The sequence below is a fragment of the Fringilla coelebs genome, assembly GCF_963513975.1.
Source record: "Fringilla coelebs genome assembly, chromosome: 16".
Classification (NCBI taxonomy): Eukaryota; Metazoa; Chordata; class Aves; order Passeriformes; family Fringillidae; genus Fringilla; species Fringilla coelebs.
The window spans coordinates 9,264,755-9,553,112 of NC_140042.1; the positions used below are offsets into that span (position 1 = coordinate 9,264,755).

Below are 288,358 nucleotides of genomic sequence, written 5' to 3' on the forward strand. Positions count from 1 at the left end.
AAATATAACAAGAATTTTGTATATGGTTGGTGCCTAAAGAAAAAATTTCACTTAATTAAATGGATACGCACTTGAGTAAAGAGAATTCTGTAGGTTCAGGTTGAAACATTCATCCTCTCAGTTATTTCACAGGCAAAGAACATTCCTTATGGGATAAATCTGTAGAAAAGTAGGCAATTATTACTTACCTTAAAGCAGTATCAAAAAGAGAAGCCTTGAAATTCTTGAAGTCTTGAAAGTAGAAGATGATGGTGTGAAACCAGGAAATCTTTGATGTTTCTCAACTTGTTAAGCATACCTGAAATAAATAAGACACTTATTGACTGACTTAATTGTGAAAACTTTTATAAAATCACATAATGACCCAAAATGTGCCTCAGTACTGTGTGTAATACTAATTTCTCTCAACTAGTTTTATTTCCATTATTGTAACTAATGGTCATGCAGGTGTTCTTAGAAATATATGCTATGAAGCTACTAAAGCACACGGCTACAGGTCTAGTAAAAATGGTTTGTGCCCCAGTCTAGAACAACTCCAATTCCCTATTAGAATTCTAAGACATGGTACAGCTAAAATCACTGCTAATACAACTAACTGGCATAAAAAGCATGACAACTGAAGTAACTTATAATTACTTAAGGATAGCATGATTTATGGGTTCTGGGTTCCGTGGGTCTGATCCAAAATCTCTTGGTGCTATAGAAAGTGTTTTTTTTTTCAAGAAGGTTTGATCACCCTCCTGTTTTTTCCCAAGCACATGTCACTTAGGGTTGAGTTCTGATCTCATGGACCTGTATCCCACAGATGTCAGGTTCTAACCTAAATCCTTCGGGCTTTTTTTTTTTTTTTTGTATGGGAATTCTTAAGGAAAACCCTAGGAACTCAGTAAACCAAGAAAGTTGTACCATATTTAGTCAGGATTAGTAACCTATAAAATAAATCGGTTTGGGATGTTATTATTTCTGCACATGTATAGCACTAATCATGCAAAATATTTAAGCAGATTTTTAGCTGTCAAATCAACAGGGAAACTTGCATAATCTTAAGTGCTTGACAGACTGGACCTTAAACGTCTCTAGGTGCAATAATAAATATGGAAACGATTCATTTTTTGCAGTATTTTCAGCACAAACTGCATCACAAAGTGTTAAATAATAAATAATAGCAGAGAGAAGTATACACAAGGGAGGAATGATATGATTTCAGAGACTTGAAAGGGGATGTTGATGAGGTGGAGGTTTTAAGAATTAAATATTAAAACCCAGAAAGGCTGGTTTTTGGCTGGGACTGATTGTTTTTCTCTGCTGAGAAAAAAAGGGGCTTTCTAACCTACCTCCTGGACAAAGATGCCAGGCTTCCTGTCAAACTGTTCAGTGGAATCATCACTGTACTTTGAGTCTATTTTTAAGAGAAGGCAAAGGATTGCAATTAGCTAACTACAGGCCTCTCAGATTCCAAACGTCTGCTTTGTCCTCTGCCTCACCTTTCCATTTATTTACTGCATAACAACTCCACACGGACTTGGCCCAAGTTCCTGAAGAGCGCCAGGGATGCAGAGGGAGAGGGAGGGCAGCCTGGCATGGCAGAGCCCGAGCGCACCAGCCTTCCCCAGAGGCAGGGGCAGCCCTCGAGGCCACGGCAAGGCACTCACAGATGCGCGCCGAGGAAAAGGGAAGCGGCTTTCAGCACCAGCCCACACTGTTAAATCACGCCATAGTGGGCTTATTTCCTACATTTGGTGGCAGCATAGTATTCAGGATAATATTATTGCTACTTGCACAGGTTACCGCTGAACCAAACGACAGAGATGAGAGAGTTAAGTAACAGCAATGGAGAGCGAATCACTAAAAAGTCTTTCCCAGAGTCAGTTCTCTGTTTGGGGGAAGTTATTTCAATTCTGTATCTCACAAACAACCCGCTGCCTTACTGTGCCCTCTGGAGTCAACTGACTGACACTATAAGGAGATTTTTAAATAAATGATGTGCAGGAGCAGCTCATGTTTAGCAGACAAAGCCCCGCTCGGCCGCAAGCACTGCGAGCACCGCTGTACCTGTGCTCGGCACGCCGGGGCCAGGGCAGCGCCCGCTCCCGCCCGGCCTTAGCGGAGGTGCGGCCCCATGGGCGCCGCTCCGCCCGCGGCACCTGCCTTTGCCTCGCAGGTGAGTGCGTCTCCGGAGAGCGCTCGGAAAGGAGTTCCCGGGAGAAGGAGCGCTCTACTTATCGGCAGAGGAGCCCTCCAACCGCGGAGCTGCCCCAAGCTCGCCCAGCGCAGCCCAGCCCGGGCCGACCGCCACCAAGCCCGCTCGGCGCGGGCGGGCTGAGGGAGGCAGGGGACGAGGAGGCGCTCCCGCGCTTTTGGAGCCGCACCTGTGGGGAGCGCCCGCCGGGACGGGAAGTCTCTTATGTAAGGGATGGCGGGGAGCGGGTGAGGGGGGCGAGGCGGGGGTCGGCTCTGCGGCGGGGCTGATGCGAGGACGGAGAGCCCCACAGAGGGGCTGGAAGGGAGGAAGAGAGAGAAGGAGAGGGAGAGAGAGAGAGGGAGGGAGAAAGGGAGAAGTCGCCAGCCCCTCAGCGGGGCTGCCGGGAGGGACAGGCGGGCCGGCAGCCCCGTCTCTGACACGCAGCTTCCCGCGGCCGCCTCAGAGGACGGGCTGGGCTCTCCCCGCTGGCACCGCGCTCCCCCGCCCGCCACAGCGCATCTCCCTTCCCCGGCGGCTGGATGCCGCGGCGGGGCCGTCCAGCCTCCCGCGCCCTGCCCTGGCAGCCCGGCCGCGGGCGGGGCTCGGCGGGCGCCGCCGGTGTCTGAGGGAGTTGTGCGAGAGACCGCGCCGGGCTCCGAGGGGGAGCGGAAGGTGGGTGCCCTCGGCGCCCCGCGCTGGCACCAGGCTGCGCGGGGAGGCTCCTCGCTCGCCCTCTCTCCTCCTCCCGCCCCTGCAGCGCCCTCGCCTCAGCCCTCCCGCTTGGCGGCCCCTCCACGCCCCTCTGCCAGCCCGGCGCGGTGCCCCGCACGCCGCCGCCACCTCCACCCCTCGGTCCTCCTCTTCCTCCTCCTCCTCCTTCTCCTCCTCCTCCTCCCGCGCTCCCTCTCACGCGCACTCCGCTCCACAAGTGCCGCGCGCTCGCTGCTCCGGAGCGGAGCGGGGCTGGGCTGCGGACCCTGCGCGGGGGCTGCGGACCCTGCCCGGCCCGTTCGGGGCTGTCCGTGGTGCTGGAGGCGAGCGCGGGCTGAGCGGACGCCCGGCTCCTGACGGAGCCCCTTTATGTTCAGCTCCTGGCGCAGCGCAGCATCCAGCAGCTCGAGCGGCGGCGGCAGCAGCATCGCTGAGCCGGGGCTGGGAGGCAGAATGGAAGGCTTTATTCGGCTGCTCTTCGGCTACTTGGTGGCGGACCTTCTCACGCTGGTGTGTCGGGCTCAGGAGAAAGCTGGCCAGCAGCTGGGGAGCTTTGTGGTACTCTCGGGAGGAAATCACTCCAGCCTCGGGGAGCAGATAGACCCCTCCGAACCACCTCCCACCCCAGACTTCTGCAGGGGCTACTTTGACGTGATGGGGCAGTGGGACCCCCCCTTTAACTGCAGCTCGGGGGAGTTTATCTTCTGCTGTGGCACTTGTGGCTTCAGGTTTTGCTGCAAGTTCAAGAAGACAAGGCTGGATCAAAGCACCTGCACAAACTATGAGACGCCGTTGTGGATGAACACTGGGAAGCCTCCTTCCCGCATAGACGACCCTCTGCATGACCCTACTCGGGATAAAACCAACCTTATTGTCTACATCATCTGTGGGGTTGTAGCAGTCATGGTGCTGGTGGGGATCTTCACCAAACTAGGGCTGGAGAAGGCACACAGACCCCAGCGGGAGCACATGTCCAGGTAAGGCTGAGTGCCAGGCAGCAGGGTCCCCTTCCCCCCTACCTTCTGCCCAGCCCCTAGAGAGGAGAGAGGAGCCCATGTGTCCCTGCCAAACAAACAACTCCTGCCAGGCAGGCTGCATTCCCCTGCAAGGCGACCGAGAGAGACCAACTTTGCTGAGCTCCTGTGGTGCCCCCAGCCCGGGTTACCACAGAACATGCATATTGAGGAAGATGAGGGATAATTGTGGAGTCTGCACAGACAGTAGTCCATTTTTATCTGCAGTGCCCGACCCTCTCCCTAACAAGATCCAGCAAGTGTTCCCAGATATACTGTGCATAAATAAAAAAACAAATTCTGAAACCAGCAACACTGAATTATAGAAAGCCTGATGTGTTCCCTCTTCCAACAGTTTCAAAGATTGGAAAATGTTTTTACTTCTCAACAGAAGGATGTAAACAAATGCCATCTCACCCTCCCTCTCCAGCTGCAAAATGGTTTTGGCAGGACCTTCCCTACTCCTCCAGCCCTTGCAAGTGTGTGAGCTATTTGTAAAATTTCTAAGCTGTGAAAATGAGTCAGGGTGGAAGGGAAGAGGAAGACACAAAAAGGAAAAGCTATTGTAGAATTTCTTAACATTTTTTCAGTTACTGTTGAGAGGAAAAAAATGGAATATGAAAGTCTTGCCTCATCCATGTATGTGTGTGTTCTAACTGTCTCCACGGTGTAATGGCTGAGTTATATCAAAGAGAACCTCCCCCACCTAGAGTTAGGAATGCTGTGTACCATCTACTCCACATTCTGGCTGCCTAGTGGTGGATAGGCAGGTGGGCAACTCGGGACAGAGCCCAGTGTCTTTAACAACATATTCCAAAACCAGATTGTCACAGCAGTTCAAAATCAAGGCATAACACATTTGTCAAGTTTGCAGCCTGTCTGATTCTTTATGCTAATCCCAGGCACATGAAAGTAAAGCAGATGGGGGAAAGGCATTAAAAAAGGCAAACAGATCCATTAAAGAGTCTAAATAGATCCCAGCATATTGGGCAACTTCAGTGATGAAATACAATGAAAGGATACCTTTACTGGACGTGCAGTGTGGCAGAAAACTTCCTCTTGCCCTGACTGCTGATGGTGTAGCCCACAATCTTTGAGGCTTAGATGAAGAGTCATCCTTTGAAAGATGGTCCAAGAGATCAACTCAACACCTGGAGCCTCATTTTTACTGGTTTCTGCATGACTTTTTGATTAACTGCTTATTTTTAAATGAACAGAGAAAGTCACAGAAATACTCCTGAAATGCATCACCAGTCCATGAGCTATTATTTGCTATTTATAAACTGGCTGATATGGATATGCTTTACTACGGAGGGAAAAAACACATTGCAGAAATTTTAGTCAACAGTGTGTATCAGTGGTACTTCTGCAAAGATGGTTTTTGTTGAGGAAGGTATGATAATCCTTTAGACATTTTCTATATAAATTGAGAAAAACTATACATGGGTCTCATTTTTTTTTTTAAATTTTAATCCACAGGGCTTGTTTGCAAAAAGCTCTCCCTTGCTTCAGTCTCTCTCTATAGGGTCTTTGTGCAGGCAAAAAAAGTGGGCTCATAACATTCACAAAGCCCAGAACAGAGTGAAGTTACAGCCATCCCTGCAAATTATGGCTTTAATAGGTCCTGCTTCTGTGAGTAGAAATATTTGCTATGTAAAGTACAGGTGTGAAGTATTCTGAAAGGATATTCTGTCTCAGTTTATGGAAGTAGAATTATGGGGGATTGGAAAATCATTCTCATATCCTTGAGTCATGTATGCATAAAGATTAGGTTTCTGAAGTGGGTCTTAGCAAAGGTCGTCTGTTACCTTGATTACTTAACAGCGTCTGTGATCTTGTGCATGAAACTGTTCAAGGCAGGATTATATAGAAACTTGGAAAGTCATGATCACATGGCAAAACAGTCACCCACTCAGTACACATAATAGCTAGTCATATTCTGAAAAAGAAGATCTATAGCTTTTTTTTTTAATAAGTTCTCTCTTATTCCAGTTGTGGGATAGGTTTAACATTAATTTGCAAAGGAATTAGATTTGTAAATCCCTTTGGCAATCTATAAATATATTCATTGAGTGAAGAATTGAACTAACCTCTTAGTCCTCAAGTGAGTGTTTAACTAAAATATTCCATTCTAGCTCATTTTACACTACTAATATTCTGAAAAAAGGCTGCAATGCTTAAAAATAATTTATCTGTTCAAACAGTTAATAGTACCAACAATTGATATGATATGTAGGCTGTGTTCATAGTCACCTTCTTTTATAATATTCATCACTACAATATCAGAAAAACAAAACAAAAAAGAACACCTCCTATTTTTTTTTTCTGTACTGAACCTTATTAATAAGCAGAAGTTTAATGCATCGAGAGTGTTAGGTAGGCCAAAGAAAAAGTACTAAGTGTTACTCCATTTTGGCTGGCGGCAAGAAACACACAGAGAATGATTTGTCATCTATTTCCTTAGCTAAGATTGTGTCCTTTCCCTTGCCTAGCCAATGGCTACATGAAAAATTTGAATCTCCTTCATTTCTATGAACAAATTCACCTAGGAAAGGGATAGTACTGCTTATCAAAAAAGACAATGCAGAATGGAAACTGATTTTTTTTTATGGGGGCTGATTTTTAAAGAAAAATGAACACCTGAGTGTAACTCATGTAAATGATACATTTCCATTCTTGATTTACTAAAAATATTTCAAAATATGAACAGAGACCTGACACATGGGAATAAGAACATTGACTTCTTAATAGGAAGCAAAACTGTGCCACACTTTTTAATTTCTTGTATTACTTCATCTTGCAGTCAGTAGATCTGCTATTGAAGTAAGACACTGGTGTGTTTAAGAGTGGTACAATGTTAATAAAGAAAGCGTTCTTTATTAACTGAGCATAGTTTCCATACAGCTGCCTTTCGTCAAATTTTGTTTACTACTATGCCAAAACAAACCAAGAACACTCCATTAACTTCACTGAATTTTCCTGATATGTTTGACAATGAAAAAAACATTGTGGAAATGTATTTAATCAGTGAAAAACAAATCCATAGGAAAAAGTCTCTTTTGGGTGAGTCCCTTTAGGAAAAAAAGTCAAGACTTGTCGTTTTTTAGAGAGAAAGGACTTGTTACTTTTGTTTTGGGGAAACAGGCCAGGTATGGCGCTGTTGACATTTTCTTTCTGTTGCCACAGAAGTGTAAATCTGGAAGATGAACATGGAGAGGAAAGTACAGATTTAACTCTGCATGGTGTATTTCATTTTAGAGCTCACGTGTTTTTTTCTCCTTATTTTAAAATTTGTTCCTTGACGTTAAAAGGAGATGAGTATTCCCTTCAGCTACAGTGTCCAAGACTAAGTAGTATGCTGAGTAGCTCTTCCTTTCCCCTCCTGTTTTTGAGGAGAATAAGGAAATCAGATGGTGTAGGAGGGAGCTATGGCAGAGGGAGGGAACGTGGCAGTGCTGTGCATGAGAGGACACAGATTTGATCTGCCTGCTGAAGCAGACCAGGAGCTTTGTTAGGCATATGAGGGCAGCACGTTCTTGCTGCCTGAGACTACACCAATGGGCCTGCCTGGCTCCATCAGTTCAAGTGGAGAATTCTCTCTCAAAAATAATTAGAAAATGAAGAAGTTTTACCTCTGTTGCATGGAGGAGATTATTCTGTAAATACAACTGCACCTTTGTCTTCTTCCTTAATCCTTGTGGAGAATGTGCAAACAAACCAAGAACTGAAAGGAAAATGTTTACAATTATGCTCTTATGCTGTAACTCCAGTTTTTTAAAACAGTGCTTCTTACAGTGTGTTACAATCTCACAAATATTGAGAACCATCTAAGCTCTTCTTTCTTCCTTCACAAGGAAGAATCTGCCCAGTGCTGAGCTCAGGACTGAAGTCTTTTATTGATCATTTAAAAGACATGTAGTTGGGGCCAAAAATGGCCTGACTTGCCAAAATTCTGAATCCAATGTGTGAAATTATTTCCCTTATGGGTTTTGACCCAGTTTTGGAGGCAAAATATGACAAGTGACCTTTCATGAAATAACCTGTGTTTCAGCTTCTTTCAGCTTGTACCCATAAGGGAAATGCCTGGCTCCACATGTTTTATAACACCCCAAAATAGTATTATGTATCCAAAAAAAAAAAAATCTTATGGCAAGAGAAATGCTGAAGTTTTGTGATACTTGGATAGTTCTGGGCCATGAACTCCTACATAGGTAACACTCCTCCACTTCTGTAATACTACAATCAATATCCCTGAACAGATCTTAATGATACTGCTTCCTGATTAGAAGGTTATCTTGCACTTTGCATTTCCTTAAAAAATCATCCAGCAGGTAAATAGGTGTAGGTAAAGACCCTCTGTGTAAAGCTTAACTTTTCAATGGGACTGACTATAACAATTTCTTCAGATAATGAATAAAATCTATATGACTATAGGTGAGACAAATGCATGAAGATATTTTAGAAGTCTCCTGACCTACGTGGAATTTTTCAAAGCAAATGTCTGTTCAAGGATTTTGTCATGTACTGGGGAACAAGCCTCCCTTTATCCATTTCATTATATGGGCAAATCCCTAAAAGAACAAAATGCAGGTACAGCATTTCCTTTGTGCTTCAGTGATACTGAAGCTGCTACACATTTTTAACTCTCTCTGACATCAGTGGAGAATAAGGACATGCTCTCAGTTATAGGAGCTGTTCTGCCCTGAGAAGATTGTACAACTTTGGCTAACACAGTATAGGTGCTGTGTTATTAAAACCAGAACTTGATGGTGAATAGTTAATCTTTTCTTAAAACAGAAGGAGGAATTGGACAAGTAATTCCATGAAAACCATTTGAAAAAAGCTACCCTGAACCTGTAGAAAACTTAGCATTTTCATAGACAGGCAGTAGTTCATCTGCCATCATACAGGGTGTTATTTAAAGTCTACAGCAAACAATGTTTACCATCAGACTAAGAGCCATGAGGAAAGGATTGCTGAAAACACACTCTCACAAAGTGGGGAAATACTTAGATCTCACAGTTTTAACTCCCACACTGGAGTTAGGAACTTTCATTTACGTTTTTTTCCTTCCCAGAAATGTGTTTAGCCTCTGGAATTAGAATTAATATTGATGTCAATAATTTCCTCTGTATAGAGATACACTTGCATAAATTGACTAGATATTAATGGTTTTGGTCCCCACTTATTTTAAATTGTTTTTGCAATATAATGCTTTCCTTTTTCATCATTTCTACATGTCTTTATGAGATCTCTTCTGTTGAATTTTTATTATTCTGCTATGTAGGCCAGCTCTGCTATTTCTGCAGTCTAAGCACTGCTTCAAATGGGAGCATTACTCTGATACCATTAATCATGTGGTTACTGTCTTCTGACCTTTTCCAGGATCAACAGAGTATTCTCTAACATGTTGATCACAACTGTATCTAATATCTTAATAACATAATGTTAGTCATAAACACAAGAAAACATCAGTATTGTTCAGCTGTGTACCCAAGCAATGTTCCAACAATCTGAAAGCAAGATCCAGCTCAGGATTTCTCTCTGTAACTTAGAGGAAGCTACTTACTTTATAATAATAATTAAAAGTATAAGGTTGCTTGACTGAGAAATCATAATGGCACAGAAGTACAGTGGATGAGCTAGATGGCACTTGCCATGGCTTTCACCAAGGAATGTGCTTATTTTTCATTTATTTATATATTAGTTTATAAGCCAGTGCTTATTTTTCATTTATTTATATATTAGTTTATAAGCCAGTATTTCTTGATGCAGTATCTGGGACACTGTATATAATTTTGTAGAAAATTAAACTAAACTGGGCATAGTGCCCAGAAAATGTGTCCACACCCCTAAAAAATTGCTCAAGAGGTCTAAAGATTAAAAACAATAAAACAAAAAGGAGGTAAATAATGGTCCATTATGCATTGACCTGAATAGAAAAGATTTGCACCAAAGACACTGGTAACACATACTACACATACAAAGCTTTCCTTTGCCTAAGGCAACAGTTTCTGCAGGTGGGCCAATTATTTCCCAGTGCACAGTAGTTCAGCAGGTAGCTCTGGCACATAGGTAAGGACTAGTCCTGCTCCTATGGAACTCTAGCAAAATAGCACAGACTCACAGGCAGAGTTAGATGTTGCCATGCTGGGAGTTTCAGAGCTTCAAACTTGGTCAGTGACTCTGGCTCCACAGGGCTGATCCAGGTGTGTGTGTTTATCCATGTGCCTAAGGATGCCCTTACAGGACACTTGGCAGTGGAACTGGTCCTTATACAGTCACCAGAGCAGGACTGGTCTGTCAGACTGCCTGGAGCCCTGCAGGGCAAGCCCACAGCCAGCACCAGCCTGGGCCTGTCCTAACTCAGGAACCTTTTGCTTACTCCCTCTTTGCTAGCACAAAGCTTTCATCCTGTTTCCAAACTGCCTTCAAAGGAACAGGGAGTGTTCCTGTGCAAACTTTGTTCTATGTTAAAGACTAGGACACTCACAGAAGTTAGAAAAAGACCTTTTTGATCTCCCCATCTGGAGGAGAAATCCTTAAATCCCTGCTTACTGGATTTTTACATGGAAGTTATATGACTTTTCAACTTGAGTGACATTTTTGAATGAAAACTGCGAAGACCACTGTGTTGTGTGTGCTAATTACAAATGCACGTGTGAGAATTTCCTTTGAAATTGGTAATCTAAGTGTAAAAATAAGCAGTTTGTGAAAGGTGTAGCCATGGGCTAGGTGCTGAGCTGCTCAGCTTAACCAAGATGGCAATAAATGTTACTGAGCACATGCAGTGGCAGAATTCTACAAGCTCAAGGAGCTTAAATTATGTTCCTCCAAAGCCAAGATACCTAAAGGACTTAATGTGTTTCTGTGTTTTACTTCTAGCAACTCTAGGTTGTCAGTAAGACAGCCTAAAAAGAGCCTTAGGTGTGAAGTCTCACAATGCATTTACTTGCTGCATTTACTGTGAAGGGAGCTGGTTTCTCCTGCAGACATTATGATCGACTGCATCGCAAACTGAAATAGATCTTGGAACATATTGTTAATGTCTTACAGATTTTGCAGATTCATTCTGGTTTTGTTTGGATTTCAGGGCTCTTGCTGATGTTATGCGACCTCAAGGTCCTTGTACAACAGATCATATGGAGAGAGATCTAAACATTGTAGTGCATGTGCAGCATTATGAAAACATGGAGACGAGACCTGCTCCAAATAACCTACGTAAGTTGCATTTTAACTTTCTCAATAGCTGGAATGCTGGCCCAAAAAATAACATTGTGAAACTAATATTGCTGAATGTCAAATGAGGATCAACAGTACATGGGTTCTTGCAAATTAGAAATATCCATTTTCTCAGAATCAGAAAAATTTAGCTTCCTAGTGCAGATTAGTGCAAAAGTGAGATAAATAAATTTTGAATAGGAAAATTAGTTACTGTATTTAGTTTTAATTAGTTTTCTTGGTTTTGTATCTTTGTCTTCTTCTACCTTTGTTTTTGCTCAGCTCATCAGCCTTTGCCTTATTCTGAGTTTTGTTATACGAAAATACCAATAGTTGTGGTTACAGCCAAATTTAACAATACATTTCATAGGGCTGTAGCAGCCAGTAGCAAAGTGGTCTCATTAGGCTTTTAGATCATATCCACTAGTATAGTAATTAAATACTTCCCTGGATAGCAGCAAGTTGTATGTGGTTTTCATTTTCTCAAGGGAAAGATGAGAAGATTATTACTTTAATTTTTACATAATGTTTTTATTCTGTATCTGCTATTACATGTTTATGTTACTGAAGGCAAGAAAAAAGTGCACCTTGGAGCTGCAGGTGAGATATGGTGACATTTCAAGTGGTTCTGAAGTCACAGTCAATTTATTTCCCAGTCTGTATTAGAGTACAATACAGATCTTTGTCATGCACACATACATATTCCTCTTGTGATTAACAATGTCACTGAAATTTTAATTTGAATACTTATTTATGTAACTTATATTCAGCCATATCTTAAATATATATGTATATGTGTACATACTTAAATTATGGATATATTTACTAAATCAAGTTCAATATATTTATAAAATAAAAAGATATCATTCAGGAAAGTTTAGATTGGTAGGTAGTGGGTGGCTTTATTCTCTGCTGTAGATCAGTGTTGATGTGCATTTTACAGCAAATATACTTTTACTGCATTGGTATTTACATTTTGAAACATTTAAAGTATGTGCGCTCATCTTTTCCTTAACCATAGAAGAAAGTTTGTGTATATTTGGAGTTTTATTTGGACTGCATTGAGCAGCTTTTGGTGCTTTTTTTTGGGGAAGGGTGTAAAGGCAATGGAAGAAAGCAGCTCCACGTGCTGCCTGCTTTGTGGGAGAGGCTGATGGCCATTCCTTATCTGCATCCCTGCAGAGTAATAGGAGAGATTTAAAGCTGTGCCCTCAAATAAAGGTTGCGCATACAGGGAGATGTGATACCTCATCATGTGACACCTCATCTGTCTGCCCTGCTCTCCAGCAAAGAGCTTCCACCTGGGGCTGTGCAGATGTGCAGTGCAGAGAGGGAAGCACACACCCACACACCCTACCTGTGTAAAACCACCACTTCTGGAGGGGAACCTAAGCTGCTCCTGGTCAGAGGTGCTCTAACACCCTGCAGCTAGACTTCTGAAGGGTTAATGAGGATGGGTATGTGCCCTGCATCTCTTTGCTCTGTGTATCACTTGCTGATGTCTGATCCTTCACGTGACTGTGTTTGCAGGAATGGTACCAAATAGTAATGAAGTTTGGGTCCATTATTTTGTCTCAAATGTGAAGTGTTTATTCAGAACCCCAGTTAATGAAGGAGTCAGAAAGTAAAGAGGTTCTTGCTGCATTGATTTTATCTAGATTTTTGTAATGATCACACTGAGATATTTTGCTTAAAACTCTCAGTATATACTACAACATACAACATAACAGAGCAAGCTTTTAAACTCATTGTTTCTCAGATTTGAATTCAGATTTAAGCCCTGCTTCTAGGAACTCTTGCATATAAACGCAGCTCAGAGACACACAGGTACTGCATCAAGGAAGGAAAAAACCCACACATTTAGTGGGGTGTTGGTTTATGCTGATCCCAGACATCCATACCATCTCTATCTCTGTCTCACACAGAATACGGCCCTCTGGCACAGAGGGAAGAATTCAGCAGCTCTTGCACCACTGCAATTTACAACACAGAAGCACTGCTGCTACTTTGGATCTGTCCTAATCCTTTGGGTCATGTATAGGGGCAGTCCCAACAATGCTTCTTACACAGCTCAGGCATTCCTGCTACAGAAGGAAACCTCAGAAGCCAGCAGCTCTGATGGTAATTGTTTCAGTCTTTAATCAACGTTATGCATAAAGTCAATAATTTTAGACTGTTAAGTGTAAAGCTTCAAGTGGTGAAATTACTCAAGGCATCCTATAACCAATATTGCATACATTTCCTTCATAGCAAGTGGATTGTTCTTCTGCATTTGTTGCCATTCTGTTCTGGTAAACTCAGGTAAAACATGATTAAATGACCTACTAGAATTAGCCAGAACATCACAACTGATTGAAATCTGTTGAAAATGTGCATTTATGGTACAGGAAAAAATCTTTCAATAAAGAGAAGATTATTATGACAAATTTTCCAAGGTTAGTATCTTAGCAAAACAGAATGTTATAGTGAAGTTCTGAAACACTGCAAGAGTGGATATTACAGACAGAAACTTTGGCAGTGAAACATTACCTACTACCAATGCTGGAAATGTGACAGGCTTTTTTGGGGTACTTTTAAATAAGCAAATAAACCAGAGTGAATCACAGCTTTCATAGTTTTTACTTACACACAGAAAATGAAATTGTGTAAAATTATTGCATCATAAACTTTAATTTGCATTTTTAAAGTTTTCTAAGTTACCACTTTTTATCTACTTGCCATCTCATAATGAGACTTAAATACTTGAGGCTGATATACTTTTCACATTGATCCATAAATATGCATTGGGCAGGAGGAATTTCTTAGTCATTGCATATCCCTTCCATACCGTGTCTTTCAGACAAGCTGTTGAAGGCCAAACATTATTAAAAATGTTCTAATTTGAATGTTCATTTGCTCTTTCTGTCCTCTTAAAAACATTTTGCTGATGTTGCCAATACGTTCTGAAAGTGTTTTGTGAAGGGAAGCTCTTTTGTCAAAATGACAAACTTCACATGATCTCTGACACTGAAAATGAGTGTGTTTCTGTTTCTGGACTCTTTGTTATCAGAGGACAAGGATTTTCTCTGATGCCTGCAGCTATTTGTCAGAACTTACAGGCCAGTGGAAGGCCAAAAGCTCTTTTCAGACTCTTGCAGTTTACTCAGTTTCTTGTCCCTTCTTTTCGGTATTTAGATAAGAACAGACATTTTAGAGGTTCCTGAGAAACACGGGTTTTTCTTTGCTCAGGTGAATCCAGACAACCTAGATTATTTTTAGTAAAAGCTATTTTGTCTTTAGCAGTTGTTGTCCAAATTTTCTTTCAGTACTGTGCTTTCCTTAAGATGGCTTTTCTGTCATCTCCTTCATTCACACACATTAGAATGTGGGGTGCTTTGTAAACAAGCAGCACATACCTATCAAAAAGTGTAGCATTCAATTCTTCTAACATGAGATGTTAAATAAAATAAAGTTAAAAAGTTATGTTAAAAACATCAAACCAAAACCAAACCTTTCTGTAGAATTTGACTTGTTTTGTTCATCTCTGACTTTAAGGAATCTTAAAGCAGCAGCACTCAAGGTATTCTTTTATCTTCTTGTTTTTTGGGGTATTTTTTTCTTTTTCTACGTATTGTGTTAGAAGTTAGGGGTTTATTTAACTTGTTGGGATTATAACACTGATGGAGTGGGAGTTAGGAGGCTTCATAGCTACATCCTCATTTCTGAAACGTGATTACTGCTATTATTTCTGATTCATGATCTGTGATAGCATAGTGAAAAAATACTTCAGTTAGTGCAATTCACAGCCACTTTCCCTAATGATCAGTAAAAGCTCTGTTACTATTTCCCAAGAACCAGCCTTGCACTAGTAAATTTAAACAATTTATGCGGGCTCCCACGATAAAGGTGATTTTAAAAGAAAGTCAATTATCGATTAAGGAGCTTTTTAAGATGAAAAATGCTCTTATTTAGTTTGACACGTATGAATTATTTCTTTATTTTGAATTTTAAAAAGTAGATTTTAAACACATGATTCAAAGAAGGAAATGTTGCACTGTTTCAAATGGCCAGCTTCAATACTAGCTAAAAATTTGCAGCACATGTGATTAAAATGACCTTTTAAAAATATATTCAGTGTTGTGTTTGCTGCTGCATTTGATTGTCAGTTGTCCTGGATACTGACTAACAACAAATGCTAATGTTGAAAACAAAGCTATGCTATCTCTATAACTGGTGCCTTATGATAAGTTAACTTTTATTTTTTCTTTATTTCTGTGTTGAGGCAGTAGGCATTTAAATAGGAGAGTATTTTTTTAAGTCCTTGTACATTACAATAAAAATTCTGTATTGCATATCCCTGTTCTTCTCCCCATTTCTGCACATAGAAGCTCAGCCTGTGTTTTCCTGTGGCAGGAACTGTCACTAGTTTGACACTGTGAAAACAGAATTCACAAGAATATTTTTCAGTCTTTCATCACTAGTGAATAAGCTTTTTTTTGTTGTCTTTGGCAAATTAATTATTTTTATGTTTAACATAATAACATGTCTAAATGAGATGATTCATTGTCTTGCGTTGCCTAAATGTAATTCCTACTGTTGGTTGTTGGAAATAAGCAGGGAGGCTTACTAAGAAACTTCAGTACAGAGAAGTCCTGTTGTTCCATATGTAAAGCTCATGGAGCATATCAAACATGAGAACTAACTTGCTTACACAGTAACTGTTGGACAATTAACTGCATGATATTGAAGAAGTGATTGTTGAGGATGTGAAGCAGTATTATAACGTTGTGCTTCTGGTCATGAGGGGCCTTGAAGCTCCACCAAACCTCATGTGGACACAGGGCTGCAAAATGCAAAGGACTGAGCAAACAACATTGCTGGGCTTCTTTGGTGTCTGGGTTGTTTAATTACAGTGAAATGATTATTTAGAGCTTTGTGCATGGGTGCATGTCCCAGGGGAATTGCACTATTTTCTTCATAAACTTTAATTAGCTGGTAATCTGCTCACTTAGAAGGATAAGAGACTCAGAAGTTGAGCTGTGTAGACAGGCCATGTTCTAGGAGTAGAAAGATGAACAACACTAATAAGTTTTCAGCTAAGAAAAAGATAGTTTGAGCAGATTGACAGATGGAGTGAAGTATTGCTGATGGAGGGCTCCAAGACAGTGAAGAATGAGGGAGAATAAACTGGCCACCTTAACTGGAGGATTTCCTTAGTGCACAAGTCTATAGTGCTGTGACAGAGGGGACTGTAGTCAGCAATGCTGGGAACTTGCTTACATTTTAAGCTTTATTCTTCGCTGCCAGTGTGCAAAAACTCATTTTACTGGGGTTTCTGTGGTCTTTACAGGAAACACCTTAACACTAAAAGAATCTGATAATTTAGATCAAATTCCTGAGCTAAGCACAAGTTTAGCTTTCAGTTAACCCTGAGAGAGAGCTGCTTATTGCATTCTGACTGTATTATACAGCTAAGAGGACAAAGTCCACTTTTAAATGATATATTTTACACACTAATCATCCAAGTAAAATCCCACACTACTATCGCCAGCCATGTCAAAAGAAATATTGTATATTTAAATAAAAGTTCTGTTTGAGGTTAGAAGCTGCAAACTGCTTTGTCACAGCTATCTTGAGACTTTTTTAAACCTTTAAATAAATTTCTACATATTGACTTAAACTGAAATCTTGCTACAAGTAAAACTTCAAAGCATTAGCTAATTAGTGATAGAATATTTAAAATATAACTACAGCTATAGCAATGCATTCCAGATATCCAGAGCTTCCATGCCGGAAACCAAATTTTCCATATGTATGGGAAATGTAGAGTCTGAAAATGCATTCCTCTTGCAACTCAGTCACTGGAAGACAGTAATGTTTAATCAGTTCTGAATGTGTGTTTAGCCTCACAATCATTAATATAAAATGTTTCTAATTTACATTCAAATTTTAATTCAGATGCATGATGCTGATTTATGAGAAGATGCTCTGAAACTTATTGAAACACCAATGAATATTTTCAAGGAAGTTAATTACAACCTGAGAATGAGAGATTCTGGGGTTGTTTAGAAAAAAAAAGGAAAACAAATGAAATATTTCATTTGTCATTGACTTTTGGTAGATTTAATCAATTAATTAAAAAAAAAAAAACCAAGATGATTTTGAAAATGTAACTAGACATCAGGCAAAACATCTATTTATTTGTAACTACACTAGTCTTCACCAAGTGTACTATGTCAGAACTCTGGCATTGCTCCTACCAAACAGTTAATTCCATGCCTTTGCAATCATCCTGTTTGCTTAATCTGGCAAATGAAAAAATGAAAAGCAAAAGCAATAGTAAACATAACATTTTGCATCAACAGGACTGAGGAATTGGGTTTGTAACCAAATCAAACTGAACTTAACGTCATTCCATATGTTCAGTGGGCCTCTTCTTTGGTCTCAAATATTTTTTGTTAGATTTTATTGGAAATGCTACGAGGCTGTTATGGATCCTGCAATTTTAGGTTTGAGTTGTATTGGGTAGGTCTTCATAAGCTCTGCTGCATATAAGGATTTCCACTAGAACTGCACAGGGAAGTTTTTGCTCTATCTTTCTTCATTTATTGTACAATAAGAACAATGAGATTGGATTACTGCCTTGCATCCTATCATTTACTTCTATTCAGCTTTTAATTCAGAGAAATCATTTGACATATCTTAATAAACATTTTCATCAATGTAAAATGTATTTGGGAGAAATACAGTCACTCACTGACATTATCCTTTAGTGCAAGAATTAACATTATGGTAATAAAAAAATACTAAGAATATATATTTGCATTTTATACTGCAGTTAAAAGGCAGAATGATTATTTAATAAAATAAAAGTATTGGTATGACAGGAGAAAGCATTGCTGTACTAGACTATTATATGGCAGCTTTGAGTCACACACCAGCAGACTTCAATAGCACATCTGAAGGATCAGACTCATTCTGCTGTCATTGGGGTGCAGAGTTGTACTTTGTCCCTGATGGTGCAGGGGTGCAGGGACATATTTACCATCTACAAAATGAAAAGTTCAATATCTTTGGAAAACAGTGACGTGTTTCCCTTGGGATTTCACTTTCGCTTTGCAATCTAAATTTTACTTAACAAACTTGATTAATGAGGTGCTATTCCTATTATATACTACTGAATTTAATAGCTAAAATTGTTTTTTGTCATCAGACAGGCACACCAAATAACAATATTTTCCTTGTTGAATAACTTCCAGTGCCAAATATTCCCACTACTAACCACAACTGTCAGCAATATCCATCATCAGAGCTTCATGCCCATTGTTATCTTTCAAGTCACTGGGATTCTTGATGTCAAACACTAGGGCAGAAAACACTGCCAAACTAGTAGGAATCATGTTTTGAAAAAAACCCAAACCATCAACACAACCTTTTTATGATTGCATTCTGCCAGATTTGTGTTCATCCAAATGAAGAAGGATAGACTGAGATACCTTATTTTTTAATATGATAAGAATAACCTCACTAAAAGGCAAACCAAACTACCTTTTGCTTTCATTGTTGGTTTGCCCTCAGACAAACTATACTTGTCTTTTTCATGCCAAGACAACATGTTTTTTAACTGTTGACTTAGAGCTTAATCATCTCTCTAAATCTTTGAACTCCCACCCTCATATTTTGTCTCAAAAGTCATAGATTGGTTACAAAAATGACAGAAATGTAAAATCCCAAATAGATCACTTCTGTCTCCAGATGCAGGTGCAAGTATTAAACGAATATATTCACAGCTATAAAGATAACTTTTTATCATTTTGGCTATACAAAACTTTGAAACTGTATTTTAGATGTTAAAATGCTCTCATCAGAAATTTAACATTCTGTAAAATCAATTCCTTCCTAATTTTTCAATCAGTCATCCCAACTTTCCCAAGCAGAATCAGTGCAGTGGTTACACAATAAAGAAGAGGTTGGCTGCATACATTAAAAGACTTATGAAGCCAAATCCCAACATTATGAGGCAATTGTAGGATGCTACTCAGGGAGAGACTTGACCAACTTCAATCTACAGTCTCAATCATAAATGATTTTTGTACTTTGTTCTATGTTCTCTGTTTTACATTATAAATTTCCTTTAAATGTACATATTGGCTCTGATTCCAGTTTTATTATCATAAGATAAAGTCAAGAAGGGAACTTGAGTGTGTTGAATATTTATGAAGTAACTTTTTTTTGTTGATTTTTATAATAGAAAAAATAGTTGGGAAAAAAAATCTCTGGAACCATGCTACAAAACTGCATTGATAATGATTCCCAGATGATTACTATGTGGATTTGAATTTAATCTTGAATTTTTAGTTATCACATCTAAATTGCTTTTAAGATTCCTTCAGTAACATAATTTTGGTTTCAGCTCATCCATTTAAGCAACATGTCTGTTCACCCAAGCTTAAGGCTATAACTATACTTCTGAATCTGTAATGTATTTACAACATAATCCAAAATAATCTAATTGCCATTTACCATTCACTCCTTGTCAATTAGAGGAAATGCACATTTGATCAATAGCTATCTATACACAGCCAAGAGCATGTACAAAAGTGAATGTACACAACAAAGTTTGGACATTATTTGAGTTAGCACTTGTTAAGCTGGAAGCGTCCACAAGAAACTCTCAGAAGCAGAGCAGTTTTTACCCTGAAAAGTTTGTTTTCATTGTGTTAGTTCACTCTTTACACTCCAGAGCACCAGCCAAGAGAAAAAAATCCCCAGCCTTTGCCGTGTAGACCCTTGCTTTTCAAGAGCTAATCTGATCACTTTTGAACTGCTTTATTATTTTCTCTCACCCCATTCTCTACACATACAGAACCTTGTGCTTCCTATTGCTGTCCCTGCTGCTGGCTGGGAGCAGCTGCTCCTCTGTGCCTGCAAACCCCGTTGGTGCTGGGTGGGATTTCAGGGAGCCTGCAGTCAGCAGTTCTGGCCAGCACAGCAGAGAATGCCACAACACAGGCAGTGCAGCAAATGCCTGCCAGCATTTCATTTGTCAGCAGGGCACTGAACACCAGCCATTCCAGCCCTGGAGTACAGAGTGGCTGGGGGTGTGACTGATGTGGGGGTAGGAACAGTCTCTGAGCCTTGCAAAAAAACCAGGATTTTGGCAGTGCTTAGACTAATGGCCAGTTTATGCCAATTAGATGAAATTCTAATTGGTCAAAAGTCCAGGTAAAGCTCTCATCCTCTTTAATAGCTCAAGGATTTTACCCAGGGGCACTACAATTCACTGAGGACCTCATATATACTTTACTGAGGGGAATTGTGGTTTTGTTGTTAATGTGGAGTAAGGAGAGAGATAAAGGGATATGCAGGAATTTTATCTTACAGCTTTGCAAAAAAACCCAACAAAACAAAAAACAAAAACAAGCTAAAAAAGCCCTAAAAACACAGCTTAAACAGCTCAGTGTTGGAAAAGGAAAAACATTCACTGGCAAGAGCAAAAGAAGCTAGTTAGGAAAAGTGCAGTGAAAAGTATGAAATAATTTACCAAATTGGACCCACCTGAGAAGCGTTTTGAGAAGCCAGGAGGCTAGCAGGAGTTTGCAGCTAGATCTGCTTTCCCTGTTTGTTCTGATTTGAGGGAAATTTGGGCATCTGCAAATGAGGAAAGAGTCCTGTGCACACAGGGCCAAGGGAACTTGTGCTCCCCTGTCATGCTCGTGCCCTTTGGCAGCACAGCTGCTGTAGTTGAGCAACTGCTGTCACCCCCAGTGGGCAGAACTGGCCCCTTGGAGAGTTTGTGCTGATACTGAATCCCCAACCACTGAACCCTGGCACAAAATAGAATCACAGGTGGCAGCTTTCCCTTATGTAAATGGTAGGAAATTTTTTCTGGAATGTTGTGTGCACTGAGCACTGTGGATTTGTTTCACAGAGGCCCCTCCAAGTATTGAGGGCTCCAAGTGAACACCTTTGCAATGGAATATTGGCCAAGACCAGCCTGACTGGTTCTGCTGCTCTGGCATGGGGGATTTGGGCATGTTAAACAATGTGCTCATACCTTCAAAAGAAAATTAATGGATGAATATTGTGTTAAAAAGAATGAGATGGTATTTTATAAAAAGCTTCCAAAAAAGAAATGTGTTTTTTTCCCTACCTCATCAAATGACTAACTCTATTTTAAAGAATATAATTTGCATTTATAACAGTGGTTTAAATTATTTCTCATTTTTTCAAAGCTCTAAGGTTGGAAAATTGCATTCCTCCTAGAGTAATCCAGATTATTTTTAAAGCTTCAAGTTAATTTCTGAACAGCCATTGATTTTATGAGGAAACACTCCTTATCATTGCAAAACAAACCTGGCTACCACTTTGGTTAGAACAGTTTCAAGTTTCCAGTCATAGCTCTGTACTGAAATTGCCATTAAAGGCTCTACTTAGTTAAATGAACTCCTTTAAGGATTTTTAAAGTAACATTATTTGCATTAATGATTAATAATGTCTTTCCCACAATTTCAACAGTTATTTTTCTTGGATTCTTGTTTTTCCTCCTTGCTAAAGGGTCTCCACTTAAGAAAAGAGGTCTGTGAAAAGGAATCATTTCTTTCAGACACAATTAAGCCCAGAAAAGATCTTCAAGAATCCACAGAAAATGAGAAAGGATAAGATATTAGCAGAGGATTTATTCCTAAATGTTTAACTAGAATAAAGGTTCCTTTAAGACCTATAATGGCAAAATTCACTTATAAAGCCATCTCTTTACTATGTTTCTGGCATTAATCTTGTGTCGACAGGTTTTTGCATCAAAGTCAGTAAGCTCAAATTTTACCTTATCCATGCAAAGGTATTAGTGTGGTGATAGAGAGACCAGGCACTAAGTCTGGAAAAAAATGCTTGTGGCAAAACCAGTAACAAATACCAGAAACTTCTGAATTGTTAAGAATATTAAAAGCAAAATTGTTTATACTTCTTTGAAAATGTCCAAATTTTAGCAGATATAGAGGATAAGCATATAAACTACAATTTATACTATTAAGCTGTCTCTTTCTACAGTTTGTTCATTATATTAATAATTTTATGCACTAATCTAATAATGAGCTAATTTTTTTTCTGACTGTGATCCTATGCCTCTCATAATGAGATCTAAATAACTTTATGCAAATATATTAGGTTTCTTTCCTCTCAGAGTAACAAAATTACAGTAAAGAACAGCAGTGCTACAGGGTCCCTTTCAAACACATACAAATGTATGTATGTATGATGACCTTGTATTGTCATAGTTTAGCATTTTAGAGTCATTAACATTTCCTGGTGAAAATCTGCTTTGAAATATTTATTTGCAAGCTACACTTTATTTCCTAGGCGACACCTTTTCCATCATTTCTACAAACATAGGGAGATAGATGAAGATGTTTCTGGAACCAGAGACACAGAACTAGAGCAATGCTGCAAAGTGTGAATCACCTATCTGCCCTATGCATAAGGAGAGATTTTCAGATTTTATAAGTGTCAAAATCACCCAAACATTTTTAGAAAGGAAGACAAGTGGTCCATGAAAATCTGGTCTCTGTAACTTAGTGCTTTACTCTGCTGAAACTGTCCACTGGAATAAAACTAGTTTCCCTTTCTTCTTTACCACCTCTTGTGTCTGTTCATCAGGAGGAGAGAGGATTGTGCCTCTCCCCTCTGCATCTCAACGACCCACATGCAGTACCTCAGGTTCCTCCTGTATTCCTTGATTTTGTTTGGCCAGGGAATAATATCTGATTTTTTCAGAGTTGCCCATCCTGGGCTACATATCTTGACTGATCAGCAAGCAGAACAAGCCAAGAAAAGAACTATAAAGATTGTGGTTCAGCCTTTTGTCTCCATTCAGCCATTTGTTTTCCTAACAGCTGTAGAAACATCTCATCCTTGAGATCTCAATAACACCAAAAAGGGCAAAGGAGTAAAAAGCTACTGGAGGGAGTAACAGACAGCTAGACAAAATAAAAATTGCATTACCCTTGTTCTCTTTTAAGAACAATAAACCTCGAGTTATTTAGTGAGCACAATAAAATGCTACAGGGCATTGTTAGCACAAAGTTTGGATCCATAAATCACATAAGTATTGAGATGCTGCTCTGAGAGTCTGTAATCATCAAACAGTGAGATCTAGTCATCAAAGTCTGGGAATGCCAGGAAAACAAGAAAAGAAGGATAGGATAATCTATGGCACATCCTTTTCTGTGTGGATCAAAGAACTAACTTCTCAGGAACATGTCTGCCTGCTTTGTAGTGTCTAAATTAATTGTCCAGGAAAGTCTGGAAGAAGTCAGGATATGTCAGAAGGTCAGATCATGGAGGAAAATACAAACTCAAACTTGGCAGATGGTTTATTAGCTGCTAATTATTCTTATTTCTACTTTATATGATATTAAGTGTGTGCTAGAAGCTTCCAAGTGGAAAATTCTCGCAATAGTTAATGGAGTTCAAAAGCTGCATTAATCCTCCTTTATGGCTTGTGACACTCTTGGGAAGGAAGGTACAGAACAGCTTCAAGGATGCAAAGGTGTAAAACAACCCGAGGCCAACTAGCAAATTACAAAGGGCAAAGTCCTAAGTGCATACTTCCCCATGGGAAATCTCTGTATGTAGAAATGGATTAACTTCCCCCATATACCTGTAGCTTATTTAGAGATCAGTGCACCCTGCAAGTTGGTGACCATGAGCTGGTAAAGAAAACTCTTCTCATATAGATCCTTACAATCTTGTCAGCTTGGAAGGAATTAACAGAAGAGGAATAATTTAATCTAAATTATCACCCCAGCAAATTATAACTAGAACATATGCATGTCATAGTCCAATATCACATGCATGACTGAATCCTGGCAGTCAGGATGTCAGGATCAATACTCCATCATCTGAAGAATCCTTTTGAACTATTCTCAGAGTAACTTGTGGCCATGGATTTCCCTAGACTTGACCTGTGTGAGATAACTGTGAGCAGCACGCAGACTGCTTGCTCTGTCCTGTGGATTTGCTATCAGTGAAAGCTCCTAACTGTCATTCTCACCAGCTATCCCCTGATTAAGACATGGAGAGCTTTTTTACATTGTGCACAGGACTAAAACACGAGCATCATTCTTATGTTGAAACAGTTCCTGACACCCCCTCCATATAAGAAATGACGAGGCCTCACAGCTGGAGCTGTGGCCATTTAAGCAAACCTGAGCTATTTTCCAGTCTGCCTGCCTGCAAGCTGAATACCTCTGAGCATCAGATTATCTTTGTGCTTCATATTGTGGAACAGTGTTGCAGAAGCTGGAGCAGAGCTGGCTGTGGTCCAGCATTATCATATTTATGTTCAGATACCTACAACTGGCGTGCATAGATTGCTGCTGCCACTGCTGCCTGAAGTGGTGTGCATTGCTATCACCAGGAGTCAGAGCAAACGAGGGTTGGCAAACTGCAGGATTCAATATCAGCCAGCCTGGCAGATCCAATTCAGGAATGAGGATCAGCATAGCCTTAACATAAAGAAATTCCAGATGAAAAGGTAAATTGCTCAGAGTGGATGTATTGAACATACGAGATGAGAGAAGCTGTCAAAGGAAGATGACAATGAACAGCCACGTTTCACAAAGAAGATGTCAGAAGGCACATGGAGAAAGTCTGTTCTATTTAAAATGTTCCAGAGATTGTTTTTTAAAAAAGAATTCAAAATTTCAGAGCTAGGTAGTGTGGTGCACCTGGAGCAGCCTGCATAGCCCACTGAACTTTCACAACAGAGCTGTATCTGCAGAACGCTCATTATCCACATTGGTAAAATTACCTGGACTGGATTTTGACCCTGTATCAACGTAAGTCATTCAGTAGAAGTTAGGATAATAACTATATTATATTTTTCTTTTTAAGCCACAGTTCAATAATATCAGAAAGTGAGTAAGCAAAAATGAGCCTGAAAACCAGTGTCATCACACATACAATGTAATAACAACTTAATGACTGAGCCAGCAGGCCAGGCAAAGTCTCATTCTCCACACCCCACAGAGTATCTTGTGGATGATACCATTGTTTCAGTACTCTCTCTCCCAGTCTCTTTCTTGCCCATAAAAGCTTTTTTTTTTGCCTTCATGTTTGTGATTCTGCCTTTCTGTGTCTGACAGTTGTAATGAAGATATGCCACTGTTTTGGTGACAAGGCAAGTATTCTAGAGAAATCCTGGCAGAAGAAGATGAAATGAAATAGTTAATACCTGACACTAGGTTCTAGAAGTGATCACCTATATAAAAATTTATGTAATGCTCTGTAATTTACAGAAAAAAATCATACTTGTTTAGAGGTCACCATTAATTTAAAAATCAATGAAAACACGTATAAATGCATGGAAGAAAACAACTTCCCATTAAAATGTCATTTGCAGCATAAGGATCCATAAAGGTGATATGGGAAAAGACAGCATATGTTTGTCTCAGCTTCAACACCAACTCTAGCTGAAAAGGTGTTATGAATTTTTGAAAGCTTGAAGTTGTGCTACTTGACTTAGAATAACAAATATGGGGTTTTTAAACAAATAATTGTGTTTTCTTACATACTTTAATGTTCTTATCACTTCAGGATACCTGCAAGTCTATATGTGTTCTACAATGGAATATGACATGCCGCTTCAAATTTCTGAATTTAGGCCACTTACACACAAAGTGTGTTTAAGCTGCCACAGTTTACATACATTGATCTATATCCCCACATGTGCTGTGCAATGTGTAACATGCATAGCACGTTGTATTCTCAGTGCAGCATTGATATTGGAGGATTTTTCCTCAGCTATGGAAGCAATCCTTGTCTTGTTATCAACTTGCCTTAAAGTGTTAGTGGGGAAAAAACCTTTTTATGAATACATGAACAAAAAATGCCTTCTGAGAGATAAATTTTCTGTCATATTCTGCAGCTACAATCACAAGAGGCCCTAGATGAACTCATTGCACATTTTGAAGCAAACAAATGTATTTTAGCACAGCAGCAGGATTTTTCACCCATTGTTTACAATGCTTTATAATTGTGGGAACTATTAACTCTACAGGCACAAAAAAATCAAGAAGTTTGTCTATTCTGATTCTAGGATTTAGTGCAACACAAAGTGAAGGTTAAAATAGCATTCTCATCGTGATACAAAACTGGGGACAGTCAGGTATTGTCTTTCCTTGCCTTTGACAGTCTTTAAATTCCATTCACTGTATCTTAAAAGAATTTGCTTGACATGCAGCAGTGTAATGTGTGTCAACATAATACTATAATAATTTCAGAGCTATAATACAATAAACGCTATCATTGTTTAGAAAGTCAAGATATTTCCATCTTATAATCCAAGGATGCTTGTAACAATCTGTTGTATCACTCACATTTAGCATCATCACCTACTCTGGAGACACTGAGATGTAATTTAAAACAGAAACAACAGAGTTTTGGGGGTAAGGAAATGCTGATCAAAACCTTAAGGATTTCTAGAGGTCACAAACATCCTGGCAGTCTGCCACAGTCATGGCTGCTGACTAGAGAACACTTTCTAGTTTCCTTGCAACTCCAGGTTAACAGTTATTAAAATAAACACTTTGAAAAAATTAGGAATTGGTACTAATCAGGAGCTCATTTTTAGGGTGAGAATGGGGGAACCTTAAGTTTTCCAATATCCATAAAGCTTCAAATAAGAGTATTATAATATTTTAAACATTTAATATAATTTGCAAGGCTAATTTATTATTTTTTTATGCAATTCACTGAAGAAATCAACTTTTGTACCGTTGTTGGTTCAAAAATCAGGAATAAAATCTGACTGTATGAAAAAACTCCTACTACTGAAATGGATCTAGGCATTGCCTTACTGCTGTGGGGGAAAAAAAGGCCTTAAGAGACTGGATGATGAAATAGAATGTGGTGCTTGTGGATCCCCAGTTTAAATACAGTCACACTGAGTATAAGAGTGGCCAGTTTGTAAGTCTGCAGCCTAAACTAAGTGTCACTAGATTTCCAATCCTTTGAGCAGTAAATAATCTGGAAACAAGTTTCTCAGTTTCTTAATAGTGTCGGTAACCTGTTCTCTTAAGCAGACAGACTTGCTAAAACAGGGGTAAGAGTGTTTATTAGAAAATGTTTAATTTATTAATACACTTGGTCTTACTGAAGAAAATAGAGGTTTTTTACACAGAAGGATGTTAGCTTTACTGACAGATTGCATTTCAGGTGGAGTTGTTACTTGGGGAAATTGGTCTGTGGCAGGCTGACAGAGTCCCTGAGCTCTTGGGGAAGGTGGAGTCCTGGTGCTTTCTCTTCTCCCTCTTGTTACAATGGGCTTTAGGCTAAAGCAATCTCAGTGCTAAATTCCCTTGACAGGGGAGAAAGAAAGGAAAAAGTGAATGGGTAGAGCTGTGATCCACAGCAGTGTGTTCACACTGGCCAGCCTCCATCTCTGACCATCTCTTAGTGGCATGGACTGGGTGGGTTCATAGATTTAAATGAGTAATTCGTTCCATTAGATCTGGGATCTGTCCAGGTACCCTCTGTAATATCCAAGTCCTATCATTTTACCCAGCAGCTCTTATAATCAACATGTGGGCTGTGAAGCCAAACTGCTGCTATGTTTCTGTACTAGGAGTCAGGTTTTAGTGACAATTTTTTTTTCATAAATCTTTAATTTTTTCTTTCTTCCTTTGGTATCATATAATAATACAAACTCAAAGTGTAAAATATACTTATAATCCTGAGAGTTCTGTTAAACCCTACGTGATAATAGGAAAAAGAAGAATACTAATGGAAAGAGCATATACTGCAGATTTTGCTTTCATGTGAATGCAATTAGAGCTTTTCCCTTAAGCTAATAGGATAAGTAACTATATGAGGAAATCCACAGACACTGCAAATGTGCAGGAGGGAGAGTAGTGTTTGCTTGGTGTTCAATGGTCCGTGTGTAATAAGCTGGCAGTTCCATCTAGTTCCTACTGGACAAATGTGTACATCAGAAATTCCTGTTTCTCTCTTCCTCCAGCTGCACATGGAAGTTTCAGCAGTGAAGCCAAGAGCTGAATTAAGAAAGACATGGCTACATTTTAAAAGCTTTTTTATTTTTCCCTATTTCTTTCTTTTCATTCTGTAAATGTATGCACAAAACAAATACATTCCTATTGCATATATGGCTGTGAGATTCAGGATATCAGTTGATTTCCTGAATATCTGTGCATGACTGATCAACTCACATGTTTATGTCAAATTATTCTAGGAGATCTATTCTGATACTCCCAAACTTTGAGGTTTTCCTAAAAGCATTTGCTAACTTGATACCAGATTAATACTCTGACTCTTGAGAATAAAATAATGTTCTAGAGTTTTCAGTAGTTACTCTGATTCCTGGAAGATAGAGAATAAATAGTACACAGGTTGGATCACAGAAGTAATTAAGTTTTTAAAAAATGTGGAAATTATTCCTTAATGCTGCTAATTCCCCAGAAATTATAGCATATATATATATATATAGCATAACACAAACGGTGAGTCTGTGGTAGTTTGGTATGGCACAATTATTGGCAGCCTTAATTTGAGATGCTTAGTATTTGGATTTTGCCAACACAAATGCACTTCAAAAACTATGTTGACATACCTAGTGCAGCAAACCACTTACATGAGGCTTTCACAACTCTATACACAACCAGCAGGAGACTGGCAATTTATTTTGGTCTGTAATATTGTTCCTGGCCAGGATGTGGATCAATTTTTGGCAGTGCATGATATCCAAACTATGGAAAAGATTGTCAGGCCCATTCCTGCATGGCTTGGGGTGAGAAGGGCCAGAAATTCGGGTGGAATTAGCCAGAAGTTCCCTAAAATAGCTAGAGCTGTGCCACCTTTTTTAGGAACTGTAGTGAGCACCAGGGATTGCAGCCCTTTTAAAGGGAAGAACAACAGAGCATCAAGGACACTGTCCTTGGAAAAGCAGCCCCAGGAAGTGCTTTAACTCTAGGAGCCAGGGTGGCATAACTTTGAGGCTGCTATAAAGCACATTGTGAAAATACAAAAGTCTCTTTTCCTTTAGTTATGGAAAGTTGTTAATGACAAGGAACTGTAAATATTGTGTACGCAGGATGGGGATATGCAACTCAACAAAAAAAAATATAAATCTATCAGCAGTCTTTAATGCCTTTAAAAAAATCTTAATATATTGGTAAAACCAAAAGTTTAAAAAAAAAATTCTTTTCCTGTAAAAATGTTTCATGCACTATATATGTTCTTTCTCCTGAGACAATAGCTGCTGACTCTCCAATGCCTTTTGCTGCAGCAAAGGATTCACAATTGCCTATTCAGTTTGTAAACACCTTCGTGCTTGTTATGTCATTTTTTGTCCTCCAATATTCTTTTAGTGCCTACATGAGACCCCTGTGTGCCTCTGGTATTACTGATCTGATCTAGCCCAGAATTTATACTTTTTGCCCTCAGGAGTAGCAGGTTTGAAAAAACATTTGGCATAGTTGAAATGGGGGACATTAATGTCATTGACCCTTTTGTTAATGGGTCATTGACCCTGTAAATGGTCCCTACTCTATGGAACGTGTTTTAATTTGCAGGCAATATCTTGCTAACCTGACTCCCACTTTCCTATGGAATTTCACAAACCTGGACCCCATTCTATGTGGTCTTGCTAATTTAGATGCAGAGTGACTTGTCATTTGCATCCCATAACAACTACAATTAAACTATGCCACATGGCTTCATCATACTTCACCCAAAATGCCTTTGCCATCAACATTTCTCAGAGTGGCAATTCTCCTGAGCTTTCCAGAATTTATAGGTCACAGGTAAATCAGCATGTTCTCTGCAAATGTTAATGAGTTTACAAACTGCTGAGTATTATAATGATAAATTTGGTCATATTTCTCTACTGACTTTGTATGGTCTTGGTGCTGCAATATTTTTAGCTTATATCTGCTCTGAAAGGGCCCAATCCAAAACTCATTGAAATCAAGGAAAATAGGTGTATTAAGATTAGCAGCTTTTGATCAAGCCTGAGACAGTCAGTACCATAAAAACATTATCTGTGCACATCCCTTATATGCCACTGACATCTCCTTGCACCACTGCGAGTTACTGAATCTCATTTTCTTCGCAGCTTTCTGCCTGATCAGGGAATCTATTAAGTCCAGGCAGTCAAGGCAGCTGTCTTGAGTCAGATAATTTTCAGCTTCCTACATAAAGGGAACTAATATAATATCTACTTTATGCCCACATCACTGTCGTAACTCAGGTGGTACTGTGGAGGGCTTCCAGGGCAGAACGCGAGCAGTGATTTCTAAAGCCCTGGCCCTGGTCAATCCTCTGCTTCTGTAATAGACTCCCTGTCCTGCATTTACAGGTATTTTCACCAACCTTCCTGGGCACAAAGTGATTGCTGTAGCTTTCAAATGCATCCTTTCACACCTGAAAGGGTATGGTGCATTCTGGGAACAAGGTTGCATTTCTGTTCAATGTCCCTTCTGATACAGGTACAGACAGAGAACTGTAGTCTGATGTCTTCCTTGGGCATTTTAATACCTTTACAGATAGAAAGTGACCTGTTTATTTCAGGAGGGTGCAGTGTTCTTGTGGTGGTATATGATGGCATTAATATATATCATTTGAAGCTCTAGTAACCAGACCTAGCACTACTTTTAGGGAGAGACAAAACTGTTTACAGTGTTTTGATGAACCATCTTCTACAACAAGGCCACTTAAAAAAATGACTGATGACTCAAAACCTAACATTTTTGAGAAGAGAATCTTCATGAAATACAAACCAAACACTGAAAATACCTAGTGGTAATGGATCATCTAGCACCCCTTCCAAAACTGTTTCCTTTTAATAAAATGGAATTTTGTGAGCGCTTCGGTGTCACACTGCTGGATGTCTCCTGAGGAAAAGGCCAATATCTAACAATACCAAATATTATCACACAGACTAAGTCTTATGCCAGTAGCAGAAACTTCTCTGCAGGTTACCAAAGAACAAGGTAGTTGATGTTTGGTTTGGGCACTAGATGGACTTCTTCAGAGGGCTACAGAGCATTTAAATAGCAGATTCTGTCTTTATGATGAAACTGGTTTTGAAGTACTTTAGTTTACAAGCCCCAGGTTTTTCTGAAGTGCAATTCAATGAGTATTTTACAGTTTCATAAGAGCCTGCTCTCTTTGTAAAAGAAAGGCAAGACTGTTTCTGTTTTCTCTTTTCCAGTTTTACTAACACTCTTGGCATAAAGGGTAACTAACACAAGCAGTAGTCCTTTCTATGCAAAAATAATAATAGACTCTCTTCAAAGGACAATGCTAATCATTCCCTCTTCCATTCCACTTAGTTAAAGTGAAAAAAATGCAAAACTAAACAACTCCTCAATAACAGAAGAAAATAAAATTACATTTTCTGATCTCTTGTATTTTCTTTCCTCCAAAGCCTGTGCTGTGGTCAGTGTAATATATTGTGTGAAAACACAATGTACACACTCCACATACTTTTGAAATGTCTGGTGAAATGGCTTTTTGATTTTTCAGGGCATAGGATGAATGTGCAGTGAATTCACAGTAAAAGCTCTATATAGGATCTCTTGATAGGTGTAACTTATTTTTTATTTACAATTTCTATGGCTTCTAGTTTTTATTTTCTTTTCTCCCCTGCTGTCTGAATTCAGTATGAAATAAATTTGCAATCCCACAATGTTTCTTCAACCTTTAAAAAACTGGACTGCAGCCAGTGCCAGCTTTGGGCAACTGTCCAAAATTACACACCAGCCACATCGTGCAAAGTAGATTTTGTTACCTGTGTATCATTTAGCCACAAATTTCTTTTTATTCTCTCCATTCCCTCGGGGAATGACCTCCTTGTCTGGGTTGCTACCCACCTAGTAAATGTGCTAATTATTGTTACTTAATTTCCTGATATGAATTGTGTTTAATTCTATGCCTGTTGAAGGCCTGGACAGCAGTTTCATCACATAATGTTTGGAAATGTAAAGCATAAGGTCTGGTCTAGGTAGCATATGGCTCATGGTCCTTTAGCTCTTTGTTTTGATAGTGAACTTTAGGAGAATGGAATTCATTATTTTCTATTTCAGTGTAGTAGAAATTTTTGTCATAGTTTTGGAGAGATACTAGAGCTTCCACAGTTCTGACATCTTTAAACACAACTTCATCAGGGAACCAAACAAATCAGCAACATACACAGCAACAGTAATGCTGCTGTTTCAGTAAGAATAGGAAGTGTGTGGTTTGGGTTTATATCAACCTTGATTCTGTAAACATAAACAAATTCAACAAATGCAGTCTATTATTCCAACACATACTTAAAATGCACTGTATTGTATAATGTATTGTTTGAGTTAAAAAGAGCAAATAATTGCATTTAATGATCACTGTGCTTAAAAATATTTTGCAGACGATATTTTTTTTAATTCCAACTTCATGTAGCAGGGTAATTACAGAATGGGAACATCAAATAATCAGTTTATGGTCAGAAACCTGGCAAAAATATTAAAATTATGTCTGCCTGACTCATTTTTCTTAACAGCTCAGTGACCCCCATGCCTCAGGTGCATGCCAGGAAACCTGTGGTTTGGGCAAATTGTATCCTAGTCTTCATGGCTGTAGTATCACCAGACTGCACTTTCAACAGTGGCACCACTCAGAGTGTGCCCATTTCAAGCACTGTCCATTTGCCTTTTCCTGCCTCCCTTTTTAAGAGTGTCACCCTCCTCCTTCCCCCACCACAATCTCATCACTGCTTCACAGCTCTCTTCAGACTGTAATGACTTTAAAATAACTGCAATCCTGCTGTGGATGAATTAGAGCCAGATCTGTTCCACGCACAGAGTCACAGCGTGGCTTCCCGAAGTGGGGCTGGAGGACCACTGGGGCATGGCTACAGCCTGGGGCCATGAGCCAACTTTGTTGGCATCCCTCCCAGGCAGCTCCCATTTCTTCTGTAGACACAAGCTTTGTTTTCCACAATTTAGTGTCCTTCTGAGTTTGAAATATGAGAGAAATAAGCTTGCTAATATATTTGAAGCAGGAAGTGGGCACCTGTAAAGTAATGGCTATTTTCTAAAGGACTCTTAATTCCTTTAAGGACCTCTGATTTCCTTTCTCACTGATTTCTCAATAGCTCAGAATTAAACCAAAACAAATCCATTCACATATTTCAATATACCAACAGAATAAAGAAATTGTACATTAATCCAATGTTCTTCAAGTATGTATACAGACATAATAGACTAAGCAAGTAATTCTTCCCAGAAGAGATAATCAAAGGTCCCAATTTAAACAGCTCATTTTACAATAATCTTTTCTGTTTTGTCAGCCTAATACACCTATTAAAAATTTAATCTCTTCATTGTTTTAGTAATGTGAACCAGTATTTTACAAGTACTTGATTGATGGACATAGCCAAATGAAACAACGTGTTTGCTTACCCTCACAGGGATTTTCAATAACTGTTTTCATTCTATGCCTTGGATAAAATAGTTTCTTTCCTCAACAAAACAAGGGACAAACAAGAGAAATGTGATGCCTGTGTTTTTTCCTCCCTTAATTTTCTGATATTGGCTTAGAAACCTTTCAATATAAATAACTCCCAGTATATGCATAAATTGTTTACCATGCAGTGGTTTTGTTGAGTCTCCTAGGAGCTCTGCAAGGCAGGTTTGGGAAAAACAGTGCTATAAACCCCACAAATAACCCTGTTTTTGTAACTGAAAAACACGAACAATCATCCAAACAGTGGTCAATAGAAATAAGGTTTCAATCCAAAAGGCATAAAAGACTGAGTGGGAAACAAAGTGATGCTTCTTTCACGGCCAATGACCTTTTATTTATGGCCAGCAGAGCACCAGCAATGGCAATGCAGGCCTGAGGAAGGACTGCAAGGGCTGTGCACTCCCAAGTGGCACCACTTTGTCCATCAGCAGCTTTCACAGAACCCACTGAAAAGAAGTAAATAGTGCCCTTGCTGTGGAGCCCATGCAGAAGGAGAACTGTTTGCCTTGCTTCTCTTTATATTGAAAGATGAAAACTTGGTCTTTTTGATCATTTTTTTCTTTCAGCCTTGCAGGCAATCATGGAAGGAACTGAGCATCTCAATGACCACACTGTGGAAAGCAGATATTGAGTCTTTCCTGTATAATGATTTGCACAATGATGCTTTCTAAGCAAAAAACAATAGGTTCTTTTCCCCCCCCCTTTTTTTTTAAATTTTTTTTTCCTCTCAGACAAGCCTTTCTAATGACGTTTTTAGGAGTGTTGGTAACTTTTGAACTTACTCTATACCAGCATTCACATCATAGCCATTATTACCAAGGAGCATACTTGTGACATAGGATTTCTTCCCATGATATTTTTCTAATAACAAATTTTGTAAATATTTTGACTTATTATTTTTTATTAATTAATTGAGAAGATTAATAGCAGAGCATTAAATACAATCATCTGATGAATGGAGAGAGTCCAATAAACCATTCATGACTTAAGCCAGGGTTCAGACCAATTTATAGACCTAGAGAGCTGAAAGTCCCCTTTGTTCTGCACTGTCAGGCTACAAGATGCATTACCTTGACAAAACCAAAATTGCAGACATCCAGCATTTGCTGTCAAAAAAGCTGCCTGCAATTAAGGTCTTTTGGCACCAACAGTGACAATAAGAGTAGAAACAGAAATATATTCAATGAACATGAAATGTAGTCAGGTATATTTCCTCACATCTTATATATTAGGATGTATAAAATTAGAATTAAGCTTCTAATTCAAAAGAATTAGATCAGCTTCTCCCAAGAAAAGTTCTTGAATATTATACTAGTCTTTAATATTATATGTGGCTATTTGATACCATTTTTATCAGCTGCACAAAATATATTAAGTCACTAAATACTGCATTTTAATATGTGTACACACACATAGATTTATGCATGAATTTATATGAAAATAATTCTACTTAGACTTCAATAGATGGACTTTACTCAATTGCAGAAAAGTTACCAATCCATGGTCAAAACATGCATTTTAGAAAAGATTTTTCTCAGTGTGAAGAAGCGCACGTTTAGAGTAGATATATATATATATTTAAAAGTAAGACACTTCTATTATTACTGCTAATAGATTCTCTGTTATCTTTTTGTGGTGATGTAACATTACATGCCTGTCATATGAATACAAAATTCTATCTTTTGCAGTGTTCTTAAAGTCATTGTAACTAAACCAAGCCAGTTTTAAGACATGTTTTCAATTCTCCCCTTTTCACAGGCTCTCCTTGTTACAGAAAATGCCCATAATACCAGTAAAATCCAATTCAGGCCCATTAGGTAGCTGAGCAGACCAAAACCACTGATTGTTATTTAACAACTTTGCAGAGCTGATGCGTAAAATTAATAAATGATTTAATAGCTTATAGGGAAAAGTTAGAATGGTTGACTTCAGTTCCTAAAATTTTTATTACTGACTTTATGCTTTCTAGTAATGCTGAGCTTGTAATCCTATTAGTCAGCTCTCTTTTTCAAGGTACACTAATTTAAATGCTTTCATTACTTTTCCTTGAATACGTGCATTCTGTGGGCACAGTTTCAGGTCCGTTCCTGTTGCTTTGTGTCCCTGTGCTCCTGCAACTGGAGATGGCATTTCTGGGAAAGCAGGTGTGTGACTCAGTAATCCCTGGCTGCCAGAACCACCTCCTAGGACTTTTGGCTGCCAGTTGGCTTTATATTTAAATTTGCTATTCTGTGAGGAAAAGACCCAAACCTTGCCAGGCTGGGCTGAAGATGCCCCTGGATGAGCAGATCACACAGAAGGGAAGTGGATGTGGGCTGTATTAGAAAGGCTGCTTGGTTTCCATTAGAATATTCCCAGGCAAGTTGCAAAAACTACTGCAAGTGGGGATCAAATATCACCAGAGATGAAAGGAGAGTAGTGAACAATTTGCCACAGGTCCCTTGTTTCAAGAGGACCTTTACTTCTACGTGGTGGTACTGAGTAACACCTGGAGGGTCATAGCACCAACCCTTGCAGTGAAGTCAGTTATTTAAAGATTTCATTACTTATTATTTTAAAGGGGAATCTTTAAATTGATATAGCTCATTCCTTAAAATGAGAAGCCCATATTTAAGAGCTGTGGCTTTTAGAGCCTTGTCATATTTCTTTCACATACTTCTCATACAGTTAATGTTATGCTGCCTTTTTATTGCATAGAAGGTGCACAAAAGCACTGATCAGTATTTGAGTGAGAAATCAGAGGAATTATTAAAAATGTTTGTGCCACTGCCATGGAGATAAAGTCAGTTAAATGGTCCTTTTTCAGAGTGGGAAGAGTCACAGAAAACTGACAGATAGAAACAAATTAAAATAACATTGTAGCAGCCATACTATATATAGATCTGTGCATAATAATGACCTAAACTAAAACTTTTAAAATGCTGCATTTTTAAAGTCTTCATGCATGCAAAATGCACTTTACAACAAGCAATACAGAGTCATAGAAAAGTTATTGTGGAAGGGACCTTCAGAGGATATCTGGTTCCACCCTTTGCTTGAAACAAATCTCAATAGATCAAGTTGCAAAGAGTCATGTCCAGCTGTCTTGAGCAGCTCATGGGACAGAGATTCTCTAACCTTGATAGGAACCCTGTTGCAGTTTCACTTTTAAAGTTTAACACTTTCCTGCAGAGCACATCTACAGCTTGCACTGCTGCATGAGATCCCTTCAGAGATAGAAGATATCCTACTTGCTCTTGCTGAATTTAATGAGGTTTAATGAGATTCTGCTCAACCCATTTCTCCAGCCTGTCCAGGCCTCTGAAGGGAACCCCCTTCTCCAGTGTGTTCCCTGCTGCTCCCAATTTGGGGCCATGCACATCCTTGCTGAGAGGGCCCTCCCCCGTTCTCCTGCTCACTGCTGGAGACATTAAGTGACATTGATCCCACTGCTAGTCCTGAGGGACCCCAGCATTGGTCACAGTGCTCTGCTTGTAGCACTGCAGCCAGTTTTTCACCCACCCCTATCTCATCCTTAGCCCATGAATTTGGTTTTAAGGACACCATGACAGACTGGGTCAAACAACTTGCTGGAAAATAAATTATACAACACCCACTGTCCTCCCCTTTACATGGCTGGCAACCTCATCTTAGAAGGAGCCAATGCCCTTAAAAGCTGGAACTTTACCAAGATGAAGCAAATCATAATTTTATTGCAGTAAGTTGAGTTGTTAGTGTTTCACTTGCATTCAATAAAAAGGAAAAAAATTAAATCTGACATAGAATAAATTCCTAGTAAGTTGAATGTACTTTAGTGCTACATGTCAGTGGCTTCAAGTATATACAAAAGCTACAGAGAGGTTTGCAATGAGAAACATCTCCCTGGCTGAAGACAGAAGCAGCATTTTATGAAATGCAAATGATAACCATGAGTCAATTAATTTCCCAGACTGTTATAATGGAGGTATTTTGCTACTAGTGTGCAAAAATTGAGTACTTTATTAAAAGGCAGATAAATAACATATCATTTATTTTCTGAGGATATGTAAATAGGAAACTCAGTAAAAAACCTCAACCTAAATCACTGTTACTCTTTGGGACTCATTCTGTGAAGTGCTGAGCAAACACTTACTGAATGAAATGTGCCTCAGTGAATAAAATTCTAATTAGAGTAATTGAGCTTTGATAACTGCTATGTCATTAAACATAAATTGGCCTTAAACTAATTGTATTTGCATTGTATTATGATTTCTATTAATTAATGCATTAATGTTTATATTCTGCAAACTCTTTTGAAGTAAATCATTAAAGTCTGTACCACTTAATCTGAAATGAAATGCACTTTGAATACAAACCTGCCATGACATTAGTAGAAATGGTTTTTTAAGGGAATATGGTGCAGATCCTCACTGTCTGTGGTTTAGAACAGCTGAGGACAGGTGGCTCTGGGCTTTTTGGACTCCCCCTCTCCCAGAGCTCTGCAGCACAAGGCAAGGCTGGGGGTTTTGTGCCAGCTGCAGCAGTCCTGCAGTGCCCCCTAAACTGCCTCCTCTCACTGCAGCAGGACCACCTGGCAGCCCAAAGCAGTCCCAAGCAAAGAGGTGAGACTGCAGTGGTGCTGAGCACACCCTGAGCAGCTCTTGATGTTCCTTTTGGGGCACTGGGGGTGCTGTGCAGTCAGTGCTGTCTCAGAACTCTCGTGATGCACAAGTCAGGAACTCCTCAGTGATACCAGGTCCCACTGCCCTTAGCTAGGAAAAAAACCCCTAACCAACAAACAAACAGCACAGTAACCCCCAAATGAGCCTAATGCAGTTTTAACCTGACAGGGAACCTGAGGCTGTGCACAGTGGAGTGCTCAGAATATCTGTCAGCAACTGTTGTGAGAATTCCACTTCACACAGAAAACCTTATTGTGTAGAATTGTTCTGGCCTTATTTAATTTCAGTTCTATCAACAGATAGAACCAACAAATCATTTCCTAAAGCCTACTTTCAGGAGCTGGCATTTCAAAATTCAAGTAGACTACAATAAAATAACTGATTGATTAATTATATGTCAGCTGACCATTAATTTTATTTAATAAACCAAAATATCCAGTCTTCTGATTCATATACACTGAATATGCAGTGACTTCCTATAATTCTAGAACAGAAGGCAAGGATATGAAGATTCCTTTTTTCCTAAGTAATTCTTAGCAGCTGGAATATCTGAAAGTCCATTTGCCAGACGACAGCATGTCTGAGAGCTTGCAATGCCTCACATACTGCAGGACAGGTCTCACTGCTTCTGTACTGAACACTTGCTGGTGTTCAAGTATTTCTATTAAGCCTTTCAGGATAATTCTAATTTAATTCATTAACTGATACCACACTAGTACTGATATTTGGACTTCTAGAAATCAGGAGTCTCTCTTTTTGCCTAGATACCTACTGCATATGTTCACAATGTGAGTAGTTCTCTGTAAACTCAGACCAAAAATAATCCTCTGTGGAAGTGAGATTTATCTCCAGGGTTTGGATCAAAGCTAAATGTGAACTTCTCTGGAACTCTGGCTTTGCAGGGAGGTTTTGATTTATATTCACCTGATAGTCTCAACCATGTGTGAGGAGATAAGGTTGGTTATTACTGTCACAAATGATAAAACCAAAAGAAGGGAATCTCTTGAAAAATCAGAGCTGTACATTTTTAACTTTTAGATGGGAAAAATTCCAAACAATTAACATCTATTATTTATTTGCTATACTCATTTTACTTGCATAGTTTGATTTGCTGTCTCAATATTTTTGACTTTGGAGGTTTTTTACACTTTTATAGTGAAGTTTCACTTATTCAAGCCACTGCATGAAGGGGTGAAGAATGAGGGGCACCCATACCCCAGCTCCCTCTGACTGATGCATTCCACTTTAGGGATGCAGGGAGCTGTCTTGGAAACCTCAGGGGAAGAGTAGAGTTGGACATTCTGCTTAGTAGGTCTGATGCCTTTAAGATCTGTTGAAGTCATAGTGCAATTTACTGCTCTGTGCTTGCACCTGTGTTCTTTCAGTGTGAGTTGGACATACTGTAGACCTGACTTCCTACTTGACTTCCACAGATGTGAAAATCTAGGATGATAGAATAAATCTCTTTTTGTTAGGCAATATTTGCCTGTGTCTCTAGGAACCTCACTGGGTGAATTGCCAGATGGATATTTGTGTATAGATGGAGTTAAAATGGTGGAACCATCAAGTCTCCCAGCATTTTAAAAGTTACATGTCCAGTGGTATAAGAATACCTTTCATTCCTACTGAAAACTCAGGTTGCCTTCATAACAAGAATTCCTCTTCTAGAACATCCCCTACATCCCACTAGATAGCTTTAGATAATTGCATATTATTGGCTATTTTAAATGGAAAGCAACATAACCAAACATCATTATGCAGTTTAAGTGTAATGACTTACTTTTACTTTTTGTACTTTTGACATCTTGCAATTTTTTAAAGTGCTATTTGTCTAAGACAGTGCCAAGATGCTCTTTTTCAAATGAATCTCTCTCCTGTGCCAGAAACGCAAAGTGTTTATTTAGTTCATTACAGTATGGATGTCTATCTAAGTGACCCTTCATGTGTTCTTCAAATATGCAAATAGCATAATCCTTATACTTAAGGAAATGGCTACATATCCTATTTCAAAACAGAAATGTATTCTTACTGCAGCCTCACGAAAGAATCAAGTCTCCTTAGAGCACTCAAAATAAGACCTCTGTTGTTTTTACACAATTGAAGTTGCAATTAAAGCAGTGCAGGAAAAACTGTGACAAACAGAGCTTACACACCATAGATGTAAGAATTCTTCACTTTTCCATCAGGAACAAGGCTAAACACTATGTATACTTCACATCTGATAACAGAGACAAAATCAGTTATTGCCATTTGCAAAGTGGCCACAGTAGGGCAAAGGATTCTTAAAATTTACAAGGGGACCAACTGAATGAAGGAATTCTGGGTGAAAAATGTGCTGTAAATAGAACTCTAGAGATGAGAGAATCAGGAGGAAAAGTGCTGCCTTGGTGTCATGCCAGCCATCTCATTCCACAGTCATTTCTACAACCCTTATGCAAAAACTCAGGAATTCTGCTTTCTTGAGTATATAAGTATCTATTAGCTAGATGATCACATTTCTTCATAACAAATAAAACCTTCTATTTTGAATGATAGTTTAAACAACAAAATAGGAAATGTAAATGGTCTAAACAATATTATACAAAGATTAAAGGTGACAGAAATATATTCAAGTTCAGCAGATTTTCTTGTGGTGAAAAAAAACTCTGTAGAATACTTTAAGTGCTGAATAAAATGTTTTGTGACAGAAATTTCCTACAAAGGAAAAATTGGAGGAGGCATGTTTCCAGTGTAGGGTGCATATATTTGACATACTGTAAAATTCACAAGTATTTAATTGTGTTAGTAAAATATATTCAGTGAGCTCCCTGTGGCTTTCAGCCAGTGTCTTGTCTGATTAGGCTATTTTGAGGTAAATGTTTCAAAGTCACAGGCAGCCTTTGCTAACTGGTTACAATCAGGCATCCCTGGTGATTCTCAGTGACCTCCCTGGCTGGAGCAGTGCATGGCTTTGGGATATGGAGCCCTTTGGGCTCTGCACACGCTGCAGGCAACCCAGAGGAGTTTGCTCATTGCAAAGGACATGAGGATCCCACAGCTTGGGGCAGTCTCACCTCCTGCCTCACCTTTGAAATTTGACATTAATTAGGGAGAGGAAGCTATAGCTTGTCAAACAAAGCTAATTTGAAGGTAATTTGGTTCACAAGCTGGATCATCTGGTAAAAGCTAAATTTCATCCAACCTTTGGGCACTGCACTTCCTTTGTGCATGTCTGGGAGGAAACAAGAACATAACAGCTTATAAAGAAAGTCATGTTCTGCCCATAGATTTCCTGTCTTTTATTAAATGTGTCTTGAGTGGTGGATTCAGATAGATTGCTTTATAAATGTAATTATTTTTTCCTATCAGTATTAGGAAAGGAAAGTAAGCAGGATTTATGAGACACTTTAGAAGAGGATTTGAAGCAGACCGATTAGCATATCAGTCTTAATTATAATGTAAACTAGATAATATGAAATATAAATCTGTTGTTTTCAGACCTAAGAATCAATACACAGACTGGAAGTTAATTTTTTTCCCTTCACTTATGTCAAGAAATGAAGACAGCTTGATGTAGTTTAGGATAGTTCTGGAATTTATCAATTAAATTAAAACTACCAAAATACTATTCCTCAAAATTGAAAGCAAGAAACTTCAGAACTAAGCACTTGACTGCTTTTTTAAATTGAATTTTTAAACATAATCTATTTCCCCCTTGCTTTTTCCAATGGTAAATAAAAAGCATAAATAATTTAATTGAAAAATTAAATTAAGGAGAATCAATTTGTGACAGATTTATGAATGCATATAATGGCTCTTAACAAAATATTGAGCAGCCATACTTAATTAAAACTCAGATTTCCTACATGATCAAAACGGACTATTCCAGAAATACTATTTGGGTTCTTTTACTTCTCTCATCCTGGATTCCCTTTTCTTATTGACACCATGAAACCATATCCAGAAACCTCAGCCCTGCAGAAGTTTCTGATTCAAATGGGAAAGTTGGTGCCCAAGGAAGATATTCTCCCCACTTTAGCTCTTAGACTTGTAGCCCATTTTTCCCTCTAAGCTCAGGAATGAAACTCTTTTCACTGGAGTTTCTCCTGGGCACTGAATGCAAGTTTCAGTCCTTTGTCTCAAGGACTGTAAGACTTGAAGCTATGCCCCAGATATGCTGTGGTGCTCTCCAGGCATGCCAGTGGAGCAGGGAGCACCACCCTGTCTGTGCTACAGAGTGATTGTTCTCAATGTGCAGCAGAATTTTGCACCTCAATTTTCAGGTTTCTAAAAGATAGTGTGTAGACCAAGAACTGATATACAGGATTTCCCTGTGGTTTGCAGTGGCAGAGAACGTGAGGCAGAATAATGCAGGTGAGCTGCCAAATAGGAAAAACTTTTCAGCAAAGACAAAACCCCTAAGCCTACAACTCCACCAGTAAATGGAATGAACTGAGAATAATTTTCTGCCTTAAGGTCAGTGGGATGGCCAAACCCACACCGCTCAATATTCTCACATCCCAGCCAGAGTGGCACCATCCAAGCTGCTGGTGGGGCAGTGGGTGGCCTGGGCTGTCTCCCAAGCCATGCTCAGACACCAGGGTTGGTGCTGCTGCCCACAGAGCTCTGTGCCAGCTGTGACCAGAAGAGTCACACTTAAGCAGAAAGGAAGTCCAAGCAGATTTTCACAACAAGTAAATAAAAATGCTGTGTGGATATTTTTTTTTTTACCGTGGTAAATGGTGTCTCAGGGCACAGACACACAGGGGTCCAAATGAACCAGAGCCAGGGCCAGCACAGGCCCTGCTTGGGACCAGCTGGTGCAGGCAGATTATTCTACCTACACTAGAAGGTTGTGTGGCTCCCACCACCCTCTGGGGCTGGCTCAGGACAGTCAGTCCACAGCACTGAGGGTGCCTCCTCCATCCTGCTCCATTATTCCCTCCCCCCATCCCAGTGCTGCAGCACAGCCTCTCTCAAGGTCAGGCATCCAGCCTCTGAAGCACTAAGGTTTTGTGACTAGGATTTGGCATTTAAATAGCTTTAATTTTATTTTCAAGGCAACATTTTTTGCTTTTACTCTTTAAGTATCAGTTACTTGAAAATGTCAGAGACAATATCCAAGGAAAAATATAATGTTTTTTCCTCTTCCTGTCTCTCTGTATACATGGTCAGAGAACCATTTTTCTCTGTATTCTTTTCTTACACAGGTTGGGGCTATAGGTTCATTTGTTCAGCCAATTTTGCAGAACTGTCCTTGGCTTTCAGGGACAAATGATTCTTTCCAATCAGCAAAAAGGAGACAAAAGAGATAATCCAATACGGCATTAGATTTGCAAGCAGTTCAAGGTCTTACGTGGCTTAAAAATCTCTTTTGGTATTTTCAGAGAGATGTAGAGGTTTCTCAAAGAATTATATAGAACATTCTAAATTTGAAATAACAAGTTGTAAGTGTGGAGACAGCAGAGCACAGTCAGTATATGACTTTCTTTCAGATTCTGATGACCTTGTCACTGTAATTACGAACAAACAGTCCATTATTGTTATGTATTTAAAAAGACAAAAATTGCCTCTACATTTCTTGAGTGCCAGAGTTCGATATTCTTTTATAAAGGACTTGGAAACACCTGTACTTGGATGCAGTTCCAAGTTCTGAGTTCAAGTTGTCAAAAGAAAATATGTCAGTAAATTTTCAAGCTACCAGCCTTGGGTGAAGATAGATCTCAAGAGAAAAAAAAAAATCCCTAAAACAAACAAAGATGTAGATGCCATTACTGCTGTACAATCTATTTTCTTTTTCTTTTTTTTCACAGTAAAGAATTTCCCTCAATTAAGAGTGAAATATACCACTGAGTTAACATGAAAAGCAGAAGGAATTGCTTAGGAAAACAAAGGGAGTAGGCCTGAAAGTGCCATCCTTTCTTTGCACTGGCTTTTGGTGCTCAGCACTTCACAAGGTTTGACCAGGACTAAATTAATCCCTTGCATGCAAATGCCTGCATTATGTCACTCCAGTTAACAGATGTCATCCTTTAGCATGAAGGAGAGCCTGAAAAGAATTGCATCATGTAGAGTGAGAGTGCAAAAAGTAGCTTAAACCCCAATCAGATCTTGAAATTAAATATTTTCTTCCTCTCCTGCCTGTTAGTATCTGCAAAATTTTCTTTGAACTTCTGAACAGAGATCAATTTAAAGGCAACATAAACAGAGATGGAAGGCAGTGCCTGATCTTAACCTACTGGAGTAGCTGTAACTCACTAGGACAAAACTCCTCCTAATCTGGAATTCGGTGTGAAAAAGCAAAATTGTCATTGAGATGGCATTGGCTGCTGGCTTGTTCTGGTGGCCAGTGTAGGGTCTGTGCATCAGGGATCTCTAAAGGCAGGTTCAGCCGGAGCTGGACCCCTTCCCTCCTGGCATCACAAACTGTCCAGACACAAATCAAGCCCTCCCTGCCAAGATGCTGTGTAGTCCACTACAAGATGCTGTGCGACACACTACAACAGTCCACGAGCCTTTGCTACTACAGAAAGGTCCCTCTACCACACACATACTTTAACACTTTAAAAATTAGTTGTTGAGCCTTCTAAATATTTTTTAAGGCAAAAATACTGAAATAAAACAAATTAAAATAAAGCACAAGGTGGGAGGTTTTACCTTCCCTTGGATGACTCCCTTTATGAACAAATCTTGCTCTTTTTCATACATTTATTGGCATAGTATAAACCAAAAATAAACAGACTTAAAAACATCTTAGCCTTCATACCAAGCATCTATAATTCTACCTATAAAGCTGGATACCACTGCTTTCATGGAAAAGAAGAAAACCAGCTAAGTGGGTTTATGAAGCTTCAGTTATTTTTCAGAATTATAGACAGAGAGAGGTGAAGTGATGAGATGTGTGGAAAAGTCTTCCACCTTTTTCAGGACTGCATGTTTGAAACACAGAAATATACACACATGAAAATTCTGATTACATATTTGAATGTTTTTTCCAAAATCACTGAAATATTAGAATAAAATAATTCTTTAGTACACATTGTGTGAGGTAGATGCACATTTGCACATTATGAGGTCTTCATCATTACTTTCATTCCAATGGCCTGACTCCAACACTTCATGTTAGCTGTGTGTTTAAAGTTCCTTGTTAAAGGTAGACCTAAACTGGAATTCTTTTTCTAAGAAAAACTCATCCAACCTTCCATTTATGAATTAAAATAGATCTTTCCTTACCCCTTTCTCTTCTGAGTGACAGAAAATTCCTGTTTCTCCTTGTGAAGTGACTGGTCTCAAAGAAGTTTCCAAGGAAATAAAATGGTGAGCTGTAAAAAGAAGATGCCATTTGAGATAAAATTCACAGTCAAGAGAACAATACAGTTTTCAGGTATTCTGTACTACCCTTTTCAGGTGAAAACAAATCTTCTAATACCAAAAATAAAAGATTTAGCTACTGATCCTAAAAAGAAATATGAAAATAAGGGTCCTTTCAAAAATCCATATTGCATTCTATGAAGTTACTTTGCAAGCACTTGAAAATGTGACTAATGTTTAAAAGTTCTCACCCTTTTAATGAAAAATTACTTGTTTTAAGTTTTCTAAATATTAGACATAATAAGGATTTACCTTTATTTAAGAAGAGGGTTTAAAATACAAAGGACTACTTTTAGCTTAGGCTTCAAAAGCAAGCCCTTCAACTTGGAGATGCATCTTTCCCTCAGGCTCTGGATCTGGCTTGACTGACAGTTTGGTAGCAGAAGTGTTTTTACTGAGGGTCTTTATTGCCACCTTACCTAGCTGCCTTTCTAAACAAAGAGTTACAACTCTCTGCAAGGAGCAGTAAACCCTCAAAAGAGTGCATGAAAATTGTCTTTCTGAGCAGATTTGTGTTGGTGTGTATTCCTTTCATCTGGAGATACCTGGATCCAGCAGGATTTTTCTGCTGTATGAAATCCAGTTTTGATCTCAAGAACCCCAGAGGTTTATCAGAGCTTATAATTCTAAACTATATCTTTTATTAGGCAAATCTAGAGTGAAAAATCCAACCGTTTGCACCTTCAATGTTTTGTTCAACCATCCAAGATCATGCCTAAGCTTTTAGCAGGCTCTCTGTTTCATCTACTGATCCTGGAAGTTGCTGCTTCCTTCAGTGAAATTACTTGTTTTCATCAAAATCCAAGTTTGGCAGTTAATTTATATCACAAAATCCCATTTAGTTCTCCATAAAAGGAATAAGTAACATAAGCACTGCAGAAGATCCCATTCCGGTTCCTGGCTCTTTTATCATCTGGCTGTGACTGCAAGCAGCTCAGGGAGGCCACCTGCCTCAAAGGATTCCAAAACTTTTGCCTCCCCTGGGCATCAAGATACAGTTTGTGTTAATGGCTCCATATGTTACTAGAGATTAGTGTTGCTCAGCTGTGTTGCATTGATGATCATTCTCAGATCAGGCAAGCAGTAATTAATTGATTCCATCTGTATCTACATTGGGGCAGAATGTGATTTATAAAATTCCTACAAAGCAGCAGAGAGCATAGGATTAACAAATCAGCCCTGATGGGCCACAGGGATGGGGAGAGACTGACACAAATTTCCAAAAGAACATTCATATGTACAAGTTAGGCTACTGCAGAGAACTTAGTGTAGCTTGAAGTTTGAATCAGAACACATGTAACCTCACCATGCTATTCTGGTGTAAGAATCACTTCATGACAAAATGTGTCCAAATACAGAGTCACTGAAAATAGTATCTGAAACTCTTCTTGAGTAATTTTCAGTTAGAAGGTCACATCCCCTCAGAGAAGTGAAGCACTTTCTATCCAGGTTTACCATTTAATATTGAACCAGAGATTCTCTCCCTGTGACCTATTTTAGGAAACACAGAGTACAAGTATTACACTGCATATACTGAAGTTGTCTTTCATTACTATTTTTGAAGCACTTATTATTCTGATAGGTTATTACAATTACATATTCATGAAAGAACAATGTAACTTTTTCTGACTGCTACAGAAGTTCCAGTATTTACTGTAAGGAAGGAAGTTCTAGAGATCAGAATTCAGACAGTTCAAAACATGGTCCCATAACTTGTCATTACTGATGATCAGATTTATGCTCCATATCACATAATGTCCTTATTTTGAATCATGCAGGTGATTTAAGGACTTTATGCAATTTACAGAGTTTTGATGCATTTCATCCTTTCTCTCCATAGGACAAATGCAGAACTATTCTCATTACTGATGACAGTTTTTCCTCAAAGAAAAAATTGCTGGTTTAGTATTTGAGTACAGTCAGTGGTTTTAGACTAAAGGGCAAATTTTGCCTTGTGAAGGTTGAAATTTGTTTCATAATTTTTTAAATGCATTTTTCCTAAATAGTCTGTACATTCTGAGAAATCTAACAAATTCTGGATGTGAATTCGCTTGATCAGAAATCTGCTAAGAAGAGCCAGGTGACAGTTTTATGTCTGAACACAAGTTACCTTTGTGAAGGCTCTGTGTTTTACACAGGCAAACAGAGCTCATTCTATTATTTACCATTATTTTGCAGTCCTGGTACAGGATAGGTGACTGTAGTATTTCAATGTAGGCCTATATATAATTAAAATAAACTTGCAAGTAATCCACTCTGACTGTGCTGTAGTAACAGCTGTCAGACTGAGCAGCACTTTGTAAATCACCTTCTGTTTAACGTGCAAGTGTTGGAGTTATTTATAACCCTGCCATATAAACGTCACAAAGGATGTTTGGTGATTCACAGATGATAACAAAGAACATACTGTGGGACAGACAGAGAAGAGAAAGCAGCTTTTTTTTAGACAGAACCATTTGGAGTTCCTCACACTATTCCAGATCAGTCCTTAGGGACTGTGAGGCATTGCCACTGGATTGGATTTCTACTCACTTTGCCTGAAACACAGCTCTGCTGACACCAGCAAGAATTTTGCCTTTGTTTTTCCAAGGGCCAAGCTTTCACTGATGGCTTAATGTGCCAATTAATACATATTAATATGCAGAACAATAGAATGAAAATTTAAGTCTGGTGGGTTTGCATCAAATACAATAATTTCCCAGGTTAATCTACCTCTGAACCATCAGGCACTGCTCATAGGAATGACAAAGTGACACATATGTTATTTCACTAAATACATTGTAGATGACAGCAAAAAATTGGCCCAGGGGTTCCACCAGCCTGAGGGGAAAAAGGCTGGTTCTGGCAAACTCACCTGAAACTGTGCAAAGCAAATATCTCTAATTTGACAACTGAGATCTCTTTAATGCCATGATTTTTACAAAGTTAGCAAAGATTAAAAAAAAAAAAAAGTTTGTCAGAATATCCTAGGAAAGAAAATCCCACTCTGTTCAAAGCTTGATAAAGCCTACTTTTCCTCCTTTCAGCTTTTTGACCAGAAAAAGTATTTGCTCTGTGACATACATTGACACCACTGCCTAGAGAACCAACCTTTAAATATATAGGATAACTCAGGACAGGTGTTTCCTCAGACTTTCAAAATTTTATGTCACTGGCTCCATGATTTTTTGTTGCTCATTGTCAGTAAAAGGAATTTACAAATATATTTAATTTTTAATCTAAAGGCCTTTGGTTATGGTCTTGTTCCTGGTGACCTTAAACCTCTCTCCTGACTGTGGCCTGTGCTTTGTGACTGATGATCACCACATGCAGCTAAAACATAATAATTTTAAAAGAACTGATAAATTTAAAATTACTTTAGCCACTTTGAATTGATTGCTGGAGATTTAAGCTCTGATGAACAAGGAAAAGGTTTCTTCCTGGTTCCAGAGGACTCCCTCCCCTTCAGCTGTTTATGATATTTGATCAATTGCCTCACTCAGGAATGACTGAACCTGTCAAAACTGGTAGAAATTAGACTTGCCCAGAAGTTTGTTCTACAATTTAGGCAATGAGCTGGATCACCTATGTCCATGGACTAAATTTTTTACTGGAGCTTTTAGGGAGGAAATCTTACAGACTGGTTTTCCCATACTATGATAGTAAATATATCTGTGTGTGACCCCCAGCTCAGAGCAAATAACTCAGCATCCTCAACCCCTAACCTGATAAGCTTTCTACCTGATAAAGCCCTAATAAAAGGGAATAGATAGAGCCCTATCAGCATGTGCTGCCACAAAAGCTTTTCTAATGACAACTAAACCTGGTCAGCTCATGTGGAACAATGAATAATTATTACAGAGATGAGAAATTTCTGCTTATTGGTCAATTTCATACAATTGATCATAGAAACATTTTATTCTCCAGGTTCCTTGTCATGCTTTAGTCTTGTATAGCCTACAAAATTCAAAATTTAAAGCAGGCCTACAGAGAGGGGTAAAGTAGTACAGCAAAAGCAACAGAAAGAAGATTTTGTTTAAAGAAGTATCAGTTTAAAATGTTTGTAACCAGTAGCACATGAATATTTGAACTACTTTAAACTCATCAAGGCTATAAAATTTTGTCACAAGCATTGGAAACAATTGAAATTCCTAGTCATTGAATGAACCTAATTAATTCTCTGTGTCTGAAGTGCTATTTTGACTGTAGTTACTTGAGACCGTACTGTGGATGATTCCAATGGCAAAAAATACTTAAGCCAAAAATTGCAGGTGAAAAACAAACTTGGTATGAGACCTACAATTCATTGAGAGATATTAACATTTTCTTTATTATTGTTATGTAACAGAAAAATCTACTACTGCACCCAGACCTTTTTTTAAATTTCCTTTGACCTTCAGGATTTTTTTTCCATTTACCCTTCTGGTTTACTCTAGTTATGTAGCAGCTCTCAGAGAAGTCATATTACAATAAATTAGTCTTTTCAGAGTACCCCTAAAATGCTGTACCAATACCTGGGAGCTGATACAAATCTATTCAGCTCATGTGGCATAAGTTTAATTGCTTGTTGGAATAATAGCTTGTTGTTGGCTTTGACCAGCATAACTACTGCCTAAAAACTGCATGCTCAAAAACTTCTCCTAAAACAAGTAAAAGGCCCATAGGCTTTATAAAGGCAGAAACAGTCAATCAGATCCTCATAAAGTAGCCCATCTAAATGTTATATTTAAATTCTTCACACTCTTTCTTTGAAATGAAGAGACAGTGTCCACATATCCTTCACAGTTCATTAATCTTACCAGGATCCAGTGGCATATTAATCAAAGCTCCTGAAAGGAATGCTGGCTGCAGCTGACTGTAGTGTACACAAGTTGTCTCACTGCATTTCTTTGGGGAGGCACATTTATCCAGCACAGTACCCTTAAGGATTTAATTGCTAACTTAGGCATCCCCCACACATGCCAAAATAAAAACACAAAGGGTCTTTTGTCAAGAATTCTTTTGTTTACTGAAGGTAACTTTGTTCTTGAAGAAGAAAATGAAAACAAACCAAAATTAAAATTCTCTGTTACATTTCTTTACATTTCACCCAGGAGTTAATTTACACCTTCAGTGGGCTGGTGAAAAAGAGATGAGCTGGAGACACCTGCTGATCAGGTGTCTCACAATTAAAGAAGACAAAAATGACTACTAGAAAATAAAACTATTTGTACAGCTTGATAATTGAAGAGTGTCTATTAAAATATGCAACTTTGGAGTGTACCCTGGAGTTGACAGACTAACTATGATATAGAGGTTCAGGAAGAATGATGATAACAGATGCTTTGGCTTTGCTTTCAGCACTTTGACTGATGGCTGGAAGTCAATACCACAGCTGCCATAGGAGGTAATGCCACTGACTGGGTGTTCACTGCTTTTTCCATCTTCAGGAAACAGACTTTTGAAGTTGCATGTTATCAATCATACTTTAATCACTGTTTTGTGTTTAATCAAACAACAGATATTGACATTGGAGGTTCTGAATTTTTAATGGAGTTTTAATTCCTGAGAGTTCTCTGCACTCATCATAACAACAGTACTTTCAACTAGACTTTAAAGAAACCATATTCATACTTTTAATTCTTGCAACAGCATGCTCCAGACTGCACCTACTTTACTGTATTTCTTTGGTTTCAGAAGTGGCCCTTTCTTATTGCCTCTCCCCATCTGGAAAGTTTCACTTGGCTGCTGTGTGCATCTTTCCCAAGACACCAAGCCAACAGTCTTGAGCAAATCCTGATACCAGGCATTCCTCAAAATGGTTTTCTACACATTAAGAGCACAGTTAATATGCTTATATTAATAAGACTTTTCCAGTGTCCTATAAATCCCAAACAACCAGTACAAAAAGTGCTATAGTTTTCTAGACTTTTCAGAATTAAATTCAGGTGTAAAATTCAGAATCCACTTAGATAGAAAGACAGTGTTTTGGCACAGGTGTGACAGTACTAAACTACTAAAGTAAAACCAAATACAAAAGAAGAAAATTCCCCACCAGAGGCGAATTTTGATGAGAGCTGCTTCTCTGACTTTGACCTTCCCTAAACTGCTACAGATTGAGGGAGCCCTGCACAAAGTGCCCTCCTCATGCTCTCCTGATTCACCTGGGGCTGTGGCTTTGAACAAGGCTCAGCCAAAACCTCTTGAATAGGAGGACTATTGAGTGTGTAGGCAGCAATTAAACCAAAACAGAATTAGGCTTCCTCTCATTTTATTGAGATTTGAGAGATACTGGAAGTGAGTAGAGTCACAAAACTGAGATACAATAGGATAAAAAGCAATATAAAAGCTATATGAAAACAAACCTTTGGTGTAGAAATAAGGCAATATCCAAGGTGTTTGGGCTCTTTTATCTGATCTCTAGTTCTTATCAAAGAACATTTTTCATTGACCAAGAGCTTCATACCCATGTTCTGAGTAATGGGGATATTTGGAAACTGAGAATTTGGTCTGAAAATATACATATTAAAAAAAATAGAGCATATACAGGTGTAATTCTTTTATAATTTCTCAATTTTAAAGAGTCTCTAGATTGATATCTGCAGGCATATGTTATATTTTAAATATTTTCTGTGGTTTTGCCTTTAAGAACAAAAACAAAAAGGGAAATTTAAAAAAAAATTTAGTTCCTGTGTTGTTGGGATTAAAGTTTAACAGGTTCAAATGATGTACATGCTGATGAAGGCTGGTTTATGGTGAGAATAACTGAACAGGTTTCCTTGTTTAATATAACTGAAAAACAACTCCCTCCTCTGCAGCTCTTACTGAAAAACTTCTTAAACCCAGCTCCTCTGGAAGGAGAGTTAGTAGAGCAGGAGCCTGCAGCTGTTCTGAAAGGCAGCTCCTGGGCTTCATTACACTGGATTTGTTTGCAAAAAGACAAGTAACAGCATCCCTTACATTTTCCCCTTTTCTGTTGCTTTGCACCTTTAGCATAACAAGGGGTGTATATATCTCACCTCTGGTAAATTTTGTAAGTACCAGGGAGTGCTATTCAGTAAATGCAATAAAGGAGGTGTTGTCATCTTATTGCAGGGGTTCCATGCCTTTGTCTCCTTATCGCAAAAGTTTCAGACTTTCTTGGTGTTTTCTCAAAGGCAGCTCCTCAGACTCATTCCTCATTCTTCCTCACAAAGCAGCCAACTGACTCCAGTCCCCTTCTCAACCAGCCACCCCACTCTTTTATAGCACTCTTCTTCTCACTGCTTACAGCTGTGGCCTGTTAAAGTCAGGCCTGTCCCTAATCTTTGATAATTGGCCCAGCTGCAACTCCTTAGGGGTGAGATTACTTTCTACACTATCTTTATTTTCTTCTATTTTATCCCCCTACAAGCAGGAGTGCAAAGAATGTGGACAAGATCAACTCATGTTTTAGTCACATGAATGAATCACTGTTTTCTTGGTAGGGAATTGTTAATCAGAATTGTATTACAGAATTGTTTGGTGCTAACACACATTGGTAAAGAAACAGACTTGTTTTACCTGCAGGACAGAAGGGATGGCTCAACCTACCCTTTCCTTGCCTAGCTTGTGTCTTTGAGGAGCTCTAACAGCCCTGGCACAGCTCTGCTGCTTCTCACCCTCATGCTCAGGATTCTCCCTCCTCCTGCACCCTGCCTGATGAGGCAGGCAGGAGAGGTGTCTGGCACCAAGGGAGGGCATGCTGTGCCCTTTCTCAGTGTCCCTGTAGGAGTTGTGTCCCCTGAGCCACAGCTGAACCCTGGCATTCCAGCCTCAGCCCCGCTCATGTGCCCTGGGCAGGGCTGTGCCTGTGGGAGCCCTGCAGTGACCAGGGGGGTTTGGGTCCAGCCCCTCCCAGCTAAAGAAAGGCTGGAAAGCCTGGGGAGCAACACCATTGCTTTGAAATATTTATCCATTAAATGTGCATAGAGGGACTCTGTCAGCCAAACACTGTGTGGTATAGGGAAAGAAGACACTGTTTTCCAACCCATGAATCATCTAATGAGTGTTGGCATTTAACTACTGGGAAATAACCAATCCCCCAGTCAACAAAAAAGGTAGATAAATAGCAAATATTATTTAAAAATCACATCAGATTTAGGCACGTTGAATGAAGAAATCTGTGTCCATGTGCTACTGTAAGTATTTTGTTTACCTGTGTTGTTACATTTCTTTAGCATATGTTTTTCTGTTTATATGGAAATGCACTTGTAAACCAGAACACAGATTTTATCCAACTGCTGCATAGAGATTCCCATTAATTCATGCTAATTTTTTTAAAAAAAATCTGTATTCCAACAGGATGAATTTTTGATATGGCTCATAGTGGATTCTCTCATATAATTTTTTTTTATTCGTTACCTCTAGAGTTTTCTGCCTTTCAAGCCTGTGGTTTATTTGTAGTTACTAATTTTATCTGCTATAAAACTTACCCTTAGGTCCTCTGCACAACAAATGTCTTGGGGTAATAATAAAAACTAACCTGATTCCCTTATCTGAAATGTAAAATATTCATGTTGCTCTACTGTTGCCCACAAAAAAAAAAGGAAAGAAAAATGAAGGTCAGCCTAATGGAAACAAATACTCAAAGGAGATAAATGCTATGTTATGCCAAGGATTTAGTCACAGACAAATTCCAATTGCTAACTTTTAAAAGTAAAAGTGACTGAGAAAGTATTCCTAGTACGTAAGCAGTGAAGTTTTACTGTTTTTCTTCCCAGTTCTAAGAAAATAGCTTTGCTGGTTTTAAGTTCGTCCCTTTGCTTTCAAGTATCAGACAAATCAAATGCAGGCACTTGGAACCCCACACTCACTCTGAAGCAAACATTGTTATATAGGCCTGGAGATAATAAATGCCTCTTCAGGAATTAGGACACCAGAAACTACTTGCCAGAGGTAAAGTGATCTGCCACAGACAAAGGGGATTTAAACACGAGTTTGAATTACTCACAGACAATGTCTTGGACTCTTGTTTCTGACTCTCCTTGTGTTCAAACACAAATGAAAGTTGGTCTCGGCTCAACCTCATACTGCCAGATTTATTTTTTTTAATATCCTTACTGGCTTTGTTTCCTCCATTTATCCAAGAAAAATGTTTAGAAAAATTAAATTAAAAATAGCTTAACTTCTAGATTGAAATTATAAAAATATTCTTTCCTCCTCAAAGAATCCTCTAGAGCCTTACCTCAGCATATTTTGGCCAAGGTATCCTTTTAGTTGGTACAAAGAACACCAACAGAGGAAGGATCTGCTCTTCCTCCCAATACCAACAGAGGAAGGATCTGCTCTTCCTCCCAAGCAGGCTGACACGTTTTACAAACTACAAGCTAGTCGAAAGTGCACACAACTCAAACATTCTAGATCTTAGTACTTGTTGTCTTAAATATCATGAGTTCTAACATCATTATAGTGCAAGGATTTAATATCCCCAGACCCTCATACCTCCTCCATGTTCCTCACAAGCAGCTCCTCCATGCACTGCCTGTTCCTGCTCCTTGCAGCATCACCTGAGTCCTCTTACCCCAGACCCCACCACTGCACTTTTATACCACTTGTTCTTATTGGCCACAGGTGTGGCTTGTTAACATCAGGCCTGCTCCTAATCTTTAGTAATTGGTCCAGCTGCAACTCGTTGGGGATAAGATTACCTCTATACCACCTTCATTTACCCATACTGTATCCCCTACAATTCCCCCTTTTTTCTTTTAACCACAGAGTTGCAGCATTTCCAGAAGTGCATTTTCAAATAAATTAACACCATGACATATCTGTACATTTCATTTAGAACTAAGAGTTATGCAAGTGTTAAACAGCATGTCACAGCACAAATATATAGATATATTTCTAAATGCTAGTTTAGGTCCATAGCTGTTCCCAGTTTACAAAGCACCCATCTCCAAGGTCTTTTACACTCATATTCACACAAACACCAATAGCTGTAGTTAATATATTTTACCAATAGTTTAGTATTCAAATCCTGTTACCCCAAATCCACAGAGAAATACGGCTTAGTCCCGAATCACATCAGGGTCACCATTTGTTGTCTTAGATAGCATGAGATCAAACATCATTATAGTGCAAGGATTTCATATCCCCAGACCCTCATACCTCCTCCATGTTCCTCACAAGCAGCTCCTCCATGCACTGACTGCTCCTGGTCCTTGCAGCAGCCATCTGACTCCTCTTTCTCCAGATCCCCCCACTCCACTCTTTTATACCACTTGTTCTTATTGGCCACAGGTGTGGCTTGTTAACATCAGGCCTGCTCCTAATCTTTAGTAATTGGTCCAGCTGCAACTCATTGGGGATAAGATTACCTCTATACCACCTTCATTTACCCATATTGTATCCCATATTGAATCTTTTCTGCTGTTTTATTTGAGGTCAGAAATGTTTTAGAAAATTATTAAGAAGTTGGATATCTATTCAGGAAGCTTTTCATCAGAGCTTGCTTTTAGGCAGTTCTTCCATGGAACAGCTAAAGCTGGCAGTTGCCCATGGCAGCAAACTGGGACAAGGAAAGAGTTGTGTCCCTCCTGTTCACTTTCCTACCCCAGAGCTCTGACAGCCAGGTGGGCTCTGCTCTTAACCATGTGGTAAAGCCTTGACAAACTGATGTGTTGGTCAGAGCAGCCACCACACAGAAAGCCTCTCCCTTCTCAGGGGAGAGGAGTAAGACCATTAGAAGGAGGCAACGAGTGGGGGTTTTAAAGAGAATTTCCTGCTGGCCAGACTGGAGCTTCCCTGGATTCAGACCACTCTGCAGGGCTCTGGGTCTTGTTGGGATCACCGGGCACTGGAAAACTCCCTCTGTCATGAAAGACCACATGAGCTCTTTCTGGCAGTGGGTTCCAAATGTGTGGAGGGAGACATGGGCTCCATGGGCATCTCTGTCCCAGAGCAGGACTTTGGGATCTGATTGAGAGCAGCAGCCGGAGGAGGAGCCATTTACAGCAGCCCAGTGCAGTTCCCAGGAGAGGGAACTGCAGCAGTGGTGGGGATGGGAACCTGCTGTGGACATGTGGTCACAGCTGGTGCTATTAACTCAGCCTCCCAGCACAGCCTTTCTGGCTCCCTCTCTGCTACCAGACGCCACAGAGTAGGAGCAGACGTATTTCCTCCTGATGTCATTTCCAAGTCTAATTTCACAGAGCTGCGAAGGGAGATTGTATCAGAGGCAGGCTCCTCCTGTTACCTCCCACCCCAATGTGTGGGTTGGCACGTCATCCTTCAGTTTCTTGGGAAGGAAAGAGGAGCATGCTGGAGATGTGCAATACTGGCTTTTGTATTTTAATTTTCTTTTCCATGTTATGCTTCTGGAATGTCTCCTGGGATCACCGAGTGATTAGCCACAAACTCTGCTTGATGATCCCTTTAAAAGCAGTTTGCTGTGCTCCTCTAGAAAACCAGACTATCCTTCAGGCAAGAGCAGCATATACAAAACATGATGTATTTGCAAAAAATGTGCCTTTCAGTCTTTGAAGCTGCCTGTAATTACATATCCAGGGAATTGTTTGATGTTTACATTTTCAAGTATATGACTGCTTGTATTTAGTGTAATATTTTTCATCTTTTCCCTTTTTTGTTTCAGTTTTTATGGTCATAAATTAAATTACATTATGCTCCAAAAAGAATGAGGATTGAAAGCAAGTCACAGCAGCCCTGGAACAAGAGGCCAGTAACCAGGAAGGCACTTTTAGGTGGTGGCCATGTCCCCTGAGCCTTGCAGAGGAGATGCCAGCTGGCTCGCTCTAGCAGCTCCCATTCAGAAGAGAGCCTGGCTGTTTCCCATGATGTCTGATGCCCAAAGGGATCCACTGACTAGTCTGACATCCCTTCTTGGGGAGAAAAAGTGGCCAGCTGCCACGGTCTCTCCCCCCTGCAGCCAGACCAAATGTCTCCTGCTCAGTAAAGCTGGCTTTGGGCCCTTGGGTTAAATTCTTCTTGGATTTAGGAGCATGGATTCTGAAAACCTTAGTTGGTTCCAAAGGAGATATTACGGATTTACACCAGTTTCCTTGTGATCAGAAGCCAAAGTGAAGTCTAGAGTACATAAAATAAATCCAGGCTTTTGGTCTAAATTTATAAGGTTGCTTTAGAAAGCCTTCAAACAAGATTTATCCTCTGGTCCAAAATACATTTCAGTTGACTTCATCCTTGTCAGCCATTGAACGACATCCTAAAAATCTTATTTTGCCCCTAACACAACATTTATTATTTACATAATATATGTGTATATGTGTGAACAGCACCACGGAAATAATTTCTACTATAAATTTACTGTCTTCTTAAAAAAATTACTGTGACTTTCTGGCTACTCTTGAACTCATTTATTGCTCTCACAAACACTTTATAAAAAATTTAATAGAGCAATTTATACTCTTTAGGTTGGGAGTTAATTTTCTTCACACAAATAGACTGTTAATGCAACTTTATGGTTGCAGACATGAGCCCCAAATAATGGACTCTAGGAACAATGCACTGACATCTGTGGCATTTGTGTGTTTCTGCAGGCAGACTTATGTTGTTAAATTTTGAGCAATATTTTTTGTACATATTGGTTGCTGATATCTTGGACATTTGAATTAGAGAAGCTTAACGATGTTTATTATAATTACTGCCTTTAGATACTTAAAATATTCTTTAACTATTTTCATGTATTGTCTGGAACAATTCCTGCTTTTTAAATCAGATGCCTTAATGGGTGGTGAGCACATGTGCTGTCTTGTGCTATGGTGGCCATCAGCTGTTTGGAAAGCTTTGGCTTTCCTGACCCCAGCCCTCCAACCTTGGACAGAATCTCTTTGGGTCACTGTCTCTGCTTCCATTTCTTGCCTGCCTCTCCTTTGAGGTTGTGTTTATCAGGAGCTCCTTGACCATTGGCGTATGCCTCCTGCTGCCTTTGCTTGATTTTCTGCTCACAGAAGGAGACCATCCTTGAATTTGGAGGTGGTGATCTTTGAAAATGAGGCAGAGGGGTTACTGGAAAACAGGCCCTAAATGTTAAATGCTGCCTTAGAAAAATCACATTTTATAGCTCTGCATCTGTCAAAGGTTTCTTGTCCTTCTCTCATTAAGTGGGGCACTTTAACCAAATTTTTCATTGCCATTCATTTATTTTTTAGGTGTCTGTCCTGACCTGAAGTTCAGTTTGACAGAAATGCTGAGCACTATTTATTGCAATCGAGATGAATAATTTCGATTTGTAATTTGAACATTAAAAGATATTTTGTTTCAAGCACCATATTCAGAGTATCTCAGCAGCACCTCCATGTTGAAGGATACTTTTGACCTTCATCTCTGTGTGCCTCAATTAAATGCCATCCCTTATCTCACAAGACTTGGTGAAGTTAAATTAATTAGTCATTGTGAAGCCCTCAGAGACAGCAGTGATAAATGAGACAGAAAAGTCTATGCAGGAACTATTGCTCTTCTGAGACAGTTTGAACAGTGAGAAACAAACAAGACTGGTGCCACACACAGCATAGAAAGTGTGTCAGAAGGTGCTGAGATTTCTGTGAGAACTTAAGAAGGCCAGAGTCCTATGGAAAAGTGCTGAGAGATTATGGAAAGTGTATGCGTAAGGAATACAACTACAGCTATGTAGATGATCTTAAATTTTGGCATTTCCTAATTTTTAAATGATGATTTTGCAAACTTTGAAGCATTTCTACACATAGTTATGGCAGTGTATTCAATACCTCAACAGACAGGTGGTGACATCAGAGGAGTTTGTTGTATGTCACTGCCCTTCAGTTTTTCTTTAATTTGTGACTCATATTTTCATTAGTATGCTCTCATAATTAACACTCAGAAGGTTTCTCCCTAATGAAACTACAAGAGTGTCTCTGCTAGAATAAGAAATTGTCTCATTAGGAGTAGCATTTTTCTTAGAGACAATACTGAACTCACTATATAGTTAATTATCTGTGTTTTTCTCTGAAACGAAATATATATCTTAAATGATCTGTAATCACACATTTCACTCAGTGCATATCTTGATTGCTGACAAAAAACACGATGGAAAGCATCTATATTGCAAGGAAAAATTCCTATTTTCATTAACATAATCAAACAGGCTTTTTATAAAATTATGGTTGTGAAACCACTGCACCACTGTCATATATTTTGTTATTTTCCTTTATTTTCACAAGTTTAGAGCTTGGCTATAAGCCTAAACTAGAAAATTAAAATGTGAGCACACTCTCCTGTTATCTTTCCAAAAATCGGATTTTCTAGTGCCAGCTTTTGAAGTTCCAACCACAAAAAGTTATCTTCTTTCTAAAAGATGGATCATGCCCTTCTGATCCAGTACTTGCCATTCAGACAGCAAAGAATTTTTGCTTCTATTCACTTCAAAGAGATTTGAAATTAATGAACTTCACAACTGAGAATACAAGATACATGAAATTTTGCTGTGGTTAAAACCCAGCTGAAACCATGGAGTCAGCATGTTTTTACAGAAAGCTGAGGCTGAAACAAATGGGATGAGACAGTTCCCACATGCTGCTGGACCTTTGGCACTTCTCATGTCCATCGAAACGTGTCTGACACTACTGTGAGCTTGTTCCACAACCAACCTGCTCTGCTAACTAGAAAACTGTCTCTAATCTATCTGTTGCCACAACTGGTTTACTGCTGTCCCCTCTTCCTCTGTCCTCTTTTCTTTGTGGTATGTTTTCCAAGAGGAACTGGTCCAACTCTCAGCTTTCTTTTGTGGAGCTTAAACTGTTAACCTCTCACAGTCAGGCTGTGTGCCTGTTCTTTTGGGAATGCCCTCTCTGCACATCCTCCCCCCGTTCTGAATTCAAGATTTTGACATGGATTTCCACAACAATAGTGTGGTGAAATTCTTTCCAATACTTATAGCAACACGGATATTTCCCCTTTTCCAGCTGTAAAACACTTCATCTGTACTTGGAAACACTCTACTACCTAGTAAAAGGTACGTTTTCAACAACAGTGGCATGTGAAGGTTTACAGGTATCCTAAATTTGACACATCTTTTTGCTCCTCTGCTACTCCAGCAGAGAAGAGGATACTGGGATACCTTAAAGCAAAGCTTTCAGGAATACAAACTATAGGAAGTGAAACTCTCCACCAGACCTAAATTCTTCTCACCAGAGTCAAACAATTCATTCTTTACTGCAAAAAGAGCAGGAAAGAAGAAGACATAATCAGATAACCTATAGGAATATTCTGTAATATTTAAAATCCCTCTGAAAATTTATACTTAGTGCTTAGTAATGGTAAGGGCAAAATTTTAGAAATGAGCCTACAGAAAGCCAGGCTAATCACTGCCAAGTGCATGGGATGGGAACAGGATTTATGTTCCATTGCTTCTGTTCAATTTTGGGACGTCAGGAACACACAAAGCACAGCTCCCCAGGCAGCCTGGCCGTGGCCCAGCACCCAGTGCCCACCAGCACTGCCCCCTGCCCTGCTGGCAGCAGCCTGGCTGGGGGCTCTGTGAGTTCCTGGTGCCTGAGGAGGCTGCACCACTGGCTGCACCCTTTCCCTGCCACCTGGCAGTCGCCACCAGGGGAGGTTTGTGCTTTTCTGTCATTTACACACTGAAATCTATTGTTCGGAATGATGACAACTGTCAATTTCCACATAATTAAAGAGGGCTCGATGTAGCAGAAAAAATGAATGTTTGCACTTGTGTTCGCTCGTCTCTGCCCCCTCCTGAGAAGTGAATATTTAATTTCACCAGATTCTTTATGAGAGGAAAAAGTGGCACTCAGAGGCAGCTGGATTCTGAACCTTCAAGTTTAGCATGACAGTACAAAAAATAATTTTTCATTAAAGACAATAAGTATCTGTTTGATGTGTTGGGCACTTCATAGTCTGAAATATTGTTAAAAATCTTACCAACCACGGCAGGTTTCAAGAGGAATCTGTATATATGGTGTGCTTCAGTTGATGACAGAAATAAATCTTTTACATACAATGTCAAAGGCAGAACTCTGCAGCCTACACAGACACAATGAAAAGCAGGATGATCCTGGATGACATTTTCAAGTCTGTACCACTATTCAGGATTACACAATCATTCATTTGACTTACGAATTACTGAGAGGTGCAGAGATGAGAAGACCAAGGAAAGGGATGAGGTCTTCACAAGCTGTCTGGTTTATTAAAAGTACCAAAATATTGTCTGAAAAGGCCATACAATTAAGAGAACCAGAGAACAGTGAATTTAGTGAAAAACTGATTGGTTTTTACAAGCCCCATATATCCCTTTTAATAGCTGTGAGAAACAATTTTCCTTTGTGGGGGCTTTTAAGAATATTTAATAAATGGTTACCATTACTTTTATTCATGACAAAAACTACATATCTTGTGGGCAGCAAGGGCACACTCCTGTCTTTGGGAAAGAAATCTAAATGTTCACACATTTCTTTCATGAGAAAAACCCAACCCTCCTTTGCAAAAACATTTTGTTGCTGTCAGCAGGTTTTAGTGAATTTTGTTGAAGTCAGTGATGATTCTGCAGAAGTACTTTTTAGTTTGGTCAGTGCCATCTGTCAGGGAGTGATGGGCAGCTGTGGATGCTGGAGAACATGGACTGGGCACTGCTGTGGTGTGGGGGTGGCCCCATGGCAGGCCAGGAGGACACGCTGCTGGCCTTGCTCCCAGGGGTGCAGGAGCAGGATGTATTTGTGTGGGATGATCAGAGGAAAGGTTTGGTTTGTTGTCTCAATCCAGTGTTAAAGTGCAGAGCTCTCCCAGATGGTGCCAGTCCTGCAGTTTGTACCTTAATATCCCTTTTTCAGTTCCCAGTCTTTTTACCAGCCACTTCCTCTGCCCTTCTCTCCTCCACAACACTCATCCAAGCACTTCTTTCCCCACTGCTCCCAGTTTTGCTACATCCATCCCAAATTTGTCAGTTCTGATACCCTCACCTGTGTCTTTTGTGGTCTTAGTGATGCAGTTGCCTTGGTGCCTTGCAAGATGTTACTCCCCCAAAGGTCTGCAGAACACCTCCCTGATTCTCTGTGAAGTTGGGCCTTCTGTTCCATTTCTCACAAAACTCCCCCTTCACCACCTGTGAAACCCAGCCCTCCTGCATGGTGCTACCTGTAACTTTAGTCATTTTCTCACTTTCTTATCAATCATGTTCAGCACTTTCTCATGTAATGTCCAGTAATTTTCCACATCTTGTTCCCCTGCCTAACCTCAGGCCAGGGCTTAGTGACCCAGTTATTTGATCTAATGTTGATACCCCAAAATAGGTTTTCCATATTCCTTTTTCCAGTCTTTCACTCAATCCAGATTGATCCTCTCCATTTTTAAATCCCATTACATTATTTACCTACAAGCTTCTTCCTTTCTTACCTTTCCTCCTGCTCAGCTGATCCACTAGTTCCATTGCTTAGGGATGTTACAGGATGAGTATTTCTTCCTCTTTACCTCCTATCTGTCTGTTATAATCTAAAGACACTTGCTGGCCTGAAAGAAGTGGAGTTAACCACAAAGACTCCAGCAAAGAGAGGAGTCCTGCTGTCATGGGGAAGCAAATGCAAGTGCTGATCTCAAGAGCAGTGACATAGCCCCAGCCCTGCCTAGTGCCCCTGCTCTCTGTTCTTGAGGACAAAAGTCCAGACTCTGAGGCAGGGGAAGAGATTACATAAATTTAAGATTAAAATTCAGGTGTCCTTCACCTGAAAGCACTTTGAACCCCCCTTTTTTCCCCATAAATTTCTAAAATTCATGTCTCTTCAGAGGATTTTGAGTTAGGAATCCAAAATGTACATACCCAAAATAACTTGGGTTTAAAGATTTTGTTAATAGTAGTGAAGTGTTACAGACTATGGTTATGTACTCCCAGCACAGTGCAGGACTGGGACACCACAGCACTCCTCAGTCCAGCTTTTTGTCACTTTGGATTCACTGTCAAAGCTGGATCTAACCAGAGCTGCAAGCCTGTGCTGTGCTGAGCTGAACACAGCACTCCAGCAGCAAGGAGAGGATCTGCAGAGTAGGAGGAGGCAACACAATGTGCTTGGAAGTAGATGTCATCCTGATGGGACTGCTTGGGTAATTAAAGTGAGCAGGGAAGCTGAAGTGATAATATAGGCATCAGGATGACTCCAGTGAATCTGAGATTGTTATATTGTGTTGGGATCCATCTTGCAATTTTCTCCTTTTCAGTGCTCCCTCTCCAATTTATACAGTGTAAGAAAGATTTGAGAAATTAATTATTCAGTTTTCATTAATTTCTTTGGCTAAAAGTGCACAGCTTGAAAGAAAAAAATTGTAACTTTTGGATGGTCTGTAATGTTGTGGGTTTTGATGATTCATAACTTTGAGTTGGTTCCATACAACTTAAATCTCAACATTTTATGTACAACCACATATTTCATTCCTCCACCCTGCACAAATATGATTTTCTTGTTTTTTCAGCAACCAGTGCAATTTTTTCCCATTAGGTGTGGATTTACCACTGCAGCACATACTTATGTATTGTCAAAGTGGAGTAGCCATGGGATGGTTCTGCCTCTTATTCCGAGGAGGCTGCATCCTATTCTGTCATTAATTATCCAGAGCTACGAGAACATCCCCTTTTTAACTGCAGTGTTAAATTTTGTTATGTTCTGAGCAAAACCACATTAAAACCCCCACTCAAAATGCAAAGTAACGATGCTCTCTCTTAAATGTGCTTGGAATTTCACTACCATGAACTTTATAACTGCTAGGATATCTTATTACTCTCCTTTATTTACACTGGGCTGGGAGATAAAAATGGAATTCAAAAAGAAGAATAAAATAATTTTTATCATCTTATCTTCAGATTCACAAGCCCAAATCTGCCTCTCATTTCTCTCAGCCTGCACAAGAGAACATGGCTGGTAGAGGAAGGGAAATCTCCTTAAGAGGAGGGCTTCAACATGAACAAATCCAGAGGCACATAAGGCTTTCAAACTTCACAACACAGTGATCTGAGACACCTTTCATGGGGGTAACCATGGCATGGTAATGGGGATGGTTGTAGCTTTGCCTGCAGCAATTCTGTTTCTTGTCTGAAGTCAGCTGAAAGCTAGATCAGGAAACTCCAAAAAGTGGTTCATTGGTGGGCGGGAAAGCTGACATTAGCACTGAGTGAGGGGCCTTGGATGAAACAATCTGCCACCAGAGGTTAGAGCGGCCAGGAAGCTTTGATGTAGCTGGAGCAGGGATCCTTTGTTTTCTGTTTGTAAAAAGCTCCCCTGTGGAGTTTTTGTTTGGATTGTTAAAATCTGTTTAACTCAAAGAGCTGACAATAAGCACTTGGGAGCAAAACTGTCTCTTTGAAAGTCTTTTTGCTGTTCAACCACATTGGCCAGCCCTGCCAATTTATAGCTCTGTTGGCTCACATGGCTCTGAAGGCTGCTTAAGCAAACAGTTAAGCTTCGGTGAACACTCTGAGCACCCCAGTGGCAAAATGTGCACTTTTTCTATAGCCTAGAAGACACCCAGAACAAAAACATGTTTTATAGTCACTGTTTTCCAAGCCATGGCATAAGGCAGCTTGAGGTTCCTGGGTTTAGTAGTCAAGGGCAACATGTACTTAGCAAGGACTTAATTTCAGGTGTGCAGGGCCCTGAACTAAGAGCAAAGCAATTATAGCAAGTATTAAAGATTGGTGTCATTTTACACTAGGTGTTCTGTGAGGAAGGCCATGTCTGCTCAATGCCTAATACAGTCTGTTTTGATCTCTGATCAAGGTTGTTACACCCCCACAGCAACTGATTTGATCAGTGTTACTCATTATTTCCAAAATAAACTCTGATGTCCCTGCCTCATGCTCACAGCCAATGAAGGCTGCCTCTTTCTTTTGCCAGGGCCTATATGATGGGCACAGATCACTGGGTCACCACTGGCTGCATCCTGTGCCTTTAAACCTGAAGCAGGAGAAAGGTTTAGATGCAGCACAGCAGCCAGAGAATATGTGATAAAGGGGTCAGTGCAATCCAGGTGCCCTGTGTGGTGGGATACCTGCATGCCATGTCAGCTCTCACACAGGGCACCTCCAGCAGAGGACTCAACCCACAAGCACACACGTTTGTGCCATCCCCTTCCTGCCTAAGGCAGCCTTAGAGAATAAGACTTGGAAGTCTGTACAAAGCAGAAAAATATTTGCTCCAAGGTGTATGCCACAGTGTGTATTATCCAAACTTACTGGATTGAAATAGTCCCCACTTGTTCTAGGTTCAATATAACAATACTAAAGATACAGAATTAAGAGATGGTCTCAAAAATTTACTGCTTGTTCTATTCTGAAAAGTCTTCTGGGGAACTGGTGAAACTTTACCTCTGTAAAACCAAAACAAGATAAGGTCTATGAGAGCACCTGATTTTACATAGGAAAACGTCTTTGGAAGAAAAGAAGCCAAACTTTGACAATTTTTCCAACCATTTCTAAACAACACGAATTTAACAAATTCTATCTCTACTAGATTTTAGGCTGCCTTTTTCTCTCAGCCTGAGACATGTAGTATAGTACCATTGCAGCCTCTTCTCCACACTCTTCCCTGCTCCAATTTACTCAGGGTGCCACAGCTAGAAAGAATGTAAAGAATGAGTAGTATCTCCTGCTTGCCTTGGTACTTGGGCCACTTTTCCTCTATCATCACTAACAGAAAGAACTGATTGAGAGTGAACTTTCTGTGCAAAGGGCCCCTTGCCTGTGCTCAAGTTCCTGAACAGATTTGTAAGCAGCACTGATTGCATTTACTTACCTCATGGTTAAAGAATCTATACCCACTGCAGAAGACACTGGATGGAAAGTCACTACATAGCAGTTGTTTGAAAAAGAAATAAAGAAGGAATTTTGCTTAATAATTTTATACTGCTTTTATCTACCAAGAATGGCAGCACTTTTTGGAACATTTGGAGAAGGCAGGAGGTGTTTTGTGGGAAGTAGTAATGAAAAATTCATGAAGGATTAAAAATAGTTGGATTTTTTTGGGTTTAATTCAGAATCTCTTTATATTTCCCTTAGTTTCCTTCCCTATTTTTATTGAATATAAACAAAGAACTTGTTCTAAAAAAGTTAGATGAATGGGAATGAACTAGAGTGAGATAAGATATAAATCCATTAATTCCTGAAGTAGGTGGTTAAACTCTAGACCCTATATCTGCACCCGAGTGTTGAAGTGGTATGGTTTGTTCAGATGTTCAGACCATCCACAGATTTATCCACAGTTACAAGGAATTTGTAGGTGACAAATTCCCTGACAATCTGTCTATTTTCACTTTTCACCTGAGGAATGATGGCCTGAGACAGTGCAGTTGCATTTAGCTTTATCCGAGCCTTTCACCAAGCCTACACGCCTCTTTCACACTGCTCGAATAAAGTGTTCCTATAACACAGGGCTGTGGAGGCTATAGGGAAAGGGATGGAGAAATTCAAGAACAGAGACAATTAATGTTATTCTGAATCATGTTATCTGGAAGATCTCTTCAACTGTAGCCCATTAGATGAGCACTTAAAGTGCCATTCTCTAGTGCAGGTACCCCGACACACTCTTAGAATTATTCCTCCCAATTTACTCAGACAATTCCAAGCCTTCAGAAGAACTGCAGAAATGAGGTGGCAAGGGAATGGAGAACACATTGCCATTCCTAAGAGGTGTGTAAAGCCCCTGAAAGAAGAGTGTCAATCCCTGCTGAGCCAGGTTTACATAATGCCAGAGCACAGGGTGACAGGAAAGTGTTGGAGGAGTAATTTCCAAACTGGAAATTCCTAGTTTTTCTAGGACTATACCTGGCTTTCTGCATCACGCCCACCGAGGTTAGGTTTTAGAGGTAAGCAAATATGCCATGTCTTTTTCTAGTTTTCTTTTACTAAAATCAAGTTATATTTGGTCATGCTGACCCAAGCAAAAACTAGGTATTTGATAATTTCCTATGAATTTGAGGTTAAAAGCCTACCTTCAATTACTAGTTCCCTGGTAACATGTTCAAGGATTTTTACAGAAAGCTGCAAACCCCTCCCCCCAACTTAGGTTAGTCTTTTCAACCTCTGAATTTCAGAAAGGTTTCAGGGTTAATATTATTTTTGCTTGTTTTCTTTTTCTCACTATAAATACGATGAGCAGAAAGATGTTGCCATGGTGAGATTTTATAACGTACTTAAAAGCACTTGTTAGAGTTATGTACCACAGAGCCACCTTCACTTATGTGTGAATTGTAAAGACACATGAAAAACCACCCCAAAGAAGTAGAGTCTACTGTCTCAGATATCTATTTGCAATACTTACTTAAAGCACAGATGTCACAAACATTTTAGCAGCCACTATATTATTTGGAAACCTATTCCTTTACAGTGAGATATGGGGAAAATGGTTGAACCAAATGAATACACCTTACACTTAAATTGTCATCATTATCTGTAGTCCAGCTTTGTAGTAAGCTGAATTAGAAATTACAAATTAAAATTGACACAGAGTTTTTGCAATCTAAGTTGCCCATTCCTAACCATGTGCTGGAGGAATATTTGCACAGAGCCATGTGAGATGCTTCGAGCATAATTTTGCCGCTGCAAAAGGCAGAGCTCTGATGAGTTACTGAGGTATAGCATCACAGATCCTTCTCCCAGGACAGCAGGAGCCTGGGGGCCTGGGCTGCACTTCAGCTGAGTCTGTGCTGCTCTGAAAATAGCAGGCTCTGGAGCAGACACGGCACACCAGGCTCTGCCTCCTGCCCATTTGACTTTCTTACTGACATCTGGAAGCAAACCTGTGGGCACTGTGCCCAGGCACTGCTGGTGGCTTCCTTGTTCTCTTGGCATGCTCAAGCATTTCCCTCAAGTCTGAACTTGAAGGCTCACTGTCTGCTTAGCTTTCAAGTCTGGGGAGATTCTGGGACTCATCTTAAACAGATAACATGGGCTTGTGCTCTGGAATTTCTCCAAGGACTTTAGAGCACTTAAACCTCTGGTATTCCTGCAGCATGTCCATAGTGCTGCTTTGCCTGGGATAGAGCTGAATGGCTCCCATCAGAGAAGACAAACTTTAATTAACATCTTTTAAACAGGCATTAAAAGCAAACACAGGAATGCTTTCTCACTAACCCCAGAAAGAAACGTAACCCATCCTGAGCTAAAATGGAATGTCACACCAGTCTGAGTGCAATTGGGGAAGGGGAAACAAAACTCAAAACAGTCTTTTCAGAGCTGGATACAGTTATAGCCTGAAGAAGGCCATGCAATTGCTTGCTTGTTATGTCCCTACTAATGTGTGCCAAGCAGTGCTGTTGGAAAGAATTAATTCCCTGAATTTCCAAAGAAGTGCCTCTTCTAAGGTTATGGACTCAGTTGTGCATCCACTTGAGTGGGGCAGCAGCAGGAGGCAGCAGTTCTTGCATAGGGTACCTTCATCTGGGATTTTGCATAGGCCAAAGCAGGAGTCACATTGACTCCCTTCCTTTCACCAGCACTAACTCATGGCATTGTCACCAAGAGTCAGCCAGCTCAAAATATCCAAGTACTGAAGGAAAAACCCTGCAGAACCCACAGCCATTCACTGTCAGAATGAGGGATTTCAAAAGCTCCAGCAGAATTCTGGACATTTGTACAGTATTTATGGATGATGCATGGTGGCCTTCTGTAGCAAACTAAAATCATATATACATACCTGTAATACATTGTTATCTACTTTATGATCTATCACATTGTATATATATTTCTGTAATTCACTCAGTTTTCAAAAGGTTTCATTGATTTTTGAAACCAGCATTTCAAATGTAAACACTGCTTTGGAAAAGGGAGAAAGAGGCTAAACAGACTTCAGAGTGCCAACCTAAAAATGTACCACTTTGCTGATAAAATTTCTAAGGTTGCCTGGTCTATAATAGTTGAATTTGAGAAAAATAAATCAAATCACTGGTTGCATTCACTTTCAATACTTATGAATCATTTAGTTCAAAAGCAGGTACTCATTTAATGACTATATGTGATATACCTCCTGTGAAGATAAAACCTAAACACCAATTATTGCTAATAAGAGTTGTTGCACAGTAAGGTTAAATATCCACCAAAGGCTTACAAGCGTGTGTAACCATTCCTGGGTGCCTGTGCTCAGATCTGGTTTCAGTCTGAGAGTGACAGGGATTGTGCTGTTACTGCAGTCCAGTGACACAGGACAAAAGTGTGCCCAAAAGTTCATAGCTGAAAAGAACAAAAATACCATTTTAGAGGTAGGGATTGTTTCACTGGCAATGCTGACTCTGTGCAGATACAATGAAGTCATCACACATCCCAACCATCCATCCAAAGACAGCTCCAGCCCCAGGGAATGTGGCTCTGCTGCCACAGTTCAGTGGCATTCCCCCACAAGAGGAGTGCTGCTTTGCTTGGGTAGAACTTTGGATTTGACTTGCTATTTAGTATTTGGAATCTGGGTAATTACAAAATATTATGTAATCACCCACCACGGCCTTTGACCTTCCTTCTGCTGGAATCAGGGAGATGTGTGGAATAGTCCTAAGAGATGAGGGCATAGGATGAGGTTTTAAGAGATCAGTTCAGATTCTACTACCAGACAAATATGAAACATTGCATTTAATAACAGACTAGTGACAAAAATGAGAGTGCCAATTATACTTAGAAAATGAGAATTACAAATAGTTTTAACTCTCAGAATATATGCATATACAATTAACATACATTAACACACCAAATATATTTCAAAATATTGCCAGGACATGCCCAGCTTGAGACAAACTTTTATCTTCTGTCTTTTTACTGATGATAATGGAGTGGGAATTTTTGCATAGTGGGACTGTGTATAGCAATTATTTATTAAAAAACCTGGACATATCCAAATAAACTCTTTTGAACATTTAGTATAAAAATGGAGTATAAAAATTTTGAGGAATAAAGGATTTTCCTGTCAAACCAAAGTCATGAGTAGTATCTGATAACAGGCAGAGAGACCATGATAGGCAGAATATCAATAGCACTTCCCTCAATTGTTTTGCTTCACCCAAATCTACTCCAATTCTGATTAAAAAATAAAAAAAAGTTAAGAAAATCTGGCTTATAGCTGTGCATTGTTAAGTAATATTTTTTTTCAGATGCAAACATCCTGTTATGTGACAATCTGCATCTCCTTCTGATTATGTACAATCTATATTTGGTCTGAATAAGTTTCTACAATGTTATAGTAAAAAACAATAGAAAATTGGATCATGTGTTTTGAAAGAAGGAGGAAAATAATTTAAACATTCTATCTGAACACCTCAATGCCAGCTAACAAGAAAAAAACAGAGATGAATTAAATTTGCAAAAAGAGGAAAGATGGAGACAACAATGGTTGTGTAGAAGTAAACTATGCTTAGAAGGGTAGAAAGTTTTCAAAAGTTCAGAACTTTGTGTTTCTTAATGAAATATGTATAAGCTGTAACAGCCCCTTCCCAGCTACATGCAGCTGTATTTGAAGTGTTAAACCAAGGACACTTCTGTTCTCTACAGGAGAATAGAAACTGAACAGATCTTCAGAAGTGTGAGTTGACGTATTTTATTTATGGCCATGATTCTCAGAAATGGCTGCATTGACTTTTTATTTCCCCAAAAGTTTAAAACAAGTCACTTTTGGAAGGGAACCTTCCATCCCCCAGCAGAGCTGAGCAGTGCCAGCAGGCTGAGGGAGGGCTGGTCCCACGGCTGCGACAGCCCAGCTGCACTGGGGGGGTCCTGCAGCTCTCAGTCAGCTGCAGATCTGCGTGGAGGAGCAGTGTAAAACTGACTCTCCCTTACAAACCACCTGCAAATTATGCCTTTGTGTTCAGAGGTATGGTGGAATTCAATTACAGGTTAGGATTTAAATAGTCTATAATTTTAGTCTTCCCTTTCCAACTTCCTACCTAATCCCTTCAACAACATACTTGGCAATGTATCTTTGTGAAACTGGCCATGTGTCCAGCTCCTTGGGAAGAGAAATCTTGGCACAACTGACAACAGATGAAAGGACATCTCCCTCTGTTTTGCTCAACAGACCCTATTTTTCATCCATGCCCTCAGTCCTTCTGGAGGAGACATGAATGTGATACTCCTTAGTTCATACAAGGTCTCAGAATCACAGAATCATAGAATTGTTAGGGTTGGAAGTGTCCTCTGGAGATCAACCAGTCCAGCCCCGTGCCAAGGCATGGTTCCCTGGAACAGGGGACATAGGAACCTGTCCCGGTGGGTTTCGAATATCTCCAGAGTGGGAGACTCCACAAGCTCCCTGGGCATCTCTGCCACCCTCAGTGGGAGAAAGTTCTTCCTTACAAGATCCTTACTAATCTGCTGTTTATGAAAGCCTTCCCTTCTGCTGTGGGTGACAGACTCTTTGATTTCCCTTTTTCCACTGTTGTGGAAGAGCAGCTCCTATACAAGGACATGAAGACAAGGAATAGCCTTGTGGAAATTATAATAATAATAATAATAATAATAATAGCAAAATGGAATATAAATATGTCCCTCATTGCAAAATGCTAGTCATATTTTAAGGTTACTATACTGTTGTTTTAAATCAATAACCTCTTTCAAGCAGACCGGTGAAATAGGCACATAGAGACATGCATTCAAACAGATGCAGAAGCAGACAGAAACGAGAAACACAATATATATAAAGAAAGAAAACCACTATCTTATGCATTCACTTCTTTCAGTTGCTCAGGCTAAACTGAAAGCATGAGCCCAGGCACGTTATACACCAGTATTTATGGGTGCACTATCTAGTCTCACTGTGACGTACATGCACAGTGTTGTACTCGTAATTTCGACACATATGCATTAGATATGTGTCCTATTTTTATCCTGTTGTACAAGCAAAGGAGAAGATAAACACGGAGCCGTTTCCCTGACAAACCAAGCAGCGGAGACAGGACCATTATCTCTGCGCCATCCGTCTTGAACGCTGTTTGGCACAAACGGCAGTGGCTTTCAATATTGCCTTTTTTGCTTCCCCCCTCCCTGTGTTTTAGCAATTTTAAAGTATTTTCACAAGTGGAAGAGCGGCACTGTTTCCCCAGCCCCCTCGTTTCCATGGATGCGCTCTGTGCGGTTGCCGTGGGGACGCGGCGCTGGGGGGTTTGATCCCGCTCGGGAGGCGGAGCGGGGGGGGGTCTGGCACTTCTCATGGGTGAGAAGTTTAATTGAAAATTAAGTGGGTGCTTCTTTTGAAGTGAGTTACGTGCTGGTGGATTTATTTTGCAGGAGCAGAAGTGTCCCGACCGCAGGGAGCGGGAGGTACGGGGAGATGAATTGCACAGAAGTGTTGTGATGATTCACACTCGGTGCAGGTTTCTGTGTTGAAAGCCTTGCCCGTTTCTGTAGTAGTGCTTGAAAGGATTACAATGGGATGCTGTTTCCAGAATTGGGCAAGTGAGCAGAAGCATGTTGAAAAGCATATCAAAAAGCAATACTCGAGCGTAGGTTGCACTGCAGCAGCCCTGGGAAACAAAAAGGCTGTGGCTCATGCTCTGCCACTCCCGCAGAACTCATCAGGATTAATCTGCAAGGCACCAACGCTCCCCCTGAGATCACCTCCAGAAGTACACCAGGCAGGTTAGCTGTGCTTTTGCACATTTTTATATAATGCACTAAATATTTGGTATCTTCAAGAAATATCACCTTACCAAACAGCTGCATAGAGGGTCACGTGATCCTTTTTTGCCCTGAGGTTTCTTTGTGAGCAGTTCCATTGCTTCCACTAAGTTTTAGTGGATAGTAAAGTGTAGCTGGATGGCAAACTCTTGGTGAAGACATTACCAAATCAAATGCAATGAGCCTTCAAAATGGCTTAGGACTCCTAATTGCTCTGACAATACTTCTTCTGGTATCAGGATAAGTAATAACAACAGATTGGAAATGCTTTTGAGCAAGTAAGGTAAAATAACTTCTGCAAAGGAAATGGATAATGAGGGCTGCACTTAGAGAGGGTATCTCAGCTGCCACTTCTTGTGAAAAAATTATTAGACAATTTTTCTTTCTTACTCAACTAGATTGATTCAAACAAAGATTTGCAGCTGACAACAGTAAATATTTGTGTTTCCAGTGTCTTTTACAGGTGTCCCAGAGTAAATTGGATAGATAATTTAACTCTTACTAAGACTTATAAAAAATTCCATTAAATCATTTCAAGTCATTATCAATCAGGATTTTGCCAACCTTCCAGCCAATTTCACTAAGCCCACCCTGAGTCCTGGCACAGCTGCATGCTGTTGGAGAAGCATTTTAACACCTATCTAATTTTTAATTCTTGCAAGAATCTCCCCAGTGGAATTTCTGGGATCTTCTCAATAATCTTATGATTTCCACTTCGAATTGAAACTGCTCCCTGAGATGTTTTCAAAACACACAAAAAGACTGTCCCTATTTGTGTAACTTGCAATCATTAATAAATTTTAGAGGAATCAACACTGGACAGTTTATGTACAGTTTGAGTTTAATATAACCCAGTATGAAATAAGAGTCAAATGAATTCCTCAATAGAAAGTCCAGCACTACCACTGTATCTGTTGTTCTAAAGTTGGAGCCTTGTTCTTTTTATACCTCATGTTTGGGTTTGACAAGCCAGCACAGTCCTTAGAGCAATACTGCAGGTGTCATTCGTGCAACACGACCAGCCCCAAAGCCTCACACTGCCTTTGGCACTCAACAGGGAAACAGACACACTCATGTGACTCAGTATTGTACCAGTGCCTCGTGCTGACCTCACTCACTCTGTCTGTCTGTCTGTCTCTCAGCAGTATTTCTAGGGCATCACACTATGGGATTGCTAAAAATTGTCCTTGACAGGAGCCGAACCCACACATGCTCGGTTTCTGAAGGAGTAATTCCTGGTACCAGAATGCCACTTCTAATTCTGGAAGAATAAATCCTGCTAGATAAAATAATTGACCAGCATGGTAGCCCCAGACTTGAAGTGGGCTTAAGCCAAAACTCCGTTCCAGTTTTCAAATTCTGGTAGTTGATCCAATTTTTTAATTTTTCCTTCCACCCCCACAACTCATTTTTCCACTTTAGGATCAGGGAAGGGACCCAAAATACCACCAAATACACATTTCTCAGGAGTAGTGGGCTGCAACCCAGATCCTTTAAATTTTACATAACACTGCACAAAACTGGGTACATCTCTGGACATTTTTTAGATCCTCACATTAGTATTTCTCAGCAATATAAGCTCAAAAGCCTATCTGAGAATAGCAACTACAGGAAAATAAAGCAAATACTATGCATGGCAATAAAAATAATTGGCACTTTATATACCATATTCCCCTAAGTTCAGATATGTTCATATTTTGATGATAATGCAAACATGAATGGAAAATGGGCAGAGGCTTGTGCTCTTACAATTATAGCGTGTTCTAAAAACAGTTCTGTGAGTGTCATTACAGAGAAGAATGACTTGGCTTCACAGACCTTGTCGTCACTCAAAAAAATGATTTTTTTCATTGCAGGGCTAACAAATTAAGAATTTTATGTGTTATAACATTTCTAGAGAAGCAGACATTCTAAGTCACTTGAAGGAAAGTTTATCTTTGTGGTTTAAAATTTTAAACCACTGCACAGATTCCCATCCCCAGCTTGGCTGAAGGTATGGGCTCTTTCCCTAGAAAACAGAGAGGGATGGAATCCTTTAAACTCTGACTGGGAACTGGAGCCTTGTGTGCAACATACATGCTGGATGTCTAAAGTGATTGCTTTGAAACCAACCCAGATTTTAACCTGTGATGCATGTGTTGGTATTTTGTAACCCTTTGCATTAATTCCTGCCAGTATGTTACAATGGCAGCAATAAAACCACTTAAGAAACCACATCTACTATTTGCTAACAGAATTTGTGAGAGTGAGCAGGGAAATTTTTAGTTAATAATGCATACAAGTATAGCCTAGGGAAAGAAAATTCAGATTTTGAAGTCAGGGCTAAAAAACGTGCAAATATGAATACTAGAGGAGAAAAAGCTTTTCTATATACACCACAATGTATTACCTGATAATGGTCTGAATTTTGGGAGAAATTGGCTTCCTAGGTAATCAAGAATGGAATCTTTTTATGAAACCCCCAAATACTCTATTGTCACAGCACTGATAAAGTGCCCATGTGCTACTTCCTGTACAGAGAGGCTGAAACAGGTCCTGCCTTCTTTACAGAGCTCCCGAAGAGCTGCTGTAGCTGTATCCATCCATAGCCTCAGTTTGTCCCTTCCCAGGTCGCTCTTTTCTAGACTTGGCACAAGACCAGAGCTCAGGGAAGCAACCTGGGTTACTTGTGCTGGTGCCAGTGGGTTTTGCTGTGGGTCTCAGGAGGAGAAAGAGAATTACAACAGACAGAGTTCACCTCCTTTTTTCACCTTCCTAATTTCCTTATTGACAGAAATTACCTAGTTTTCTTTCAGTTACATACTATAAACCTCCTAGAAATTAACAAAATATCTTCCATTTCTCTTGGGAAAAAGAAAAATTAGTAAAAATAAGCAAAATAAATAAGCACTGCCAGTCAACAATGAATGAGGTAAGACTTCAGGCAGCACTCTGAAGCCCTGTGGGCCAGGGGGAATGTTACCAGCTGGCAGATCAGAGGAAGCCCAAAGGGACAGCAGAACATACTCATGGCACTAAATTTAAATGTCAGTCACACTGGCATTCAAATACATCAAAAACACTTGTACAAAGGTTTGACTGCTTAATATCTTCTTCTTGTGGAAATAAAGTCAATTTCACCATTATATAAACTAAGAATGACTCCAAACCCATTGGTCACAGGAATGGAATTAAAATCCCTTGTGTTGATACAGTAGTGAGAAATCCTGTGCTACATTTTACGTTTCTGTGAACAGTAATGCAAAACAAATAGAAATAAAATATATTTAGCAATTCTGATATGTGTACACACCATATTATGCATGGCTTGGAAGTCTGGATGCTAGAGGAAGAGCAGCTAAGCTGTGTTACTGTGTTAGTCAGGTCTATCCCACCAGGTCTCCAGGCAAAGATCAGAGGCAGCAGCTCATGCAAATGTTGCATTTCCAAAGAGGCTGCTTAGATAGTAAAATGAAAATCAACTTGAAACAATGACATTATAATATATATATTATTCACAGGTCCCATTCTCTCAGCTGCAGTTAAAAGGCAGTCTGTGAAATAATGAGCAATAAAGTAGCCAGTATTTTTTTCTGCTCAAAGCCAATTGTTCCATGTGGCTCTGAGTCCCTTTCAGCACTTCTGCTCCATATACTTAAAATGTCTTTTTTAAAAAACTCTTCACCTTCCCCTGTTCTTTGCCAATGGAGATTGAATGAAATAATTGCTGAATAAAATCATTGCTGATAGAACAGTCTCAGCTATTACTTAATTAGTAGAAATTTGCTGATGTTATTCTCTACTTGCTTATCCATTACATAAATGTGAAGGACTTCTTACTTTCTCCTTCTAAAAATTTATTTTCAATTTGCTTAAATTCTGTATAAATGTGGCAGATATTTTAATTACTGACAATCTTGAAATTGAAACAGCAGGAAATGAGTTGAAGAAAGCTAAAGAAGGATGAAATAGTTGGAGAAAGGTAGAAAGATAACTTTATGCAAATATTGCTCAAAGAAAAAAGGAGATCACACAAAATTACTAAGCAAGGTGCTTCCATATTTGAATGATGAACAGAGAAGAATTAGCAACAATCCCCTTAATTTTTATGCCCATTACATCACTGTCTAAGCAACAGGGTTTTTCTCAGAGGACTCACAGGCTCCAGTCAATATTTATTCCAGCTGATATTTGACTGATCTACTTAACAGTGAATGACATGGTAGATCAAAGGAAAGGATAAAAACCCCAGTTCCAAGAAAACCAGACTAAATCAACCTCCCACTGATCAAAGAACAGTTCTGGCAATGGAAAGTGTTTTGCACCAGGCTGTCAGGAGGGGATGCAGTCAAGTCCTGCCTGAGCCCAGCAGAGGTGTGGGTTCAAACTGCCCAGGCTGGCAGCTGGAGCACAGACACAGGGCTGCCCTGGGCTGGGACACAGTGGGCACAGTGGGTTTGTGAACCCAGGGGCATCCTGCAGGCACAGCCTGGCTGCAGTGAACAGGCTGCTCTTGCATGGCACTCAAAAGCCTCCTGGGCTGAAAGAGGGGCTGAGTGTTGGGGTCTCTCATTTGCCTGTTGGTGAGGAATGACTCTCTTGGGATGCAACCCCTGCAGGGAATTCTGCCACAGCAGCTGAGCAATAGATAGAATGGAAATTTTTCAGTGTTCAAATGAGAAGACCTGAAGTGAACACTTTTCTTCTGGTGAAATAATGATCTGTTTTCTAGTTCATGCAGAAGGTTTTGAGATAATAGTAAGAAACTCATAGAAGTGATGGATTAAGTAACATAGAGCAACATCCAACTGAGCAGTTCCCAGAACTTCCCAATGCCATGAGTACAATACCTCCCTTGTGAAGAATCCTATTGGGTTTTACAAACAAAAAACCCACTTAGGCATGGAAAAGGAAGAAAAACGCATGTTTTTGCTAGAGAAACACTCTTTTTTTCCAATGAAAGCATCAAAAATCTTGAATTAGCCACACATCTGGAGCTGACACACCAGGTTAAAAGAGACTGCTAAAAGGAGCTGGCTGGAGTTCCAATGAACAATAACCAGACAAGGGGCTGACAAAAAGACAGAAGGTGACTTCCTGAGCTGCATCTCTTGAGATGCACTCACAGCAGCAGTGGCTGAACCTGAGCAGCAGCCATGAGAGCCTGTCCAGCCCCAGCAGCCTTGGGAGGCTGCAGAGAGCAGCAGCTGGCAGGGTTGGTAGAGCCTGGGCAGCAGCAACCTCCAGCTTTTGGGTCACTGCTCTGCCCTGAGACCCTCGGGGAGCACCAAGCAAATCAGGGAATGGGAACTTGGGAAGACTGGGATCTGAATCTTTGAGGCAATTAGTGTACTGTAGACAGGTTATTGTGAAGGGAAAATTTGTGTGGTGGAAGGGAAGGACGAGAAATGTAATGTAAAAAGTGTCAGTGGTCTGATTCCTCAGACTAAGCCTTGGTGGAACGGCACTCGATGATTTGCCTGTGGCAGGTGGGGGTCAGGCCTCCAGCGAGCTCTGTGTGTGGTATTCCCACACAGGCTGACTTTATACAATTCCCTTTCTCTCAGTGGAAATGTCACAGGTCTTCTCTCAAATGTACACTTTACAAAAATGAGCACGGATCCCATAGTTCATAATTGATTACAATTCCATTAGGAAACAGCAATATCTGCAAGTCTTACATAATCTAAAGATGAATCAATTTTAAGTATATTAGTGCTTTTAACAATTCCAAATTCTGAGCTAAATGCTTTACAAATTATGAAATCCTCATTTAATTACTTTAATAAATCTTGTTTACAGATTACTTTGAAAATCAGTGAAAACTAATTCACTTTGACTGTTCTGTGTGCAGTGCTGACACAAATAGGATAATTTTTCTTTTTACTATGGTCTGGAAAGCGGAGAAAAAAGCTTTAATTGAATATAATCACAATATGCTAGCAGCACATGTTATTTTCCCACTATTATATCTTGATATTTTTAAGTTTGAGGAAGTAATGCTTTTTATGGGAAAGGACTTTTTTATTACGGGAAACAAACGTTGAATATAAACCTGGTAACATATTTTATTTTAGCTTAAAAGATTTCAGTTTTGAACACTCTTATCTGTCTTAACAGTGTCAATGTCCAAGACATTTACTGCATGAGTTCATCTGCTGAAGTCATTTGTTGATGGTTAGTGATCAAAATACAGAAGGATTTGGCCCAGTGTGTTTACAAAGCCCTGGCAGCCCCCTGGGCCATACAAAGCAGTTAAACATTTTGATCCTGGCTCTCCAGAGCCAGTCTAGCAAAAAGCCAAGGGTGCCACTGAAGCATGGAGGAAACACTGTACGTGATGGGGAGTTGTTAATGACAGAAATCAGGAAGTTCCCTACTTCACCATTTCTGTCTTGTCCATATTCCTAATTGTCAACAGGCTTCTGAGAAAATCATCAATTTCTATACTTTAAGTAAACAAACATGCAAGATAGGAGGCTTCTTCTTCATGGGGATATGTCTTCATAGGTGAGGTTTTCTTCCCTTTCAAGGTCTCATGTAGAGCTCACCTCACTCTATACAAGGATCCTCATTGACATTGCTGGAATAAATGCAACTGTGTAATCCTAACAGGAACACAGCACCATGTTAAATATTGATTATAAAGCACAAGGACTGTTTTCCACTTTGGTTCATTAGTGATTTTCCTTCTGGAACCCAGTTAAGCTGAAACAAGCTGCACATGCCATAGCACAGAGGCAATAAAAGGAGAGTTGGACCACACACACATCCAGAGGGTGCAAGGATCAAACCAAGAAAAACCAAACTCCATTAGCATTCCTTTCTATTTCCTCCCTGATGCATGAAGTAACAAGTTGCCCAGGAACCCAAAGGATAGCAAGCCCCTCTCAAACGGGTAGAAAACAGCCTTAATCAAAACCAGCCTGCATTACCTCTCCAGTAAATACAGGTATAAATCTCGTGGGGTGTGAGGTATGCCTAAAGACAGGGATATTAGTCATCTGTTTATACTGACACCCATCCAGAAAATACCTTCCAAACCTCTCTCTCTTTTGAAGGGTATAATTTCTGTTGTCATATCCTTCAGAAAGGAGGATCTCCACTGTAATAGCCTTTGTCATTTCATAGTCACGTAGACACTCTTAGAGTGCATAGATTCAGAAGGCTGAACCTCTCAATTATTGTCTTCTGATTTGAACTATTCAATTATTTCAACTATTGACTTATGATTTCTTACTGACCTAGTTCCACCTGAAGCTGATTTGTTGCCAGCACTGTCTTTATCAGAAGTGCTCCTTTAGAGAGCTTAATAAGAATAGTTACGAAGACAGTTGTTTTCTTTCAATGTATTTGGAGATTATTTCAGCACCCAGAAGATTGTTTCTATAAATGAAAACAGTATTCAGTTAATAGCTGACACATTTTTGTGTGTAGTAGGGCACAACACACACACACAATAGGTTTCCTAATTGCTGCACAGTACCATTATCACCATATTGCATGCACAGTATTACAATTCAAAAGCATTTTAAGCAGTAGCATTTCTTCAGGCTTGGCACAGCTCTTTTCTTTTGATTCCTGAAATCTGAACCCTGATGTGAGGAAGTGAGGGCTGTGGACATTTCCATTGTTCAGCAGCAGGAACAGGATTTGCATTCAAATGAACCAAAAAAAGGAAGAGAGGAGGTCTGTAATTAAGACAGTGCATACAGAGTTTCGTTGACAAAAACTCTAATAGCTGATGATATTTTAAAGGAATACGTAGCCAAAGACAGGGTTCAAGCACACTAGAGCCTTTCCAGTGAAGCATTTGACAGGATGCCCATTTTAAGTGACCCAGCTGGAACCAGCAGGCCTAACCAGGCTGACTCATGTGGTGTAGATGAGGATGAGAGCTGGATTCACTTAACATGGTACAAAAAGTACCTGCACTGACCTGACAGCAGCCTCAGTGAGAGCTGTCCCTGGTCCTGGTGAAAAACTTGCCTCTGCAAATTAAGCAATATTGTGGTATTTAAAACATCTGGCAATGATAGATATCTGTACAGAGGAAGGGAAGTTGGAGCTTTGGGAAATAAAGGAAATAAAGTTCTGAAACTTGATGTAAAAGGTCATTATTTTAAAAAAATGTTAAGTCTGAGAAAAGAACTCCATGAGGACTTTAAAGCAGGAGGACTCACTATCACAAGCCTGAGTGATCAAAATTGTCCACAAAACTGTATTTCTTGGGTATGTTATATAAAACCCCCATAATTTATGGGAACAAACAGTTTGTTCCAGCAGAATTCCTGCCAGTCATACAAGCTAGGGAGAGGAGGCCATTCTTTTGAAACTGAAATTTGTCCTGAGAAACTGTAAGACTGCTTTGCATTTGGGAGGATGAAGAGTCACTACTGGTCTCTGCAATCAGCCATATATCAGTATATTGGCTGGTGCTGTGAAGAATATTGTACCAAGCTAAGATTCACATTCAAGGAACTGAGAAGAATTTGAAAGAGTTTCGAGAGTGTTGGTATTTAATTGTTTCTATTTTATAACTCTTTAGTCCTTTTTTTTCCTAGGAAGACACTGCTTTCTGCAATAGGCAGTGAGGTGTCTGTTTACATGTGAGGTTGTGGTGCAAGTCTGTGAGAATGATTTTTTTTTTTGTTTCAGCCAGAGGCTATTAAACTGTCATGAAAGAAAATTGGAGCATTATCTTTTAAAGAGCATTTTTTCAACCATTACTCCAGTATTTTCCTTCTCCTTGCCATCACCAGACACAGGATTCTCACATTTAATCAGTGATTTCCTGTAGAATGGACCTAAGTAACTAAAATGCCCTGATTAATTTCAGTGATGGGCTACAAGACTTCTGCAATAATATTTTCCTTCTATTCATGGATTATGTTGGCTTGTTTGACCTTCTCATGGAGACAGAGTTGAAATGCTTTAGATATTAAGAGCTATTATCTCTAATTTCATAATCTGCAATACACAGAATACTGGCTGAATTTCTTAGTGATTGCTCAGTTTGTGCACTGGGTCTCTGAGCTTATTTTGCACTTGTATGGTGGAGGAGAATTTGGTATTTTATCCCTCAGATAAAATCCTCTAGACCTGCATGAATTTCATATATTGTTAGTTGGAAGCCCCTGGGATGGAACCCAGTTCCCATCAGGTTTTGTGAAGCCTAACAAAAAGTCGGAGTGTTTTCCAAGACTTTGGGAAGTGCAGGGATGTTGATCATTGTGGTTTGCACAGCGAAGCTCTGTCATCTGCTCGAGGGCAAGTCTGACCCCACTGACTGAAGCCCACAGACCACAGTCCTGCCTTTATCTTGCTCTACCTAATAAAAAAAAAGCACTACTTTCAAGAGAAATGTATGAAGGAAATGATTAAACACATTCTTTGACGACCTCAGAAGTTCTCAGTGCTCGAGCAATCTCACTTGGAATAACATTTACAGAAACACTTCTATATTTCAGCTGGATCAGATTATCCTATTCCCAGTCTGCAATTTCCCAAAACAATAGCACATTTGTGCTTTTTCTTACTTTGAGACTCCACATGAAAATATTGCAGTGTTATAAATTACATGTTTACAGTTTGAGAAAAGCATTATTTGCACCCCATGTTTAAGCCAAAGAATTACTCCATCCAAGTAAATCTCAATTAATCAGTGTTTCCTGAAAAACGGTATTGGGGAGCTCTGTGGGAATTGTTTCTATAGTCTCCTAATTTCAGTTACAAGCCAGTTTTCTATCTTTCTGTGTTATAAATTCAGACTATGATATGTCTGTTAGGTTTTTAAAACTTGATTCAGACTTTGAAAGAATAAAAGTTGCTTTAAACATAACATAATGTTTCTACTGAAAATGCATTAGCCAAAATAGCACTCAGTTCCTTCTTACAGAGACATGTTATTCTGCTAGGACTGAAACAAATAACATGTAGAAACAAATCTGTTTAAAAAATTCACAGCTTTGCTTGGTTATTCAGCTATCTTTGCTCTAAATTCCTGGAGTTTTTTTTCAAATATAGAAACTGATGTGCAGAAAATTTGGATTCAGGGGAACTTGTGTAAGTTGAGACATCAGGGTTCCTGCTTTCTCCAGAGTACACTGGAATGGTCTCAGGTCTGGTCAGAACCACCAGGGAAGCAATGACCATGACAAAGCTTTCCTCTGAGTGATGTGTTTGTGGTGTGCCAGAGAGGAAAAGGCTCTCCAGCCTGGGTGCCAGCTTGGGCATCAGCTCAGCCCCCCACAGCCAGACTGGTGTTTGTCTCCCCATCTACAGCACATACTTGGGTTACATTTGAACATGCTGAATATATCAATATATATATATAATATTTTAAATATATTAAACAAGCCTATAAAGAAACAAGTGCTTTCAAGCAAATTTTATTTGCAAATTAGTGCTGGGAAATCTGGATATAGGAACATTAAGTGAATAGTCTGTTCCCACTAAGTGTACAGCAAAGACAGCAAAGAAAGAGGTCTGATGTTTTGATCACAAAACCACAAAACCATCCATCTGTTCTCATAGAATACCATCACTTACTCATCTGAATTTGGCTATTATTTTTAAGAAAGAGTAAGTCCTGAACTTTAAATGCTTTTGGCTGAACTTAAACCTAACCCCCCATTGAAGAGCAGTGGAAAACACTGAGTCAGTTTGTTCCTTAAAATCCTTTCCTAATACATGCTTATATCTGAATTATCCTACTTTTCATTTCATTCAGCAGCTCTCACAGATTCTACCTGTTGGTGGATTTATGATAATCCCATACATTATTAACAAGTCCAGAATTTTTCAGCAAACAAGACAGCAAGTCCTGCGCTGTTTGGAATAACGCAGTGCGGTGTGTTGGAGCAGCCATGTCTTGGGAGCTGTGGCCCTTTCCATGTGACATTGTTTATTCCATTGATATTGGTCAAGTGGTACACAGACATTACCTGCATTTAGTTAAGATGATCACTGTGTATTTCAATAGCACAGTGACACTCAATCCACAAACATAAGGAACGCATATGGAATTAGCAGGAGTCCTGTACATTTTGCACCCTGTTATTCACTCATCACAAGCAAGTGCACAGAAAGTGCATCCTACAGATTCCCCAAAAATTGAGCAGACCTTCATCTTTATCTCTGTCATCATTCTTTCTTGCTTGGTGTCCTGGTGGTTTATATCAGAAAGTTTCTTTGTGCATTTTTGCCCCATTGTGGAATATTTCCACAATGGCTGTGAGATACTCCTTAGCAAATAACTGCAGTTATACTTTTAAAGGGCAAGGAAATAATTTTTCTCACTAAAAACATGGAGCTGAAGGTAATTTATCAGCTCATGTAAATCAGTCAAGCTTCACTGAACTCAGAGAAATTGCATCAAATTGGCCAAGCTGAGACCCAGACCCTTAATTGTTCTCTCAGTAATAGACTTTGACCCTCTACCTTAAAACATGGCCACCAGACAGTTTTTAAACCCCAGCTTTTCATAAGCAACTGGGATTTCACTCAGAGGAACTCAGATATTAAATGAAAATTAAAATGTGTATTGGGGATTCTCACTGTACACTTTAAGCATTTAATGCCACATTTAGACTATTCATTCTTACTTAATTGAAAATATTTTTTTTTACCTGTGTAGTTTCATCGAGGCTTCTTTAATCTTATTAATTCTAATTGAAAGCAACAGTAACAGCCTTGGTGTGCATAGATTTAAAATACCTGTTTACAAAGAAACAAATGCTTTAGTCTGAAATTTAAAATAAATTATCATGGTCCTGATTGCTTTTCAGAAATATATATCTCCTTGTATTTTTAGAGGAAATACCCAATGCAGAAAATGTAGATAACTGGCAGTGGACAGAAGACTAAGTAGCTCCTAAGTAGGATTATATCTTAGAGTTCTTCAAGATCTAAAAGCTGTAATGGAATCAGATCAGCTTCCAAAACACCAAGCTGGTTTGGTTTTGTCAAATTAGAGATTACAGAATGTTCCAGTGTTCCAGACATCATCTGTGTGGGATATGTGTGTGGGAAATGGTGCAGGCACCATCCCCTCTGCACTGCCAGGATCCTTGCTCCCTCCCTGAGCCAGGACCAGGTCCCTGAGCACCCACACCACCCTCATGGTAATTCACTCTCAGCTTCCTTTCTGAAGTCACCAACTGGTTTTCTCTGAGATGACACCCCAGCACTGCTGCTACAGTATTCTTCTCTATCCTCCACCAAACAGGCACTGTGGATACTGGTCCTCCCTGCTCTTTTCAGTCCTCCACAGACAAATTCTCAGGAATAGCCCTTGTGCCCTTGTGTGCCCTCACAGCAGAGAGGACACGTAACACACACCTGGAATCATACAACAAGAGCACAGTCTTAAGAGCTTTTTAGGCCCTTTGAATGCAAAAGACAAATTAAACAGTAATTGTGTCCCCAGGTCTGAAGGGAACTTGCACAGCAAGCCCTTGATCTGCCCCTGCTGAGTAAATGAGGTCTGAGGACCGATCCCTGGAGCCGGGGCTGGCAGCACCCAGCAGCTCCGATAAGCTGTGGAGAGAGGAGCAGTCAGAGAAAACAATCTGGGATGGAATGGCCTCTGAACCAGGGAGCAACCAGGGAGCAACATGATTGCCAGGAAATGGAGCAATCATGGACTAATGCCCTGACTGTTTTCAAGTGCTATCCAGGGTAGATAGTGTCAGTTTAACCCAATGCTTACTGGTGCTGAGCATGGGCATGTAATTCAGCAGCAGTGATCCCAATCCAGAAACAGTTTGTAAAGGATCAGAGATGTGACACATCTCCTAGAACCACGACTTCCACTAATTTAGGGCACATAAACCATGAGCTTCTACTGTGCCCATGAAAGCATTTACTCACTCTTCCAAGAGTGGTGTGCACTAAAAACTAATTAGTGGCATGACGCATTTTAAACCAAAGTCGTCACTGGTGTTATGGAGGAGCACAGGACAGCTGTTTCTTTTGCAAGTTATAAACATGATTTGCTTCTTTTTCAGTTTGGTAATGCAAAAAATAAAACTATAAAAAATGATTTCAAATTTGCCTGCTAAATTCAACTGACATTTCTAAGAAAGGATAATTCGTGTTTTAGAGAAAATTCAGCAGGGCAAACCAAACTTTCTGCATTTGCAATTACTATGCAAGATGGACAAGTCAGGACCTGTTAGAAATGCAGAGTGGATAAGAACTGCAGGTCATCCTGAGAGTAGCTATTGGGCTGCAGGGAGTTTACATGGACAATTCCTCAAGAACCTGTGGGAAGGCTGACTTTATTTGATCTTCTCATTACCAAAATACAAAAAATTCTAGGGTGCTAATTGAATCTGCAGATGACAAAAGGTGAGAAATAGATGCCATATGGGAGAGAGCAGTATCATGCAAGGAGCGTGATCTTCAGGACTGAAATTACAAAAATCAGACAGATTCTGCCAGTATTAAATAGAATGCCAGTACCTGCAGACTTACATAAAGTTCTGCTGAAATCTAGGGGCTGTTAGTGACATCTGATGCATTCATGCTGTGGCCCAAGGCACAAACAGGGTTCTTGGTTCCTTCTGACGCAGCTCTGGTCATCTGGTCCTGAGCAAGTGACACACGGCAACGTAAAGTGCAGCATGAGGAGAAGGACTATGAGAGAGGTCAAGGAAAATAAAAATCTCCTTTACAGAATAAGATTTAAGAGGAGCTGGTGTGGCAACCCAAACAAGAGGACAGCTGAACAAGAGACAAAGCTGCTTTTGGCACAGGTGTGTTGGAAGGAAACCTCAAGCAGAAGTGCTGTTTGGGCTAATGAACAAAACTGGTGCAAGTACAAATGGTACAGGCTGGCTTTGCATATACAGAGGTTGCAAATAATAAATTTCTAATCATTAAAGGAGTGAGTTGCCAAAGCAGTTTATCTATCAGAGTAAAGAAAGCAATTGGCCTCAAAGCAAATGTGAACCATTTATCCCATAGTTGCCCTAGAAACTAAACAAAAGAATTTGATAATCCAGAATGTCTTGTTCAATCTTATTTTCCTGCCATGGTAATGCAGTGATGAGAAAGATGGTTTCATTTCAATGCCATAGAGTATTTGTGATATATAAATGTCTAAGTTCATGTCTAAGGATTTGGTCACAGGAAAGCAAATGTGAAACACCTCCAGTTAAAAGCTGGAGCTCTCTTATAGATACACGTGGGTCAATACAAGGATATTTTACCCAAAACTGAACTGAACAGCAGCAACTTGTTGTCAGGACAAATTAAACAGTGACAAAGATCTTCTAGTTTATGTATCAGCTGTATACATGTTTCTTACTGACTCTATAATTACTAAAAACTAAAACAGCCCAGTGTGAAACAGAAGCTGTCAGGTGGTTTATGCCCAAAATTCAAATCAACCTTGAATTTTGTACAGAATGTCCTCCAAATTTAAGCTCTATGTATTTTAAGTTCATAGCCTGCTTGTTGAGGGAGAACACCAATTGGCAATAAACACTGCTTGTATTTTTTATTCTACTACTGCAATAGCTGCAGAAGGTACCTTGATTAACTATAAAAAAATCAGCCTGACATCATCAGTGTAAACAGGAAAGCAAAGAGGAATTACCTGCATTTCGAAACAGCATCTGACACCCCAAATTCTCTGTATGGGAAGAAGTCCCAAGGGATGTCTGCGGCACAAAGATCTTGAATCAGTACTGACAACACAAGCCCTGGGACTAGAAGGAGTTGTGGTCCACTGATGTTGTGAGCCAATTCTTCAAAAAAGCAGACAGAATTATACACCTTTATCCAGTGCCAGGCTAATACAGAGTCAGTGCTGGGTTAGGGTGAGCTGATATTCAGAGGGACCTCTGAAGATGTGGGATTTTGAACCTGAGCCTCAGTTGGTGGGGGAGATGTGCCTACTATGTTCAAGAAAAGGAAGTTCTGCACTTGAGATTCCCTTTCCATTCTTCATTTAAAATGTCTAGTCCCAGTTACCATCCACAGATCTATTTGTCTGACTAGGAAAAAATACTTTTTTGAAATATTGCTCTATCATTGTCCACAATAGAGGAAATAGATGTATCATCGGTGACTCGGCAGGCAAACCAGTCCCTTTTTCTACTACAAATGTTTCTTAGGAAAGTTGATACCATCAGACTTCCATTTTACCTTCTTTATGCTGAAAAAGCAGTTTTCTGTACCTGCTTTGGGAGCTTTGGGAGCTTTGGGAATGTATAGATGTTAGTGAAAAGCAGGAACAAATTTCTGCTGTCCCTACAGCAAGGAGTCCTAGGCCAGGGCAGAGTCAGACTGCAAATAAAATTTCTAGCGTAGTATTTTTTATGTGGTGTTTAAAACAGCAATATTATTTCCTCTCTTGCTTCAAACTTGATGAGGAAACAGTAAGAAAAAGAAAGAGAATTAAAAAAACCCCACCAACTCCCTAAAGTTTTAACTAGGGAAAGCCATCCTTGACAGATAAATTTAGGGACAATCTAAGTGAAGAACAGAGGTACCTAGAGCAGACATTTAGGCACATATTCATCAATTAAAGCTAAAGGAAAAAGCAGAAAATAAAAACAGAAGAAATTAGCATTTTTGAAATGGAAATTTTTTTATCACCCATATTCTGAGACAAATTAATAGACACTTGTTTTCTACCTCATTGCAATGCTGAGTTAATCAACTGTACTTAAGTCACCTTCAGCAATTCAAAGTACACAGACCTCTGGGAACAAGTGACACTTGTTCTCCCTCCTCTTGCAACTGTGCACTGTAAATAGGAAATGCAGATTCAGAGAGAAATCATGACAGTGATTACAGGTGTAGGTTCCACACTTTGCAGTATGAAGCTGTTAAGTAAATGGTGTTGGGAGCAACACTGGATTTCCTATCCAAAAGGCTCAGTGCAGATGTCCATGCATGAAGTTAAACCAGAACAGGTTCTGCACTGCCTGTTCAGAGTGTAAGGTTGAGAAAATTCACTGAACAAGCCAGCATCAAGAATAACAAGGATGAGGAAGCATTAACATTCCTAATAATCCAATTTACAACTATTTTAAAGCCATTTTCTGTTAACAGAGCAGTCCAATGGGCCTTTATAATGTAAACAAGCCCCTGTATCTCAGACACTATTTCAGCTCATGGATCTGTACAATAATAAATACTTAATTACCTCCAGGGTTGTTTTGGGGCCTAATTAATAATGTGAGTAAAGTGCTCTGAGATCCCTTGGATGAAAGATAGCACAGAAGAGCAAAGTACAGAATATGTTGTGTGAAACATAATGTTTTAGAAACCAAAATAAAGCAAAGCCAAGGATACCAAACCAGCCATGACTTCCTTGCCAGTTTTCATGTCCTGCTGCCTTCTGTGTTTCCCTGTTAACTCAGACTTCCATGGCTGAACAGCCATGTCCAGAACAGCTGGGCATTGTCACCTTAGAACACAGTGTGGCAGAGGTGCGGCCAAGCCTGCAAGCCTTGCATAGGAATTTCTCCCCTCAGCACTGCACAAGGCTCTGGGGCTGCTGCTCTGCACGTTCTCCCAAAGTGGTGCACACAGTCTGCAAGAGAAAGAGCCCAGTGCCCTGGGCTGCCCCTGCCTTGGCACTGCTGCTGCACTCAGAGGAGGAGAGATGTGTTCTCTCCCTCTGCTGGAATCTGTTGGAGGGGAAGTGGCCTCCCTAACCTCTAGCTAGGGCAGAAAGTCTCCCTTTCAAATCCAAGTATGGTTTGCTTCCCCATCCCTCAGTTTCTTTGCTGCTGTTTTCACATTTGAATTAGTAGCTATTTTTATGACCTCTTTTCTCATAAGTGTAGCAACCTTAAGATATTTTCCAAACATTCTTAAAAGGTAATTTAATTTTAAGAAACAAGCTATATCACAGTAACATAGGAAGACAGACAATTCTGGATCACTCAGGCCAGGATGGCTACCTATCTAGAAATCCACACATCAAAATATTACAGTCCATAGAAGACTGAATAGAAAATTTTAAAAAAGCAACCAAACGGAAAACCAAACAAAAACTGCAAAACCAACAAAAGAATCCCCCACTTTTTTTTTTTTTTTTTGCATTTTAATAAATGTACCTATCTTATAGTGTTATGTGTATAAAAGCAGCCCCAGTTATAAATGATCCCTATCAGCTCCTGTTACGAAGTACATCGCTGTGATTCAGCAGAGGTGAAGGGAACAGGGAGTACCAGGCAAGAGGCTGTGAGAGAGGTTTTACATCACCCTGCCAAGGTCAGCCCCGCCGGGTGCTGTTCTGGCAGGGCTGAGGCCATGTCTACATGGGGAAAGCTAAGCAGGAAAGCAAACCAGGATTAATTAAAGAGTGTAATTTTAAAGTATCTTCAATATAGCCTGGAGTTCACATGGATACTTTAATTCACAAATAAAGCTTTAGTTTAAGTGAAGTGAAATGAAATGTACCTAAAGGTAATTTGTTTCTGTTGAGAATATCATAGAAAGGGATACTTAAATGTATGAATATTACAGTAAATTAATTTGGCTTAATTGTGCTTATCTGTCCCTGTCTAGACATGGTTTTAACTTACACCCTTGTACTAAACTTGTGGAACAAAACATCTTTTTAAATATTTCTGTGTGTTTCTTTACCTTTGAATAACAGCAGGAAAAGACAGAAATACAGTCATGTTCAATGACCATTGGGGAGGCCAGATTTTTAACAGAGGACTCTAATTTTGTAGGTGAAATTCTCTGTTGCATTAAAGGAAATCAACATTTTTACTCTTCAACTAAATGGGAATTTAACTAACCAGAAAAAACCACAGCTGCCCAGACAGTAAAACCTGAGTCATGGAAAAAGGCAGCTTGTGAGCCCCCTCTGTATATCAGAATAACTGCAGTGCTTTTGCTAAACAAGGGGCTCTTTTGTGAGAATGGACAGAGCTCTCCAGCCATTAACAGGACTGCACATCATGAGATAAGGTTTTGTTAAAGGTTTCATGCTGGCTGCTGCCTAAATTGTATGGGCTTGGCCACTTAATAATTTGTGACTCTTTTTGTAAGGCAAATCTGCTCTCTTGCCAATAAGTATTTATTTGTGGTGGTATAAAATAAGGCAGGAGCATAGAAGGGTGAAGGGTGAGAAGGGTGGAGGAGCAGGACTTGCCCAGGAACCCTCCTGGAGCAAAAGCTGCTGCCAGACTGATGATGGCACATGTTTAAGACCAGCCTCAGCCAGACACACATTTGGGAACTGACACAATACAGAGCCATTCTGAAGCCATTCCTGACTTTTGAAGAAACTGTTTCACAAAGCAGAGCAGGTGCAGGATACTTTAAGAAGCAATGATGTTAGCCTTAAAAGGTGAAGCATTCTTAAGTTTTTCTGTATGGGCTGAATATGAAAGCTTTTCTCTTTCTGCTGTCTGATCCCATGCTTAGGGAGGTTCACTGGGCAGTTGATATATTCATAGTGAATGATCCTTTATAAAGAAAAACTCTTGTGTTCTCATTTACATAGATTTGAATGAGAAATAAATGTATTATGAAGTTAATGCAGAACTCTGGACAAGTGTGTGGAATATAGTTTCTTCTCTTTTATTATGACAAAAATGTTTAAGACATGCGGTGCTAGGGGACTGAATCTTAATGTAATATACTGTATGTCAGCTAGACAACCAAAAAGGAAAATGGAAGGGAAGGAATAAAGAGAATGATCCTTGTTTCCACAAGGAAGGTCATTATGTGTGATCAATGTCCATTTGGATAACTCACAGATGCCCCAGTGCTCGTATGAATTCATCTGAGTGGTTTAAAAACCAGGTGAAAATCAATACCTGAACACTCTGTTAAGTGCTTAAGTGGATGTAAGGAGTGTGCACACTGTTCTCAAGCATTTGACATGGTAAACAGGCAAAAAAATTCCTTCACTAATGTCACTAGGAAGTGGTGGACAGTAATTTCACATATGGTTTCTTTTGGCTACTGAGTGGAAATGATTAAACCTGTAAAATCCGAGATGAAGAAATGGCACAGGAATACATCACCTGCTACAGAGGTGTTAAATTATTGAGCAGGGAAGTTGTCAGAGAGGTTTTGTGTTAACTGCAAGGGAGCCATGCTATTACTATTTTGTGAAAGTTTTTGAGTAAAACTGCTCTGTGTATTTATTTACCTTGGGCTATTTCTGTCAGTTACCACAACTGCAGTGACATAAATTTTCTTTTCATCAGAAAAAAAGAGCAAACTCACAACATGGCAATTTTTGGCAAATTTAACCAACTACAAGTGAAGCTTTACTTGTCACATTTCCAGGTCTTTCCATAGCCTTATCTGTATAGTAGATGATAACAGCATCTGCCACATACAGCTGCATCACACAAACAAAAGTACATACAAGAGGAATTGTATGCTGAAAATGTTCACTGGAAAGCTCTTTCTATTCAGCTAGGCTGTGACAAAGAAGCTGTTTGCATTTTCAGCTTCACAGAGGTATAACTGTAATATCTAGAGATCTAAACTAAATTTATAGTGTGGATCATTACCTGTAACATACCTCTTAGGCATCATTGATTCTTGTTGCAGCAAGACTCTCTTTAACTCTATTTGTTACATTGTAAATGTTAAACAAATTGAAATGGAATGCTCAAATTATTTCTTTTGGTAACAGAAAAATAAATGTTGGCCAGTCAGTGCACAAGCTCTTGAGTCTAGCTCTGTATTACTCTTTTTAGGATGACTGTTTCATTCCACATAGACAAAAAGGAAGAAGTCTCATCTGTCATATAAAAAAGACACCAAAAGGAGTTGATTCCATGCAAAGTTAACTGAGGGGGCTTGAGGACTCTGTGGACATTAAGCAGATGAAAGTGAATTTGTGCAAGCATTTACTGTACAAAAATTAACTGACAAACTAATGCAAAAGATTCCCAAGGGCACAGAAGGGCTGTCCGCACTGGCTTGTATATCATGACCACTTCCATATTTCAGTATGAAGCTGCATCATATTTCTCTCCTCCAGTTTTTTTGTAGTCTATTGTAGATGGTCCCTAGAGGTGTCAAACAGAGCTCCACTCCACTGCCAGTTTCCATGTATAGAGTATGCCACTTCTGCCACATGATTAATGTTCAAATTCCTAAAAGTAAATACATTTCTCTACCTCAGATTCTATAGCAGGAGACAATATTTTAAAGGATGGCAGTCCTAGTTGTTTCCAGTTACTAAATGCATTGATCTTTATTTTTAAGGAAGGATTGAAATTTAATAATGGTGCATAGTGGGAACTGAGAGATTTATTTACTCGGTTAGAAATGATTTATGAAAGTCTTGTTATGGGAGAGAAACTGACTGCAGCTGAAGGTGAATTATTGTTCATGGTTTAACCACATAACATCTTAAGCACATGTTAAAATATAAATGACAGCTTTAAGGTTCTGATGGAAGGAAACATAGTTGAGGTTGTCAAATCAGCTGGGAACATTCTCTCCTGAAGCTCAGACAAAAACAAAACTTTCCTTTAGCACTAATTCAATGACTGTTCTTCCTATTCTCCATCTGTTATAACCTGGAAAACTTCTAAGTTTCTAACCAGGACTTTAGGAAAGATACATTTAGATTAAATATTTCAAAAGAATTCTAGATCCTTGGTTGCTGGAGCATGCCAATACTTGAGGAATGCTGAAATTCAGACCTAAGAAGATTATTTCTTGGTCTAGCTGCTATAGCTTGAAGAGTAAAGACAGTTCTGTTACCATTTCTTGTAAGTGAATACTGAAACAGGAGAAACTCATAATAGTGGAATGCACACAAACAGAGCCCAGTGTTAAAGGCAGCAGGTGTCTAAGAACATCCCAAGCACCAGCAGCTCCCAAGCTTGGCAATCTGTACCTCTGGGAAGTGAGCACTAGGGTTGCCAGTGAGGTGAGGTGCCAAAGAGGAGTCTCCCAGAGCCAGAGCAGCTCACAGTGGGACAGCTGTGGGCTGTTATGCAACAGGAGAAGAGAAGAGTGGTGCAATGCAGACACTGCTGAGCAAGGCATTAATCTGGGAACTTACAGTCCCAGGGATTCCACTTGTTTCCTGGCATTTGCTGGTACAAGTTCATGTTGCTTCCTGATTAATTAAGGTCTTAAATAATTAATTAACTTTCCATGTAATTATTATTACCTTATAATAGTATCTCATCTGTGCTTTTGAGTGAGAACAGGTATGACAGAAAGCTCAGGAATCTTCATTCCTGCCACTTCCAGCTGAAAACAGCAGTGCTCATCCTCCTGATGAGCACACAGCAATCAGGGCTGTGAGAGCAGCTCGGTGCCATCCATTATCACTCTTGGAAGGAATGTTCCCACTGCCTTTTCCTTCCTTTCAATGGGAAATGGGAGCTTACTGCAGCACAGTGTTTCCTAGCAATGTGCCAGGTAAAGCAAGGCTCCACATAGCCTATGAGCCTTTGCCTCTCTCTTTTACTTACAGAGGTTGTTTTCAGGTGCTGAAGGCCAGCAGAAAGGCAGAGGTGAGCAAAGCTGCTGTTGCCATTATTGTTCAATGACTGGGAAAGGACAGCAGAGGGAGTTTTGTCATCTTAAAGTGGACTCGTGCTATCTGTCCTTCTGCAAATATGTTTTAGGTTAGCTGCTTGTAAGGGTGAAGAAATTGTTAACTGAACATTTTTTTCAAGGAATATAAGTATTGAGAGATGTAGGTGCTAGAACACAGAGAGAAAAAAAAAGTCCTGATGAGCCTCTGTAATGTATGTGAAGTTTGTAAGGCAAGAGCACAGACTGTGTTTTGAATAATGCATTTTGTATAGAAAGGGCTCTAAATAACTCGGCAGAGAACACAGTGTGTAAGACAATTAAGCAATTTTACCAATTAAGCTATGGTCTACCTAAAGACAAGAGTCATTATTTACAGCTGAGATTGAACACTGGTAATATTTCTGAAACAATAAGTTTCAAGGGGACTGGAAGAAACCTACTTCCTTTAGTGCATGTAAAAAGTAGATCAGCCTTGGTTACGAAATAAACAATAGGCCAAAATAGTCTAACCTAGATAAATACAATGTGTTCACATCCAAGGATCCTTCTGTGCAAGTGGCCTAATTGCATTTTACGAATCCCAGGGAAATCAAATGGGAGCTGCACTCAGCCTCTTTGAATGTTGTATCATTTTTATTTAGGGTGCCTAAGAGGATATTTCTACACTCTGAAGAAAGCTTCAGGATTGGCATCTGGAGGGAGTGGGGCCAGGCCAACCAATAGCAACAGAGCTGGGACAGGACTTCAGAAAGATACTATTTCTGTCCTCTTGTGACTGCAAAGGTGTGATTTGGAAATCAAAGATATCTTCTACTTTTATTGCTAAACATAGACCCAGCAGAAAACTTAAGAGAGCTGGAGTCTCAGGTATTTGTTAACTCAAGTGATAATCAGAAGGGGTAAACATGTTCTGGCAGGTTTTAGCCAAAGTACAAGGGAATGGTAAGACAGAACTGCAAGGCAGAACTCTGGAATTCTTAGAGAGAGTGGGGCTCTGCCTCTTGTAACTTTAGATGGAAACAGTGCTGAAGACAAGTTAGGAAGAAAGCCTGAGATTTTTTATCAGTCAGTACTAAGTATCTACTGAGGTTTAAAAAACGTAATTTGATATTTAAGTGCTCTATAACTATCATATGACTGTACATAGCTGGGCACATGAATACCCCACACCACTGCTATTGACATGTCTTTAAATAGAGAAGATGGAGCATTGAACAATTCATATAAAACCTAAAATTATGAAATCAAATAATGAACTCTCACTTTTCCAAGTATATTCTTTATAATTTGCTGGACTTCTTCCATTTCCTACTTTGTTTTCTTGTCAAAGCTAACTCATTTTTGGAGATCTGTGGATTTTGATGTAAAACTCTCTGAAAGAAAAAAATTCCAACCAAGTTCATAACCAGGATTCCAGGAAGATAGATGAAATTCAGCAAATACTGCGATGTAGAAAGATGTACAGTTTCAGAAAATGTAAATTATTATATGCCCAGACTACCTTTCATGGTTTACACAGTGGTAAAAACTAGAAATAAACTAGTGAAAACAAACTAGTAGGAAATGCTTGAGAGCACCTGCCCTGGGAATCTTCCTGAGCTATAATTATTGCTTTGAGATTGAGTAACTTGAATTAGAATCCCAGATATAGGAGCCCTTATTGTCTTATTGATCTTTTGTCCTATTCAGCCAGTCCAGGAAAATCCATGTAACCAAAAGGAGAAAGATTGTTTCTGCTGCGAAATTATTGCTTATTTCTTGCCGTGACTGTGCAGGAATATAGTGAAGAAGAAAAGGCATCTCCACACTGTCCCTGTGGCCTATGGATTACAGATTGCCTCTCAAAGGATGTTGACAGAAACTTCAAGTTATAATTACTGCCAGGTTGCCAAAACACTGGAGGGCTTTACTGGCAGTAGCAAATGTCTGTTTGCATGATCCTAAATTTCAGTGGAATTAAGAAAATAATATTCTCAATATCAGAAGGGGGCTGAGTCCCTCTTTAACTCAGATCCTTGTTTTATAGAGTATTTTTGTAAATATTTACTATTTATATCTTAATAGCTACCTTACTAAAACATACCTCTCTTTTAAAGAGGAGTAGAGGAATCTTTTGTTCAGCAAATATCTTATCACAGAATCATGGAATGCTTTGGGCTGGGACCCTCCGAGGTGCAAGTGCCCTGCTGAGAGGGATCTTTCAATCTTGGTGGAGAGACACTGGTGAAATACAAAAAATATATTCCAGTGGAATTTACTTACACACTCCTTGAATGGAGGATGTAAATCCTTTTAGCCAGCTCACAATTTAAGAGACTTCAAAAGGTAGTCTTTGAAGTTCAGAAAAGACCTTTGAAGTGGCTGCATATGCAAAAAAGAAATTAGTGTATAGCACAAAGTACTGAACTTCATTAAGTGCTTTTGTCAATTAGAAAATACAGCAGATTTTGCATAGCAAAGGAAGAAAATTGGGGCATCCGGCTCACAAAGGCTTTGGCTATGTCAGAGGCTCTGGAGTTACTAATGGCTACAAACTACCAGGTAGCACGGTGGGGGATACACAGGCTGGACACACCTCTTCCCTTTGGAGGGGACTGCAGCTCTCAGATACAGAGAACAATTTCTGTTCTTAGGAGCCAGTGTGGGATGTGCTCCTGCCCAAGGGACAGAGCTGAGGCTTCACTGAGCTCTGTGTGGTTCCCTTTTCTGCATTAGCTTAGATCAGGGCAGCATCTGCAGCATCTGACACAAACAGTTTGAGCCATGAACTGTATCTGTGGTCATGCTCTGATAAATCTGGAAGCCTGAGCTGATTTCACATTTGTTAACTCCCTCTTTAGGCAGGAGATGTACTTGGAGGTGCACTGTGTTTTGCATTTCATTAAACACATCTTTTCTCTCTTTTGTAAACAAGCACCACTAGGCTAAAAAGGCCCCTTATCCTTTAGGTTCCAACACATGGATTGGTGAAGGAGTGCTGGTCACATCTGAGATGGACACTGCCCCTGCAGATCCAGAGGCAGCAGGAGTGGATGTCTCAAGGAGCAGTCACAGGGATAGCTGTTGGGATAAGTCTTTGCACAAATGTGTAATCTGCTCATCCTGCTCAGCAAAGTCTCTGTCAGCTCTCAGGGTTGAGGGACATCACGCTGCCTGACAGAGGCTTGGTGAAAGCCCAGGCCCCAGTAAACCCTCTTGCACTGAGCTTTCCATCCCCTGCAGAGGGCACCTGACAGGCCCTTGCTCTTCTCACTCCTTCACTCATAACAACTCTGGGGGAAGAGGCAGAACAACCTTCCTTCAGGAAACCTTTAAAACAGAACTCAATCTACATCAACAGTCTCTGTACCTCACTGGTAGCTATGAATGCACAAGTAGCTGGTGAATATGTTATCTTGAACTGGGAAACTTTCCCAGCCTGGTGTTTCTGTCTGCTTGACCAAAGCACTGAAGTTTTGTGTTTGGGCTCCTTTGGTCTGCTGGTTTTACAGCTTCTAATCCTTTCTCTCTTAAGACAGAGTAACTAAACAAGGCACATTTTTTGATGAAACTGCTTCTATCAAAAAAGAGAGACAAGAATGTTATTATTGTTGATGTCTACATTGTATTCCTGTAGCACCTACATAATCATGGTTGGGAGCTGTCATCCAGGACAATCCCCCAGCTGTCACGGGGAATATCACCCAGGCATAAGAAAGAGGCAGCAGATGGATTCAGGAAATAAAGGGGGAGTCAAATACCACAGTGAGACAATATTTGGTGAAAAGAAAAGGAGAGGTTAAAGCATACCAGCTGCATAATCACTCAAAATTTTCTGTCATCACATGGGAAAATGGCTTTAGGAAGGGATATGAAGGCAGGCAACAATTAGCTCTGTGCATGCTGATAAGACGCTCATGCTAAGCATGAAGATCTGTGTTTGAAAACATAACAGATGAGTTATCAGGCTGATGTCACTGGAACAGGAGAGGTTGGGAGCCGATGTATTAAGAACATCAGTGCTGACAGGTGAGACAAGGATACAGCTTAAAAATTATGTGATACATGTTGGAACATTTTAGGGTTTTCCCAGGTGGAATCACTTGATAAATAAACAAAAAAGTGTGAAACATCAGTCCTAAAAGGGGGAAAAAAACAACATAGACAGGAATAATACCTTGTTCTAGCACTGAAATAGGGAAGATGACCCTGATAAAATGAATACAGATGCTTCATATTAATTTCTTGCCCAGATAAGAATATCTTTTTGAGGGTAGCCAACATCTATTGAACACTTGTTTTGTCTGTCATAGTACTTTAGGCTACAGCTAAGAATAGAATTGGCAGCCTGAAAGGAAACAATAAAACAAATGGTGTATTTTTATGGTATTTTAGTCCAGACAAGAGCAAAAGGCACTAAATGCTCCCACAATAAAAATGATGCCAACAATTTCAAATGGCTAGCTCAGATTAGTCCCTGCAGATTTGAGTCCATGACAGGACCAGAACTTGCGAAGGTCAGATCCAGAGGTCTAAAAATCTGAAGCTGGAAACTGAGATGGCAGAGGGTCCTCTCATTGCAGGCACATCTTTGTCCTTGCTGGTTAGAGATGAAACCCAAAACTCGTGAAAGCATCAAGCTATGAGGCTGTGCAACAGCCAGCAGAGGCTTTTAGGCCATTGCCTACCAGACAAGCCTTAACACCACCCTCAGTTAAACACTGTATTATAAAGCTAAATAAAGATCAGCTAAAGAAGATATTGGAAAGTAAAAAAAGAAAAAAACTGTATACATTTTTTAAATCTTTCAACACTTTTACATCTGGAAGATATACACATGTAACTTTGAAAAGAATAGTTTCATGGATACTTTTGTAGAAAATTGGAAGCCAGCCTGCCAGATGGAAAAGGGATTTGGCTATGACTTTTATAAATTTCGACTTATAGGGCCAGAATTTCAGTGAATGTAAACAGTTTCAGCTGTCATGACTTTATACATCCTGTGCTCTTTTGCCAATGGAGCAAAAATGAGTTACACTTGCTGGAGATCTCACCTGCACTGTTCCAAACTATTTGGAGAAGTCAGAAGTGTAAATGCTCAGCAATTAAATTTGCCCAATGGCGACAAACGGGTATTTAGATCTTTCCAGGCACTTGGATCACAGAGAACATCATTTGAAGGACATGGATGATATGTTTTCAGTAATTGCCATCTAATTTCAATCTGTCTCTCACCATTTAGTTCTTTTTTATTGCTTCCTCCTCCTCCTGTCAATCCCATCCTCAGCCTCAGGGACCTTTATATTTCTCTCCTTGGCTGGCCCCCTTTAATAAGGCCATACCCTGTTATTTTATTACTCCCTAAGTGGTCCCCTGTGTTTGGGAGCATTTTCTCTGCAAATCTGATTGCATCTTCCAAAGCTGAAATATGAAAGTCTTTGGGCAGGATTTGTTCTGAAGGAGGTTAAGAGGCACAGTTGGCCTGACCATCAGCTGACTGTCTGAATAACAGCCACTCCTGATGTCACCCAGTGGCAACCAGAAAGGATTTTCTGTGCAAAAATCTCCACTTTCATCCTGTGGATTTTTATAAGCTTTTGCTTGCAGATGTCTCAATTCTTGGGATCTATCAGTTGTAGCTGTTCATAGTATTCAACATTCAGAATATGATAAGAAGTTAGAGTCAAGTCCTACTTCCATTTAAGTTATAGCAGATATGCTGCTGACTTTAATAACTGCAATATGAGACCCTGGAATATTATTTTTGGTCAACCTGTAAGCACTTTTTTGTAAATGTACACAATGCATAACAGTTTCAGTAATTGCTTTGCTTTTCATGCAGTCCAATTATTATCTCTTTTCAGTATCTCCAATTTTCAAGTCAGCTATGTCTACTTTTTGACTTTCTAAGCTTGCTGAATCATTGCAATACCTGAGTCACACTTGGCATTACTGTATTACATTGTTAGATGTGAGGAAAGAAAAATAATCCCATTTAACATAAACATTTATCATGAGCATAGATTTTTAAATCTGTCATATACAAGCAATGACTATGTGTTCTCAGTAATATTGCTTTAGATGAGAAACAGTCACAAAAAGATTTCCTGATTTATGTAAAAGGGTGTAAACTCAAACCAAAGAATTGATAGATTTGTAGGCACTAATCCCCCATTTATCTTTCCACACCTTAGACAGGTGCATTTGAGATCCCATGTGCTCTATGAAGAAGTGAGAGTGGGACTTGGTATCCTGGGGCACACCTTTTGCAGCTCTTACAGACCTATGTTTGTTAGGGTCACATTTTATCCTAGAGGTGACTGCTGAATGGAGTGAGGGAAAGGAATATGACTTCTCTACAAAACCAAAAAATTAATGAGATTATTTTATACAACTGTCATACCTAAAATCTGGCATTTCCTTTTGACAGGACAGAAAAAACTCCTTTGGAGAGGAAACATAAAAAAACCCTTACTATGCAGTGGATAGTTCCATGTGTTTCATTCCTTCCTGTTTTGGTTTCAGTCCCTTATTGCATTTTGAATTTTGTCTGCTCAGACTGATATACAAATCTGGTATAAATCAAGGCAATTCTCTAATTCACATTACTGTCTTAACAACTCTTGTAGAATTTAAAATTTCCACTGAAGAAACATGTTCATCCATTTCTAAGAAAGAGACACAGGAGAAACTGCTTGCATCCTAAGGGAAGTCCAGTATGGGAGCTCTTACCATGTTTTAGGAGAAGCCCTGGCCTATGTCAAGCATCCCAGCCCCATTTCTATTGCTCAGCCATATCTCCCCAGCCATGGGCTCTGTGGATCTGTACAGTCTGTGCCCCAGCCCTGCAGTGCCAGCCCTGCAGTGCCAGCCCTGCAGGGTCACTGCCCGCACCTGGCCCTCCTGACAGGCACCCTCAGACTTCTCCCACCCCATTTCCCCTCCCAGCCTTCAGCAGTCTGCTGCAGTTCTCAAGCATGGTCTATGACACAAGAGGGGTGAAAAGAACCTGTGTAATGAGATTCCTCAGGAACAAGAGAAAAAAAGAATGTGCTTTCCTCCCAGCTGTCAGATGGGTTAAACTCAGGCTTATGGGGACAACACAGCACTGAATGAGTTAAAAGTTTCCTTGTTGCACCTCCAGAGGCTCTGCTATTGAATTAGCAGATGTATTTATACACCCTCACCTGAAAAGCTGAATGAATTGGAGCGCTAGGACAACACAGAAAACACAACGTGTTTGTGTGATTAAATATTATCTTATAATGCATTCAACGAGCTAACTAGATAAAGGGTACTTCTTCATTTCTTCATGCTTGGTTTTTCAACCTTAATCATCTTTTAACATCTTTGCCTGTAGCCTTCTCTGAAGCAAAAAATATCCTATTGAGTGATAATTTTCAAAATGAGAATGGTATTATAAACATTTATAAGGTAAGCTGATGATACTGTGTCCTATACTTGCTGGTCACAGTCAGTGCATCTCTATTATGCCTCAACCAGCTTGATATTTATGCTCTTCCTAAATTGTTCTTGCCATTCCACCAATAGACAACCAATTATTATGAACCAGGAGAATGTTTTCAGCATCATGCTTCTAAGAAGTATTTCCAAGAAAGACATTTAGTCACAGCCTTGTGTGCAGCCCCGAGTGATAGCTGTAGCAGAAATCCTGAGCAAGCTTCTCAGACTTTGACTAATTGCTGACTGCTGACTGCTCACTTTGTGAAGCCAGAGCTGAGCTACAAACACACACAGCTCTGCAGGGATATGAATCAGAGCAGGACCAATTAGTTAAAAAAAAATAATCAGAAGCGGTTAAAAATAAAACACGTGATATTTTTTGAACTTAATTGTCCAAAATTATGCATCTTCAATCTTTGCCCTGTATTTAGTCACTTGTGGAATGAAGCATGCATCAATTTTCTTTGTGATAATAGGCACTTGTGTCTAGAGTCTTGATTTGCACGTGTTAGTTAAGGTTTGTATGTAGAAAATAGAAAATGTCATGTGAACACTTGGGGTACAGACTGTGATTTTTAGCTACCATTCCATTATAAATTACTGAAGCTGAAGATAAGATGTGATAAAGAGCCCAAAAATAAACATCAAAATATCCATGAAAAAATATTCACCTCTGGTGGAAAAGAGAGAGGATAAGGACGCAAGGAATCCATGTGACATCTCACTACATGGTCACAAAGAAAACAGAACACTTCATCAACTGAAACAAAGTTAAAGCCTGTCTAAAATGGCAGCTGTACCCTTTGCTCCTACACAGAAACCCAAATAACACTGACAAGGCCCCAGCAGACATTTGCTGTCTGCAGTTCAGGGAGAGCCTTTCAGAGCACTGAAGTGAAGTGAGGCTGCCCAGGGCAGGGCAGAGGATGGGCTGGAGCAGTGAGCACAGCGAGGACACCTTGCACTGCAGCCAGGGCTCCTGCAGAGCTGTGCTGGGCTCACTGGGCACTGCAGCAGGCACAGGGGGAGCAGCAGGCAGAGCCCAGAGCCCCCAGAGTGTCACAAGGGGGTCCAGAGCACTCACCTGGTCCTTGGCAGCCCCCAAGGTGAGCAGCACCCAGCCAATGCACCAAACACTCTGCACTATGGCAAACAAATCTGCTCTTCCCAGAACAAAAACAGAGAAAAAGAGAAAACAAACCAGAAAGCTTGAAAGCTGCAAAATATGAAAGTGTTATTTGAGACACGAACATTAATCCTTCAAGGTATTTTCCTACTTCATCCTCCTTTCCCCTACTTTTCCTCAGACTTTCAGATGCTTTATGAAAAGGATGAAAAAAATCTTAAAAGTTCTATTTTGGACTGAAAACTCCTTTCCTTCTTACTGCCCCAGGATATATTTGATTCCAATAAACTACATGAAAAATCTATTTGGGATTTTCTGATATTCTTTCTGTCCTGACCTATTATTGTATCCTCTTTCAACACTTTGTGAGGACAGCAATGTAATAAGTGGATATTTGGATGCTCCCTGCATACATGGAGCTCAGAGCAGCTGCTTACCAGCAAAAATCAGGTTGTTGCTTACAGCAAGGGATGAAGTTTTTTTGGTTGTTTTTTTTTGTTTTGTTTTGTTTTTTAAAAGTTACATAAGGAGTATTCATACAAGGATAAAAATAGTTTGACAAACATCAAGACTTCAAGATCTATAGAGCCAGATCTTGTCTGATTGAGGGACAGAAAAGAAGCAGCCAGAAATTCTCAACTTTTTAACCTGGAAGTTGGCAAATACACCCATTCCTTGTATTCTCACCCCAAGGCTTGCTCTAGACTCTTGTTGGGGAATCTTGTTAATTCTTTGGAGTTTTTTCCTCACAGTATTATTTCCAGTGCCTCTTCCCAGCTGAAGGTCAGGAGTTAGTTTTGTTATTTTCCAAAAGTGTTTGTCCTCAAACAAATACTCCTTGCCACCATCTCCAGTTATCATGAATAAAGATAAATGAAGCTGGCATGAGAGAGTAAGGAAGGACAAAAGTAATAAATAATAGAGCAGAAAATAAATATATTTAAGCGCTGCAGTATGCAATAGGTTGGAGAGGATTTATAGCATTTTCTTAAAAGAAATGCAGCTTTCCAAAAATAGCTGGATGGCTACTGTCACCTGATTTTTCTAAGCATTTCCAAATTAAGAAATACAAGTTTTCTGTCACTTATTACAAAAAAATTAAAATTTCCATTTGTTTATTGAAATTGACTTTTCTAGATCATTGTGTTCTTTGAAGATTTCAAAATTTTGAAAAAAGTGAAAAAATATATTTATTCTCCAAAGATCAACATTTGGAATGAAAGTGCTTTATGTATGTATAAAACTGTCTTGCTGCATTTAGTTCTCCCAGCTAAGGGCAGGTCTGTCTGTGGCTCCTGCACTTCATTTCTCAGTGGCAGAGTTCTGCAGAGGGTCCTTTCAAATCTCTCTATAGGAAAATTCCCTGACCATGCTGGAGCACCACAGGAATTCTATGGATAAAAGTTTTAAAGTTCACATTTTTGTATGGTTCTGTTTTCCAGTATAAGATTTTTTTTTAAGATCTATTCAAAGCCTTTGTAAGCCTAAATATTAGGTAATTGTCATTAACATCCTGATTATTGTTCTCAGCCCATTCCATTCTAGTCATATATATAAATATATATGATAAGTATTACATAAGCATGCATATACACCCATTCATACAAATCCTTTTTAGAAGTACTTCTGGGGAAATAAGAGATTTCTGTAAGTTTTAACCCCTTTCAATTTCCTTTGCACTTTCACAGGCATTTGGAATGTTCCATTTTTTAAAAACCCTCTTTGAACTCACACAAGGGGATTAGCTCTTTAAATTGAAATCACACATTAGGTGCATGTGAATTAATTAGCAATGAAGGGAGTACCTTTCAAAGGGAATTAATTCCTTTCGACAGAAATCAAACTTATTTAGAACAGGGTTGGGGTTATGGTTTTTTCACTTCTTCATATAATTTTACTCTTTTTGGCTCTTGCAAGTACTCAGCTATGACTTTCCCTAGTCAGCACACCCCAGTGGGGCAAGAAAGTTCTTTGCAGAGACACTTGGCAATTTATTGCACTGCATCAAGCCAAGCTCCTGTTTGCAGGGGTGTTACACATCTCCACATGAGTCCCACAATTTCGAAAGCATGTCTATATATGCATGCAGATTTTAGCCTATATTCTGAAGAAAACACTGTGGCTTAATGCACTTTGAAAACCCTCTTATTTCTGGAATTTGCAATAAAGATTAATGGTTTCAATTAAAAACTCAATTATTTTATTATAAGTATTCAATTCTCAGTATATTATCGCTTGGAAAGTGAAGTATTTCAGGTAAAGGGAGTCACAGAATGTGCAGGCACCAACTGCTGAGAATTTAATTATTAACAGGCTTGATCTGTAACTTGAAGGATTCAAAAACCTTTTTCCTTTCCCTCAAAACACCAAGTTTGGCTTCCACTGAGCACAGAGCTCTCAGTCTGTGTCGCACTGCATTCCTTTCTCCCTCAGCTGCCCAGAGATTCACTGACCACAGTGAAGGGGCTTTGCCTTCCTTGTACTTTCTAACCCATTCCCCACTTCTGATTTCACTGTGGAGACCTGGAGGAAAGCAGTTTATCTAGACAGTGACACAGAAGTCTATCCAGACTACTCATAATAGCTCCTACTAATTTACATTAAAATGTGCATATGTATTTTAAATTACTTTTGACTTATCTCTCATGTCCTCAAATATTATTCTTATTTTTAATATTCATTTAGATATAAAACATTAATGGATTTTTATTCACAAAGTGGTTGTACTCAGAGCATCTCTTCTCAGGTAAGGCATGAGAGTAAGAAAAAATGTTAGTTGTAATTTACTGAGCCTGAGGGGCTTACAGGTCAAAGCAAGCACTTTTAAACTCAATTAGAAGTTTTAGGACCCCTGATTGCTGCTAAGCTATAAACTCAGGAATAACAGACTTTACTTCCACTATTTCTGTGTAGCTGCTTCTTTAAACTCACTCTGGGTCCCCTGATCTTTGCTCAGCAGGACACTGGGGAGCTCACCCCAATATTTACTGAATGGTGTCTGTGCTGCTGAGCTTTCCCAGCAGTGCTGGACCGGCTGAAGCTAAATCCTCATGGCACAGCTTCCCAGCACTTTTCCAGCTGGAGCAAAACCCAGGTGTAAGGCAGGTCCATCATGACCATGCCCAGGCTATTCCACTGCATGTGGCCTCCTGATACAATAATGTACCAGGCAGGGTTGAAAATATGTGAATCCTTCCTCCAAAATCCCACAGGAGGAATGAACACTTGCACCAGTCACAAAGCTGTTTGGAAAGACAAGTAGGAAAACCTTCCAAAACCCCCTTCAGGTCAAATGAAAACTTTACATCCAAAATAGAAAAGGCATTTGTGTGGGGAGTTTGCCAGATAAAGCAAACTGTTGAGAAAGATGACATGGCATTATTAAAAAACTTCTAATCCAAGTTGGAGCATAAGTAAAACTAAACTGACCTGCTTTTCTCTTAGCCCTGTTCTTTTAAGTTTGCTTACACTAAGAGGTTCCTGGTTTGAGACAAAGCCCTGTTTTGACACTTCATCCTAGATTAATGTCACTTTTCCAGTCAGTCATATTGTTTCCATGACATGCTGTGATAAAATGTGTTGGGAAGACATGAATTTTTAAAATAAAAGCAGACATCTCCCAAAACTAGTCCCCTTCAAATTCTGAAGAATCCTGAATACCAAGAAACTTGACTTTTTCTGATAGGGATGGCTTATACTGGCTTTGCTCATATGGGATTTAGAAGATTTATGTTTGATTTGTGGCAGATGCAGGTCCCTGCTATGGTTCAGTAGAAGTTATTTAATGCCCTTGGCCTCAGTGCCCGTGTGATGGAAGGGAACCTTCACTCAGGCAAGTTTAGAAACTGCACTGAGCAGAGTGATGCACTCAGATAAACGAGGATGCAAACCCAAGAGCCTCCCACACAGTTTTGCCCTGATTTGGTAGCGCTGCTTTTGACCTAAATAGACAAATATTTCAAAATCTAATGTTATACAGGAGATAATTCTAAACTGTCTTGTTAATGGTCTTTTGTGGGAGCAAATCGAACCTGTGCCATGGCGAACCTGCCTCAGTGCCCTGGGAACACTGCAGACAGTGCTCTTTGTCAGAACAGAACCTTCTGTTGGAGAGGAAGTTTTTTTCTTTAGTGGAAGCAGCCATCAACCTCCAGGATGTGGTGAAAGATCCACGACCCCAAAATAAACCAGATTAAGGTAGAGGTGTAACAGCTATATAGTCATGAACAAGTAAAGGTTGAGTGCAAATACAACAATTTTTTAGTAGCCAGATTAATGTTCCGAAGAGCAAAGTGAGTGAAAGCTTTTCCTCAGTGGAGGGATTCCATGGACATTGCTTTGAGGACACCTTTGGTGACAGGAACACCACCACTCTCAGTGGATCCCTACTGATTAAAAATTCAAAGAAAAATTTGAAGCAGAAGAAGGAAGCGCTGAAAAGTTACAACATTTAGGGGAAAAAAAAAAGACATTCAGGAAAATTTGGTGTCCTGCTAAATTCAGGGACAGCAAATCCAGTCATGCTTATAACAAGAGAAGATGTTCGGAGAAGGAATGGATAAAGTAGGACTATATGCACAAATGGACAAAAGTAAAAGGGAAATGAAGAAATAATGGTGATGGACCCAGTGACCTTTGCTGTTCCAGTAATTACAGTTATTATGTTCCTAAGTTATGCAATTCTCTCATGGCTGTGGCTTGGATTCTATGAATAGGACCCTTAGTGTTAAAGTAAATCAGGACTTGTACTATTTTTTGTTCTAAGCTAATAATTAAACAAACTAAAATAAACCCCCAACATTCTACATTCAAATCCTGCCCCCATGCTTAAATAATAGAATTAGATGCAAGCTGCCAAAAATGGAGATACTCAGACATGAAGCTGCTACTTTGTGCTAAAATCTTCCCCTGTCTGTATATACCTCAGCAGGAGGGTAATGATTCAGCCCTGATATTTATTTAAGAACAAAGCCAAGGTTTCAAAAATTAGTTAGACCTCAAAAAAATCCAAAGAATGGCTCTAGATCAAATTAAAATAAGAATTCTTTTAAGGCATACATTTTGGAGGGTTTTTTCCTATTTATATTTTTAATCTTTAGTATATACTTTCTGTTAACACTTGCAATCTCTGTGTAAGTAAGACTCAAACATCTGTGCAACTGATCCCTCCTCTCCCTCACTCCTCTTTAGATGAGTTACTTCTGGACGAGAGCTGGAATTTTAATCTAATTACAATTTCAGAAACTGAAGCTTTGGAGTTAAGATTTTTTAAGATATTTGGCAACTCAATACAAATCCCAACATGTAGTGGGATTTTCTGCTTCTCTGAGCACTTTGATACTTTTAAAAACCTGTCCCTGCTGCCTGTTTGCTCCTATCAGGGATGCTAAAGCTACAGTGAAAAGACAAGGGCACGTCAGACCAAAGCAAAGAATTCCTGATACAAAAGTGTGAGCAGCACCAGGTGGTACCTGCATTCAGCAGAAGGCTGAAGCACTAGGACACTCATCTGCCTTCTGGATTCCAGTCAGTCCCTGTTGGAAGCAATCCATGTTGGAGCCCAGTGTGAGGCTCTGCTGCCTGCTGCCACAGCCAGGGTTGGGGACTTGTGCTGAAGGGCAGCAGGGGCAGGACAGCACCTCTGGCACCATGTGGGGAAGGACAAACTCACCATGCAGGATCAGGAGAGGCTGGAAAGGACATCAATCAGATGGAAAGAAGAAATTTGGATATTTTAGTTGAAGACAAGACAGATGGGCAGGTACCTCTCCTGCTCAGCTTGTTGCCTCTCTCTATTCCACACAATAGACAAGTAGAAACATTGTAGTACATACACTTTATCCCTGAGTGGATCACTTATTATTCTTTCTTGACATTGGTTAATGCAGCAAAGTTAGGTTCCTGGGATTAGGCTACATAACAGAAAATTAATTTTAAATGTCAATAAAATTAATTAGTGATTTTAATCTGTACCATAGCATTGTAACTCCTGCTTTATTTCAGCCTTGTAGAAAGCTGTAGGTTTCCCATTGCACCATTCCCACCTCAAACATATGGCAAGGTGCCTGAGGCCAAGACTTTACTGGGAGAAGGATTAATTGCCGAGCAGCTTTGAACAGTTACAAAATCTGGGCTCTGCTGAGTCATGTGTAACACACAAACAACCTATTTTCCTTACTGTCTTTTTACTGTTATTATATATTCTTCCTGCTGCATAAATGGTTTTGAAATCAATGGTGCAGAAGCTCTATTCATTTCAATGGGAATGAGTGAAAGATTGAAAGCAGTATGTAGAGTGATAACTGCTCATGGGAGGGTTGAAGGATCTTTGCATTGAAGGAAGATTATCCCATGACATCCATTAGTACCACCATTAGGTTTTCAGGCCAAGTTCTTATTATACAGTTTCATTGATATATATTGATATATACCTTCCCTGTAAATGTACCACAGGTTCTCACTGAGTATCTCCAAAGGCTTTTCTTTAATACAACCAGCTGTTATTTGATATTTACTTTTACAAGTTATTTGCAAGTGCAGTTCTGATTCCTACAGAAGATCCCAGACCTGATCTCCCACCAATATCTTTCTCCCTTCCAATGAGCAAATTCAGAACTTGCTAAAAGCACAGCAGATGCTTTGTCTGTAGAAATTGGATTAGTTAAGGGAATTGACAGTCTGGAGAATTTCCATGTTGACAGAGCTTTTTAGTTTCACATGAATGACAAGGGTCTGTGGAACAGGCTTGTGTATTTAGGTGAGTTGAGAGGAAGAGAGAAAATGGAACAAGCACTTCATATCTTCTGTTTCCATGCAGTTTAAAAGCATTTTGACTGTTTTCAGGACCTGTATAACCAATTCTGAGAACTCTTTTAGGTAGCAAGTTTAAAATGCAAACAATACCCTGCATAGTGTTTATTACTATTGCGCAAAGTCCTACTGAAAAGCAGCAAACTTTGCATTAATTTCAACTACAGCTTTCCATTTACTACCAATCATTTTAAAAGCCACTGTGCCAAGGTGTCTTGTACAGTCACAGAGGCTGGCAATTACATAATGTTACACATGAAACCCATTTCATCAAATACATGGAGTCTTTCAGGTGACAGAAAGAGGCACAGTCTGTGAGACAGTGAAACAGCAACTGTGAAAGTACCATGCTCCTCTGAACTATCACAGTTAATTTTGCAAAGTTCTTTAGTGTTACTGGAACATGTTCCAAAACCAAGGAAGGCAAAACTCACCTCCCCTGGTAACCATCTCACACAATATGATTCTTTATTGCTTTGATTTTAGCATATCTAGAAGGCACAAAGCACTGCATTCCTGAGAATTCTGTGTTGAAATCAAGCAGTCCATCAAAAAATGACTGCTTTAACATCTCTGTTAACAGTTGAATGCAAATGGCATCACAATGACAATCTGCACAGAATTTTCAAGCCATCATGACATATTCCAGCTATGATATTATCCTGCTTCCACTGTCACAAGAAATACCATATAATATAATGCCATATTAACTGACTCCTTAGTGCAGCAGCATTTGGGTGGCAAAAAAAGGGTGCTAAACTTTATACCATGGCATTTTCAAATTGACAGAAGTGATGATTTAAAAGAACTGCTACAAATATTACAGCTGTCCAAAGACGTCCCAGTCAGAGAAGCATTAATACTGGGAGATTGTTTATCTGAATAAAGCTTGACATTAACTTCCTCTAGCTGAAAAAATCAAAATCTCTTGAGATTCTTTTCTTCAAACTAGGATTCAGGCTTTCCAAACAGTTCAGCTTTTATCTAGACTTTCAAATCAACTAACCAGATACCAAGGACTCATTGAGGAAAATGTAGGCATGTAGCAGAACAAGACAAGGTGGCTCCCCTTAAAAGACCCTTCAGTCTGCATTAAGATAAATTAGAAACCAAGAACAGAAGTCAAAAGTATTGGTCCTTTGTGAAAAAAATGTTTATAATGACATTGAAAACCTTCCTACTATTGATTTTTTTCAACTCATATTGTTTCTTTGGTTCAGTTTGAATTCAAAAGCACATTTTGGTATTGCAGATACTAAAGACTCTGGGATGAAGACTAGACCCTGGGTTTTTTTTCCCAACAGCCAAAGGAAAAAAAAAAAAGAAAGAAGTAAAGGTCAGCAAAAACTTATCATGTGTCATGAATGAGATTTTTCCATAATTACTTAATTTTGTGAGCCCTGATTATGGAACAGCATGAGAGATGAAAGGAGAGGCAAGCGTTAAAAGAAGCAGCAATTCTGCCAAGAACAGCAAGCCCACCCATGTTTGGGAAAAGTAGGGTAATATTCCAATTATGCCCATTTATTTTCTAACTGAACATTACACTGAGCATGAGGGGCTTTAGCTCAGGTGCACACAGTAGGTGTAATCTCATTCCTAAACTCACAGCTACAGAAAACAACCATGCACATTGCAAAAAACAACTGCATATTGCAAGACATTCCTGCCCATCTTTTCCTTACTTCTATAGGACATCTCTGGATCACCTATCAAAGCATCACATAAAATAAACAGATGAAGCCTTTATCTTTAATAATATATTCTGCTGTTCTGTAAGAGTGCATTGGTAATAACAGGAAAACAGCTGGAAATTGTCAATTCCTGCAAATTTAGAATTCATCAAGATTTCAGCTTTGTTTTCCAGAAGAATTCCCAGAACTCTTCAATGCTTTGTATCAGAGACTTTCCAGGATAGAGCAGAGCTTTGAGAAGATGCTGATGTACTGAAGGAGCTTAGAAGCAAGAAATGAAACCACTACAATAACTGCAGCACAGTGCTTCCTGTGCAACAAATAAACAATTCAAATATTGAAGCTAGCATTTCCCAAGCCAGAGGAACTGATTAGCTCCTTTTCTTTCCTTTAGAGCTGGAAGAGATCCAAGAAAGACCAAGTGCATTACTTCCATATTCTACACTGGAGCATCGTATTTGAAATTCAGAGGGTGGGAAAGAGGAGTGGATTTATTTTAGAAATTGGCATAGGAGAAAAATATTTTGAGGAAGTTCAGTGGTGTTCAGTACAATGACTACATTATGTTTTTGAGCTTAATGACCGACATATGATCAAAACTCCTTCTTTGTCCTCTGTCTCCTGTTCTAATAAACAACCTCCTCCCCACCATAAAGCTTGGACAGAAGCTGCTCCTGAGTTATGTGCACATAACTCCAAGACTGGTTCAACCAAAACTTGAAGAGCAGACCCCAAATTCCCAGAATCACAGAATGGGTCAGGTTGGAAGGGACCAGAGTGGGTCATCTGGTTCCACTTCCTGCTCAAACAGGGCAAGAAATAAGGTACATACAGTGTGACTTGAAATTAAAAGTTAATTTTAAAATGAAAAGGCTTCAAATTCCATGTGGGCATAATCTGCTCTGGAAAGTTAGTGATGGGATTGATTTCTGTTGCTATCTCATTATAAGATTTTATTTTCATCATTTACTATATTTATCCTATAGAACTTCTACAGGATTTAATATTATTGCTTGTTCAGCTACAGCAAGTGGTGGCAAAAGATTTATTTCAAAATACTCTTGTACCACTTAAGGAACTTTAATAATTTCTGCAGCATGAGCTGTGTTGGCTGTGCCACTGAAACTCATAATGGAAAAATATCAGCAGAGTTTGTTCTATGTGGTGTGATGACAGCTGAAGTTAAACCAGAACTGTCTGAGCTGGTCCTGGGGACTTTGAAATGAAGCTGGACATCACAGGACATGGATATTTATGTCCTTTGAAGATTAGCTGATATTGCTCTCTTGAATGTCTTCTACTCAAAAAAAGAAGCTTTTTCTGGGACCAGATCAAAATGTTGCCATGAAATGATGAACAGTTGAAATGATGGCATTTTTCCCAGAGAGTGTGATTATTCATGGATTTGTCCAAGCAAAGGACAAATAAATTATTTCCAAAATCTCTGTGGAAAACTCAGCCTGATCAGAAATCTCAGGATTCAATTTTTCCTTTGTGAATGGCACATTTTAAAATGAGAAGCAAAGCTCTGTTTTTCAGAATCTGAGTGACTGGCTGCACTTAAAATGTTAAAAAAAAAAGTAAAAATGTGGAGGCAATATAGCTAATGAACCATGCAAAAGCATTTGACAGATCTCAGTTACTTACTGCTGTTTCTTTTGAAGAAAAAAAGAGAGGTGTTGTCAGGACTCATATACTTGAATAATAGTGGTATTTGTATAGATTTCCTTTTGCAATTCTCAAGCTGTGTTTTATTTTTTAAATCTAATGTTATAGAAAAATGGTCAAATTTTCTGGGTTTATGTCAAATTGGGTATCATGGAGAAAACCACTGATTGGACATTACTTCATATAAATTATGTGCCCAACTCATCCCATACACTCTGGAATTATGGCCTCATACTATTCGTGTGACTTGAAAAATTCCCCTCAGAACTGCCAGTTCAAGATTAGAGCTTTTAGGAGGTTGTGGAAGTTTTCTTTAAAATTAAATACTATCAAAAGTACTTGTCCAAAATATTTCTGAATATGAACAATGGGGCAAAACTAAGATTTTGCCCAGATAGGGGTAAAGCAATGGTATAAGAAAACAAGTAGGAGTGCTCCTTGACAACATCCACCAAGGAAATGAACAACAAATCCCACCTTTATAAAATGATCTGAAACTACAGTTTATAACACTTGGAATAGGAACAGTACAAGATCACTGTAATGGGCAAATGCTGCAGTTCAACAATTACACAAAACATTTTTGCTCTTAGATCTTTAGGATTTTAACTGAAACAGAAGTGTTTTTGTTGAACTGCATCATGAACAAGACAGGACTAAACTGCATGAAACACAAACATTCATTAAAACTTCATGGAAACATTTTAAAATGCATAGCAAACACCCATGGAAAGATAACAGCTGCACTAAAAATGTGAAATCCACTAAATGCAAGTCCGGAGGTCTGTATCACAGATTCACCCCAAAACTTTGACTCCAAAGATCACACATGAAGGGACTACATGACATAATGCTCCTCTGAGAGTCTCTGAAGGAATTACAATAGATTTACTGGACCAATACACATGTCACAGTTACAGTTACTTAATTTCCCAAGTGAGCTAGAGCAGAGATTCTTATTTGAATAACACTGACAACTTGGAGCTCTGAAAGCTTGAGTTCTACAGTGATTTACCTGGGAAACTCAGTTAAAGAATGATTGCAATTTCTAGTCAAAACAGTACTGCACCAGTTCTGATGGATCCTGGTGCTATATTGCTTTGTGCTTGGGCCTCAGATTTGGAAAAAAAAAGGAAGTGTGCTCACAGGCCTGTTCTTATTCAGGTCAGTGATTAGAATTAGAGAGTAATTCAGGTTAGAATGACCTTGAGAGCACTAACCCTGTGCTCAAAGCGGGGTGAACTTGAATCCCATTGCTCAAGACCTTGTCCAGTCAAATTCCGAGCTACCTCCAGTGACGGAGATTTCACAGTTTCTCTGGAAATCATCCTGCACTACTTCCTTCACAGTGATTTTATTTCCATAACCAGATTCTCTCATGTTGCAACTTGTGCTCATAACCTCTTGCTCTTTTTCTTCCCTGAAGAGTCTGGCTTTACCTTCTCTCCCCTACCAGGGAGCTGAAGAGCTCCTCTTGGACTCCTTTATCTGAACAAGGCCATTGCAGCCCTGCAGGGTCCCTGCACACTCCCTGTGCTCTGGGCTCTGGTGGCCCACACTGCATTCACTGGCAGCACCTTTTGTGTCCTGTAGAGCCTCAAACTCTACATGGTGGTCCAGCTAAACTTTACCAAGTGTGAAACAGAGGAATAACTGCTTTTAAAACCTATTTAAATCACTGCATCTGTCATAGATTTGCAGGAAATTGCAGATTTTGAAGCCAGGCCTGTGGTGCTTCCTGAACAAGAGAGTGGGTGCAGCAGATTTTGCATTTTGTCAGAGAGCAACAGAAGGATGAGAGACTCTGGAGTAGGACAAAAGAGGCTCAAGGTGTGACTTCTGAAACTGATTCCTTTACAGGAAAACTGGAAGGTCAGAGCTACAACTACTCATCAGCTATGACATATGAGTGGAATTCATTTTCCTGAACATATGCATCTCTAATTTTAGATAGCTTACCAGTGGCTGCCATACCTCCATGAGCCTGGCAGGTAGACAAAGGCTTACAAGACCTCGGTGTTTTTAGGGAGGCAGCTGGAGGCAAGGCAGGAAACCCTTGAGGTCAGAGATGGTTCCTGCAGTGCCAGCAGTGTTCCTGTGACCAGCTGTGGAGGCAGGGTGGCCACACAGAGCCAGTGAGGACCTCTATGACTTGTACCATGTGCAGAACCACAGCTGCTCCCAGGCACGGCTGGGGCTGCCCTTGGCACAGCCACAGTGCTTGGAGCTGGTGTGGAGCTGCAGCACATGGCAGGCAGGAACTGCAGGTACTGATCTGTGAGAAACACCACAGCTGAATAAACACCACCAGTGCACAACCCCACAATTCCCTGGTCACAATAAATATCACAGCTACTCAACAGAAGAGGGAAAAAGAAGGGAAATGGCTCGGTCCTAATGGAGCTGTTTGGCTTCTTTCCTGTTGCCTTGCAAGGGCTGGTGTAACAGGGATACTTTCAGCTTGGGAATTCACTTACCTGAGCTGACTTCACACACCAAGGCAGACCTGTGTGTCCTGCATGTTCAACCACTGCTCCAGAATCACATCCTGAAGACAGCAGCTCATAAGTGCCTTTGACATTTGCCTTTCACAGCAATGTGAGTACTCTGACTGTTTGAGTTGCTGCTTTTTATGCTGCTTTAAATGACAGTAGTATCAGAACTGTGCTCTGAATATATCCATTTACAAGAGAATGTTACTTCAGTAGAAGAAGACTTTTAAAGGGCTTACAGAAATCTAAAAATAGTTATTTATTCTGTGTAACTTATTGTTTATGCTCAGTTCAATAAACAGTTTACAAATGATGACTCATACTAAGTAGTTCAGACTGTATGATGTCTCACAGTCTATGCACTCCTGAATAAAGCCCCACGAAGTGAAAAGGTAAGCAATAAGTATAAACTCAGAGACAAAAAATAAAAGCCCACCTCCTTTCCTCTACCCTCACCAGGTAGCTATACCTGAGTAACTGTTCTATAACTGGGAAATGGAATCGAGTCCCAAAGATGAGAAAAGAAAAAGTATATTACAGACTTATCCAATTGCCACATGAATAGCATTTTCATAAGTGCATCTCAAGGAAAGAATTTGCATTTTTAAAGTCTTAATTCATTTTACAAGTGTACAATACCTACACTGATCTTGTTTTTTTTCAATTTCACAAAAAAACAATGACTGTAAGCATTTTAATTTCAGAGTTGTAGTCCCTTTGAAAAAGAATTTTAATCAGCTTAAGTCACTTCCAGAATATGTTTTTAGCAGAGTGAGAATGAGCAGAAAGCTGTATGACAGAGCAGGAGACAGGAATGTGCCTGTAAGCACTTTCCAGAATTAACAGTGCAGCCTATGATGGGCATTGTGTGACTCCGGTGCCCTGTCCCTCCTGGAACCACACACTGGTTTGAATTCTAAAGGCACTGAATTCTAGATGGTTCTATACAAATATTAAAAGTCTGGCAGGCTTGATGCTTATTTCTTACTCCAGCATTCCTGCAGTGACAATCTTTCACAGTCCATGCCTCTCTCCAGAAAGGATTAGTTAGAAATAGGGGCTTTTTTCTGTTAGCTAGGAAAACTTGCTAAGTTTAGCTCTCTGTTTAGGTGAATATTCAAACATTTTGGTTTCCCTGTTAGAATCATATTTAGAGTCAGCATCTTTTTAAAACAAAACATTCAATGAACCAAACATGAAGGCTATGACACCATTTAAAGACAAGGATCAATGAAACTCCTGAGAGTTTTGCTCACTCCACTTCACTTACAAAGTGAATAGGTTTATTAAAAACTCTTCCATCTGAAGAGTTGTCTCTCTGAGGTTTCCAGTAATTACTGAGTCACATCATATTAGAGTTTGCAAAGTGCTTAGGAAGGGATTTTAAAACTTTATTAAATCTCCTGGTCCCATCTCTGCCATTTTACAGAGGTGTTTAGGGGCTGGCAGCCTCAATAAAATAGGGAACTCTGAAACAAGGTACAGTTGCTAAATCTTGTCCTGCACATTTTGTAACATGCTGGAACACAATAATGAAAAAGCAGTGAGAGAAGTTACATTTAACCTAATGAGCATCCCATCCACTCTAGTCCTTCAGGAAATTCAGTGGGATGCACTGGTAGAGCTGCTTTCCAGGACACACAAACACCAGCCAAAGAGAAAAATGAGTTCTTGAGCTCAGATTCAGATCTGGGACCAAGCTTCTATCAGAGCAGTGAAAAAAACAGGAGATATTTTCCTGGCTTTCCTTCTTCATGTCTCAACCATTTGTTCCCTTTGCCAATGAAATGCCTCCAACATATTTCAGTGGTGTGTACAGAGAAGCACATGGACACAAAAAGTACAAAGAATCCCTTCTTCCCTCTCCTGTTTGTCACAGGGGAACTAACACCAGCAATAAATCCAGTAAATCTGTCTGCTGTATGTCTCTCAAACTACTGGGCAAGAATGCTTTTTCTTTTTTCCTTTTCTTCCAATCCATATCTGAGATTCAAAGATCATGCAGCCTTATGTTTTCAAATGAATACTGTGTGAAAGCTCACAACAGAGCTTGAAGCAAAATGCATGAGCTTTTCTTTTCCTAGCCTCATGTCTTATTTCAAATCCTAACATTCTTCTCTTTTCCCCACATAAGATTGACATAGTCAACTTTTAGCTGTGAATGAGTTATAAACATCAAACAAACAGATTCTCTAAACAGATTCACTTACAAACTCTGCTGACCTTTGACAGGGAAATGGATTTTGCTAAGCCACCAGTTCACTACACTGCTTGTGCTTAGTGACACAATGAAGCTGCAATTTGCCTCCTAGAGTTCTGTCAGGAAGTGCTGCAGAAAGTAAAGCTGCAGGGCTGTGGTCAATGAGCTCGAGCCCATCCTCCCCTTGCTTTCTTACAGGAGCTGTGAATTGTGCTGTACAGAGCTTGAGGAAATGCATTTTGTTGGACCTAAGCAGTGGGAGGTTAGTCAAGCACATAATGCCTCCCAAACAGTACAGTGACTGTCACAGCAGTAGTGCTACAGGAAACACAAAACAATACCAGGCAAGGAAAGTGAAAGAAATATTTGAAACTTTGCTCAAACCATGGCAAGTTGGAATGATTGCTGGTACCAACTGCAATGGCATGGATAATGTACATAGAAATTTTTAACCTGCTTAAAAACTTTCCATTTTCATAGCAAACACAGAGTGGTTTGGACTTCCTTGCTAATCGGGCAGCCCTTTTTTTAAATATCTTTGGTACTTATTCAGTAACATACTGGCACAAAAGAAGAGTAAGAGAAAAGCAGAAGACTAAATGTTAAATAGACTTGGAAAGGGTGCTTGACATCTACTACCTTATGGCTATGTCATTCTGCTTAATGCTACCCCATACCTCTCTTACAGCACTTTGCATCTTCCCAGTATTTCTAGTGATCCCACAGATATTCATTCCCCCTACCACTTGTCAATCCTGATCTCAAACTCAGACCACTTTTCAGTGTCTGTTCAGTTCCAGTTCTGCTGCCAACTTTTCTGTTGCATCCTTAAGCCTGTACAACTATTTTTAACATTCAAGAAATAAAAGAACATGGAAAACTGGTTAAGTTTGCTAGCACCAAAAGAGATCTGTTGTTAGTTACATCTGTTTTACTTTTTCCTGTAGGTTTCTCATCCTATTATTTAAACATTGCACAGACAAATTAGCTCTGCACAGTGAACTTGGGGCTCTTGGCTTCCTGTGCCTTTTTGTTCTTCAATTCATCTGTCTCAGAGTTCTCCACCAGCACCCGTCACCATAGAAACGGAGCACGTTTCAGTGATTATGTTGGGAGTATTATATAAATTTCAGATATAGAGAGAGCTTTATGAAAGGGTTGTAAGTGGGCCTCAAAGCCAATCAGCATGTGAAAGTCCGTTCCCCAGTGAGCCTAATTGTCTGTGTACTGTCATCTCAGGCTTGGCAGCCTCTGGGACTGGCTCAGGCCTGGCTGAATGTGGTAAAGTGAGATCTGCTGCAGTAGCTTAACCTGCTGGTCACTGACAAGATTAATATCAGGCAGGAGAAGTGGCTGGGAGCCAGGAGCTAGATCAGAACTCAAAGTGGGATGCATATGGAAAACTATCTTAAGAAGACATCAGGTCCCTCCCAGCTCATGAAAACAGCATCAGCACTAAGGGCTTTGTCAAAGTGAGTAGTGCTGTGGCTGTCATCAGCACGTTGACAATCCTAAAAAAGTATTTTCTTTGTGGACATGGGGGAAAGCAGCCACCCAAGCAGCATTTCTACTGTTACTGGTGTCACCATGGCTCTCAGTATGAAAAAGTGCTGTACTGCAGTGACTCAGATCCTCTCTCAGTTATCAGCAGCTCGTTGTTGCTAATACAGAAACTGCCCAAAGGTCAGGTACGCCGTGCTGGTATTCAGACTCTGATCTGCAGCTAGGAGGATTTTGTGGTGGTCTCTGTGCCACAGCTTCAGTTTAACAAGGTGATTAATACCACCAACTTCAGGCTCTTCAACGACAAAAACACCACAAAGGACCCAGCTCTGCTAGTCTTACCAACCTGCACAAAGTATTTGCTTGCAGTAGAACAGTGGAACAATAAAACAAATACTAATGTGAATATTAATTGTGCAGTCAGGCCCCAGGCAGGAGAAAGATCTGCATGGAAGAGCAATTGAGTCTGCTCTCACAGGACCCTGATGCTGCACATAGGTGCTCTGTTCATGCAACTTGCCAAAAGCTGTAGGAGTAACACAGCTGCTCATATATTTCAGCTTAACAAAACAGATAATCTCAAGACTATTATTAAAGTAATTTGAAGTGGATGTAAAAGCAATCCTTAATTAATGAGAATGATTCAGTGTGTACTTTTGTGGAATACCAGTCTATACTTATTTTTTAACCATAAGAAGCAAAATGGCAGAGTTGAGAAGTATGCTGCTCAATTAATCTTTTATGGAATACATTACTTAGAACAATAGGGAGAGGGAGACAGAAAAATTTAAATAGAAATGTATGCCACTGTTTTCTGGTCAAGCACATGTATATAAATCTCCCAGTATATAGGCAAAATAGGTATAGGAACACCAAGCTGATGTGCTCCAAATTTGTATTTGGGACATTTTAACATTTTCAAGAAATATGTTATATTTCACTAGCAGCTTTGATTTTTGAAAATATAATTTCTACATAGACAGTTTTCTTGAGGCCACTATTGAGTGAGCCAAGGAAATGCTTCATAAGCATTGTAAAACCAAAGGAAAAAAAAAATTTCTCAACTACTAAATCCCAACAAATCACACAGAAGATCCATTTCACATGGCATGGTAATCGTGTCATCAGCATTTATGTTATTCTGTGGGCCAGAATCTGTCTGGTTGCAAGTAGAAAATAGGATTCTTAGTGCAGTATTGAAAGAATTGAAGAAAGAGTGGGAACACTATTTAAGTGCAGAATCTAAATTACACTGAGGTAAACGAACCTCCTTGTGACCATTAAACACACATCTGAAATTTCATAGGTAATTAGTGACATTACACACACACACGAACCATTTCTCAAGATAAAATATCTCGAGCAGTTACAGGTTTTGATCATTTGTATTAGTGAAAGGAGTTAATGCTCTAAGCAGTGGAATTTAAATAGCTGTCTCCAGGGCAGAAGGTACTTTAGACACAGGTTGATAAATTGTCCCACCACTCAGTAAAACAACAAGCCCTGGGTGCAAAACACTGCCAGATCATCATGTGAGATGCGTTCTGTCCTGGCAGCCTTTACAGGATTTAGGGCAAGACAAACGATGTGCACCTACCCCCTCCTGCTCAACAGGGCATCCCACAGCAGCAGCCCCCACAGGTGGGGATGGCCCAGGCTGGGTGGGCAGCAGAACCCGGGTTTGAGCCTCCCAGGCACGGGCCAGCACAGCCCTGGCACAGCTCTCTCAGCCGGGGATGAGCCCGGGCTCAGGGCACAGCCTCTGCTCCGGGGCACAGGCAGTGCTGGGACAGGCCAGGGGAGGGGAGAGGATCCCCTGTGTAGGGGAGGGCTCGCTGCAGCTGTTCTCTCCCAGTTCCTGTTGGGAATTTCCTGCACTGCTGTGCAGTCCTGGCTCTGGCTGTGCCTGCCCCAGTGCTGGAGCAGTGGGTGGTGTCTGTAGTTAGAGCTGTGTGAGCTGATCTTTTGGGTTGCTTTTCCTAACGAGAGGTGAAACAATAGCTGGGCAACTGCCCACCTTTCCTTGTAGAGATGGAGGAAACCAAAGGAAACCTCTCCTTTTTTGCTTTCCTTGTATCCCTCATTCTCCAGTTTGTGACATGAGGTGAGGGTGAAGCCGTTTCAGCTTAAATTGGACCCTGCACTGAAGCCCAATGCAGTTGTCAGTGAACATGAAACTAAATTCTCTCTAACAGAATATGTAGGCTTCAGATGCCTGTTTGAGTGCAACGAGCCCCCAAACCTGCCTGCAGGAGTTAGCACTGCAGAAGTTACAGTGACGTGGACTCCAGTCTGCCACAACAAACTACTGCAACCATTGAGGCAGATAAAACCAGCTTGTTTACAGTTCGTAGAAGTCTAGTGGATAAAAAAAACCCCAACAACTTCTGATTCATGCTGCAAGTTGGCTACCATATACTTGATATAAAAGCTGAGGCAAAAATATTGGATGTTGTAGCATCACCTTTCCAAATACAACCAACTATGAAGTACTTTAATAATTCAGTAAAGAATTCAGAACAACAGACATGGAGATTTACAACAGATCTGTATCTCTGTGTGCTATTGCTATTTTTACCCTAAAAAACTTACAGGACCTGAAAAAGGATCAAGAGACAGTAAAAAATCGAAGCAGGATGAAGACTAAATAGTAGAGAGCCTCAATCTCTTCTTCTCTGTGTAAGGGAAGATGTAGGTCACTACACAAAACTCAGGTAGAAAATGAGCCTCCTGCCTACTGAAAAAGAGGAATAAAAAGAATGGAGATGCAAGGCATTGAGACTGGGTGCTGGCAATGCAAATCGCCTGTGAATTAAATGAAGTTGAATTTCCTGTAAGAACCCAGAGAATCTCCTGCATTATGCATTGGGAGACAGAGGGAAGCACAGGACATAATTCAGTTGTACAGTCCAAAGCAGAGTAAAGCAACTAGAGTGAGTTTATTGATCTAAAGAGAAAGATAAAACAATAAGGGTAGATAGGAACATTTCTTTTTGTTGGTGTCATGAATCCAACACATTTAGTGACCATCCAGCTTAAAGATTGTCTTCATTATCTCCCTATCACCATTCTACTCCCACTCCTTACTCACTTTGATGCACTCTAGATGCATAAAACACAAGGAAATATAAATATCACTTCCATGCAGCCATTTCATTTGTCTGCCTAACGGGAAGGACAGATTCTCCATTCTTGCTGATTGAGGAACGGAACAGTAAATGCACAGCAGTAAATTTGGCACTATTGCTGGAAGTCTGCATGCAAAAGGAGCATTGATGAGTCCTTCTGGGTTCAAAAATCTTTTAGAACCTCCCTTTTTTGAGTGTAGCAGCTTAAAACCCAATGTAGTCACTCACCCAGACATTTTATCTGCATTTAAGTGCAAGTCCACCGGTGACAGCATTTTGTCTGCCAAGAGTTCCTGTGTCATATGATTCACTAGACAGAAGACAAAAGAAAGTTATCAAAGGACAGTGTCAGTATATTCTGAGCAATAAAGCTCAGTGTCCTCAATAACCTGCACCCAGAGCTCCCAAAACTCTTCCAGGAAACAAATAAAAAATCATTGGCTGTTAAATCAAACCTTGATGGGATTGCTAGAGAGAGCGCTGCAAAGGAGAGAAGCTAAAGAAAATCAGTTCACAATTACAAGGATGAAGAGAGCTCACTGGAGTTGGGCTGATTTGATGCTGTGTTCCTTACCATAGCAGGACTCTCCCCACAAAAAATAACCTCATTAGATAGAGCTCCATGAAAGAAAAAAATTAAAGCAATATTCTATTTTTAAAAGAGAAATGACTCAACAAAGCCAAATAAATCAATGACAGCATGATAGACTCAGTCGTGCAGGTATTTTTGTGAGAGCTTGTATGCAGTACATCCAGCACCCCTAGGAACACACAGTATTTACAAATACTAGAAAGCGAGAAAGAAAATGGCAAAATAACAGAAGTGAAAGACAGGAAGCAGCGCTGGAAGATGCAGTTCTTGTGGACACCTTCTGATGGGACCTCTCCTGAGGCCAAACCCAGGCCCAAAGTTAGTCTGTCATCCCCAGTCTCTTTTTGGCCCTGGGCTGTACAACTGCAGTGGCTCTTCCCTGATAGTTTCTGCCACTAAGAGGTACCGGCTTAGCACAGAGATGGAACCTACCAGGGAGCTGCTGCTCTCCTAAGCCCTGGATCTTTGAAGCACAAATATGCACCAAATGGCAAGGGCCTGGTTGGGAGCTCTCAGGACCATCAATATACAGGATTTTGTGTCATTATTGTCCAACACTGTATCAGCCTTTATGGCATTGTCTGTACTGAGGAGCTCAAGAGGAGGGTTATAACTGATAAGAATGAAACTTCATCAATAATTTAGCCCTCAGCTGACCTGCCCTCATCCTTATCACTTTCTCCTCTCTCTACTATTATTCTTTTAAAAATAAAGCAAAGCAAAACCAAACCAAACCCCAAAAGCCCAAACAAACCTCGAATGTCATGACCCATTTTACTGTGTGGACCCAGAAAGAGTTGCATCTGTGCAACTGAGTGGCTGATAAGCTGCACCATGGCAGGACAAATAAGAGACTGGTGAAGAGTGGGAGCATGTGAAATTGGCTTTGGTGGCAATAAGAGTTGCAAGAAAAATTACTAAAGAGTACAGAATTTTACTTTGCCTTTTTTTCCCTTTCTACTGTGATCAATTATAATAGAAGTGAAAAGATGAATAGGTGAGAACTTCCAACTGTGCCAAAATGAAAGTATATGAAAATTGAACCAGGGAAAACAGGTAATTACAGTCCTTGTGCATTGGCTGTGACAGCATGGTAAGTCCTAACACAGAGCTCCAGGGGAATAAACAAGTGCAGAGAACCCAGATAGAAATTGCTATAGGAAGAAATGCTTAAGAAAATGAAAATGTATCTGTTCATTATTTGCTCAGAACAGGTATAGGAGAGAACTTGCTTTCTCAGAAGATATTGTGAAAATGGGACATTTTGTTTCATAAATTTTGTGAAGGCTATACAAACTTTTCTGAGTGATACTGAGGAGCAGTACTAGAACTGTTGCACATGTTGAATTTTCTGTTTGCTAAGATACACTGACCTCTGTCAGGGAGCACAATGATTATCTGATGAATCTTCCAGAAAAACCACAGCTCTTTGAAAATTAATATACAGTGAAGAAGTTTCAGATTGAAGGGGTTATAGCCCAGTAGGTAAATGTCTTTCTCAAATGGGCATAAAAAACAAATCTGAGAAGATGTGCCATTTATTTCTGTTGCTTAACAAATATATGGCCTTGGGAATTTATGTTGATTATAAGTTTGCTACCACCACTTATGATAGCTGTGCTTGGCAACTAACAGTGTTTGGGGAGCAGTTTGTGCACATTCTCTATCAATGTTATGAAATTTGTAAAGCAGATGGACTCTCTCTGCTGCTGCAGCTTCAACACCCCTGTGGCCCTTATTTGTCAAAGACACACATTGCACAAACATCCTGATTGCCTCTGTCATCAAGGAAATCAATAACATCCTGAGTGCTTGGCCAGAGCCCTTCTCAGGCTCATTTCTGTGACGGAGCCTCATGAGCAGGAGGTGCTCACAGGCACTGGCCAGGTGCTCCAGCATCCTAAGGATTAACATGGATTACCAAACCTGCTCAATAGATTTGTCAGGGAACATTCTCAACAACAAGATTGGATGAACAAAGAGAAGAAACAGTGGGGCTGCACTGTGAATTTGGGTAGCTGAGCAAATGAGATGAAGGTCCTATAGGTGAGTGTATTGCCATTTCATATGCACAACTCTGTTGCTTCTTAATGGCTCTGCTCTCCACAGCACAGCTTAAGATTTCCCAGTTGACTTTATTGCTATATTTATCCCACTAAATATAGAGAATACTTGACTCAGATTTGTAGACTGCCAGTGCACTATTTCTCACAAGACATCCATGCTGGCAAATACAATTTATGCCCTGGAGAAAAGCCATGCAGAGTGTCTGGGGATGTAACCCTGGGAATGCCCTTGGGGCTCTCCCAGCAAAGTTCTGAGGGACACAGAGGCATGGACAGGACATTTCCCTGCCCATCCACACACCCTCAGCCTTCCTCACTAGGGACACTCTTATTCTATTAAGTGAAATTTCCCTAATTTAATTCTGGTAATGACATTTCCAACATTTCTAATTGTATAATTATCCACTAGAATGGTGACAGGGGAGGGTTATTTTTAATTGGATGGTAGCTTTTGGTGTAGTTATTTAATTCTGATTAATATTTCTCACTATAGTAAATACAAGTTTACTGAAGCAGTTGGGTTTTTCCTTCCTTGCAGAGCTGAGTGTTCTGCCTCCCTAATTGCAGCTCCTAGAGATGCCTAATGGACATTTGTCCTTTAAGGGTGGAACACCAGGCCAGCTGCTCTGCTTTATGTGGCCCTTTTGGGATGGCACAAAACAGACTGGCCAAGAAGGCAACTTCTGCTCCTTGGTAATATTGAGGAGAGTTTGTTCATTTGCTTGGGTTGGAGTAGCACAGGGAGCAGTAGCACTGCAATTACTCTCTTTGACACAGATTCCTAGAAGAACCCTTATTGTGGTAAAGTGATATGCATGGGAAGTACCCTAAGCAACAAGAATTTGCAGGATTGCAAATTTGCTTTCAGCATCAGGCCCTTGAACTCTGGCCTTCTTCATGCCTTTGGACCTATGCAGCCAGTAAAACTACCCTAGAACTGTGAGAATTAAATACAATTCTTCACAGAAATAAATTTTATCTTTCAAAACAAAAAAAAAAATATATTGTTAAAAGCACTTAAGACCTGTCATAGTATTCCCTTAATTATAAATTCAGGTTTTCTTTCTTTTTTAAAAAAAAAATTTTAATAAGGAACTTAAAATGGAAAAATCATTGTATCTAAACTTCTTTTGCTTTTCAGCTGTGGTACTTTCTAAACACACTAAAAAGTTGGGGTATCTTTAACAAGTTGCAGCACCTTGCTGTTCTTTACTTTTCTTTAAAAGTGAGATAAAAAAGAAAATATTAATGTCTTACCTGAAGCATGTACTATACATTAACACTAGCACAATTCCAAAGGTCTCTTTTGTTAACACACCCTTAGGGAGTGCACATGGTTAACAAGGTAAAGAGACTTTTCATGCTCAGGCTCTGTAGAAGAATGTTGATTCTTTTAGCTGGAAAAACACTGCATCTATCTACACATGTATGGCAAAAACAACAACACACAAGAGACATCCATAAAGTCCTATGTGTGATGTTTTTGTGGTTTTCCTAACCCAACTGATAAAAAGAGATGCATTCATAAAATACCATGGAGCCATTAATTCAAGCACATAAGCATAAAATTCTGCAAGCACTTAAGCATAAAAATTCTGAAAAAAAAAAAGCTTTAGCTCTTACAGTGCTGCTCCTTCTGTCCATCCATTTGTCCAGTAAGGAAGGGAAATTGCTTTAGAATTTGAGAAACAACTACCATGCTGTAGGCTGTTATGTTAATCGTTGTTTCTTTGTAAAAGTCCAGATACTTGAGGGCATTTGTAGAGTTAAGTTATATCCAAAGGATAACATGAACATAAATCACAAAATAGGTTCTGCTAGAAATTTCAAGTGCCAATATTTACTTGGCTAACAAAACATGACTCTGTGGTTCAGGGTGGGATCTTTACTCATAGGAGCTCAGAACTGGAGGGATTCCAGGACACTTGGAGGGAGAGGTGAGAAAGCCACGCTGGGGTTGAAGGAGAGCTCAGGAGTGCAAACACTGTGGAAAAATTCCCCTGCCACAGAGTCACTGCCTGATCAAAACTGTCAATCAGCCTCTGACCACTGGCACACCATTTTTTGGGTGTTCCTGGTTCCCTCTGTTATTCACCTTAGGGAAACTGATAGCATTTCTCCCTACCTGTGACACAAAGTAATTCTTCTAAAAACAATGCAAAATCCACAGAATCCTTTCCTAACTCAGGGAACTAATCCTCAATGTCCAACTGTGGGTGCTTTGATATTAAGATACACCTCTGCAATATAAAATATACATTTCTCAAGAACAGATTTTGTAAGAACAGCAGGGCTTTCCTCTCAACCTGTACCACTATGGTAATTTCTAGTTGCAGAACAGGTGGGGATGGCTCACCATTTCCTGGTCTGGTCAAGTACTTCTTGAGCACTTAGGAATTATTTAGCAGTGGTTTAAAAATTAAAACATCTTTGCTTTTTTAGAATAGCAGATACCTGAGTGTAGTGTGCCACTTATAAGCAGGAACTGGAGCAGAGCTGAAGTGGCTGCACTTCTGGAGGAGATCACAGAGTTCAGCAGCAGCTGCCAAGGGGGAGGATGGCACCAGTGGGTCATTCCCTGCTGGGAGGACCTGAGCCACAACCCACTGCTGACTGCAGCACTTTGTGTCCCCTGTGTTTTCATCTTCACAGCTTCCCTTACCCCTCTCTAGAGATCAGCAGTAATGGCTGGGAAGTTTGCAAAACTAACACACTTTTCTACTCTCCTGGTAGGAACAGAAAAGATTCACCAGGAGCAGAGGTCAGTCACTGGGGCACTTCTTGCTTTTAAGCACCAAGTGTTTCCATATCCTTCCATCTGAGTACATAAAACAGCAGCCAGACTTAAGCAATTAAGCTTCATTTCAGAAGCAGTTATGTGGTTGAGAAGGAAAGAGCTTTTCTGAAGGAGCTCATGTGGACTGCCTTAGGGACATGCCCACAGACTGTCACACAAAGGAGAATGGTCACAATCCAGGATTTCTGACACAGAACCTCCCTTTTGACATATAGTAATAGGAAATTAGGTAAATAGATTACAAAGGAAAAAAAATGGGAGAATAAAGAATAAAAAAATTGCTTTAGCAAATTTATAAACTGCCTGTTCCAAAAAGAATGAAACAATTGTACTCTGATTGTAAAGTCTGGTTTGGTTTAAGCATATTGCCATCATCCTGCCCTCTGTAGTCTGTGAATAAGCACACACATAACCTGCAATTCTCTCTCTCCCCTTTTCTGACAGCCAAGAGGGTTTTTTTTTATTTAAGAAAAGGTAGAATATTGTATAATGCTGAATCTTATTAAATACTTTGTTAGGAAAAAAATTAACAAAGTTTGAAGCTGAAAAGTTTTTTCCTTTTCAGGAGTCACATCCTATGCCGAAAAGATAATGAATCAGAGAGCAGAATAAGGAAAAGAGAGGGAGTTATGCCAAGGGAGAGAGACTCAGTTATCCAGACAGTGTGACTGCCTGTCTCTGTGAAGGTGTTCACTTTAAGAATTCTAAGAAATCTCTAATAAGAATATTACATAAATTTCAATATCTACTGTGGCAAAAAAATGTCAAGTGCTGATATAAAAGAGCAGTTACAGGGCAAGTTTCAGTATTTCTGGACTGTGTCTTTCACATGCAATTGTTTGGTATTTATTTATTCCCTGAGACAGCTGTCCCACTCACTTAGAGACATGCCAAGCCTCATGTAAGGCTCTTCTGCTGTGTGTCAATTTATACAAAGATGTGAAGTTAGCCTCAGTTCACTGTGCCCCTTTATAGACACTGTCATTCCCCTTTTGAATGTTTTTCTTGGCTTGCTACACCACACATACCTGTACTTATCAACTCCTATCAAAGGAGTAAGGGCTGGATATAACACTGAGGAAAGGGTATACAGAAATAATTGTTCATTTTCTAGAGAATGCAGATGAAGTATTTAATATAGATATACATTTATAGCTATTAACCACCTTTTACAAAAGGTTACTCTGTTTGGGCAGCAGCATTTCAAAGCTGCAAGCAACATTAGAAAACAGAGTTATCTTACCAAGAACTACATTTTTTAATCAGGTCATGATGCTGCACACAGATGCAGAACTCTCTTATCTTTCCAGTTACAAGGATTTAGTATTACTCATGAAACTTCTCCTTAGATGGACTATTCAGAGATTCTATTCTGCTATCATTATAATAATTATCAATACATTCAAATTTTAGACAAAACGTGGGTTTTACACAACACGTATTAATGGGGAGGGGAAAGGTTGGTCACACACTGACATACTCAGTTTCACAGCCACTGATCTTAGCTGAAGGGGCACTGTGCTCGAACACACCTCTGGAATTCCAGAGAATATATCTTTTCAGCTTGGCTAAGACCAAGAGATGTATACAAGTATAATGATGTGAGCCTAAGAGCCTTTCCCAAGGAAAAAAGTCATGGAACACCTCCCCCAGTATACGCACTCCTCCTACCAAGAAAAATTGAAAACTCTTGCTGAGCACATGTCTTTCGTCACTCTGCAATATTTCTGTGCAGAGTATCAAGACTCAGGGTTGCTATTTTTTCCTTTGCGACGCCACCGGCTCAGAAGCTCCTGTGCTGGAGTTAACACTCGGCAGGGATGTGCGTAAGCGACTCCTCTCGGGTGACACAACAGATCCCAGCAGTGACAAAGAACCTGCTCAAGCTGTTACTGGGGAGTTGGTACCTAGCTATGCCACAAGGAGAGCAGCATGGTCCAGAACGAACGTGGGCACGGAACTGGAAATCCCCTGGGGCTCTGTCCCTGGGCTGAGCCCACTCCGTGTGAGCACCCAGCAGGTCCTGTGGGGAGAGTCTGCACTGCCAGGCTCAGGAGGGAAAGGGAAATTTCACACCCTCCAACCAGCCACAAATGCAGCAAAACAAGTCTTGCACTCTGGATCCTGGTGAAGGACCTGTAGAAGTCAACAGAGCTATACCTGATACAGGGGATGGGAGGATTTGGCCCTGACAGCTTTGAACCCCAGGAACAACAAGAGCACAGAAAACAGCTTTGTGAGGGAGCACTATTCAGAGAGCCCTTTTCAATATTGAAGAACATTTCTTTCCTGGAATAATTTCTCAGGATTTTTATTTTTCAGTTTATGCAATAGCAAGATTCATATCTCCTTCAAGCCCCAAACTTTTCCTAATCTTCTGCTGTAGGCCAGGCAGTGCAAAAAAAAAAAAAAAATAAAATGGACAAACAGTTTTGTGTTGCTTTAGGTACAGGTGCGTATGGGGGAGGAGATCTACAATTTTCCCCAAAATGCCTTTCTGCTCTAAAACAAGGAATCCATGGCAGCTCCATGTCCAGTGGCAGCAGTGGTGGGGCAGTCAGAGCATTTATTGAAGGATTAAAGCCAGTTAAAACTTCCAGGCATATCCATATGCTCCCTATCATCATTTGCCCTCTTCTAACTTCAGCAAATTATAGGTGTTATGGGGGGACATTTTCCAAGGAGCAAGTGAGTTGTGCTGATGAATCTCATTTATTTGCTAATGAGATGTGTAATTCCTAAGTACCATTTTGAAAATGTACCTCATACTGTTTAAAAGTGTCCCTGTGTTCTCTAAGGGTGAGGCAGTTCCCCTGAACCTTGAAATGAGCTGGTAGAAGAAATCAGGACTTCATGCTTTCTGGGGAAAAGCTAAATCACACAGAACTGTATCAAAGTAACAACTGGTGTAGGCAGGGAATGATTATAATGGTGTGAGGCTGAGAACTTTTTTCCAGACTCCTGAGTAATTGCAACAAAAAGAAAATCTCACTGACATGTGGCTGAGAAAAGGCAAAAGTGAATATGCTGCCATTTATGTATTTTTAAATGGAACAGACAGTTCAGAAATTGAATGGTTGTGCACAGCTGGCAATGTGTGCCCAGAAAAATAATCAAAGAAAAGAGGAAAGGGAGGGGAAAGTGAGGGACAGAGAAAGCGAGGAAGATTACAAGTAAGATCACCACAATGGAAATACAGGAGAACTTATGTGGAAGATGCACAACCTCATAAAAAATAACTAAAGGAGCTGGAAATAGAAGAAAAAAAAAAGTAATATTATTAGGTAATCTGACAGTAGTTATTACTTTGGTTATTGGTTAAGTGGGTTTGCATAGTAAATATAATTTTATACATAAACAAATTGAAACATTTTGGCTTGGTAGTATAAGAAAAAGACAGTAACACCTGAAAGCTGAATTTGACATGTGCACTATACTCTTCATTCAGTGTCTTCTCTTTTGATGTGCCACTGTTGCTAAAACACCTTGCCCAAAAATGGCAGCAATCACAGAAGTGATAATAATTAATAGCACTGATGTAATTACATGATGTCTATTTCTTTAGTAAGAACTAAAATGTCAGTAGGAACAAAGGCTTTACAATAGCTTTTTAAATGAGTTAAATAAGTTGAATTAAGAGTGCTTAGAAAGAAACTTCTGAGTATTATGGGTAACTATATATGGCTTGAACAACTTCTTCAGTTCCTGCATCACCCCAATGATTCAAACCTCTGAGCACGGCCTCTCTCCTGGAGACCTGCAGCTGGCTTTGGAGGTTACCCTGGATCACCACACAGAGAGATTCCAGAGCCATCAAGAGAGATTTTGGGAAGTGGAGATCAAGTATCAGCAGATTTGAAGCTATTTTTGGGATGAAGCCAAGACACCTGAAGGAATCTGTCTCTGAAATCACAGGTTCCTTTCAGACTCTGGTACCATCATCACCATCATCATCATCATCATCATCAGTCAGTGTTATACGAGTTCCCCCCTATAAAATTGGTCTAGAGCATGGTAACAATCTTAGAGAAACAGAATTGCTGAGAAAGTTGTCTCCTCTAATTCACATTAGTCCAAGCCTGCCCACACAGTAAAATTAAGTAATGGTATGTTTTTAAACTGCATAAAAAGAAAAAAAAAAATCAAAGTTGTACTTGTGAATTTGGAGATGATAAATGCAGTAGATTGAAGTGAAAATATGTTTATCCCCTTTTATTTGCCATTTGCTGCCTGTTCTCATACATGTAACTTACCCTGATGGAAATCTGCAAACCAAAGTAAGGCATGTTTTCTCACAGCACACTTTTTAAAACCAAAGAACTGTCTGGAGGGTTAGTCCTTCCCAAGGGCCAATTAGGACTTAAGCTATGCTGAGAAGTTAGCTTTGTAAATTATAGATATTGTATGCTATTAAATACCAATTGCTAGGGTAAGCTGGTTGCTAGCACATATTTATTAAGGTAAATTTACAAGGTGCATTGTAGGAATTATTGAACATCTATAAAACTGGAATAGCTATGATTATTAATAAATGATCCCAACAACAAAGAAATCCTGATCCTGTTCTTCACTAAGACCATGAAGTTCATTAAATCTTTCTAAGGAGACTGGGACTGCTCTGGCAGAGACAGCAGCAGTGTTTTTCAGCTGTTGCACTGGCACAGAAGGGTCTCAATTGCACAGGGTGCTGGACAGTGGCAGTGGGGCAATTTTCCTACAGTGTGTAGAAAGGTCTCTTCCCTCTCTCTGACTGTCACTTCTGCCTGCATTTGGTGCTTTTTGCTGCCTTCATATTTCTGCAAGAGGGGAGACCAGCCTGAAGGAAATGCCTCGAGAAGTTAGCTGCCAAGTAAGGGCTTATAAATTCCATTGTCAAAGATAGAAACATATGTCCAAAGTCCATTGTCAGAGCAGATTTTCAGTATTTATTCAATTTACACATGATGATTTGAGGACAAAGATGACTCTGCCATTTTGTCATTTACAAGCAACTCCTACCACCTACCACAGCTGTTCACAAAAAACCACAAATTCAGGAAGCTAATTTTTAAGTTTTCTTGTTCATTTTATCCTTCTTTTGCTGTTATGACCTTTAAGAAATATTATTTGTGTGGTTTTCATTTGCTTCTTTATGAGTTGTCCTCTCATTTGCTTTTCTTTCCTTCCTACATCCTTCTCAACCTCTACACAACATTGTCAGTGGGTGCATTCCCCTCATTTTTTTGTTGGCCTTCTTTGAAACATATTTTCCTAACATTTGATTTTTCTATTAGCCTATGTCCCTGAAAACACCAGCAACATGATTAATCAGCTACTGATCTTTTTTTCCTGCTCCCTTTACTAAAACATTTGGAAGACTACTCTCTGCTGCTCTGGCGACTCCCCTACAGCTTGGAGCTGGCAGCTGGAGTTGTTTTTCCAAGGGTAATTCATCTCCTTGCTTTCTATGCACAGTTACCAACAAATCCATCAAACTCCTTCCTCTGAACTGAGGAGAGCAGGTGACACTATTTCAATTTGTATCAAAAAGGGACATGCAAAAAAGAGACAGAGCTACCCCCTCATTTTGTTTGAAGGCAATTTATTTAAGTGTACAACTTCCTAGAAATCTGACACATATAATCTGACTATATGAAAACACCACAATTTCTTTGGTGTAGTAATACCTAAATTTACCACTACATTTTTGGAGGGTCTGGGCAAAAGTATGAATCCCTGGGATGAAAGTTTGGTTATGATAAACTTGTTAAAAAACTGGTTATAAACATCAGTACAATTAGGGAGCATGCAGTCTACCTGCTCATTACGTAGATATGGAAAAATAAATGTATTTTAGGTGGGATGATTACTGTAGGAGATAGAATATGTTTCCTTTTTGTCATCAGTCAAGTCAAAGTTGCAGGCAACTTAATGTATTTCACTATAATACTAGTACAGTAGCATTAAGAAACTGGTAAATAAAAACATTTCTGTGAGGTATTAATTAGAGAGCCTTCGATTTATGCTCCTAAACACGTAAATATTTTTTAAATAAAGATAATTTTATGAAGAGCTGAATGTTTTCAATTCTGGGTATAACAACCTGCAGCTAAGGAGAGAAAGAAACTAAATTAAAAAAATAAATAAATAAAAAGGTAATTTTTCAGCAGCCTTTACACAATGCTTCTTCAAATATACAGCATGCAGGACGAACAAATGGAATCCTTCCCTGCCTCCTATCAGCTATTTGTAAAGGCAAAAATGGCCTCTGACAAACTTAGGAGCCTTTTGCTCTTTGCAGTGCCCCGGCAGGGCTGGAAAAGCTGCATTTGCCTCCCTGGCCCGGCAGCCACTGGAGCTGGGCAGGGAGAAGGAGCCGGGAGCCCCCGGGGCTGGGCAGCCCCTGCTGCCCCCGCTGCAGGGCTCCGGCCCTCTGCTCTCTCAATCCCATCAGAGAGAGCAGGAGGAGGAATCTGGGCAGAAGGCAGCTCCACCTCACCGCAACAGGCAGGGTACGCGTTACTGTGACCCCATGGAGATCTCTCTCGCTCCCGCTCTGGCGCTCGCCAGTCGGAGCAGGAGCCCAGCTGGCTCCCTTCCCACTCAGCCTCGGCACAGCGCGCAGCTTTCCCCGGCACGGTGAATGAATCACCCTCCCGGGGCTCCGCGCCAGCCACCAGCGCTGCCGGGCCCCCGACGGCTCTCGGGCCACCGCTGGCCTCGTGTGGGACACGGGGACCCGGCTGGCTCTGGAGCCACGAGCCCAGGGCTCGGGGAGCCTCGCAATCCCTTCCCTGCTGCCGGAACTCTGCTCGGCGCGCAGAGTTCTGCCAAAGCGCAGCACAAACCTGAGCGTTAGGATCGGGCTCTCATGCTCCACCCTGCCAGCTGCAGGTGGGCCCGTGTCCGAACAGGGCTCCTGTGCCAGGCAAAATCTACTGGGAACTTTTAAACCATGTATAAATAAATCCCACTTGCCATAGACGCTACCTGTTTGCTCCATTCACCAGAGAGAATCTCAGCCCCGGTGCACAACCTTTGGCGCATTTTTAGGCTATGGAACAGGAGGGGAGAGAGGAACTTTGGCTGATCTTCCTACAGAGTGCAGTATTTGGGAATCAGCGCCTCTCCTCTGCCCCAGCGTGCCCCATCGCTGAGTGTAGCAGCATGTTTCAGAATAGCAGGCTCCAGAGGAGAGGCTTGAGAACAGCACATTTCAGAGCAGCTCCCTGCAGGATGTGCAAGTCCAGCTGTAAACAACAACTGCAGCGTGGCCACCACAAAAGGAGCACTACATTAGCTCCGGAAAAGTAATGAAGTTTAATGGTCTAGTTACATCTTTGCCTTTAATGAAATACAGAAACAGGGGTTTTAGACTTTCTCACCTACATAAACATTCTTTAGAAAAGAACTGATAATAAATAGAACTATAAAATTAGTTATAGAAATTCAGTTCTGTTCAGAAAGTCAATTTCTAGTTTAGAATACTCTTCATGACATTTTTTTTCTGCTGATTATTGTCATTAATAACTAATGACAATTAATGACATTGTTTCTAATAACAACAAGGTCCTTACATGTCCTTTCACACGTTTTCAGTTAAATTTGATTCGAAATATTTAGTTCCTTTCATACTTATCCTTGTCATTCTCTGCTTGGAGGAGGCCTGGCTGGTCTGAGGGCTTACACTATCAGACAGTCTGTCACTCCTCATGTTTCCTTCCTCTGTCACAATTTAATATATTTTGTCCTGCTAGCTGCTATGAAGCAGGAGCTCAATTTGATTCGAAAGGAGTCTGAATGGGTGAGCAAGTGGCATTGCATAATGACCAGCTACAGCTGGAGTCTGGGTTGCTGTTGTTACTGAGCTCCCTGGGTCATAAATGTTTGCTCATGATGCCTCATACCTTGGCTGTGCAGCAGCACTCCACTGCTGCTGCCTATCAGCACATGGATCCCTCTCCCTCTGGATCTATGGAATGTGCATGTGAGCAGCATTCTGGATCCTTCCTCCTTCACCCACCAGCTTGGCACTATGGGATTCCTGGAAATGAGACAGGGTCTGCTTTTAGTGTGCAAGCTGCAATAATTGCTAAGATTACTTTCCATTATCATCCTCATCATCTCAGTCATATATGTAGTTTTTTCAAGCAGCCTTTTGTTTCTGAGGAAATAGATGTGATCAGGCAGCTGAGAACTATGGGAGACAGCATAAGACCAGATTTGGTGCTTGTGAAAAATCAAAATGAAGCCTCTGCTCGTGAAACAGATCAAGCACATTCTGGTGCCTGTTTGTGACAACTGAATTAGAGACATTTTTCAAACAGTTCATTCCTATATAAGGCTAAACTTGTAAAGGTCAGCAGAATACTGAGTTATTTTCTATTAAAATGTCGGTTGCTGAAGGATGCTTTCTAGTGTAACTAGATTTTCAAGAGATTTTGCAACTTTGTTGATATGATTTTTATTTCCCTGCTTATGAATTTTCCAGGAGAATATGTTTTGCACTTAGGTTTGTTTTGGAGATAGTAGTTTCAAGACAGAGAAATCCTGAATACATATTATTGCTCATTAACAACTGAATATGCTTCCTTTTATTTTGTGTTTACTATGACAAGAAAACACTACTATAGGTACAACATAGAGCAATAAAGCAAGGGGAGCAGATTATGCTTTGTGCTTGAAAGGGTTTTGAAATTTCAGAATTTGGTTTGTTTCTGGTTTGGATGAAAACTAAGTATTTGAGCAGTCCCTGCAAAAGGCCAGCCCAGCACTGGCTGTCCTGCATCTCACGGACACAGCTGGGGAGCTGGGCAGCCAAGTCCTGAGGAGCTGCAGGCTGGAAAGCCAAACTCCCAGTGCCACATGGGTGCCCTGCACTGCAGCCAGGAGCTGGAGCCATGTCCCCAGCAGCTCCTCAGATGTGTGGCAGAGGCTGAGGGAGCTGAGAGCAGCTCTGAGTGCGGGGCAGGGAGCAGAGGTGCTCGGCTGAGCCGCTGCCAGAGCCTCCAAACCATGGCCATTGCTCATTAGCCTTTGGATAAAGCCTCGCTGCCGTGGGTGCTGCTTTGATCTGTGCAAATCAGCACTCTCCACTCAAAACACTTCTGACCAGCTTTAGCTGAGGCTCCAAATCACAGATTCTGCAAAAGCTGGGCTCCTGTCTCCATCAGGAAATCCACTTTGTAAACCCACTCTTCTGAGAGCAGCCCATTATTGGGACACAGGCCTGCTGCCACAGGCTTTAATGTGTTCAGGATTAGAGCCCGGTGGATTTCACACTAAGAACCAAGAGATAAACAACTGCATTCTTTGACACTTGTGAAGTAGTCTGTTTCTGAAGGCTTGGGACAAGAGAAAAACATTATATTTACACAAATTTACAATATTTAAATTTTTAGACCTCATTTTACTCTTCTTAAAGAACAAAAAAACCCTCATGATTCTCTGCTATTTAGGAGTGGGGAAAAAACATATGAATAATAGATGTCATTAATGCCAGCAGCAATTATAATTTAATTGCCCACAGACATTCATTTCTGCTTATTTTTCTTCTTACCAATACCACCACAGGAAAAAATGAACTCACAACTGAATTTGATATCATTTTACATAGCTAGAATTAAGACTCAATATTTTTCTTACATGACAATTATGATACTTGCAGTTAGTTGACATTCAAGAGGCTGTTCTAGTTGTACTTTGTTTTGAAATTAGAACTATTCATTCAAGACTCATTAAGTTTAAGCTGTGAGTTTTACCACAGGGCTTCAGGTCTCTGCACAGACTCCTTTAGCTTCAAGTGTTTTGGGGAATAAAAGTGAATTCTTAATTTAACAAAACATAAATTATAGTTCTTTGTATTTTCTCTGAATTATTACATTTTAATAACACTTCTAGCTTTGGTGCTTTCAAGAAAAAAAAAATTACACCCCATATCCAGCTGCCTTTTTCTTGAGAGGGTGGCTGACCTTCCCAAACAACCAGTTGTTTTACCTTAATTCTTTTCCAGGCTGTGTATTTTTAATTCTACAAGGTTTCTTTGGGTTTTTTGGCTGTTTTTTAAAAATTCTTTCAATGATTATAACATTCCACTGTAAAAATAGAGATTTCCTGTGAAGCAGACACATATACAATCACTGGCTACAATATATCAACACATTTATGCCCGTTTAGTCTTACACAGCTCCAAGTGTAGGAGTGGGTGTCTGTCCTGGCTCACACGGAACTGCTGCTGACGTACAATAATTACCCAAACTTCAGAGCTTTAGCACATCTCTCTCCATTCTGTTCTTGGAAACAATCACACCAACAGCACACAAGAATGGTGCAATGCTTTAGGTTATTAACAGGTGCTGTTTCTTACGGCTGTGTGCAGATATATCGTTCTGTGCTGTTGATATTGGCTCTGATAATGCTCAGTTGAATTCCCCCTAAAAATAGGTATGAAGGAAAGCTATTTGGAGGAGGATATATTAAAATTTTATAACATGTTTTCCAGTGTCTCATGCAAATCTTGGCTATTTCCCTGCATAATCAGCTTGCGTGGTTGAAGGTTGAACTGCAAAGGGCTGAATCCTGAAAACAGCACTTCCTGTAAACCATATTGCTGGAACCTGGGGTTTTCTCCAAGCCCCCCACACAATGAAAATGGTCCACCACCAGGGACTAGACTGAGGATATGTGGTCTTCAGGCAGGTACCTGCAGGGTAGCATTGTGTGGGATGGCTTTAGATGTTTAATACATTGTGCTCAAGAACTTTTATCAGATGGGTCCCATATGAAAAATAAAATAATACAGGTTAAAGCCTGCTCTTGAGCCTTCTTGTCCTCAGCTGGTCTAGGAGTCTACATGAGTGATGTGTCCAAAGGCACAAAGTGATTATGAGGGGTACCTGGTCCAGCTGGGAACAGGCTGGTTTGGCTTTGGAAGCACCAGAGCTGGGCTGTCCCAGACACAGCTGTCCTGCTGAAATAGCTGAGTGCAGAGACTTCTCATCAAATGTGCTCCTGCACTGAGCTGGGATTTTACAGGTTCAGATTTAAAATGCAAAGCAATGCTTTTTCCCCTCCTTTTACATTGTTTGTGTTATTGTTTCACACACAATATGACATCAGAGGCTGAGCAATGTGGCTCCCCGAGCAAACTGGTATAAATGAAAATAAAGTCAGCAACCTGCTGCTGGCAGAATAGCTCACTCATTCCAAACCACAGCTCCTGTTTGCACCTTCTCTCCCCAGAAAAGCCTCTGATTTTAATACCCTGAAGCATAGAACGCGTCGTTTCTTACAGAAGAAAAATACTTCTGAAAAAACAGAATTTAATTGTTCAATTCATTGTCTCTTTCTCAACTTCTGGCATAAAATAATAGAACAGAATAGACTGTTCCAGTTGGAAGTGCAGTGATCACTGCACTGCTTGACCAAGTTAAAGCAGGTTAAAGCATTGTCCACATGCCCTTAAGCACTGACAGCCCTGGGGCATTTTCCACTCCTCCAAGGAGCTTGTTCCAGTGTCTGAGCACCCTGCTGGTAAAGCAATCCTTCCCAATGACCTGCCTAAGCCTCCCTGGTGCAGCCCTGAGCCATTCCCACACACGCTGTCACTGCCTACCATGGCAGAGGGATCAGCACCTCCCTCTCCTGGATCCTCCCTCAGCCTTCTCTCCTCCACAGCAGACCCATCCCAAGTCCTCATCTGCTTGTCGCAGGACACCCCCAGCCCTTTGGCAGCTTTGTTGCTCTCACCTGGGCACGTTTAAGCAGAACTGTCTTTGGCTAAGCAAATCTCTCAAGCCTCTGTTTTAAATGCACAGGAGGAGGTCCAAGTATCAATGTGAACACAGATTATTCTCTAAGGAAAACTTGTCAGGAAGTGACAACAGTTATCACTCTAAAACAAATACATGCTCATGTAAACCTACAAGACAGAGTGCCTACAACATCCAAATTGTTCCTCCCTTATATTCCCTTTATCATAATAAAGGTCAGGTTCTTTCACCAATCTCTAGTCAAGTGGACTGATGCATGTATAATAAATTACAGAAATGCCCTTTGAGCCTCTATTATTTTGTGAAAAGAAAGAGCTAAGCAAAGGGTGCTCATCTACCCATAAGAAAAAAAAAACAAAACATAATAGAAAAATCTTTCTTCTTTTCTTATTGAATTTCAAACAGAGAGACAGGAAAGTCTTATTACATTTTTTTAGTCCTGCCAAGGCCAAACAGATTCATAATTGGCAGTTAAGCACATATTTATCTGCCTTCTGGGTCTCTCTCCAATCTGAAGAGAGAAAGATCTGACAATCTATTTCAATCAATGCAATAACTGTTGACACACAAGGAGGAATTCTGACAGTATTTATCTGTGGGACAATAGTCTCAGAGTGGTACAGCTTTCTCCAGCTCATGCTGATAGAAAGCAAACCACAGAATTCTGCTGTGGCTTGGAAACACATCTGAGTTGCAAACATTTAAACAAAACCTAATAAAAACACAGGGAGGAGCTGGACACACTTCCAATTTCCATGTTCTTCATGGAATTTGAAATTTATTATTTATTAATTACTAATACCCAGAACAAGGAATGAAATATATACAGCATATAAGCAAATAATCATTTTTCTCCTACAATTTTCTGAAAGAAATTAGGATTGCTGAGCATTTGTTAACCCAAACATTAAGTCAGAGTGTTCAGAAGAGAAGTTGTTCTGACACCTGATCCTGTGTCTGTGGATATAATGCTCTCTACCTTTTATGCTCAGTTCCTCACTCTGAACTGTAAGGACAACTGGTGTTTAATGACAGACAAACTCTGTTTCAAAGTTTTTTTTCCATTTATTTGGGGCTTTTTGATGTGAATTCCTGTAAGCACTAGAGAAGATAGCAAAACATCAGTGGTTCTCTGGGGATATAAGTGATTCTGGCAGATAGAGAATTTAATCAAAAAGATCTTGCTGCTGAGGTTACTTGTTCATGTGCTTTCTGTGCATTAAGATCATAAGTTCTAATACAGACATCTGAGTTTCTGGCTACAATATTACATTTTGTGTGGATTGTACTGGATGTGGACACACATCCACACTGGATGTACTGTCACAGAATGACAGATCCATCTCTCTTCGAGCCATTATTGCTATTGCCTTGATTATAATGTTTTGTCTAACTTGATTTTTGTTTCCAACTATTTGGTAAAACAAGGCTCTAGGATATCACCATATACATTTCAACCAGTTTTTTCCTGTTGAAAATGAAACCATTCCTACTAAGCTGCCTCATACTAATCCTTAGTTTCCCAAGCACAGAGGAATCTGTTCTGCCAAGCCAGTGCAATGAGAAAACACAAACTCCCAGAAAGTCTGTACAGACCAGTTTAAATTTTAAAAAAAACCACTTTTTTTGAGTGTTATAACAATTCTCTAACTGAAAATGCAAAAAGTCCCTGCTGGCAAGAGTATATGAAGTGTTTCCAAAGACACTTAGTACAGTAGCACTGCAGGTCTTTGGGTGACTTCACCGTGAGCACACAAAATTCACTGTGGTGGAGCTGGGAATTCAGGGACTGGACTCTGAGTCCAGACTGCTGTTTAACTAAACATCTACTTGTTTGCTCCTAGGAAAGATGGAGAAAGAGAGGCAGATTACTCTACCAACCAAGCAAAGGGATCATAGCAGCAAGAACCACCCCTGGGTGAAACATGACTGTTTAATAGGGCATAGACATGCCATGTAAAAGATTAAAACATGGGCTAAAAATCCACAATTAGGATATAGAAGAGAAGACAAAATGATTGCTACATAATTTATCTGTTGTTGTACTGGAAACAAACTATTAACCACTGTATTTCTGGCTCTAAATATATAATACAAAGAGAATTTTCCTGAGGTAGCATTGATTAACATTGGAGGTAAATTATAATAAATACAAAGGGAAAACCACTTACAGCATATTGAGCTTCTGTGGGAAGTTTGAGTAATGATCCATTATTGTAAACAGAAATTATTTACAGTACCATGCTGTGAGAAGCAATAGTTCTGACAGAATTAATACAAGGACATTGCCTTTGGTCACAGAGGAAGTTCACAGGCATGCAAATATCAGAGCTTCCAGCAGGCTCCCCTTAGGGCAGGGACTGTGCCTTTTTCTGCCTGGCAAATTCTTAGCACATTAGGAATAAATAAATAAAAACAAGACTGCATGGAAAAGTGTTCCAAATAATCTATGTAACATTGAAAGAGTTCATTGCTTCAGTCAGCTGAGCAGGAAGGTTCTTGCCCAGCAGCAAAAGCCCTTCAGGCAGGTAGCAGTCCCAGGGATGAAAAGCTGACCCCATCCTTAGCCCCTGTTGATGATGTTGTGCCCAGAATTTCAGTTTTCAGAGACTGGTAATTTAACCTGTCATAAGTGAAAGTTCCAAGAAAACAGGGCCCTGAACACCTGCCTATATTTGACACTAAGGCAGAGAAGGTTGAGACTTTGGCTTTTATGAGTCCTAGAGCAAAACAAGATCGAAGGCAGAGAAGCAAAGCTGCTGCCAAGACAATTTTGCTCCCAACAATAAAAGAAAAGGACAGCATACAAATCATACGTGTCTGCGCCTGGCAGGAGTCCACAAAGCCTTGTTCTTGGAAGACATTCTGAGAAAGCTAAAGAGGCATTCTGCAATCCATTAAAAATAATGTATGCAGAGTAATGGGTTATAACTAGAAATGTCTGAGAATAGACGCATCAATTTTACTTTTCCTTCTGGGCCTGTACTTAGTTTTTGGATGAAGAACTGCACTGTGAAAGACCAGTGGGTGACAACAGTCCAGCTAATAAGGAGAGAGACATGACAGAAGAGGTTGTATTAGAAAGGGCTATAAACTGTCCCCTATTCAGCCTGACTTCTGACACATTTTACTTCAGGCAGGTACCATTGGGCAGACACGCAAAATCTGTCCCGGGTGTTGTTCTCGTGCCAAGATGCACTTGGGTTCAAAAGCACTGTTAATTAGCATCATTAGCAGTGCCCCATTCATCATTTTGTATCATCTAATCATGGTTCTTAGAGGAACTTAAATTTGATGTAGTGGCACTGTAACAGATTATTGAAACCCAACACCGGGTATTTCTGTTTGAGTGTCAATTCATCAGGAGGGAAAAGGTCCAGTTTTGCAATGTTCCTCACATTCTGTAAACCCATCCAACTTACCCTGCTGAGAAGTAAAGCGCTGTAAGACAACAGCTTATTATTTGGATTGTGCTAAATAAAAGAAGAAAAATCCCCAAGACAGTGAAGTCAGTCCTCAGTACATTGATAATACTGCATGAATACAGACACCAGTGAGAGTGGTTATATTCCAGACTGGAAATAAAATTCCTGTGCCTTAATAAAAGACAGACCTGAGGGAAATGTCATGGGATAACAACCACCCCACCTTCAAGGCTTCAGTGCAAAAACAACCCATATTCATTTGCAAGGACTGAGAGCTAATTCAACAACTCATTTTTATTCAGTAGCTTTTGTGAAAAGGGTTGTTGATCTCAGTGACGTTATAAAACACAGCTCTGAATGAGAAACTGATTAGGCTGGTCTTGTCAGAAAGGTCAAGGAGATGGATAGGGTGAGATGTGCTCACTGGGTTATGGGGTTTCTGTGTGAGATGGGGCACTCTGGTCATGAAAAATGCAAATAAACACGGGCAATGCACTGTGCTGAGGAGGGAAAAGGTACCGTGAATTTAATTCAGCTGCAGCACATTTGTAAATTGAGCAGCACTGAGGTACCACTACTGAAGATGTGCTGAACTACTGAAATTCAGTTTATAAATATTGGCCTAACTCCATTAAAGTAGGTGTTCATGAAACACGTTCAGACAGAGCTTCAGAAATGTTCTAAATTTCTCTGATTCTGCCATTCTCAAAAAGTGCCAGTTCCACCGAGAGCAAAGTAAAGCCTGAGCACTGATCAAAACTTCACACTAAATAAACTAGTTTTCAAAATATCAGATCTACATTTTTATACTTGTGCCTCAGCTTACCAATTATGCAATATACGAGTTTGTATTGAAGTAGAGAAAAGAATGACGAGAACAGTAAGAAAATAGAGGACATAAAAACAATAACCTACTTGCAGAGAGACTTGAGGAATGAATAGTCTTTAATTCCAGAAAAAAGAAAAGAAACTGTCCAACAAAGAGTTTATGGAGGCAACTTTCTTTGTTGTAGACACACACCAAATGGAAGGCATAACATTAGGCCGGAGATACCTTCCTAGAGATCTGAATCCTACTGCTGCCTCCCTGAGACAGCACAGACACCTGTTTGCAGATGTTTTTGAGGGCAACGTAGCACAGATAGCCATAAACTCAAGAGAAGACATGGCTGAAGATGCCCCACAGCCAAGCAGTCATTCCCAACATGCATCATAGGAAGGAGGAAGGCGTAGGAAAAGGTCTGACTTAGGCTAGAACAGAAATAAAACAAAAAGAAAAGGCTCTGAGAGAAGCCTGGCACCAGTACAATTCCCTGTCAGGAGGAGCTCTGGCTGTCAGGGCTCCCTCTGCCACGGCAGGATGAGAGAGGAGGGAGCACAAGGCAGGAGCACACCCCTGGGACACTGACCCAGCAGGACTGTCCTGGCTGCAGCCTGTGCAGCACTGCTGACTGCAGAGCTCCTGGCACACCCACAAGGACACCTGTGGCACCTCTCAGCTCACAGCAGGGCAGTGCCACAGGCTCACCTGCTCAGCTTAGCAGGACTAATCCATCCTGATTCCATCACTGGACAGGTGAAGGCTTTTCCAGCCTTCTCCTCCTGTCAGCTCAGTGTTATTCTTGCCTGTGCAACGTGCCCATGATCATGCAGCCCTTTAAACCTCATTCCCAGAGGAACAGGGACCTGTGCCTGGCCTGCTGCAGTTCTTTTGATAATGCTTTTCAGTAAAGATTGCTTAGAAGAAAATATTTGTGTTTTGGCAAAAAGATTGCAATTGGATGGAGGGGTTCAATGTGTGCTCAGGTGAGGGAAGACTTTTAAACGCCACGGAAATTTGCTTCTCCAAAGCAGCAAGATTTTCTCATTTATTGAGACATACATTCGTCATTGTTCTTTGAGAGTAGAGGTGTCACTCTGCAAAAGGCCATTAAAATGCAAAAATAGAACTAGGCCATCTCTATGCTGCACGTCAGGGTATGTGCAGGGACGTTATTGATCACAGAAATTACACATAAGAGGTTCCTAAAATAACACAGGGGGAGAGGCAGCAGCTCTCACAGTTGTCTTTTAAGTCTGAAGGTTCAAAATAAAATGGGATCATTATTGAAATGTTAAATAGGAATAGAAAGTTCCTGTTGATACAGGATTGCCTGTGTCCTCATTACGGAAAGATTTTCTGTCTTCCTTTTCCTCCAGTCTCCTATCTACTTGGCATTTCCTTCAAAAGGATATGCACATCATCAATAGAGACAATCAAATAATCTGAAGGCTGAAGTCACACTTTGGAATGATCCCTAAGATTATTTGTGCTAATAAAATTAAATGGTGGCTTTTAATGTGATATTAATTTCCTTAAAAAATTGCAATATAAACTAAAAAAAAAATACAAAGTGAGTCCTCTCCCCTAGTAAATGCCTGAGTGGTAATTCCAAGGGGGAATATGGAAAAATATTTCTCCCCTGTTCCTCAGGACAAGTTCTGAAATCCACAATTTTAGGTGCAAAAAGGAAAGTGTATTATAAAATCCATTTCTTCATTTTCTATTACTGCCTGTCTCTAGTGCCTAAGCATGAAACAGAGTTATTTTACCTCTTGCTGGAATGTCATCAGTGGCTGCACCAGGAAACATTTGTGAGTAAATGAGTGTTAGAGCAGGGAAGGGGTGTGTGGTGGGTTCCCAGCAGGAGCTCTGGGCTGAGCACCTGCACCCCCAGCAGCAGCTGTGGCCTGGGGGGAGCAGGAGCCTCCAGCCCTGCCAGGGCTGGGGCTGCTCCTGGGGCAGAGTCAGGCTCTGGGAACACCAGATGTGAGACAGACGCTCCACAAGGGGCCTTGATAACCACAGCCACGGGGTTGGATGGGATTCACTTGAATAAAGGAGCTGGGCACGGATCAGCTCTGAATTTACCCCCACAGCACGTACCCACTCTGCTTTGCTTGCAGGGTTAGACCTGAAGATTCACCTCAGTGGCTGAGAGCAAATGAGATGGGCTTAGTCTCAGAGAGACTCCCCCACCAAAGACTTCATTTTCCTTCTCAAAAAGAGTTATTTGTCTGATGCTGTCTCGCCTAATTATTTTTCCCTGAAACTCTTGTGCATATATTTGAATAAAACAACATTATGTAAATAGAAAATAATTCAACTCTAGAAATCATTGTAATAACAATGTGGAACACACCATAACTAAGCAGCTCAATGTTAGGATATCATTCTACATCAAGGGCCAATCCAAATTACTGTGGCTTATATAATGCTTGCTTAGATAAGGCTTGGTGTTGATTAAAAGACAGCCATACACAGGGCTCTAAAATACTACTTTAAAAAATTTATTTATTTTTAGTTTTTAGAAGTTAACATCTAAAGATTCAAAGAATCAAATTGTCCCTTTTGGAAGGCAGGACATCACAATTTACTAAAAAAACCCCCCACAATTTCAAGAAACTAACAAAAAAACAACATCAGAAAACAGAGGAGGGATCACACCTGAGGAAAAGAGGGGCAGGTTTGAAGAGCTGTTGGAAAAATTATATTCTGTTTCTATTTGATGGCCCAGAAGGATTCATCTGCACGCTGGGAAAAAGGACTTGGGCCCACCATGTGTCATTATCTTTGAGAATTTATTCAGTGGATGAAATTCTGTAAAACACTCAAAAACAAGGTGTGCTGTCAAGCCTTAAAACAGAACACAATTAAAATAATTTAGTATTCATTTAATTCCTGAATTAAGGGACAAGGAAAAGGAAGGGAGAAAGGAATAGAAATGGACATGGTCATGAATAACCACTAATGCAGATTTTTCAGGAATAAATGGAGCTTAACCTGAGCAATTCCCTTTCATGTCAGTGTAACAGGCCCTTTGGATGGGGGAATGCTGTAGATACAAAAAAATCCTGATTTTTAATAGCCTTTCAGAAGCTGTTTCTAAAAGGTTGGTGCAAAATTGTCTGAAAACTGTTTTCAGAGAATAATTCTAAAGGAACCAGTTTTTTAGTGGAGGGATGCAGTTAATGGAGTTCTGTCGTAACTTATTCTGCCTCCAGTATTTTCAGTAATGAGGAGGACAATGGGACAGTGTACATTTACTTATTAAATTTGTGAACACCATCAAGTTGGAAGGTGTTTCAAAGATTTTGAAGGACAGAATTAGAATTCAAAAGATTATAAAAAGCTAAACAAGCAGTGAAAACCAAGGTGCATTCCTATTAAATGTGTATAAGAACAATCATTGTGAAGAGCAGTCTGACATAAAAGGATTTTGGGGCTTTAGGGGATTGAAGGCAAAAATGGATCAACAAAACTCTGCTGATGCCAGAGAAGAAATTGTATATTAGAGGGCATAATTAAGTAGACATCCTGCAAGATACGAGACATATGAGAAGACATGAAATGCCAAACCTCAAGAAAGATGTATTCAAAAAGGCTGGATTTCTGAAACCTCTAATCATTCTATGGGAGAAAAATTAAAACACTCACTCTGTGGTGCTGAGACTTCAAAATGCATTAAGTGCTGCAGCAGAAGGAATAGTCATGATCTTTGAAAAGCCAGTCATTTGAATTTCCAGTGAGTCTGTGCAACAAGAGAACATGCAACCTACTTCATAAGCAATAAATTTTATTCTCTGCTGTTTTAAGAGATAAGAAATTATGACTATTTATCTGGGAACAGAACTCTAACTCTTCCCTGACCTTCTGTCTGTCTTTTTTCTCTAAGCTTTTGATTGGTAAAGAGACTAACAACCTGGCATTAACAGCCTACACATGGGGGTTGGGAAGGGAGAGAGCCATACCTGGATGTTACAGCTTCACTGTAGTCCCTGATAGAATTTCCTCTTTAGAGAGACTCTAAAAGAATAAATTAGACTATAGCAGAAAGTAAAAAGCACACTCATCTCCATTGCTGGGCCAGGTATGTCAGGACAGAAGATGCCACTGGGATGTGCTTCAGGTGTGATAGATATTGAAGCAAAATATTTCTTAAGTCTCCCATTAACCAGATAATTCACTAGAGAAATTATCCTCCGCCTTTGCTGGCTGGAATAGAAACAACAAAGAGCAACTTCCTCCCTATTTTAACTATTCCTTAAATTTTACTCTTAATTGCTTTTGCCCTTGAATGATGTGAGAATCCTGCAGGGAATTTGTTACCCAAAAGCTACAGGCAAGGGACTGCTAACTTACTGCTTAGACAAAACAGTGAATAACAAAGGCACAAAGCTGGCTTCTATAATTTTATACTGTCTGGTTTTTTCCTTCTAAACTGTTACTACATTGTATATGGATAGGTAATAGATAAATTAATAGGATGCCTGAAGCAAGGATATTTTTAATGCATTCAAACCATTACAGTTAAAGAAAACAATAAATAAGGCATACAAATATTTAGAATAACATTATAATGACAAGCACACTGCCCCTGTGTTAAAGTATATTAATTGCTGGAAATAAAGTAATTGCATTGAAAGACAATGCAGTCAAAACAACAGATCTGAGCTGGCTGGTACATCTTAGCAGACTGTTTCTGGGGAAAGGTACAGGAGTGTTTGATTTGTAAAACAACTGGGAAAGTATAAAGAATATTCTTCTGGGCAATAAAAAAAATTCTGTTGTGTAAGTCAAATTTGCTGAATTTATCTTTTCTTAATTTGCATCGCTAAGGATATTTGCAGTGCTCAAAGTGTGTATAACTGGTGGGTTTAATTAATTTCTCAACTCTGCTACTTGAGGCAAAAGAAGATGAAGAAAACCAGAAACGTGGGCAGGAGTGAGAACACAGCACTGCTCCCTGCCCTCCCACAACTCAAGCACTGGAAATTGATATGAAAGCAGGGTCCTGATATCTCCAGAGTTCATCTGCTTATTGCCTCCTTAGAGGTTATAATCCTCTGTTTGTGAAGCCACAATGGGTAGTGGTAGAGAAGATTACAATGTCACAAATCCTATCAGAGGATTATAAGTCTGTCAGGTTGTGAGTAATTATGATGGAAAAGCAAACCTCCAGAGGACATAAAAATAACCTTCATGAAAGGAGATCCGCTGCCACATAATAAAAGTCTACATGGAAAACCAACCTCAGACTGCAGCTCTTTTGTAAAGCAAGAGCCCAAAAAATATTACAAGGATGTGAGTGTGATGGTACGGTATGGAGCCCAGGGGAAATGAAAAGCAGAAGAGAGAGGCTTCCAGCCAGTTTAGTCACAAGGCCAGTGATATTCCACTCCCACCCTCCTCGGATGGCAGTAAAACAGCCAACTGATTTCACAGAACTCTGCTCCTACACACTTGGAGCCTAACCAGAAACAAGGAGCCCAAACCTGAAACATGATGAAGGCCCCATCTCCTAAATCCCTGTGACCACAGAGAATTCAGCACCTCACAGTGTCACAGACTTCATCCAGAAGGTTCAGTCTACAGGTCTTGATTTTAACTGATACACAAAGATGCAGTTGCCTCTTTCCCCATTTGCAACCTGTCACAAAAAGTTCAGAAGAACTCATAGGCATTAGATTCTTACATATAAATATATGTATGTAATTCCCATAGATTTAAACATAAAGTGATAGCAGCACATTTAGTAAGAAAAGGGCCCATTTACAGGAACACTGAGTGCTCTTCCCTGGCTGGACACAGCAGTGGAGCCTCACATCTCTTTGGTCACACTGCTATTGATTTTCCTTCTTTTATGTTTCAACTCCACTCCCACCCATTCACCCACCCCTTCTATCACTATTAAAAGAAATAAAATCTCTGACTTTCACATAGGTAAGTTTCTGAAGGATGTAGATAGAAAATTAAAGGAGTGGAGGCGGGAGGGTTTATATTGTAAAATTAGTGCTGTCCTCATCTTCACTTCAGATAAAAGTAGTTCAAATGAAGAGTCCATCTGGTTTTGAGTGTGGTGTGAGTGCCTTCATCTGACAGCAGCAGAGAATTCCACAGCAGTGGAAGGAAACCTGGAAATTTTGCCATTTAGAAACAGGCAAGTAGGGCACTGTTTGGGCAACAGCAGCACTGTCACTACACAGCTCACTGATACATCTCTGCAGTTCATCCCCTGCCAGAGGAAAATCAGCTCCTCCTAAGATAAGCACCAAAGGCAGAGCACCATGGATTTTATGATCTGGCTCCTCAACTTTCTTTCCCATGTCCAGATCTAAGGCATTGTCTCTGAACATCAACTCATGAATCTCCCTACCATAATTCTTTATAATGAATACTGCACCCACAGTAACCTTGTTCATGGGTGTGTCAGATGAGATCAAGGTGTCCAGAGCTGCAATGCTGTCCTTCCTTTGGGCTCAGCCAGCACTGTGCTCCTGCTGGTGCACAGGCACTCCCAGCAGGGGTGGGTGTCCTTCACCTGTCTGTGCTCTGGGCTGCCAGCACAGCCCCAGCACCACGGGGCCAGAGGGGGTCCAGTGCCTGCACTCTGACAGTGTAACTGCATCTCCTGCACGGGCAGGAAAGCCTGTCCTCAGAGATCCCCTGAGCTTACCTGTGTGTGAAGGACCACACAACCTCTACCATGGGAGACAGCAGCAGAGTGAGAGGTTAATTGTGCAGGCAGTGAATATAAAACATAAAGCACCAGAGCTCAGTGTGCTGAGAGACTCCTGCACTCAGTGGCACCACGGAGAATCCCAGCACGATGGGACTGAGTCCTACAGTGACTTGTTAGGACAGAGAGATGCATCAGTCAGTATGTTTGGTGACATGCATTTATGCTGTAGACTGTCACTTCCATTAACAGAAACATCTTTTTTTGCTGAATGAAATGCCATCCCAATCATCTCAGATCTTTTCTGTGATTGTGATTAGATGGGTAGGTTGTCTGTGTTACAAGAATGTTTTTGTGATATGGTGCAGAGACAGAACAGATCACTGACTAGCATAAATTGCCATGAAAAATATGTATTGTGTCAGAGCTATCACATTTAGGGACAAGACAGCTACTCACATGACTTGTGCATCACTGACAAGAAAACAAAAAAGTCTGCAGATCTTAAGGGACAAAGATATATAGGGATGACTTACAACAGCATTATATACAGGACAACACAGCTCTGGATTACTGAGGGTAGAACCTCATCCCAGAAGTTGCATTACAAGGCCACAAGTGTTGAGAAAAGGCAGCAGTAATGACCAAAGATTGGAAAGATTGAAAGTAGTGAAATTATTATTTCAGAGAAGAGACAAATATTTGAAAAGTTGTAAAAAGACATTTAAAATACTGAATGATAAAGAAGTTGGATTGCAAGCGTCTGTTCTTGCAAAAATACAAAATCACTTAAATTGCAAGGCAGAGAAATTAAGATTAGATGAGAGAATACTTTTCAGTTTAGAACTTGTGCTAGCCTGTGGAAAATGTTGCAGCAGAATGCCATTAAATTGTTAAGACCAGAAATGCCATTTTTCAACTATGTGGTGAATAAGGTCATGGATATTTGTAACAGCAAATAAAAGCAAAATTATTCAACTTTATAAGTTTTTGGGCATAACCTGTTCTGCTGTTTTTGGGAATAACCCCTAGAGTATGGGATAAGCACACACCTCTCAGAGACTGTTTTGCATATCAGCACCACTGGGGCTCCTACAGCCTCCTGTCACACAGTTAGTGTGGGCAGAGTGGCTGTTCAGCTGCAGGGACCACACACATCAGGGGTGTCAGTATGTGCACAAACAGGCCACTGTCTCATGGACATGGCACCCTGGTTTTGATGCACCACCCTCCTCAGAACAAAACCTTGTATGGGCTGGGTGTGAATAAGATATCCTTTAAAATACAACATTTAATGCAAATCTGAAGGAAGGGGTAAAGAATGTAAATAAAGACAATGACTGTGGCATCACAATACCTACAAAGACACAGAGTACTAAAGTTATAAAGTTGTAAGAAAACACACAAACACAAAACCTCTGTGTGGGTCAGTTCAATTGCAGTGGGACAACCTACAGAGAGGAAAGAGCAAATAGGGCAAAAGTTGGTGTGTCACTCCAACAGTGAGTCCTGAATGGACAACAGTCTTATTAAAAAGAAAGAAACAGAAAGGAATTACTTTACAGCCATAGTCACATTGCTGAAATCCTACAGTCTTCATCATATGTGGGATTTTTCAGAAACAGCACCTGCACTTTCTCTTGGTGAAGCTTGTAGGAACATGAGTATGGATTCGCAGTGCTGGATGAGCTGGTCTTATGATTAAGTATATTAGACTCAAGAACAAAGAGGCAAATATGCTTCTCATGTCATTGTAGTTATGGATGGGAGGGGAGCAATTTTATACTGATAGTCTCTAATCACTCAGCTCTCTCCTGTTTTCATAGCTGTTATTTTCAATTTTAGTTAGTTCAGGGCATATCTTTTTCTCCAGAGTATCTGAAAATGTTCAGCTATTATTATATTTTGCTCTGAATTTTCTCTTTTTTCCCCTTTGACTTCCCAGACTTCTTTTGTCTGTCTTGTTCTCATTTCTTTTGTATGTGTGTCTGCAGGTGGCTTTTATAGCAAATTCTCATTCTGCTTTCCTGGCCTCCCCCCACCCTCTCCTGTTTTGTTACTGCATTGCCTTTCTCATTTGTGCTTTTCCTGATGCCTGTAACCACTCATTTCCTAATAGATTCCATTCTGTGCCTATGGAGTTTGTTCATTTTCCCTGTCCTCAAGCACTGAATCATTGACTTCATTGTACAGAAAGGAATGACTCCCAGGCCACTCTGCAGAGCAGGTTCCACTCCCTCGTGGCTGAAGAAGAGGAGGGAAGTGGCTGAGCTCAAGGGATGCCCATGGCAGGCTCCTGGCTCTGAAGCAGGGAACAAGCTCATTATTGCTGCAGCCTCCTCACAGCCCTTCCTCTAACCCTGAGTCTCCCATAGCTCTGGCAGCTTCTTGACAAGATTAATCAAACTAGGTGAAGGCACAATGAATGCTATAGGAAGTGCAGAAATCAAACTGCTCTGCTTTGAGGCTTTTGCCCCATTGATACATGGAACTATGATTGGTTTTACCTTGAGATCTTATTTGTATTCAATACTTGCTGACATGCCCATTGCTTGGTTCCTGAAGGAAGTGCAAAAATCAGATGTAACACTATCTTAACTGGACAGAGTGCAGAATAATTACAGTGACCAATTTCATTTTTGCCACGTGATTCACACTAAACGAACTCCAAAATTCTCAATCAGAGAGGGGTGCCAAAAAGCATTTTCACTTGAAAAATACAGTAAACAGTTAATGGTAATATCTTCAGTTGCTGAGCTATAGGTCAAGGAAGTAAAGAGATAAGGTAATGATCAATATTTGTCAGCTACTGGGAATGTGACCAGAAACCAATGCCTCAGACATTTCCAAAGGCTCACTGTTGGTGTCTGGGATATAAACCTCAGTTTCTCTAGCTATAGAGCTATAGACTGGTTTTGGTGCAGCTTCCTTCCAGTTATTTTCTTCTCCATGTGTCCCCCAGCAGCTTTTCTATACCTAGAGGTCTTAAGGGAATTACAGTCAAAAACACTCCAGCATAAAAAAAACTTTTAAATTTTTCCTTTTTCCCTGTCTCATTTTCTGCCCATCAGATATTTAGCTTGCATGTGGTGAGCTCCAGCATATTTCAAACTCCTCATTTTGGGCTGGTAGCAGGAAGAAAGAGAGCAAACCACAAACACTTCATCCACAATGAGCCCTCAGAATTTCAGAAGGTTAGGGAGCAGGCTGGCATTGCATTTCCTCGCTTCAGCAGAAAATAAGATAGGTTGGGAATATTGCAGGTTTCTTACAATATCACCATTGCTAATCAGGTCTGATTATTCATGCTAGAAGCTGTGGCACAAACAGTTTTTTGAGTCTTTGTGATGTTCATACTCTCTGCTTTTTAAAAATAAATACATAACTTGGCAGGGGCACAATGCAGCTGGTTGTATGGAATACTGTGGTGGACAATACCAGTGTCACATTGCCAAAAATAATCTGTGAGCACAGCCACAGCTTTCGGGTTAAAGGTGACCCCATTCAATGAAGCAGCTATTTGCAAATACCAATCACAGAATATTTGCTTTACAAGTACAAAGAATTTCACTTGGCACAAGGGGTCACTGGTAAAGCTGGTAGGGATTTTTCTGGTTAAACTTTCTTCCAACTGCCAGAGGAGAGAGATATTTGGAAGGTATAGATGGTTTGGAAAGAGTGGTCAGCATTCATTGGTTCAAACCATTCCATCGAGAGGCTCATCTCAGCTGTACTCTAGAGATGGAATGGGAATGGTATAAGATTGCAGATACTCCTGCTGTAAGAGTCACTCACATGCCTCAGACATGCCAGTACTAGAACTAAACAGAAACATACTGAGAATTTTTACTTACTACAAAATAACAATTCCTTAAAATGACTGTTTCTGTGAAATTGCTGACTTAACCAACTTACCCTTTCAAGGTAAACTACCAAAAAAGATACAAAAGGTGTTCCAATAGGTTTTGGGGAATTCTGAAACAGAAAAGTTTCTCATATTTTGTTCTTTCTTATTAAGAATCAGTAACAGCAAGAAGAATTATAGCACTGGTATAGTTTTTTCTGGTTAGATGATAGCACTGGTACAGTTTTTGTCCCGTCCCAGGGTCCCCTCCCACCTTAGGCACAGGTATATGGGATGGACAGAGCTCTGCATGGGCAGGAGCAGCCCCAGCAAGAATAGTAGAGGCTGCACCAGGCACCAGAAACAGGGAAGAAGTTAAAAAACAACTTTGATTTCTTTTCTCTCCCAGCAGTAAATCTGTTAACTGACTTCAGAGCTCCTGCTTATTAATGAGCTGTGGAAAGCCAGGTGGCTCAATTCCCTTAAAATCCTGGCAAACTGCAGGGATATTTAGCTCCTGCCAGATCCTGTGGGCACTTGGAGGATGGTCCAATCCATCCATCACAATAAACTGCCTTTCCCATAACTGACCAGCTTTCTGTCAACATGATCTCTATGCTGTGCTTGATGCTGTGGGAGTTACTGTATTGTCACCAGGACAGCAACATGGACTCATTGCAGGAGAAAAATGTGCTTGTCTGTGATTGCAGAAGCCATGAGAAGGTTCTAGGATTGCCAATCAGCTCAAAAAATCTCAAAATCCATAGCCTAGAGAAAGACTCAGCAAAAAAGATACACTAACCATGTTGAAATCTGTTGAATTTTAGGTTTGCAACTTGAGAGCAGCATACAATTATGATCAAATGTTTTAGAGTCTGGAACTGAACACTAGAAACAAATTTTATCTTAGAAAGAAAAGTATACAGACTGTATTCTCTACTAAAAAGGAACAAATCAATTTCAGAAAGGGTATAGGGCTAGTGGTGGCATAAAACTCTACATAAGCAGCGATTAGCTCCTGCTTTTATGTACGTCTGCTACAGAAAACATGATCTTGGTATGATATTACAATACCCAACAGCAGGGGAGAGGAGAAAACATGAGGACAAAACGTGGGTTTTGAAGAAATCACCTAATGATAGTCATGAGGCACAAAAGCACATTTTAAACTGTGATGCTTGTCTACAGAACACAACATAACGCTGTGCAAATAACGAAGCCACTCCTGGTTTTAAAAGCAGTGTAACTGTGATTGTGCAGCAGCCTGAGCCAATTTAAATGAGTCTGGCTCTTTTACTGCAGAGAACCACTCTACTGCCCTGTATTCAGTCTAACTTGGAACAAACTCCATGTTTTGCTTTGTATCTTAATGCTACAGCAAATTCAGTATTGTCGGTGTTTAATTGTTTTGAAAACCTATTTTTTAGTTCAAAGACCTTCTTATACAAAAGGTATTGTGTGTTGCCATAATTACTGGTCAGCTTTTAATCATACCATTAACTGTTCAAAGTACAGGTCTGCAGTACTCCAACTCCCACTTTGTAATAAACACTGTTTTGTTGCATTAAATCTCAGGGCATGTTCTGTCTAATCTGTACTCAATAATGACGTGAAAACCTTAAGTCTAATTTACTCTTTACTTAATGCTTGTTGATTTTCTTTAATACAGATCCGCCACAGATGAATAATGTCATGCCAACATCTCCCCTCCTTCCTCAGATGGCACATCAACATTCATATCCCAGCCTGGGACAGATCACAAACCCATATGAGCAGCAGCCCCCAGGCAAAGAACTGAACAAGTACGCGTCTCTGAAGGCAGTCGGTAAGTGAGCGACGCGACACACGATTCTCCTCTAGCTCAGCTTGCTGCACTTGCTGTTGGCAGCTGACTTTCTGTCTCCAAGCTGAAAACAAGGTCTGGCTCATCTGGACTATATCATGGTCAAATTTAATGTGGAATATCATGTTACTTGGAAATGCAATGAAAATTAAGACAAGGCAAGGACTGCAATTAAGGGATAAGAAAATTACATACAAGGACTGGTGATGGTATGATGTGAGCTCATACATGCACACAAAACCACCCCATGCCCCTACAAGAGATTTTCCAGCAAGTTTCACCTGTGATGTACACAAATGGTTCAGCCCCAGTTCTTTATGTCCCCAACCTGTGATGAGTAGGGAGTCGGACTTGATGGTCCCTGTGGGTCCCTTGAACCTGAGATATCCTATAACATGCCTACATATGCATTGTGACGTGTATTTCCCACAGCTTTCTACACAAATGAGAGAGAAAAACATCAGCTTATGATTTAGACACCTGCCCAAAAAGAGAAGGAACTCACACAGTTCTGAAGTAAGAGCTTCCACATTCACTGCAAGATGTACATTACTAGATCACTGGAGGAATGTTCTGAGATCTTGTGATTTTTCAAACAATTAGTGCATGATAAAATTCCTAATAAAGATCCCAGTGGTGGCTTATTTCTGTGCCTGATTACTATTATTTTAAATAAATGAGAGAACACCCTCAAAGAAACAGTCATGGGGAGGGAAAAGGACAAAAACGACTAAAAAATTCAAAATACTTTTCATCTTGAATGTCTAAGTTTATAATAGTTTTCAGGGGCTGTAAATACCTGCTGCACACCCTGTAATGACAGAAAACCCTTTCTAGACAATAATACATTAAGAACTGGGGTGTCTTTTCCCACTAACCCTTGCTTAGGGTTAGTTAACATCTGGATGTTAACATCATTTCCCCATAAATTCAGAGCAATGCTACTCTCCCTATTTCCTGACAGAGATACAAATCTAGAAAAAGGGCAGAACTGCTCAGAGCTTTCTGATTTAAGAATTGAGTCTTCACCATGCCAGAAAAAATTTTCATCACAAACTTACATTCCTTTATCTGCACATCAGGATACCAGACCTCTAACAAAATGTACATCAAAATCCCATCTCAAATAGTTCAGTTTTACTTTAGCTTGTTGGTTTTATATCTTACAAGTGGTGTTTTAAATCTGTTTATAAAAACAAGGGTTAATAGCTTTCTGCTGGGTTTTGAATACCAAGCAGCTTCACAATTCCTTCTTCAAAAGGTGCTACTGTGTAATGATGTGGTGATTATCACAGATTTATGCACTGATATTGAGCTTCTTTTTCAGATGTCAATTTAGGTCAAGCCAGTCATCAAAGCTGAAAGATATTTAAGCATAGCAAAATGAGAGATGAAACACTCTAAGAAACTTCTCCCATCTGCCCAAGAGCCACTGAATGTACCTTTTAAAAAAATTATGAAATCAGAACTTATATATTTCTTGTGTTTCTGAGTACAAGTTTTTAAAGCAGCTAGATTATAACCATACAGTTAAATCAACCTTGAAAGATTGTGCACTTCAGCTCCAGAAGTTGTATAATGCCTCTTAGAATCTTAAACTAAATTAAACATAATTTCAGGGACATTTTCTTCCACGGGGATTGCACCATCTTTCCATGCTTTTCCCATATTCTTCCCCTCCTTTCTGTCTTTTTTGCCAAGTTTTAGATGCAGGTGAATTTTCTCAAGTACAAAAATGCTGCATTGTGATCCAAACTTCTCAGCAGAAAACAAGAGAGGTTTTGAAACTGTTGCACATTCACACCTTCTGTCTGGACTTACGGAACAAGACTAAATACACTGTGTTTTCAACCATTTTCAGACTCTCAAGGCCCTGATTCCTCCCAGGAGTACGTCCTGAGTACATCCCAAGGTCACAAAAAGGTTTTTCCCTGATGCCAGCCAGGCCTAAGTCTGTGACCACAGTGACATCCAGCTCTCCAGACTGCCAGGTTCATGTTGGCTTTTAGAGAGCTCTGACAGGAAAAAGGAGCTGGCCAACATCAAGCCCACCAGTGCAAATCTAACCTGACAACATCTTTTGAGCAACCAGACATAGAATGAGCTCACCCTGACCTCATGTCACAGGGCAAGGCATTTTTTGCCTGCCAACATTCAGACCTGTATTTATGGATGCCCACAGCAGGTTAATGAGTGTGTGTAATCCATTCCCTTTTGCATTCATTGATAGTGGCTTGAGGGTGCATTCATTTGCCTCAAGATAAACTTAATAAGGGATGTGTTCTATATTTCTCCATACATTTGAGGCAAACCATATTTCTTTAAGTGCCCCTTACTCTGCGTGATCCCATTGTTTGGGTGTAGTCCACTATGCTTAACCCTTTTTTTAAATAAGGGATTGGAGGAAGAAGCATTTCTAATGTTTTGTAGCAACTGTAGCTATAGCACATTAATATCCCTCATCAGAATGTGGCCATAAGTGGTAAGAAGTTTAGATAACTGGAAAAGTGAAGCTTTACCAGAGGCAGTATTAAATTAATTTCTACACAGCTGCTTTCTTCTGAACTACAGATGTCCTAAAAATTTGGCTTATTTTAGAATCGAGCTATTCATTCCTCAGTGATTGTCTGCTGTGAAAATTCAGTTTGTGGAAAAGTAACAAGTCACATTAATCTCTGTTTTGATCGTGTTCAGGTTCTCCATTAACTTCAGTAAAGATTCAAGTGCTTGTGAAAATAAGAGACAAGAGAGCCCTCACAAGCAGTTTGCATCGTGCTACTAAGAATGACCCACACCTTGGTAGTGAAAGCAGGCTGATCCCCAGGAAGCAATTTTAAAGCTACACCTCATACTGCAGGTGACAGAGCTTAGCAGAGTGTGGCTGGACATTGGACTGCTCATGCATGTGTGCCATGCAATGTGTGCATTGCAGTGTCTGATTCAGCACCACAGGAGAGGACAGAGTTTAAAGGGCTGCTGTGGATGTATTTTATTTAAAAAGCTAAATATTTTTACTTGAATAAACTCAAAGTGCACAACCAAATACTTTAACACTCACTGGAAGAGGATGTTTTCCTCATTTCTTGTTAGGAATTCCTTTATTTGCTGCAGCCTGCAGAATTCCTTAAGTACTGACCATGGTTGTTGACCAAATTCACCTTTTCCTCTTACTGCCTGCTGGCATTTACATCTCTGAATGATGTGAGGACATTCTGTGCTTATTTTGTATTCTCAGATGAGTGCCTGGAGTACAGCAAGGTACTGGTGAGTTGAGATGTGCTTACTGTTTTCCTCACTGCACTAGAGTTTTATTTTCCTTTTACCTTGGCACGCACACCACCAGGAATAATCAGCAGAGGGAGAGGACTACTTGGAAATAAGACAGAGAGCACCCATTTCCTGAACAAATAGATAAGAAATTTACCTCCTAGCATCTCTAGCCTACCTGGCTGACTGCTCTGACTTATTGTTAGGTGCAATCTGTTCATCCATTATCTTTCCATTTTCAAGCCACAGAATCTCTTTTCAGCAGTGCCAAATTTTTCCCACCTCAGAATGAGAGAGACTGTCTGAGGGAAAAGGGTTAACAAGCTCCAAGACCAGTCCCAGCAGAAGTGTGGAATTTTTTGAATTTTTTTGTTGCAATAAACACCCAGTGTTTAGAAATTTCAATTTTTTGATCACCTGAGAAAACATGATCCTGGTTTTCTTCAGTGCTTTTGCAGTATTTGATTATTTATGTGAAAAGTGCAGAAAGAGGTTTTTCTGCATAAATTATTCTTATTTCTGGTTCATCACCCATGTTTTTACTCCATGCTTAAATGGTTATTGCTCACTTAAGCAATACTGACATGCCTAAAGCTACAAGTGGATGGAGATCTTGTAGCTGAACACCTTCATGAAATTCAAGTCCCAGGACATACAAAGGTAGCTCATCACAAATTTTTATGCACATCATTTGGACATTCATTTGAAAAGCATGAACAATCCAACTTCAAAATCCACTCTGCTAAGCTGAAAGAGTTGTAGTCCTTCCTGTTGCATAAGAGTTTCCTAGAGCTCAAACAGGCCTCATTATCCTGAGCTATTAGTTATTTATCCAGTCACACTTCTGCAGGTATGGCTCAGTAACAGTTAATTTTACTTCCTGAATTCCAGGGAGTGCAAAGTTATTAAATATCTTTAGACCTTCTTGCAGAAATGAAAAAATACCCCAAAACCAACTTCTAAATCCCTACAGGACTGGGAAAATGATCACTCAACTGCTAGAGAGGTGCACAAACATGCAAGTAAAAACTGAGAATACAAATGTTTCTACAGTTCAACATGATTTTCTGTTTCTTTCATGAATTTTCTTCTTCCCTTCTCACACAAACACACACAAACATTTGAGGAACTGACTGGACATTGTCAAAAAAAGAGAAAGATTAAATAAACATATTATAGACAGAATTCCTTCCTGAAACACATACTGAGAAAGCCTTCCCTGATGCTGGGAGTTGTTAGTCTCCTGTGGGATTAAATCAGATCTAATTGATTTGATATAGTGAAGCTAGGAGGATATAATTGGCAGCAGACCCACCATCACATCTCTGAGTCTACAGCTCCCAGCATTTCTTGAAGCTGCACAGTTCTTTGATCCCAGAGGAAACATTAGACTGTGATCCAGCTCTGCTTGCAGTTGCAAAACTGCAAAGTGAGATTCTGCAAATATGACACTCAAAGAATAAATATCTCCTGGTTAGGTCCCTGTAGAACAAGTGTGGCCACAAGTGTGCCAAGGCACCAGGCAACAACTCCCCAGAAAAGTGAAGCATGTGAGCAAACTGACCTGGTCCTGTGTGCTCTGCACACAGAGAAGGATCCAAAGGGAAGATCACCTGAAGGTTTGCTCTGGGCTGTCATCTTGGAGCCATCTTCTTGTCTGATGGGAAAATTGTTGCTGCTTTCTCCCAAGCTTCAAACCTTCAATTTCCACAGAAATGCCTGTAACATGGTGCTGGTAACAAGATCTGTCTCTCACCATGAGACTCTCCCTGTAGCTCATTGTGCTCTGGCCTGGAAAGAAAGACTGTAATTGGGAAAATGGAAACACACAACATGCCTGCCCATGCATTTACAGGTTTGATACAGACCACTTTTAGAAAAAGCAGACCTAAAAATTTATTGAACTCAGTGTGTTTGTATTAATTTACTTTCCTACCAACCACACTGTTACACTGAGAGATAAATATTCATGTTTCTTTGGAAGGCTGGAAAAGGAATTGTGCTTTCTCTTCAAAGACAAAAATAATTTTCAGTTACCACTTCCATAAGCAGTTACACAAAGATGGATCAAAAAACATCTGGGGCATAGGAGTATCTCACTGGATTTAACACCATGAAAAACAGGGAAGCACAGATTAAAGCATCACTTGTAATATCCAGAGGGTGATTCAGATAATGATTTCATATATCCAGAGGTATGTGCTGTGTCATAAATAATGCTCGACTAGGCGATCTGCCCAACTCAACACTGGAGCTACAGATCTGGCTCAAGAAAGTGTGACATAAAAGCTGGATATCTTTTCATTATTATTATTTACTCAGCCCATTGTGGCTGGAGATTTTGAAGCTTTTGAGGGTTCATTTGTTAGGAAAGTCTTTCATATTTCAATCCTTGCTTCTACTTCAGGCAGAAGAGAAAAGCCAAGCAGCACTCAGGAGCAAGCCTTGCTTTACCAACCCCCCTGCCAGCATCTCCCCTCAGCCTCTCCAGTCCCCAGCCAGAGGAAGTGGAGCATCACTTCTTTCACTCACGTCTTCTGATGAGACCCAGCAAATTTCACAGCCTGCCCAGTGCATGCAGATGAAATTACAAGACCTTTTCTTGCTTCCACTAAATAATTTAATTATTTTATCTGTTATTTACTCAATTGGCTTCTGATACCCACAGGCACGCTGTCATAGGTAAATACAAAATGCTTGGAGAGTCTTGATCAAAATATTTTCCTATTTTATCATCCAGAACACTCATTTCTTCTTCCAGTGCAGTACTCATATTTTAATTATAAATGTGGTGTTTGTGCAGAGCCTCAGTATCTTGAGCTAAATCATCTGCTTTGCTGACATTCTTTTTTGGCTTTTTAAAAAACAGTATTTTACTGTAAAATCTACCAGAGGATATTCTTTCTGAGTATGGGGAATTGTGCTCTAAGCAATCAGACTTGCAAGCAGCCATTGCCCATTCCATCCTTTAGCAAACAGACAGATTTGTGAACTTCGGGGATTTGTTGGTCTTGGCAGAAGCGACATCACAGCAGGTGTAAGGAAACTGCAAATAGTCCTTCTTTAACAGGAAGCAGTTTTAGCACCAAAATAGGATTCTCTTAGACACTGCCATCTATGTTGGCTCCTTTCTTAGACTTTAGCAACACACTGAACTTGGGAAAGAAAGGAAATCTGACCTTGAGGTATATTCAGTTTAGGTTTGAACTTTAAGCTTTCAGTTCTGTGGGTGGGACTCACACCTAGTGAACTTGGTTTTTCTGAACTTGGTCCACTCCCTGATTATATAATGGCTGAAGACTGTTCATAGGAATTTATTAAATCTTAACCTCTTTTTCATGCCAAAAGAGCAAATTTAAATCTGTGCATCCTAATTCTTGTTCTTGATGTTGATATTCTTTGCATCTATGCTCTCTACCACAGAGAAACAGCCTCTTTTTTTTGTTATCAGCACATAAAAATAGTAAAAACTAAATCTTCACCAATTATTCATAGACATTTAACTTATAAACACCACTCCACATTACACCAGTTATGCACCACAGAGAACTCACACCCTTTCACTGACAATTAGGTTGGCTCTCTGGAAACAAATTGATTTCAAAAATCCTTATTATGCAATAATGAATCAAAATGAAACAAAAATCTCATTTTTATGGGACATAATGGAGAGATCTAAAATAAGAGTACCAGAAACCCAGCTAACTGCTAGAGAATGGGGGCTTTGCTGTATTTTGCTTGTCTTTTGGCCTTGAAGGTAGAGCCTTCAGATGAAATGAGCAAATGAGCTTATGGTAACAAGGTTCATTTCCATCCATTGAGATCAGTGGCAATTCTCAGGAAGAAAAGAAGTAAATCTAAATCAAACATGGGTTATTCCAATCTATTTCTATGAAATGCTGATGAATTTTGCATGAAATTTTTTTACACATTAAGTGATGTGAAGACATGAGTGAAATTTTATGCTCAGGCAATAAAAGCGAGTCAATAAAAACAAGGCTCGGCTCACGTGATGAGAAAGCCTAACAATGCTGAGCATTTTCACTTGCAGCCCTTCCTAAACATCCCTCTCTGTAACTGTTTCATTTTGCAACATAAACATACTTTTCATCCCGCAATGCAATTTTTGTCATCAATTATTTAAGCATAGAAATTGATCCTAAAGCTATGAAAACAACTGTGAATACCTGCAGATAAACAGCAACACTGTGGGATCCCAACTCAAATCTAGATTGCATCTGAAGTGTGGCTTTTAACAGTTCCCACCATGGAGCCTACACATTGCACTACTTGCTTTTAACATGCTCCACCCATTTTTCTCTCTGGACTATTAGCTTTGCAGGGAGTGTATGGCAATATTTTTGCAGGAAGAGTTTCATACCTGTGTTCAATGTGTGATATCATGTTTAAGGCTTTTCAGCTTTGTACATGGGTATATGTACAAATGTGCAATGTTCTTCAGGATTACCCATGAACACAAAAGATAGTAAGACAATTGATAGGAATGAATCCCTTATTAACAATATCATATAAATAGCAGCAATTATCTGTCTGCTGTTTTGCTTCTGCAAAGGGGGCTCTAAAGACAGCAAATGTGTTTTTAAGAAATTGCACCCATAAAAGTCACAGAGACCATTGCTTTATTCCTACACATTCATACTATAATAGCAAAGAGCTTGAGGCACAGAGGAAGAGCAGTAACATGATTTGCAATGCACAGTTAATTTCTGCAAAGTCTTTCTCTAACAGCTTATTTGAAGAAGAATAAGGGGAAAGGAGAAGCTGAAAAAGAAGAATCTGTATGAAGTAGTTATGATACTACAGCATAAAAAAAAATCACCACAAAGATACCATTTGTTTCCATTCTAAGGAAAATATGAAGTACAACAGGTAGTTTTTGCAGGGGGAAGGTTTGCAAAGCTTTCTAGGCTATGGAAGGTGCTAATGTGGAGAGCAGCCAGGGCCCTGCCACAGGGGAGGAGGCAGAGCTGCAGCTCAGCACTGCTGTTGCTCATTTTGCCCAGCAATTGATATGATTGCAGTTCCTGGGGAAAAGGGGAGAGAGGAGCTGTGCACTCCTCTGTGGCTGCAATCTGGTGTGTCACTATTAACTATTCATGGCAGGGAGCTGCATCTCCAGTTCATCCTGGGCTGGCTGTCAGTCACTGATGCTGCTGCCTTATGTGAGGGCTCTGCCTTGGACTTGGCCCAAGCTACAGGAAAACCGGAAAAAACTCATCTTCTTCTGACAGGGCAAGTTTGGGAATTGCCAGGGAACACGAGTTCTTTCAGTTTGACACATATCTCTGGTTTGGAAACCTCTGGAAACCATGCTCAAGAGTTTAACAATACAAATGCCATAGAGTCTAAAAAGAGGGAGACAGGAAAAGAAGAAAAGAAGAAAAATCCAGAACTCAATATGTATGAGTATAGCTATGAAATTACTTCATTCCTTTTTTTTCCCTCCCTGAGAAAAGAGTAGAAAAAGATAACTTTCTATTAGAAACTACTTATGCCAGAACTATTTTAGAAAAAAAATCAACTTCAATACAGAAAAATTATTAAAAATCCTTTTAAATTAAAGCAGTTAAGAAAAAGATAAAATATAAATAAATTAGGCAAAAAACAACGATTACAGCACTGTGACTTTTTTTTTTTTCATTTAACTAGTACAATTCAAAAAGCCTGTAGGCCTTTATTCATGTTGAGAAATAATAGTGTAAATCTAGTATGATGGCAGTTGTAAGGCATAAAAATGCAAGTCTATTTCAGCACTAAAACACATCTTAATTACATGTTCAGACTCCGAATTGGGTTCTCTGTGCTCCCATGCAGCTTCCTAAGTCATCACATCTGGTATTTGCAGCTCATCTGTAGCTGATTCAGACATATGTCTAAGAGTTATAACCAGCAGTATAAGAAAAGAGACAAAAATATCAATCAAAAGTATTAAAATTGAAAACAAAACTGAGCACACAGAAGAATGCCAACAGCGACGTGTGAAAAGAAAATTCAATTATGTTCATGCTAAGAACAGTTGTTACAAATAAATGTGGTGAGGAATAGCAGAGCTTTTTCAGTCAACGTTAGATCAGGTAAATTGACACCTGAAGGAAAACCAAGCAGGCTTTCTGAGATGCTAAACCCCTCTGCAGAACAAGGTGAACTCTGTTCTGCCGTGCCCCATGTCCCCCCTGTGTGCAGCCCCCCTGAGCAGGGGAACCCCGAGCAGGCTGCTGGGAGCCCTGGCTGCAGGGCAGGGCTGGGGGTGCTCGGCACTGCTCGCTGCTCCTGCAAATGCCCCTGCAATCCTGAGGAGGCTCTGCCCTCACACAAATGGAAGGTCCTCACCAACCAAAAAGGTTACAAACAATTTTGCGTTATTGTTGATGTATGGAAGCATTGCAAAACTTCTGACACAATCAGATTTATCCTGAGAAGCATTAAAAACCAGCCAGTGAAAAAGCAAGCAAGATTACTGGAGGAAGAAGTGGAAGAAGCCTTTTAAGCAAATCTCCTAAGTGTTAACCTCTTTGGCTTTGGACAGCATTTTTAGAAAGCAAGCCAAACCCTCCTTCCCTAAATCAGTTTATGCTGCAGTCATGCTTTATTCAGAAGTTAAGCATGACAGCATGACTCCTTAGATAGTTTCTATTCCAAAAGGCAAGTTTTCATACATATATAAGGTTTCCAGTAAAAAACCTGATAAATATGTTTAAATGAGATAAAATGAAATAAATATTTCACAGTAGAACTTTTAATATTTATTTGCCATTGTAGATGCCATGAAAGCCACAAGCTTAGAGGGCTTTAGGAAAAAAAGTAATGAAAAAACAGATTTACAGTTACAGGAATGCCACTGGCTGCATTTTCAAAGAAAAGTCAGAGATTTTAATACATAATTCTCTTAGACTTCTTTTAAAATTTCATCCCTTTGATCAAGAATAGAATTGGTACTCTTACTTCCTCTAAAATTTATCATTCTTTGTACAATACTGAACCAGCAGTTTAGCATGTTGGTGCTTGAATTTAAAATGTTAAATCACTTGAAGATACAACCAAGCAGTGTGATCTTTGTCTATCTGCATGCAACAGATTTCATGTTTGCTAAAAACATTTACAATTCTAATGTTAATTTAACATGAATCAGCCACCATTTGTTTCCAGGCTAACAGAGCCTATATTCTGATTAGTCAGGAAAAGTCTTGTTTTTCTTCTATTGGTTAGATTCAAGTATCTGCATGCCAGTGGTCCCTAGGTTAAGCAGAATGTGTGTCTGGAGTATTTTGATCAAAACCAAATCACAATATCACTGCAGCACTTTGCAAAATTGAATCATAAATATTGCAATTTAATACTATGCAAATCAATGCAGGCAAGTATACAAAGCCCAGCTGGAAAATGTGTTTTTCATGTCCAAGGAGAAACCTGCCTAAACTCACACAGTAAATAAACATTTGGAAAAAGAGAAAGAAAAAAACCAGACTTTGCAGTGCTGTGCTTTTTGGCACGTTGTCAGAAGAGGGGCACTTCTGCTCACAGACATGTGGCTACTCTTGTGTTCCAGGGAATGGCAGCCCTGCTTCTGGTGAAGCACACATCCTGTCTGATGCCTGAGGAGTCCATCAAAATCTGTCTCAGTGATCCCAGCCAGGCAGCAGACTTTGCTGTGGGGGTTAAAGAGCATTGCTGAGACTGAAGGCTTCACTTACCCAGTCTAATTACATTCCTGTCCTAAACCATTGCTAATGTGTCTCAAAACCCAGAAATATTCTGGCATCCTCAGCCTTTCATAAACTGTCACAAAGATAATCAAAAGAAGAGAAGAACTGTTTGGGCCTACATATTTATCTTTTTTCATGTCTCATATCTTGAAATAATTTTATTTCACTGGGAAAACAAAATGTAGTCCTGTGTCTGGAGGTGGACAAGCTCCTTTCAAACAATGTCTGAGAAGAAAAGGTTGATATGGTTTTTCTTTTCATGCTTGGTCTCTCCAGATCACTGTAAGAAATCAGTAAATAGATGAAGGGGTAAAGGGAGTCAGGAGAGGAATAACACTGAGCCACAAAAAGTAGGTTCTACAAAACTTATTTAGGGTTCTCTGCATTATGTCTTTTTCTTTACCTCTGTCAGCAGTAGGAAATAAAAATCATGGGAAAGAATCCAAAGATATAAAATAGTCTTCATTTTCACAATGTGTTGAATAAAGGCAAAATGGTATTAGAAGAAAGCCAAATATTTAGGACAGAAATCAATGCAAGCCCCAGGCTGAATTCTGAGTTTTCAAAATTCAATACAAGAATGAGTAGGAGGGCTGCAAAAATGATTTTCAATGGCATTTGTCCATTCTTGAAATTTAGTATGGTTTAAAATTGCCCCAACTTGTATTGAGCCACCCCAGTGCCTGTGTGGTGAGAACAATGACCAGCCATGAGATAACCACACTCCCTCTTCCTGGCCACAAACAAATCTCTCACATCATCCTGCCGAATCCTCATTCTACCAACAGAATCCTGTCTTGCTGAAATTCCCCACAGAGTCTGTTTTCCAATCCACTTCATATCATGCAGAGCAAATACTTCTATGGTCCATGATAGTTGGTGAGCCCCTTAATTCAAAACACAGGTGATTAATTATTTGTTTTACTGCATGGAATACATTTTTCTGTGAATTTATTGGATCCAATTCATATCTAGGGGCAGCTAACACAACCTCTGTGTGTGTGAGTTTTTTCCCCTTACCCAAGAATAAACTTGTGCTAATGTACAAATGATACTTTGATTTTCAGAGGAAATCCGGCAAGAACTCTCACACAGAGCTGGTTTATGTCCTGGAAGCCTTTGAACATATTGTCTTAGATGCTAGCTTGGAAAGGCAAATGAATAAGCAGTCACACACTCAGAGAGGATCAACAGCACCACCAGAGGCAGCAGCCCAGTATTTCCCTGGGCAAAATTTTCATGCTGTCTCTGAGTCAGGATTCATTACCCTTCTGTCCTTCCTTGAGTTTTCACTTTCATTACTTAGAGAAAGAGAAGTTTCCCACAGCTTCAGGTAATGACACCACGGTCTCAGCAAACCCATGGCTGTGGGAGCAAAGCCTTGTTACAAACTGCTGTACACAACACAGGGACAGCCTCACAAACCTCCCACAAACAGGCACTGACTTCATTTCTGCTGTAATACGGTGTGTCACTGTAGCAATTGCTGTCCTGTCCTCAGCACTTTTCACTGGCTTGCTTTCTTCATCTCTAGCCCTTCATTTGAAATACAGTCTTTTTGGCTAGAATAAAGCTCTGCATTTCACAAACTAGTTCTTAAAATACGTTCAGATAACAAACAATTCTGCAAACATCTAGTGAGAAACAGTGTCCCTACATAATTTGATATCTTTGACTGCAAGGTCACATGGAAGTTTTGATTCGGGGTTTTGATTTAGTTTTTTTTAGTGTCTTCAGAGCTTTTATAAGGGCTCACTCCTTTGTGGATTCTCTTCTCTCACTTCAGAGGCTTCTTCCCACTCCTAGGTGCCTATTTTCACAAAAACTGTAGGACAGCACTGTCTTTCAGGTTTCTGCCTTCTCCCATAGCTGTAAGTGGTGTGAGTATTTAGAGCCATGTTATGGACCCGCAGAGATAAGAGCATTGTCAGTAAAGAAAAGAGTTAAACCCCTGTGTAACACTTTACAAGAAAAAGGAAGCATTCACAATGATAAGGCACGGCCACATGACTCTATGCCACAAGTGCTTACACAGTGATGTTGATGACTATTTAAGCCGGGGAATAGAACATTACACAGTTTCAGGGCCACCTCTGAAATACAGAATATATTCAAATAAGCTCACTGAGAAATTCTGGCCCTTTGGCAGCCACAAGGATTTTTGCCACTGTTATTTAAGAAAACACATTTTCATCCATGGTATTTACCTGGTAAGAGACTCACTGGTTTCCATGCTTTTGTTACATAACTATGGATTATGAACTAATATGTGAAACTTCCATGTCATGGCAGGCTCACACGGTTGGAAAAAAGATTCATATTTCAACTTTTTTTTCCAGATGAACAGTAAAACAGTAACTCAATGGGTGCAGTACCCTAAAGAAGTAAAAGCCTTACAGAAATATTGAAACTGAGAACATTTTTATAATAAGCTACCAGGAAGAAGGAATACAATAACACTCAGAATTAAAGCCCTTCTATTATTATTTGCCAATGTTGCAATTATAATTTTTTGCTCCTTTTCAAACACGGCAGCGATATGTTTAAGTCACATTTTTACCAATCAAGACACAGAAGCAGTGGAAAAGGCACTTCCACAGCACCTTTCATCCAAAATCTCAGAATACTCTACAAATAGAAATTCAACTTCCTAACACAAGTACCTCCTCCAATGTGCTAACAGCTCATTTTACAGCAGGTGAAACCGAGGCAGAGGGAAGTTGAGTCATGTACCTAGGTCACATAACAAATCCATCCTCTAACTCCAAAATATCTCTTCGGATGTTTAAAGTCCACAAAATATTTATAGGGTCTGCTTAAGAAGAAAAACAAACTCCCTCAGATTAACAGCTGATTTTTAAAGTAGTTGGCTTCAGGATACTATTAATATACTTTTCTTGGTAAAACATTTGTTACAAAACCATGCTCAATATTACTGTTCTGAATCTTTTCTGCTTTGAAAAGGAAAAGAAAAAACCCCTGTTTCTAGACTGTAATAGCATCAGGTCACTCACATGGAGCACAGCCCACTGCTATTATGAAACCTGCATGAGAGAACGACGGCGCTAAGAGTTGCCAAAAGCTCTCTTGAACAACTGAACAATTCAGGTTTATCACTGCTGATTTTGCTCATATTTGCTACAATGACAACTCCTCCCCCCCATTTTTGGTACCAGTGCCTGTGTGGCCACCTGCACGTGCGAGCAGAAAGAGAACAGGATTGAGGGAGGTTAAACCGTTCAGCGCAGGCTGCCTTCCACTGCCAGCACTGAACTCTCGGGCACAGGGAAGAGTCCTCAGGCAAAGCCTGCAAAGTGTTACTTGATCAGGACAAACACAAACAGCAGCTCTCCCACACAAAACACAAAAGCAGCCACTTGGCAGCTGTATGCCAGCTTTCTGCTTGACTTTGCTGATGAGGATTTACAGTTCACATCCTGGTTTGTTTCCTTCAAGCCCGGTTTCCAGAGAATGGTTGAGAAGTCCCTAGAAAGGGACAATGGACTACATTAGTTAAAGCAACTTTAATGGAACCAAATTTACAGAATTAATTGTTTCACTTTCTCTGTGGTTTTTTGATAAGAAAGAGTGAGTTGAAAATCTGGCATTATAACATGGCGCAAACAAGATCAAAACCAACTTCAGACATGTCAGAAGCACAGTCCTTGTGCGGCTGATTTCTTCCTCCCTGTTTCAACAGTGAAGGTCTTCTTTATATACAACAGAAATACAACTTACTCTTCTGTAGGACATCATCCTCAGTGTGACTGGAGATCTGAGTGGCATATCTAATGTCTGATAAAATTCAGAGACCCAGGACCATTGCAGTAGGAAAAGGGGCGAGTAAGAAAAAATTAATAGAAGCTGAGGATGCAGCATGAGCTTGTTGTGGCCTCAAAGGGAAAAATGGCAGGAAAAGCCAGGCAATAAAAATATCTGCATTTTTTCCTTTATTTACATAGCTGCATCACCACTGCTATTTCTAGAAAGAGAAGTCATTATTTACCTTGCAGCTGATTAAAGATCTTGGCTACAGAAGACAAACTGCTGCAACATAACTAATACAAAATTAAAACTACAAACTTATACATTTACTTTTTTCTATGTTAGATTAGCTCAATTTTTAATTTTTGTATGCAAATTAAACTAATTTAAATGTGAAACAGGCATACAAATGTATCTCTATTAAAAGCTGGACATAATTAACTGTGCTGAATTTAAATTATATAAGCTAGTGTGACTTTTCATAAATAGCCAAGGTCTATTGACATCATATGACATCACTCCCCTAACAGCTGGCCTGCAGTGCCTTTGATGTAAAAATTTATATAAATGAAGACTTGTGTGAATATTCACAGTGCCTTTTCTGCAACCATCTTTTTCAATTATTGATAACAGATTAATGAGATAATAGTAATGCAAATGCATTTCCAGCCTGTTTTTATTCATAATGGTTCTGTGACATTCAGAGAACATTAACAAATTGAAAGGACAAGCCACATGTAGAACTGGAAACAGCTCTTTCAGGGAGAAATAGGTACAACTTCTTGATTATTCAGATTACAGCTCTCTAAATGAAACAACTCACTCCAAAATCAAAGCAGAACTTCACAGACTCTCTTTGTAACACATGACAGGTCTATCAGCAGTTGCAACTGCACGCCCTGGGCTGAAATGAGAGCAGGCCATTATCTACATTCTGTGATTTGTTTCAAGCAGAAGACACCTGTATTCTATAGAAAAGCATTCACTCAATGCCTGAAAATGGAAACAGATGGAGTTGGGTAAAACACACAAAGCCCAATTTGACAGCACAGAAAGGAGCAATTTCAGCCCACTGGAGATGAAACACCTCTTTAATGACACAATTAAGGATTTAAGAGCAGAGTCCAGTTGCACAGTCATTTATACAAAAAATGTCATGAGATAATAAATAGCAACTGCCTTTGGTAATATTCCTCCCTGTTGAGGGGCCAGGACAAGGGGGATGCACAACTGCAGCCTGATCTTGAAGATTAATATGATGCTCCTGGGAATTTCCCCGCCTTGCATAAAGATCCAGTTCAGAACTAGAGACGGGGAGAAAATTCAAAGTGCAAAAAAAGCCTCCTAGGAATACTTGGGCAAGAGCAAAAGAAGGAAGCTACAGAAAAAAACACTGCAGGGAATTAAAAACCTCATGAAGGCAAAAGGAGCTGAGCTGTACAGAGAGCTACATGTACCAGACTTCTGCAGAGAGGTCTTACATGGCATGGCTTCAAGGAAAATGGATGGATCCAGCTAGGGCACAGCAGAAGTCAAATCCAGGCTGACACAATATATATTCCAAGCACACCACTGCTGATTAACACAGTGCCAGTTGATCTACGTATTTGGCACTATCTTAAATGAACATCTAAATTTTTCAAGGGGGAAAATAAACACTCCTTACATAAAAGGAAAGATCTTAAAAAATGAAATTCAGTTAAGCTTCCCTTAAACCTCAGTCTCAAAATTGAAATGAGTCGCTGGATTGCTGCAGAATACCTTTAGCTTCCTAAGCATGGTTCATACTTTCAAGCAAGGCCAAATAAATGCCAGCAATAACAAACTGAAGCAAAAGCGTGCACTGGAAGACATTTGCCTAGGAAATCACAGAGGGCAAAATCCTTATTTGAGAACTGCAATGCAGTATTTGTTGGCAGGGCTGTTGCTGTATTTCTTAGTGGCACTGACCCCAGAAAATTATGTCAGAACGTGGAATTTAGGATTTTCATGGTCTGTAAAATCACAGGGTAAATACCCAACCTTCAACAACTCAAAGTATTTTCAGCCCCATAAAGCATTAGAGACCTTCTGACCATTTAGGACAACAGATCCCATTCTTAATATTGCCCTGAGGCATTATTGAACAGAAATGGGTCCAACTAATCACACACCATGAGACCTTACAGCTGGCTGGGTTAAACACCCACGAGTCACTTTGCATTTAAAGGGATGTGCTCTCACACAGCAATGCGACCCCAGATGCCGCAGTATTCCCAGGAAAGCCTGTGCACTTCTGTAAGCTTATCCGAATTTCCTGTGCTGTGTGACATGAACAGTGATGAGATTCATAGGGCTTCTCCCCATAATGTAAATGTCAGCCCAATCTGAGTGATTTGGGGCAGGGACAGTCCTTTCTTCAAGGGCAACAGGGTTTTGTCTGCATGTATGAAAGCCTGGCACAACAGCATTCAAAACTCCAGAGCAAAAACAAGGGCCAGAGGTGGTGTGGATTTCTCTTACTGATATACCTATAACCATTCTAGTCTGCAGATAGAACTGTGTAAGACCTACTGTAAACCATTTTTCTTGTGTCCAACTGATTCTTTTTGTCCCCTCCCCATTTTGACCCCAAACAGCTGACAAAGTCAACGATGACTTCTACACCAAGCGCCGGCACCTGGCCGAGCTGGCTGCCAAGGGGAGCCTGCCCCTCCACCCGGTGCGCCTGGACGAGGAGAGGGCCTACACCATCGACAGCGGGCTCACCAGGCAGAATGGGAAATCCAGGATGGGCAAGATTCACACACACCCCCTGGGCTACAACTCCCACTACAAGACCTGGGATCCCAACGACCCGTCCCTGAGGCGGCAAGCGTTCCCAAACAAGGGCAAGCACGGCATGGGAGACCCGACGCTAAGCGACCCCCTGACCACCCGCAGCCAGCACTACTTGGGCCCACAGCCATACTTCATAACCAACAGCAAGACAGAAGTAACTGTTTGAGTTTCTTTTCTTTCTCTTTTTTTTTTTTTTCTAATGAAATCCTTTAAAAACCACATGCAAATGTATACACAACACAAACACTCAACCAAAAGGCAAAAAAAAAAAAAAAAAAGAAATTAAACAACAAAAAAAGAGGAAACAGAAGGAAGGAACTTCCACCTGGACACTTTTGGTATCCAGCCAGCTGTAGGCCGAAGAGTGGGTTAATACCATTCAGCAATACACACTGAAGGTTGAATTACAAACTCCATTTGTATTTCACAATGGAACACAAACCCTTGTGACTAAATTTTTTACTTGAAACTAAAATCCATGATGAGAAGTAGCACAATCTAGAGAAACTTTATGTCTGCTTAAACATTTACACTATGTTCCTGCCTTGAGACAGAGGAAGAGAGAGAGAACAATATACTGTAATATATTATTTCAGAGAGGAATTTTGTATAAAACCTATTAATAATCACTAGACCTGTGAAAAACCGAGAGCAACCATCTTGGTACGATCCCTAACATCTACTATTGTACTTTTACACCATCCTATAGAGAACGCAAAAAATATATGTACAATAAGGGACAAAGACACTTTCACAAGGAATTTATAAGGACTGTTATGATTAAGAGCATATGGGACCTTTCTGGCTGGTAGAGAATTCAGCAGGATGATTACAGCAGAAGATTTCATTTCAGTTTACTTCATTTGATTTGAAATTTTTGGGAACCTCCAAAACAAGAAGAGACACTTCATATGACACAGAAAGCTGCTGGGGGAAAAAGGGCATCAGAATATTCCCTCTCAGTCCTCCTGTTTTCAGGCAGATGGTAACTATTCTCACTTTGCAGACTGTCAGGATTTTTTCTTCACCTAAATGTTTTGCCTATCTTCAACTGCTTCAGACTGAAATTAAGCGTGGGTGGTGCCTTTACTGTATTACTATTGTTCAATGACAGTCTTGTTCTTCAAAGTGACCCCTCTGTTCCTTTAAGCTATTTCCTCATGTTTTGCTAAGGATGACAAGGGTTCTGCCCTGCTCAGCCTCCTCTGTTTGTTCTTAAAGGAAAGTGGACTACATCTCCATGCAGTGGTTGCACAGTCAGGACTATTTAGTTAGCCCCTTCATTTTCCCAATTTCAACTTTTCCCCTCTAGTCTCTCATTTTGTATTTGCTTTTAGCCATGGTAGTTCTCTGTAGTTCAAGTAAATGTTATCTGGTATATTGTCTCTATCGTTTGGCTTTCTCTAGTGGTGTTCCCTCTTGGTGGGCTGTGTGGTGGAAGAGGCTGGTCCAGCCTCAAACATCAGAGATCTGGGGTTAAACAAACAATTAGACTCATGGTCTTGACTGTGGTTCTGATGAGCAGGATGCCTGGTTTGTGTGAGTAAAACCACTTGAACTTGGCACTAGTAGCAAACTCACAGTCCTGGCCCTGTAAAGGCTTTGCCACATCCACAAAGAGACAGAGTTGGGAAGGGGTGGCAGGCAATGCATTCAGTCTTTCAGTAATTCCTGCCCTTCCTCCAACACAAGTCACTTGGCTAAATCCCAACTAGCTGTCCTACTACAGTTGCATTCTCACCAGCTGTCAATTCTTCGGGAGATTAGGTCTGGAAGAGTATTCAGGGAGGAGTGAGAACTGTTATGTTGTAAGAAGAATTGGAAGTGGCATTTCTTACTGTACTCAACTGACAATGCTTCTGCTTAGTCAAGGATGCAAGGGCTAAGATTTTGAAATCTGGTTAAATGGAGATACCATTTTTTTTACCTATATCAAGATTGATTTGCATCCTGAGAGCACTGGTATCTCTCCATAAGCGTGCTGCTAAATTTTATGATCATATGTTTTAAGACTATCAGAAGTAGACAAAGCCCACAAGACAAATACTTTGCACACAACCCAGACTCTCCACTATCTTACTTTTATTCCTTTAATCTTTATTGCCTTCACAACTGGCTGACTTAATTTGACCCTTTATGGAATGTTGCTGTTAATCCATATGCTTTAGATACACATTACAGCTGCACTCTTAATTCACACAGGTTTCGTGTAACTTGAGCATATTTTATGTGGAAATATTTTAGTAACTGTATGTTCTGTAAGTAAACCCGTGTTAATACTTGTTAACTACAGAGTTTATGATACCAATAATACTTCCTACAATAAAATGTTTGTTTGTTTTTTAAGAATGTTTATTTGTAAACATATGTATTCACTATATTACTATGAATTTCTTACCTGGCAATAAAACAGATTCTAAGTGAATCCAACTTGCTGGCTCATTTCTAAACTTGTATCACTGGGCCAATTTTTGAGTCTAAACGGAGCTTTTGGAGCATCTCACTGCAGCCAGTGGGGTTCATATCAGCACAAAGGATGTTCTGCCTCTGCCAGTGTGAACAAGGGGTTCTTTGGAACTCAGCTGCATGTTATCTGCATTATGGAGAAGCTGGGTGATACCTGAGGCTCCTTCCAGGCCGAAGAATTTTGTGACTCTAAGCCTGCCTGTTACATGCAATACAAGATACACAGGGATTGCCAGCCTAGCAAAACTTCATGTGCCCTGTAAGCCTCCAGGCACCACACACACCTTGTGCCACTTGATCAGTTAATTAATGTTTTGAGGAAAAACAACAAAAAGACAAGCATGCCCAAGGGCAGAGGCTGATCCTCATGAATGCATGGGATTTTTGCAATAAGCTTCAGATATGTCCAAGCATTGCAACTACTCAGCGAGAGCAAATGAAACACTGATGTATACTGCTTCAAAAATTTTATATATTAATTAGAGAAAGTCCTGTACATAACATCTGTGTACCAAGTCTGCTGGAACAGAAAGTCCTTACAGGCTTTCAGTATTGCTAATGGCTCATAAAGCTGACAGAACATTGGTAGAGAGTTTGGGTAGCTTCTTCTCCTTTCTTTGCTAAAGTGACAGTGAATAAATTTCAGAAGAAGAAACAGGGAGTCAGGAAACCCAGCTTCAGAATCCACTGACTGCATGACCTAGTACAAATTCTTTAGACAGTTTATGAGTCTTTGGAAATCATGACACATTATCACAGGGAAAACATCAATTCAAAAGTCTCTAGAATTAGCCTTTTTATACAGTAGAAAAATCTCATTTGCAATATTCACTGTTATGGGTGCCAGGAAATAGTTCCAAAAAGCCCCATTTTTTGTTACAGGAGCATTTCCCTGCCTCAGGTACAACTACAGAAACATCTCCTTTCTGCCAGAGGGCTTAGGAGAGACATACAGAGTTTGGTCAGTGCCAGGAAAATTCTGGGCAGCCTTGGAACCCACAGAGAAGCCTGGGGAGCCCAGTGGAACACAAGCCTAACCTGCAGTAGACACAACTTCCTGTTACAGCTCCATCTATGCACATGTTGTTTCTAGCAGCAAATTCCTGACTGGAATCACAGATGGGAAAAGGGCCAACTGATTTGCTAGTAGAAGTGTCTCAGCATAGCTTTTGCTCTTTTAGGTACATGAAAACCTCCAAAGAAAACCCTGGAAAACACTGGAATGTGATTTTGTGTTTCCAAGTGTTTTTTTTCCTCTTATGACAGCCTGACCCTTTTGACCACTAGCAAGAATGGCACTGGACTCCCACCCCCCTTTCTTCCATAAGGCTCTCTGATCTTAACACAGATGCAGTGACTACAAATAGAAAAGTACCCTGTCAAGAAAGGATGGTGTTCCTGCACAGAGCTATGGAGTCTAAAAGCCCAAAGGCTTCTGGTTTAGAGCCCTTTGCCCTGGAAACATATGTTCTCATGACTAAATGTTTAGAGCATGGTCCTTAGCTTACACAAACTGAAGATGTGATGGCTTATATAAATAGAGGATCAGGTCTCATGAGATTTCACACTACGAGGTGTCTCCACGACTCACAACTTAGATTTTAATAGATCTAGGGAAAGACTCATGCTTTGCTCTGTTCTTACAGAATGGTTATTGAATTTTGGGTACTAAATAAATAACCCTAGTCCACAAATCCCTTTTGCACACAATCTTGAGCACTTTATTTAATCGTGGTCTCTATACTTGAATACATGGAAGACTTCCAATGATAAATATAATCTTCACTGTAATTATATCATCTTTCCATTTGGCATAGATAATTTTATTTTGGTAAAAACAGTTATGATAGGCAATATTATTGTATTAAACTATATAATCTCATATATCATCTGCTGCTGAAAATGTGATCATAGGAGGAGCACCACATTACCAAAAAGTGAACGTTGTTGTTTTTATCAGTGGGAAAGTCATACAGCTCTATTTTGAAAAGTGTCTGTAAAACAATCTTGGAATTCATGCTTCATGCTTTAGACATTTCCAGACTCAAATTTTGCTCAGCCTGCAAGCTAGGTGAATCCTCATACCTGCCAACCAGGCCCTTCCTCCCCGTCCAGGCACTAATGAAAGCCAGGACCAAATTAGGATACTGGTTACACCCCATATCTGCACAAAAGCTGCAATCATACAAATGCAACAAGGGATGCAGCAAACCTTTCTGCAGAAGATGCACCATGAAGAGATTGACACACCTCATTGAGCTGGTCCTATCATGTTAGCAAAGCATGAGAGATGTATTTGTCCCCAATGACAGCCCTTTGTGACAACCTGATCCTAGTTTTGGGTGTTCTTCCTATGTCAGAATCTGCCAAAGAAACAATCCTGAAGAGGCCATGCTCCCTGAATAGGCCCTTCTCATCCCACAGCCACTCTTCTAACAACATAATGGTGTTGTTCAACAGCAAGGTGTTCTCCCTTAAATTTCATTTTTCACCTTCAGAGCTAAGGGACCCATTCAGGCAAGGGGAAGCTTTGGAGTCAGTCTATCCAGAGGCTAAGTTCAGACCCCCCCATCTATTACTGCTTTCACATATCAGAAAAGAGTGAGATGCAATTTGTACCTAAGTTCATGAAGCACTGCTGTACTAAGTCAGGTCTTTCGTGGATGCATGAAGAGGCTCTGTACCTCTCTTTCTCTGCAGGGAACTTGAAGCTAATTTTTCATCCCCAAGCAATCATTCTGTGAAAGGTATTATTTTTGCTAGTAAAGCCAGAATTCAGAGTTAAAATTCAGATTTTGTCTACACATTCTGTAATACACTGCTACACACAGTTGCATCTTGTCTATTGAAGTCAACTCTAGCTGCCTTCACTTGGCAACTCCTCCTGCATTTACATGGTAAGAGGCAATGTTGCTTTTTAATAGGGGTTGATGTGCTGGCAGAGTTCATCTTCTGAACCTGCACACCAAACCTTGTGCGCATCCCTCACAATAAATAAGGCTGGGAGAACAATATGTTATCAAAAGTGATGATTTCAAATCAAGAGAGAATGTCAGGTAGTGTTGCTGCTGTTTAATCTGAGGTTGAGCAACAAACAAGAACTGAAAACCAGTAATAATCACAAGCCTTTCAATGGCCATTGGCAGCATTATTTGATAAGGAAACAAATGCTCACCAGCAGCAGGTGTGTCAGTGAAGCCACTGACACTCCCTGAGCAGAAGCACATTCTTTTCACTGCATGCAGCAGCTGGCCTCAAGTTCATCCTCTGGGATTTGGGCCTACACTGACATTTTGATCACTGGAGTTGTTATTAGAGACTTTGGCCAATTTCAGTGAATATATTCCTTGAAGTAATTGATCCCCAGAGGAAAGAGTTCTTTACCTGCTACTTATTATTTCATTAAGCAACAGAAACATTGCAAAAACTTGGATAGGGAGTTGGAACGAGATCTTTAAAGCCCCTTCCATTCCAAACCATTTTATGATTCTACAATTAACTGTGCTTTTTTTTTTTCCTCTGCCACAGGTGAAGAGAAGCTAGGCTTTGCTTTGTCCTTACAGGAGTAAGAGAGCTCAAGGATGGCTGCTTTTCTTCCTCTTTTCAAGACAGAGTTACAATTCAGCAGGAGTTTTTCATACACATCCTGCAGGAGACTGCACTGGCTACTGAGCACAGAGGCAGCCTGTTGACTCCCTCTTATACTAGGAGTGAAAAAATCATGCAGTTGAAAGGCATAAAGGTACACTGGAGTGGGCTCAGTACTGGCTTTGCAAGTTGGCTGCTACTTTCCACTGCCCCTTTGAAGAGGTCAGAGAACTATGTGGTATTTTCACAACTGATGCTCCCCAGTGAACTCACCTACAGCCTTCTTTAGCACCACCTCACACCCAGAACCTCACCTGAGCTCTCACCTTTCATGCCACAATTGCAGTTTTGGGGAACAACCCCACTTTGTGCACACCTTCATGCACAGACACATCTTACATCATTTGAGCTTTGGAGCTTGACTCCCTAAATCATTTGTGTCTGCAACACCATTGAAGGGTAACACTGACTTGGAAAATCCACCTAACTGCCTCACTATACTTTAGGGGCCTTATTTCAGTTTTGAAGATGGGATCTATATCCCTAATTTATTTTACTGCTTTTGAAAATTAAATACTAAAGAATGTGACATTCTACAGAAAAGACAGTCTAAAATTTAGGGATGAAAAGTGTCCTTTAGGGCTGTAATGTATTTTGCCATTACTGCTTGGGGAATAATACTAAGGATGATAGAGAGCAACTTGACAGGATTCATTAAGGCAGAGTCAGCCTGTGTATGCTGTGATGCACAGGACTCTGCACAAGTCTGCCTATGCAGAGCAAACTGCTCCGGTTTTTACTGAATGTGATTCATGAGTTTGTTTTTGTGGTTTTGTCTTTTTTTTTTCCTGTTCTAAAAGATGAATCTCAAAAGCACAACACGGAGAGTGCTCATAACAAAGGTGCCCTGTTGAACACAGCAAGTGGCACAACATTCTACAGCATGACTGTGACAGCAAAGGCCCTGAGCCTGCACTGCTGAGTTAGTGGCAGGATTGTCAGCGTGTGGAAAACCGAAACCCACCGATAACACACATTCACTCTTTGATATGCAGAACTTATAGACTCCACTACAAGTGATTTTTCTCAACCTGACATCAACTAAATGGTATAGAAAAGGAAATGCAGCAAATACACCACAGGACTGTACAGATCTTCTAGACTGAGTTACAGCTGAGACTGCAGTTCAACAAAATAATGGCTGCAACATTGCCTTGTAGCAAACCACAGTTATCCTGCCAGCACCTCATCTCATCTCCCTGGATGTCTCGATACTCTGACACAGCTCATAATGAGTAGGGAAGACTCCACTCTCAAGCTGTTGCTTGGCTTCAATGTGCACATTCAAAGTCCTTGTGACAGATAGCTACTCTAGCCATTAGGATACTGAAGTTTGCATAAAGTCAAAATCCAGGTATAAATCTTATCACTTTCTACAAACAGCAGCAAAGTATATTGAATTTTGAGTCCAGATACAATTCCCTTACGAATTTCTGCCTAGCTTCTTCAAATCTTCCCATGCTACATACTCTTTAGGTTGACTTTTAGTTAATATTTAGCTGCTTAACTTCTAATCTGTTTTTTATGTTTCTACACAAAATGAACATCACAATAAATACTGGTGTTCCATAGGCTCTTACCTCACTGTTTACAATGTATTTTATTAAATGATAATTTTACTGGGTGAAATATTCTCCAGAGACAGCAGTATTGGAGGAGTATTAGCAGGAAATTTTTCTATCGCCCCCAGATCTGCTGGTGATCACTGTTCAGTTATCTTTGGGGTTGCGCTTTGTTGACAGGTTAGTAATATAAAAATTTACTTTTTTAAGAGCTCCTATATGCACTATAAAATATATTCTCTCATTTTAAACATGTTTCCTTTCAAAATAGGAAGACAATACATATATATTTTCAAAAAGATTGTGTCTTTATGGACTGTGAGTAAACAGGTAGAAGAGAGGACATGCTACATTTCAGTAAGGCAAAATATTGAGTGTTTCACCAGCTCAAATCCTGTTCCCCATATCTATAATATTCCAGCCATAACTGGCATTATAACTGTGTAATAATACTTTCTCATACAATAATAATACAGAGGTTGAAGTGTAAGCAATGCATTTAAACAACTTCGGGGAAAGATGAAGTCAACTTTCTAATAATGATTTCCAGTTTGTTCTGTAACCTTTGTTCCCTCTTCAACTGTGACTTTTGAGGATGGGTCAAGCTTCTGAAAAAAATTGAATTACAAAACTGCATAGCTATTCTGTGTAAAATATTACAGTAATTAACAGCCTTAAAAACTCTTTTCTATTGTCTAATTTGACAATGGGATGAATATATATTGTATCCCTATATATAAACATGTATACACACACACAAAAGAAAAGAACAACCAAAAAAAAAAAAGGGGAAAAAACATGGGCAAGACATCCTGGTGTGTAACTCCCTCTGTTAACACTGCCAGCATCACAGAACACTCCTCAGGGAGCAGCTTACCAACATCAGCAGAAGTGAGCTTGCATTGATAGGGTTAAGCAGCCAGAGGACGTTACTTCAGAAAGATTCAATGTTTTTTCCTTTCTCCTCTGCACTGCCTCTGGGGATTGGCTGGTTGATTCTGTTTGGCTGGTAAATTTGGGGTTTGTTAATGTCAGAATGGGCATATTCCTGTCATCAAACAAAGTAGAAGAAAAACTGGATTATCAAAAACAAAAAGAAAACCACTAGATCAAGAGAAAGGTTACAAAACTTCAGAAGTGACTTGGCTGCAGTAAGGAAAAACATATAGACTTGATAGTGCTGCCTGCTAATAACTAGAGAAGTTTTACACCATCTGCTAATTTTCCCTTTGTCAGCTGTACAAGGGAACCACATGAGAGACACCATAATAAACAGAGGTATTTTTTCCCCCTTGGAGATCATAAGTCTCCAGAACCTGTGGCATATATGTTCACTTACACCCAAGCTGTTAATATATACAAGTGTGAAGAGAACCAGTATTTTTATCAATGTGGAATAGCAGCTGAGACAGAAAACACAACCTCCTCAGAGGGACATATCCATATGTTACACAAGAATAATGCCAAAAAAATAATAGTGGTTGGGGCTTTTCTTGGAGGAAGGCATTTTAACTATAGGTCAAAAATCTATTGTCCATAAAGACTCTGCAAAAACAGACATAGCATGAGATCTTAAAAAAAAAAACCCAAAAACCAAACACAAGACATCTGGGAAGTGCCTGCTGTACATTAAGATCCTGCTTCCATTATCCAGTTAGGACATGCACTTGGTTCTGCCAAAAGCCCTGCTATGCATATACTTTATTTCTTGATATTTTCTGTTGCCTCGTTAAGGTTTTCGAATTTGCTGCCAATTCAACCCCTAAAGCACAGATGGGAATAAAAAGCATCTTATCTGCTAGCATATGATTCCATATCATGTTTTCTACTATTTTCAAGCTGTACAATCTCTCAAGCTGCATGACATGCCTGTTTCCCTTGGGAGACTATCTCATATACACCCAGAATCCTAATGCTTCTGTGCATATCTCTGTATGTAAGGCTTGAAGTTGTAATAGAGTGTAGCTCTATTCTCTTATCTCTTTTTGTCTTGTTCTTTCAGCAAGAGGAAAAGACAGCTGTTCCATAAGGTTCTCATCCAAAACTTCAGACAAACTGGAATGTTAGCAGGGAAGGCACTTCTGGGGCTTTGTTGGTAAGCAGAGACAATTTCTCCTGAGCATCCTGATAGAGGTGCAGATTTCTGCCCTGAGTCGACCCAGTGACACCTTAAAAGTCAATGGCTCATTTCTAATGGTAAAGTCTCCAATCCTAAAGATGGCAAGTAGCAGTAGGTATCATCTACTTGATCAAGATTTCTTAATCTGGTTTATGTCATTTTCATAATAAATTAGGGAAATGTGGGTTAAATTAGCCTACTATCACCATAATGGAAGAACACAATTATCAGTAACCTTCCAATAAACCACAGAGGGGAATCAGGCAACATTCTTCAAAAGTTTGCTTTGAACTATCAGAATGCATTTATGTTTCATTGTCTAAGTGAGGAAAGGTATTAAATTTATGTGTAACTCCTGTCAGCTTAAAAAAAAAGGAAAACAATATGGGAATCAAAAAGTGTTACCACATAGCACGGGGGCATGAACTAAACAGGATGGAGCACTGAGGATATTGCACAGTATCACATACACACCATTATTCTATGACAGGTAGGGATGAGAGCATAGACAAACAAGTTTCAGAACAGCAGTTCAGGCAGCAGAATTGCAAAACACAGGGCTTGGAATTCTAACACTGTAAAAGCTGCCTATGAGTCAAGGAATTCAGACAGGTCAAATAGTAAATACACATAAACTTCCCACCCTGCTCAGATGCAATAAAGCCTCAGCTAGAATACTGTGCCATTATTCCAGAGATACGAGGGTCGGCTGGAAAGTAGTAGGGAAGAAAAAAAACTGTTAAGGTTATTATAATCAGTTATTACTTAAACAATGAGTATGAATAAGCAAAGGTGTAGAGAAAACAAACTGTGAGGAAAACAATGGAAAAAACTGCAGCTGTTTATGCTGCAGAACAGATAACTGAAGAGAGGTATTATGTACATATTAAATATTTTGCAATAGAGTCCCTGAAAAGAGGATAAAACTGCTCATGTCTAGAATATGGAAAGAGTTTGGTCTCATCCTAACCTTCCCTGAGAAGGAAAGAGTCATGAAGAACTTCATCATATTATTCTAGTACTTTAAAGAGTGGCTGAAAAAGGATGGATGCTCTCTTTTCACAAGGAGCCACATGGGCAAGATAAGGTCTGGCTGGGTGCAAGTTTCATTGGGAGAGATTTCATCTCAGCAAAAGAAAATATTTTTTTTTACAGTGAGAAGAATTAAACACTGCAGTAACCTGGCCAGGGATGTGGCAGAGTCCCCATCACTGGATTTTCAAGACCTGAGTGAACAGGGTGCTGGATCATGTCATCTAGGCTGCCTTTCCCATTAAAGGTTGGACCAGATGTCCACTCAAGGTCCCTTCCAGCCTGGGTTATTTGGGGTTATTATTTCAGCTTCTCTGCTTACACCACTGGCATTGCAGGTAAGGAGTGACATATATAAACATTGGGGCTGACACTGATCCCTTGATATTTAAAAAACACAGAGGATTTTTTTTAAAGACAAAATATAGTCAGCAACTGACAATAAAACATGTTTTAGATTACATTATTATATCTATGCAAAGAGCTGCCACAAAGAAGAAAATAGCATACACCACCAGAGACAGGAAAAAGCCTCTCATTGGTGTAAGCACAATTTAGTCATGTATTGGAAGAAAACCCTTTTGAGTGGCGTGGAATGACAAGCAACGAAATGCATTATATACAGAGGCTGTGGAGTTTCCATTGCTAAATGATTTTAAAGAAACATTGAACTGATTCTGTCAAGAATGATTAGATATTTCTGAACCCTTCTTGAAGAAAGATGGACCATTCAAAGGCCATTACAGCTCTCCTATTATTTTCTCTTCAAGGCCCAAAGCAAAGATGGGGCAGAAAGTCTTTTTCCCTAGGAATGAGTTTTTTCTCACATCCTTTTATCAGTTAGCAGCAGATGAAAGCTGTAATTAGAGGCATAAAGGTATCTGCAGTTTCCCCCAAATTCAGTGTTGCTACACTGCAATTGCAAATCAGTGCATAATGTTGCCTAGACAGATTTACACAGCAGCTAAAAGCACATATATTCAGACATGCTACAGACTGTCTGGGAACAAAGAATCCTGAGGCACAAACTACTCCAAATGTCTTCTTACACATTACCAATATCAACTTCATTTTTACATTTAACAGTAGCTCTTCCATTGCATGTCCTTCCCTGGCAGCCAGCCACAGTTTTTAAAAGGTCAAAATCCTGATCTTCAATATAACATCCCACACAGATGACGTGATCTCAGAGGTAAGGAAAGAACCTGCCTCTGCAAGTCAGCTTAGAGCTACAATCTGAATAAATCATGACTCTGAATTCCATGAAAGCATTTGAAAGGGCAGAAGAACAGAGAAGGGAGGCAGGACAGGCTTTCAACCAAGAAGCAAGACAGGCTTCCAGAAACCACCAATTCCATTTCCGAGCCTGAAATGGACTTCCTCCATCATTTAGGATGGAACAGTTCATTTTCTGTATCAGTTCAGTTAAAAAGTTAATTAGTTCAGTTTAAAAGATCAGTTATTTGTATAAAACAATCTGTCAGCTGACTGTCAGTTTCCTGGGACAAATAATCTAGCCCATACTATTTAAGGGGAACGGGTAAGGAAAGGAGTATGTTCCCAGCTGCTCCCAGCAGAGTTCATAGACAAACTCTAGGCAGTCGTGGGATGCACACACAGGGTTAAAGCTCCAAACAGATAAATAGACTGAGAATTTAGGCAATGATGTCACCATGACCAGAAGTTGGCCTTAAGAAAAATAAATGGGCTTTCACAATTCCCTTCAGGCATTTGCTGTCCCCTTGGCACCAAGATGAAATCATAATGTGTTGTAATTACAGATACAAGGGATTTGACATGAGAGCTCTCCAAACAAGCCAAACATCCTGGAAAGTGGGAAAAAAAAAAAAACCAACAAAAAACCCCAACTTGCTTGCATGCTCATTCTTCAGAGTCAAGAATAACCATCAAGACAATTTTCTTATTATTAGCAGCTGTTCAGAAATCAGTGCTGGATGCATTAGTTAAATCAGTGGGCTTTCCCAGAACAAAAATGGAAATTATGGAAAGAGGAGGACTTGAGGAGGACTTAGTCAGACTGCAACAATATCAAAAACATGAAAATCTATAGCTCTGGCATGCAGAAATCACACAAACCCAAATCACACTAACAAAAGATACATTCTAAGCATAACTGAGTAACTTAAAGTATAATCACCCATTTTTTAGTCAGCACAGAGGATGGACTCATCTGCAAAGACTCCTCTGAGAGAAATTCCAGGGATAAGGAAAAAGTATAAGGAAAAATAGGAAACATTATACACTGCTATGCCTGTAACTTGAAAACAACTCTAAACTATAATTGAGGAAATGTTGCCATCGCCCTACAAAGGACAGCATGAAAATGCCTTTCTATTTTCCTACAATCAGATCATAAGGCATATGAATAAATTCTTTAAAATTACCTCTGTAAGTGTTAGCACAAGAGTGCATGTCAATAATATGTTTAAAACTCCTGCTATGGCATTTGTTAGTTGTCCAAGTGCTCTGTGGGGAACCCCCTGGGGGTTCATTCTGCAAGGATTCACTTTTTTGACCTGGTTTGAAGCTGTGGGCTGCTGTCAACATCAGACTCTCAGCAGCACAAAGGCATTTCTAAAAGACAGTGACACTCACAAAAGAGACTTCTCTCCCCTGTCAGGAAACTCAGCAATCCAGGTTATTGGTATTAACCCACTACAGAGAAAAAGCACTATAAACTAAATGCAAGTTGAATTTATATCAACAATACAGATGTGCACGTAAAGAGCATAGCCCAAAGCCATACTTACAAAGCCTGTACACATTTTTATTGATGAAGTAGAAAAACTGTTTAAAAATTTAATGGCAAGGATCTCACATTTGCAATAGAAAAACCCCCAGCATGTTAATTCTTTCCTCAGTGAATTTACCATTAGCAAATGACAACCACGCTAGGAAATTCAAATTAGCAGCAGAAGTGATTATTTTAATGTTATCCCTTTCATCCCTTAAAGCCTTTTCTAAAAAATTAAAACAAAAACTACTCTTAGTAGTTTCCTCCAAGGTATTTTATCTTTAAAATGTGAAACATTTTGGCCTAAATTACAGAAACTATAGATATGACTGCAAAAGTGCATGTAAAAAAAAAAAGGAATTATCTAGTATAGAACTTTGTATAAGTTTGGGCCACTAATTTTCTACCTGCTCTCCATACTTGCTTTGCTACTGTTTCACCCTGCCAGTGCTGTTTCTATGAGAATCATTGGCTTCAGTTTTGTAAGCCCATATCATGGTCTTTACTAGCAAAGTGTGAGGTGTGTGGAAAGAAGAACATTAAACAGGATTTTTATTTTCACTTGCCCTGGTGAAGATCCCTCTCCCTTGACAGACAGTGCCAGAGAAATGCCACAGATCTTTTTATTATGTGCTACTATCACCATCCACAGACAACCATACTCTGTAAACACTCCAGACCTGGATGAATAAAATTATATATAAAATATAAATAGCACCCATACAATTCAGTCTGCAATGTAGAGATAGCTTGTTGATCTCATTAAATACCTATAGAATAGGTCATTTAGTATTTATAAATGTAAATGTAAAACAATTATTCAGCTATTTCACTGGGAAATTGGTGATATTTGTTGAATATTGCTTGCAATCATCATTTGAAAAGTTTGTATACACAAGCTTGATTCTTGAAGAGAAACTGCTAAAAGTATAAATTGGATCAATAGTCTAAAAATCATTGTAAATTCTAGAAGGAACTAGTCAAAAGCTTCACCACAAGTAGCAGCAGGATTCCTTCAGAGGGATTACATTCCAAGCAAGGCAGCATTATGGTAATGTATGTAATCCTCCCAGGCACCACCTCTGACCTGCCCAGGGTCAGCTCCTCCCTGGTGGTCCCTGGCCAGCAGGGCACAGGAGGGGCTCTGTCCATGTGTGACCTGTGCCTGACACCTGGGGAGGGCTCTGAGCATTCACAGCTCGGGGCTCTGGGCCCAAAGTCCTCACTGAAACCCATGGGGAAATCGAAATCCAAGGGACCTGAAAGTGCTGCATTACTCAGCCCAACACCACAGCCTGCTGAGCCCTTGCTGCTGGGCTTGTTCTGCCCAATACTCACTTCTGTAGCAAGCTTCTTCTCTTGCAGTAACAGTTCTAGCCTCCGCAAAAAGAGGAATTACCTAAAATCTTTTATTCTGTGGCCTAAAATACTATCTGTTGTTGCATTAGTTTTATGCATTATTTAAATAAATTTACATAAATGCATACATTTATAAGCTAAAGTAGCATATAGTAGAAAATCCCAGCTTGCAGATGAAGTTCTCCATTTCTAATGCATTATTTCCCTTTTCCAATGCACTCCCTCTTTTAAGCAAATAAAGTTACCAAGTTGTAGAACAGTTGCAGACTTCATATTAAATAATTTCTCTCTTCTTTTTTTTTTAATAAAATGCCGTTCCTTAAACATTCTGAAAAGGTAAAACAAAACAACAACAAAAAACCCTAAACAAAACCAACTGAACAAAAAAGGGAAAGCAATCTCTGAGTGCAAAAATAGACAGCAAAGTGAAGAACTATTTTTCAAGCTCTAATGATAGCTAATGCCAGTTTTTGGAACAAAACTAGTCACTGGTAGCAAGTGGTGAGATCTGAAAGGCTGAGCAACTTAAGGTGACTTGGGATCCCTTAGCAGATCTTGATAGATTTTCATAATTTTCATATTAACACTCTGTTCCTGTTTCTATATAATTTTCAATTTGCATAAATTTTTCATTTTGGTGGTAGCAATTTAATCTAAACAAACATTTTCAGATTGGAATTGAAGTTTTTACTTCTTTACTGGAGAAAGTTGTCACTATAGCATTAATTAGTCTCTTAATTCTCTGCTAAACTGCTGCATAATAATAAAAAATATGTAAGGAAGGGAGTTTCATGTCAGCATGAGATGTGTATAAAATTGTTTTTGGCTACTGAACTGAAAGAAAACCTGTAGTCTACTGCTGGAGGAAGCTGCCTCAAGTCAAAGTCGTGAAATCATGTAATAAAAAAATCTGGTTTTCCTGTGTAACTAATAATAGAGGTAAACAGCTTGTTTTAACAATTCCCTAAGAGTGACTTAGAGCCATCTGAAGCTTGTGAGTTTTTACATACAAGATTCCTCTTGATTTCAGTATTTATGTTTTAAAAGGATGAAAGGTTACCTTTAATAACATGTTTTCACATCCACACTTTATCTATAGATGAGCTCTTTCTGATTTTCTCTCCATACTTCAGTTTTCTGTAAGTGATTTTGTGCACCTTGCATGCACCTCCAGCTTTCTAAGCAGTAGCAGAATACACAAGTGGATAAAACATGATCTTCAGTTAATGGAAGGTTGCAATGAAGACAGATATTTCATAAATGTCTAAAAAGATGGATAGCAAGTCAGACAGAATTTAAAAAAAAAAAAAGGCAGTATCAATCTACATAATATCGTTCCCTGTCAAGGAATGGGCGATCTTAAGTGTGTGTAAACAGCAATATTATTCATGGTTACCACAGTGTAATTGCTTGCTGGATTTGAATGAGGTTTCTCTGAATATAAATGAAGAGACTAAGTGAAGATAAAGGAAGCATCTGAAGCTAGAAACAAAAACACCCCCTAAAATTAAAATGATGAAGTCAGATGCACTTCCTTTTCTTGTGTGTATGAATACGGATGATTATTAAACCAGGAGATTTATAACAGGAGCCAGAGGGGAGCACAATGCAGGGAGAAAAGGGTTTCCCAATTCCATTCTGCCAACGTGCCTCAGCCTTGACACCCCGCTTTATGACCAGTGGAACCCTAAGCCTCTTTTAAATAGAGTCTTGAAATTGCTTCAAACTGTATCAGAAAAACTGGTGATTTTTAGGAAGATAAATGATTGCAGAACCCTCACGAATCCATATCCCTTTGTGCCAAGGGAAATCTAATACCGAGGTCACTGGGGCTAAGAGGCATCAACCAGGCCTGCCACATCTTCAGCATGTTGATTATTAACTGAAAATTGTAACAAGGAACAGAAGGCAATTTAATCTGCCATTGTCAGCGTGTTGCCGTGACTTGGAGCAAACCCAAGTGAGCAACAACATTCAACGTGCAATTCCCTGGTGCCAAAACCAGAGCCAGGGGATCAGGCCTAAACCCTATGAGATATCAGCTGCTGAAAATGCAAAATACCAATACATGGTGTAATTCACCTGAACTCCAACCCCGTGTCAGACTGGGATCTGATCCACCACACTGGCAAGGCAGGCAGGAACCAGTATAGAAACTGTCAGGGAACCCTGACAACAGAAAATGTGGCCTGAGGCAGCTTGGAATGAGGAGGGAACCTGTGCTGCAGAATCCAGTACAGAGGTGATGGCAAGCTCAACATGACAAAAACAGAGCAGCCCAGAACATGTGTAGCAAACACTACCAACAAAAACAAACCACAAATGACTCTGTCTAAACAGGCATCTCTGTATGGACAGACAGAGGTTGGACTCCTGGGCTAATCCAGGCTATTTGCCTCCAATATGACCATTAGGACAATGTAAATAACAACAGACAACAGCAAAATCTAAGGCGCTCCATGCCCAGAAGACCATTCTGGAATCTGCAGTGGCAGGCCCAGAACAGTGGATAGATGTATTGGTGACCTATTGGTCCATACCTCAGCCACATTTCCAGAGATTAGCTGAGCTGGGCACAGCTTTTCCTCTACTCTCCCACCTCCGCCAGACAAAGAGCAGAATCCAGATTTTAATAAAAGGCAGACTCTAACATTTACTTATGAAATAGAATTACTTATGATTCAGAGTATGTTAGAAAACATTTTAAATGATTTCTGCTCCAGGCATTTAGACTTTTAAAAGTATTTTAATTTTCTAAATTTAAAAGTGAAAATTTATCAGATGATAAAATTGGATGTTCCTTTCTCTGCTTAATTGAGACTGATGAATCTGAAATTTAAAAAAAAACCCTTGAGTTGAACAATTATTCTTAAACAGGATTTCCCCATTAATGTTCTGTTTTGATATCCAGGCAACATTTGGCTATAGTTTTTCCTTGATAAATGTACAATTAATTCCAGGTCCTGACATAACAATATCAATATCTGAACCTGTCTCCATGGGCACTCTTTGTACCTGAGCAGGGTATCCATTTCGATAAAGCCTAAAGCAGCTCTTACCCATCTAACCTGCTTTCAACCCTTCTGAAATACATGCAAGCTTTTCAAAAGAATGAAAGAATTCTAAAAGCTTTCATTTATACAATTTTTATAGGGCTGCACTTAAAATTTTGGTTTTCTGCTTTTTTAACTCCAGCTGTAGTTGTTTCCCTGTTTATTTGTATGGCAATCTGATTCACATTGTTAGATGTCAGCTGAGGTGACATTCTGTATGATTTAAAACTCCTTCTGCAATGACAAAAATACTTATTTAGATGATTCTGAAAACCTGTTTTACAACATGCTCAAATATAGTGGGGAGAAAGGAAGCCAAAGACTTTTTACATCAATATTTGCAGGAATTATTCAGTGTATTTCAGCCTCTATATCTTACAATTTTGATCACAGATTAGTTGCACAATGTAATCTTCCAAAAGTATAAATACAGCTACAATTGGAGCTTAAAAACATCAAAGATCAGTAAAAGAAAAGAAAGGAATTTACACCAATCTTACGGAACAAAGTCATAATTTTGGCATTTCAGTGCTTTCAAAACTTGCTGTGCTTGAAAAAAATGTTACGGCAGATGGGATTCCCAAACTTAGTTTTCAAATGCTGAGGTTAATTTTAATTTTATTCACTCAAATGCTAAATCTTGGACAAACATTGTTTAAAAAGATTAAATCAAATCAGGCATAAAAATTTCAACAGAACCACCTGTGCCATCTAAAGTACTAATGTTTGAATGAATACATCCAGAGTAAAACCTATTATTAAAGCATTATAGTTGGCAAATGTTTAACCAAGGAGATAATCCAGAAGCAGTCCAACAGAAAGACAGGGTCAAGGGGAAAAAGCACTTATATAGGAAAGCATAATACAGGATCACCCTGAATCTCATCTGCCACAATGGGTAAAAAAATCTCAGAAGTAGGAGCAAGTCTGAGAACAGAATAAGATGAAATGAACTTGTACTCCCCTGGCTTCCAGCAGTTTGAGTTCAGCCTCTTCTGAGCCAGGTATGGCATCTTCCTATTTAAAGATCCCCACTGGATAATTTTTCTTTCATTATATTTCCCAGTCACTTTTTACACATGTGAAGTTTTAGAGCCCTCATTACCCTCAGACAGACATTCTGTACCATTTTGTAGTGTATGAAGAATAAGCTCCTCTGCATCTACCTCCTGCTAATTTCATTTGATGCCCTCTGAGTATTTTAAAAGATCAGTTGGATTTAGGCTACAACAAAGTTGTGAACCCAAGATTAACTGTTCTTTATGGGACTTTCACATCCATTTATTCATGTGCTATCCTAACATTTAACAGTCAGCAAATGAAAATTTGTGCATTTTGTAGGCTAATTTAATTAAAGCTTAAGGTTACTGAAAGAATAATAAAGAAACACCAGTACAGAACTGCTGAAGAAAGCCATAGAGAAATGGAGACATACAGGCACGTGCTGGCTCCTAGGATCCTGCTCCTGTAGCATCCTAGTCCAGAACTTTTCCTCTCATGGCTTGCAGACATCTAAGGGCCCATAGGCTGCTTCTAGAGCCTCGGAAAGAGTTAATTAAGAGGAGCAAGTCTCATCAATAGCTTTAAATCTATTATACAGAGGTCCATTTCTCTTAGAAAATCTAACCTATGACTTGAAAAAAATTAAAAACCCCATCTCAGTCAGAGCAAACAACTGTGTAGAGGAAATAGACTGCAGAGGAAATCTGCTGAGCTACAGGGCACTAATGAAAAATATTGTACATCACTGTTTTTTAATAATAATAGCTAAAAGATGGTTTTTATTCAGAAGGAGATAAGCTTACACAAATCAGGCTGCACAATGGATCTCCCCAATGTCAGGAAACTCACAGGGTTGGTAATGATTTCCTTTTCATTTTGCTGCAGGTTCCCTTCTGCTCTAACAGATGGTCAGCCCCTTGAAAGTGTTTGAGAACCAATGTGAATTTAAGTTTCAAAGCAAGGTATGCAGAGCAGGAGAAACAAGTTCAAGGCTAAAGGTATTGCCAGTTCCACTGGATACCTTAACTTCACCATTACAAGCAGAATCAAGTAGCTCTTTTAGAAGAGTTTCTTTTCCAAAGCAACACTGACATGAATGAAAGGAGAAATAAGAATGTCCAAGTCAATCTAAGTTAATTACCTTCTAAAGAGCTTCAGGATATTTAAACTATTAAGATAAATTTTATCCCTTTTCATTTAAAAAAAAAAAAAAATCTAATGGCCTTTCTTCCAAGGATCTCTGATGGGAATGGGTGTTTGGCAGTAGCTTTATAGCTATCAGCCAAATTGTCAGGCATAGAATGTTGCTTTAATAAAGGATAAATGGCAACAGATTTAAAGTCAGCAGGTATGTAACCTGGGGACACAGAGGCATTAATTAAATCAGTAAAGGCAGGCAGAAGCTCAAGAGGAAAAACCTAAACAAGAATTTGGGAAGCGCTGATAAGACTTGATTTCCTCTCTGCATAGCTTTTGCCTCCAGCAATTCAGCCCTTAAGATGCAAAAAAGCTGTGAAACGAGCTATCAGAACCCTTGTCAATCACTGGACAAGGTCTATCATGGTCAAAAGGTACTTCTAAGGCCTGCAGGAAAATAACAGAATTAATCTATGATGTGTGTTTATCAGTGACTAACTGCAGATTTGATTATTGCAGCAAAGAGGCTTAAACAGAAGGGGCAGAGTGATAATGGATCAGTTAAGGATTATTATTCTTACTCTCTTTTTATTTCAAAGACGATTTTATTGTTTCAATTGCATTTGCTAATTTGCATGTTATGGGAGACTTTCTGTGTTATGGGGAAAAGAGAGACAATTCCACAAATTGTTTATTGAACCCATATCTGGTGCTGCTTGTTTTAATTCCAAGTTCAGGGAGTTGAACGTTCCATTGGCAAAGGTACACATTTATCCCTGGAGATGCCTGTTCCTCAGTGAGGAAGATGCAATACACAATGAGAGAATAATAGCCTAGACTCAAAAGAAATATGATAGTTGTATATTTTATTAATGTTTTAGTAGAAAGAAATTTGAAGAAAGTTGTAGGAGTACACAAAGTCTATATATATGTATATGTACATAAATGTGTATATATGGATATATATATAAAACATTTATGCATTTTGTGTGGAAACTTTTTTTACCTGTGGAAATAATATTTAAACTCCACCAAACTATCAGTTGTCTAGAGTCTGTTCTTGGTCTGAACAAGAAGGACTCATACATGAGAATTAACTTCCAACTTCAGTCTATGTAATCTGTATCTTATCAGCTCAGTTTGGAGGCAAATTAAACACATCAGTACTCATTCTCTGGATATAAATCTGTCACCTCACTATCAGGTGAAGAAGTGTTTTCTGTCCGGTTAATCAATACGGAAGATTAATGCTGGCACCTCCATTATTTAAGTGGAATTAAATTAAGGTGATGATTAAATGGAAGATACATGGTTAACATTCAAATATGTTCTACAGATCCAAAAATACAGCCTGGAGCAGGAGTTTGTGTGTGTATTTCTACATATTTTTTCTTATATGAATGCAACAATTTGAAGAGATCTGGCTTTTTATCAACTTACAACAAAGTAAGAGCAACACAAAGAAGATTGTTCCACTCTATAGAAATGAGGTGGAATGAAGAATATGGAATGCAGTGCTCTAGTAGTCAGAAAAATGTAAGATTAGAGAAAAAGTAGGAATTTATAACACAGCAGCTGAAAATGCAGTCTGATTTTCAAAGGGTTGCTATATCAGATTTTTTAAATTACCAATAATAGATAAAATATGCAACCAATTTTCAAAACACTGTGTCCGACGTTGTCAGTAGGTGACCACGTCCTAATATGCCTTTTTGGTGAAACAAAGCCAATCCAGACCCCAGAGTCCTGTTCCCTGTTTGTTTTTTGAAGAGCTGGAACAGGGTATGATGGGAAGATCAGCATAGGAAAGAGCTGCCTCAAAAGAGCTGCCTCAGAGTGGCGACTGCAACCACCTAAGATACCAGAAACAGAAGACAGATTTCCACAAGGAACATTTTCTAAGATGTTTGTCTGTCCAAATGACAGATATTTTCCATTTGCTTCTCCTTATCTTACTGTGCAGCCAAAAGAGGATTTTTTTCCAGCATGTCACTTTTCTATACAGCCCTCAAACTGAGTGAGAAGTTCCATGCTTCACTTATTTAATTTCTTTATGAAATATTTTGCATTTCATAACTTCCCTCCCCCCTCCAAATTACCCCAAGCAAAATCAGCATAAAAAGCTGTGCTTGGCAAAGGTATTTCAAATTATTTGCACTGCTCTGAAAACCCAGCTGAATAATGACATTCACTTAGTTAGGCTTTGATGCCAGGAGTCTAAAAGAGCTTTCTCACCAGTAGAAACCTTCTATTAGTGAAGAGTTTACCTAAAGAAAACTAGATCAAAACAATTCCAAGTGCTAATTATGTTCTGCATATGAAGGTGCTCCACCTTCATAAGCACAAATAATGAACAGACAGATTTTTTAATAAACAACTTCTCTAACAGGAAATTAGAAATATGCATCCCTACTGAAGAGAAAATAGCAGCAGAGCTCATTTTTAATTCACTGAAAACAATGCAGCTGTTTAGTCAGAATGGAAGGACAGATCACTTACAGGGGACTTGTGCATTAGTAGCAAAACTAATCTGCATAGGCTTGTACAGATCTCTCCAGAGTCCAAGTCAGAGGAAACAAGATGTGACAAAATGGAAGGGCTGCAATGGAAAAAAACTGAAAACATTTGTGAAAAGACTCAGTACTCCTGCAGCAGACTAATCAATCACCTGGTAAGTATGTGATCAACACACATGGGAATTCCCAGTGCAATAATAACAACAACAGGTAGATAAACTGTGTGATACAATTTTACTAGATCTGCTGCTACCAGCGGGAAGCAGTCATTCATTCTGGGGATGACAGTTATACCCTCTGGCTATCACCACTAATTAAATCCCTATCTTTCCTATTCCATTTTTCCCCAGATATAGATGCGATCAAAGATAGAACAATATACGGAAGGAACAGGAAACTAGATTTAGGTAATAATTTTAAAAGCAAAGTGAGATAGCCTGAGATATTAATTCACTCCCCCTGGAAAACAGGGCATACTTCTGGCAGGAAGGCAGACAGGTGCAACAGTGTGTGAGGTGATGTGTGTATGACCATAATGTTGTAATCAAAATCTTGTGCCTCTCACTGCTCCTAGAACTGCTGGAAAACCACAGAGCACACATACAAATGGGAATAGCTCATGGATATGCTCATGTTTCTACAATGTGGTTACAGCACTGGTGGGTAAGGGAAGAGCACCTGCTGTCATCTACCTGGACTTGTGCCAAGCATTTCTCATTGTTCCACACAAGACACTCTTGTCTCTGGAGTGGGCAGACATGGATTTGATGGGGGTCACTCAGATAAGGCCACTGCCTTATCTAAGTGACCCCCATCAAATCCATGTCTCACTCAGAGAGTGGTCTCCCTGGACGGTCTTACTCAGAGCTGAGGACAGCAGCTCACTGTCTGGGCAGAGGGCAGGGACAGGCAGCATTCCTCAGGGGTCAGCACTGGGGCTGGTGCTGTGTGACACCTCTGCTGGTGACACAGACAGTGGGACTGAGTGCACCCTCGGGAGAAGGTGTCAGAAGGAAAAGCTGGAAGGGTTTGGAACAAGATAATTTTTAAGATCCCTTCCAATCCACACCATTCTATGAACCAGTGATTGTGACACTTCTCTGATTTACTCTTTTTTTTTTGAAAGATACTTCAGATTTTACCTCCTCATTAATGAACTTTGCCAAACCAATGACTCAGCAGATCTTTGTGTCAGGGTCCAACAAGGAGTCTGTCCACCATGAAGACAATCCATTTGCTTCAGCCTCATGGGTCTGATCCAGTACAATTAGTGAGGCTTCAAGGAAAAGGGGCAGTCTTCAACTCCTGAAGCATTTTATAATGGCTCATTATCTTTTATAGCCTGCAATACTACATCTTATACTTTGATGTGGAGACTCATCTTGCTGCCTGCTTTGACGAAGAGAATGATGGCTTCTATCCATGCTTACTATATTTTTTCTTTAAAAACAAAATCAAGAAAAACATGCAAAAGCTCCTCCTTGCACAAGCATGCAAAATGTAGAAAAAAGAAAGCAGAGCTCCAAATTAAAAGTGGGACTGCAGATCACCAGTGCAACTTAAGGAAATAAAAAAAAATCCAGTTCTTAGGGAGTAATCGAATCCCATAATTTAGTCATATTAACTAGCAACCTGATGTCCTGGCACACTTTCTTGGGCTAGATCCTGGAGCACAGATTTAGCAGAGCACAATTCCTTGAGCCTCAGCAAAAGGTACAAGGCACATTCTAACTGCAAATTCTTGTTGCTGTGCTGGGTGTCAAAAAGCAAGGTCTGAAAAATATGGAAAGGCCTTCCTTACACAACAGCCCTCTGTCTGCAGCTCTTTGATCACTCATATCTTTCCCTGGTCGTTCTCTAAATACTGACATATCCTTGGAGGAATTTTGCAGCTTTAGACATTACTGCCCCTAGCTGTCAACCTCGACCTTCCACAGAGGTCGCTCACAAGCACAGCTTAACAGGAGATGCCAAGCTGTCACCAGAGGAAGGCGGGATGCGCACACACGCCCAGCCCTGTCAGTGCTGGCATGGGCACCTTAACCTCTCGCACGGGAGATGGGGCACAATGACAGAAACTGCTGCAGCAACAGTCCTCAGAGGATCTCTGCATCCTAAAACAGCAGCCTTTGCACAAAAGGGGATTTAAAGCGCTTTAGCTTTGGTACAGCAAGTTATTATAGCTATGAGCAATGTGGCTGAAATGAGAATACTACACATATATATAAAAGAAGATACTTGCTTAAGTACTTTGCTGAATTGGGGTTTAATACCCTCCATACTGGTATTTCTGCAGCAATCAATGAAAAAAAGCTAGAACATACCAGCACAGCTCCCCTGGGGGCCCACATTTACTGAAACAATCATGGAGTTGACTTATGGTTTCTGTTTCTAATGAGGCATGCCAACTATACAGAGAATAAAGGGATACAAACCCTGATACTTCCAGATATGAAATAATCAGTCTCAGGACTGAAAGCAGTATTACCCTGAGAGCTGAACACCCAATGGCTCTTTGAGAGGTGTCTTGTACTTGGTGACAGCTGTGACCACAGGGGACACACGGACAGCAGGTCAGACCCTCTACTGCAGCTCCTGCACTCGGTTGCTTTGAGGGACGTATTTAATATCTGGCTTCATATTTCCTATTAAAATGATTAATGCTGGGGGGAGTTCAGGCTGCTGGAAGACAGAAGGTTTGCCTAGGGACAGCTATTAATAATCACCCTTTGTTAACTTGGTGCAACACTCCTGGAGCAGAAATGCACATGAAAACAGGGCTCAGGAGCTGGCCAGAGACATTCCTGCAGGATGGGCAAAAACTGGGCAGGTGACCGTGCCACTGGCACAGGGAGCTATCCCAGACTCAATTCCCGGCTGCAAGGGAATACATTCTGGTATTTCCAGGAGTAGCTACAATACCAATAGCTTTTAAGACATCCATTTAGTATTTTTTATTACCCTACAGTGACAGCAGCAATAATTAATTCTGAAAGAAATAATGCCTGAGGAGCTGTAAAACTACACTGAGGTTTCACTGATCCTCAGTATGCATGTTATGATACATATCTATATAGGTACATATCTATGCATATATTCAAAAAGATATCAATCTGCAATGCAGATTTCAGAAAATGCAGAACTGAAAGATAAATTAAAGTGCACCTAAATTTACTCCCATCCTGAAGAAATAAAATGTAAACATATTATTAAAGGATGGATTAGCATGTCTAATTCCATGGAAATTAGAATATAGATAAAAATTTAAAACTGTAATTAAAAGAATGAAGAGAGAACATTAATAGGATGAATTATACACTCTACTGCAAAATGGTATGTAAAATTGTAGGCCTATTTTCAAAATTAGGAAGTGAGGAAAAAAGATACAGTCTGTTCCTGGGAAAAGATTGGTAATAAGCAGTTAAGAGTTATCATACAAAAACTGTTGATAGGTTCTAAAACTTGTTAGATGTCTTTATTATTCACAGGTATGTAGAAGGAGGTTTTTCATTCTGTATTTTACAAAAAGAATGAAAGGGAGTAAATTTTTTTTCTTACAAATACAGCTGAATAGATTTAAAATTATGGTGTTTGTAGTTCCCTGGCTACAGATTAAAACTGCAGCTTTATATTACCCATTTTAGTCAAAGCATCTCTGAGAATTTCCATCTCTAACTATAAAAGAAAACAGTTTTCAATTTCAAGTTAGAAGTACAGTACTCAGTTGCTTCATGCAGTACTTTTTGGCTGAATTTCAATTTCAGTTTAGGGTATAATATAATATTGTCATGTTATAGAATAGTTTGGCTAAGAGCTGCCCAAATCAATCGATAATAAAAATATACCAAAGGCTTTTCTGTTCCTGATGCTGGTGTAGAAGGGCACCTCCTGGAGCAGAATCATCAGCTACAGTCCTAAAATAATGAAATCTTTTTGTCTTAAACTGATGTGAAGACTAATTTTTATGGTAACTTTGATTGGCATTCCACAAAGCTCTAGCCCCAGATTTTCTCTGTAGTACCCAACATACGATGATTATCTGCATGTGAAGTCACTGTCTACACAACGAATTGCAAGAGTTGTATTTTGTGTATTTACAGGTCCAAGAGCTATGAGAAAATTTATATCCTTTCTCTACTTTGCAATTCCCTGCTTACTTCAGTTTTGTTTCTCTGCTGATTGCTTTTAATCAAGATTTCATTTTTAACTAAACACAGACATGTATTCAAGTGATTCCCACAGTAATTGAACTCTCTGCAGTACAATAAAATTCCTTCTGTGTGTCAGGTCAGTTTTCTTGTTGCTGAGCAAAGAAAACAGGTTCTGATCATTATCTAGTTAACTTCATTTAACTCCAGCTAAAAGAGCACCCTGCTCATATAGACAGGTATATTCACTGCTGTGTCTACAATCGCAGTTTTGGAATCACTTTTGGGAATCATCAGAAAACACAAACCCAACAGAAATGTACATGTCATGTACTTACACGCCCAATCCACAGCCAGACAGCTGGGTGGGAAACAAGCTATGATTTCAACCACTGCACCCAAACCCTATTCACTTGCAATGCTCAGGAAGCAGAACCCATTTTATGTTTTAAATTTACTTTATGGAGAAAAATTACTGCTTTACTTACAAACTAAAAATACAGTGTTTGTTTTTTTTTTTTTAACCTGCTGAAGGAATAACATCTGGTAAATCTTTTACCGTTTACTACTTTGTTCCTAATAGATTTTTCTAACAATAAGAGTTTACCTGGATTATTCAGAAAGATATTTCAAAAATAAAATACTGTTGATACCTCATAATTTAGAGGTCATAATTAGATCTCATCAACTAGAATTGAAGTTTCTATCACTGTATGTTCACTGTTCTCCAAGGCACACTATTTAAGCAGCAATTTCCTAGGTACAACTTCTTCCAGCAGATTGTGGAAATCACTGGATTTATGAGCCTAAAACCCAAGCAATTCCTCTTAGGTGTAAGGCAGTTTTGGGTGAGCTGTCCTGATACACAGTGAAATCCTCTAGAACAGCCTTAGGGTCCGAGAGAAGCTGCGGGCAAAGGGAGTGCAGCAGCTCCCAGGGCTGGGGGCCGGGACTGCCCTAGGGCAGGGGGGACTGGTGTCATCTGCAGAGGCTCAGGGGATGAGACCTCAGCACAGGAGCTGCAGGATCAAAGCTGTGCCTTCAGGCCAGGACCAATGAACCCATTTCATGGATGACTTGAGTCAAACTTTGATGCAGAAGTGACTCATTAACTCAGCCTCCCTGTGGCAACCAGGATTTGTAAGCCACCTCAGATAGACCACGGGATCATTCAGGCTGGGACCTTGAGAGGATCTAGTCCAGATTCCTGTTCCAAACTTCCTTTTTCTCCTCTTTCCATACCTTACATAAATATATATATGTAACATAAAAATACATTTCATAACCGTATGTTTAAGCAAAACCAGGTCAAAAAGGAGATTACATTTAAGGACGCTATTTTGCTCTGAGTTAAGGAAAATGCAGACCTGCTTTCTTATGAAAAAGAATAAAAAAACCAAACCTCTGAGGCAAAATAACATGGAGTATAAAGCATTAACTTTAAAGCCATGTCGGCTTTTCTGCTAGCAACAAAACTGCACATAAGAGTTAACATTAAAAATTAAAATGAAATAAATATGCTCTCTAATGAACTAATATACGTGGGTAAGGTAACATCTGCTACTTTGTTTATAACAAATGTGTCAAACATTAGCTATGCCAGCACTCATGCACATGTTCTGATGGAAGTTGGAGAATTTGCTTTATTTGCCCAGTAGAAAATGGAAGATTTTATGTCAGGGCAAAGTAATGTCAGACCTGAGACCCCTGGGAGAGAGAGGTAGAATTTTCTTCTGAAGCAAAGAGACGGCACATCCAATGACTCTGGTTAGTTGGGTACCACAGAAAATGAGTCCTAACTGAATTGGGAACAAGCAAAGAAAATATTTTTTAAGAAGTTCTGACCTACTTTCTATCTCTAAACAAGATTCCATGTAAGGAGTGATTAGTAAACTCCACTAGGTCAGAATAATCCTGGGAGATTTTATGACCCTGCTGTTTCCTTTGTATTTGTCTTCCCTTAGCAGGTGATGCCAACAGGGAAATCCAAGCCTTTCCCAAGGCAGTCCAGACCTACTCCCAGAGAACACGGGGGATATTCCCTTCTGCTTCACAAGCATCCTCTATTCCTTTACAGAAAGCCTTGGCACTGATGATTTGTTAGTGCCCACCTCAGACAGGAAGCAGGAAGATTCTCCACCACAGCCTATTTCCTTTTTGCCACCAGTGGAAAGTGAGATTGTGGAGCCTGAAACCTGAAAGGTGTCCTTGAAAGGAGTCCCAGCCTGATCTAATGCCCTGTTTCTTCTGTAATGACACACACTTCACAGACTTTTCTTTCCTGCAATGGATCACAATTCTTGAAAGATACATCTAAATTAAACATTCAACAAGAAACTAGACTAATTCGTCCATTTTGTTGGTAAAGTTCAACAGTTCATGTTAAAAGTAAAAAGTACTTTTAATTTGCCTACAGTCAGCAAAACAGAAAGCTGTTACATAATATAACCCCCAAGATTTCCATCCACTTATTTGGATTATTTTATGATAAATCTTGTCTCAGGATTACTAATATAAAGTAATCTTTGCTTCTTTTCTTTAATCTGTTTTCACGCTAAATATTTCAGCTATTTTTCCCTGTTAAAACTTTTTGGTTTTTGGTTGGTTGTTTTTTTAACACCATCATCTCACTTTGGGTAGTCACAAAAAGATAACTCACTGTAATAATCTATCATAATATCACATTTACTTATTATTGAAGCACTTTTATATGAAAAGACATTAAAATATGCAAATATGCTAAAATGACGAGTATTAAAATTGTTGTGTCTGTCGCATATTCCAAGGCTACTGATAGCTCTTTGGTGGCAGGAGGACGAGAAAGTCAAGAGCACTAAAAATTGCTATTTAGGAAGTTTCTTATATCAGCTCTGAATATTATCTGGAATAGGTGATTTCCATTCATCAGTCCTATTCTCACTTCTTGACCTTCCACTGCTTTACTGACAGTCTGTTCAAGTTAATACTGGAAATGCCTACAAGCTCCCAGTCATTATGCTGTACTTCAGCTCAGCTTCTTCAGGGAGTTTTGTAATCAGTGGTGTTTTCAGAACACCAAACAGAAATTTTTCTGACAAAATATACCTAGGGAAAGATTACTCAAATTATTTCAAATATGCTGACAGTACTAGAATACATGCTTTCCTCTACATCTAAGCTGCACATGGAAACTATTTTAATATGAAAATATGTTTTCTGGATTAAGGTTTAACTGAATACTTGCTATTTTCCAAATTTTATTTTGACACCAGAAGGCAACAGCAATAGTTCAGATTAAAAATTACTTCCATTTTACACAGTGTATACATTATTTTATGTTCTTAATTGTTATTATATATTACAGTGGTTAACATTGCTCTATCCTTCTTTTTCCTCATACTTCCCCTGCACCATGCTTTTGGTTAAATCCACCAATTATCCTGTCTTTAAACTTCAAGCTGTCTGACAGTCCAGTGGGATGTAATGGAGCCCCACATTCCTTCCCCTGCCCTGCTAATTTGACAGGAGCATCCTGTGAGTTGTTTATACCTTTCTGTACAGGTACATCCCTATTGTAAAAGCTTTTCTTCATTTTCTATGTCTGAGTATTTTCAGGTATGAACAAATCTTTCATTTTAAATATCTGGGTTTGCTAATTTCTTCTGAGTTTTGTTTACATTAATTGGAACTTCCCACAGGATTCTCAGGAACCATCACCAACTTTAAATGGTCTGACTTTAAATACACATATTAGAGGATGGTTTGTGAATTCTTTCGCGTATTCTTCAAATGTAGCAAATCCCCCCCTATCCCTTTATAATAATTCAATTTATTGGTAAGAATACCCTTTTCTAATTAAAATGTTTATCTCTTATCTGCCATACATGAAGTCCTGGCCCCACAGCTCCCACTGATTTATTTTGTGTGGGCTTCCATAATCATACATAAATCACCCAGTCTTAGTTATTAATACAGAAATCTCTTTAATAGTCCAATCAGTTCTGCAGATATCACCATTCTTCTAATCTCCAAACAGCTAATAAAAACTTGAACAATATGAAGTTGATTATTAAAAAAATAATGCTGATTATAACAGAAAACCTATGATAAGAGCAATTGGTTACATATCTCCAGGAATCCTATTAAATCATTTATGCTGCTGTCTATAGCAATTTAGCATCAAATTAGCACCAAATAAACAAGTCCAGGAAGTTTGTTACAACATGAGGACTTTCAGGCAGCACTTCCCTTGCATTTAAAACAAATTTGCAAACAAAGATTTTTGCTTTGCAAATGAAAATAATCCATAGTAAGGGTGAGGAAAAGGAAACAATTACAACTACAGTCACCCCTTTCCTTCCTGTGTTGTTAAAGGCAGAGAGATTCCAAAACACTCCTGTCTTTATTGCTGAAGTAAATCAGAACATCTTTGCCCTGTGATCATTACCAAGGTCAGCAAACAGGAGTTAAAGAGACAAGGCTGAATTTCACAAATACTGGAATAATTTGATGAGTCTTTCGAGATGCAGGTGGAATGGCTGTCCAGCTGTCACCTTCCCCTTACTTCTGAACAACAAAATGGAAATTAATTTCTTAAGTCTTTTTCAGCACTACAGATCACATAGAGACAGAACTTGGTTCACAAACTATTTCTAAGGAGAAACACAAAATGTCTCATGCATCCTACATGTAAAAACTGCAGTAACACTCAAGAAAGCTACCAGAAAGCTGCGCAAAAGTTTAAGTGATATCATTTAATCTAAGATATTTAAATGTTAAAATGAAATTGAACTGCTGTGAATCATCTATAAAATGTATTTTGAAAATACTGGATCGGAATGAATAAAAAGATTATTGCATACAGTGAAAATGAGATATGAAATAATATTTTTATAGTTTTATGTTATAGTTTTAGAAATTATCCACTAATTTTCCTCCTCAACTTGAAAAGGAGACTATCAATGAGAAAATTGTAGGAGTGATAGACTATGGCTTCAAAACAATTATCTAACTATAGATGTCAGCACAGACTCTCATTATTGTTATAAAACCATTCAAAAAGACATTTTAAGCTCTGATTCAGGAAAATTCTCTGATATTCAGCATATCATTTCATAGGTCCTGAATATTTAATGGAGATGCCTTTCCCAATCCCCTGCTACATTTTCACTTTAAGTTCTCAGAAGAACATGCTTAACCCGTATTTTCTGGGAATGTCTCCATCAATATTCAATAGGCTTGGGTGATCTGCAGCTGGTTGGCCAAACAAGTTTTAATTGCCATATGGCAGAAACATGAATTTGCTGGTTTATGCCAGGGCTGCTGTGTTAAAATAGTTTTTAGACTCACTTCAATGATCATTTGAAAGAATGAAAAATACCAAAGCCCTGTGGGGAGCACCCATGTTCGTTCTAGTTAATTATTTCATAAAATCTGGAGGGGATGGAGGAATGGAAGTCACTCAGGTTGTCACTGGAATGAATGATCTTTGAACACTCTGAGGACACCTGCAAACAATCCAATACACTGGACTGCAGGGAGGAATGTATTTGTTTAATTTCTACTGCCTCAAAGATCACGTTGGTAATCTGGCATTGTGACTGCAGATTCAACACAGACACTAACGTTTACTCCAACACAACACTTGTGAAATGTTAGGTAAAAACACACAGAAAAAAATATGCATAGAAGCACATCACAGACTCAACTGGCAGTCAAGTCTGGCAGAAGTCTATCACCTAGTGACAGCTTCCTTTTCTCTCAGCTGTTGGGATGGTATAAAGAGAAATGAGAGAAACTTCCTAGGCTTCATTACTGTAGGAAGAAAATGGTTCCCAAGAGAAAAATGATCAAAAAATCATAAATACTTTACAATGTTTTGAGGCCATTCAAGTCAGCTATGTCCATATTTGATTAAAAACCAAACTTGCTGATATAGACAAAACTCACTCAATGGTAGGGACAGAGAATATTTAGTGGAAGTATAAAAGAAAGGACTGAAATCTAACTCCTATCTCTAAATCAACCATTGCCAGGTTAGAGGAAGGGAGATTTGTCTGGTGTAAAAGAACTGTAATTGCAGTATCCTCCTTTGAGTTTGGTGTTTATGTCCCTAAAACACAACTGTCGTGCTTAGCTATCTTAGTCACTGGGTATTTGGGAACACTGCACATGTCAAAAGAAAATATCACTGGTAGGAGCACCATAGGCAGCATATGAACATCATTACTTGGAGGTAACACGCACAGTGGGAAATCTTAACTCAGCTACTGGGAATCAGAACTCTGCAAAGACTTCAGAAATGAATCACTCTTTTTAATGCTTTCTCTTGTCGAGGAAAAAAACCTCATATCTCTCTTCTTTATGATTTAATTTCTCTTTTGTTCATTCCCATTTGCTGATGCAGCTGAAAAAGCTACACAAACCAGTGGCTTAACACATTCACTGTAGACTGTTTGCTAAGTAAGGAAACCAGATCCAAAAAAACCCTGTCTGAGCAGTTAGCAGGTAACACCTTCTGCTAGGAGATGTCCTTGCAAGAGATCTGGTGGCTTTTATAAACCAGCCAGGTAGCTGCACAGTGGGCCCATTAAAACTATGTAATGGTGTTTAGTGAGCTATAATATGGAGAACTCAAGATAGTTTTGACTTTATTTCCAACATCAGATGGGTGAAACATGCCCAAAAAAAGAGAAAAAGATTACACAGAACATGGTGGGTTTGCTGTTTAATTTATGAAGTAATTCCTTCTAAGAAAACACATGTAAGCACTGAAGTCTCTGTTCTGTTCTTGGTCTTGTAATGACTGAACTCTAGTGTGAAAAACTAGTATGAACTCTAGCCTGCAAAATAGTGATGTAAATGTTTTGTAGGTGTAAAAGCCTCTGAAAGTATTCCATTTGAAGCCTACAGTTCAGATAACCTCCCAAAACAAAGAGCTTTGGAAAATACTTTCTCAAAAGGAATTTCTCAGTTGAGAAAAGGGCAAACATTTTCACAAAATAAGTGAAGTAGGACTGCTGTGAGATAACTGAGTCTACAAAGATTCAGTTATTAGTCACTGGTTTGAGCAAATCCTTGCTTAAAAAAACCCCAATGTCTCCACACATTTCATTACTCACAGGGACATTGTGAGGACACTTTGGGACTGATACTCAAAAACATGTATTTCCAGTTTGTAGATCAATCTAAGTGAGATTTCTGAACACTGCAAGTGATTTCAGTAGTAACTCACTACCCACACATGCCCTACTCCAACACACTGGCATGAAACAAGGTGCCACAGTAAAAGAATTAAGTAATAACTTGTGTTTGAATCCTTTAAAATAACACTTACCAAAGCATTCACGTTGTTTTTACCATCATTTAAATGATGGTAAAAACAACTTGTTCTCATTTACATTTTCTTCCGTGGTGTTTTTTAATAAAGACAGACATTGTAGTGACATTGCTGAGACCTTTGCAAGGTTCCCTTAAGCAAGAGGAACATGAGGAGAGAAATCAGTTTAGTGCATGGGCAAATTTCTGCAAAGCCCCTGTGGAACCTAGCATCACAGATTAATTCAATTTTTCCCCCTTCACCTTGTTAAGTACATGCCCTACAAGTGCTGGAATACATTCAGAGGGAAAGGGAAAGAAAGAAGAAAGGATGACAATGCAAAGGCAATTAGTTCCTGATTACCACATATAATAGGTAAGGGAAGGAGGCAAGGGTCAAGCAGACAATATTGGAAGTAATTTCAAATTTGCTACATTATAAAAAAATCATAAAACCTATCTGGGAAAATCAAAGCCTATATCAAAGGGAAACTATGTAATAGTATACATTTCAAAAATTTTTTTATTATGGTAACCTGCTTCTGGAAACTGAGAGTTCTCCACATTTCTTGAGGATATAATTAAATGTCAGATCTTTCTTTTAAATCCAAACCTGAAGTGTATAATTCAGTTCAGTTCCAATGAAGGAATCAAAACATTTTTAATTTTTATACTTCATTATCTTCATCTCCTTACCTTGCCCTGAAGCATTGCCAAAAAATATTCAGCCTTGTATTCTATTCACTCCAAACTAGGAAAAAATTCATCAGAAAGCTTTGCACTTGGTGTGGACACAAAACCTTCTACAGGTCACATTCTCTGGATGCATATAAACACTTTCTGTCAGCTCACAACACTTTCATACATGCCTTGCTCAATATGACATTTGTCTGTAAAGATAATATATTAACTATTTAAATTCTGCCAATGTGATTTTAGAGAGATACTGCCTTTGGACTCCCCAAATACTGCACCCCACAAGAGTTTTCAGACTCAAATTTCCAGCACAGCACTTGAATATCTTAGAAAAGCTAACTGCTTTAAGTGTCTGAATATGAAGGACATTGATTAAATTGCGTAAAATGATGCAGTTAGTTTAATTCAAAATTTAAATAACTCATTTCATGTGCCTTAATTCACCTTGACTGTAATTTAGATCAAACCAAATTGAGACTGCTTCAGTAATGAGTAAGGTTGTCCATACAGAGATTAAGCATTGTTTAAACTGCTGCAAAGAACTGCCTGCATTGCCATCCTTGCAGGGTGTGCTGACACAGCAGATGCTCCCCAGTGGCAAAAGCACTAAGAAATGGCCATGTCCCTCTGACATCTTTTGCCCCAGCCACAGTACTTGTCCCCCACGCTGCAGTTTGTCACAGTTGAAGTGATTCAAAGTGAAAATAACTTTCTGGAGCAAAGTTGCTGCCAAGAGCAAGATGTAAAACAACCTCAGAGCTGGCAGTCCCACAGCACAGCCAGACAAGCTCAGCTGACCATCCACTGCATTTCCTTCTTTGTACTGACTGGCTATTTCTGGTTTATGTTATTCCCTTCCCTTCTGCTGACAGCTTTCCCATTTCACTCAGCACACCTCTGTGATGTGTTGGGAAACAGAAGAAACGCTACCCTGTTGGGCTCACCTGTGTTTAACCACAGCTACAGCACAAGCTGCTGTGCTGATTATTTAAGCCACTTTTAGTGCAAGTTATCACTGGGAAAAGCAAGCAGGGTATGATGTTCTTGAAACATATTGAACTGTATTAATAAAATCACCTGTGGTTGCTGTTAGTATTACAATTCTTTTAAATCCAGGCAGTTGACATACAAAGTAGTCATGACATTATAACTGTAACTGCCAAAGATGCTTCAAAGGTCTGTTCAATCCCATTCTTCTTTGAACTGGAATGCCTGCTAAAGTACATGCAAATTTCACTGAAATTATATCTGATTTTAGCTCACAACTTCATGTGGAGGACAAAATATATAAAAGACATCATGCTTGCCAGATTATGGGCTCCTGACTAGAGCTAAAAGAGTCAGCTCAAAAGCAGATGGGAAACACAAATGCTAAGCTTTGATTTCTGTTGGAATAGGTACAGGAACTAATCTGCATTTATAGTAACCTCTTCAGTTTCATCTCACGATATATTCTACTATGCAGGAAGATTCTATATTCTGCCTCATCATGTTTTCATATTTGAAATCTGATTAAGAGCAGTGAGATTATGCTAATACTACTGGTCCATGTTGGATGAGCTTCAGGGATTTATAAATTTTATATTTTGGTAGAGTTGCATTCACACCTAAATTGAAAAGATGTTTTTCAAACTTGGAGACAAAAACAACTCCAGTAATACACAGAGTAACTCTAGAAATATACACATGAATGCCTGGACGTTTATCCCACACAGTTTTAGGCAAAACCAGGCACAAAAGTACTTTATGGGAAGCTATAAGTTTACATCATGGCCAAGTGTTTTCTTTAGGTTTAAATAAGTGCCAAACTCTGTCTGTGCCATGCACAGAAGTTGTTTATAGGCTGAATGTCAGGGGTCCTGCTATAAGCAGAGTTGGAAGGACCTCCAGAGGCCCTTTGCAGTCTATTCTGCTCTACAATTCTACAAATAGCCATAACTAATGGCAGTATGTAATTAGAAATCAGAAATGACAGCTCTCAAAGAGCAACTGCTCTGAGTTCATGATCATTGTGTTAATGCTAGTTCAAAACCTCAGGTAAAACACCACCACTGAATCTCCACCTGTAGCTACTGGTGCCAGTTTCCCCTGATGGATTCTGCCACACTCACTGTGGCACTGGGGATGGTTCAATGATCCAGGAGCTGTTTGTTCCACCATGCAAAGGAGGCCTTGTGGCTTTCACAGATTACAGTGTCAGGTACAGACTGCACAAATACAAGCATTTACAACACAAAGAGAAAAACATCCAATGTTGCTGCATAGGTTTCTCCTTGTGCCTAACATCAAAGGGTCAAACAGTGTGCAAAGAACAGCACCACAATAAAAAGAATCTTTAGTATTTTCTGTATCAAAGTCACTATGATGCTGTAGCTATATTCCTTTACTTGTAGCTTTTGCAACAAAAAGTGGTTGTTAAATCTGACACGCCACTTTGACACTCTGCTCATGGAAAAGGAATTTTTAAGCCAGCCCCTTCCTCAGGTGCATTTATTTCTCAGCAAGTAAGTGAAGATGAATACACAAGAGCTACTCTCAGGCTGTAACACAAAAACCCAGGAAGATTGTCTAGTCTGAGTTTAGATATAGGCATACAAGAAGGCTCAGTACATCTTTGGGGGGTTCTAAATTTTTTTGTGAAGTTTCTTGGGGGTTGGTTTGTTTCTTCTGGGGAGTGGGGGATATTTTTTTTGTTTTCTACAGGCATTGTCGCATACATGTTCAAAGCTTACATTTTTCAAAGTGTTTGTTTTTTCATTAGGACTTTTATGGGAGAACACACCTGAGGATAAAAGGATAATAAGAAATTTGAGGTTTTGACACCTCTGCCAATACTGGTTCTTTATGAAGCACTAATAGTGCTCTCTAGATACTTAATGTGTAGTAACCATTAGAGAAAAGATTAGGTTGCTCAAGTTTTCTAGGGTCTCTTCAGTTATTTTTGCTATATATTTCAGTCAAAGTTATGTTTGAGAATCTGTTTCCTAATCAGAAATCCAGACATCTTCATAACAAAATAAGGAGAATACAACATAATTTAACTGGAAGAGAAAGACAATTCAGCTGAATTTTGAAATCTATTTCTCGTACTTTTCAAATCAGTTTATTTGCAAGCAGTGAAGTACCAGTTTTTCCAGCTTGTCCCCCATTTCTCTGTCACCCATGAGAGTGAGATCATTAACAGATCAAAATTTAATCACATGGAAATTAAGGTCACTAAGAGGCATACAAAAGGAGCCACTCCCTCAAGCAAATACAGAGGCTTTTTATTTGCTAGGTTACCATGTTTGAAAAAGCTTATCACTTGCTCACAGAAAGAGTCATAATTTGCATGAAAGAAGGATCTCAGCATGCAGTGTTGGTAGCAAGGTTCCTCAGCTGATCTCTGCTGCAAAGCTGCCACACAAGACCAGGAGAAAATTTGCTTTTGGCTGAGAGCTGGTTAACTGCAAACCAGAACGTTTTCTTTTTTTATAGGAGCACAAAATTCATTAACACCAAGATACAGCAAGTAACAGGAGACTTTGCTGCCCTCCTTGTACTGCAGTGCCTCAACAGCAATGGGTTTTTACCAGGAAAAACTCCAGATTCCCAAAGTGTGAGAACTCCTGTGTGGCTGTAATGTGCCTCAATTACCACTAGAGCACGTCTGGAGTAGTTTCTCTGCGGTATAAAGGGGGCTTCCTTTACCAGGTAGGTACAATTCCTTGTGCTGTTACGCGTGGCTACATAAGAGGCAGTGAAAAGAAAGGTCTGAAAGCAAAATTTAGATTATTTTTAGTCAATTTAATAAAAATACTTCCCAATCATGATATGTAAAAAAAATTAAAATTAAAAAAATAGCCGGGCTGAAAAGTAGAAATGGCAAATATCAAATGGCAAACTGAGAAAGCAGTGCATCTAAATTAGAAACTTCCTCCTTCCTGGGAATGGCAAGGCACTAGAAATTTTGGAGAAGTTCATAGGTCCATGCAAAAACCAGTTGGCTTTTCACCCAAGCTACACCTCAAACTGAGCTTCCTTATTTTGTATACCACCAGGAAATAGGAACAGACAAAACAACTGTATGTTCCATCAAATATAATTATCAAAACATCACATTTATTGAGTGAATTCAATTATAAAAATAGGGCCCTTTCAGTCACAGGTTTCTCTTTCCATCCCAAATAATGTTTTGGAGATTAGGACAGCTAGAAAATAAAGTTTCAATACACAGCATTTAAACACCAAAACTGACATCATCCAACAGAAACCTCAGGAGACATTGCCCTCTCCACCTGCAGGAATGACTGTAGTGCAATTCAGGGTGTTTGCCAGTGTAGACCATCATGAAATTGGCAGAGAAGTGGCAGATCCTGACATTTTAAATTAGTTGAAAACAAAGAATGAGACTAATGAAGAGGTGGAATGTGGGCAATAAAAATGTACCCACATCACATATGCCAAGTAAATAGAAGAATGCCTGATACCTCAAGCTTTGGTCCTGAGAATAAGGAAAATTTGCAAAAAATTAGCTGGTGCGTTCATTGCAATATGCAGCCTCAAGCTAGCAAATTGCTTGGGATAAATGAAGGTTAGTTACTGCTAAACCTAATTTAAAATAAACCAAAACCTGTCTGGAACAGAACTAGATAAGCATGTGAATGAGGGAGGAAGTCACAGAAAAAAAAGTGCAATATACTTGAAGCTTACAGGGTAGAGTCTAAGCAAGTGAAACATCCTCAAGGGAACTCAGAGCATCCCTGGCTCAGGAATTTGACATTGAGCTTACCAATCTCCTTAAAACGGAGAAAATACAATAGCAGGACATCAAGGTGTTAAAAGAAACCAACCACCACACAACTACACCAAGCACCTCTTCCCTCCTGCCAAGCCCACATCAAATACGTTGTGAGGTCAGTCCTCTCTCAGTGAAGGAAAAAATACAGGAATTGCAGTTGGATCACTATTTGGGGAATGCAGAGCCCCTTAATAACAGATGGACAACCCCAGTTTCACATCCTTTTTGTCCCCAAGCAAAAGTGCCCTTCACTAAACTGCTGGACCTTGGGTCTGTCAGAGCACACTCAGAGCCAGGACACCCTTCCTGAGAAGGGGAATTCTTTTCTCTCACCCTGACCAGAGCTAAACCTCAGTCATCCAAACAGCCAAGGTCTGATTTTCATCCAGACTGCAACACTCCTGCTCTCCTTGAGGGCCTGCAACAGTGATTAGGCAGGAGCCCTCCTTTTAGCAGAGTCCTGTTCATTGAACTTAGAGAAAACATTTATACAGGAAAACAAGTGGATTTGGGTTCCAGTGGTTTGTTTGGCTTGGGGTTTTAGTTTGGGTGTTTTGTTGATTTTTTTTTTAAATTGATTTAAGCTCATCTGGCTGTACATGAATTTATGTATTCAGAAATGGACTGAACCTTCCTAGCATGCAACTTCTGGCAAAACATGATGCCTTATCACCTCTTGGAAACAGGACTTTTGAGTGTCCCTGATGGAGTTCTTTGGGGTTCTTGGTGTTTATTTTTTAAACTTGCATGCACATAGAAACCACCAGAAAGTCACTCTATTGCTGTTGAGCTTTACTTTCTTCTCTCTTCCCTAAAGGGAATCAGCAATTTCCTTTCACATAGGGAGCTCCCATAAAGGAGAATAGTCTTTGTTTGCTGACCCAATTACATAAAATATTAACAGAAGGGAGATTGTTGCCTAACAACATCAGCATTGAGTTACAACCAAAGTTACATAGTTCTTGTTGATGACTTTTAGTACTCTGTATTAATTTGTCCCATTTCTCTTCAATTCATAAAGTTCTTATGCATTAACTCATTCAAATAATCTAAGAAGGCTTCCATACAGAAGTCTTCATGTGAAAATTATTATTTATGAGGTGTCAAGTGAACAGTATTACAGCTGTAAGAGACTATTTGGTAGAGACATGGGACAATTAAATTTTTAAAAACTGACACACCTTGTTAATTAGAAATGCCAACATTTGACATTTTTATTCCCAAGAAAATTGATTTATTATAGATTCATTTAAATTCTGGGAGAAAGCTGATGCTGAGAATTCTGATTCACAGCAGATTTCCAACTACCGGTTTCAGATCACCTTCTGTAGCACAAACAGACAGAAATGAAATGCACCAAGCCCTCTATATCTAAAACTCTGAGTAAGCACTGCTGTGTCAAAGGACTGATTTTCATCCACTTTGATTCCTCATTTCCCACCTGGGACTGGGCAAAATACTTTTTAAGCAGTCTTCCCAGTGGCTGGAAGGAAATTTATGATTTCGCTCTTCAGTAGACAGAGGTACACCAGTAACCAGCTGTAGTCTTTTTTGTGTTTCTTTTTGTGAAAGTAAAAAAGATGATATATAAATACAAACAGAATAGACACATTCCTGATTCTCAAAATTATTTTTATACCTGGAAGTTCTATCCAATGAGGGCTGTTCATATACAGTGAGAAGAGTCCCTTCTAGAGCTGTAGAAGGGAAACCTCCTGTCTTAGAAGTTGCTTTTTTCCCAGAAAACTTAATATTTCTATATACTGGGGTACTTAGAACATCAGAGAAAACTGCCTTCAGCATCACTGCACAGAACTGGAATTTGTTTTCTTCACTAACCCAGATATTTAACAGTGTCATAAGACCAACCTACAGCCTCTCTGGAAATCAGTCAGAGTGGCTGATAAATTCACACAACACAGCAGTCGGGCTAACTGTGCCTCCCATTCCAACATGGGCTTACACAGTGAGGTACAGAATTTGCCACACCCCTGACCACACACCAGGAGTGAGAGGCTAAGTTTTTAACTTTTCAGGGCAGCACTGGGAGAGTTTCAGGCCAAAGCCCATCAGCAGTGATCCTTTTAGTCTGAGTAAAACAAGTGCTGGCTTATCCACACAACTACATCATAGTTCATAGAAAACTTCATTCCAACTGACAGCAAGGTTGTCTGTTTGAGCTTCTTTGTTACTCATGCAAAACATGAATCCTTCTGCAAAACCTGTGTACCAGAGGGAATTCTCCTTTTCAGCTCTTTGTAGCAGCTGGTTGAGTAGAGCAGGATAATTAAATTCCAGCCCTCAGACGGCTGAGATTTACTGACTGTGAGAAGTAATGTTGCCCCCAGTGAAGAAAGCAACATAAATAGCTCAGGCTCCAGGGGTACCTTGGACGTATTGACATTGGCTTCAGGAGGTATCAGTATGCCAAGTTCTCCCTGTGTGGGATCCACAGGCAAACCTACTGGGATGGGGTTAATGTGCCAAGAGAGTCATGGAGAGGCTATTTGAAGCATCTGGAGCATCTCTCAGTTTGAACAAAACACAAAAGAAGAGAAGGTTTAAAGGAAAGATGCAGTAAGAACAGCATAGCAAAAACAAACAAAGTCAAGGAAAAAGAAAAAAACAAAGAAACCAAGTTTGAAAAACGTTCTAGAATTAGAGACAAAGAACTAATCTACAACTTCTCCAAATCCAAATTATTGTGGACTATTCTATAAAGAGCTGCTGTGCTATGGCTCTGTCCAGGCTGTAGGTTTCACCTGTGTCTCTACAGTATTTTTGCCCACATTACCTACAGTCCATGAGTGGATTTTTCAGGCCTTGCTGTCACTGGAAGGCAGGAGTTAATAAATGCCCTTCTGTATTTGGAAGGAACATCCTTCCATGGCTTCCTGAGGAGGAAAATAATCCTTGGACATTTGGCAACGAGAATGCTGCAATCCATCTGCAGAGACACAGGTGAGAATAGCCCGACTACCAGGGTGCCAACAGGATGGGATCTGCTCAGAGTCCCTGCCACCCCCATGGACTGATTGTGCAGCAGACTTACCTTCAGCTGCATCACAGTTAATTTTGGAAGAGGGGCAGAAAATGTTACAAAAATAAAGCTTTGTGAGCATCTTTCTTGACACCATCAGCAAGTATCAAAAACTGCTGAAGGTAAGTAGAAGATAAAGGCAACAGAAAGAACATAAGGCATAGCTTGCCTATTTTTCCTGGTGATATTGAGATGCTGTTTCAAAAGGGGTTACCTCAAAGAATACAGACACGTGCTAGGACTGAGCATAATTATTTAGACTGGCTGACTCACAGATGTCACCTTTAACTGTTTTGTCAGTTGTCATGCACTGCCTGACAATCCTGCTCAGAGATGAAGTACAAGCAAGGCTGCACATGTACTGTCTAACAGTGCTGCACATTGCACCAAAGGCACTGTCAAAGACAAATCTAAAGAGCAGCTCTTCAGGCAGATTCTTACACAGTAAGACATGAACAGAAGAGCCACATAACTCACCCAGGAGATACTGGCCTTCTGCTTTATGTACTGCGGTCCAAGATCAGAGACATGTAGGGCTGAGGCATTAAAGCTGTGAAGCATTCAGAACCATTAAGAATATTTTGCTCTCAGGGTATGAGGTCATACCCAAGAAACTTTTGCACAAGTCTGGCCTCAACAGGCAGTTAATCTAATCTTAATGTGGAGATTTCAAGTCATGATGCATTTATAAAGCTGTAGATGTCACTAATCTAAAAGAGTTTGAAGGCCCTCTGAAGAGACAGAATAAAAAATTGTTTTGGAAGCTGTTCACTGGAGAACTGTATTCTTTCCATGTGTTCTGTGACAAAAACAATCAAGACTGACAGACTGGAAAATCTCTGCCTTTACTGCAAAAATATTGATGCCCTGTATCTGCTAAATTAAGCCCACCTCTGCAGGTGTTTGTTTTGCCCACTAGCAGGAGATAAAACAGTCAATGACATGTTCTAAGCAGCAGGGAACTGTATCTCCATATATGCAAGCTTAGTAAATACAAAGTAACTCATTATTTTATTTTACAGTTGATATAAATTTTTATAGTGACAAATCAGAGGCTCGTTAGGAAGCACAGCAATGAAGCATCACTGCCTGTGACTAACAAGGAGACTGGAATACTGCAATATTCTTGGGTCCATGTAGTGACCTCAGTTATTATAAAACAGCACAGTACAGGCACTCATACAGCTGTGCTTGGTCATGGTTTCCAGGCCACTTCAAAGAATTTCAGAACAAATACTTCAGTTAAAGGAAAATTCTACCTATACAAATTATATTTACAATTAAGACTTCTTCTGCCATTGTTCAGAATTGAAATGACGAGGAGTAGAATTAAATGAAATTTTAAAGAACTCACATGTAATCCAAATCTAAGTCCATGCTTCTCATATATTTCCTGAAAGAAGCTCTCAAAATATTCTTACCCACTTATTTAACACTGCAACTATGCCTAGTCACTATCATTAAGAGAGATAAACATATTCAGAATAATTCAGCTCCACTAATTCCCTTAAGGAAAAGAAAATGAATTTTTAAAAAAACAACTGTATTTTGAGAGCATCAGCCCCTAACATATGCTAAAAATTAGAAAGTAATTACAGTTGCTTAGAATGGCTTAACTATTGGCTGAAATATTTTAACTTCCTTTTAGACACCAAATAATTGAAACCAAATTCTCTGCTCCAAAAAAAAATTAAATGTCTCTCTTTGAAAACAGGGCATGAAGGTGATAAAAAGGTACCCTTTTAGTTATGCTCCTTAGAATTTTTTGTTTAAGAAAGAAGAAAAAAGTTTCTGAAATTATGGCTGAGATAAACATACCAAATTTTCACAGCTAGTCTTTTTGGAAAGTTTTAAAATGTGTTGCTTGAATAAAACTTGATTCCTTTTTATTTTACTAGATTTTAGCCTTTCCTGTATCAAATCAGGGAACATTTCTAAAAGGTACATTTTTTCCATAGACTGATCTGTCATGCCTGAGATCTACATCTGCATGGAGGACAGACACAAGGCAGTTCCTCACAGAGGATTCCTGCTACCAACCAGAGAAAACACAATGACATTACTGGAGCTGCTAGCAGAAAACAAGGACACTGAGGTTCAGAACTAAGAGTTTAAAAGCAGACATATCAAATACACAAACTGAAGTATGAGAAGTCTTGGCACATCCCCAGATTACATCCATAAGACACTACAGACACCTCAGAATATGAAGGGGTACAATACATAAAACTGCTGTTCTGTGGCAAAATGTCACATTCCTTCAGACCATGACTGGATCAGGTGGAACCTTCTGATGAGAAGAAAATTGTTCTTTCTCTGCAAGCTACCTCATTTTCAGGGAGGGAAGCTTCAGTCAAGTATACAGGCAGGCAGAGAAAGAGTTAGAGAACAAAAAGAACTCAGCAAGATCTGTGAACCTGTAGTTGGTTCAAAGACCAGGAGACAACCAAGAAAATAGAGCTATTAAGGGTAACAGCAGAATACCAGCTCTGGGATTGACCAGCAATAATGGATACCAGGAACTATGAAGGAAATTTGAAAATACCAGCCTCTGTAACAAACCAGGAGAGAGATAACACAGAATTAAACCAGAAAGCATCCCAAGACACAATGGGATAGCAAAGAAACAAATTCTCACTGAAAATGTGCTGGAAACAGGTGTCTGATTCTAAAGGTTCCCCTAGAACACATATGTCAGCCTGTAGTTTCAAATTAACACTTAAACCAATTTCTTCTCAAGACAATCTCAGATTAAAATAGAGTCCATTCTATTTCAGATTGCTTCCTATCCCCACGTTCTTTCTATTTAAGCAAATGAATGTTACCATATTTCTGATTTAACACAGTCAGGAAAGAAAAACAGAACTTGTAGCCTCATCTTTATTTTACTTTAGGCTAAAATTTCCCAGTCACCAGTGATTTCACCTGCTTTGCCCCAAATAGTATTTACTGAAGGGGAAGGAGCCTTTCTGATGACATCTGTGACAATAAAACATTGGTATGCATTAGAGAAGCAACAGGACAGGCAGAACATCTGCCAGGGGCTGTTTTCCCCTCCCTGCCACCAGTATTCAGCTATTCCTATTGCAGAGCTTAAGCCAGGCTACAACAGTACCAAGCTTTAAATACAGATAAATTCTTCCCAATATGTTTTGCCATGTCATTTCTGGACTTATTTTACATTTTTATTGCAAATTCAATTCCCAGAGGAACTCAAGCATTTTGGAAGCTATGTGAAGGGCTGAACTTCAACAGATTATTAACGTTTGGAGTAAGAGGCAAGGAAATATTTATTAGCAGGAGGCTCCAGGTATGGGTGAAGGTAACCTGGGACCAAGACTACAGAGAGGAGACTCCAATAGATCCAACTTCATTAAAATGGGATTCAATACCTCCAAGATATTAGTCATGGATTTTTTTTTTTAATGTCTTCAGCACTTCTTATTAGACATTTTGTAACCACACTGTAGTTTCACAGGAGCTGTGAAGTTTAATATGTTAAACACATCCACAATATATATTACCTTACAATGCCACCCTTTGCTATATAAGCATGCCAGATTCATAAACAAAGAATCATTTAAGAAGGGTAAGAAATATTGAATATAATTACACATTCTTACACATTCTTAACAAATACTTAACACATCCAGTCTCCTCACATCTGACAGATCTTCCTCTAGCTTTCAGTGGGCACCAGTTCCCAACAAGGATCTCAGCCAGCTGATACCATTGCTGTTTTAATATGAGCTTTGGCCATTCTCTGCAGCAAGACATTCAATACATCCAAGCACTCTGGGTGCACCTTACAGGTATTATTAACACTTGAATCATCGCAAAGGTATTTTTGCATGCCAGTATAAAGACACATTGCATGAAAATTCACAAGCTGTTTTGAAATTTTTAAGAGTAACTAAATGTTCTGGAAAATAACAAGTTAGATGAGCAGATTCTCCTAGTTGCATACTTAAAATAATAGTTCTTCCTATGAGTCTCATCCTAGTTAGAAATTTTTTTTAACCTGGGAATTCATTTTGTGTTGGTTTGCCTTACTTCTAATGCTGCTGCCTCTTGTGGGCTGCTTTTTTGTAAGAAACTTCCAGTTCTAGGAAGTACAAAGTCCTCATGATATAAAAATTAATAACTGAAACATTTTATTATTTAAGGTAATGAATTATTCTGATAATGTATTTAAAAAGACCAATAGAAAAGTATCCTGGAGGGTACTTGAAATACCATATGAAATTAAATCAAAATGCAAAAACTCTCCTGCTTTCTAAACACAGAATGATCCCATGCTGAAAGGAAAAAAGCTGACACAGGAGACCTTTGTTAGGAACAGATAGAGGGAACAGCCAATTAAAGATTTACAGATTAATCAAGATTGGGAAATGTAATTTGGATGATTGAGTATCTTTCAGCTTTTCCTGAAAAGGAACATAAGGAATGTATGGAGAACCAGTGTCAGATTAACATCTGCACGTGATGGGATCACTGAATACTCCTGCACCTTTCAATGCAGTTTCATCACACCATGCCCAAGAGGCACCTTCCCAATAATTCCTGTAAGAGAATGAACTAATTAACTGGGCAGAAAGACAGTCACAAACTCCCATCAGTCTAAGTCAAGGATTAAATCTGGCAACATGGCTTTTAATGTTTTTGAAAATGGTTAGGTAAGATTTCCAATTAGTGTAGAACAAGTAGAGAGACAGATTTCAAAGGCTTTCTAACACTTCAACAACTGTTTCAAACCTCCAATAAAGCACTATTTGATAACAGATGTTACTGGCCTTTGTTTCTAAATCAAAAGGCAAGGAACAATACCTTCCAAAACAAGCTGAAAAACTGTTTCAATAAAAAACAATGGAATAATTGTCCTATTCACAGGATCAGACTGATGATGACGATTACATTGATTTAAAAAAGAATGGGAAAAATTAAAAAAGGAGGAAAAATCTAGAAATTATTCCCAGTAAAATACAAAGAGTAGCAGCAAGAGATAAATAAAAACCCAATAGAATTAGAATTGCTTTTCAGAGACAGAAAATGGGAAAAGAATAAAAAAAAGTTGCTTTCCATTAACACAGAAATAGTACTATTACAACTACCCAATCAAGAGATGCAGAAAATGTGTAACTAGAGAAGAGTGGCATAAACAGATTTTAGTGACACAGTGATAAAAAGGAGATTAAAAAGCAGCAGAAAGCAGAGAAGCAAACAAGTATTTGTAAACAGCAGATAAAGAACAGCTGAAGGCAGTAACTCAGGCTATAACATGGCTGATAAAGCAGCCTTGCAACTCTCTAATCACCTAAGTCCCAGGACTCCTGGTTCTGTGAGGACCAAATAACTCATTGTTTTCATAGAGCCATAAATTTCATGCATAATTTTGAAGTACTGAAACATGATGCATCCCTTAGGAAAGCAAACAGTTTGCAACTGAGAAATGGACACTGGAAATGGAATACCAGTGCAGTTTGGCCAGAACTCCCATATAGAGAGATTCCTGCAGAGCAGGGTGTCCTGCTGGTACCCAGAAGCAGCATCACTTCTACTGTTGGACTATGCACTGGGAATTTCTGATCATCCCACCTGTGCCAGGAAAAAGGAAATGTAACATCACCAAGGAGCAATCAGAAACAGGTTGTAAGAAAGGATGCCTCCCCAGCCATTTATGGATGCACAGAAGCTTCAGCAGAGGATTACCAGGAGGGATTTTATACATATTTTTGTGTATAAAATATACAAGTATATACAAGTAAAGTTTTATAATCTTATGTATAGGATGATAAAATTTAACTTGCTTCCTTGCTAAAATCCAGGCAAGTCTCCAACTGGTTTTACATCTAACTGGGCTCCCATCTATTCCCTTTACCTAAAAAGCTCCTCAGAAACCACATGAGGGCACATAGATCTGACTAATAAGAGTATGGCCAAAGCCCAGAATTAAATGTCACTTCAATGCTATTAAAAACTGTCTGTATGCATTTTATTCATGGTGTTTAAGTGATTCTGAAGTACAGAGAAATATCTGGAGGGATCTTAGACCAATAATAAATCCAACAGCAATAAAGCCTAAGAATGCAAACAGATGACAAATGTGTGGGAAACAAACTAGACACAATAAAGTAATTGAACATTAGTCTTTGTCTAATTGATTTGTTACTAACTGACATTGATTGTACCTATCCTTTTTGATTTCCATGAAGTTATTCTTGATCACACCATTTCTAAACTGCCTGAAGCCTTGTGAAGAAGCTGCTGTTACATTCTAAATGATTCCTACATACCCTATACAGCAGATTAAAGTTTGCATCAGGAAAGAATCAGAATTCAAAGCTTTGACAAGACATTCTAGATTTTGCTGTACATAAAAATATCCCTGCATACTCCTGTGAACAATAAAAAATACAAGTCTCCTCTTGATCCTTTACCTCTAAGTTTGTCCCAGATTCTGACAAACAGCATGCAATTAATGATCAGAATGAGAACAAAACAGGGATCAGATTTCGAAACCTCTCTGGAGGGTGCTGTATCTGCGCACATGTTGATAGGACTATTCCCTTTACCTTGGTGATTATACAGCAAACAGTTTATAACTCTGTCCAAGAGAGTCAAAACCACACCTGAATAGGGCTTCACCCACTGAGCACCTTTAAGTTCTTTATGCACAAATTTTCTCTTTTAGAAAACAGATTCCTGTTTCCACTGGCCTGATTGATTGGGGCCTTTTGTGGATTTTTTTAAAGACATATATGACAGCAATATAGTTTAGTCTACATCTGACAAAAGTGCATTAAACATTAAAGATGGTACAAGATGAAGTTTTTTACCAGCTAGAGCTATGTGATATTTTGGTCACCCAAAAACTCTTTATAAGTTTACAATCATGTTTAATCTTAGTAATTCAGCCTTTTGCTCCCTTAGCTGTAATTAATTCTAAGAGAAGTAAAAAAAATTAGATGGCAATAAGTACATTTTAGAGACTCATTAACTTTTTGTTTGAATTTTGATTCTTGACTGCACCTAGGAGAACTGAGGAAAAATCTCAACCCATAGGGGTGCAAATTTAAGCTTTATAAAGCATCAATCATGTATAAGGAGAAGCTCTGAAATACAGCAGCAGAATTTCCTCATCTTGAACCACTTGGACTGACAGAAAGACCTGGACACAGTATCTACTGATGTTCAACAAGTATTAGCTTATAGAGTACTGTGTATGATTAAGTGTTCTTTGTTAATTTAGGTATTTTTCTGTAAGATTTGTGCCAATTTAATGTTGTAGCAAATCTCCTCCAGAAAGTGCAAATGGAAAAATACCTGTACCCTTTTTGCCCACTGGCACTTGTTAGGCTTCAACAGAAGTCAGTTGAGAGAACCTATAACAACCCTCAAATTCAAAAATCAAACCTGAAAATTTGGCAGATGTCAAGTCTTAACTTGCTGAACCTTACACATGTTTTAAGGTAAAAGTGTGGGGGCAGAAACCTTCCCCAGTTCTTTTTGAAAACCATACAATTCAAATATTTCCACTGGTTATCCTCCATTTGATCTGAATAATAATTTTTACTGTTTCAATTTTCCACAGTCTCTTAAGAAGTAAAGATTTGAACACTGCTGGGGCCACAAGTCCTTAGTTATAGTTCAGCTGTGGCTTAATTTATTTGTGAATGAATTATTAGAATGAGAGTACACAACAAATATTTCTATACCCACTGGAGCTGGGTTCTGCCACAATATTTAAATCTGTGGCATGTTCTTCAAGTATATATACAAAAAATTTTAATATACATACTTAATCAAGAATTGAGAGGCCCAACTCAAACTTACCAGACATGAAATGCTAGGTTATTTAATCTAGTATCTGTAAAACTTCCTGTTCTTTCTTGATATCTAATTATCACAGCTTGAAAAAAACATGGAGCAAAATTAACCCCATACCACTTAACAAGCTATTTCATCATTGGATGCACACAATTCTTCATCCTGTTTCATGAAGGAACTTGAAGTAGTAGGCTGAAATCACAGAAAAGCGTGACAGAAAACCAAAAACTCTTCTGACATCTGTTACAACTGAGGGCAAAAAATCAAAAACCCCAAGCTATGAATACTGGATGCTTTAGAAGCTATAACACAGCTGAACACAAGACCATTGTTCTCCAACTGCACCTGAGTGTCTGTGTGGAGTTTCTCCTCACTGACTGCAGGTGTTCCACACCCTTGTAATGAAATTAGTTTTCAGGTCTTTTACCCCTGCAGATACTTCAAAGTTCACAAACAGATACTAGTGTAATTTATAACTGTACTAAAATTTCACCTAGTATTAGACTAGCAATACTAAAATATTAATTGCTTGTAAAATACATTAATCTAAAAAAGAAGCTTCTGACATTCATTCTCATCACCTGTGCTTCACAGGTATTTTTTTTTTTAATTAAATCAAATTTTATCACAAGGACAGCACTGAAAAGAAAGAACTATGAACACTGAGCTGCTAAGTAATGATTGAATGTTTTCAGATACCTAGGCCTGAGTCACTTAAGCATTTAATTCCTATTGATCTTAACAAAGCTCAGTCACCTTTATACTTTCATGCATCTGAGACTTGAATTCTTAAGGCCTTTTAATCATGATGAAAAAAGGTACCCTATCACTTGCTAAATAAGTTCACTCTAGGTTGTATTTATGTCAGCTTTCATACAGGCAAAGAGAACAGCAATCATTTTCACGTAGCTTGGGGCTTGAAACAAGCTCTCACTTATACAGGAGTAAATTCAGGGTAATTCCATTTACTTCATTTGATTGGATGTGGCCTCTTGCTTCTGACGCTGCCTGTGGTAACAAAAATCTGTACTCTAACATTTTTTCCCCTCCAAAATAAGATTGCATTTTAAGGAAAATGATTACTAAGAGGAATGTCAAGGTTTTGTAGCAGAGATTGCTGGCCTCTCTACTTGGATACTTGAGCTTAAGCAACCAAGATATTTTTTGTAAAGTGAGATAGGGAGGACATGCACAGACGGCACCTGCTACAAAATACTATCTCCTTACACACAATTACCTTCCAATCCCCACCTCCCAGAAAATAAAATGGAAGGCTAAACACACAAGTCATGGCACCACTGCATAAACTGCATTGAAAAGGCAGAAAGATCCATGCTTTGGATTAGTACTGCAGTACTTAGGAGAAGAAGATAAGTCAGATACCTAAAATTTTCTGGCACAGCAAATTATTTTTACTTCTTTTGTTTGTTCTGGCACAGCTATTCCTAGCAGTCACCTGCCAGGCAGGAGCAGATGTACAGCTGCTACTGTGCCAGGTAACACATCACTGAGAAGGGGAGCAAATTTCCAGCACTTGCCGAACATCTTCTATCAGGTCTGCAATAGAGTTTCAAGTCTGGCACATCTTTGCATCATTACTCTTGAAAATTTTGGCTTTTCTATTTAAATACATAAATAGTCCATAATAACCTACTTACAGTTCCCTGTGATCATTATTCTTTCCACTGAAAATTACAGCAACTGGAATCCTCAGCACCACAGCACATACTGTGCACACCCAGAAAGAAATCAAAATGTGTCATGATTGTTGATAGAAGGATAAATATAGTTGAAGTCAGATTAATATTTCCAAGATTACTCATTTCTACTTCAAAAGAGAAGCAAAGATCATGTGCAAAATGACAGCTACCCATCTGGGACTGGAAAAGTCACCATATGGATGCCTTTTGCTAATTATAGATAAATTTTTGATCTAAGGGATTTAAAAGTAGGGATCTGTCAGTTCAAAAATATACTTCCTCTCCTCCCTCATTCAGGCAATGCTTTGGTGCTGGTTAATCAATTAAGCAGAGCACTGGATCATACAGATTTGCTTCACCTTTAAGAAGGCACTTTTCTCTCACTTAATGCAATACGCGGAGCCATTCGTAGCTCAGCTAAAGAAATATGTCACAATGGGTCCTCCCCCCCAGATCAGAGCAGCCTCTATAATTTTTTTAGCCCAGTGGCCCACACATTCAGAGGCCATGAGACTGCCTTATATTACTGCTCCACATATGATATCTCTATTGAATTACAGCATATACTCCTGAAACCATCCTAAGTGGACTATAAGATGTTTCAATAACATAATTATCACCCAAGGTAAGTTCTTCCTAGAGCAATTAATTTACATAAATTATTAAGTATGTATTCCTAACTTTGTGCAAGTTGCTTCTTATTAGACTGTAAAATTAATTTTTTCTTGTATTTTGTCTGCTGAATTGACTGATTAATTCTCTATCAAATCAGTCAACTGCCTGCATTTATTTATAGACTGCATTGCTCTTCAGACTTTGCTTTGATACACTATTAGGGTGAGTTTGTCCTTGGGACAAAAAAATAAGGGTTACTCTAAACCTTCCAAATTCTGGCCTTCTTCTAGACTGTAAGCACTAGCTGATACTCCAATAGCAATTATATCACTGCCAAATGCAGAGGCTGCAGAGTCTTTTCATGCCTGCTTAGCATTTTATAGCATTTATACATGGACTGCCTCAGCCTTTTTGTCACTACAGTAGAAATTCACTTCTGCATGTAAAGGTAGCTGATGTGAAGAAAACTGCATCCCTAATAACTGGGAGAAACAGGCTTTTCCATAAGACCATTGAGAGCACTCACATGCTTACAATAAAGCCTCCTTATCCTCCCCTCTGCTGGGTTCACTGAAGGTTACACAGGGCACATTTGTCGGATGTTACCCCTCTGCCTCAGAGGTGTTGGGGTGGGGAAGAGCTAAACAAGTGCAATTAAGTTGAATTCAGACCAGCTGTTGTGCATTCACTCCTCTCCAGAGGTGTTCTAAACAAATCCTAGCATCCTCAACCACTTTAGCCACACAAACCCATTATGAGTTCATGCCAGAGACATATTTTCACACTCTTCCTCCTCTGTCCCTGTAGAGTCTCACATTCTGTCCATAATTAAACCAAGCACCTGCCACTGTTATGCACAGAATTAGGCCCTGTACCTGCCCTTGACACAACCTGAGAGCTTCCTGAAGATCACCAACATCCACCTTTGGCATGTACACATCAGTGAGACTGAAGAGGCAGATGGAAAGGCTAATGGCACCCAACCCATTCAGTTTCCTACCCAAAATATAGCAAATTTGCCTTGTGGAAGCCCCAGTTTTCTCAAGAGCCATTGCTCCCAGAAAAGCAGGCTGCCAGCAGGATCAGGTGCCTTCAACAAGAGCCTATATTCTAGCTTCTCCCACTTCCTTCCCTCACAGCCCAAGGGGAAAACAAGGTACAAAGATAATCACAAGCAATCAATTCCTTTTAAGGACTTTTAATACAGGTGGCAATAATTTAGTACAATGACCATCAATTGAGTAATCTAATTCTCAACTTGAGCATTAGTTAAGTAATCCTTTATTCTGAATATCTTATCCTATCAAGGAGCTAGCTTAACACAGCCTTTCTTCCTACACCTCTAAAGCTACACCATTTAACCATTTACACCAAGAAGTTGTTCTGTCCTCATCACTGAAGCCATATTTCCAATCACATTTCTAGGAATGACTTAGTAGCTTATATTTTATCCATGCCATGAAAACTTTAACCACACATAAAAAGCCTCTCACCTGCTACAGTAACAAAGGGAGTGTGGCCATTCCCATGCAGACCACACCACTCCAGTCCCTGTTAGCTCAAGTTTTCCTCATCTTATAGTGGAAATTTCCATCCTTGCTTTCAAAGCAAAATCTTAGCACACAAAAGATTTAATCCTTCAGCTACTCCAAAGTTCCCATACTTTCCTGGAGAAAATGCAAGTAGGTAGTCAGCCTTCTAAGGATCATCTAAAGTTCAGCTTTAAACTCAATATAGCATCCCATGGACAAGAACTTCAGTTCTCATCTTAAGAAAGGTAACACAAGGCACTACAATTCTATGCCAAAGAGATGGAATTATTTCATTCTACCCTGAATTATTTGCTTTTGAACACAAACCAAAGCTGCATCTGCTCCAGGCGCTCCCCTCACGCCGTCCGAGAGCCACCGGCGGCCACGGGCACCTCCCGCCCTCACACTGACACCGCGAAAGGGCTCCCCTCACCTCACCTGGAAAACATGGAGCAGTCCGTGCAGTGCAGCTCTCTGTTAACACGAGTCCCAGGGTGGCAGCCCGCCGTGGTTCAGGGTTCCCAAAGTCACTCACGGCCAGCAGCAGCCGCCCCTTCACAGTACGCCCGAGCAGCCGCCGGCGAGCCCCGCACCGCGGCCCACGGACACCTTTTACAGCCTTCTCCCGAGCCAGGCTGCTGTTTTCCGGGCCGAGCCAGGCTGCTGTTTTCCGGGCCGAGCCAGGCTCCTGTTTGCCGGGCTGAGCCGTTCCATGCCCTCACGCAATCTCCCCGCCCGGCCGCTTCACCTCAGCTGCCCACAGGTGCACCCGGAGCCCCCTCACAGGGACCCGACCCGACCCGCCCCGCCCTCCCCACCTGCTCATCAGCATCATCCCCCTCAGCTGTGGCTGCCAACGGCTCGCTTTGAACGTGCTAATTAAATTGAGGCCTCCCTCTTTGTACAAAGAGCTTCACAAAAAATCAAAAACAAAACTAAAAAAAAAAACAAAAAAAACCCCTCAAAAATCCCCCCAAACAAAACCTTAAAATAAACAACAAAAAAAGGAGGGGAGTGGATTCAGAAATTTTTGCACTTCAACTTTCTAAGTTTCTAAATATGCAGTTCTGAACTGGGTCCGGAAAACTTCGTGACACAGAAAGGCCCAAGGAGTCACAGGCCTCACGACAATATCCTTAACTTCTATGATCAAAGAATTGCCTAAAGGCAGCATGAACAAAAACATTCAGAATAAGCTCCTGAAAAACTTACCTTTTGTGAGATTCAATAGTTTACATGCTGCTGAAAGGCAGCATCTACTTCCACTTGAAGTCTGCAAGGCCACACTTGAAAGAATTTCAAGGTTTGTTTTGGCTTTTAAAAAATCTGTGGCTGTGGCCTGTTGTGCTCAGGAGAGCACTAAGCTGGAAAATGCGAGCCAAAGTCAAGTCCCTTGCTTATCTGAAGCAGTAATAGCAAAAACTCTCTTTTGTCACATTTCTCAAGAACAAACTATTTTCACAACTAACCTAGGCCTTTCTTTGCCCCTTCCATCAAAGCCCTACCTCTCTACAGCGAGAAACTGCTGATTTATGGGGCTGGAGAAAAGCAGAACTTAGCCCTAATGATGCAGAGCGTGTTCAAGGTCAGAGGGGATGGCGAGGCAGAAACTGCTTCAAACAGCTGAAACCTCTGTGTCCTACACTCTGGGCTGTTGTTCTACTGGGCTAGATTTTTAAACCTGATAACAACACAGGGGGATCTTGCATTAAGAAATGACCTTCAAAATGTACAAGCATTTTAGTAAAATATCTAATACTTTTGCCAGCTGGTGCATATTGTGAGCTGACTTGTAGGATGCTGACGTCCCATGTACATGTTTCCCAGAGCTGTTCAATGTGTTCAAGCAGATTCAGTTCTTTGTTGCTTTCACAGGCTTAGCTTGTTTAGGATGACTTCATTTGCATTTAGCTGAAGAAAAATTAGGACTAAGGAAAAAAATTCATGTGGCATATCTACTAAAGAAAATAACTCTCCTAATTCCCCAGTGCTGTTCATTGTCTTAAGGGAAAGTCAGGGAAGAAAGAAGGAAATCCCTTAGCAGAATGAACAGCAAGAGAACCTAGCCTGTCTGCTGATAAAAACATTAATATTAATGGATTTAAGGGATTGGCACAATCAGGTTGTTTATCTGATGAAAATATGAAGAACAGCGTGAATCATGACAATTTAAAGGAAAAGAAGACATATTTGAAACTGAATGAAAAGAAGATATGAAATGAACAAAGCATATGTTTATACTTTCTTAAAAACAGCTTCAGGCCTTTTGTTAGTATCCCATGATAATACCAAGCATGAAACAACAGAAGAAAGTTTCTACATTTTAAATTTCCTTTAGAAGTGTATCTAAAAGTACATGGAAATGCAGTGAGCACTGCTTGGGAGAAAACATATCCAAAGTTCTCTTCTACCAGAACTGCTTGTAACACATTAAGTAGAAGGTTTGGTGGATTAAATGTGGATCTTCCCCATGCAGGGAACAGGCAATGTGAACTTAGGTCTTTTTCATAAAGTGCTAGCTTTCTAAATATATACAGCTATATCTAGGAGAACCAGATGTAAGGTAATGATCCATTCAGAGGGTTTAACAAATGGGTACTTCAGAACAAAAGAACATTTGTGTTGTGGGGGCTGGTTTTGTGTGTTAAAAGCCCACAAAATTTTAATCACAGAAAAATTATGCATTTTGATGTACTGGCCCAAACTAAAACAATTAATATATACCCTAACAGCATGTCATACTGCAGAGTTAATGTTATTTTGCCTATCTATATCTAAGGCAAAAATTGTTAGTAACCAACTACACACTGAAATTATCCAATCCTGAACAGAATGTTGGAATATCAGCCCATATGAAAATCAGATTATGTTATCTGAAAATACTTTAATGAAATCATTCATGAATTCATGTTTTTTTAAGTTAGCACAAACCAACTATTATTAAAATACAAAGGTATTTGTTTCTCTGTTCACTATAACAAAGATTTTGGTAAATTTTACAAAAGGATTGTCTCTTTTCCTTAGTTGGACATTTCTTCTTTAGGCAATATTCTCAAGTTTGATGTTTATACTAAGTCAAAGAATTCTAATGTGACACCATAAATGTCTCATGTGCTTTGCAGACCTGTAAAGTCACAAAAAGGAAAGTAATGTCCCTGTCTAAGAGTACTGGCTGAACAACAGGAATTACCTTGAGGCATTCTGACTCTTCACAGCAAAATCAAAACAACAAATTGGGGCAAGCTGGCAGCTCAGCAGCCCATTCACACTCCGTGGGGACTCGGCTGGCACTGATCAGGAAAAGGTGGCCCACACCAGTCCCTTGTGTCAGCCAACATAAGCAGAGCTGCTGAGGAGGTGATAAAGTTGCCAAGGTGGCACTACCCTGGAAGTGCACTGACTGCAGCTGCCACAGGGAATATCAGCCAGGAAGTGTAAGGTGGTTGTAGGAGGGCTGGCACATGAACGCCTCTCATTAATCTCCTAGAGATGAGTGATGTTTTAGCTACAATCTCACACAGATCTTTAAGCAGCCAACTTCTCTTAGGTTTATTATGCAGAGTACAAGGACTACACTGAACTCAGAGAACTGCCACTGGAGATGCACTCCCTCTCTTCTCAGTGGAAGATGTCTTATCTTCTCTAGCATAGGTAGAGGACAGAGGAAATGTCACAAAGGGAACCTGCTTCTCCTATGCAGTAACTTAGAATTTTATAGTTTGAGTAAATATTCACCAGCTCTTTATATAAAAAACATATAAATGCTAGTCTCTGTAAGTACTAATTAAGCTTTTAGGAACTATGAGAGCTTTAATTGTGTATTTTGTGTGTGCAGATGTATTATTACAGCAATTAACAACAGCTTCAAGCCATGGCAGTGTACAACAATTTCTTTGCCAGCTCCATGCCAGTGCAGCAGTCTCCATGCTGCCCACTGAACAGAGACCACTTCTGGAATAAAGTTCTGCCAGGGCCTAGCCATGAGATCAGAAACTCTTCCTGCTCTTGCACCCATTAAAAAATGCTTGGATAAATGTGTGTTCATTTATGGTCTTTGCTTTCACCAAAACTCATGACATTCATAACAGGTGAACACAGTTACAATGTCATTACAACAATACATTTTGAAACAATCACTTGTGCTGCTTAGTATTGCACCAAGGAACCAAGAAATACTGGCCCTGAGGGTGCCAGGAGTTGAGCCCTTCAGTTTTCTTTGTTGTTGTTTCCTATCATTGCTACTATTTTACACAAATGGAAATGCAATTGCATCAGCAAGATTATGAAATCTTTAGAAATAATCATGCTTAAATATTTGGTAATACTTTAAATTTAAATAATTAAGACTTTAAAACCACACAAATCTTACTGTGGGTAATTGTTATAAGTGATATGTGCTCGTATAATGGAAACTTTTCAGAATGCACAATCTTGTGCAGCAGCAGCTCCAGACTGTGGAACAATTTTAGTCTGAGTTGGCACTATTATTCTATGAGATGTTACTCCATAGTAACACAGTAGGACCGGGAAAAAACCTGCTGTTTGACCTGGCATTTCTGTGCCTGCTGTGCATGGATTATGCCATGGGGGGATGCAGGTCTTGCCCCTTTGTTCATGTGTATAGCCCAAGTGTGGATTTCTACAAGAAACCAAGAGAAAGCTCAGCACATTTTTGCAGCTTCCAAGGCTATGGTTCAGAAGATCTGGTTTTTTGGCAATTTATTCAAAATGTATTTCCAAACCCTTAGTTTCATTGAAGGCAGGGATATGTTAAGGCTGCCATTCAAACATACCTCATAGAACAGCCCCTATAAAATTATCTACTTTTTCCACATCTATATAATCTTTAACATCAGTGAGTTAAAACACAATTCCATTTTTTATAATAATTTTACTAAAGCATTATTCATGGGTGTGCTTCTATGATGGTCTCAGAAAGGAAAGCCAAGGGCTGCTATTAAAAATGTAAAGCATGGTGACTGTGCTTTAATACACAATGCTTCGAGCTTCCCATGAAAATTTAATAATTTTTGATGTTTCAAAGAAACATCTGACTTAACAAGTGCTTGTGCCGTTACTCACATGTATTTAAGTGTGTGACATTGTTGTCATCTCTTCTTCCGTTTCCACCCTCTGGAGAACATAGCAGAGAGAACAGGAAAATTCTCCAAAAATGTTCTCTAGTCCCTACAGGCTGAGGAAAAAACAAACACACAGTTTAAGACATGAAGTCATGCAAGAAAAGTTGTACTTTAAACCTCCTTCTATCTCTTACTGCTTCAGTTGTCACACAGCAGCCCAAGATCAGAAGCAAATGGGAGACAGCCTGAGCCAGGCCACAAGTGTGGCTTAACAAAGTGGGTTTGAGGTCAAAAGTAGGTAAACTCCTCAGATCTAAATAACATATAAAAAAGTCTCAACACCCCAGAAAATGATCAGGGAACCAAGAAGCAGGTAATAGGATTGCTCTGTACATTCTGACAGTAGCCTTTTCTTACAGGATATAAGAAATAAGCTTTTCTAGCAGATGGAAAGAAAGAAGGAGCACAGTACATCCTCTTGTTAAGGAACCTTCTCCCAGAAAAGTAGTTTGACAGGTGGGTATAAGTTAACATAATTTACACATTTCTATAGCTTGGATAAGTATAGGCTATTAGTGCAGGCTGATGTAACCTATGTGACAAGAGGCTGCAGACTGAGAAAAGATGAAAGAAGATTCAAGATGAAAGACCTACAGTATATGATGTGCAATTGACACCATTATTTCTATCACCTCTGTGCCCCAGCTCTTATAGATTAGGAGTGAAACACGACCTGCATATAAGTATGAATATATTGAAAGAGCCATAGCAGGAACCAGAGGAGCACTGAAATTGGACAAGTATCTGAAGGACACTTCAAAGAGTTTTACCCTACCTAAAGAAGAAAAGTTGGTATTTTTTTCCTGATATTTTTCCTTTTATGGTGCATTTGCACTATAATAAAGAACTATTTCACCTTCCTTCTTTGCACTCACTTTATGAGGAACAAAAGCAGCAAATTTGAAAGATCAACTACTATATCTTGAGGTTTATTACTCATCATAAAAAAAGTAAAATTTTCATCCCAATTTCCATCAAAGATCTTTACAACCTGTTATTTTATTTTCCAGTTCTCTTAGAATGACTGAATCATTCCAATGGCCTGACTGGCTTTTTTATTCATTACTTTGATACATGGTGCTTATCCCCTCTGCACTCCTCTCTCCTCTTGATGCCTTAGACCTGGCTCTGTTGGGAGCTCTTCCCTCCTCAAACAAAGCCCCAGTGTTGTGTGTAGCTGTATAACACCTTCCTTGTCTCTAAATATTTTTAAAGATCTCCAGGATCTTGTCACTGAGCAGCTTAGGCACTCACAGAAACAAATCAGAGCAAACATCTTCCATCTCTACAGGAATCACTAAGCTATAGCTTTTGAAAATATGAATTTGTTTTGAGGAACACTTTCAAAAACTTTTTACTTTGCTTGTTCTGATTTTTTTTCCCTGAATACTACAATATTTAAAGGACGTTAAAACTTTTATAACAGTTGGTGTCTCATATCAAGGCAAAAATAATATACTTTCAGCTGTCTTGCTTTGCATGAAGATTTTAAAGAAGCTTTATCTTCTGCAAACAATAATTGACAACTCAAGACAAAATCACTATGTGTGATTTTTTCCCAAAGTGCAAACAGGCTTCTTTCTTTTGTTTTGTCATTCTTTTTTCTGTCAGTATGTTTTGTCCTTCTCACTTGGGTAGCCTCCAAAGCTCTGATTTTACATTCCCCTATGTATGTACCAAGAAACCCACAGCTGAAATCAATGAAGTAATTCAGTTTGGAAAGGATCTCTGGAAGTTATCCCATCCAACGCCTCTCACACCAAGGACAACTCTAAAGTTAGATCAAGTTGTTCAGAGCCTTGTTTGATTATCTCCCTGGAAGGAGATGCCACAGCATCTCTGGGCATCTTGTGCCAGTGCTGGACTGCCCTCACCATGAAAAATCCTTCCCATTTCAACTGCTTGGAATTGTCCTTGTTGCATCTTGCCTCTTGTTGGCCTTATTCCTTTTGGTGTGCATCTTGAGAAGACTCTGGCTCTGCCTTTGCTATTCCCTCCCCTTCTCTTCCCGAGACTGAGCATAAGCAGGTCTCAGCCTCCTGGTACATCATCCTCCAGCTCCCTTACCACCTCCACCCTCTTGGCCAGAGTAGCTCCAGTATCTCAACATATCTTGTGCTGCAGGACAAAAAGGACCCCTACTTCAGATGTGAGTGAAATTTAGTTTTGCCTCTGTTTCTTATTATTCTGCTGTATTTAGCAGTAAGCAGGTAGATAATTTGCAGTTTTCCCTCAGTATCTGCAAACCACAAGGAATTCTTCCCAGTTCTGTGGCTGGATAGTTTTTAGGGAAAGGCCTCAAACAAGATGAGTTGCTTATCCCTTTGGAGTAAGAGTAGCAATAGTTTTCTGCAACTATCCCAAGAATCAAATAATAATCTTCTCCCCTAGTCCAAATCTATCAAAAGTAGTAAATGTAAAGCAGTATATGTTATTTGAGAAAAACATGAAGGAAAATAACTCCCTCTCTGAAGGTGAGATACCAATCTATCCTTTGTCTCTGTTTCTACCAGAAGTTAAAGGGACCTTGCAGCAAATATATTTCAACAGCAGGCATTCCATCAAACTTGTGCATTACACATCTGAGGGTGCTTGTGAGGATCACCAAATAATACTCTGGCTCAGACCTGAGAGGACACCTCTAGTTAGTATTCTGTTTATAAACCCTTTTTTGAGTACAGATTGATTTTAAAGAAATGAGAAAAAGCCCAAATGAAAAATAGCAATGATTTCAAGCCTGATCAATTGAAAGTAAAGCTTGAAAAACTCCTTTACCAGTCTGTTCACATATTTGTTGTCTGAAACAGCTCTCAAAGGGAAGGGTCCAATAAATAACTTTCTACCATAGATTCAGGATTCCTATACAAAAAAGAATTAATACAAGAAACAAGGAGAGAAATGTTGGTCACAAAGGGTCAAATATATCCCTGTTCTAATTCTAGTGGAACTATAACCTTGAATTAGATCCACAGACCACAAACTTTAGTAATAATTCGATAGAAGATTTCATGAAAGAATTTTTCAGTAAACATCAAGTGCAAGTGGTAACAACAGGGTTCAAACTGCCTCGAAGGATCTTCTGCAAAATAAATAAAACTATTTTAAGTCCCTGTTCAGAGTATATTCCCATATCTAGCTTCAGGTAATGAAAATCAAACTTCTTTGTTTAGTCTGTTAAGCAGCTTTTCATACTTGAAAATTCTCAGGAGCTTTTGTTACATGGATCTGTCTGCTCCTCTGGAAGTGAACGTGCAAAACAATTCCATGAGCATGTCCCAGATTAGATGATCTGGTGTTCTTCAGCTCCAAGCACTAAGTGTTCAATGTTCTCTTCTCCAGAATATATTCACAAACAATTCCCCTGAGCTTGGAATTCCTTGCTAATTACCCCAATGATATCCATTCCTGCTCTCCTATCTTCTAGTTCTGTGATTCACCTCTAGTTCTGTGATTCACCTACAACCAGTCTTTGCTGAAGACTGCTACCCTCTTGATCTAATCCAGGCACCATCCTCTCCTTCCCCAGGAGCCCAAATCACCATAATCTTTATTTCAGAAAGTAATAAGTCTGATGGGGGGGAAAAAAGCAGATCCCTGCAACAGAATTGTAGGCTGCCAAATATCTGCCAGAATGCAGGAATTGTGTTCCACAAGACACAGGTGTGAGTGCAAGGTGACCCAGTTACTCCAGGGAATATTTTACCCAGTTGCTAGGGCTCTCATAGGTGCAGTCACAACCTCAACCATTTATATAATCCAAACACAGCCCTTCAACCCAAATAATGTTATCTTGTGGAACACTAACAGGAGAGTATCATCTGTCCTAGGGGTGAAATGAAGCAAGTATGAAGTTCATACCACACACTCTGGCAGATTTATACCTCTGATCTGGACCATGGCTCTTGGTCTGGGTAACCAATCTGCAGCAAGGTATTAATGATCACCTGATAAAGCTGTAGCTCAACTCTGCAGAGAGATGTGGTGATAATCTTGTGATGCCCTTGCAATAGACAAGTGTGACTCTCTGTAACTATGGCAAGCTCTTAGGACACAGTGCCTTTCAGAAGGGCACTGCTGATATCTAGGTTGATATATTTAAGAGCAAGATTGACTGCAGGCTATTTATAAGTATTCCTGCTTGTGCACACTAAAACTGAGAGTTTAAACTAAGAAAATGCTCTGACTTCATATAATTTGTTTTTCCTTCAACAGAAGATTGACCAACCACTCTGAAATTCCCAATAACAAGGCAGAGGGAAAAGAAAAACAAAAAACAGTAATGCAAAACTTTACCTAAAAGAAAATGTCAATTTTTTGAACTTGCTTTCTGTCTTATAGAGATTTTAAGATGAGCAAATTTTTTTCCTAATTAAGAGATTCCTTAATAGATAAAATCTTTTAATATATTAGATGGTGGAAAATGGTCTGGCAATAGTTACTTTTTATCCTGACATGACACTTTATTTATTAGTGATGCACTAAAGTGACAGTTGTCTTAAAAATCTCTATTGCATGAGAAGACTTAGAAGTACAAATTTTTTTTTTCACACAGTAAAAATAAACTCAAGCACAAAAGAGCAAGGGAAAATGCACAAGATTTTCAAACTAGAACATCAGAGAGATCATTGAGAAAAGAAGAAAAATTTGAAGAGCAATAGCTAAAAATTCTTCTGACAGGTGGAGCTTTCTTGAGCTAAGATTCAACTAATCTTGGTCTTGTGATATTTAATCTCCCTGGGTGTTCTGTATTTTTTCAGCTTTCTTGACCCCTACTTTGCAGGAAACCTGTATGGCCTGATGTTGGCTCCAGAACATGCAGCTATATGTAACAGTTTAATACTATGATAATAGTTCTTTTATTGTGCTGTGAAAAAGGTGTTTATTAGAAGTTGCCACAAGCTGAGTTTGGAGGCAGGCAGAAGGAAAAAGTGTCCTAAAAACAACAGTGGAAATCTCAGTGGAGTTGGAGCAGTAATGACAAGATCAGCCACTTACTAAACTGTTTTCACCAATTACTGCCGTTTTTGATCATTGTAGTTTAATTTTTATAGTGAAGAAACTATTTATGAATTAGACCATCAGTCTGACTGTGGTTTTTAAAGCACACTACTGCAGCCCAAGATTGCTTACTAAACTGTTAAAAGCACTGATAGAACGTTTCAGTCCTTACTAGATTTGGAACATTGTTGTTCTCATTCACAGCATTCTATAATAAAAAAAAAGAAGTGTTCTACAGACAGCCTGTCAGTAGGGGCTGAGTGATTCAAATAATATGAAGTTTCCATCTTAAACATGCTTCTAAAATACTGGATGAGGTCTTAATCCCAGCGTTACCCGGCAACATGTTTACAAAATCATATGGGATTTTTATTCTCTGTGATTGTTGTGAATATTCTGAACTCCAGTTTGTCTCTCTCTTCCATTGTTTGCTCACTGTAATTACACTCTTATGTTTGTGTTCAAGTCAGTTTAATAAGTTTATTTCTGTCAGAGTTACCTTTAGCACAAAGTTGAATCTACAATGAGAATTAAAGTATTTGAATGAACATCTTCCTGGAAAGACTGGGTGATAAATTAGCCCACTGATCCCATTTTGTGCCAAGAATCCAAATCACATCACATTTTTATAAAGGTAGAGCCCCCAGTCCAAAGAAAGGCAAAACCCACCTGGCCTAGTTGATGTGCACCCACTGCATAAAGAAAGAGCCCAGGCTCTCTTACACAAGGGCTTTTCTTTTTTTTTTTTTTTTTCAAACACCCTTTACAGATGATGGATGAGTAGAAAAGGAGGTTATATGTGTTTCCCACAACAATACAAAACATTGATGAAAATTCTAGAGACTGAATGTAGACAATGCCCTCAACTTCAGAGCTGGGTAAACACAGTATTTTAATTTTTACTTCTTTTTTTTTCCTGAAAAGACCATGTATATGCCAATGAAACCTACCGTCTTTCTTACCCAAAATTGTTTCCATGTTTTTCAAAGAATTTCATAATTGAAATCAAGAGTTACACTGTTGCACAATTTTTCTCCAGCCTACAAAGAAATAAGCATCAGGTTTTCCCCAATTTCAGTCTACTGCCTTAGCCACAAGACTGGTCTTTATCTCTTGTTCAATAACCACTTGTATCTCTTAATTTTACTTAGGCCTGGCATACCAGTATGCCTGATTTGGCATACTTTTAAGAAGAATCTTCCCTTTAAATGTGATTTTAAAGGAAAATCAGTCAACCCTGCATGTCTATAATGCTCACAGCTTTTGTGGTTCTCTTTGAGAATGTATCAGACTGGAATAGTCCATGTAATATTCACTCTTTGTTCCCATTGTTCCTTTCAAACATGTCATGCGAATGAGAATGGTTTATTATTGATGTTGGCCCATTAAGGAGTCTCTTTGAAGCTTCCACTGACAGAGGTATATTGAGGCCATGGAAAAAATGGCTAGAGACCCATTTTCCTGTATTTGAGCTGCAGACAGTATACATTTTCTAAGCATCAGACAATAAACCATCAGATCTCTGTGCTTTGCTTCCCCAAACCTGCAGTCAGTGTGTGAAAAAGAAGTGATGCTTAGTTAATAATGAAGGCTTAAGCCACCAGTCAGAAGAAGATAGAACGACTACAGTGCAATATATATTTAATCAGCTGGGGAGGTTAATCACAGTGTTTGATTTGTGCATCTGCTCCTGTCCATGGAAACTTCACAGTATCCTATGCCTGAATAGCATTTTTGCTGCCAAATCCACCTCAGTGTACTTATCTTAATTTTTCTTGAAGGAAGTACATTAGATACAAGGTGACACATCATTTTTTGCTTCTATTTTAGTCAATAATGTATATTTTAAAGCTTTAGGCTGAAATATGGGACTTCTGTTTACTTCTAAGGGGCAGTGACCTCTGCCATTTAAAGAACCAAATTGTGAAATTCAAACAAATTGAACTGGAATTCCATTTGGCTGCACTAAATTGATTTTCACAAAAAACACTGACAATCTTTCCTTTTTTTTTTTTCTGTTGCTGTCAATTTAACCACACAACCTAGGTGCTTAGAAAACAAAGAGCAACCAAAAATATCTCACTTCTTTAAAAAAAAATTAATAGCCTATTTTCAAAGCATAGAAATCACGGAAAAAATTACAGATGTCTCATCTGTTTTATGCTTAAGTGAAAATCAAGAAGGTTGTTGCTACTATGACTTTATATTTTAACTATGAAACAAAAGTGAGTAGGCTTTAAAAAAACTGCCTGAGTTATTAGTCTGTGAATTGCCTGCTGAGCCCAAGCAGTAATATTTTCTAATGTGTGTGTCTGTATCAATATAATGACAGCACCATGCTTCAGATCAACTGGATACTAATTACAGATTTACCTGATAGACTGGAATGGCTCCCAAGGAGCTGTTGCACTCTACTTAGCAAGTGAGTTATTCTCCTAAAAACTGCATAAGGATTTTTAATGTTAAATAATCTCATCTGGATACCATTTGGTAATACACCTTCTTTAACCAAAAGGTTTGAGGAGGTTCAGCTGCCTCTGCAAAGAGGTGGCAGGGCCCTGGCAGGGCCTCAGAGCTCCAGACATTGGGTTTACCTTGAATACATGATGTCTGCTTGCATAGAGAGATTCCAGCATGTGAAGAAGCTCCTCTTATGTCTCTTTTAACACCGAGAAAAGCAAGAATTCTCCATTTCATTCACTATGAAAAATAGGATTCATCCATTAAAATTATGAAACAGATTATTCAATTAAAAAAAAAGAAAAAGGAAAAAAAAGAGAGGAAAAAAAAGAACTCATTCTTCAAACACACAGGATTAAATTGTGGGCCTCGTGACCACTAGAAATTGTGGAAGTGAAAGGAACCATTAGGTTCAAAACAGATGAGCACAGGGAATGCAGCTAACACACCTTTAATGGGGTTCAGATCCGACCTTACACTCAAGAGTGATCTAAAGCTCGGTTTTTTGCAAGGAAGAAGATGGGTTGATGGAATAATTGTCCTAAATACTCTTGGTACTCTCCATCCATGTCTGAGCTGCCTGGAAAGCCCGAGCTGGGGCAGAGCCCCCGGAGCTGTGCTCCCCCTGCCCGGCAGGAGTGGAGCTGTCACTGCACGGCAGCGGAGCAGCAGGGTGGGAGCTGCACTCACTGTTTATACAAACTTGAAAAGCCTTCGAGAATCACTAAAAAAGACAATTTTTAATGAGCACTCTCTGAAGAGGTGATTAATTTGTTCATGAGCTGTTACTAAAAATGTAATCAGTGAAGTGTAAAAAAGGTTTTATACTCAATGTAATTGCTTGCCTATAATGTAATAGTAATAATGAAAACACCTCCAGTAAAGGCTTGTTAACTCAGTGTGGGATACATGATCCTGTTTGCAGTTTAAAGCACAAGAACTAGACACTTGCTTACGCTCAGTGCATCTTCTGGATTCAAAAGCACAGTAGCTTAATCAATTGTTCCCATCCCTTCTGGAAAATCAACACTTACAGTTCCTCTTATGAATCATCAATCTCCTTGCCTATCATTTAAAACAAATATGTTTTGCTGCTCTTTTATTGTTCCTGTCTTTCAGGTGTTCACTTCTGGATAATAAAATGCACATTACTAATGACAATAAGTAGTTTCATAATTTCTGGCATATGTACCCTGGGCAAAGAAAGGAAAATTACACTTACACCAAAACAAATAATAATGTGATATAAAATATACTACAGTTTATAAATGCCATGTTCAGATTATGTTGTAGACAAATTCTTGTAATTTTCCTAGGCTGTAGAAGACCTTGCTCCACAGCCAAAATTGATATTCCTTTTCACATAATTTACTTTGCATTCTACATAGTAGCAAAAGCCATTGTGCTCTTCTGGATCTGAATTAGAATCACGAGATACAGGGAGGAGAAAATATGAGAGTAACTGAAAAATTCTTAAAATGTGAAAAAAAAATCATAAGTATATGGTACTTCTCACTTTTTACAAAGTAGGGTGTTTCCTGGTATGTTACTCAGGGAAAAAAAAAAATTTACAATTGGCTAATGGTCCATAACTCATCCCTATAGATCAGATTCAAAATGCTGAAGACAATCCTGTGCCTCCACATGGAGATTTATTCAACAGAATTAATGTGAAAATGAGGTAGCATTCAATATCTGTAATTATAAGTCTGCTTGCTCATTTCCCCAGATCCTTCTGTGATCTGCCACAGTGATTTTTCACTTTTGTTTTAAAAATGCAGAGTAAAATGTGCTAATAAACATGTGATAGTGAAGTCACAATAAGGTCACAAATGAGACCATCTTTGAATGGAGAAAGGAAAGGCAAGAAATAGCCATTGCTGCTAGGAAGAATTCCCAGGGAGTATACAGTAAGTCTAAAAGATCCAGTGGGAATTAAGATTTATCAAGTCATAATCACTTCCCCTGTGGCAAGAATGACAGTTCTACATAGTAATTTTCTTAGGAGTCTGTATTTTGTACTTATCTTCTGGCTTGCTACTTGTTTTGTAGGGAATAGGTCTGTAGTTTGCTAAGATTTCAAGGTTCAGATCTTTCTAATTTTCTCACAAATAATCACACCAAAAATAGCTCAAGAAATGATTAATAGAAAGCTCTTCTTGTTATTGCTGACTTTATCTAATTACTGCATATGGTTTACACCCAGATATCCACACATGCATAGAAAAGCCTTACACCTCCCCTCAGAAAAAATAAAATTACAGTAACTCCTGCAGACAGATTGAACATAATAGGATTATCTTTTCAATCTATTCACTGAGTGCCTCCATGCAGGCTCCTTCAAATCAATAGCTATACTTACAAAAGAACTGGAAAATGCACTGTAATTAAGAAAAAGAAAAATACCTTAAAACACTATGCTTTTGAAGTTTATTTTCAGTAAACAGTCTTCCCTTATTCTAGAAAAAAAAAGTAAGAGCACATTATATTTTAATGCTACAAAAGCTTAAAAAATGGGATTTTCTAAGGAATCCAAGGAGATCAGGCACCTACTCCCTCAAGCTCTTTTGAAAATTGTAGCATTTATCTTCAGAAGTGCTTCAGTGCCAGCTGGAGAGAGGCTGGCTGAGAGGATCCCATCAGGATTTCACAACCCCGAAGTCATGTAAATTGTATCACCCTCTTGACTTGCTGGAGCTTTTAAGCGACAGAGCACATTTCTGCCATGGCAGAAGGCGTAGCCCAGCATGCCCGGAGCGATGGGGTGAGGGAAGCCCGTTCTGAGCCCGGCCAGGGCAGGCACACGGCCCCGAGTGATGGGGTGAGGGAAGCCCGTTCTGAGCCCGGCCAGGGCAGGCACACGGCCCGGAGCCATGGGGTGAGGGAAGCCCGTTCTGAGCCCAGCCAGGGCAGGCACACGGCCCGGAGCGATGGGGTGAGGGAAGCCCGTTCTGAGCCCGGCCAGGGCAGGCACACAGCCGCAGTGCCCGCGCAGTTCCCCTGCGGGCCCCGCCGAGGGCCCGTCCCGGCGGCAGGGCCGAGGTGCCCCGGAGCCCCGCGCTGCTTCCCCAGCCTGCCCGCCCCGAGTCCCCGCATGTCGCCGCATTTTCTTCACAGAGGAAAGCAAGGCACGATTCTTCCCAAGAATATTTCTGGGTTTCACATTTTCTGAACCTCAGAGAAAGGAAAAACAAGTCTTATAATTTGCTGTGTCTGTGTTTGTGCCAAAGTAGAATGCAATGTGGAGATTGTTTACCCAGAGTGATGGTGTTTTGTTTCCTTGGCCTATCAAGGCCGAGCCTGTGTGTCTGTGTGTGTGTGTGTCTGTGTGTGTGTGTGTCTGTGTGTGTGTGTATCTGTGTGTATGTCTGTGTCTGTGTGTCTGTGTGTGTGTCTGTGTGTGTTGCTGTCGGGACTGTCACTGGCAGTCACGAGATTCTGGGCAGGGTGTGCAGAGTTGAGTGCTTGGCAGATTCAGTTTAGATGTAATGTAATATAGTGCAATATAGTATAGAATAATATAGTAATTAATAATATAATATAGTATAGTAAGGTGATTAATTAGCCTTCTGATAAGATGGAGTCAGATGCATCATTCTCTCCCCCTCACAGGGGGCAAAAATATCAATACCCACAGGAAAACTGAGGAGAGAAAACCTGAGAAGGGCCCTGTGCTGGCTTCTGCCAAGCTGAGAGGATTCACCACGAGGTTCAACCATGTACTCCTGGGACCTGAAACCAGACAGCAGCAAGGACAAGCCTCAACCTCTGCCAGCCCGGGCATCCCTGCTGGGAAGGGCACTCAGAGCCACTGGGTTCTGTGTAAGTGGCAGCTGGTGGACACTGATCGAGTGGATGAGGAAGCTGGAGACAAGGCAGTCTAACTTGTTATTGCACCTTTCAATGTTAATCCTGTGTTAACAGAAAATAGGGTTGAGGCTGGGACTTTCAGACAACTCACAGTTGTTTAGTACTGCTGGGGAAAAATTGTCCCAAGCACGTTGGTTCACATCCGCCGAAAGATGGGAAGCAGAAACGAAGGCAGCAGCCCAGACAGCTGTGAGGGAAAACAACCATGACCTCTGAGAGCCTCTTCTGCCTAAGTCTTACTCCTAGTGAAAAGCTGATTGCAGATCATCTGAGAGCATTCCTACTGCATCAGATGTCAGAAGTCAATGTTCTGGTTTTCCTTAGAAATCTGAACCAAATACATTAAACAGAACCTCCTGCTTAGACACAATCTCATCATTAGTGAATGGACTCAGGCTTTTAAAAATTGTCGTTTAAAAGAGGCACAGTAAATGCTATTAATACAGTTTTGTTAAACAAGTGGAGATGTGTGAAACCTCTGACTAATTAAAATTGATTCTTGTACAGAAATGTGATATGTTTTTAAAGGTTTATGAACACTAATTAAATTTGTTTTTATAGATCAGAAGTCACCAGCTGCTCATCTCAAAGTCTGGGTATCTTTGTTCAGTGTCTGTATGGACAGAAAAATGAATTTTCAACATGAGAAAATGGCTAAATGGTACATAATACAGTATAGAACCATATACACTTTAAAAACTGAAGTGTATTGAGAACATATCTCAAAAGGTAAGAATACTAATTGATCCTATATTTAAGGTCTGATCCTTCTGCAAAACAGGCTGCATTCAATCCCCAAAGAAACAAGTTCAATAAACAATTATATACTATTGCATGCTGGAAACAGACAAGGCAAGCACAGAGAGCTCCTTTCATGCATCATTTTTGATTGTCCTACTTTGCTCTGTCAGGAACAGCAGTGACAGCTTAAGTGTTAAAGCTTTTTGACATTGCAACAAACCAAATAAAGCCTACTTTGGAATTTATTTTATACCACATCTAAAATACAAACAATATAGGGAGTTTTCATCGCTTTCAAACAAAAGCAGCCACTGGAGACTTTTTCTGGAACTCATGTTTTCCTCACACAAGGATTCTCACTGGATGAGTAGCAAAAGCATGTTTGATAGCCAGCTTCAGGAGCCAGGCTGGCCAACACAATTATTGCACATTCTGTCAGCACATTTCCTCCCTTCAGCTTTACTTCTACAATCTTTTTCAATATTGTTAAAATGAGCAATCATTCGTGATTCACACTCCCAAAAAAGGCAGAAACCAACAATTCCCAATGGCTATAAATTATTAATGCAATTGTGCCAATCACACAGAGCTTAGTGCTTTTAAAAATGGAATGAGATTATCTGCACAGTTATTTTCAATCAGATTCATCTCTTATTAAGGGGCATTATGCATACGGCTTGCTTTCAGAAAGCCATCTCCTTCAAAGAAGATTGTTGCACAGTCATTTCTTGTGAAATACTATGCAAGCTCTATATTAGATCCCAAATCAATTTTTTGTTTCAGGAAATAATTATATGTAATGGGTATTTTACTTTGTAGATAGACTGATTCTTTCCAATGTAAAAGTCTGTTCTGTTCTCAGTTGTTATTCCCATTCAAATCATCCCTGCTTTGAGTTGGTCCTCACTGATTTACACCAATGTAGCATAAATATAGGCAGAACTGGAGGCTGTGGCAAATCATTTTTTGCTGCAATAGCTTTAACAGGCTGTAATAGAAAAGTTTGTAAGCATTACTGTACAATGTATCTGTTAAAACAGCTGGGGCATACAGCTGTCTCAAAAATACAAGCTAGAAAATCTTCCTCTCTGGTATACAAAAATCTTAAAAAATGTTATAGAGCAGTAGAGATTCAAAGGATGTGTCAAGGTCAGTTTTGGGGAATCCAGAGGGTTGTCTTTCCTTGTACAGTCTCTCTTCTTCAATGTTTGTTCGATTTTGGACTGTTTTGCCAGGGCCTGCACTGGAGGCCATGTGGAACAGCCTAAATGAACTGGAGACACAGGATGCTTTTATATTTACTGTTGCATTTTGTAAGAGGATTGGAAAATTGTCTCTGTGCTCCCAACTCCCTATGACTTATTCAAATTATCCCAACAACATGCCATGGAGCCTGGGAAGACACCAAACACAAAGAAACTGGAACCAAATTCAGTGGTGCCTCAAGCTGCAGGAGCAGGGGTATTCCCTTGGGAATGACTGGCCAGCAAGGTGGAATCTGACCTGCGCTAAATAAAGATAGTTTGAGAGCTGAAATACTGAAACCACAATGATAAAGAGACTCAGAGCACATAAGCATGTTCATTTAAAGGAACTTAAATATGTTGAGTCAACAAAAACATCAGTGGCAGACTCTTAGCACATGCTTAACTGCCCTACTTAATCTAGGCCAAGAAAAAGCTCTCCGTTTCTAAGACCCTTGCTTTTTGCTGCAAGCATTACAATATTTTATCTTCTGTATTGGTGAGAAAGTGATCTTTAAAGCACTGAGCTGTCAAAATGCTGCACCAGGATTTTGCTATATTATTTTACATATTTCAGCTCTGTAACTGGAGTACTGGCAATCCTTGGATTGAATGCACCTTCCACAATATGGGGAACTGTCTGGTTCTCACGGTCATATGCCATGGTGCCATTTAACAACATGAATTCCCATCTGTGAATCTGCTTCCTGCCATTTGCCTTGTACTTAATTTTTCCCATCCAGAAGTCTGGCAATAGTTTCTCTCTATTATTCTGATAAGAGTGTGGGTCAAACTCATTCCACTGTGAATGTGCATTTGTGCTTGCAGACAGTGAATGATTGATTGGTATCAGGCAGAAGTGACATCTCCTGTTACATTTCTGGCATGTTATTCTGTGGTTAATCAGTGCTACTGAGTGTCAGTCAAACCTACCAGATGTGACTCTAATGGATAGCTGCTGGTTGCCTGATGTCTATTTTGTCGCTGATGTGACTGGAGTGCTCCTAAAAGTTATTAAAAAAAAGGGGGGAAAAAGGAGAACATAGCTTAGCAAGTATAAGGAAACTGTATTTAGAAAGTAGCTGTATTTGTAAACCTCTGCTCTAAATATTCAGTCAGCTGATTTTTTCAATATTAATTAATCACAGGGCTATCCACCCTTGTTTGATCAGGAAAGATTCATGCAAAAGAGTACTTGGGATTTTCTGATGTGTCTTGTGGATGGTAAAAGATTTTTATTCTTAATTTAGTTATTTAAATTCTTAGCAGTTCTGGAACACATGCATTATGAGTAACCTCCACCTAAAACACCACTTCTATTATGACTATGTCTTTTAAGCTGAAGCAGAGTCCTATTGAGGTAAACTGTCATGAAAACAGAAAGGAGTGTGTTCTCTCCCTAAAGAAGCTTAAAAATCAATCATAGTGAAAAACTGAAATTATTTGTTTGTAATTATTTGTAATTATTTTAATTACAAACCACAAACCCATCCAGCTTTAGACACAGTATGAATCAAAGACTGAAACTTGAAGTATTCCAAGACTCTTTTTCCATTCTGGTTTATACCTGAGACTGGCTCTAGAATTATCAGTTATTTGACAAGGAGCCCACTGGAACTTACAGCTCATATTTATGACTTATATTAATCAAATTGCAGATATTTAAGTATAGGTATATTTATACAAGTACCATCTTTAGCAATTGCTCATCCAATTCCACTGAATCAAGGCTTTGCTTGTGGATTCAAACAGAGCTGATACAAGTTTTTTAACAAAAGGCCAATTATTCCATGGTTGTTTAAGACTGTGTTGAGTTTTACTTTCATGTACACAAACTTTTATTGTGTATTTGCCAAGACTTTCACAAGTAGGTAAATCTGCTGTCTGGATGTTTTAATTTTTCTCCTCATCTTTTAGCTTCAGGAATATTATTTCTTTTAGCAGATTATGGATTCAGAAAGCTTGACTGGCATTTGAAAATAAAAGTAAAACATGTAACACAGCCAAATACTGCTCATGCTATTCAGTTTTACCAGAATTAACAGGGTGAGAGAAGGAAGTGCTTGGTAGGGACTAGAACAGAGAAGGGGAATGACTTACATGTCCTGAGGCCTGTCAGAAAGCAAATTTCAAAACTACCTCCACATCTGAGATTTTTAAACTGTGAAAAACTGATTTGGAACGTATAAATCTCAATGTTCAGGGTAAACGGGAGGTGGACCTGATTCACAAATTGCGGCAAATCACCGTTTTTTGCTTTCTGGCTTCATTTTATTTTCAGCCCTGAATTTTAATATGGTATAATTGATAAATGATCATTTATGAGGCAGAAATTGGACCTAAAATTTAATTATCTTTAAAATTCTGGGGTAAGTTATTGTCCTAATGCAAATCTTTATCTGCTGATGGCTGACAAAATTTATCTTCAAATGTATTCCCAATCCAGAGATCAAAAAAGGGCACATGATGTCTAATGGAGAGCTTCAGAAAGGCAGTTTTTCTAAGGAACAACATCAAGGAATTTGTAATTTTATTTTTAAGCAAACTGTAATTTAAATAAAGCATGAATTATAAACCTTGCAATGAGAATGGAGATGGTAATTGTGCTTCATTTTGGTCTCACAGTGAACATGACCCTTTCTCTTTTGGCGTCTTAGAAAATATTGATGTATATTTAATGCAAAGCACAAATTGACCTTAATTCATGGACCTAAAACATTTATATGCCTTTGTTGCTTTTAATTTTCAGTGAAAATGACATGGTATCTTAAACACACCCCCAAACTGCATTGTGGTGGTTTTACATTTTATTACTAGGGCAAGACCAAGATCATACTCATTAGTTCTAAAGCTAGCGTTCTATTGAATAAAACAGAAAGGAAGTTGGAGGTTTGGCACTTTTCTGATGGGTCCTGATGGGCTTTTCACATTACCCATAAATCATGTAAAAATAATATGTTAAAGAAGAATTCTGAAGAAGAAAATCTAACCTTACCACCATCATATCTCCCTGCAGCTGAATTAATAATACTGAGGAATGTAGCGAAACTATGAATTATTCTAAGGACTCAGAATTCTGCAGATATTATGTTTTACATCTTTGTACTTAATGTATGTAAATGTATGCATGTGTCTCTCCACAACTGTACACAATCCAGTCCACAGTTCTTTACATGTGACTTCCTTGTACCATACACAGACAATTCAGTATGACCTGCAGCTTTAATAATTCCTTGTAAGCAACAGAGTACACAAACTTGGCCAGGAGGACACCAGATGTGGATAACATTGATAACACCAAGAGAAAGGATGTATATTGATGTGATTTTAAAAAACAGAGCAATTTAGCATTAGGGATATTTATAGTACTGAAGCACAGAAGAAACATGAAACTAAACTTAGAAAGTCAAAAGGACCAATCAAGAAGAGATAAAGGAAATGTGGTTATAACTGAGTCTCTCACAAATGCAATGATCACCTCTATGATGTGCATTGCAATCCTCTCTTGTACGTGCTAGAAAAATGGAACACTGAACAGGAGAATTTTAAATTGCATAAACCTCTATAAAGGGGCTAAAAAAACCCATCACAAGGCTGGCTTCAACCCTTTAGGAATTTAGGGAAACCATGCTTCCACTCTGTTTATCAATTCACCTGTCTCTGCCTATGCTGCAACAGCACTTCTACAGAACTTAATTAACTGGTGCCTATAAAGTACTGCAAAGTTAATATTAAAGTGGCTAAGCAAGTACAAACTCTTACTGTTTTTAATATGGAGACTTGTTTTTTGGAAAGGGAAAAAGTTTTATTGCACACATATGAATGGGTTAGTCCTCTAAAAAAGAAGTGAAGAAAAAACAAAGAGAAGCAAATCCCATAGTATAAATTGTGGCCTCTCTCTCAATTTAAAGGTATGAGGAAAAAATAGCTGAGAAGATGAAGCATTAAAAAAGAGTAATAACCATTTTGTACTGTAGGTAATACTTCTTGTGTGCAACTAAAATACAAAGCAGGAAAATAGCAAATTCTAGAAAAAAATATAAAGTATTTGTTGCAAGTGTTTTTCTATCAAACCAATTCCCTTCACATCAATATTTGGAAACCTTTGTTATGTTCCTAGATGTGGTCGTTATTGTTGAACAAGTTGGCACAAGTGATAGAAACTTGCTGTGGGGAACTTGCAGGGTGTCAGTCCCTCCTCTGTGGGCAAAGCTGGCAGTGCCAGGGCTCAGATCCTTCACTGCAGGATCTCACTTGTTCCATAGATCCACTGATTTTCAGCAGGCTCTGGTCCTCACAGGGGAAGGGACCATTACTGCAGAGTGCAGTGAACATGTGAGAGGATGCTCACAACAGGATGCATAGCCAGGGAGAAGAGGAAAGCCCCTCTGCAGTAACACCATCCAAGCCAGTGACAGAATGAGCACAGGCTCCCAGCCACACTCACAGGGACACAGGGACCTTCTGCACTGCAGCTGGGTTAGGCCTCAGCCCTGAATGGCTTTCTGACAAACCTTTGGTTGTAGCTCCAGTAGCCAGCAGTTGTGCCCTTTCAGATTCCCACTCTGTTTTTACCATCTTCATCACAACTTACTGGCAGGATGCTCTTTGCACACACTTTTCCTATGTCTACATTCACATCACACAAACAGGATCCTGCTCCAATAAATACCTTTGAGTGCCTTCAAACCACTTGTCTCCTGCATCTTTTTCTCCTTCTTTGATAGTCCATCAAGTACAGGAACATAAACTCTTTTTTTCAGACAAATAATATTAATAAGATTTCAAAACATCTAACAATGGTAGTGAGGAAATGTATTACTGAGTTGGACTCAATAAACCTGTCAAGTGATTTGGTCACTGCATTTATCTCTATTTCCAGAATGTTGGTGATCTCTTATTTCAGAGAAGATACAGATGCTTTTATAGCTCCATAACTATTTTCTTCCTTGGGATTCTCTAAGTTTATCACTGGGTGAGAAAGACATGATGGAAACTTTTCTAAATGTCATCTGGCTTAGCATGAAGGTCTACTAATAAGGACATGGCACTTTTTTTAAAAAAAGGCCTTCAAAATACCCAAAACCTATACACTTGTCAATGTTTTACCTACACCTGAAATTAATAAGATGTTCTGAAAAACCAAACTCCAACAAAAGATGAAAAGTGAAAAGCAATAGTACAAGATTTTCCTCTACTCCTAGGACCAATATTTTTTAGATTTGTTGATTGTCAGATTGGAGAAAAAAACAGAAATTAAAAACAATGCAGGAAAAATACACATCAGCTATATCTTTGGAAGAGTTCAGGCACAGAAACAAGCATCCAGATGCTCTTGCTCTGTTAACATCTTAATTAGTGATGATTAGTCAGTAATCTGAAATCTTAAAAATATCACATTTGACAAAAGGTTATTTCCACTTTTAACTGGTCTCTAACTGCTTACTTAGATTGATTTTAAAAAACCCTTTCGGCTTCCTAGGTAATTCTGTTTCCAATGTTCTTTGCTAATTTTTTTAGATAATATTTCTCAAGAGGCCTTATGTAATTAAAGAGGTTTTAATCACTAAGATCCTGTAGTGAAGGAAGGCTGTTAATGATGTGCCAGAGAGTGCTCAGCACGAGACAGAACCTAAAGGAAGTTATGGATCTTCCTCAGGGGTGCTCCCTCCTGCACCCTGACTGTCTAACCTGGCAGAGCAGGCGGTGCTGGGGAGCTGCAGAATGATATCCCAGCCTACAAATTCTCCAGTTTGAATAAAACAATGGTCCCCCGCTGGCTCACATCTCCTGCTGTCTGTTCTGCTGTGTGAGAGCACACGACCTCCCTGAGCACCTGGCCAGCCCTGCCACAGCACCAGGCTGCTTCACAGTCATGCCTGCACTTCTTTCTCCAACTTGCACTCCATATAGCAAGACATCATTCCTTATTTCCGGTTGGAGAACTGAAGTGACAAAAAGGGAGATGGAATTGGAGGTTTAATCCTGCCCCACAGCTCAGTGCACAGCACTGGTCCCTGCTCCAGCCCTAGCTGGCTTCCCTAGTGCTGTAAGGAGAGGACAGCAATGCAGAACCTCTCCATGGCTGGGATGAACTGGAGAGGGCTGCTCCAAAACATCCTCCAGTGAGCTTTTTCCACAGCTCTACTTAAACTCTAAATTATTTTATAGCCCACTCGCTGCTGAAGGTAGTGTGCATTTTGATGTTCACAAGAGACAACCTGGCCTGCTTTAATGCATATAATATAAATATACTATTATTGAGCCAAGACCTTCCATTGCCTTTCTTGGACACAAAACTTGTGAATTATAAGACATTAACAAGTCCAAGAAGTTCATTATCTCTTGCAGAGGACAGGCAATGGCGCACAATGCTACAGTTCCTTTGCTTCTGGAAAGGATGAGTTTTATCATTAACTCCTCAGCCTTTGCATTTCAGATAGGTGTGTTCTGCCACCCACACAAGTTTCCAACCAAAGCTGAGTTCAGTATGTGTGCAACTTTTCTGAGTCCCAAAAGACACTGCAACATTTGGTACAGCCAAACATCTCGCTTAATTCATTATTCACTACTTAAAATTTTGTCAGAAATCCAGGCATGAAGTGGAAGAATAAAAAACAAGTCAGATAAAGAAGTTAAGCAATCACACCTTCATCAACAACATAAATAAATCAGAAAGCCCATATGCTGGGATTCAGGAATCCAAGTTACATGACTATAAGCTTACACACAACAGAAATAGCACCAAACCCAGGATAAAAGGGGCACATTTCCAGTGAGTAATTGCCACAACTAGTACTGCATGTTTTTTTCTCTGAACATGGAGCTTTATTAAATGTGACAGTAAACATCCCTTCCTGATGCTTCCTGTAAACTTTCACATCCTCCTGGAAACACAGTGGTGATCAGGGATACATAAAAAGCTTTGCTGTCAGAGCTCCCCACCAAACCCTACAATTTATGTAGCAAATGCACAATGTTTCCCCTCCCAAGGCTGCACTGCACTGAACCAAGAGAAAATGCAGTCTTTGCCATAAGTCCTTGTACTCCAGGAACTGCACTGCAGAGCAGGGCTCCGGTGATTCAGCCTGGGGATAAGGGCTGCACTCTCACTCGGTCAAAAGCTGTTGGAAAAGTCTCTTGCAACCTACACAAAGAATGAAGTGGCTGTGTAGCTCTGGCAACCCAGCTTTAGCCTTTCTATTACATCACTGGTGGAGAAGCATCACTCTTGCTTTTTCTTTTAACAGATCAGACGGACTGAAAGTTACAAACTTGATTTTATCCACACATATATCTTTAGCAGACTTTACAGGAGTCTGAGAAGAAGGCTGAGCCTGCAGACAGCAGATCAAAAGCCTCTGCTTGGAGGCAATGGGGAGACATGGAAGCTGGAGGGATGGGTCTGGCTCGGGGTTACTGCAGAAGGTGCTCCTGGAGAGATGGGCTGTAGCTACCAAAGGAACAGGCACTGCTGCCAGTCTTCAAACAATGAAACTAGAAGGCTTTCTTAGCAAAAATATGTCCACTGTTTTTATCAAAATACAAAGAATTCCAATTCTTCGCATTCAAAATACAGCTGACTGCAAATAATGAAAGTGCACTTTGCTATAAACCAGTTTATACAAATCTGCTCTGAAAGGATACAGAACTAGATAAAGTGTCCTCCTCTGAAAGGATACAGCCCCCTGATTGTGGGTTTCAATATACTTATTTTAAATTTTCCATGGGAAACCCTAATTATTAACTGCTCTATGCTGCTACTGAATAAGGTTTTCATGTAATAATCCATGGGAAATAAGATATTAATAATAATAATTTGGTTGCAAAATACAGAGGATTTATATCTTGGAAAACAGCCTCTATCATCAAAGTTAGGTTTTGTTGTTATCTGAAGAGACTGGCTAAAATTATTGATGGAGTATTAATACCACCACAAAGTTGGAAACTGTAGGTAGGAAAAATACAAGAGAAAATAGAATGTTATCAGAGACCTTCAGGCTAGAAACCTGCCTTTGAATTCCTTAATGTGTGATAAAAGGAGTTATATAACACGTGTAAAACTCCATAAACAAAGCCTGTCTGCTCAGGAAGCCTGAACTAGACCATTTGTTTCCTATGAGGAAGAATGTTTAAAGTTATTTCTCTGTCAATGGCAAAACTATGAATAAACCTAATGAAAAATATAGAATGTGTGGGTGTAAAGAATATGCTTGGCTATATCTCCACTTTTGTTTAACTATAGAAGTATTGCTAGTTAAGTGTTCCTCCATCTGAAAATATTGCATCTGATAAGATAGCTCTCTCTTCTGATCACCCACTGAGTAGGGAAAAAAGGAATGGGGCACTGGAAACAACCAACATCTTCCTGGTAGTCTAAAGCCCTTCACTTGATAAAAATCTCCAGGAAAGAAAATCCTCTTTAGCCAGCTTAACAGTACCCTGGTTAGCTGCCAATGTTTGTTATAAGACTACCTGTGTCGGGAGAAAAGTGGAGAGTTTTCAAAAACGTTACCAGAGGTCATAACTTGGGAATCAGCAATCAATCGTTCAAACACTTTATCCTGCAGCAAGTGGCCACTTGCACTGTTCAAACACTGCTCGAGTGTTCCAAGGCACCGTGTGTTTTGGATGAAAGGTACTCTTGTGTTTCTGCTTCCTGAGGAGCCCAGGAGCGCGCTGGGCCCCCTCGCTGTGGGAGGGAAAGGTTTGTCAGGGATCCCAGCAGCGCAGGGACAGCGGCGGAAGGAGCCCGGTCACTCCTCAGAGACCGGGAGCCGGGGCTGAGGGAGGGAAGGGCGAGCACGAGCCAGCACTGCACCCTTGGGGCAGTGGATGCAAACTACAGAGCCTGCGGCAGCTCGGGCCGGAGCGCCGAGCCTTCCCCTCCCTGGGACACGCCAGGCGCCCCGCTCTGCCTCCAGCCCGGCGTCCCCAGGACGGAAAGAGCTCTGAGAGCGGGGAGCCAGCCAGGGCTGGCCAGCACAGCCCCGTGGAGACGGGCGAGCCACAGCCAGGAGCTTCTCATCGCCGGTGGCACCACACAGCACAGACAGGTACAACCAGACACACGCACAAGAATTTCTGTGGGAAGGGCAGCCGAACATTGGCACAGGCCTGGAGGTACTGAAGACTTGTCAGAGCTAGACCCAGACCAGCCTGATCAAACTTTGCGAGTCAGGCGAGCCACCGAGAGCCCCGTACAGTGAAGTTTCCTGGGGACTTGCGGTCCCAGGGGCAGCTGCGGCTGCTGCAGTGGCACACGCCATCCATCACCTCTCTCTGAGCAGCACCTGGGCAAACACAGCCAAACCTGGCAAGGAAAATACCTACGAGCTTCGTGTCCTTCCATGACTTCTTATCACCTGATTTTAACAAGGACTTACAGCTCTCAGCAGAGCAGGGTTATTTTTCCAATAAATCAATAACCTGTGGTTTGAGGGCAGCCATTGAGCCTTAAGAAATAACTCCGTTAAATTAACTCCTGCTTTGTGTAAGATACACACCACTTTAGTTCTAATTTACATATACTCTTTAAACAGGAAAAAATAATTGTTATTCAAAAGCAGGATTTAAGTTTGTTTCCAATGCTAAATGGTATTTATAGAAATGCAGGTGGGATATATGTGTGTCTATCGTGAGCACAGTAAGAGAATTTTATCTACAATTATTTGTTTTGGAATTTATTTAAATATTTTACCACTATCCATACTCTGACAACTGGAAAACAAATAGGAGGATGATGCATTTCTTACTTCCCAGTCGGTAGAGAGTGTTATCAACACAAGGATTCAACAAAAGATGGTTTATGCCTGAATTCAACGTTTGGGTAGTTCAAGTTTGATGGTGATTTTATGCCTGAACCCTTAGAAATGCCTTAATGAAATTTAAAAACAAAAAAAGTTATGCCCCAAAATTTTTTGATCCATTTGGGACTGCTTCTAACTCTGATTTTTTTACAGCAAGATCCAACAGGAACTGCTGTTATTTAGGAGGTTTAAAATGGATCTTAGTGGAGTTCTTACAGAATGTGTATATTACAATCTTACCTACCCATGTTTTCTCACAACAAAATCCCGTGCAGAGTTTGATGGTTAACAGTAAGTTAACTGAAAATTCTTATTTGCCCTGAAATTACTTGAATCAATAATAAGCTACAGAGATTTAGCTTGAAAACTACATTGTGCAGAAACATTCAAACTCTCAAAAGAGAGGAGCAGTCTCCTACCCAACAGCTCTGTGGGTGAGCTCTGATCTTTTATTCCTGCCTGTGGGCCCTTACCCTGCTGTAGTACAGGGTGTTCCTCTGAGCCAGAGCACAGAAGGGATTGTCAGTCCTCCTCAGCAGCACTGCTCACCTTTGGCTGAATGGTGAAATGTTGACTGCAACCAAAACTGGAATGCAGGTGCCATACATACAGGAGTTCAGGCTGCATTTCCCTCCTCTCTCCCAACACCCAGAGAGCCAGGACAGAATATCCAGCTTTTCACACATCAGTTCCTGGGTGGCACTAAGGCAATTCCCCCATTCACTGCCCTGCCCTGTGTGTGCAGGAACAAAATGGCACAATCAGCCACAGCCTCCTGGAGGGAAAGTCTTCTCCTGCCCTGAAACCATGCCTTTGTTCCCAGCCTCTTCTCTCTCCCATCCCCTCATTTAATCTTACCTGCTCTTGGCCTCAAGCTGGAACTGTGTAACATGTCTAATACATAAATCAGCCACAAAGATTCCACTGTGATACCAGATCAGAGTTATAAAGAGCTTCTTAATTTCAGGGCCCACTGTACCCCTCAACCAGTTCCACAGGTGCTGCCCCTCATCCTTGTACATCTCCCCTCTCCACAGCTACACAGGTTTCCCCTGGATAATCACTGCAGAGACCTAAATACTGAGACTTCAACACATCAGGAAGTATTAGATCAAAAGAAGAGAGTAAGAAACAAACTGACATTTTCCACACAATAAATAGCTTATCATTAGCATTATATAAAGTGTTATGACAAACTTAATTTTGGAACTATTGACAAGAGCCTCAAAGTTAGTCTTTAATCATGAAAAGGATTTTTCCTTTGAAAAGGAAAGTCTCTACTCTTGCTCTGGCACATCTGTTCTCAGTTTTGGATTTATTGGCACAGAAATTAACAAAATCACAAAGCTGATCTTCAGTCATCACCCAGGGGCTTTTTGTATCTGTTTGGGCTGTTAAGACTTTAGAGTTACTTTGATTCATATCATGGACAATCATTACTCAAATCCTTCCAATAATAGGCCCTACTTCAAATGATATTTTCCATGAAGAGTCATTTAGCCAAGGCTAGGAGGTGAATCTGCTTTCTTTTAATGTAAAGACACTACACTATAAAAATATAGAATAGAATGTTATTTGAAAACAGATTAAAATAGGCTAAAATTCCTGAGCAGAGAAACTTTGAGGTTGGAAAACCAGCTTAAAATAAAAGGACTTCTACTCTCCAGCTAAATCATTGCTGGATGAAGCCTGGGCCTCAGTCATCCTTTCTAATCCAACACATTTCCATGGTTCCTTGTTTTCCTGCAAGCTCTGGCCATTCTTTCTTGATCACTGTAAATGCAAAGTTCCCTCTGCCCTCACCTCCAAGGCCTGTCTGTGACTGCACTTGGATTTTCTAGGGGATGCTCCCAATCACCTGCTACACTCCCCACCTCTTTTAGCTTTCTGCCAGTGCCTTCTGCTGCAGGATCCACTTTCCCACTCTGCAGGCCAGTTCCCCTGGAGCAGGGCAGGGCCAGGACTTGTCCTCTGATCCCTCCAGACTCTGCTACACTCAACAGTGTGAGCCAACAAACCAGATAGAGCATTAGTCTGTCCCACATACATTATATTATATATGTTATATCAAGCATGCTGTGAAGAAAAACACATTTAAAGGGCCTAAATACCTTCTCAAATAGGGCCATCCCTAATCAGGCCTGAAGCCATCAGGACTTTGTTCACCTCTCCCATTAAGACCAGTTCATGCTGACTGGATCTGTTAGAAGCCCAGACTGCCAGTCTCTTGTACAGAGACACTGCCACTGTACTTGAGTTCTCAGTTATAATGAGTTGAGTGTTTGCTTTTGTTTGAAAATGTGATCCAGCATTTACCAGAATGGGATCACTCTCCACTCTAAGTCTTCCTTTCTAAGTTTATCTGTTTCCTGACTTTAAAACACTCCCTAAATTCTTCAGACCACAGCTATGTAACTTAAAATAATACCCAAATGCTCTGAGCCTAAGACAGAGTGATCCAGAAATGGTTCCAAGGTAATGCAGCAACCAAGAACCCAGTTTTTGAGCATTTCTGAAATTAATTGACAAGATCAAACCAGTATTTCTCACATATTTCAGAAATCAACATCCATGTATAGCTCTTACTTAAAGTCAGAAGAGGCACATACAGTGAAAGGTTCATGTCTTAAATGTAATCTTTTCTGGTTTTGAAAAATAGTCTGTAACTAACAAGCATTTACTCAGAGCATATAAACCTCTTATCAGTTGCCTCTGAAACTAAGCTCACTGCACCCACTTGATAGAAACTTCAGCATTTATAAAGGCTTACAAGATCAAAATCAATTGTTCATACTTATGTTCCAAATTGTGGGGGGGGAAAAAAAAAGAGTTTTTCACTTCTAAAATTTTCACACTTTCAGCCTGATAATCAAGATTATTAATATACTCGTGCTGGAATTTTATTTTTTTCTCCTCTCCACTATTTTTTGGGAGACATTTCAATGGAGATAACTGCAGTTTTACATAAACTAACATCCAGGGAAAGAAGTTAAACATACACAGAACATGTATTGTTTTGTCCTAATCTATAGATTGTGCTTGGCTACTGTGAAAGCCTCATTTCATTTCATTTACTCTGTGAAGGAATAATACATTATTCCTTCATTAGGCCTAACTGATCACCAAGTTCTCAAGGAATGAGCAGACGCTCATAATTACTGCAAAAATAATTAAATACAAACAAAATGTAATCATTTAGCAAATGCAGACATCTCTGTTCTCCTCATATACTTTATAAAACTATATATCATGTTTATAAAACTATATATCGTGTTTCAACACCCATGGGATGAGCCATGGCCCCCCACAGCTGGGCCAGCAGCCCTTCATCCCTGCCCAAAGGCTGCCCCTGGGGACACTTATCTGACTCTAACCCCACTCCCACTCTGGTTTTTCTGCCTCTGTGTCCCTAAGGTACTGTTGGTGTGTCTGAACCTGCTGAAGCTCCAGGGGTTGCTGGAAGCTCAGCTGTGCTTCTCACCTTACAACACGTGCAGGAGGTGTCAGCAGGGAAAGAGGAGAACCACAGAGCTGGGTTTTTATTTCAGTGGTCAGCAGAGAAAGAGAACCCCATTAATGAAAATTTTACACGTGTAGCGACATGCAACTGAATCTAGAGTGCCAATCCTCAATTCAGCTCAAAATTGTTTATAATCTGGCCAAACTACTGAACATAAAGTGTCTCTTGGACAGAAGCTGGCTCCTTCATCACCTCTTTCTCTCTTTCAAGAGGAAACAGAACAGAGTTACAGAAAACATTTTCTAATAAATAGCACCACTTTAACATGACAGAGCAGAGCTCATCAGCTTTATTAATTCCACTGCACTGTGGTTGGCCTCCTCCCTGCATAATGTTTCAATGCTGAATGCCTTGCAACAAAGGCTAACTATTTAAGGGAAAGAAATTGTATCACTGACAAACTTATCCCCTTAGTCATCCCCTTCAGTTCCCACCCCTTCATGGTTTTTTCCTGTGACTTGATGAAATCCCTTCCCAACCAACTCAACAGTGCCAATGTACATGAAGCAAATTATTCTGAGATTATTTTATAAGAATATAAACACAGTTTTCAAACCCCAAGACTCTTTTCTGAGCTCTTTAAAGCTTACAGGCCTTTCCAAACTCTACTGACAGTGCCTGAAATGGCTCATAAATCCAGCCTTATGGAGTAGCTGCAGGACACAGTGGGGAATGTGAACTCTCCAGAATGTTGCTGAGGCCTTCAACAACAGGAAAGCATCTCTGGAAATGGCAAAGACAATACTGTGATAGCACCTGAATGCATGAAAGACTTTCCTGAATGCTAGATGTTCTTATATTGTTAATAAAGTCACTTATCATCAAATTGACTTGAACATTTCTTTACAAGGACTCTATTAGAGTCAGCTTAAGCAAAGGAACTATGATGAAAAGAACAGAAAAAGAGCTCTGTAAATTCTGCTTAATCTTAGGAAATCAAATCAAAGAACAGATCAGCAAATGAAGCACCTTTGGTGCTTGCTAGCAGAAAAATTCATTATAAACATCAGGTGAAGGAGACAGAGTTTAATAGTCTTTTATTCTTTAGAAGAATAGAATCTCAGCTCCTTAATTTACAGGCTGCTGGGGTTCATTGGCAGATAAGAAATATGTTTAGCAAAAGAGGGATGCTTCAATAGTTTTCCTTCCACACCAAGGGAAAAAAGCCTAGCAAAACTCACAAACTTTCAATACTTTCAGGGAGAGCATAGGAGAGCCTCTTCAGACCTAACTCCATCTCTAAACACCTCTTGAGTTCTCACTTCCTGAAAATATTTAACCTTATTTACCCTAAAGCCATTCCTGTACATTGTGATGCAGTGCAAAAAACAAAGCACCCATTCCTTCTGCCCTAGGTGATATGAAATGTATTTCTTCTTATATCCCACATTTTTCCCTCCTACTTTAAAAAATGATTTTGTGAAGAATTGGAGAGACTGCTCTTTTCCATTAGCCCTTAAAATAATATCCAGTGCTTTGTGCAAGAGCAATTAAAAAAAAGATGAGTTCTGACACAAGCCTTAGTTTTATAATAGCAAGAGAAAATGTGAAACTCAGATGGGTCTTGTTAGTGCTAAATGCACTCCTACTGACTCCAATTTGTTTTGTTCTGTTAATTTATCATCTTACATGGGAATGATTTCATAGTCTGCTAGGAGAAGGTCTCAGAAGCATGAAGCAGTGAGATAACAGAATGAAGATGCAGCTAACTGTGATATTCCAGAGCTATTTGAGTACTATTTGTGAGCACACTATTATTCTAAACACAACCCTGCAGCTTTTTCTGCCTACAGCAGACACGAGATTGTTCAGTAATAACAAATCTGACAGTCTCAGTGGGAAAACTCAGTGAGCCCCACACACATGAGCTTCCAACTCTTACTACACTTCAGCTGGAGAAGACCTGGAATTTATTCATCTGTAATTACTGTATTGATCAACTTTCCCAAGTCAATTCAAGTCAATCCTTGAACAGAACATGTAGCAAAATAATAAAATCAGAACAGTACAAAGTGGCAAAAGTATTTGCTGATAGTATAAAGAAAAGTTAGTTGGAGCTGTGACTTAAGCTACACCACGATGCCTTGTTATTTGGACTGAAAGCCATGCTTTTGAGACCTCTAGTGTGTTTTTCTGGTTTCAGAATTCTCAGTTGTGGCTTTCTTTTCCTTCAAAACAGAATAATTTCCTGCTTCATAGTTTTCTTATCTGCTTAGAATTCCTGCCAGCTACCAGTAAACAAAGGCCATGTGAGGGATACTCTGATATATGGCTACTTCTACTTTCCAAGAAAACAAACAAGTGTTCAATAGGACTATGAAAAATGTGCCTTTACCAGTAGCCAGTGAGAGACACACAAGTGGAATATTCAATATTCTTCATGAGCATCTGCAGTACTCACAAAACAATCAACTACAAACCCAGTTACACCTTACTGAGCAGAACTATAAAATTAAGAGCCCAAAGAATAGAGCTGAACTGGTTTTTCAGGCAGTGTGGGGTTTTTTTCTCTTTATTGACACCAGTGGTCAGCAAAGGGAATTCACTCCTGAATTAGTAACATACTGAATAAGCAACATTTCCACAATGCTCACAGGCACTGGGTGCCAGAGACACTGTACCAGAATGACATTCTGTAGGTTTAGTGACATTCCAGGCACTGACAGAAAATCTGTGCTATTTACTGGTATTTTTGCAGCACTTCAGTTTGGATTGTTATGCTCACTTACTTCCCTTCTTGTTTAAATGTGATTTTTTTTGTCTCTTTCTTAGCACTGCTTTAACCCACTTAAGGATTGGTGGGGTTAAAGGAGGCTCCATGTCTGTGCATAGAGCTCCAGTGAGCAAGTCACATGTGTAATGAGTTCCCTTCATTTCTGCAGAAAATACTACTAAGTCTGCAACTATCTGCCTGTGCTATGATACATAGAGACTCATAAACTACTTCATCTGAACACAATATTTACATTGTTGTGAAAAACACAGGATAAGTAGAGTTAAAACCCAAAATGCTACCTCAGAAACACAGCTGGGAAGTGCCAGGAGGCATGATCATTGCAGAAAATTATTTCTATTTGGTGATTATTATGATAAAAATTACTTACCCAAAGGTCATGACTGACCAAAAAAAAAAAAAAATCTGAAAAAAAGAAGAATTTAAACTTTTTTTTTTTCAGTATAACAAAGTATTTCAAATTTCTTTGAAGTGTTTTGAACCAGAAATCAATGCAGAAATTCATTTTTTGGAAGAATGCCAAAGTAACACATGGAGGAGGCCAAAGCACATTATTGATTAATGCCTGCATCCAGCTTCAGTCCAAACACATGAAAATGCCCATGACCATCTCAGCAGTGAGCCAAGGACCCAGCAATCAGACTCTCTAAGGTGCTGAACCTCACAGGAAAGTGACCTGAGCAAACTTCTGTCCTCCTACATCACCAACCCCAGCTCCCAGGTCAGCTGGTGACCCCCTCAGGAACTCCAGGGACGAATTCCCATCAGGCTGGGGCTGAATGGCACAAATGCCCCTGGCCCTTCTATGAGGGAAGTGAGATAAAGCCCAGCTTGAGCAAGTGGATCTGCCTGAGTCACTGAGCTGTACCTGGGCTGAGGTAAACACTTCTGAACTCAGTATGTTCCTCAGGATCCTTCCTGCAAGTCTTGTGGAATCACCATGGTAATATTCTCTACTTACAGTAATTATGCTTACACATCCTCTCTGAATACCTAAGGTAGCTATAATCTGCAGAAATAAAAGTAATTATATAGCTGTCAGTGTAATACAGCTGTGGACAGCTGTAAATAAACTGTTTACATGGAGATAGAGACATTGCAGAGCTTTAGAAAAGTGTGCTATGAAAGAAAAAAAAATAACCCTGTTCCAGTTTGAGAGAATATGCAATTTAATCCATGCAGAAATCTTGTTCATCAGTAATTACAGAAGGAGATAAGAGTCTCCTCAATTAAGATCAGGCATAAAATGGTTTTATTTTATGTGTCCTGAGAAGTATCACATCAAAAATAATTAGAGAGAGAGACATAAAAACTTTCAGATGTTTTAAACATATTACCTCCTTTGAAATTTAGAAAAGCTTCAAAGAAATGTCAGGTTCTGGCATGCTCTGGAAAGAGCACTTGTATGTAAAAAACAACAAGGCCTTTTCCCCTAGTTTTATATATATTTGATGGAGCCTCTCAAAAAAGAATAACTGAAAAACTAATTTAAATTCAGACAGGATTCTTTGGATAACAGTTACAGCTCAATGGTTGGAATTATGAGGAATGAGCCTGTGGCAAACCCAAGATTGGGACCATGACACAAAGGAGCTTCTGTCAAGCTTTTCCAATTATTAGTCTTCTCTTCCTGGTTATTTATATTTCCTTTCAACTCACATGTCTAAGTCCCAGAGCTGTAATACAGAAGCTCCATCTCTGAGGAACAGGAGCAACCTGTGCTAGAAATCCTGTTTGCATTTGCATTAAGATTTTCTACGGGACACAAGAATGCCCCACCAAACTTTTTCTTTATTGTCACATTTTTAGTCTGTAATCATTCCTCGTGTCTTTGGTAACCAGTCTTCAGGGCCCACTCTTACTAATTAACTAATCAATTACACACTTGCTAATCTGTTTTATCCAAAGATAACAAAGCAGAAGGCAGACATAGATTTCTTTCTTCTACTTAAAGACACATTTTCTTGAAACCCTGGTTACACAATACCGTTCTGATCTGTCAGTCCAGGCCTTCCATATAGATTTGCCAAGAATCAGTGTGAATTAATTTTGATTTGAGCCACTTACTATACTCACTCAGTGGGCTGTTATGTATGATATGCATTGGCTGAGCACTGTCATCAACTCATTTGAAATCAATTCATTCATTGTTCACACCCAGTACACCATTTTGGACTGAGATAAAGTACAATGAAACAAGAAGAAAGACCCACTGGAAGGCAAATAATAGCACAGGAAAAAAAAAAAGGAAGAATATAATACTCATAGATTGGAGACAAAAGAATAGAATAGATAGAAACATGGAGATCAAAGACAAACATTGATCAAAGATAGAAAAGGGACTGCAGACAAACCAGAACCTGTGATCAAAACCTGATGGAAAGGAGCATGGTGTGATGTGAGAAAAGGAGAGAGGAATAAAAAACCTGAGGCTCACTGCTTCAGGATATCCTACTTGCTTTTGATTCTCCCCTAGTCTCTAATCCAGCCACGTTAAAGAAAGTATATGAATTTCTCTACAACCCCTAGAGATAAAAGATTGTTGCCTGGATGTCTTGTCATTAACTCTGCCTTGTCCACTTTGCTGTCATGTTCATCTTCCTAACACTGTTTTCAATCTGCTTTGCCGGTTGCAAGAAAGGATTTTCTCATATTTCTGTCACACATTTCTCAACACCAAACGTGTTAACTCTTACCAGCTAAACTCTGCCACCAGTCTACTTTCTGCAGAGTTCCTGCTGCAGATAACTCAATCTCTTGTTGTGGGTCTCCTGCCCAATGACCACTGTTCGTGCCCTTCCTTCCTGAGGTGCCAGTACCTGCTCCCCAGGAAGAGAGAGGGGCCTTGGAGTTGCTGGGTCACCTGGGAGATCACGTTCTATCAGATCTAGGCATGATTTGTGGTCCCTTTTTTCCACTGCAGGATTTGGCCCAAAATAGGGTGATATCACAGGTCCCTGCCCCTGGGATGATGGACAGTCTCAGAATCCCTAGGCTATGATAAATAATTCCTTTTGGTTTTCAGTGTGTTTGTGAGAGCTGAACCCTGTGCAGGTTACTGCTGACAGCTCCCAGGACAGCTCTTCAGTGGTGAAATTCCCCATTGGTACTCACAAATTTGGGGGTTGGTGGTGCTGTAGCAAATCCCTTCTGAGGCACCGCAGGGATGTCCAATCTTCTTACTCTGTCTTGATGTTGGGCAACAGGAAAGTTACAGCTGGAGGTGATTGGGCAAGTCTATTTTACTATATAATAGGAAATTTTCCACTTTTTTCCAATAACTATTTTTCAAAAAAATTAAAAAATTGTAATTTTTTAGGTGATTTACCAGATAACTTTGATTGGTCAAGCAATGCTATGACCAGAATATCTTCAGGATATTACTCAGCAAATGGGTCAGTTAAAGCAGCCACATGGTGTTCCAAACACCTCAGGAAATCTGAAGCACTGACACAAGACAAATTTTCATTCTCAGAACCACAGACATTGCTTGACATTGGCAGGGACCTCCAGAGCTCATCTGGTCCAGCCTCCCCTCTGAAGCATAGCCAGCTAAAGCTCAGGACCATGTCCAGATGGATTTGGAATATCTCCAAGGAGGAAGACTTCCTTGGTAAACTGTGCCAGTGCTCAGTGACCCTCACAGTGGAAAAATGTTTCCTGATGTGGTCCTGGCAGGGGCACACTGAGAGGAGCCTGGGTCTGTCCACTTGGCACCCTCCCTTCCAGTACCTCTATATATTGAGAAAGTTCCCTTGAGCCTTCACTTCTCCAGGCTGAACAGCCCCCAGCCCTTTCAGCCTTTCCTGAGAGGAGAAATGCTTCAGTTCCATCCTCACCTTCATGGCCTTTCGCTGGCTGCTCCCTAGTATGTCCCTGTCTCTTGTACTGGGGAGCCCAGAACTGAGCACAGAGCTCCAGCTGTGGCCTGAGCACAGGGGGAGGATCAGCCCCCTCAGCCTCCTGGAAATGCTCCTGTCATGCAGCCCAGAGTGCATTCACTGCCTTTGCCCAAAGGACACTTTGCTGGCTCATGTAGGTTTCCAGAACCACTGGATGCTTAAAAACGGGAAGCACTGGCTTGGTTTGCACAGGCTCAGACAGAAACAATTGCCTATTTTCAAAGAGCTGGCAACCAACATTTTTCTCATGAGGACATCTTGTGGCTAATATTTCACATTATTGGCAATAGGCCATGCAGAGAAGAGACTGGAGCATCAGGAGTCTTAAATCACCTCTTATGCCAAATGTACCCCCTCCTTTCCTGTTTAGTCCTAGTTCATAAAGATAGGATCAGAATCCAAAGTTATATTTGTAAATGCCACTATAAACTATATTTAAATAACCAGACGTGGCTTTGTGAGATCATTTCTCTTATCATAGCATTCAAAATATTCAGTTTTGCTGGAGATATTTTCAACTCTCATTATTGCAATTAATGGCTTGTTGAGAAATGACATTGGCATCTCCTGGATAAAGGACTGTTAATACTGCACCACTTATAGGCTCTATAAATTGCTGTATGTTTGGGAGACAGTACTGCAACATCTGTTCTGGAACACGTGCCTCTTGCAGGAAAAGAGTGGATATCTTTCTAAGACTTTCCAAGAACTACAGAGTTCCACTCTGTGAAGATGGCAGTAGTTTTTTAATGCTGCCAGAACACTGCTGCCTTAAGATATTGCTAAGAAAATAAAATTTGTAAACACAGCACTGCTTTGTAGTGGATTTACCACACTCCACAAGGTCACTTGGGTGCTTTTCGTTAGAATATTACAATGTAAAGGTGCTGAGACAATTATTGACATAGATAGACCTAGAAGACAAAAAGTTTAAAACCTAAAACTTTCAGCAACTGGGATAAAAAAACAAGAAAAAAAAGTCTACAAAGTAATTTCCAGTGAGACTGACTTTAACACTGCCACCATCCAGACAGCAGCTGTATGAAAGCAAGGACACTTCCCATTTTATTTCAGTAAATCTCTAATCTCTACACTTGGCATCTCAAAGAAGTTCAGTTTAATATACTTCAAAAGAATTAAAAATTCATCCTTCCCTTTATCCCAGATATCCTTATGATGAATTTTCTAGCGCTGTCAGACATGAGGAAGCAATTCTCTTAGATAAATTTGTTTGTATCATTTCTTGATCACAAATGATACCAGAAGAGAAAATATTTGCCTCCATAAATCATAATTTTATAGCTATCCTAGCAATGGGTTACAGTACATTAGGATCTCAATCTACAAGCTGCTGATGAAAGACAAACTACACAGTTAATGATTTAATCAGTATACTGTGTTAATTACAAATGAAGCCAAATTCAAGATGAAAATGAAATCTAGAAAGAGCACATATAGGACCAATCCTGCCTGCTTTATTCACTGTGGCATTCCTGTTTAAATGCAATGGGACTAGCTGCATGACTGAGGCAAGCAGGATTTGATCCTCCCTATATTACCTCTCATATAAAATATTTACACACTCCTGGCAGTCGTGTATTTCACAATATTCTCATTATAGAGAAGATTAACTCTATAGCAAAGGAACAATATTAGAAGTTTCTGATGGAATCCAGAATAGTTGCAAAAATCCCTTTTTTAGAAACCTTCTCATTTGGGCTGCCTCATTAATCCCTTTAACCATGGAACTCACATTTTAATCGCAAATAAGACCCAGGCTTCCAAGTGTCCAGAAACACACCTGTTCCTCCAGTGCACAGAGGCTGCAGATCTCCACGTTTTGTGGCCCCAGCTGTGGAGACAAGGCCTGGGGCAGGCTGATGGAAAGGCAGCACAGGTCTGTGGCTGAGGTGCTGGCCAAGCTCCAGGCAAGATCAGCTCCCTGGGAAAGGCGCACGGCCTCTCCAAAGCCCTGCTGACAGCACTTCTCCCACAGGACTGCAGCAGCAGATAAAACAAAACAAGAAAGGGAAGCTTACATTCATCCCAATAACTGATTAGTGGTAGCTACATGCAACCTTTTCATCCTTACACTTCAAACCAAGTCCCTTTTGCTCCGTACTTTGCATTGCAGAGGAGCAGCACCCAGAGGGAAGGCAGCACTGGCTTTTTTCAGCTGATGCATTAGTGACTGCTTCAGGTAAAATAATTTAAACAAATCTTCTGATTTCTTCATGGTTTCAGAGTTTGTTTCATTTTCACATGGCTTCAGGACCAGAATTACTTCAGTTTAGTTTACTTTTTTCTCTTTTGCCTCAATCCTGTACCTAGGGCTGTCTCAGTGTGTACCTTGCAGCTGGCTTTAACACTACTTTTATTGATACTGTTGGTGTTAAATACATCTGGCACTGGTTTTAAGTAGTAATATAATAATTGTCAAACTTTTGTAGATAAAACAAATGCCAGTACTGCACTTAATTGTGCCCAGGGATCTTTTCCTGCCCATGTGTGGAGTGCACACGGAAGCACCTCTTGATGGTGATCCCATCACAAGCTTCTTAAATGCATGTCACCAGCTCACTTAAAAATTGTAAAAATGAACATTGAAGAAGAATCTCAAAATCTTCACATCAGACTCCAGCCAGATTCAAATAAATTAATAAAACCCTACACATACACACACACACACTTTTCTTCTGTCTTATTTAATTCTTGTGAAATTAAGAAATGGGTGAACACAGACTGCAAACCTGTATTCTAGATCCAGGTACTTCTTAGATATTTTAAGTAATTTTCATTTTGCAAGATCTAATCTGAGCAGAGCATGTCCCATCCTTACCAAGTGGCCTGCATTTATCCATATGTATAAAGGAGGGTGTGTGTGTATCTTGCCACAAGGATGTAGTACAAGCAATTAAACCCTTGATAATGAATGGTTCATCAGTCCGCAGGTGATGTACGAGAAGTGATTGCTCCTGCAGGTAGTAATCATCTGCTGCAATTGCTGAATTATAAATTCCCTCTGGGCTGATTGGATTTTATCAAGAAGCCATAAAGTAAAAAATGGTTTAGGGTGAGGTTTTTTATAGTCTTAAACCTAATATTAGAAATTTGCCAATTGGAAATGAGGCCCTCTCCTTTGAAGACATGCTCACAGTGACTGAACAGCTGTCAGAAAAATGTAACCATTTTCAGAGCAGCCTCTGGGACCAGAGTATATTCTGAGCGCAAAGATTAAATTAAAAGGGTTTTTCCCACCTCCACAAAAATACATGCAACTCTCATGCACACTGAAAGTGCTTTCCCATTGGTAAACATTCCATAAATCTATATAGGGACAGAAATGAAATGATTACACCTAAATTCAAAGCACAAGAGCTAGCTACTATCATTATTTGGACATTCTGTCAGTACAGTTTATGGATTATATTTGCAAATATCATTTGTGACACCACCAGTTCCCTGATAGGAACCTGAAGGACTTATATGTATATTAAATTTAGACCACTGTTGAAAATGGAACAGTAGTTTTACGTTTTAATAAAAGCCTTATCTGTTAAATATATTGTCCTTTTTTTCTGTTTTATTTAATTTTGTTACATTCGTTTTCTTTTATCAAATACCAAAGCAGTAAACACATCTATGAAAAATAAATTTAAAAAATACATTAAAAATAAATCATATCCACAAAATCAAAAAGTTCTTTAAACCGTCTAACACTTATTTCCATGTCACATAGTTTCTTTTCAAGTTTTTTGGGGGAAGAAAAAAAATCTATTTTTTTCTAATCTCTAAATCTTTGTTACTAATATTGTTACTTTCCAAAATATACTTCATGGGAACAGAACACCCCAAAGATACAAGTTATCAGAGTTAATCTCAAATTGATCTTTAATAGCAGGACTATGATTATTTTCTTATTTTTCCCATTAAATTCCCTGTGAATACAAGGTGTGTGTCTGCCAATTCAGCTTCACTTTGGCAACAGAATACAGCCCTGATTTAAAAGGGAAGCAGAAGACTGTTTAGTCTTTTATGGCCATACATCAAGATCCTAACATGGAATGTCATTATTTTCTAAAGTTATGCCAAGCCCAAATGCAGCCCAATTTCTCCCAGCAGCCATTCCAGCTGGGAAGACCAGGGAGCCAGTATAGTATCCAGCCACACAGGGGGCAGTTTTTGCCAGAGAAGAGAAAGCAATGGTTTCAGAGTGAAAACTGGTTTATGAGGAAATACAACAGTGAAATGGTGAAGTACAGATGCAGGTAAATAACTTCCACACTGTCCCACATTCCAGAGTTTTCAGAGTGGCTCTGCCACACCTGCTCGGTGACGCGGGAATCACCTGGCTGTGTGTCCAGAGCCAAGCAGGAAAAGCACAGGGAAGCACAGCCCTGCTGCACCTCTCCTGTCCAACACACACTGATTTTTTTCAAACAAAATGACATTTTTTAATTCTCCCACATAAGCCTCTCCTATTTCTTCATCCCTGTTCTCTGCTACTGCTGGGAACCACCACGACCCATCAGATCAGCTCCTAAACTGGGAATGACCTTGCCTAATTCTGAGGAGTCTCACACCACCTAAGGCTGACACTGGGCTCCAGTTTTTGCTGCTTAGGGCAGAGCAGGATGAGTACACTTGGCAAGCAGATCCCTAAATCCTGCTGTAAACCTCTGCTGCATCTCTAAGCACAGGCATTTGCTTCCAGCTTGGACAACAAAGACTGCCCTGGACAAGCCTTGTTCCCCTGCTGGATTTCCTTCTATATGTTCGTTCTGCATGCAAAAATAATACCTAATTACACATCATAATTCAAATGAAATAATTATTTCTATAAATAAAAAATAATTCCCCTCAGTGTCAATGAGTCTTTACATAATACTTTGTACTCTTTTACTGCAGAGATTATCTTTCCTTTTTTTCCTTTTCCTTATAGCCTGAATGCAATTTTGGGACATGGGTTATTTTATAACACACTCAATACATATCTAGATGCTTTAGCATAATGAACAGCAATAAGAACTTGACATATTTAAGACAAATTAAAAAATGAGACCTTTGAAAACACAGCAGAGGCATCAATGAATAGTTGAAGGGTCATCCCTGTTAATTTGATTATTCTGACACTGAAAATCTACTTGCAGTGCAAAGTAGCAATTAGACTGTACTCAAATTGGACAAGAACCAATTTACAGCAATAACCCCATAATCCAAGAGCCAGCTTAACTAAAAATTTCAAACCATTGACCTGCCTGCTTTGTGGAAACTTCAGGAAAGAAGGTGATGGCTGTTTTGACATAAGCAGAGAACTTATTGTAAATGACAACTACACAGCTGGCCTAAAATCCTTTCATTTGGAGGCATGATGTGATTCTGCTTCCAGTGGAGTGTTATGCAAGAAAAAATATAAACTGATGAAGGTTTTAAACTGAAACCCTGCTATTTTAGAGAGAACTTTTGCATTAATTCTCTTGAGGAAGGGCATTGATTAGCTTTAGAGCTAGGTATAGAGAGCCAAACTCACCAAGTGAGGCAGAAAAAAAAAAACAAAGTCTTTGAAAAAAGATTTTCCAAAAGCCTGCATTGCTAAGTTGGCAGTCACAAGTGGTTCTTCTGGACTTTGAAACTGCCAGACACATAACATTTCCAACAACACATGGACACTACAGCTCTTTGGGAAAACTGTGTGGGGGCTCCACATCACTTGGGTGCCTTTGAAATATGAGAGGCAGAAGAATAAAGACAGAGAAGAATATCAGAAAGCATGTAGAGTCTGTCACTGTGTCCCTTCTTCAGGCACAAACTGAGGAGAAGTTACAGCCAGTTTTAATTAATCTTTAATAGATTTCTAATTTTCCCATCTAACATCAGTTGCAATTTTAAGAATCCAGAAGTTAAAAGAGATAGGAATATAAAAGGGGAAAAACTAGAAGGAGGAAATCACATTTCCATTGTCTCTCTGACTGGGGGTAAGGAGAAGGTACATGCAATTTACTTGTTTCAGCCTCTAGCAAAATCATTCTCCTGAAACAGATTTTGTCTTTGGGCATCTTATATTTGCTCCATAATGTGAAGCATGGATCTAAGGAGATTCTTGCAAGTTTGTTTTTATGAAGTTCTGCTGCAAATCCTCATCTGCCTGGAAGACCCAGGCACCTTTCAGGGCCATCAGGGTACCAGAGAGGCACAGGGCACCTACAGCCCAAGATTTGCTGCATGCAGAAAGGCTGCAGTTGTTCCCCAGATGGCACCAGGTCCTGCTGGCTTAATGATTTAGGCCTTTGTTCCACTAGCTACAATTACCCTACAGGGACTCAAAAACCATTCATGTGTTGGAAGGCTCTTCTGAGGTACCCTAAGCCATTTCTTCACCAGGCTAAAGGAGCCCACTTCCCTCAGCAACACCTCACAGGAACTCCAGCTCCCTCACCTTCCAGTGCGTTTGGTTCAGCTTCACCCACACCTTCCTTGTGCTGGGAGCCCTGTACTTCCAACACTGAGCACCAGACTTCATTCCAGAAGTCTTCAAACTCCTTGGGCTTAATTTTATGGAACAATCTAGCACAGCCACCAACACCCAGTGGTTCAGGTCACAGACATCATGTGTTGTAAATAGAGAATTCTGTCAGTTTAGTTCACCACATGCACTCCTACTACCCAAAACCAGATTTTTCCAGGGCCACCTGCCCAGGAAGAGCAATGGTAGCAGAGGGCAAAGACAGGATCTAGAGGGGACAAAAACCAAAGGAAAAAAATAAAAGAAACGGCAACAGAGCTTTCAGATTTGATATCCACTACTCATTTTAAGATGCCAGTGTACAAATGATTAATCCAATTAATTAGCATACATAAGTCTTCTTCACTGACAAGCTTCCTTAGTGATCATTTTACAAGTGACATTCCTATACCATCAAGGAGATGAGCTGGAAGCTCTTTTATTCTTTTGTTTTAAGGAAACTAAGAGTTCAGCAATTATTTGATATCTTCCATCGATCTTGTCACACCACACTATTCAGAGCAGCCTTTCTATCTGCAATATTAATGTACTTCTCTGGCTCTGATTGTTATCAGCTGTCTTAAGAGCATCCCCCCAGATTTCATTTTGAAGTGACAATACATGATATGCTGGTCCTATTCCTTTTTGTTTTCTGTATTTTTAACTGTCACAAGTGGTCACATTGTTGAGAGTGCTTTCAGGGCTCTGGATTTCTGGATCTAACATTTACCAACTTCTGCATAGTCAGTTTCAAATAGCTGAAAAAATGCCATTTTGATCCCAGACCAATCCTCCCACTTGGAAATCACCTGTGGAAGAGCCACCATCACTCAATTTCTGTAAGAGTCTGCTCTGCTCAATGCCAGCACCTCTTGACTCTGCTGATGTCCCTGATGCCCCAGGAGCATCCCTCTCTCCCATAAGAACATGATTAAGGGAATGCTCACTCCAATGCAGGATGCATGGCTATGGATTTAGTATTTCCAAAGCTTGGAGGCATTCAGATTACGCTGATTTAGGCCATCTGGATAAAAATATCACTACTTCTGCAGAATTTCCCTGTGAACAAAATGCTCACTTGTGTTCTGTAGCTTGCTAATTAACATGGCAAGGTACCATGACAAGATACTCAGGTGCTAACCTATTTCTAAGGAGTTTGAATTTGGATATTTATTTTCTTCAGCAGTAAGCAGCACAAGCCATATCCAGCAAAACTGGGAAACTGTTGTCTGAAGTAGTGTAATTTTTAAAACCACTTCAACAGCATAGTGGAATTAGGACATTTTTAAGGGAGTAGGAGGAGAGAGTCAATGTGAAAGAGAAAATACTCTCTCAACTCACACATGAGTGAAATGAAAAAACCCCAACAAATATTTAAATTAATATTTTGAAATTTATTATGTATTTGGAAGAGCAGACTTAAAAGCTAGCACTTACTGACGAAGAGAATAAGATGACATTACCTTTTTAGATTTATAACAGCTTTTGAAAATTCAAGCTCAGAGGGATCCAAATGGAAAAACAACAAAGTGCATCAAGAAGATGGGTCAATTAAAAAACCACAAGAGCTTTATGGAATTGGTGAAGAGAGCCACACAGTGTTCCCTTTCAGGAAGCACTCCAATTTTGTAAATCAGATTAGGGTCAGTCCTAATTGTTTCAAGCACAAAGATGTGTGGTATTTATTTGCTTGGTGCCATTTTTTGCTGACTGATTAGCATTATGAAGATTAGCTGCCAGTAATTTTTGAACTGGCTAACATAAGGTAATTAGCTCATGGTGAGCTGCAGTTTGCACTGCTCAGGAGGAGAGTTTGCTCATCTCAGCCAAGACAAGGATTGAAGAAGACATTAGAGAGGAAGAAAGAGAAAGTTAGCAGAGTTCCTGCAAAATTCAATTCCGCTTTTTCCAAGATATAATATATAAATAGAGGCCACTGGTATGGCCTGAACTAGACTAAAAAGATGTTAAATAACCAGTACAAAATGCTTCCAGAATGGCTTCCTTAAAAATCATGTGGTGTCTCTCCCAACTTTCATCTCTGTAATGTTACATTTAATCTTTTTATGACATTCATAGAGAAAGAACAGTGATTCAATGAGAAAACTGCTCTTTTAAGGAGGTCTTATTGTATGATTTATAAAGCTTTCTTCTGAAAGCAGTTTCTAGAAAAACAGCCTGGAGTCAGAAATATACTAACTAGGGCATTGTAGAAGAGGGAGGAACTAGGATTTTCTACAGAACTACATGATACCTTGGCTCCCAGTTTCAGGAGGTAAGGGGAAAGTAAACAGGAATTAAGAGAAAAACAGGACTCGGCATCTGAAGTTAAAGGAAAGGGCAGTTGCACACACCCACTCCTCTCAATAGGTCCAACCACAGCTTATGGAAAAGGCAGCAATGAAAATCCCCTAAAAACTCTTCAAGGCAGGTGACTACAGGAACAGAAGAACCTTAGAGGGTATGACAAAGAACAGCTAAACACCCCAATCTAATAATTATATTGTTTATGTTAAATATGCTATTAATATTTTTTTTCTCTAGGTGTATTCTATTATTTAAACCAAAAGGTTTTTGATAAATCACCCAAGTGAAGGAAAGCCTTTGGTTACTCTTAGCACTGAGATCCTCATGGTGCAGTGCATACCATGAAAACTCTAAAAGCTTTCAGCTAAGAAGTTCCCAAGGTGCTGATGCCATGAGGATGGTTATTTGCTCAAAGCAATGTTTTCCATTAACCATGTCCACCCTGTCATTCAGCACAGCATTGACTGACACCTGCTCAGAGCCAAGGGCACATGAGGCTCTGCCAAGCACTGTGAGCCTTCCACCCAGCCAGGGATCTGCAGCACAAAGTCAGGATCTCTGACTTTAAAGGATTTATGCATTATTGAGTGACAATAGGCAAGTAAGTAGCATCTTCACTCAATTTGTATCCAATTTGCTTTTTCCCTAGAGCTACCTGTAGGCAGTGTTCAGGAAATATTTACAGGAATAACTTACAAAAGTGGCTCATTTAAATACAGGAAGTTAAATATATTCCCCACTGTTAAGAGCCACAAGCTATTGGCTACGGTTCTCTTGTTTCAGCATGTCCTGGTCACCATATTAAACCAGAGTGGAAGACTTGCAACATTTTAAGAGAATTTTTTTTTTCCATAAATTTAATTTCAATCCTTATTTTACTATGCATAAAACTTTTGGTTCTTCTTACATAAAACCCATTGCACAATACTTGTCAACATCCAGTGACTCAGTTAATGGGTAGGTGGGAATATATGACAGATAAAATTTGTTAATGGAAAACTTAATGAGAGTATCAAACAAAATACCTATTAGCATTAGGAAGGACTGAAATATTTTAAAATTATTACAAAAAAGAAAAAAAAAAAACAAGCAACATATTCAAATGCGAGGTGAGGAGTGAAAAGAGTATTAAAAGTTACTTCACCATAGAAACATACGATGTCATTGGTACACAAGAATAGTGTGGTTGCCTTAAGCTATACCCAGCTACAAGTCTTCAAGCTGCTATAAATAAGGTTGGGCAAAATTCTGGGGCTGAAAGATAAAATTAACAGAGTTTTTAATCTCAGGAGAAAACATGGTTAAACATTATAATTACCGAGCCCAGGTATTTTAATATTGTGTTAATGTTAATGACCTTATTCATCAAAAGACTTATGAAAAGGATGACTAAACCCTAAGTGGGGAAAGTAAAATATATTCTGCAAAAACAACAAAGAATTTCAGGGATTCATGGCTCATGTTTAAAACTCAACACACAAAGTGATCTGACTCATAACTCTCTTCTCTGTAATGTTAGAAATCTAGGAGATACTGAAAATCGTTAAGCAATGTTAGGGAGAGCAAAGGATTTAATTAAACCAGAGTGTAATCCTTTTAAGGAATTTCAAAGCTAGATCAGTGTCACTGTACAGATTCATTTGATGGGTTTTCTTTACCACCTCTCTTCCCTTTTTTTAATTGTAATATCACTACATGAAAAATTAATCACTTTAAATATACACATGCCAAATTCTTGTCAAGAATCTCATTATCTCCTGTCTTAAATTGCAGTATCTCCTCTGGCCTAGTGCTATCCATTCAGAGTGCTGCTGCAAAAACAGGTGGTCTACCAGAAGTTAAACAAGTGCCAACAATGGATAGGAACAGAGTAAAACAGGATTTCATCTCACTGGGAATAAATCCTCCCTCTTGGAATGTCCATTTGAGGGTGTTCTATCTGCCTTTTGTCCTCTACCTGCTTGACCAAGGTGAGTCAATGCTTTTCCACGCCCAGGAATGCAAGGAGCACTCTGGACATGGAGCACAGGCTGGACTGCAGAGCTGCCTGCCAGAGGGCACACCCTGCCCCGAGAGCCTGCATGGACAGGGATCTGTCTGCCTGCAGGGGAAGGTGGCACCGCCCCAAGCAGACCAGACAAGAGTCACTACTAGTCAGAGGGGTGAATGTGTGTTAAGAAAGGCATAACATAAAATCTATGGCTTTCAGAGAAGTTTCTTCTGCTATCGTGACTTTTGAGAGAGAAAAATTGGAAGGAAAAAACACATTCAAGGTGAAGAGGAAAAGAAAAAAACCTGAAGAAGTGGATTAAGCACTAGAAGCATCAGTGCTGATCTATAAAGAAAATGAAAACAATTTTTGGTTAATGGACTTCCAGAAAAAAATCCACAAAATTTTCTTCATCTTTTCCATTAGTTTTCTCTTTTTCTATTCTGCAGCTTTTTAGGTATTTAGAAACCACCAACAGAAATATTTCTTTACATTCTTACAGTGCAAGGGGGTAGGTGAGTTTTCATTAGCTTTTCACATTGATCTTCTCTGTGTTCTCTATAATTTAATTGCCTGTTTAGCCTCTGTGAGCTCCATCTACACCACCACATGCAGATCCCTCGCTCCACTGGCCAGATCCACCGGAGAGCTTTTTGGCACCTTTCTGTGATGAGCAGAATACAAATGTGCTCCAGTTAACTGGTTGGTAACTGTGCAGAAGCACACCTTTCCTTTCAAGTTGAGAGAGAACAGAAAACAATAATCCCTGCAGAGGAAGCCTGAGAAAGGGACTCCCTGTCCCAGAATCTGGGGCAAGTTTTATGATGATTAATAGAAATGTGGAATGATTGAAAACACAAATGAAGAGCTCTCTCTTTTCCTGTAATTGCTGCACTGGATTATGAAATTAAAGTCATCAAGCAGGAAAGATTCTGTACAGATTTCCAGAGATACTGCATGTTCTGGCTAATTGTGTCAGCCTGGATTAGCTGATTAGCATAATTAATCTAAACTTCTGATTACCCAAAGGAAAAAGATGTTCCTGGAGGCACAGGTGAAATATAATGATTGAGACTGCAGTACACTCATGTACAATAGCTAGGAAGTATCTCAGAGTGTTTGCTTGTCTCTTGCATTCTTAAAAGGTCTGAGGGGAATGAGGAGAGCACTTGTGCTCTTTGCTGGGGAGAGTGTTGGAAATCAGACTCAAGAATGGCAGAAGAGCTGTGCTAGTTTTCTGTACTGTGGTACATTAACAAGGGTTTATGGTACAACAACACTCAATGACCTCAAACCTGGCCTCAGACCTAACCTAATCCTATCCTAAACAAAAGCAACCAAAAGCACCGACTATATCTGGAAAAGAAGCCTAACAACAGCCTAAAAGGAGGCTCTGTGATAATGTTCCAGTAGAGTTTTGTAAAGTCACTCAAAAACTATTTTAAAAATTCCAGAGCAGAAGTAGATAGAAACATTTAGGATTTTTTTATTGACAGCCTGAGTCATGTGTTTTCTTGTACCCAATGATAAATCTGTAAAGCTTCAGCAATTGCAACAGCTAAAAATCAAATTTGACAAATTTACTATTTTCTACTGCCTCAGGAAGGACAGTTACATAATTCATAATGGCAATGTAAAATATTTTTTAATTATTACATGTAAAATATTTCTTAAGAAAATATTGTCATCAATTTTAATTGAGTGAAACTTGCATTACTAGAAGCCTTCTGTTTGTTCTCAGTATGGGCACTGACAATGAAACATTGCTTATTCCACTCCTCATCTCTCTTCTACAGAGAATAATTATGGGATTTTCACTTAAAACTCTCTGCTACCTCCATCCTTTGTTCTTTGTTGATACTGACAGAAAGGATGATGCTCATCAACTATAAATTGGATTGAAATAGCAATTTTATGGCCACATGAGCTACCATGCAGCTAAGGCCAAGAAAACCCAACTTGTTATACTCTGTTAGGAGTTCAGATCAGGGGAAAAGTCTTTCTCCGGTTTGTTTTTTGTCATTTTAAAAAAAATTTTGACTGCTCACAAGCTGTTGTCAGAGAACATGAGTTTTAGACAATGAAAATGAGGCTCCATCCCACTAAAATGAACAGGAAGGGAAAAAGATAAAAGAGACTGCTCCGGTACAGGGTGTGTAACACAGCTTGCACTGGCACAAGAAATATTTTCAGGTTTGCTGCTGCCTTGTCCTGTTCCTGTACCAGGACCAGGCCATCCACCCTTCCAGGAAACAAACCTCAAAGATATTTAGTCAAAAATCCAAATACAAGTGTTTTGTCAAGATATGCCCAAAGCTGCACAGCCTTTCAGGGGAAAAAATCCAATGACTGACAGAGCAGATGGAACACAAGACACTTCTTCAAACTGAAATCCAGTTGCTCTGAGTGGGGGAAGGTACTGGAAACACAGACATGAACGTGTCACTCTGCAATAAAAACTGTCAGCACGTTTGAGAAGTTCATTAAAATGTGAAAATGTTCTCCCCAAACCAAGTTTCATAAACCCTTTGCCACCTTCTGAGTGAAAGAACAAAGAGTTTGACCTAAAATTTGTCAGAAACATAAGGAAACTTTAAACCACCATACTTTACAATCTGATGTCCAGGGGCTCAACAGGCACAGCTGTTTCATTAATACTACATTGGCTGCCAGTCCTCACTGCACATGCTGTTATTCAGGATGCTATTGACTTGTCTCCAAACCTAAACATTATGGATTAATAAATCAATAATTGCATTAGAGTAGCCCTTTGTGATACTCCTGAGCAGAAAAGCAGCTGTCCTTTTGGATGCACAGCTGTTGCCTCCTCCGAAGGCACATTTCAATCCCTCAGAATTTCATTTAAGTCCTGAAATTGCTACACACTGACAAAGCAGTTTTGTGGCAACCTGAGAATAAAACTGGGAAACAAGGGAAATCAAATGGCACAATATTTCAAAAAGGGCCTTCACTTTGCCTCAGGGAAACAAAGCATCCTGTTGCTCAGGACATGTCCAAGAAAAGTATTGAGAAACAGCTGTCTTGTCCTTAAGCTGGAAGGTTTGAGTGCTTTCAAACATCTGCTTAACTCCTTGCAAGTAGTTTGTTCAGTCATTCTGTGCTGGGAAGATCTGCTTGATGCTGTGAGTATTATGCTGAATGAAAGGGAGACATGGGAAGGAGACGCTCATGTTGTCATGTGTTGCCAGGGGCTGGTTTAATTTTGAAAACCTCACAACACTGCACCATTTTTCATGTTAAATGGAGTTGCTTTACTTTAGATGCTCACAAGATTTCAAATCAGAAGAAGACATTCCTCCAGGCTAATGTATTAACCTTCAAAGCATGAGCTCTCTGAAGTCAAGCACTCACTGCCTTCCTGGGGCTGAGAGGAGAGTGCCTTTAGGTTCATCCAGAGCTGGATGTCCAACAAATTCATTGCTGTCAGTCAAACACGAGCCACACACAGCCCTTGGCTTCCACAGGAAATAAATAAACCTTCTACAGTTCCCAAGAAAACCAAGGAGTCCAGTCACACAGCCAGTTCTCTCAGCTCCAGGGAGGTCACCCCTCCCACAAGCCAAGTGCTGCTTTCTTGTTCCCTGCTTTTCTCACAATTGGTTTGGCTGCAGGAGAGAGACAATAGCATTTTCTAAACATGTACTTACCTCAATGCTTATTTTAAATGAAGACAGGGATTTATGACATACAGGTAGATGCTTTAGCTGATCCACAGAAAGATATGGATGGAAAGGCAGAGTGGCATTATTAGAAGAATTGTGCTGTTCATATGAATTTGACTTTGATTTTCCAGAGAACTGATCACCTCTGTCCTTGCTATGCTGGTGACACCCTGGAATGTTCCAAGAAATAGCACATTCCATGCCTGAAAAGCAGTTCCATTTTCAAAAGCTAGAACACCTGGGCTAATTAGAGTGGCTCAGATACTTTGATCAGAGATAAATTAATTCTTTGTATGAGATCCTGCTCTTAGTTAACTTCTTTTACTAAATTCCCACACTAATGCTTTCTAATTTCACATGGGAGAGAACGGGAGAAGATGAAAGGAAGTTTTTTAAATCGACTTGCTGAAAATTTAAGAATAGTTTGCTGTCTGTTTGGCTTTATAAAAGCACATTATGATTTTGCCTTATTAACACCTTTTTTTATTTATACCACAATTTATCAAGCCATGGTATATCATTAAGCATGGTATATAATGCAGGAGAGCCTCAATGCATCAGGTGTTTTATGCCCCATTCCATATCTTATTTTCTCATTGCAGTGGTGAGAGCAGGGGCCAAAGCTCTGGTGAAAACATGATAAATTTTACTGGCAATAACCTGTAGCAGTCAATACTCACTCTCCAGCTGCATTTCACATGAGTTTATTAAGTTTAGTGGGACAATTCTGTACCTAAGGAGGTTTTAGGCATCATCACATTCATGTGCTCTGGGGTTTAATGGGCTTGCTCAGTCTCCCAGGTCCTTACCACCATTAGTACTGTGTGGTTATAAAATCCAGAACTTCTGGGTGAAATTATTTAGGAAAGGCTGAGGAATATCATGGCAGAGGAAGAAGTAAATGAATTCAACCTTACTTCCAAACTGCCTTGGATCGTATTTACACAGTGGCATCTGTTGAGATAACAAAACAAAAACCCCAACCAACTACACAAACAAAGAAAAACAACAACAACAAAAGAAAATTAGAGTGATTGGTTAAAAATTTAACAACAACAACAAAAAAAGCTTGAAAACTTAAATTTTGATGACTATTCCCTTTTTCCCATCCATAGACTTTACTAGCTTTACCAAGATGCAAGGATCTTGGTTCACATTCCTTCCACTTCCTTCTTTACAGCAAATTCCCCCTGAATACCAAGGAAAAGACTCTCTTAACTACTATGATATAGTAACATCATTTTCAAAACTGGAACTTGGGGCATACTGAAAGCCTAGGACATTTATATAATTATATAAAACCTACCAGAATTCACCAGGAGAGCTTCACCCAGCATGTCTGCTCCTTAGAGATCCCACACCTGGCTCTTTTTCATGTGCCTAATCCCTATTGCAGAAGACATCTCTAGGATCTCTTTATAGCCAAGTGCCCTGTACCAGTGTGAATTCTTCAGCCATACTGACACTGGGGCTGATGGCACAAAACCACCACTAATTACTGCCAAAGGCAAACCTTGCTGCTCTCAGAACAGATGTGACAGGCCCATTTCAGGCCTCAAACAATCACATCAAGAACAAAATTACGTTCATCATAATTTAAATTACTTTTTAAAATAAATAAAAGTAATTTGCAAATTTTCATGGAAAGTTTTTCATCTGGAATTTTAGAGTGTAATATTTGTTAGACACATAAACCAAAGAAATTATACAGATCTGATGTAATTATAACAGGCACCAGCTCAAGAGACACTTGGATACACAAGACAGCTGATACATTTTTAAAAATGCAGTTGAAAGTTATGCATAAGACTTACAATTTACCAGTCACAGGTCACAAGCATCAGTTACCTCAGGCAGTTGCAGATAGGCTGGAGAAAGAGACAGGAAGAAGAACAAGCAGAGACCCAATTCCCACCTCTCAGCAGATGGTTAAAAGCTGTTGGTAATTCTGATCCACTTTCATCACTGTGTCTAGCAGACTTAAGCTATTCACATGCTATAAAACCTGCAATGTGTTTCTCCTCACACTTCCTATTTCTTCACTTGGATATCAGAGCCATGAAGTACAGTTTGGAGGTTTTTCCTTTCTTTCTTTCTTGCATTGGGACAACCATATTTCCTTAACCTGGCATATGAAGGTGCAGGAAAGGGCAGCTCAGTGATTGCATTGGAGACAAAGGCTATTTTCACTGTGTCACACAGTGGATATCTCTTACAGCTGAGCAGGGAGGAGACACAGCAGGGGTGCAACAATTCAGAGAAATTCACTGCATTAAAAGGAAATCAGTCACCATCACACCCAGCTGGTTTTGTCACTGGATTTAACAAAGCAGCTTGCTATAATTTTTATTGTCATGCCTCTAGCACTGGGTAGTTTACCTTGCCTAAAACTAGGAGCTGTGTGTTTGCTGAGGGTGAGAGCTGCAGAGTGACAGAATCTCAGGCGGGCTAAGAATGGCAGGGCCAGACCTCTGGAAGCTCATCTGGTCCAACCCACCTGCTCCAGCAGGGCCACCTGGAGCCCAGGACAGTGTCCAGACAGCTTCTGGAAATCTCTAAGGAGGAAGACTCCATAACCTCCTTAGTCATCCTCACATCAAACAAGTGTTTCCTGATGTTGATCTTTAAAGATTCTCAAACAAAAACGATTCTATGATTCTGTGATGTTCAGAAGAACCTCCAGTGCTTTAGTTTGTGTCCATTGTCTCCAGTTCTTTCTCTGGGCACCACAATAAAAAAAAGTCTGGCTCTGTCCTCAGCTGAGCTCCTGCAAACCCAGGCCATGCCCAGAGCACAGCAATGCTCATACACCACAATACCTTGGGCTCCAGTTGGGAGCAAAGCCTAGCATGAATTCATAATAATCCTTCAGATCACCTGGAAAGTCATTTCATATATGTTTAATATTCACTTAATACAAATATGAAGGAAAGTGCATGTCCACATAAAGAGGTATTTCTATTTCATGAACAGCATCACATTCAGCAAAGCAAAATGTGCATATTGTCTGTCACTGGGGTTTGTTTGCAATCCAGGACAGGTTACAGTCAGGAAGGAATGCTGTCAGCTGCAGCCACATGCATATGGGAATACCTTATATTTATCTCCCTGGCAGAACATTGTGATCATTTGAGAAAACTTTGAGGTATAAAAGAGGACCCTTCAAGATTTAAAGATGATCAGGAATAAAATCCTTGCTGGTACAAGATGTGCATTGCCATCTTCCCCATAACATTCAGAACCCTAATCTAAAATAGAACTGTTTTTTTAAAAAAATACAAATGCAAATACTTGAAACAGAAACCTTCTAAAATAAGATTTCTGAAACATATTTCTTGTTCTCTGTGCACTCACTGATGCCATGCTAATCAGATGACTCTACAAATTTTATATGTGGTAACAAAAAGTACAGATAATATCCTAAAAATAACAAACAATTCTTCACCATGTAATTATGTTACAATCGATAGCAAATGCCTTTTGTCCTTTTTTATCTTTTTCAATATAACAGGTGTCCTTTAACTTGCCCAGAGCATGAGCAAGCAAATTTCCTTCTTGGAGCTAAGGCACACAATCACACTTAGACAAGTATCTTTCTCCTGCTTCTGCCTCTCACACACCAGTGTTAAACCAATAACAATGAAATCCAGGTTTGAAGCCTAGGGACTGAAGTGAAAATGAGTGCAAGAATCAATTCCCAGGAATTAAAAAGAAATAGATAATGGTCTTCTTAAGCAGGCCCTAATATGTTTGCTTTTCCCTGGAGATAGGATTTGGAAAACCCTCATTGTTTATTTAGCCTGGAATGCCTTTTTATCACAAGCATCAATGCTGCATATTCTCCTTCACAAACTCACTGTGTGCAACCTTAAAACTCATTAAATTTTGTCTCCACTTTTTCTGTCTGCCTATTCTAAAACAAGACATTCATCAGAGTAATAAACTCTCTCATAGTTTCTGCTTAATACTAAATTTAATTATAATCAGTTTATTACAACTTTACTTTGTGTTTTCTTTTAGCTCAAATCCACCTTTTTCCCCACTGGTACGTAGTTTCTTGATATATTAGAGATAGCAATGCATTGCATGTCATACTTTCATAGTTTCTTGTAAGATTTACCTCTTTCATAGTTGGCTTGGCAGTTTTTCCTTGAAACTGCTGACCAGGACAGTTTAGAATATCCCAGATTCAGTCCACTACTGTCTTTTATGAAGGAATTAATTTCTGCTGTAAAACCTTGCCATGCACCAGCTCCTCGAATCACATGAACATTTTTGCACTTTTATCTCTCACTGCAGCTAAAAGTTTCCTTCTGATCAGCAAGAAATCTTTGCACAGTGGTGGCCTTCTGACTCTTGATTATAATTGCTGAGTCTCCAACTTCAGCAGATTTTCCTGGTCATAAAGGCTGTATTCCTATACTTTCATCTGATTTCTATCATTACAGCCCTTAATATCATTCCTTCTTCCCTGTTTAGTATTCTACTACTTCTCCAAATTGATGTCATCTTCAAGTCTGAGTTATAAGCAAGTTAATTAGCACATTTGTACTTGTTATGGCAAGATCACAAGAAAAAGTTTCCTGGGAGTTCTAAACACATCAGTTCAGCACTTTCTCCTCCACTGCAAACCACCATTGTGTGCTGTTTACCAGCTTCCACTGACCTTTGAATTTTTGCATAAAGATGTGCACAGATCATTAGTTCTGCACCTGAATTAATAAATATCTATATATCTCTATGTTCCTGAAATCCACACTGATGAAATTCTGCCTCAGTTATCTTCTCAAAAAGAATAACTCATGATCACCTGATTTAAAACTGGTAAAGGAACAGCATGTCAAATTCCACTTCCCATTAAAAACTGTTATTTATTCACTCTTACTGTTCAAACGTGTTCTAAAGACATATTTTACTGGGAGCAGAGTCAAGAGCTCACAATGCCTGGTTTACTTTCTTCCACTCCTGACTTTTTCACAGCTTCAGCTTTTGTAGTACAAAGTCTACTCCTTTTTTACTTCAGTTTAATGTAAGAAAATTTTAACTAGTGATTTCCTGTTCTATTGTATTTTCTACTTCTGTGAAATCCTCATTAATAATCAAGAGCAGAGCTAAAACAGAGTTTTTCACAGATTCACCAATTGCTTTGTGGAGAAATGTGTCACCTATCCTGCTCCAGAATTTGCAGACACTACTATGGATAGAAAATTTTGTTCTTCAATCTACATTTAGGAAATCAGTCTTTTTATCAAGGACACAAATCCCTGTAGGATAAGTCAATTTTTGACTTGTCACCCCATCACATTTTACTGCACTAAAAATACAAAAGGATTAATGCTATTAAGACATCACATCGCTGAAAAGAAAATTATCAGAAATAGACACAGAAGTGTCCCAGAAAACCTCCATAGGAACAGTCATTTTTTGGTCATGACCTATTCTTGCCATGAGTGAGCAAAATACCCCCATTTCCTTCACTAAATCCTGCTCTCACAAGCACAGATTGTTTTGGTTTTCATTTTCAGCTCTCAGAGTGTCTGTGTGGATTTCAGCACCTCTGACTACCCAAGGATGGGAGAGACAGACTGAAGGAAAGCCCAGTTTATATTCAGGACACATGAATCATAAACTACTCCATGCTACCCATGTTATTAAAGTACTGGGCATCATTTCTCAACAAACTGAACTTATTTCTCTCTCCTTTCATGCATGATTTGCTTCCAATTCCTTGACTGGCACAGGGCAATGGTGATGGCAGCACAGCAGACAGGCTGACCCAGCTGCAGGAGGAGGAAGGAAAACCTGGAGAATGCAGCTGAACTCTGGCCACCACTAAATATGGGCTTGTCACTCGTATGATTGCAGAGAATAAATCTGATAAATGCATATGACACTAAAGAATGACTGCTGTTTCTAAAGAAAACTGCCCCTAAAAACAGCCTTCTTCTTGAAGAGTCTAAGATTTTTTAGAAATACTAAAAGAACATAGAAATAATGACAGGAGCAGGACGGGAACACCATGGTGTGGTGTCCCATAAAGCAGCTGTGTAATTAATGTTTCATCAGCCATGGTATCCTGCTGTGTGATATGAAGTAGATTCTTTGCTATTTGGAGCAGTTTCCTCACCTTTGGGAATCCATCCTCTTTCTGCACAGGAAATACAATCTTGCCATGACTGAGGTTACCAATATCAGATGCTGTGTGTGTCAGTCAGAATGCTGTTAACACACCCCTTTCCCAGAGATTTTACTAATTAACTGAAAGAACAGGGGAACTGTACAATTATATGCTATTCTATCTCTTGCCCAAATATTTTTTCCACATGATACAGGCTTGGAGGACTAAGAAGACTAGAAATATTTTAACTTGAACTATATTGGCCATTGATCAATGGTCATTAGCCATTTTTTGCTCTTTCATGCAAATCTATTTCCTTGGAAACTCACAAAATTACCTTTTGTTTCCAGGAATATCTACACAATCACATACCCAGTTAAGAAGCCAATTCTGACATCTCCAAATGTTAGGATTTATGGTAAAATTAACAAATTTTCAAAAGCAAACAGCATGAATAATCAGGAATTTTCCTTTACAGAATTTTTTTCTTTGAAATATTTTGATAGTTTTTGAAACTGAAAATTATTCAACACTTTTTTGCAGGGGATCTGTCTTTCCAGGAGAGTTTCATTGCTAGGCACTTGGTTGAACTGTCCTGAAACATTCCCTTTGGAGTTAATTCAGTGATGAACTGACCTTTCCTAGTTGTGGCTCACTGGCTTATGGCAATATTCATATAAAAGTTTACAATTTCAAATATAAGTACTGATGTCCCAAGACAGATGTCATGATTTGCAAAAAGTAGTAGAGACTGAAAAATCTGTGTGATTTGTTAAAAATGTATTATAAATCCTGAAAATCCACCCCTCTCCATAGTTATTGGTAGGCATTTTGTTAAATAAATTCAATTTTCTAAAAGCCTTTAGCAGAGCTGACCAGACTCTTTCCTTCTAGTTTTGCAAAAAAAAAAAACAACTACAAAAAATTTATGGGGAAAAGACTGG

General features: G+C 39.6%; 1 protein-coding gene across 1 annotated transcript; it reads left to right on the forward strand.

Annotated features, from left to right (window-relative positions):
• Positions 1-3,097: 3,097 nt before the first annotated feature.
• Positions 3,098-174,278, forward strand: SHISA9 (shisa family member 9; the record flags this gene model as incomplete). Its single annotated transcript, XM_084216403.1, has 4 exons — positions 3,098-3,870; positions 11,000-11,127; positions 156,363-156,518; positions 173,911-174,278. The coding sequence occupies exons 1-4, from the start codon at positions 3,263-3,265 to the stop codon at positions 174,276-174,278; spliced, it is 1,260 nt and encodes a 419-aa protein (XP_084072529.1). The 5' UTR covers positions 3,098-3,262.
• Positions 174,279-288,358: the final 114,080 nt, after the last annotated feature.